General features: G+C 40.6%; 2 protein-coding genes across 5 annotated transcripts in view; both read left to right on the top strand.

Moving 5' to 3' along the window:
• Positions 1-520, top strand: part of cldn26 (claudin 26) — a 973-nt gene extending 453 nt beyond the window's left edge. The window contains exon 1 of the mRNA XM_039772242.1: positions 1-520. This exon is cut by the window's left edge and continues 453 nt beyond it. Coding sequence (XP_039628176.1) covers positions 1-351 — 351 coding nt within the window. The 3' untranslated portion in view covers positions 352-520.
• A 50,386-nt stretch (positions 521-50,906) lies between these two features.
• LOC120540415 (apoptosis-inducing factor 3) lies at positions 50,907-224,329 on the top strand. Of its 4 annotated transcripts, XM_039771150.1 has the most exons (23): positions 50,907-51,161; positions 93,552-93,631; positions 114,840-115,095; positions 124,144-124,342; positions 134,862-135,078; positions 143,999-144,108; positions 146,172-146,281; positions 149,322-149,366; positions 151,826-151,922; positions 154,621-154,733; positions 158,294-158,380; positions 160,594-160,685; positions 163,382-163,512; positions 166,924-167,039; positions 179,205-179,276; positions 185,168-185,231; positions 185,680-185,756; positions 196,818-196,935; positions 197,026-197,124; positions 210,762-210,837; positions 214,480-214,584; positions 218,216-218,236; positions 223,366-224,329. In XM_039771150.1, exons 4-23 carry the CDS (start codon positions 124,312-124,314, stop codon positions 223,409-223,411), a joined length of 1,827 nt encoding a protein of 608 aa, XP_039627084.1. In that variant the 5' UTR covers positions 50,907-51,161; positions 93,552-93,631; positions 114,840-115,095; positions 124,144-124,311; the 3' UTR covers positions 223,412-224,329. The 4 variants fall into 4 exon arrangements, with proteins under 4 accessions (XP_039627084.1, XP_039627085.1, XP_039627083.1 ...); XM_039771151.1 differs by lacking the exon at positions 218,216-218,236; XM_039771149.1 differs by lacking the exons at positions 218,216-218,236; positions 223,366-224,329 and adding an exon at positions 218,285-218,817 and having other exon boundaries at positions 134,865-135,078.
• The last annotated feature ends 64,029 nt before the right edge of the window (positions 224,330-288,358 follow it).

Raw genomic sequence — 288,358 nt, 5'->3', positions numbered from 1 at the left:
GGGATGGACTGCATCAAACTTTCAGGTGACAAGGATCTCTTCAAGAAGAAAATTCTGGTTTCTGGTGGGGTTCTTTTCTTGTTATCAGGAATTACAACCCTCTTTCCAGTGTCCATGGTTGCATACTTGATGGTGTCCGAGTTCTGGGATGACAATGTGCCTGAGCTTGTCCTACGATGGGAGTTTGGAGAGGCTATGTTTTCGGGATGGTTTGCCGGACTTTTTCTAGTCCTTGGAGGTGCTTTTACTTTTGTGTCAATTTGCATGATGAAGTCAAGTTCTTCACCAGTTTACCACATCACTCCCAGAAACCAGAAGACCGTGCAGTACCTGAAGACTGAGGTGTTATAGGACCCAAAGGGAGAGGGAGAGGGAGAGTGAACAGTATGGATATGTGTTTGCATGTTTGTCATTTGTAATGCTGGCTCCAGAGGCTGCTTACATGCCAAAATGAATAATACAGTAAATTATGAATAAATTAATTCATAAAGAAAGTCCACTGATCGAGTGTAGTGTTTTTATTCAGATCAGTTAGTGTGGTGGCCCTTGCTATGCAATTGTTTTATCCTGAATTTGAAATTTGCTTTCAGGACACTTGCTGACCTTGCTAATTTCCTGTAGGCTTCTGTTAAACTTACACCTCGACTCTTGAATTATTCCCTTATTTAGTGAATCAGGACAGGGCAATAAGTGCAGCTGCATGTACAATAAAGTAATGCCATTTACTAGAAAGCATAAGTTTTTTGTGTTTTTCAGCGCATCCTGTGAAATGATTAGGTCAGACTGATCAGCATGGTAAGTACTTGCACCGACTGATAATATGTTAGCAATTTTATCGTGCCCATGTGCTGCCACTAATTTCAGCAACAGAGTGCCTTGCTTTCATCTCCACACTTGATTTCTTTTCATTTGTGGATGGTGCGCTTCATGGGTTTGAAAGCGGACAGACGGTGCTCTATGTTTGAATAAAGTATGAGATATGTGACTCTTCATGTGAAGCCTTGCTTAGTGATGTGCTTTCTTGTTCGTGTTTATTTCATTCACGGGAAGAGCTAACGAAGATCACCACATTGTGACATTCAGTTTTGGCATTAAAAAATAAAAGGCAGCACATTGGCCCTAATGTGTGGTTGGTGTGTGTGTCTGTGTGTCTGTGTGCGTGTGTGTGTTTGCCCTGTGATGGACTGGCGCCCTGTCCAGGGTTTGTTCCTGCCTTGCTCCCTATGCTGGCTGGGATAGGCTTCACCATTTATCTTATTCAGGAATAAGAGACTGACTGACGTCTCATCAACGTGTGGATGTTACAAATTGTAGGAGTAAAGGATTTAATGGCACTCTTATTTTTCCCCCCATCCTTTTCACCCACCCCAATTCTGTTATAAATATATATAAAAGGGATAAAATAAATGAATCAGTTTACTGACATAAAAATCAAAATATATTTATAGAAAATAGCTAAGATACCATGTAATTGATTGCTAGATAGAAATTAATTTCATTAAGACACATAGAAAGAGAGTTATATTAGATAGTGGAAATAGGAGACATTTACTGAATAAGTAAAATACATAATAGTGTAGAGTTTTACAAGTTTTTGCACCTTACAGGTAAAATACCTCTGACAACTAGCCAACTCAAAAAGTGGAGCCGTCTTCATTTTAATACTAATATATGATTACTTACATAATTACTAGAATTGAATCTTATATATCACTGTTTCATAGGTGGAAGTGAACTTGATGCAATTTCTTGAGGCAGTTACTTTAGTTATGAATTTTTGTTAGATTTTTTTTTTCTACCTCTTCAGTGTTATAACTGTAATCTCCCCAATACTAATTTTGGGCAAGCATTTCAAAGCCTGTCACCTTGCAAAAAATCATTTAAATTTCCTCTGCATTGCAGTTTGCAGTATGTGTCCAATGTGTGGGCTTATATGTACTCTTGATGGTGGGTGTTAGTACTTAAAACAAAAAGTATTGTCTTCAAGGTGTAAGTGGCGGCTTGCAATTAATTAATGTGACACCAAGTGCATGTTATTTTGCAGAGATTTCAGTTAAGTGTTCCACTTTCTAATAAGCAGCGATAACCTTACCAAAGTGCTGCACACTTGTGTGGATTACTGCTTTGTCCTTGCAGAGCTGCTGCTGCTGCCTTTGCTTATATCTTCTTACACTTTTCCAAACCAATCCTAGTTCTTTTGACTTCTATTTTTAAATTGTAACTTAACAACCTTTTTTTTTTTTTTTTTATAGAACGGATAATGTTTCCCACAGTAGATTTCTCCCTTCTCTCTCACTGTCTCTATCCTTTCGCTTGCAGCACATTTTCCAGGCAATATCCAGTTTCTTCAGGGATAAACAGCTATTGTTCTGGCTATGGTATTCATTGCCTCCGTAAGGGTTTATATTGCAGGACAGCAGATCTGGGAGGAAAAACAAAAAAAAGTGCTTTATAAAGAATTAAGCCTTCAGAGGCTACTGGCATGGCACAGAACAATGGGGTGGAGTAGAAAAGCCACTGAGATGGTTGTAAACATGCAGGATGGCACTATCTGCTCAGTGGTTAGCACTGCTGCCTCACAGCTCAGTGGTTCAACTTCTAAACAGGGAGCTGTGTGAAGTCTGCATATTCTTCCCATGTTTGGATACTCCTATTTTTTTTCCATCAAAGATATAAGTATTAGGCTAATTTTTGACTTTGGCTGGCATATAAGAATGGAGTGTTGGCTGTGAGCTCAAGTGGGACCTGTGATGTACTGTCACCATGCTCAGTGCTGATCCCTGCTCACTGCTGTCTTAGGAAGTCAAGTATTTTCACATAAACAATAATACATTTTATATTGTGTCTCTTTCGATTTAACTTCTGCTAGCTTGGTTTCGAAATCTTAACGTTGGCTGTAAACATAGAAAAAATGAAACTGTGAAATGGATCAACCAAGTGGCATTAACAGCAAAATCTGACAGATCAATTAATTAAAGAAGTTGTGTGAAATGCTGAGTGAACTACCAAGTTGCAGCTCCTGCTATAAGAACCCAGGTCCAAAATCAAAAATGTCTTTATCTTCACTACTTTTAACCTTATCATTGTGATGTGTGCAAGTAGGCTTAAGTTGTGATCTTATATCATATAGTGCCTTTCATATCTATCTATCTATCTATCTATCTATCTATCTATCTATCTATCTATCTATCTATCTATTATTTAGTGTCTTATCTATCTATCTATCTATTATTTAGTGTCTTATCTATCTATCTATCTATCTATCTATCTATCTATCTATCTATCTATCTATCTATCTATCTATCATAGAGTGCCTTTCACATCTATCTATCTATCTATCTATCTATCTATCTATCTATCTATCATGGAGAAACAAAGATAGAAATTAGGGTTTTGGTCCCTTGGTTGGTTAAAACAAAAAAGAATAATAGTTGGTTGTACTGTCACTTAGAGTTCTTTCCCCGTATTTGTCCAGCACAAGACTGTAAAATGCCCCTCATGCCCACTTGTCTGATACAATCTCTGTGTTGTATAGTGCCTTTCGACCTGTCTGTCTGTCAAGCAGCTGAATATACCGATGTGAATATTCCCCTAATTGTATCTTCTTGATTCTAAGGTGCTGTATATTTTCTGCTCGGTAACTACCTCCATTTTGTTGAAGATGCTGTGAAAGCGCTATCCTTCCTTCCATTTTCCAGCCCCCTTATCCTAGCAGCCCAGAACAGGGTGCCAGTCCTTTGAAGGGCACATTCAATGCACATTTCAACAGAGAGCCAATTTAGTGTTACCAGCTAACCTAACCAACATACCTTTGGGATGCTGCGGGATGACAGAAGTACCCAGAGAACATCCAGTCATAGGAAGAACATGTGAGCTCCACACAGACAGTAACCCAGCTGGAAGACCAGAATTCTGGGGGTGTCAGGCATCAGTGGTAACTGTTTTAGTCTCACTTAGTTTTCTGTGGTTTTGACACTCCTGAACTTTTTCTCTTTCTCTGTTCTCTCGTTTTGCTCCTCCACCTCTTTCACAGACTACACCTGTAAGTTCTCTCATTTGCTCTTCTTTTTCTGCTTTTCTTCCTTATTTTTGTTACTGATCTCGCCAGTCTTGTGTGATTCTTTGTTTTCACTTACATGGATTTACCAATTTAAAACAGTAACAAGAACATCTTACTTTGCACAATTTACAGACATAAGCACGTGGTTCTGTTTAACTGAACAGTAGTAGACAGATGCATAAACTTTAGCTAAAACGTGTAGAAACCATATTAACAGAGGAGCTTGCACAGTACAAGAGAAGGAATCAAAAAGTTGAGTTCTCTAAGTCACCCCTCGTTTCCTTACATTTGATTGGCAATGCCACCTTTCACCAAATGCCACCAAAAGATACCATCCCAAAATTGGAAAAAAGTGACTTAATAAAGGGATTGGTGAGGATGTGAGTGTGACCTGCAGTGGCCTGGCATCCCTCCCAGTGGTGGCTGCTGTTTTGCAGTTAAAAGCACCAGGACAGACTGCAGTGTTCCCCTGTACTGCTGTAAGCAGGTTTCTGTTATGAATGAACAGAAGCTACTCTAGTAGAACTGACCACATTCAGCCTTTGTTCTGCTTAGATTAGATGAAGTCCTTCTTTTCTTTATTATTTACTTTTGCCTTTCTTAAGAGCAGTGAATGAGTTTCATTGTTTTAATGCACAACATTTAACCTAATATCTTTTTTTAACGTTTAAATCTCCAAAGACCTGTAGCAACAAGCATCCAACGCTTTCATTAAACCTCTGAACAGCAGAGGGCGCTTCAACTCTCTTCAAAAAGCCTGAACTAAACTGAGCTGTTTTCACGTAATTAGTTACTTTTGGTACAGTTCACTAAAAGACTGATGTGTAAAGCAGCAACCTTTCATTTTGTAGTGTCCTACATAATTATAACAGCTCTGGTTCACCGCAGTTTCTGGGGTTGTAGTAATACTGCCAGGCACCGAGTACAGTGAAATTCTTACTTGCGTGTCTGGTCAACATGCAACATATTGTCAACAGGCCTTTACAGTTTTATTAGTAGTAGCTCTGTGATTTGTTCAGGGTCGAAATCTAAAGACGTTTCCAGAACTGAAATGGAGTTTTTATGGATTCTAATCCCGTTAACTAGCTACACTGTCTGTCCTTTGTGTTAGTCATTTATTACGTTTGTTATAATGCATTGTTATTTGTGTTACGTCATTATTTTATTGTCATTCTGTGCCATTGTTTGCATGGATGCTGCTGTTTTGTGTTTCTGGGTGTCATGGGCACAGACTTTTTGTGTAGCCATTTTTAACATGAGCAACCGTCTTCGACATTATGGGTCACGTGACAGAGGCATCATGTGCCTAGCAACCTCACAGCATCTTAGCAACTAGACACACACAACTTGGTGTCATAAAAGCTCATTTAATTTCGTTTGTTCCACTAATTCTGTTCTACTTGTGAGCGTCAATATATGAAGTGATAAGGCCAAGACACCCAATGAGCACTTCATCTACTTTGAAAGTTGCATCTCTTACAAGCACACTGCAATCATTGCCATGAATACTAAAGTAATCGTCCTCATATACATTTTTTCACAGTACAAATCAAACAAGCCTTCTTCCGTCTCTGTCAGCTTTGAGAAGCTAAATGTATAAATTCCCACTGTTATGACCACAGGAAATGCCTCGTAAAGTAACAGTTTTACTGAAACTAACTAACTAAACTGACTAATCACATAAGAGTCACATAATGTGTCTGTCTATCCCTGTGATCCCACTCTCGCCTACTTGCAAGGCTCTATTTATCCAATGTCCCAGGAGTGTCCACCTGCCTTTTTGAACCTTCCCAAGCTTGTAAAGTATAATTGAAATGATCCAGGGGTTTGGGGAATGCAGAGCTGCAGTGTACCTTTGTGACATTTCACTGTCAATCACACATCCTGCCCCACCAATCTTCAAATTAATATGCTGGCTACTACAATGCAGTTTGCCCCCAAAGAACACCTATGTGATACTGTGATATCGATTACAATTCATCCACACTTGGGGCAATGATCTTTACGTGTGTACTGATTTGCATGAATGCAGCTTACTTTAACATTACCTCATGTGGAGTGGTGGGGAATTGTATAAAAATATGTATTATCTCACGCGTTGTAAAGGTGCTCAACATTTGAGAAATGTTTGGCTGTGACATGCCTAGATCATCACTATTGTAAAACTACATTTTACACATAACATTACCAACACTTTCATTTAAGCTGACAGCACATGACTTCTCCTTGTAGATGGAGCGGTTACATAACGTACAAGTTTTGTTATGAATATTATTTCATCTCTGTCTGTTTTACAGGTTCATTGTTGTCCAGCATTTCTCAAACATTCCTCCTTTCACAAAACATGGGTACTGATCTCTGCCTCAGCATCATTTTCTGGCAGCTCCTAGTGAGTTACGACAGCTCACATGATCTTCCTGGTAAAGTTAAGAGTAGCTTAGGAAAGCTGATAATGCTTTTTACTCCTCCTCCTCCTAAGAGTAAGACCAAAATTCCATTACTCTAAGAATTTTGAGCCAGTTAGGATTGTTTTCCTACTTTAAGACGCTTGATACAGATGGGCACAGATCTTCCTTTTTTGGAGTATATGAGGAATATTTAAAATAGTGCTGTTAGCAGAAAGTTAATTCATGAAGTAATTGCGTTATAATAAGTGGTGAACTGTGTGAATATGCTTTGCATAAATATTGCTTGCATTGATTTAATTATGAAACAAACATTTTTCCCACATGGTTCTTGCAGGCCGCATCAGGTTTTCCTCTATATTTTGCTCCATTCGTTTTCCCTTCACAAGTCTTCTTGGGCCTACTGTAAAGAATTATCCCCATAACCTGTTGTTGCTGCCAATATTCTTCACAGTGGGGTGGTGTGTTTTTGATATTGTGTAGTGTTCAAGCATGGCATTCAGTCTGATGTCCTAAAAGCTCAATATTGGTCTCATCAGACCATAGAACCTTCTTACTTTACAGTATCCCATGTGCCTTTTGGGAAACGCTGTGCATTTATTTTTTTAACAGTGGCCTTCTCTTTGCCACACTCTCCTGTAACTGGTGGAATATCCATTTAGCAGTTCTTGTCTGTATAGTCTCTCCAATCACAGCCACTGGAGCTTGTAATTCCTTCAGAGTTGTCTTGGTGGCCTCCCTCATTTGTCTTCTTCTTGCACAATTACTCAGCTTTTGTGGATGAGGATGGGTGGAGTGGTGGCTCTGAGGTTAGGGATTCTTGCTGGCAATCTGAAGGTTGCCAGTTCGAAACCTGTAAATGCCAGAAGAGACTCTTCTGCATTGGGCCCATGAGCAAGGTCCTTAACTTGCAATTGCAGTCTCCTGGGTTTGACGTTAATCTGCATTCAGCCCTGCAAGCAGGTCCTCCAATTTGCTGGGAATACCTGGAGGTTGCCAATTGAGCCACTGTAAAAAAAATAACCTCCTGCTGTTCCAGTGTGGTGCTGAGTCTGTCACCTGTTGCATGGCTGCAATCAGGTCTGAATCCAGGAGGTTAGTCATGTGGTAGGTGTGGCAACACACTGTAATCATGCGCATGCTACCAACCTCTCTCTCTGCTGTAGGACAGATTCACAACTCAGATGTACTCTTTCCTTTTCTTCATGATTAATTGAACTGGAGTCCAGTGGCTTAGATATTTTCTTGTCTCCATCTCTTGATTTGTGCTTTTCAGTCCCCATTTCACGTAGCTGTGTGTTCTTTTGTCTTCATTGTGTAGGTCAGACCATGATAGTGACTTGCCAGAAGCTGGACATTCCAGATAAAGTGTGTTTATGCAACAATCAAGTAAAACTCCAGACAGGTGATCTCCATTGAATTATGATGTGAGTTCTAAAGCCAATTTGCTGCCCCACTGATGATTTAGGGGTGTCATATTAAATGGGACTCTTTAGGTGAGGGGTGGAGAACTCCCCTTAGTGGAGGAGTTCAAGTATCTCAGGATCTTCTTCATGATTGATGAAAAAAAGGAACATGCAATCAAAAAACAGATTTGAGCAACTTCTGTTCTGTGGGTGTTGTACTAGCCCATGGTGGTGAAGTGGGCGCTGAGTCTAAAGACAAAGCTCTCAGTTTACCAGTCTACCTACATCCCTGTTCTCAACTATTGTCATGAGCTGTGGGTAATGATCAAAACAATGAGATTACAAACACAAGCAGCAGAAATGAAGTGTCTTTGCTGGGTGGCTGGGCTGACACACCATGATAGGGTGAAAAGATGAGTGATTAAGGAGAGCCTCAGAGTAGAGTTGCTGCTCCTCTTCATCTCTAAGAGCAAAGTGAGGTGGTTTGGGTATGCTGCTCCGGGCACATCCTGCTGGGAGAACAAGGACACACTGGAGGGATTATATCTTTCGGCCGGCTTAGGAATGCCTGGAGACTCCCCAGGAAGTTAAGGAATCTATAGCTGAGGACAGCAAGTCTGGTTTGACCAGCTTGTTAAGATACAATAGTGACTCTAACCAGGAAAAGTGGAGAAGAAGGTTAGATGAGATATTAAATGAGAATGAGTACTTATGAGATCAATTATTTTATGGTTCTATTTGTAATCCATTCATTCATTCATCACTTTGACTATTGGTCAGTGTCAAAAAAGCCAAATTTAATCCACTGACTCAATGTTGTATAGCAAAAAAATGTGAATTAGATTTAATATCACTACCAATGAATGCCACCCCTAATATAAAGTTTATAAAAATAAAGAAAATAAATCCTTTAGCTTTGCACATGCACATGATTTAACACTATATTGCCATATACAAAGGGGGTAGGTTTAGGGCTAAGTGAACATTTTTTATATTTATATCCTGACTGGCAATTAAATTCTTTCAGAATTTCTACCAAAACCTGTACATTAGTGTCAAAGCTTTCAACTGTGGTGACAGTGATAAAATGGTAGGAGTAAGAAAAATGTTTAACTTTATAAGTAATTTTTAAAATGACTTTATTTGCCATATTGGTGTAATATTGCTTTAATTAATTAGTAATTACTGTTGAGTCAATGTAACTGTGTTCTCTGGTTTAACTGACTTTAAAAGTTCTTTTTTCCATCCATTTCCCAAACCTACTATTTGATTTCTTGGTGACTATCGTTAAGCAGTGGGTGCAAGGTAGGAACCACTCCTGAACATTGTGCTAGTCCAGGCCACATTCACTCACCAACGTAGCCACCATGCCTGTTTATTATAAACACTATTGTAATGTCATCCTAACACTGCTCAGTTCGACTTTCATAATGGTAAGTACCTGGATGAATGAACATATTTCTCCTCTCTGCCTCTCTTTGCATGTAAGTCAGTTCTTGTGATATGACATATACAGCTGCTACAATACCTTGTCATTACTAAACACCAAGGGAGGGAGTGTGTGATCAATTTTAAATAAGATGTGGTGCTGTACATGTGATTTACTCCCTTTGAATGAAATGACTCAAAATCAGCGCTGTTTCTTAAACCTAAAAATAACGAAATGTCAAATTTCTTTTGTTCCTAGATTGGATCCTGGTGGAATTCCTGGCTGAGGTGCCTTCTTTATGCTTTTTCTCTTCACTTTATTTTCTGCTCTTTCATAAAAAATCCAGCTCAGTTGGATTGGTAACTCTGGACTTGGTTGACTGCAACTACATGAGTCACTGACGTCTCGACCTTTCTGCCTCAGGCTGTGGCTCTCTGAGAATCTGTATTGGATAAAGTGAGATCAGAAAATGATAAAAATGGGTGGAAATGTTAAACAGTTTAAAGAGTTTTTAACTTATTTGTATGCAGATATACAGTATATCTACAGAAACCCATTTATTATTATGGGTGTAATTACATGTGCTGTTTGTCACCTTGCAGGCACACGTGTGCCTCCAATAATACAATCTTAAAGAGTATTATTGTCTTTCCTTTAACAGAATAATGCCACTTTGTCACTTAGTTTTCTGCCTCCTGCTATACGCACATGCCCTTTGGCTGATTTAACATTATTTGCATTCAATTTTTGACACACACTCCTCTTTGATTGCTTTTCTCAATTGGTCCACTTAGCTAGATAAAAAAAAACTACAGGACCCGGAAAATCAGGTTCATTTTGACATATGCTTAAGGGGGCATTTATGACAACATTCAGATTGCACTTTAGATATAAACCACATAATAATTTCAGCCATATATTGTAACCTACTTGTGTCTTTTGAATGCTTACTTCAGCAGCAGGATTGGATGCCCATCCATCTCAGGGTACAATCATGCATGCATCTGTAAAATGTCTATTTTGAGTCACTAATGGATCTAAACTTTGGCATGTGGGAGGAAACCAAAAACCATTCATATACAAGGAGAATGTACAATCTTCATACAGTGAGCTAGGGCCTCATGCATAAAGCCGTGCATAGAATTCGCACTATAACATGATGTAAGCACAAAAGCCGAAATGTGCTTACGCGCAGAAAAATCCAGATGCAGGAATCTGTGCGTTCGCCAACGTTCAAGTTCTATCCGCTACATAAATCCTGGTCAGCGTGAAAAGTAACACTCGTGCACGTGCCTGCTGTCCCGCCCCAACTCCTCCCAGAATTACGCCTCTTTGAATATGCAAATCAATATAAATAGCCCTTAAGCTCAGCCTTCTGTGAAAAGACAATGGGAAAAGCACGGGGGAAAATATAAGAATTTCAGCGAATACCAAGTGGAGGCAAAGGAAAAACATACTATTTGTTCAAATAAACCGTGGTATAATCAACAAAATGAAATTGATCGAGTGACATAGCACGTCAGAGAAACTCGAAAGCTCAAGTTCACAAAGTCACACAGTGCCCAAAATAAAAAGAAGTTGTCACATATCAATGTCGCCGTGAAAAGGCAAGTCGTAGCCGACCATCTGAGTGTCATATGAAAGCTTATTAGGGTCCAGAGAAAAAAAATAGGCACATGGTGGGAAAAAAGCACGAAATGTCAACTTTAATCTCGAAATTTCCACTTTAATCACATTGTTTATTTTGTCATTAAAGTAGAACATCATAAACTTCATCTTAAAATTGTTTAATTTATTAGTTTCTCAAATGTCATCATAACTAAAGTAGCACGTTAAATGCTTTGTTTTGTATTTGATCTTCTATGTGCTCTGTGTGTGTGAATCACTATGTGCTTCTGGGCTTTCTCTTCCTCTGACAGGACACAGAATCCATTACATTCATAATATTACAGCTCTCTGAATAATTAAAATACTGAGATGTATACTTGATATCATTTTCATGATGATATGAATTAAAGCATGTTATTAAACATGGGAAACACGGTGGCACAGTGATTGTTCATGTCTCAGATGCTTGCTGTGCCATGCGTGACCTTCAAAGAAATACTTTATTGTAGCAGTACTGTCTCTTTCAAACGTACTAACCTCCAATTCCTGTCCTTACTTTTCTTTCTCCAAATACCCAATCACCATACAATCAGCTCTGTAATAGACGTTAAGCCATCTGTAAGCTTACAACCAAGGTTATTATAGTTTTGCCTTTATATATTAATTTTTATTTCTATATTTTTTCTGACCTTACTTGGAAATTCAGTTTAGTTTTAGTTTTCCTTCATCATGTATTTTTAGTTTTAGTTTAGTTTTTATTTTACAAAGACATTTCTATTTTATTTTTATATATATTAGTTTCAGTTTTAGTTTTAGTAATTATAGTATGGTTAAAGAGCTACTATGGATTTTAGTTTTTGTGTCACAATGAGACAGAACTATACACTTAACGGGTCAAACAATATTGCCCAATTCAGGGTCACTGGGGTCTTAAGCTTATCTCAGCAGCACTAGGTACACGTGTTGTGGTTAACAACATAGGAATACTAAAAAAAAAGTGGTAAGCAGGCCTCAAAATGAACAAAAACCAGACCAGTATGCATATTTATCAAGCATATCAGACGAGGAAAACACTCCTAACTGGCTCAAAAACCCGAATGACGTAAATGTGTCCCTCCTAATAGTATTTTATCAATTGTAACTGATGAAACTTATCTTCGCCAGGATTTAGGAGAGCTTGTGAGCTGTCGTAACTCACTGGGAGCTGCCAGAAGATGGCGTTTAGGGAGAGATCAGCAAACACATTATGCATAAAGCAGAATGTTCTGGAAATGCTGGAGAACAATGAACTCATAAAAGGGTATTCATTTGACATGCGAATGAACCTTATAGAGTGGTATGCTGGAGCAGTGGGTAGCGCTGCTGCCATGTGGTTAGTAGACCTGGGTTCACTTCCCGGCCCTCCCTGCGTGGAGTTTGCATGTTCTCCCCGTGTCTGCGTGGCGCCCTGACCGGGGTTTGTTCCTGTGTTGGCTGGGATTGGCTCCAGCAGACCCCCGTGACCCTGTGTTAGGATATAGCGGTTTAAATAATGGATGGATGAATCTTATAACAAATGTAATACATCTAACAAATGTAATAATATCTTGTAACAAATCTTATACGTCACATGATTGCTCCTTCTGCACAGGAAAGCCATGTGCAATCAGCCAAAATGAAAGTTTTGATAATGTTATGTTTTTTAGTCATGCAGCTTTGCAATAGTGTTGATTTCGGTATGTCTGAATTAGTCATGGCTAGCACTGTTTTCAACTCATTTTGATTTCAAATTTTGCATTAACACTAGTTTACTTTTGGATTGCCTTGTTTTCAATTCCTTCTGCATCCTTTTCACTCTTTTGAGCATTTTGTTATATTTTTCCTGATTTTTGTGAATATATTTTCAATAAAGATTTTTGGGGGCTTTTTCAACAGTTGGAGTTTTTATGGTGCTCGCTGTACATCTTTCTGAAATTCTCTGCTATTAATTTTACTTACTAAAAGTCTGTTCTTCATTTTGGGGCCTAGTCTGGCCTGAATCCTCCCAGTTGCCAGAGTAAAGCCTGGGTAGGTGAGACCAATATTGGAGCTATCCAGTCAGGTACCTGGCCTGTTTTTTTGTGGGTCTTTTTGAAGGCCTTGTCTGTTTCTGCTATTTTGTGGAGCAAGAATTACAACAGATTTCCTTTACATCTATTTCTGTTTTATTTAATCAGTTTGGTTCAATTGGCACATTATGCCATTGACCATTAGCACCTGCTTGTTATCTTTGTTCAATCATTTGAGTATCATCATATCATCCATCACCTGTTTTTTAACATTGATTTCTAGGTTAGCATCATGGGTTTGGGTCATTTTTTTGTTTTTTTACCCACTATACAATTTTGGCTTTGAATTTTTGGCTTCATATCCTGGTCTTCAGTAGTGGGGTTTAAAGCTTGCCTGAAGAAGGGGCCTGAGCAGCCTTGAAAGCTTGCCTGTTGTAATCTTTTTAGTTAGCCAATGAAATGTGTGATTTTGCTTGACTTCTCATTGCATACTGGTCCTCCTAATTCTTCATTTCCATCTTCCAGAAAACACAGACCATACTCATACCCATACCTAGTCAAACTGGGACAGCTTTAAAGGAGATTCCCCAGTTACCCTACCCTAACCTAACATAACCTTACATACCCTTGGAATCTGCAAAGAAGCTCAAAAAACAAGCAAATTCCACAAAGAAGTAACTAGACCAGAATTAAAACCCAGGTCTCTCAGGTGGACCACTGTGTCAACCAGTTTCAGTTTGAGCCTCATTATGTTCCCACCTACTGACGCTAATGCACAAGAAAATGAGCATCTTATAGAATAGAATATAATAGAATGCATTTTATTGTCACTATACACATGTACAATGAGATTAAAAGCAGCTCCTTCAGTGCAGACATATATTTAGAACACAACAAGTAATTAAACAAATGGTGCAAAAAGTTGCAAAGAAGTTGCAAAAAAGTTCTGCGACGCTATATACATACGGAAAGAATAATAACTATTGCACGCATTATTTAAATACTGGAAAGAATAAATAACTATTGCACTATTGGGTTATTGCACATCATTTAAATACTGCACAATTATGATGATCATGTGCAGTGAGTAGTGGATGTTGGAACCTGAGAGTAATGATATTGTATAGTATACAGATATTGCACAGTTATTATCAGTACCATTTAGATATTGGATATTGCACAGTTGATGGACAGAAGGAAGTCCAGGGTTTGGGGGGTTAGACTCTGTAGTCAGTGCATGTGTGAGTTTAGAATGGTTATGGCTTTTGGGAAAAAACTGTTCTTGAGTCTGTTTGTCCTTGTTGTGATGAACCTGTGGCGCCTCCCTGAAGGCAACAGGTCAAACAGATCAGAGCCAGGGTGAGAGCTGTCCTTGATGATGTTTTTTGCTCTGCTGAGGCAGCGGGAGGTGTAAATGTCCATCAGGGAGAGGAGAGGACAGCCGATGATCTTCTGTGCTGCCTTTACTACTCTCTGAAGCCTCTCCCTGTCTGCCATGGTGCAGCTGCTGTACCATACTGTGATACAGTAACTTCAGCAGGCTCTCGATGGATAAGAGTTAGAAAGTCAGTAGCAGGTTGGGCTCCAGATTGTGCTTTCTGAAGACCCTCAGGAAGTATAACCGCTGATGAGCCTTCTTATACAAAATTTACATAGTAAACCTAGAAAGCCTAAGACTTTTGGCCAGCACTGTGCTACTTTATGATACACTCATCATCTCACCGTACTTTTCAGGTCTCCAGGCACCAGCAAGTATAATTAAGATGGGTGCAGTGGCACAGCAGTGACGCTGTAGAGATCTTTCTCCGGTAGACTCCAAAGAGAGTACCGTACACTGCCAATTAATCATCTGTGTCTCTTCACTCTCAGACTCATGCTTCATTTAACCAGTAAACTAGGGAAAACACAAAGAGGCACAGGAGATTGTTCCAAAAACTCCTCCAGCAACACTTTGGGCCTCAAGAGGGATGTGACTACCAATCTGCTGCAGAAGCTCTTCAAGGACATGGTACTTGCAGCCTCTGCCATTCTCTCCTCTGGGAGACCTTGCTTCTTTCAAATTCAGTCCAATAAAGATAGATGGAGGGAGATCCCTTTTGAAAAGAGTGCCAGCCACCTAGTGAGGCAGGTCACAGGGTAGTGGCTTTGAAGTGAACAGCACATGCCCTCAGAGTAACTTCTGCAAAATGTCTGAAGCTGAAGGTCATTTTTCACCTTGAAAAATAGGAATGATCTCTACCACTTATCCTTCTGAGACAGGTGCACACTTCATTGATGGAACCAAAACTCTTGGTAGCAGTGAAGGTTTAATGCATCCCTCTATAGTGGCAGGAACAACTGTAGAAGGAATTTCAGAAATGGCAGTCTCCGCCTAAGAGGTGAATCCACAATGATTGTTTAAAGGAGGGAGCCTCTTCAGAATAAATGGGGGTTTAACCACCGGTGACAGCTCCAATGGCCTCATTTTTCTGTAAGATCCTGTGTGACACACTGACACTGTCTATTTTACAATGTCTGGAACACAAATCCTGGCTTACAAAACTTCTACTAGACACTCTTAATGTCAGCTAAAGACCTTCAGTTCCTTCTCCACAGGGCCTCTTTGAAATGCAGCCTCTGTGTCTTGTCTGATAAAATAATCAATCTTCCAGTGACATCCCAGAGATGGCATTTTCTTAGTTCCCAGTATTGGATAAACAACCATAGGTCAACGACTGGCAATCTTGATGGACAAAACTTTATTCAACAATATTCAACCAAAGAGGATGGGCACCCAAGAAACCAATGACAAGCCTCAATTCCTACCTTTAAAAATCCTTACACCTCAAATCTTCTTGCTTCCTCTCTTAGCTCACTGCTCTAAAACCGGCCATAACTTCTGTTCTCAGTAGAGACTCAGGTGCTTAAAGAGTGTGACCGTATCAAAAGCAATCCCTTCTAGGGCAACCGGTGTGACAATTGTTGATAACTTTTTTCCCTCTTTACTCCTTGAGTGGAGGAGGAACCTCTAACATCATTCCTCTTTGCCTCTGGAAGTCTCATCCCTTTCGACTCATCTGCTATATAAGAAAGAAGCAGGATAGAAGTCATTCATTAGCAAACCCATGAGCTAGTTTCTCACAAGCAGCATATTAAGACTAATAACTCAAAGCTTCGGCCATGATGGTCATTTTTCACAGCCTCTTACTTACATCAGCAACTACCATTAAACATGGAATTCCATCACGGACACCAAACGTACAAGGCTGTGTCCTTTAACATTTTATAGTGGTGTAGTTGGCGGGATTTGTACTGGAATTGTCCTATCAGGCGGATCTCAGGATCTTGATTTCAAGAAATAGTAGACCAGCTCAGACAGTTGCAGCTATGTCTCCGAAGTAAGTAAGCTCGCTAATCAACACCAATTTCCAGTCTGTGTCTTTCTTATATAATGGATGATGCAGAATGGGTGGGACGTCTGGAGCTGAAGTGGAAGTAATGCTAGAGTTCATGCTGGGTATCCTTCGCCTCTACTCTTGGGTTAAAGAGGGAAAAGTTGTTACCAATTGTGTCACACCACTCTCTGCCCTTCCCCTAAAACATCAAGCCCCCCAACACACACACACTTGTATCTACATGTGGAAAGCCGTCTTCAGAAAAGAGAGACTTCTACTACTATGGAATATTATTCCACTTAATTAAGCAAGCTGATCTGGAAAGATTGGTAATAAAGGTTCCCCTAAGAAAGGCAATAATGTTTAGATTTGCTGCCCTGGACACTAGTGAACAGTTGGCCACAGTGGTTAACTGGGTTGATAGACACTCTGTCAATTGGGGGTAGTAGGTGGAACCCCAGTGTTAATTACTCTAGTGGTGTTAGTTCAGTTGAAGAACAATGGGGGGTGAGCTCAAGGTTTTCCAGTTTTATAAGGGGAAGCAGGGACTCCCATTACGTTAATATTTGACCTTCAGCAACTCACTGTGGTTAAGTTGGAAAATGACTTGGGGGTTACTTGCCTGCCGACTACCTGGAAGGATTAAAATAAAAGCAAAACTAAAGTAATCTGCAGTAATGAGAACCCCCAATTATAGTCCAAGAATACATGAAAATGAACAGGAGAAGCATAGAAAAAGTACAACTAAAATGTCCACTATAACCCTTGTAAAGGGTTCAAAAGGAAGAATGCTCCAACAAAAGAGGGTTGTGGCTCCAAGAGGAAAACCCTGTTTAATGTTGGAAAAAATAAGCAAAACAAATCGGCACACAAGTTTGCAAAACCAAAGAAATAATTCCACCAGGTTGCTGAGAGCACTCTGACTTCCTTCAGGGTTGGGTCCAATCTGAGCACTGACTTCCAACTGTGTGGCAGTTTATATTTCTTCAGCATTTCCTGTGGAGAAAATACAATGCAATGGACTTGCTTCCTCCTGCCTGATTTCTGACTCAGACAGGTTTCATCAAACGTGTCCTAGTAGAGGATAAGTTTCTTTCCTTGATTAATATCTTGAGTTTTTCTACATACTAAATGCCCAAGAACAATGGCAGTGTATTCTGCACCTCGACTAGAGTGGGAGTAGGTACACTGGCATCCCAGCAGCAATGGATTGAAGAACATTACCCAGCCAGCAGGTCACTGTAACAGATGGATTTGGTAACCTATTGGGACCATTAGCTCCACAGACTTGCTAGGTCTACAGTACCTGTATGGACACTTACTGGGAGCTGTAGTGCCATAGAGCAGCCCTCTGGGGTTCTCCGGGTGCTGCCAGGGAGTGTTGCAGGAATTTGTGATCTCTACTTTGAGGGGGTTCTGTTTCCTACAAGTAATGACTGGGCACCAGAAGGCCTCCCCAGTCTGAGATAAAAGGAGCCATCCTCTCTCACCCAGACAAGTGGACGGACAGAACACAATAGTCAAAAAGCATTTCAGTTTGCCCAAATGAAAATACAAATAAAGGGCATATCCTTGTAGTAATTGTCATGGGAATACCGGACGTTTCCTTGTTTGTCTGTTCCTGTTGTTCCTCATAACACGTATGAGGCTAACCATCAGATTCCGTCTCAGTTTCAAAAGGAAAAAATCATATTAAGCCTGCAGCAGGAGTAGTGACAGGAAAGGACCAATTGGAAACATGCATTGATGGTAAGGGGCGGAGTCTAGGCACAGTGGAACTAATAAATATGGTGGTGGTAAGAAGCGAAACCCTGCAGTTTTGTGGAAGAGAAGAGTTACAGCAGTAAACAGATTTAGAAAAGAAAAATACAGCCCGCCTTGAGGTGGGGAAGTGAAGTTTCCAGGTTTTTTTCTAGGATGGAAGGAAGCTCATTAATCTGAGTAAATCCCACCATTTCTTTTTTCCAATTCCTTATTATCTGGACAAATAGCATTCATCTGTATAGACTTCTCTGCCATTCTATACATTTAATAATTTTGAATACCTGTAATGTGACTGGACGTTTTCTTAAACAATTTCCATCATATCCCTTGGAATTGTTTGCTTTTGATTGTATGTTGTACTTTGGAGGTCTTTTGTGTGGTTTAGAGAGGACGTTGCTCGAAGAACATTTCTTATACCGTGTGTTATTTAATTTTCAGTCTTTCAATTCAAATATCTAGAATCGATTTTTTGTACTTACAGTGAGTAGTGTGGAGGTCAGTTGAGAAGACGTATTGGTCATCCTTTTTCTTTATTTTTATCTTTGTTTATATTTATATATAATCGTATCGTTTGGGTATTGGTACACCCTTATAACAAACCTACGCCTTAAAATAAACTAAGGTTCCACAACAGATTAAAAGTGTTTGGCACACACATTTACCTATAAAAAGAAGCTTCTTCTTTTATAATTCTTAAAAACAAAATGTATAATTATGATTATGTCTCTTGTCAACTGTCGAGGACACTATAAATATATGAAATGTCGTAGTCACACAGGAAAGGCAGACTCGGTGGCATAAATTCAAACAGAAATAATAAAACGCACAAGGACCTACTTTCTCATTATCTAGATTTAGGACTTCATTCAAAAAACAATCTCTGACTATAGCTGTTATATATGGGCCTGTCATTATGTGTATTTTATGTTTTAACGTCAAAGTTGAATTTTTATTATTCATATTTTTATTAGGAATGCTGATTAATCTCATTTACGTAAGCAATTAACGCATTTATTTTTTTAAATACGAGCCCTAAATACATTAATTTAATCCAGGAATGACATTAATGATGTTAATTAAGCAGCGCCAGATGAATCCAAGTCTATTGACAGTAGCACTGGGTCACTGGGGACCGCTTGATCGTTTCCAATGTTGTTCGTTAATGAACCATCACCAGGAGATCCACCCTGAAAGAAAATGCAAAAGCTGTCATCAGACTCTGACAAAGAGCCGCTGGCGCCTCGCTCCTCCTTCAATAAAGCAGCAGTTGAGCGCCGCAGCGAACTGACATAGACTCGGTGCCACTGGAGTGATGGAAGCCACAGAAGGATAAATCCGCAGTCCCGACTTAGTTAGCTGATCAATATTTTACATCCTCGGCTGCTACTGCGTTAATGCGTTAAAAGTTCCGTGTGTTACGTGTCAGATTACTTTTAAAGTGACGAGTAACTTAACTTCACACTTAATTTATTGAAGGAAAAATACCAGCATTGTTTAGAAAAAAACAAAAAAAGTGTTAATGCATTACTACAGAAACTTGTTCCCACCACTCAATAAAAATATGTATTATTTTCATAACAACAATAATAATAATTATTATTAATAATGCATTATTTCGCAGACGTATCGTTGCTTGCTGGGGCTGTCGTGCACTCTGGTGCTCCGCTCCTCTGATGATAGCTAGTAAGGAAGAAGTTAAACAAGTGCGTATCATGCAACTACCGGTAAGTAAAAAGAGCTGAACAACAGTTATAGGTGAACATTTAATCCAGCATGTGCTGAGGGGGAAGCTTAATGCACCCAATTTAGGCTCACAGCTGGGAGCCCGCGGTCATCACTGCAGCACTGGGAAGCAAATGCGATGGACTGTGGGCGTCACTCCTGTGCCGGGCTCAATTGCACAGCCAATCAGAAAAGAGCGTTCTGCGTGTAATCCAGAAAGGGAAACCAATGTAGAAAGTGTCATCTTGGATTTAATCCAGTGGGACCTCTGATACAACTACTGCAACAACTTTAATACGACCACTGCTGCTACTACTACTATAACATAAAATTACTCATAATATAGAATACAACTACTTCTATTATTATTATTAAAAATAATGATGATAATATAGAATACACCACCATGAGCAAGGGAAAGGTGCTATATAAATAAATTATTAATTACTACTTCTACTACTAATAATATTATAAAATACAACCACTACTACTGCTGATAATAATATAGAATACAACTACTATTAATAAAATTAATATAAAATACAAAAACTACTACTACAACTAATGATAATAATATTGAATATGACTACTACTGCTACAACTAATAATACAACCAAAGAATACAGCAGCTGCTACTACTATGAATAATTTTTAAAATGTAACTAATAATAAAGCAACTACTACTATTACTAAAAAACATATAAAATACTACTATACTACTACTGTCACAGACTAAAAGTCCTAAAGCATATTAAATCCCAGTAAGTTTCAAAATCACTTCCAAAAAATGCCAACTATAGGGGGATACCACTGTCAGCCCCAAGCTAGAAATGAGGGCAAAGTAAGAAACTTTATAAATAAAAAGATTTATTATCACAAAAATGCTCCGTTTCACTAAAACACTTTTAGAGAGCACAAAAGGAATAAATGAGTTTCCAGCAAGGCAATCTCAGGCAAAGTATTCCCCAAGAACACAATTTAAAGGCCAAAACTCCTAATCACAATTTGGCGCACAGCAAACCACACGTCAACTCACCACTCCCAGGCACTGTGAGAGAACTGCCCCCCCACAACACCCGCAGAGAGTGGTGATTGGTGGGTGGACCTGCCTCTTTGGGGACCGCCCACAAAACACATGGATCATAACACAGGCAACGTATATACATTGACAAAACTTAAAATGAAGAATGCTGCACATAAACAACATAAATCAAAAGAATAAAAAATGAACAAAAGAGACAAAACATGAATTTGAACCACATGACAACTACTACTACTATTATTACCGCTACTAATAATAATATATAAAATGCTACTAATACTGCTACTATACTTCTACTAATAATAATATATAAAATACTACTGCTACTGATAATAATATCAAATTATAATAATTTATATAATACTACTATTACTAATAATATACAGTATAAAATACTACTACTATTAATAATATATAAAGTATTTCAAGTAATAATATGTAAAATACAACTACTAGTACTACTACTGATTATAATAATAATTTATAAAGTACTACTAATAAATAATAATAATAATAATATATAAAATACTTCTACTACTAATAATATTGTATCACTGTTGCTTGCCATGTGCTTTCCCACACTTCAGCCAATGATTAACTAGTTACCTAAATCCAGTTGGTTGGTGAAATTTACAAACGTGTCATCATTGCAACAACCTTCACAGCACTCCATATGTCGACTAACGTTAGCAGCTTTAACAGTGTGTCTAGTTCCTGAGGTCTGTGCGGCAGTAATAAATGATCCACAACCACGTGTCAGCTAGGTGCTGTAACATCAGATAATATCTGTCAAACACTCGATATCAAAACTATTAAACATAATGCTGGTCCATTACTCCAGTAAACCAGTAGCTCTAGTACAGTGACATCTGATGTAATGTTAGCGGACTTACTGGAAGTTGTGCAAATGTAGATTTCTAAACACAACTGTAAGTGCAGCATTCAACAACAACAACATTTATTTAAATATTACATTTTCATACAAACAGTAGCTCAAAGTGCTTTACATAATGAAGAATAGAAAGATAAAAGACACAGTAAGAAAATAAAATAAGTCAACAGTAATTAACATAGAATAAGAGTAAGGTCCAATGGCCAGGGTGGACAGAAAAAACAACAAAAAAAAAACTCCAGACGGCTGGAGAAACAAATAAAATCTGTAGGGATTCCAGACCATTAGACTGCCCAGTCCCCTCTGCCAGCATGAGCTGCTTCTTCATACTTTCATTTTTTTCTTTTCTGCTCTCCTGACTGGTGTTGACGTGAAGCCATCTCTCTGCTTGTTAATAAAAAATAATCACAATAATGTTAATAGTCTTTGAGCAAGGCCCTTAACCTGAAAACTGATCCAGCATACTGTACTCTGACCCCCATAGGTCATGCGAAAAGACAATTTCCACTTGGGGATTAATAAAGGAAATCAATAAAATAGTAATAATTTGACAGCTCGTGAAACAGCAATAAGACCTTTAGGCCATGGAGCGGCCACCCCAAATAATCCTCCAATGGCGGCTCCATGCAGAGTGTGTGATGCGCACATAGGGAGGGTTGACTCTGTACTTTTGTATCTGAGTCTTAGGTGGTGAAGTGTATTTCTTTTACTGTTTTGTATCTGAAGATCATTGTTAAGGGCCCTGGGCCTGAATTCAGTGCAGACCACACTTTACAGTAAGTGTTAACTGAACTAAATTGCGTATGCCATATGGACTCACTAGCAAATGAGATAAGATGCAATGAAAAGGTCGAGGTTATTACAGGAGGCAGAAGGGCCAGGCACCAGTCCAAGGCTCTTTCAGGTACTCTCTGAATGACACCACAGTGCTTCGTAGATGGAACAGACAGAGCAGTAATGCGTCACAAACCTTTCAGCAAAGCATTGTGGTCAAAATCAAATGAAGGGACGTCATAGTGTGTTATGGGGTAAAGACAGAATGATAAACCTAAGATGAGCATAAGGGTAAACAAAAAACACAATACCCTTTCTTATCTGGAAAAAAGACAAAGAAATGGGGTGACAATGAAAGGAAGAACAAAGATAATAGTAGGTGTTTAGAAAACGAGAAAATTAACGCTGGAGGATGAAATCTAGTTAATAAAAATGGCAATACTTCTGTGGTTATGTCAGGACCATTGACAAATGTCTATAAAAGTCCAGACAGACCCGTTTCTTAAGTCAAGTAGCAGGGATTTTAGGGGTGCTACAGAAGGACAGACAGTCACGTTCCAAACACAGTAACTCAAGTTCATGAGAGACGTCTAAACTCGAGGTCATTAAACAAAACCAAAAGCCTGAAAACAAATTTAAAAAGAAATCCCACGTGCAATGCAAAAATCTAGTAACTGCCACTTTTTTCAAAATTGAGTTTTTTTAGCTTTTTGAGTTACCAGGTCTTCCCTGATGTTACAGTATAAGGTAATGGTGATGGCTAAATATGTCTTCATTATGGTCATAGCACGATGGAAGAAGAAGAACTCCACTGACCAATGAGGAAAGACCGCCTACCAATGAAAAAGTTGGATTTTGATCATGTGATTTAAATGCTGCGACTGCATGATTTAAATGGCTGGTGTTATTGATTCATAAAAAAAAATAATATTGTGCATGTGACGCTCAGGAAAAGTTAAATCTAGAGATTGTTAATTAAAGGGAGACATCATTTTCTCAATTTGTCAAATTGTCCTAAAGCAAGAGTCTCTAATGAAGGCTTTAATTTATTTTTCACCAAAGTTTGAATACCTTTCCAACAAAAAATACAAGATGATGGTGTCAGGCAGCACACATTGCATGGTGATGATTGTAATGTTACTGTCATAACAGGATTATTTTTATTAAGCAAAAATGAAACATTACTTGCTAAAAATGTACAGATTTTATACACAAGGCAAGGAAAAGCTCTTAAGGAAGCAAAGTGAAAAAGGGCTCTGGGCGGAAACCAGCAATGACAATTCTACTAAACTAGTGATTCTGAAGTCCATCCACCTTCAAAAAAGCATAAGTATCTGTGTGCCTGTCTGGCTGCTATATCTCTTTCATTCCAACAGATGGTGCAGCACAAACATCTGTGGTAATAAAATGCTCTGCATTTTCCATTACAACAGATGGCACATCACAAACATTTGTAGTAATGTGTTTTATTATAATGTGCCATCTGTTGGAATGACAGACACAATACATTTTATTATTGCATATAGATGGTGCGCTGCAAACATTAACACTGAGGTCTACGTTGATTACTTAGATTTACACGCGTCTGCGATGGGTAGCACATCTAGCATAGAGCAAAACAGTAACTGGGAAGCATTTGAAATGTGAAGGTCTATCTGATTTTACAGCCATTCATCAGTGTTTTTACAATATTTAGTGTATTTTTATCTTTTTTCTGTTTGTTTTATTTACTGGCAATCTCTTGCTGTTTCCTTAGCCAAGATGGCAGCCACACAGGACACTTGGTCAACATTTAACACCACTATGTCATGGAGGCCTTTGAGGAAAAAAGCAGGACTGGCAGACAAACATTAGTCTTAACAAAGAAAAAGTCAAAACTGAAAGCACAGAAAACCTGATGTCTAAACCCAAAACCTGATCCTTACTGGTAGTTAAAACCAGAATTGGAGATTTAAAGTCTTGAAACACATGAGTGCCATCAGTTGTTTTTTTCTTTTGAAATCCACAAACTCAGACAATCTACTGTAAGAATTCAAGAAGGGGACATTTATACCCCTCGAAATGTGATGTCACAAGTCCATGTCCCCTGATATCACCTTTAGCAACTGCGTGGCAACCACTATGCAAATCCACGAAACTAGCAAACAACAAAATCAAGAAAACAGCATTATGGAAAGACATATAAAGAACTTTAAAATCAGACAGATACCAAAAATGGCTTGAGCAGCTTCAAAAGTGTATAAGCTAAAATAACAGGACTCAAGGAAATATGAGACTATATAACATGTATATATCCTAAATAGTATTGATTTCGTAGCGAGCGTGTTGTGGTCACCAGTGGCCATATTGGCCAAATGTTTTCCTGGAAATTCTCAGTGCAGCTGGCTTATAGAGAAATTTTTCCCAGCATCCCATAATGCTTTGCAAGACCAGTGTGACATCACAGAGTGGTAACAGCCATGTGTACTGTAAGTGCACTCCACCTCCACTGCCCAATTTGCTATGAGCATGTGTGATGTCACTACCCGATTGGTACTCTTTGAGTGTTTAGCAGTTAAAAAAAAAAAAACACACCTTTCAGCATTTTCATTTGAGGGGTACATTAGTTGCCCACAATGAGAGTATTATTTGAATATTTTGTTGTTCTACACTTACTCATTGTATGCTGTGGATTAAACATGTTAAGCTGCTCGCTATGTAGCACAGATCGGGTGGTGACAGAAACAGCACCCCAAGAATAAAACACTGATCCCCTGCATTGCAGGCTATGTAGGTGTAGTGATAAGAGCTCAGGAGACCCAGAGAGAGAGATGAAGGATTTCGAGTATTGCGGACTTAGAAGATAATTTTGTCTCTGGGAGGCAGTGCAGTGGTTAGAATGGCTGCTTCAAAGCTAAAGTCACATTTTTCATCACAATAATCCGTCTGGCATAGTAGGCAGACATCACTGACTCACTTACAAGACTCATCACTAATTCTCCAACTTCCCGTGTAGGTAGAAGGCTGAAATTTGGCAGGCTCATTCCTTACAGCTTCCTTACAAAAGTTGGGCAGGTTTCATTTCAAAATTCTACACGTAATGGTCATAACTGGAAGGTACTTTTCTCCATTTACTGTAATGGAGTTGAGCTCGAAAGTCGTGGGGGGCGGAGTTTCACGTGACATCATCACGCCTCCCACGTAATCACGCAATACGTAGAAAACCAGGAAGAGCTCCAAAAACCGCTGAAGAAAACATACATTATATAATTAAGAAGGCAGCGAAACAATTAGAAGTGAGCGAGTGACATATAAAACCATATTCAGCGGCTCACGTGAACTGACGCAGTGCGCAGACAAAAAGCAACAGTTACAAAGAGTGATGAACAAAAACTGAATTACACTGCTACGCTCAAATAGACAAACCACATGTCGTGGCACAATAGTAGAGGCTTCGCTCTAGTGCCGGCTTCCGAGGTTCGATTCCTGAGAGGGATGCACTGAGTATATACGTGCGCTTCCCGATACATTTTACCCTTGCATCCCCTTGGTTTGAGACGTATGAAAAAATATGCGGTTAACACAGAAAGACAGATCACCAATTGAAGCTTTATTAATAATGGATACTTTATTTGCGATCAATGATTGTTTTGGTAAAAAAGAAAAAAGTAAGAGCGAGGGGAGGATGACTTATTGAGGCATGCAGGCAAAACCACAATAGCACGCGGGCTTGATGTACTGTAATGCGCGTCAACTCGATCTGAATTGCGCGATCACATTTGAAAAATATATCTTTTCAAGTTCTATTTAGTTCATATGTGTCAAACTCAAGGCCCGCAGGCCGCAAGATCATTTTATATATTATTGTTATTAATGGCCCGGGGATATGAAGCGCTGGTAACACAATAAACTACAGATCCCATAATGCAGCGCTTCAGCTGCCTTGCCGAACACTTACCGCGTTAATCAAGTCTAGCTTATGATGCTGCAAGATATTGTGAAGGTAGCTCACACGATGCTGAAGAGAAATGGTGATTCTGAAAATAGAGCCTTTAAAAACCGATGGGAGGCTGAGTTTATGTTTACTGACATTGCCGGTAAACCCGTGTGTCTCATTTGTGGAGCTAATGTGGCTGTAATTACAGAATTTAATCTAAGACGGCACTATGAGACAAAACATCAAGATAACCTGAAAGACCTGAATGCAATGCAGAAGATACAGAAATCAGAAGAGTTAAAGAAGAATCTGACACTTCAGCGGACGTTTTTACCCATGCACAATCACAAAGTGATTTCAAGTGAAGCTGCTTTTATGGGAGACACAAATGCACCAGTGCAACTTGCCCCACTTTCGCTGTTGCCAAGTAATGTTGAACCAACTCGGCACTACGGTGTTCCCAAATACGCACTTTGCTGATAAACTGAGCGCACTGCGCACTGAGTTCGCACATCTCTTTGGTGGCTTTGAAGAACAAAAAAAGAATTTTGAGTTGTTTCACAACCCATTTGCCGTCGATGTGGAAACTGCGCCTGTGCAGATTCAGATGGAGGTGATTGAGCTGCAGTGTAATGGCACACTGAAAGCAAAGTACAATACTGCACGGCCCGCACTGTTTATTCACTCAATTCCCGCAGAAATGCTCCAGCTCCGTCTACATGCGGCTCGAACCTTGTGCATGTTTGGTAGCACATATCTATGTGAGAAGCTCTTCTCAGTGATAAAGACTAACAAAACAGCACACGGGAGTCGCCTCACTGATGAGCACCTGCAATCCATCCTGAGAATCTCCACAACACAGAACCTCACACCAAACAGAAACGAACTTGTGGCCAAAAAAAGATGCCAGGCGTCCAGCTCTAAAATGACATATGAGCAAAGACAACTGAATGATTTGATTTGTTATTGCTGAAAGGAACACATTTTATTTATATTTCCAGGTTTTGTTATGCAGCATGTTCATATTTGAATTTGTATAATTTTGACAGGATATATTTTTATGGAGAGCAAAATCTTTTGGGATATTTAAAATGTAAGTTTATTTTTTATATAAAATTACATAAGAGTAAAGAAATTTGAATGTTTGTTCTTTTAACGTTTACTTTATTTCTAACTTGTATAATTTAGACAGGATATATTTTTATGTAGAGCAAAATATTATAAGTTATTTAAGGTTTGAGTTGATTTATTCCGGAATAATATTCTGTCGACTAAATAAAAATTCCTTCTATTTAAAATTTAAATAGAACTTGAACAGATATGATAGTTCATAATACCCACGCAGCACTAAGTGCACGTAAGATTAGGAGTCATCCGTTTTAACAAACAGCATATTGCACTGATACGAAATAGCCTGCCCATTTAATTATTTAGGAATGGATAAATAAATTAAGATTTTGTACAAATAATGTTTTTCATTTTTCTTCCTTCATGGATTCTGGCACCCCCAGCAACAGTTGCTCGCACCCAAAGAGTGTGTGTATATATATATATATATATATATATATATATATATATATATATATATATATATATATATATATATATATGTGTGTGTGTGTGTGTATATGTATATATGTAGATATGTATGTATATAGTATATGTGTGTGTGTGTATATATACTGTATATGTGTATATGTGTATATGTATATGTATGGATATGTATATATATGTTTATATGTGTGTGTGTGTGTATATATATATATATATATGACAGCAACACTCATCACTCACAACAGTGACAAAACAATTACATTGACAATCATGTTACGTTATTTTCAAAATGTTTCCTTTTCTTTTCATTGCTTCTTTAACACACTACTTCTCCGCTGCGAAGCGCGGGTATTTTGCTAGTTGGCCTATAAAAGAAAAGTTGTAAAGCCAGTTTTAGAACAAACTGAATTTGAGCCATTAGTTTAATTAAGCAACAGTGATGACAATGTGAATCAATCATCAGACGTTGACACGGATAGTGAAACTGATATGTATGGCACTGTGCGACCAAACTGCTGTGATATTCCCGGTGAATTCTGTCTTGTAAAAGTTAAAAAAAGGTAAAGTGGTTATGATCAAGTGGAAGGACAAGAGAAATATTAAGTCCGTAAGCACTGTTCACAACGCAAGAACTGTTTGTGTTTGTGTTGTCATATATGAGCGATTGGGAGACAACCTCAGGGCTCATTTGATAGTATTTACCCTCCAAACCAGGGGTTAGGTCTGCCATCCAATTCCTCTCTTCTACCTCATTCTCCAGAAAGAATCAATATATTATGCTGAGACAGTTTGGGGTGATGGTGCGGAAGATGAAAACATCAACCTACAATATCCTGTAGAATATCTACACTGTCTGGTCTTCTACCAGCCAAATTACTGTTGAAAGAAGGTAACGTAATGTTATTGCGTAATTCAGCGGTTCTCAAACTTTTGTATTTCGCGCTGACTATTTTCTACCTGGAATAATTCTGCGCCCCCTGCATAATATAATATAGATGAGAATAACCCATGATACAACTAACAAAGGTATGATACTCATGCGGTGTCGTGGTATCCTATCATTTTTACTTCCATAGGATTTGCATGTTTTCAGCTAACTTCGATGAAATATTTGCAATTTATTTTTTTTAAGTGCTTTAATAACTGTTAAATTGCCTTGTGTGGTTTTTGGTAGTAATTCTAATCCTAAAAACAAAGAATAAATAATGTATTCTTATTTAATTATTTTTTTAAGGAAAGAAACGATTAAATATGTTTTCATTTTTAAAAATCTCGTAAACGAGGACACCAATGAAGTCTATCTGCGCAAGATGAACGTATTTTCGTCTGACAAATATTATACCGCTGTTAGTTGTATCATGAAAATAGCCCAATAAGCAGTAAATTATTAAACTCAATTTGGCAATATTGGCTACGCTGCCAATGTGGTGCAGTCGCGCCAAATTATCACCTGATCTACTGTTACCCGAATGTTTGCGACAGATACCGATACGTCTCGAACCTTCTGGAGTGAAAATACGCGACTATAAAAGCAGCAGCAGCAGCGCCGCTCATCATAGAAACAAACTTCAAATCGAAAAGGAGCTCAGGGCTCGAATATCAAACCGAACCTGGACAGGCTGTGTACTTTAAAGCAGGCACATATTAGTCATTAGATCTATGCCTTAGAATGTTTTATTTTAATTTTAGTTATAATGCATTTGTAGTGATTATATGCTTGCAAATATAAATTTGAAATAAAAATGTAAAAAATTAATTTTGATGCCTTGTTCATTTATTCGATTCCCCCTTGTACAGCTTTAGCACCCCCCCCCAGTTTGAGAACCGCTGGCGTAATGTATGTATGAGTTGATGGGCTATGCAATAGGACAATATTAGTTGTTTTCAAAGTTGGTCGAACAATTCTGACATGTAAAATTTTAACAGGCGACAAGAAAGGTAATGTAGTACATCTTCCATGGATAACATTAGACACCAATGGAGATCTTGATATGCCATTCGTATTAAAACGTTTACAGTTTCCATTAGAACAGCTTTTGCTATGACAATTAGCAAATCACAGGGACAAACATTCGAAAATGTCGTTTTTTTTTTTATTAAGGAGAAAGAAACGATATTCACTCACGGGCAGTTATATGTTGTGTTGTCACGATGTAACTCCAAACACGGAATCAAAATTCAATGTGATATTGTTGGAAAGTTAATTTCAAATATTGTTTTTACTGAAGTGTTACAGTAAAAGTATAAGTTTAAAAAGTATTTGCGTGTTAATTTCAAAGCCAAACAGAATGAAAATGTATAACACAATGAAAACCATCCATTATCCAACCCGCTGAATCCGAACACAGGGGTCTGCTGGAGCCAATCCCAGGGCACAAGGCAGGGACCAATCCTGGGCAGGGTGCCAACCCACCACAGGACACACACAAACACCAAGGCCAATTTAGAATCGCCAATCCACCTAACCTGCATGTCTTTGGATTGTGGGAGGAAACCGGAGCACCCGGAGGAAACCCACGCAGACACGGGGAGAACATGCAAACTCCACGCAGGGAGGCCCAGGAAGCGAACCCGGGTCTCCTAACTGCGAGGCAGCAGCGCTAACACTGCGCCACCGTGCCGCCACAATGAATATCTCTAGTGCAAAATGAAACATCATTTTCTTTCAATTTATTATGTTTTACTGTTTTTTTACTATGATTAATTACTTGCTGTAATGTAAAATATTTAGGTCTATTATGCATATGTAAGAGTTCCCATGAAAATAGCAATCTGTTTAAATTGTACATCTGCTTCCCCTTACGTGAGCGACAGAGCTGTGAAGTGGATAGTGTGTAGCCCCTGCCCGGGGGTTGGCGAGCACAGCAAGCAAGGGGCAGAGCCCCCTAGTTTTCTTGAAAAAAAAATCAACATTTTTGGCTCATTTTTCCAGTGGTAAACATAACACTAAGGAGGCTGCAGCATTCCGTGAGGTTTTCTAAAATTCCTAGAAATTTCCATGTTTTTGTCGATCTTGAGGTAAAGCGAATTTAGTGGGGTTTGTTCATCTGTGCTGTGCTGTTTGTTCATCATGTGCTGTTGACAACACAAGTAGCAATTACAAATGAACACAAATCCAAATGGATTCCTGACAATGACTAAGTACAAGTTCAGTCACACTTTAATTTCTGCATATGTGTAAGTATAAGTAGCTGTTGATGTGATTATCTCTCTATATAATCTTCATTTGGATCTTGATCTTTGTTTGTCCGTGAATGAATTAGAAGAAGAAGCACTAGATGGCAGTAGAGAGACAGCTAAAACATAGGCATTGCATTAAGAATCTCCTCCAGGCTTATACTACTGAAGACTGTAGTACGCCAGTCACACCTCAAAACACAGACATTCAAACTAAACACATTGTGCTTTAAATTAACTAAAGAGATCTTCATTTAGATCTTGATCTTTTTTGTCAGCGAATTCCACACATGTGTAGACCACCTTCCAGTTTAGTAAGTTGTTGTTACTCACGGATGTCAACAATGTGCCGGAATAACGAAAGGGGTGGTGGACAGTGTTACGCTGGTTAGCTCCTGAGGCCTGGTTAGAGAATGAGATTGCCGAAGATAAAAGGTGCGTGTCTACATAACATATGAATGAATTAAAGACAGAAATGAATGACAACGTAACAGCACGTTCCGGAAATTATTATTGTTACGTTGTAGTCGGCGAGTGCTGCGCGTCTCACAGTTGTACCGTGCCATGCTCACATGTCAGTGAAGTGATCCCTATTTATGCTTTAAAGAGCCTGGATACCTAAATTATGTGTCCCCCTTTTATAACCATTGCTCCGTGTATATTGCCTTACTCTTTGGATTGCCACAAAGCAACCTGCAAGATTGGAGAAAGGTTGAGGAGACATCGTGAGAGGAAATGATAGCGTCGTGAAAACGAGATGGACTGTGAACAGACAGAAGCAGAAATGCTCCTACACCACCACATAATTACTATTCGGACAGTGATTCCGAGTAGGCTGTTCCTATTGAATCAATGTCCCAGGGTTTTCTTTTGTAATTTTGTTTCCCTTATAAAAAATCATAATGCTGTGCGACGAAAGGCCCAGTTCATGACTGGCAGCCGCGTTTAAACAGGGAGCCCTTCACAGACAACTTTAACATGCGCAACGTAGTTGGGCGCACATGGCTAGTTTCATATACTTTCCTGATGATCTGTTAGCTAATTTTGCCCTGATTGGTGTTTCATAGCAGAGGTTTAAATCTTACAGGTATGTAAATCTCTATACACAAACACACAAGTGGTTATCTGGTCAGTTTTTAGCATGTGAAGATAGTTAAGCCCGATCACATTCCAAGATAACATTTTAGCCCTTTTATCATACCATCCCCAACTCAGTTATTAATGACAATAATTGTGACTTGAATAGAAGACTTCATAGCAGGTCTTGTCAGGCTTTGGGGGGGAGCCAAGGAAATTGGCAAGAAATATATAATCCTGTAAGGTGTTTACCGTAAATCATTCTCCTGACTTGATAATTTGGCAAACGCTTCAGTCCTCTGGCACTAATGCAATGCACTTCTTCTCTGGGTCACTGTCGTTCAGTATTGTGATCTGTGAGTACATTTGCACATAAACACACGCCAGAAACTGAATTCTTTATTAAGCTTCTACCTTCTATCATTAAATTGTCTGACACCTGCCAGTCAGGAGCGCGGCTGTGGATTTACTGTCATGCTGTTAGATGAAGAGAAACACTTAAAGGATGAAATGATGGCAGCACAGTGCTTGGGTCCTAACTGGATTTCTAGCTTTTTTATTAAGACTGAACTCTAAGATCACTTATATTGTCCTAACACATGCTTTGGACATACAGGGAATTCAGGAAGTATTCAGACTCCTTCACTCTCTGCACTCTGTTGTGCTGTAGGTTAAATTTTAAATGGATAAGTTTGCCATTTTTGCATGTCAGTCTACACTCAATCGCCCATAATGACAAAGTGAAAACATGTTTTTAGAACAGTTGCAAATTTATTTAAAAAAACCTGAAATCTCTCCTTCATGTAAGTATTCATATCCTTAATTCAGTGCTTTGTAGAAGCCCCTTTGGAAGCAATTCCAGCTTTGAATTTTCCTGGGTAAGGCTCTACAAGCTTTCCACACCTGGATTTGGGCAGTTTATTCCACTCTTCCTGGTAGATCCTGTTAGGCTCCATTAGACTGGATGGGAAGTGTCTGTAAAATGCCATCTTCTGGTGTCTCTTCTATGGGGTTTAAATCTGGACTTTAGCTAGGAGATTCAAGGACAATCTGAGACTTGTTCCAAAGCCACTCCAGTTGTCTTGGCTGTATTCTTTGGATCATTGTCATGTCAAAAAATGAACTGTCATCCAGTATGAGGTTGTGTGCACTCTGGAAGGACCTCTCTGTGTCTGGCTGCAGTCATCCTTCCCTCAGTTCTCACCGGTCTCCTTGTTCTTGCCACTGAGAAGCACTTCCATAGCACAATGCTGCCACCACCATGCTTCACTGAAGAGACCAGTGCCTGGTCTTCTCTAGACAAAGCACTTGGAGTTCTGCCCAACGAGTTCAATTTTTCCTTAATCAGACCAGAGAATGCGCTCCCTCGTGCTATTCTACCATGAATGCCTCATAGAGGAAGTGCTGCTAAGATGGTTGAAGTTCTGACAGGTCTTCCTATCTCAACAGAAGACTTTTGAAACTCTATTAGAGTGACCAATGGGGTCTTACTCACCTCCATGACCAAGACCCTTCTTGCCTAGTAGCTCAGTTTGGCCAGGAGAGTCCTGGTGGTTCCAGACTTCTTCCATGTCACAATTATTATGCATCTGGAAACATTCAGGCCTTTGGAAATGTTTTTTATCCCCTTGTCCTGGTCTATGCCCCACCATGGAGGTCTACAGAGAAATCCTTTGACTTCCAAGTTTTGGTTTTTCTCCTGGGGTGCAGTGTGAATTGTGGGACTTTCCATACACCATAATGATGTCCACTCAATTCAGTTTGCCACATGTGGACTCTAACTGAGTTCTAGAAACATTTCAAGGAGAATTAAAGCAAACAGGATGAACCTAACGACAATTTGGAATGTCAAAGCAAAGGGCCTGAATGCTTATAGAAACAAGAGCTTTGAGTTTGTGCTTTTTAATGAATTTGTAAACCTTTCTAAAAACATGTCTTCCCTTTTTCATTATGGGTTATTGAGTGTAGATTGATGGGAAAAAATGGGTACATGTACAGTATCATTTAAAATGAAGTCTACAACACAATACAGTGTGGAGAAAGTGATGGGGCGGAATAATTTCTGAACCCACTCTATGTTAATAGTACATTACACTGGTGAGGGCATCAGATTTTGAAAATGTCTCACAATGAACTCTCATGCCACCATTTGTCCGTTGAGTTCATGTGTGTTCCTCGCTGTCCTGACTGATGACTGAGTGAACAGATAGATGGAATTTTACAGTTAATATGATCAAGATGATATGACCAGGTGTCCACATCCAGCCTAAGGGATGTTTGGACCACTAAGGGGAGTCTGTAGCTTCCTTGTCAGGTCCACCCTCATCCCCTACCCTTGTGACATCTGAATGTGGTTGCCATTGGTCTTTCTTGAAATTGGTGGCCTCTATCCTAATCTAATGAGCTAGAGGTGTGGTGCTACTGTTCCTTGTGTTTGAAATTTTTTACCTGTCTCCTGCACCAAGATATTTTTTAGCACAAGATGCACTTTGTTGAGCCACCACATGTATCTTCTTTAGGTGAGTGTAGTGTAGCAGCCTGGTGAAGTTTAGCCTATGGTGCTTTTCCTGCCATAGAGCCCAAAAAGTGGGTCTTCTCTCAGCTCCCACCAGTACAGGTTTGCTAATGATGGAAGGGTGTTGTATAAAGAAATCAAGCTTCCAAAAGTTCAGTCCGTGCGACTTTCGTCTTCAGGAAGTGCCACTTTGTCCAAGCTTGGGCCGATGCCAGCTTCACTCTTCTGCCTTCCTCCTCCTGGCACTGTAACTCAGACTTGATCATCTGTCATTCCTCTGTCTACTTTTCCCTGTTTGCTGGAAGTGGATGGTTCCAAAGCCTTGTCTTCCAGGGCATGGGGCAACAATGAAGTCCTTCAACTTATATGCACTTTCTTATTCTGCCACCTTTCACATCTATCTATCTATCATACAATGCCTTTCATATCTATCTATCCTTTCTGTCTCTGGAATCTCTGTCAGTCAATTACTTTTGTCTGGGATGGGTGTGGTTGTTGGTTGGGGGTCTGCTTCCTTCACAGAGGGTCACTGTGAGTATTTCTGTTTTTTTTTTCTTCTTCTATTGATTTAATGTATAAGGATCTTATTACTGAATCACTGTTTATTTAAAACTCCATTGTTTATTGTCTATGGTTTGTTGCCCTAGTTGGGCGCGGCTGCAGAATCCGCCGCTATGGCCATGTCCCAAGCAAGGCCTCCTGGGCTTAACCCGCGAAATTTTGAAAATTTATCCAGGAAAAACGGAATTAAGGTGGTTGTGGACCCGATGGTCTCTGTTAAGCCATGTGTAGTTGAAGTGGCAAAAAGAGTGGGCTGTAAGAATGTAAAGTCCGCCTCACGCATGAACAAAACAATTGTGATCTTCTTGAGCAATGAAGCTTTGGCGCATTACCTGGTGCAGGAGGGGCTGGTGATAAATGGCTCGCTAGTTCCAGTGCTGCCTTTGTCGAGTCCTGCTGAGTCATAATTTCTAATGTCCCGCCGTTTTTGAAAAACAAGGTCTTACTGAACGAACTTCGGAGATATGGTGACGTTCTGTCAGATTTAGTCATGATGCTGATCTCCCGATTTAAAGCATGTTGTGTTGTTCAGGAGACAGGTGTACATGCTATTAAATAATTCACATGTAGAGATTGATGTTTCTTGAAATTTAAAGTAGAGGGTTACGAGTACATAGTGTTTGTCTCAATGGAATTAATGAAATGCTTTAAGTGTGGTCCGACAGGGCACAAAGCGAGTCAGTGTAAGCGCGCTGAGATGACAGACAGCTCGGATAGACCGGGACCGTCCCGTGAGCACAGAGCGCTCTTTAATGGCGCGCCGGACGATGAAGAGAACGACCCGCTGATTACTGATTCAGAAGAAGACCTGAGTTACGATTGTGATGAGGTGGCTGGAGATCAGTGTGAATTAACAATAGGTGAAAGCACTAAGACTGGGACATGAAGCAAAGGGAGCCGGCAGCATGCAGCGGAGATCCTGCGATTGAAAAGAGCCTGAGTGCTGAAATTGATGCAGATGCCGGACAAATGTGTGAAGGCAAAAAGAAGGTTGAAGTCGGACCTAAAGAGGAGGTGGAGGCGTCTGGTGGTAAAGTGGCACAAGGGACGAATGTCATAAAGAGTACATTGCGGCACATCGCCAAAAGACACCCAATGAAAGTGCTGCCGCTCCGGAGACGAGCCCAGGCGACGCGTCTTCTCAATGGGAGGTCGAGGTAGAGCGTGCTGGCTGTGCAGCAGTTGAACGAAGAAATAACACAAGAGACGGGGGCCGATGGAGAAATATGCTTACAGAGGATGGAAACAGTGAACGGGTTTGGAAAAGCCGGTAACCAGGAAAAGAAAAGAGCAACCAATCAGTGGTGGACGTGCCAATAAGAACAATAAAATAAAGTTTAAGGGCCACCGCTAGTGGTCTGCAGAAGACAGACGGCACTGAAATTACAGTGAGAGAGGAAGGAGGGGAGGGCGGCAATGAATCTGACCCGTCGATCAGGGTGGATCTGTCATCTCACACGGGCTTACGCAGGACGTACAACACGGAGAGCATTTTACAGTTTCAGAGTTTTTTAGAAGGGAAGCGCGGGCTCAGCATTTTTGAACACTTTCCTGATTTTCACTTCTTTCTGTGCTCAGAGAAGCAAGTGTGGCGCCGGGCTGCTGAACTAGGAATGGCCACCAAAGTGAGAGTGCGATTAAAGAACATCATCAGCAAAGTGAAGCGCAATCACGATGGCAGGTTTAGTGCGATTCCCCGCTTGTTTGGTTGATTTAGTTTTGTTGACTGCTACCCTGTTTTCTTGTCCAATGCCTTTCTATTCCCTGGGCTCTTTAAACTTGAAAAGCTGAACAAATTCGGTGAAAAGAACGGCGGTATTTGAGTAATAAGCTCAAAAAAAGATCAACGTCGCCTTCCTTCAAGAAACACACACTGATGCTGCTAATCAGTCCGAATGGCACAGAAGGTGGCAGGGGATGGCACATCTCAGGCAGGGGGTGGCACGGCTGGGCTTCTTTCTATGGCGAGACTTGACAGATTCTACATACAGAAACATCATAGGACTCTCATTGCTAACTGCGCCATTCTTGTTTTCCTTCAAATCTCTTTTCTGTCTTCACATTCTGTCACGTCCTACTGGCACTTTAATCGCAATCTATTGAAAGACTCCCACTTCATCAAATGTTTCAGGTACTTCTGGGATCATTGGAGATGCACAAACAAGAACTTCTCTTCACTGACGCAATGCTGGGATTGCTCCCAAACTGCGAGACGCTTATTGTGCAGCAGACCACCAGGATTGTGAATGCTGCCATTTCTGAGCTGGAGAAGGACATTGAAGAACTTCATTCAGTTTTATACACCAACTTTGACAGCAGCATGTTTGAGTCACTTAGAACTAAAACACAATTGTCCTTGGACCCAATGGACAAGAGAGTCAACAGCACACTCGTCCGCTGGAGAAACCAGTTGCTCACTCAGATGGACACACCCACGCATTTTTTTTAGACTGGAAAAAGCAATTGGTCAAAGTAAAGCCATTAACTGTTTAAAAAGTGACAAAGGCCAAGACCTGCTGGAGCCTGAAGCCCTTCGAGCCTGGACACATCAGTTCTACCAGCGCCTGTTTTCTGTGGACATTGCAGAGGTATGTTTGGAGTCGTTGTGTTTTTTCCAGGACTTACCTCAGGTTCCGGACAGGGAGAAGGACATCTTAGAAACCACAATCTCTTTAGATGTATTGACCACAGCATTGAATGGGCTGAACACAGGAATCGACGGGTTGCCTGTTGAGTTTTTTAAAACCTTTTGGTCTCACCTTGGCACTGATCTGGTAGAAGTTTTCCATGAAAGTCTGCAAGTGGGTGAACTGCCCCTTTCCTGTGGCAGAGCAGTAATCCCACTAATACCTGAGAATGGAGATGGAATTCCAACGGAACTGAAGAACTGGCGTCCAGTGAGTCTTCTATGTGCCAATTATAAGATCTTCTCCAAGGCCCTGGCTAACCATTTAGGAAGAGTCATGACGAGTGTTTCGAAACTGGAGCAGACATACTGTGTCCCTGACAGATGCAGTTTTGACAACATCTTTTTAGTTGGTGGTTGATGCTGCCAGACTCTTTGGGTTTGATGCGGGTCTTGTATCGCTGGATCAGGAGAAGGCCTTTGACAGAGTGGGCCACAATTATCTTTTAGCAGTGCTGAAGGCCTTTGGCTTTGGTCTTCGTTCATTCAGCACATTGAACTCTTCTATCACAACGTGTTTAGTGTTGTGAAAATTAATGGAACATTAACAACCCCGTTTGGGAAACGCCAGGGCTGCTCTCTGTCCAGCATGCTCTTCTAGCTCTTCATTGAGTAGCTACTGCAACAAATATGACTTCATCTTTAAGGTCTGAACATCCCTCAGTGCTCAAATTTACACCTTAAGGTGGTTGCGTATGCAGATGACCTGACTGTGTTAATCTGTCACCCTGGAAAATAAATTGGGACAAAAGTAACACATTTTTAATTGGCAACTGGAGGGACAGAGACCCACCGGGCCTGGCTTGTGGCTTTAAGTGGAACGGGAGAGTGTTCAGATACTGAGGAGGGATGGCCTCCACACTATGTCCCACAGTAGCACGGGCTGATACTAGCACCCAATGCAAAGAAATCAATGTCCCATCGTCCTCTGCGGGAGCTAATTCAGTTAATGTGCAGGTCGTGGAGGCAGAAGCCCCTCCCCTTGAGGTCGCGCAAGACCCAATTCAAACTTTAACTTCACAATTCCTTTTAACACCTTCATCCTTTAAAAGAGAACAGTGGAACGATGATTCCTTAAAATTTGCTAGGAATGCTATAGTGTCCACCGAGGGTTATACAACTCTGGATCCCATGCCACTGATGCCGTTCTTTGTTATTAAAAATGATTTGTTATATATAGTGGCAGACCACGGGGGTGAAGTGTGAGCATCGTTGTTAATCCCACACACTTTTCAGCGACAAGTGTGTGAGTTGGCACATGCTTACCTTCTAGGAGCTCATTTAGGCTCCGATAAAACTTTAGAGAGGATAAAACTCCGATTGTATTGGCCGGGAATAAATGAGGCGGTCCGGCGATTTTGCACTTCCTGTCCAGAGATTGCCAGATTCCAAGACGGACTCAAGCTCCTCTTGTTCCCCTTCCCCTTATTGATATCCCATTTGAAAGAGTCGGAATCGATCTCGTAGGACCTTTAGAACCCTCATTAAAAGGATTTAAAAATATTGTGGTGTTAGTTGATTTTGCCACTCGCTTTCCAGAAGCTGTTCCATTGCGCTCAGCTAATACAAAAAACACCATCATTCGGGAGTTCGTCCCCGGTGATCGTGTAATGGTGCTCGTTCCAACCTCCCATTCAAAATTGTTAGCACATTGGCAAGGCCCCTATGAAATAAAGGAAAGAAAAGGACTCGTGGACTATTTGGTTAAACAACCTAATCGTCGACCAAGTGAACGAGTATATCACATTAATCTATTGAAACCGTGGAAGGACAGGGACATCGATCCCTCCTCCGGACAACCTCGTTCTCTTTTCATGTCATGTGCACATCTTACTTTTGGTCCTGATTTAACATCTGAACAACGACAAGATCTCAAATGGGCTATCTTGTCTGTCCCTAAAGTTGTGGATGAGACACCTGGACGTACTGCGTTGATTGTTCATGACATTATTATGGACCCTGGAGTGATTGTCAGAGAGAGACCTTACAGGCTCCCGGAGGCAAAGAAAGCGGAAGTGGAGTTGGAAATTAGACGAATGCTGGAACTAGGGGTTATTGAAGAAAGCTATAGCCCTTGGTCTAGTCCAATTGTCTTAGTTTCTAAACCTGATGGCTCATGGAGGTTTTGCAACGACTTCTGACGACTTAATCAGGTCTCTAAATTCAATGCGCATCCCATGCCGCGAGTGGATGATTTACTTGATCAGTTAGGGAACGATCAATTCCTAACTACTCTTGACATGACTAAAGGGTATTGGCAAGTTCCCTTAACGGACTTCACTAAAGAAAAAAGCGTTTTTAGTACACCCAGTGGACATTGGCAATACAGGGTTCTTCCTTTTGGTTTGCATGTGGCACCAGCTACTTTTCAACGTCTGGTAAACACACTGCTACGGCCCCACAATTTCTATAGTGTCGCCTACTTTGATGATGTAGTTATTTATTCCGGCACATGGAAGGATCATGTATCGCAGGTTAAAACAGTGCTCTCCACACTAGCGTCAGCAGGGCTTCATATTAACCGAAGAAATATTTCTTCGGATTGAAGGAAGCTAAATATTTAGGCTACGTGGTGGGTGGGGGTGTTGTTAAACCACAATGTAATAAAATTGATGCCATCATGAATTGGCCCTGTCCGATTAATAAGCGGCAGGTTCAAGCATTTTTAGGGCTGGCGGGTTACTATTGCCGTTTTGTACTGCATTTCTCTGAAATTGCTTCACCCTTATCTAATTTAACAAAGAAACGAGTGCCTTTAAAAGTGGTATGGGACGATTCGGTTGACAAAGCATTCTGTGACCTAAAGTTGGCCCTTACATCAGCACCTGTGTTGAAATCCCCTAATTTTTGTATTCCTTTTATTCTCCAGACCGACGCATCGGCCACAGGATCGGGTGCCGTGCTGAGCCAATGCGTCGACGGTGCTGAACACCCTGTTATGTACCTTAGCCGGAAATTGTTGGAACGGGAGACCAAGTATGCTGCGGTGGAGCGAGAAGCCTTGCCGATCAAGTGAGCTATCACGTCTTTATGGTACTACCTATTGGGATGCAAGTTTACTCTGGTGACGGATCATGCCGCTTTGCAGTGGATGTCCCTTCATCGTGAGTCTAACCTGCGCATCACTAGGTGGTTCTTGGATTTACAAACTTATCGTTTTAGTATCATTTATCGTAAAGGTTCCTTGCAAGCCAATGCAGATGCTCTCTCTTATGTCCACGACCTCGCGGTGCAGTTCGCCCGACCTGAGGGGTCTGGACTGGGGTGGGGGTCATGTCACACATGTGCGATTAGGAGGCAGTCAAAGAGCCTAAAGGTGAGTAAAACATCGTGAGATAAGGGGTTGTCACGTGGTGCTTACCTGAACTCTCTTTCATCAACAGAAAACAAGAAGAAAAATAATCCAGCAACTTCCGGGTTCCAAAATGGCCACGATGACGTCACTTCTGGCCAACCCTGATGACGTCACTTCCGGCACCCACAAACCACCTCAATTCCGGCTCATCAGAATGATGTTGTTTCCGGTTCCTGCTTCAACGTCACCCTATGCCAACCATTTCCTGTCACATGTTTTGTTCTGCTATATAACCACCATTCTGTATCAGTAAAATCGTTCATTGTACTTTCAAGACTTTGAATCACTTCATTTTCTCTTATTGTCTGGACTACAATATAAGGGGACGGTCCCCAAACTTTATTTTTGTATTTTGTGACGTTTATTCTACCTCACTGTGTATATTGATATATTGATATATTCTCTTTTATGTTCACAGTAAATATCTATCTATCTATCTATCTATCTATCTATCTATCTATCTATCTATCTATCTATCTATCTATCTATCTATCTATTGTGGTGTATGGCCGGCCGTTTATCCCAGCCAATACCCCCAAGCCGCCAGATGGAGCCCTCAATGCAATATGGAGGTCCCCCGAAGACCAGCAGGGCATCATAGACATTGAAGTTTTATACGCAGCCCTGCTGGATGCCATGGGGGCCGCTAGGGGACGCTGCAGGGGGGAACAATGGTTAGTTTCCCTACGCCCCGGAAGTATGTCAGAGTCACATGGACAAGGGGAATGACGTGCTTCCGGGGTGAAGAAAAGGACTTTTTACCTGACCCGGAAGTGATACAAGATCACATGGACTGGGGATTGAGAACACTTCCAGGTCAGGGAAGATAAAAGGATTTTGGGAGCTCCCAGACGGCGAGCTGAGCTGGGTGGAAGGGTGGCAACGCGTCTGGGAGATGGAGGATTGGTTTATAGTGTTTATTATTGTAATTGTATGAGTATAGTGGAGGAGAGGGTGCTTTGTGCACTGTGGCGATTTAATAAAGTCAATGTTTGGACTTTTACCTGGTGTCTGGAGTCGTGGACAGGGGTTCAAGGGAGTGAGCGCACCCCCATGTGTCACAGTGGCATAGCCGGCAGGATACTCTAGTGTCATTTACAGAGGACCTGTATCAAAAATTTCTGTGGGCAGAGAACCCTGAGAAGACAACAGTGTCTGGACTCACCACGTCATTGCCAGAACCCGAAAATTCCAAAATGGGAAAGAGGAAGGGCAAGCAGAGCGACAACGCCAGCGGGGAGAGCCTTGTGTGCAATGGCTGACGCTCGGGAGGAGTCACGGAGCGGCCTTACAAGTCCGGAGAAACCTCCAGGAACCAATGATCGCTCTGAGGTACGTTCCGGGAGCGTTACTAAAAACCCGTTTTTAATAACTCACTTTGTTCCGTGCATGTACCTCGGAGATGATCACCTGAAGGCTCTGCGGGGAAAAGAAGACTGCCCCAAAGATGATGGCGTGCTCCTGTCGGAACATGAGCACAGGGGAAAAGACTTCCACATGACTGTAGCCGACGAAGGACACGGCAGCAAACACGGTGCTTTCTGGGAAGGAGGAGGTCCGCGTCCCGATGTTTGTGCCTTCGAGCCCGAAGTTACGGACTTGGACTTTTCGAAGGGGAAGGGGAGGCGAGCGGAACACCGCTCACCACGAAAAAAGGTAAGGAGGGTCAGGAAATGGCTGTTCGGGATGTCGCTAAATTAAATAAGACAGACCGCAGTCTGCTGAAAGAAGTGACCCGACCCTTGAACACACCAAAAGAACTCCATGTCCCAGCAGCCTCCGCGAGACCCGTCAAAGCACGTGCCAGAAGCGGGCATGCTCATTGGCTCCCGGCCAGCAGGTAAGACAAATGAGGAAGTGAATTAAATAAAGTTAACGTACGGGAACTCGAAAAGCTGATCGAGCCTGTACTAAGTTTATTGAAGGTCCTGACGAGCATGGAGAAGATCGTCGGGGAGTTGGGAGCTGCAGCCAAAGCACCGTTGGAGAAGGTGAGAGACTACGTGCGGCGATTTGGTGGAGAGCCTCCCCTATTTCATGATGCGGTGGTACAGGTGAGTCAAGCTGGTACCGTAAAGAAAGTAATAGGGACGCAGTGTAATCCGGGCCCGCTTCTAATGAATAGCGGGTGCCAATACACGGCGTGCCCTACAAGAGAGGCCGGTTCGTTAACTGAGTGGTCTGGGGAAGGGCTGATCAATCCAGGGCAGCTAGACAGTGCTGACTCCTGGAGTGAGGCGACCCTAAAGATGCCGCCACCAGTAATTTATAAAACAAAAGGAGTGCAGACAGTAAAAGGGTTCTCTTCTTCTAATAGAGAGACTCAGACTGTGGACAAGCCCCAGATCAAACTGGAGATCCCAAAAATAAAATGGGGGTCTCCTGACAAGAAAGAAAAAGAAGAGAGAACACCGTTAGAGGCGGCGGGGGTTTCTTTCCCAGCAAGAGAAGGGGCGGCCCTAACGTTTCCCAATTGTTTTCAATCCCACAGGGGGAGAATACCAGGAGGACGGAGGCAGTGCTACGGATGACGAAGGCTGGGCCACATTTGGCGAAACTGTCCTTGGAGAGAAGGGGACAAGCTGTCAGATTGGACTAATATTCCCCCTAGATTCTCCAGGGAACAAGATACAAGAATCAGTCAAGGTTCAACAGGAATGTCCTCTTGGAGAAAGACTTCCCTCTCGGGGTAGGCCGCTCCGAATTATAATTCTTTGCTGGGAGGGGAATACTGTGGTGTATGGCCGGTCGTTTATCCCGGCCAATACCCCCAAGCAGCCAGATGGAGCCCTCTCTGCAGTATGGAGGTCCCCCTAAGACCAGAAGGGCATCATGGACATTGCAGTTTTTATACGCAGCCCTGCTGGATGCCATGGGGACCACTAGGGGACGCTGCAGGGGGGAACAATGGTTATTTTCCCTACGCCCTGGAAGTACGTCCGAGTCACATGGACTTTTACCTGGTGTCTGGAGTCGTGGACAGGGGTTCAAGGGAGCAATAGCGCCCCCTATCTATCTATCTATCTATCTATCTATCTATCTATCTATCTATCTATCTATCTATCTATCTATCTATCTATCTATCTTCATGAGTTTTTCAGAGCTGAATCACTTTTCCCTGGAAGGGGGGCACTGGTGTATTGTAGGGTATGTTTGCGTGCACATGCTCACACACAGACAGCATACTAAATCACGTAAAGTCAATCTAGAGCCATAGATAAGCCAAAAAAAAAAAGAAAAACAACAACAAACTAGCTGGAGTTAAACTTACATGGCAAATGCAAACTCCATGCATGAAGTGCCTTCAGAGTTGTGGAGCATTCTTTATGAGATTCAAATTTGAAATGCTCTATTTTTCATAACTCTAAATAGCATTTTGAATTTCTACATTGGCCCTGTGAGATATAAGTACGAAGGGACTCTCTCCTTAGCAGGCCATTGCCTGTGCTGACTTGATTGAGGAAGACAGTGCAGCCCCCAAAAGCCTGCATACAAATTTCCAAAAACTGTTGTCCTCAAATGTTGCGGTTGTGAGACGCCCATGAGATAAAGTGCCAAAGCCCCATGATGGGAAAGAAGTGAAGCGTTTTTGCTCTGTGGCTCAAATAGCAAATAAAACTTACAGTGCCTTTGACAGAGTGACTGTGGCCTGACCCTGACTGTTCTCCATGTTTCTTACTCTACGAATGGCAGACTTTATTGGCACACAGGGAAATATCAGCAAAGGGGTGAAGAATTTTAAAGTGGATTGATTTTAAATCACCAGGGCATTTGGATCCTCCATGCTGTACTTTTACTTTTTCTCAGAATCCCATCGTAGGGAACCTGAAATCATGGAAAATCTGCATAGTGCTAGCCAACTGGACCTTGGATAGCAATAACCTGCGTTATCAGGGAAGCAGACAAAGCAATAAAAATGGAAGTATATTTTAAGAAACCGTTTCTCTTTAATACAGTGACAAGTGAGAGAGTCAAATTGCTATAATAAATACTTATCAGTGTTTACAGTGGGAGAAAAGAGCTTACCTGGGATTGTGGAGAAATGTCACACTGTTCCTAAGCATCAAGGTTTGGTGTGCATGCCTCTCCATTACTGGACTGCTTGGTGTTCATGTCTGACACTGCCGAGTGCCTTGTAGTGGTGCCCACTGTCGCTGGCGCTATATACAATACAGACTGACTGAACTGGTGCCCACCCACAGTTGTTTTTTCTCTCTTAAACTAGATGAGGCTGGCATAGACTTAATTCCCCTACAATTGCATAAGAGGGTACAGAAAATTAATGAACCAACGAATGATTAAGAAGTGGGATTTTATCCCAGTTAAGCTGCTTTGCCTGACCCCTCAAGTAAGCCAGATTGCAAATGAGACCTCACTTCAGTCTGACCACAAAGCTTTCCTATTGAAGTTTTGAGCATAAAGTGTCACCAGTAATAGAAATAGCTTTAAAAATGGCAACAATAAGACTTGCTTCACCGCACGTATGATGTAGATTATCATTTTTAACATATAAAGGTCTGGTCAGCAGTTTGCTGACAGGGTGAAGTTCACTTTAGAGACATTTTGTCAGTGCAGAATGCTGGCGGGATTCCCCTATGACATACTGGCAATATAACACTTCAAGATTCACAGTCTGATGATGATAACAGTTTTATGCCAGCATGCCTTTCATTTACTTTATATTAAAACACTAACGTCTGTGTGTGTTTGTGCGTATCCTGTTCCTTAGAGCAATATGATTGGTTAGCAGTTATGAGTGTAACCCTGTGGAGTTTGGTGGAATCACAGAAATGTTCACTGGACTCCAGGAAATACATTAAAGTCAAAGGGGAAGGAGAATCATTGTCAACACCGGAGTTCCACAAGGCTGTGTGCTGAATCCTCTGCTCTACTCCCTTTACCCACACAATTGTGTGGCCACGCACATCTCCAACAGCATTGTTAAGTATGCTGCTGACACAGTGGTCTTAGGCCTCATTGCCAGCAATGATGAGGAGGTCTATCTAAATGAGGGAGGAAACTTGACGGTATGGTGCCAGGCTCATAACCTCTCACTGAATGTCAACAAGACCAATGAGCTAGTGGTGGACTTTGGGCAGAAACAGCAGCAGATCTACAGCCTCATCAGCATAAATGGAGTTCCTGTTGGGAGGGTGAGTGGCTTCAAGTACCTAGGCATGTACATCACTGAGGAATGGATAGAGTCCGGAGGAGGAGGACAACACAGGATTGGAGGAGGCAGTGACAGAGAGTGAAAGAAGAAAAGAGTTAAAATTGTACTTGGGTATTACTTGTACTTGTGACTGTGGTGGGAAATGCTTATAGGGAAGAGTTTCCCACAAATAAAGACTCTTTTGCCTTTTAAGCCTGCTTGTATTGGGTGTTTGGGGAGCTGGAGCGTCCCCTTGTGTCCACCTCTGTGCTCGCAATGAACCAGCAGCATTAATATCATGTTTCTAAACTTGTAGTTACTTCCCATAAGCTTCTCATTATACAAAATACTATGTGGGATGGCTGTGTGCGTGAATGGGCCTTGTGATAACTGGCACCCTGTCCAGAGTTAGCAGGGTAGCCTTTGGCCCACCAGGAGTCAGAACTGGATGAATGGAATTTGAGAATAACAGTATAATCTCTCTATTATAATAAAAAATTCTTGGGTCAAGACTTGATCTTCTCGGAAAGACACTTTGACGTCTCGCGAGACTAGCCTTTACAATCTTTGCAAGCAAGACCCATGAGACAGTCACTTTTGCACATCACACCCTACTTACAAACAATTTAAAACAAGATCACGGACATCTAACCTCTCAGTTGTTGGAATGCTTTTAGCAGACACACCTCATACGCTACCAGCTCTTGAAAATTTTATACGTTCTAGATGGCACGTGAACAACTAAGCGAAGAACAAAGAGCAGCTATGTGCAAATTCTGAAAATAAGGAAAGTAATAATTAGCCCGGATCAAGTGAGATTGAAAACCTAGCAGGTCAGAAATAAAAGACTTCATAAAGACGTTCAAATATGTTGTCACGATACACATGCAGAGCAGGTTAGAGATTATGAAAGTACTAAATTTCAAAAGTCTGATAAAAGTGAGAGTAAAGATCGCATTAGCGCTAACAAATGGAAATTATTACTCAGTGAAATAACGGAACAGCAAAAAGAGATAGAATATATGGACATAGGTGATATGTCAGAAGTATGTAGATATTGTAAGGCTTTAAAGTTTAAGTTGGAGACTTGTAGATCATCTAATTCACGTTGCCATCAGGGAAAAGTAGTGTTGCCTCTAAATGAAGAGGACTAACTGCAAGAATTAAAAGATTTGTTGTTTGGTGAAAGTGAAATCCACAAACACTACAGGTTAAATATCTGAGTCTATAATAATCTTTTTGCGTTCACATCATTCAATGCACAAAACGTAGATTTACACAATAATGGACATACGCTATGAGAATCTGTGGTCCTGCAACAGTTAAAGCTATGACAAGTTTAATTTCGAAGAAACCACAATTCGGTCAGGTGTATATTTATGATTATGGAGAAGAGATGCAACACAGAATACGAAAGAGTATGTAACAATTCCCATGAAAAAAACAATCTCTGGGCAGCACGGTGGCGCAGTGGTAGCGCTGCTGCCTCGCAGTTAGGAGACCCGGGTTTGTTTCCCAGGTCCTCCCTGCATGGAATTTGCAAGTTGCCTGCGTGGGTTTTCTCCAGGTGCTCCGGTTTCCTCCCACAGTCCAAAGACATTCAGGTTAGGTGCATTGGCGATTCTAAATTGTCCTTGGTGTGTGTGTGTGTGTGCCCTGCGGTGGGCTGGCACCCTGCCCGTGGTTTGTTTCCTGGGGATTTACCCCAGCAGACCCCTGTGACCCTGTAGTTAGAATATAGCGGGTTGGATAATGGATGGATGGATAACAATCTCTTCAAATTGTATATCCAGATAAACAAACCTGGGCGTGGGCGAGCGAAGCAAGCAGGGGCAGAACCCCCTTGTTTACTATATAATAAAACACTTGTGTGTGTGTGTGTGTGTGTGTGTGTGTATCTGGTCCCTCGCAGCAATCTGATTGGTCACTTTGGCTTTGGTCTCATCAGCCAGTTTGGCATTGGTGACTCAGTGGCAGTGATAATGACACTATACGTTAAGGGTGCGAAATTCAATTCCTGATTGTGACTATGATTATTATTATTATTATTATTTAATTAATTCATTTATTTTGCAAGAAAGGAGTTAAAATGGAGCATTTCAATGACAAAAGAGCAAATAACATTTGTTCACTAATGAGGCACAACCCAAGTCACCTTCAAAGACTGAAAGTACTCACAAGAATAGGACTGATGTTTTCACAGCCATTAATGGGAGCCCGTCTACCACTGGTGGTAGTCAAAAAGCATACAGGAGGCCAGGAAAGTGTCTTTAAAGTGACAGAGTCTGAGAAGCGGGCTTCACGGGAGAGGAAGCGATGGACAAGAGAGGCAGAGACACATGGAAATACCAGGATGACGCATAGGAGGAACACTGAGGGTACACGTAAGACAGTGAATATTAACCATTTTCACATTTATTATATTACCTGTCTTTTTCTGGTAAAGTGGCTAGTACATTATAAAATTAAATAGTATAGTATAAATATAAAATTACAATACAATATGCAGATGGTGCAGCATTTAGCAAAGCCGCTTCACAGATGCGACTTCCTCGTTTCAAATGCCACACCCAGTCTTTGCCTCTGGGGTCTGCAGGTGGTCTCCTGTTGTCCTAATGAGTTTTCTCTGACTGTTTGGGTTTTCCTCCCCACATCCCCGAAGCCCTGCAGGTTACAGTTGGTTCAATGGTGACTCCATACTGGTCCTAAGTGGGCCATGACTTTGTCATCAACTTGGTGGGCTCTTCATGACTACTTCAGCAGTTGCTCCCTCGACCCTGAATTGGATTAAACATGTTTGAGAGTGCAATTGCATTTTAAGACTTCAGTATTATTATTTTGCTTAGTTTTTTGTGTATTTGGTATGGTGCTTGCTGCTATTTTTAATATTAATAATAATCCATCCAGCCATTTTCCAACCCACTGAATCCAAACACAGGGTGTCTGCTGGAGCCAATCTCAGCCAACACAGGATCCAATCCTGGGCAGGGTGCCAACCCACTGCAGGACACACACAAACACACCCACAATAGGGCCAACCCACCTAACCTGCATGTCTTTAGATTGTGGGAGGAAACCGGAGCACCCGGTGAAAACCCACGCAGACACGGGGAGAACATGCACACTCCACACAAGGAGGACCCGGGAAGCGAACCCAGGTCTCCTAACTACTGCTACCACTGCACCACCATGCCACCCGTATTAATGATAATAATATTATTATTAACAGTAGTAGTAGTTAGTAGTAGTAGAAGTATTATCAGATTGTGAATCATTTTATTATGTAATACCTAAAAAGGAAAAAAGCAAGCAATATAATAATACTGCAGTCACAATAAAAATCAAAAACCTGTTTACTGTAATTCAGGGGTCACAGGGGCATCCTGGCTATACTACTACTATTATTATTATTAATAATAATAATATAAGAATAATATATAAGGAGTTTTAAAAATGAATATATTCAAAGGAAAGCTGACGAATGTACATCTATTCACTAATCCGGTGTAAAAACGTACTGCTAAGAATCCCCACGCCAGCTCACCCCAGCCTAGCTCGCAAACTGCTCAAGCCCCCCATGAACTCCACCGTTATGCCCACTCACGGGTCCAGTGCAACTCCAGCTCCTGAGCTCAAAGGGCAGCCAGGCGACTTGATCCCCTCCCCGTAACAAGCGCCACTAAGCTAATCGATACTGATTAGAGGCGCGCGTTTATTGTTCCCCTGATGTCCCCAAAATGACGAGACGCTCCGGACACACGAGCGCAACCCCCCTTGCTCGGCTCGCTGCCGGACGATGAGTGCCGACCACCCGCCAGCCCATTTGCTGCGTTCCCTTCCCCGGCTCGCTGGAATTCCACACGCCTGCTTTCTCCGCGTGCTGACGATATTTCCACCGCTGTGCCGTTCTGGGCAGCCCCCCGCACCCAAATCTCTGGGCACATGACTGAAAGTCTTCAGCGGGAATTAGAGCACCGTGTTTAAAAATGCGTAAGGTGGCATCATTTCATTCCAAGGGTTAACTCGTTGCATAAGGGTGGGGGGCACATTGGGGGTTATTTCTGAGGAAAGGTAAACATGTGGATCCCCTCATTCCCCTGTGCCTGACAAGCTCCGAGAAGAAGCCCCCCATCTGGACGAACCCGCACTGCATCCTCACTCGCTGCCAGGGAAAGCTGTGCACAACGGCCCCTCTGGCTCCGGGACCCTGCGGCGCGGCGCGGAGAGGCGGCGGCGACGACGGCTACGGCTGCAGAGGTGAATGGAGAAGCCCGTGCTGCGAGAACAGAGCTGAGTTTCGGTATCGGCGACTTGAGCAACTGGCAGCGCCGGCGCGCTAACCGGACGGGTTCTGCTGCATTTTCGGAGACAAACCTGCGGAGACCTTCGTGAGCGGCTTGCAGTAAAAAAACCATAAGCTCCGCCGTCCCCTGCAGCCACGCTAAGGGGCTTAACTGCGAACGAGCGGGGACTCCAGCGAATTATTGCTGTGCTTGCATCCTGAGCCCTTCCTGCTTCATCAATACTGCAGGCAGCTGTCGAGTGACTGGCAGCCGTCCCTACCGCAGCCTCTCGCAGGACGCGCTTAAAGGACTCGAGACGCACGAAGCGACACCCGGGGGAGGCCGGAGAGCCGAGGAGCGAAGCGGCCGGCCGGCCGGCCAGGTAGGCACTTCTGGCGCGTAGGGCTCTTTGTTTATTTTTGTTGTTGTTTTTAACCAGACGTCCGGCGGGTGAAACAGGGACTTGCGGGCTTTGCTCAGCGGGTGCCTCATAACTGTCTTGGAGGGGCTGGGTGACACCGCGTATAGTTTTGACAAGTAGAGGGACAACAGGCCAGTCAGGTTGAGCTCCTTATGTGCCCCTATGAGAGTGGGCACTGCAGCTGGGTTCAGGCACATTAGTGTGTCCCATCTGAGTTGTTGCTCTTTGATTTGGCGTGGCCAGCGATTCAAAATTGGTCACATTTTGGACCTGGATAAGAATATGGCAGCATCCGGGCCACCAGAGGGGAGATTGGGGATATGGTCTGCATGATGTGTGCATAAACATAGGACACTGTATAGATCAGGGGGTCGATCTGAGGTGTCGAAAGGATATTGACACACCTGAACTTTATTTTGTGGCCAAATTCAAACTTGAGAGGGTACTGGGATCAAGTTGTGAGAAGCCCTGCAGGCTGGACAGTCCACTCTTAGAAATGAAAGGTGGGCTTACTTTGCATCGTAAGTTTATACTACAGACAACTCACTTGGTTTGACATGGGATGCGGTGTAAATATGCAGCAGTACACTCTTAAACATAATGGTGCCAGAGTGGTTCTTGGCCATAGGGAAGCCATTTTTGGTTCCTAAATGACCCATCCATATGAAGGTCCCAGAAAGACCTTTTAGTTAGATCCATCACAGGCTCCTTTCAGTATAAATACAGTAGATAGTGACAGATATGTGAAATACCAAAGGGTCGTGATTTGAAAAGACTTTTGCTGCTTACAATCACAGGTTGATTTTACAATCCAGGTTTTCTTAATCTGTTGGTGTTCTGCTAGGTAGCCTACCAAACATTAAAGATTTCAGTTTTTTTGTACATATTAGGAAGTTTTTCAAGGCAAAGAGAACCAGCTCCACACACAAAGAACGTGTCTCAGAATGAGATGGGGCTTTGTCAAGCAACGGTTCTATGAGGGACCACACAACCCAGTGAAGAACCATAAAATGCCAATGAAGAACCAGGATTGTTAAGCGTGTAGCAAGGAAGAGGCCGCAGATCGATGGGTCAGAGCTACGTCTTCTCTCATTCTATGTAGTCACTGGCATATTCATCCCCTTTGAAAGTTTCCAAATTTTACTGTTAGACAAGACTGAATCCCAATGCATTTTATATAGGTTTTTGTAACACTGATCAAACAGATCTGTACATAATGTTCTTAATTAACTGCAAATGTAAAACATAAAGTACTGTAATTGATCACCTAAGTATTCACCCTCTTCTATCAGCTGTGAACATCTGGGCACTGCCATTCCTCCCCAGTCCTCTTTGTAAAACTGCTCCAGCTTTCAGGTTTATCAAAGACCACTTAACAACATCTGAGATACACCAGGCTCCATTTCACTTGCTTTTCCAATTGGACCACAAGCAGGCGAAGTGACAAGCGCTCATGGTCATGTGGTGTCAGCAGTGAACCCACATCCTCAGGGTTTAAAGTCCAAAGGCCAGCGTGGGGTCGTGAGTGAACAGAATTCTTCAAGTCTAGCAATGAATTCTCAAGAGCTCTGGACTCCGACCTGGCCACTCCAGGACATTCACGTTGTTGTTTTGAAGCCATTCCAGTGGAGTTTTGGCATTATGCTACTTTGTCTTCTGTTCTTTTTCTGGTTTTCTGACTAATCAAAGCACCATGATGTCCTTACATTGATGGATTAAAGACCAGAAGTCCACATGACCAATATCATCAAATTCTTCCATGTGAACCCTGAATACAATGAGGACTGATCATTTATGTTAGGTAGAATGCCTAGAGGGGGCTGGGTGGTCTCGTGGCCTGGAACTCCTGCAGATTTTATTTTTTTCTCCAGCCTTCTGCCATTTTTTTTGTTTTTTCTGTCCTCCCTGGCCAACGGACCTTACTTTTATTTTCGGTTAATTATTGTTCCCTTATTTTAATTCTTATTTATTTTGTCTTTTTTCTCTTTCTTCATCATGTAAAGCACTTTGAGCTACATTGTTTGTATGAAAATGTGCAATAGAAATAAATGTTGTTGTTATTGTTATGCTTGAGGAAACAAGTCTTCTCCCAAGTCACAGGTTTCCATCAATGTTTCCTTCAGGATTTTCTCAGATTTTACCCTCACATATCTTCCATAACCTGCTGCAGAGAAACATCTCCACAGCCTGATGCTGCCACCACCCTGCTTCACAAGTGGGGATGGTATGTTTGTGATAATGTGCAGAGTCCAAACCTGACAGTTAGTCTGAAGGCCAGAAAATGGCTCCATTTTGGTCTCATCAGACCATAGAACTTTCTTCTACCTGACTTCAGAGTCCCATCTATGTGTTTCTGACAGACTCTTGCTGAGATGCCCTGTGTTTTGTTTCTCTTTGCCACTCTCCCATAAGTCTCTGACTTTTGAAACACCCGGGCACAGTTGCTGTTTGCACGGTCGCTCCAGTCTTCCTCACTGTAGCTTGTCACTCCTTCACAGTTCTCAAAAGTCTCTTGGCAGCCTCCCTTATTCATCTTCTCCTTGCTCCAGGCAGAATTACAGCCCTGCCATACTCTTTCCATTCCTTAATGAATGATTTAGCTGGATGCTCAGTGACTTGGATATTTTCATGTCTCCGTCCCCCGTCTTGTGCTTTTCACAGGGTTGTGTGGAGCGTTCTTTTGTCTTCATTGTGTCATTCCACAAGCTGGCCCTTCCAGAGAAGGTGCATTAAGACTACCATCAATGAAAACTCCAGAGAGGTCATCTTCATTGAAATGGTGGTGTGACTGTGACTGGCTGCACCAGTGGTGATTACATTTGGGCTGAATACCTTTATGTTTTATATTTGTAAGTGATTAAGACCACTTGGCAGAGATCTGTTTTCACTTTGACACTGTGGAGTCTTTTTTTTCGTTGATCAGTGTCCATAAAACCAAATTAAATGACAACACTGAGTAACAATCAAATGTAAGAACGTTCAGGGAAGTGAATACTTTTTCCAGGGCTTGTATCTACACACATGAGAAAAATGCTATGGCTGATGGTGAGAAGGTGGTCTGCTCTGTGAGATGGAAGTCAATTTACTGGGCAGTTGGTGTGAACTACGAAATGGACAGCAGTGGCCTTAATGTGTGTCTGCTTCACTTTAGCCACCGAGGAGCTGACTACGTGGTGCTGGAGGCCCAGAGAGGACACTTTAGGACAGTCCTTCTGAGTGATGACATGGAGGATGGACATTGTTCTGTCGATTTTATTCGGCTTATTTTTGTATTGCGCTCTTCACTGAGTGCAGGTGGCAAGTGTTGTCTTTCTGCTGCCACTTTTTGAAACAGTAGATGGTTACTGTAGGGGTTGGGTTATAATGTGGACACTGAGGTTCACCCCTTGGCTTACCAACTGGAGCTGGCCAGGCTCAGAAGTGGACAGGATTGATGGATGGAGACAGGGCACTGTAGTCTGTCCCTTGTTTTGTTGCTCTTTGCCACTTATGAATCACCCGGGCACAGTTGCTGTTTGCACAGTCTCTCCAATCATTGGCACTGTAGCTTGTTACTCCTTCACAGTTCTCAAAAGTCTAATGGTAGCCTCCCTTACTGGTTTGTGGGGTCCACAGTCCTCCCCGTCTGAACTGTAGAGTTAGAGGATTGAGAGAGCGGGAGGTTACAGTTTGGCTTGACTGAAGCAGCAGACTAAAATTATGAATTAATTTTCCTCGATTTGAGCTCTCAGATAGTGGGAAGTGTGGTGCCAGCTTTGAAATGATGAGGCACAAACATCTAAAGGTGACAGCCAAAGTGGCACCAAAAACCAAATGGCAAAGTAGTGAAATGATCCAAGAACACAAGTTGGAGCAGCCAGTGATCATGGTGGAGATTGCGGGTGGCAGCCTGGCAATGTTTGCCTCGCCTAATATGCCAATGCCACCCTTGTGCCAGGGTTCACAGAAGTGCTTTCATGAGCAGCTTTCTTTCTCCACATGCACAGTTTTAAACAGACACTCTGCTACTGTTAGATCCCACAATTGTTTTGCAGTCATTTTAATTTCTGAGAGTGGAAAAATACTGGCCAGCATTAGAGCCCTTGGTATTTATGCATTTTTTCATGATTTTTATGTAGTCCACGCCAACAAGCGATGCATTATGAAGCAAATGTCCCTGATAACAGAGTGCCATAATAAAGTAAGAGCCATGTTATCACCAAGCTATTGCCCTCGGAGTGGCTTTCTTTATCTGATTGTAAGTGTCGCAGTCAATCCTCATTTGTTAAGCACATGGCCTCTTGATACAATCACAAGGAGGCAGCGAGACCTGATGCTTTAAATCTTTCAGTTTTCAGTACCCGTGTAGCAGTAGTAGGGCTTGCAGCTGAGCCAGTGTCTTTTCTAACAAAAAGGGAGCTGAAGCCACAAATGCAGTGGGACAATTTAGAGTCACCTTGTCTTTGGATTGTGTCGCCAGCTCAGCCACAGAAGCAGAGCAAAGCACATCAACAGAAAGAAAAAAATAAATTAGCCATCAATCATGTCTTTCGTTAGGGACAGGAAAGTTGAACTCTGAATTCTTGAAAAATCTGGCTCAGTCTGCTCAATGTTTGCCCCTGTTGGATCTTTCGGTGACAGACCCCTGCAGACACACTTAAGGGTCATTACTGTGGTGCTCAGCGATTCTCATGTCGTTAAATTCACTGTTGGCTTCTTTGAATGTTTGTAATCCCCGCAGGCGCAGGACTGTGACCTGAGCCCAGTATTTGCCTGTTTTATCCTCAACTTTGGCTGACTTCTGTTGTCTTTAAAAGTGTTCTAGAAAAATAATTGACTTGACTTGACCTGACAAAAATGTACCTTCAAATAATTATAAAGAGGTGGCCGACCCTTAAGGGCAGACTGGGTCATGAGAACGCCGCTGACATTTCTGTTTGATTTGTTCTGGACAGTGGATGATGTATTGCAGTCTCAAAAAACAGAATTTCCCTTTTCTTCTATCTAAATTTTAGTCCTTTAAATTTATGGTTTGTTTTGTTTCATCTGACTTTTAGGGTGGCTTGGTGCTTAAAGTGGTTAGCATTACTGTCTCACAATTGGGAAGACCCCATAAATAAATAAGGAAATTTGGATAATGAAGTACAATTAATATGCTGAATACAGGTAATAGAATAAATATAAAATATTTAAGATTTACTAATCCTATGGGCAAATTCAGATGCATACAACATCATAAACATAAAAAACAAGAATACAGGCTCACAGGACAAATAATACAGCCAATCAATCAATCAATCAATAAAAAGAAATAATATTCCTCTTGTGCTGCGTGTACCCTCAGCATTCCTCCTACGCCTTTCCTCGGTATCCTCGTGTTACTAAGCCTCCCTTGTCCTCCCCTTCCTCTCTCCATTGTATTTCTACAAAGCCTTTCTCTCAGACCGGGTCACTTCAAGGCCTCTTACTCGCATCTTGCCCAAGTTTTTGACCACCGCCAATGGTAACTGAGCTCCCATTACCCGCTGTGAAGATACTGTGAATACTTCCCATCTCTGAGTGCGCCACATTAGTACTTAGCAACCAAACGTTTCTCAGTGAGTTATTCGCTTTGTTCTCATTGAAGTGCTACATTTTAACTTCCATCCAACCCGCTATATCCTAACACAGGGTCATGGGGGTCTGCTGGAGCCAATCCCAGCCAACACAGGGCACAAGGCAGGAAACAAAGCCCGGGCAGGGCACCAACCCATGGCAGGATGCGCAGACACACACAGACCAAGCAGACTATCGACAATTTAGGATTGCCAATGCACCTAACCTGCATGTCTTTGGACTGTGGGAAGACACCGGAGCAAACCCACGCAAACACAGGGAGAACATGCAAACTCCACACAGAGGAGAGGACCCAGGGAAGCGCTACCCAACCCAGGCCACCCTACATTTTAACTTGTAAGAATAAAAAAAAAACTGTCACAACCAGGGATTGGACTTTGTACCACTAAACTATTGTGTCATCATAACCATGTTGTGAACTCAATAGCACGCTACCCGGGGTGTGGGGGTGTGAAGGGATTACCATTCCAACTCTGACTAGAAACAAAAAGGCCTCAAAGTGCCAGGAACCAGGTTCAGGAGGAAGCCAACTTGTCCATTGAAATCCCCAAAAGGTACAAGGTCAGCTCACCACAGTCATATTTATTCTTCAGCAAATACTAATGTGGAAGCATTCGCCACAGCAGTCTTTTAACAGAATGATCAAAAAAGAAGGGCTTAGGTCCATCATTTGCTTCTGTTGGGGGTTTTACACCATTATGGTATCCATTGGGTTCATTTATTTTTGAAATATAGTGTGGCCGATGGCAAGGAAGCGATCCAAACCAGAGAGTAGCATTTTATAAACATCAAGTGGCCGTTAGGGGCGGGGCTTTCTCCAGATGTGCCCTCAATGGGCTTTTTCTCTGGACTGTGGAGAAATGACAGGATACTGTTAATGAGTAAGTTTTCCTTGCAGCTTTACTATTTTGATGATGCTATTGTTGATTACTGTTGCTTACAGAGGTCGTGGTCTGTCAATCTGCTTCCTCTCTGACTACACAAATTCCAAAAGATTGGTTTGGCCACCTCCTTGTCTTCCAGTTGGCTTAAGTCTATTCAGATTGTTAGGCTACTGAATGTTTACTCTTGTTCATGCACCTGACACAAAAGGTACCAACCAACCTTGTTGGTTCGGGTTAGGGATAGGAAGAAATGTTAAAATCAGCTATGTAACTGGTCTCACAGTCCTTATCTCTTAGGGTCAGCTATTACCGTTGAAATCTCTGTGTATGGAACAACTGTCCATTCTTTGTTGGGTGCAGAACATCTGCTGATTTTCTTAATCCTAGCAGAACGTCCTATGTAGGACATCAACTTTCTCCTGGTACATTCTTGTCTTTGTTGTTCACATGACCTTTATCTGGTTTCCTAATATGCTTGAACAAGTTTATGGCATGTAATACTTCTTGTAAGAGAGATGCTATATTTTAGTGTGGAGAGCATACAATAACTATATCACCCGTTAATGACTATGTGATCCCTAGGTCTCATTTTAATTCCACACTGAGACTGTCTGTTATAGTCACTCCTTTACTTCAACCGTAGTTACCACCAATAGAAGACTTCAGAAAGTGTCCTTCGTGCCTCTAAGAGACCACAGCTAGACAAGGAATGACTATCCAGCACTCAGCAACACTAATAAGCAATAATCGGACAGAGACATTGAGTTAAAGTTTTTATTTAAAATGTATGTTTATGAGATTAAATCAAAGCGTAAGGCAAGTTGAAAATTAAGCAGTAACCACAACGGATAGAAGCCGATGCAATAGAAGACGTTTGCAATGGCTTATTGGAAGCTTGAATACACTCAGTGCAGCACTCCACCATTAGTCTTGTTGAAACCAAGGTCAAATAAACATGGATGCCCTGTTGCGGTACTGCACCATTATCGAAGAAAACATGGTCGTGAGATTTCTTTAGGCAAAGGGAGTGAAACCTGCTGAAATTCACCGAGGGATGTTGGCTCAGCACGGAAGTGAAAAAGGGCTATGAGTCAATAAAAGTTTATGAATGGGCAGAAAGGTTTAAAGTGGGAAGTGTAACCAACGAAGCTATATTCCAAACTATAAAAAAGAAAAGCAAGGTAGATACACAAAGGATCAAACAAGTCCAATAAACAGTAACCAGAAACAGTACCTTATAGTGGAAATGGGGGGTCATACGCCAGGTAATCCTATTATAAATAAACAAAGCAAATTAAAAACAGTGATCATTGCTGTTATACCGAAGCGGCAGAGCACGCAAAACCTTCAACTTAAGTACTAGTAGGGCGCCAACACCAGCAACATAATGAGGTGGTCCTGCCTCCTTAGGCTTTACGTGCAGGAAGCAGGGCAGATCATAAGTAACAGAAACAAAACCGCAAGGAAAATCATAAAGTTTCTAAAACACAAAGACAAACAAAGGCCAAAAACAGACTATATGACATGATATACTGCAACATATTTAAATACCAACTCAAAAACTAAATGAGTTAGGGCATGGAAACCTTGCTATACCATAACCCTGTATCATAGTTCCCCTTTCTTTCATTTCTAATATTAGTTATTTTTATTTTAATTGAATTTTTTTTATTCATCTACTTCCAGCTGAGGAGACACTTTTGTCATGATCAGGACTGAATTTTGGGGTCTCATAGTATTTTTCTGTAGTGGATGCCATTTTGCATAACTGTTGTTAGGGTTGTGATCCATGTTTCTCTGGGGTCATAACCTCAAGTTCATCAAGAAGATAGGAAAAACGGTCAGCAGTTGCACTAAGCTTTATCCAGTCTGTGGATAAATCCTTCAGAACTTACAGCAATCCTCTCTATTTGATTGATTTTCGTGTCTTGCTTGGGTTTTGACTTCTTGCCTGAATTTTGACTGTGATTCTTGCCTTTCGTCAGTGTTTCAGTCGCATTATTTTTATTTTATTTGTTTTGTTTTGCTTATTGGCACGCACCTTCTGGTTTAACTTACAGAATTAGTTATCTGTTTCCTTCAGAGTCAGGACAACTTTCAATTAACTCTTCCATGGTTTGTTACATTATTCATAACATTCTGCTTAGAAAATCTAGAACAGAGGAATACATATATTCATATTAAGAGAGCCAATTGTATTAATACTTAAGAAAAAAGACATAAAGACTTATTTGAACATCTTTCAGAATTTCACAAAAGTATAATTTATGGTATTGGGAGCTACTGAAACAGAAGACCGAGATCGGTGTGTTATTAAATTACTGCTTCCATTAACAGTAAAAAATGGCTTCTAATTAAGTAGGCAGCTTGAGCACAACTCCTGTAGTCACTGCAACCTGCAGGAACAGAATTACAGTTCCTCTCCTGTGCTTTGGGAATCATTTTAGACGTTCCTCCATTTTCTTAACCCGCAAATGGTGTGGGGTGGGGAGCTGAAGTCTATCTTGCAGTATCAGGTACAAGGCAGGAAGCCGTCCGGTTCACAGAGTCTAGTCATGCTCGGCCTATAAAAACTTTATGGGCTCATTATCCAAAAGGAAAAGGTTAGGTGCAGTGCCATGCGTGTGACAGTCAAGAATGGAACGGACCCAGGAGTTCTGTACCTCAGTAATGGATCTGAGCTTTTGGGATTTACTGTTAAATTCTGCTCCGTACTTCTAAAATTTTTATTTTTGTGCTGTATTGAGGATGTGTTCTGTTCTGTGTATTGTACTGTATTGACCCCCTTCTTTTGACACCCACTGCACGCCCAGCCCACCTGGAAAGGGGTCTGTATTATCGTGGTATTTCCCTCTACTTGCCCTTTACCTGTTTCCTGAAGGGTAAGTGTTCTTGTCAAGTTCGTTATCGGGTTGGTCTACTGTTGCACTTTAAGATGAACACACACACACATAGATAAACACACACACAGACCCTAACCACAACAGTGCCCCATGAATGATTAACCCTTAGCACTTTTAACCACACAAGTGCTATAGGAATATCAGCCTGTCATTCAGCACTTCAAGAGACTTACTTATTTTCAGCTCGAACAACATACGATGTTTTAGTGATATCTCAGACCTAAATATCACTTTCAGTCTACAAGAATACATTTAAACATACAAAGACTCAGCACTCTTGACTATAGGCTATTTATCAGCCAAGAAAACCTTCTTTATCGTATTGTCCCTTCTATTAAGTATAGCGCTCTCACTCTCAGCCTTATAAACCTTGCAGCACAGAAATAATGGCAAAAATCCGGCTGTCACCAGGTGCTCAAAGAAATCTAACTTATTACTTCAATCACTCTAGACATTTAGACAAAGCATTGAAAGGTAAAAGCAGCATGGTATTTATTACAAGAATAATAATAATACCACAAGAACAAAGAATACTAGAAAATAGGTACTGATAGGAAAGTCTGAATATATATAGTCTTTAGAAAAAGCTTACGAAAAAGTTGCAGATGACAAGGATGAATGTCCCAGGGAGGCGTTTGATTTAGCAATCGATGTTCATGATGCATTTCTGACAACCAGGGCCGTCGTTGTCCGTTCCTCTTCTTCTTCTCCTTCTTCTTCTTTGCTTCTTCTCTTCTTTGCTTCTCCTCTTTGCTTCTCTTTATCTTGCTTTTCAAACCAAGGCATATTTATTATGAAATGTCATGCCTTGGTTTCACAACACATGCACCTGATTGGCTGGCTGTCAAAATGATTTATGAATTAATTCACTGTCCATTTTCCCACAGAACAAAACCTTTGATGTACTCTGAGGTATCAGTAGTTCTTCCTGTCCCAGGCTGTAAACCAAACTGTTGTTCCAGATGTCCATCCATAAAGTAATCAATAGCCTGAGGTATCAGCTCAGCATTCTTTCCCAGGCTGTGAACCAAATTAGCACTAAGCTATGAACAAAAAGTAAGGTGTAAGGGAAGAAAACCTGCTTTAATTTGTCTTAGTTCATCTGTTGTCTTGTCTTGAACAAAATATAATGGAAACCAAAATGTACAGATTTTATACACCATAACAGGGTCTCTCTTTTAACTGCATTTCCCAAGGTTTCTTCCATTTTCCCTACAAGGTTTTTTGGGAGTTTTTCCTTGTCTTCTTAGAGAGTCAAGGCTGAGGGGCTGTCAAGAGGCAGGGCCTGTTAAAGCCCATTGCGGCACTTCCTGTGTGATTTTGGGCTATACAAAAATAAATTGTATTGTATTGTATTGCATTGTACTTGGGAATGTTACCGCCTCAATATGGACGCATCTCTATGCACAGCTTTGCCTTTGCTTCTCTTGATCAAGGCTGGTCTCTCTCACCAACACAAGAGTTGCCCCATAAGAGAGGTCCCAGAAAAAATGTGGGCTTACTTTTGTTTGACTGTTGTTCGTATCTATTCACTTACCATATTTGGAGAGAATTTTTAGAAGCGTTGGATTCAGTGCTTGAAAGGGTGCCATCTGTTGACTCTTACAAGGATACATCAGAGGTATTGTGGGGATACCTGCAGGAACCTGTCTGATCTAACGCCAATTGGTAAATTGTATCTCATTCCATAATGAACACCACGCAAGTATGGAATCTCTTGGGCTAGAGGTCAGTGATCGAATTTGTGGTCATGTTGCCTGATCATAGGATGCATGTTCTGGACAACTGAGTAAAGAGAAATGTTGAGCTGTCATCTGATCACTCCTTAGTCGTGAGTTGCTTCAGACAGGTGGAACATCTTTTGGACAAACCAGGAAGAAGCAAATGGGTAACACAAGTGCCCTGGGAATGACTAGCAGATGCCTCTATTCCAAATGAGTTCAACTCCAAGCTCCAGGAGCTTCTCCAGCATTTCACTGACATGAAGTCCCAATGGACTGTGTTCACGACCACAGTATTGGAAGCAGCTGTGTGGAGCTATATTTGTGCCTGTCATGATGACAACCCCAGGACCGGTTGGTGCAATATTAGCAGGAGAGTCTCCAGATTTGACCAAGAGGTACAGGCAAGACAAATATGTATCAGCTGAAACCAGTACCTGTGTGTGTGTGTGTGTGTGTGTGAAATTTGATGAAACAATAAAGAATAGTGTTCAAATTTCTTTGGAGAGGTTCTTACCAAATATTTGACAACTAGGGAAGGGGAAACAGGACATCAATGTAGCTGAACACAGTAAGAGTGGAGAAATGGGTATACTGTATTTTTGAGAGGAGCACTTTGCGGATCTCCTCAATCTGGAGGATACACCATCCTCCTCCTCGGCATTGCCAGAAGTATTGGGGTTGGGGTTGAGTACATTGCTGTGGTGATTATACAACCTTATAGTGTGTGAGATTCAAGCTGAAATAGTGACTGGATACAGCCTCAATGTTTTTGCTAATGTGGCTCTTCAATGTAGTGAGGAAGGTGCGGGTAATGGTAGACTGGAGTGATGATCCCTATTTTCCAAAAGAGTTACAAGAGGGTGTTTTTTACTTACCAAACGATCACATTCTTCAGCATCTTTGGGAAATCCTAATCTGTGGTCCTGGAATGGAGACAGTCTAATTGTTAAACCTTTCAACAACTGCAACATGGATTCTGTTCTGGCTACAGAGCAACAGATCATCTCTTTGAAGGAATGCTGGAAGGGCCACAGGAGTTTGCCAACACTGTCTACATAGGCTTTGTGGAAAAGGTTTATGACATTGCACCCTGTAGTATCCTATGGAAGGTGCTCCAAGAGTATGGGGTTCCAAAGATGCTACTCCTTGTCTGTGGGGGAAGAGTTGTGTTTGCCTACTTCAGTGGTTCTTAAGCTTTTTTTTCTTGTGACCCAGTTTTGCATTTTGCATGTCTTTGTGTCCTGCAGTCTCCACAGGAATGTCATCTATGGGATCCAACCCTCTTGCAGAACTGTTGCTGATTGATGTCAGTGGTGGAGAGGACACCTTGGAGAATTGCTGCCAGTTTGTCTCTATGGGGGGTGTCACCCTTGGAAAATTGCCGACATCATCATGCAGATGCGGCCCTTCATAAGACATGCTGTAAACCTTTTGTGACCATTTCTCATTCAGTAGTATTGTAATTCATGACTCAGTGTGACCCACATACAGACATTGCGAGACCCAAATATAGTTTAAGACCACTGGCCTACTTAATCTTAATTCAAGACCATTTAATGTGCCTATAGACACCACCAAGGGCCTGTCATGTCTCCTCTCTTGATTCCAGTTTGAACAAGTGGAATAGCAAGACACATCCAAGGTATGAAAGGTTTCAGCTTGTGAACATTAAAGTTGTACCTGTTCTGTTTCAATGTGATACAATCCTATTGGTCTCATGTGATGCAGCTAGGATGAGAATGAACACCTCCAAATTTCAGGTTATGTTGTTCTTCTGAATACGAGGGACTTGTTCCATGCCTAGGTGAAGGAGTTTATGTACTTCAGGGTCTTGTCCACACGTGTGGGTTGAGGTGATAGTGACTTTGACCAAAGATACGGTGAAGTGGTATCAGTTTTACAAGTATCACACTTGATAATGGAGGGGAAACGAGAGTTATGTCTGCAGCTGATGCTGTTGATTTACCAGTCAGTGAATACCACCCTCTGAAATGAGGTTTCTGCACAGGTTTGCTGGACTCATCCTCCATAATGGGGCGAGGTGCTCAGCAATACAGTGGTACTTCAGAGTATAACCACCAGATTGAGAGGAGCCAGCTGAGGTGGCTTGGGCCTTTAGCTAGGATACATCTGGGGGCCTTCATAAGTTGTTGTGCAAGATATGAGAAGACCAATGGGATAAATGAGGGCTGTCTGGAGAGATCAGATGTTTAGACTGTCCTGGCAGCATCTGTGTATTCCCAAGAAGATCTAGGAGACATTGTTGGCCTGGTGATCTATCTATCTATCTATCTATCTATCTATCTATCTATCTATCTATCTATCTATCTATCTATCTATCTATCTATCTATCTATCTATCTATCTATCACCAGGAAAAATGAAAAAATGGTCATGATGAACATGATGACATAGCTTTAGGATTTGGAAGGAAAATGATCAGAGACACAAGGAGGGAATACACTGTGGACTCTCAAGTCCAGCCTAGTGGGACCCCTGTGGCTAAAGGCTTTTATCCTAACCAGCTTCTGCTTTTAATGTGACTTCTGCCTTAATTAAGCAAGCTGTTATTTCCCAATTTCTGTGTTTTTTTGCCATTTATTGTAATTAACTTAGAGCACTTTGCAGAGCTCAGTTTTTATTTTGACATGAAATAGTCTGTTTTTCTGCTAAAAAGCCCAATTAAATCCACTGGGATTCAGTGTTTCATAAGAATAAACACTTTTCATAGGCCCCGTAATAAAGGTTGCCCATTTGATAGAAAATATGAAAGCATAAACCCAAAATGGAGTAAAACTTTGAAATTAACCTTGAGCCTGTAGTCTAAAAGAAGTGTTAAATGCACTGGTCTCTCCCAGAAAGCATGGCTAAAGTGGGCAGTCAACAATGATGTAACTCTTTTCTAATACAGTATGTTGCTCTAGAAATTCTGAAACAGATTCTGGTGATCGGCAGGCATGTGGACACTTTTATTGTGGCCAGCATTTCTAATGGAGAATCACAGACATGTCCTACTTTTACAAATTCTTTTTCTTTTAATATGACATTCTGGTAGGCTTTGCCATGTTTTGTCTGTGATTTTGCCTTTTGACGTTATACACAGGTGGGACTTTTGCACATTATTTACAATAGAGAACAGTAAAGCAGCTTGTTATTTACCACACTTTGGACTGATTTTGGCACTGGTTGCCACCCCCTCCAGTTGGATTAAGTGAGTTTGAGAATGTTATGTGTGTTATGTTATGCACTATAGTATGAGGCCCAGCATTCCTGATCTGTTAATTAGAGGTTATACGCGCTCCCATGAATGCTCCCCTATTGAGATTGCAATGTTGTGTTTTAATTTTTCCACCCTGGTGATCACTATTTTCATTTTATTTTTTGAAAATAAAGGAATTAAATTTTGTAATTAGTTAGGTTTTGAAATTACTGCATTTTGAATTACTGTCACTGGCTAGTCCTCTCATTGACTGTGCCCATTGAAAGCGTACATTGCTGCCACGTTCCTATTGCATAGTGGTACGTCTGGTCCCACTAACTGCTTTATAACAAGTGATATTTATAAATGTTCTATTTATTTGTCTTTCTGGCCTCAGTAAACATCATTTGGTGAGAGAAACAACAGTCACTCGTCAATTGGATTACCCCAAAGTTAATGCACATTTGCAGTTCACAAGGAGGGGGCCCTTGTGACCGCTTTATAGACACAGAATAGCAACTAAAGTATTAAAAAACAGTGCCTTACATAAGCCAATAAAGCCAATAAACCAAAACATAGCATACCAAAGTAAACAGGACAGAAAACAAAACCCTATGAACCCTGTAACCTTATAAATGGATCTTATGCGGCAGCCTGCCTGGTGTGATGGCTCACTCACTACCAGATACTGTACACCCAAGGACTTTCTCACTTCCTGTCTTTTCTCTGGACTATTTCACTCCAAACTCTCTTTTCAACTCCAATCTCCAAGTGTCTTGGCCTAGAAGGGACTTTAAACTCTCACCCTGGTGTCACTTTAGTTGTGTCTTCTCAGAAGACATCTTGCTTCCATGCTTTATAAAGAGTACCCCCTTGCTACCATTTTGTATCCAAGTGGTTTTATGGCCTCTTGCCTGTCTTCTTTCTTAATGCAACATCAGGCTTCTTCTCTTGGTTGCCTGTTGCTTACCTTGATGAGGAACCACTGTATCCTTCTGTCTGGTGGCATTGCACTCTTTAATTTAGCGTGGTTCTTCCAAGGGCTACAACCATCATGCAGGGGGGTCTGCTGGTTCTGGCAAAGCGATATGTAGGTCCTGTCTGGTGCTTGGTTGTGTTTCTCTGTCACAGATGACTTCTTCCTCTAATTATAGATAGATAGATAGATAGATAGATAGCACAATATAATAAATAGATAGATATGAAAGGCACTATATAATAGACAGATAGACAGACGTGAAAGGCGCTATATGATAGATAGACAGATGTGAAAGGCACTATATAATAGACAGCTCCAAGGACCTGTCCATATTGACTACGATCAGGATCACCAATGTAAAGTCAGTCCTTTTTTATAGCACAGAGACATGGCCCTTTCCACCAGCAAGAAAATCCAGATTTTCTTGTGGACTTGATGGAGTTGAATTCTCCAAATTCATTGATCTGACACTATCAGCAGCCTACAACTCTGTCAGCGAGTTACATAAGAGACAGCTAGTATGGAGATCTTCCAACGATGCTGGACATGGACAGGCCACACTCCACGCAAAGTAGTACCGGCTCTTACATTGACTCCCCGGGGCAAGTGGAGCAGAAACCAAGTGAGAAGGACCTGATATTTGGAGGTGGACATCAAGTCGGATGGGCCACACCTGGGGGCAGCTTGACCAACTAGCCCAGGCTTGGAGGGCCGTTGTCAGTGGCCTATACTCCACATGTGGTAGTGGGCATTAAGTAAGTAAAGTAAAGTGCCTTGAGAGTCATGCTGGAGTAACTTTAGTGTCCTACCAATGCTAGCATCAGCATTTGTATGGGCAGATGATTGTCTCTGAGCTAATATGCGAGTGTCTGAGCTGATGGAAGACAACACAGGAGGTCCCCTCTCGATAAAACATGGCAATGTGATGGCACCTGCTCTAGGATGGTATATACAACTTAAAATAAGTGCATATTTTTTTTGTGACCTCGAATTTGAACTGCAAATTTAAAACCGCATGAAGTGTTGTATGTCTGTGTGTTTCACGTCAAAAACTTAATGACTAATATGGAAGGAACATGAAAAAACAATACAAAGATATTGGTAGTTAGCTAAACATCAAATATGGGTATTTTAAAGAATTATGGACAATTCTTATTCTATATTACAGTACACAGGTTGAGCATGCTTAATCTGAAATTCTAAAAATAGGAAATGCTCCAAAAAGTGGAAACCTTCTGAGCGCTGACGTGACACCACCTATGTTTTCCTGCAATTTTTTGTACTGCTGAGCGCATGTGAATAACATATGTGCTGATTCCAAAGAGATTTATTCATTCTGAGCCGGGAGGGATGGGTTGCCCTCTGTGCAGTGCCATGAAGCTTGAATACACGATCATTGGGGGTCCCCTGTTAAGCAACAAGCACCATGAAGCACAATCACTCGATAGATAGATAGATAGATAGATAGATAGATAGATAGATAGATAGATAGATAGATAGATAGATAGATAGATAGATAGATAGATAAAGGCACTCTATGATAGATAGATAGATAGATAGATAGATAGATACTTTATTAATCCCAAGATAGGATACTCCCAAGGGGATACTCCAGCAGCATACTGATAAAAAATAATTTTAAATTAAAGAGTGATAAAGTGCAGGTAAAACAGACAATAGCTTTGTATAATGTTAATGTTTTCCCTCCCGGGTGTAATTGAAGAGTTACATAGTGTGGCGTCTGCTCAGTCTGTCAGTGGAGCAGGGTGGTGACAGCAGTCTGTCGCTGATGCTGCTCCTCTGTCTGGAGATGATCCTGTTCAGTGGATGCAGTGGATTCTCCATGATGGACAGGAGCCTGCTCAGCGCCCGTCGCTCTGCCAAAGACTGTTGATTGTTTTTGCCCTATGACTCACCACAATGTGGGAATGTTTGGCAATTTCAGTGTGCTGCATGGGGATTTGGGAATGAAATGATGTCACCTGTCTTATGTCTTAATGGAATGTCAGTGCGCTCGACTAACTAAAGCAGCTTCATTCTTGCACATTGCAATACAAGTGCAGTAAATTGCTCTTACTGCATTAGTAGAACCAGACACATCTGCAAATTTGCTTTTTATGTTGGCAGAATGTTTTGTGTTTTATCGATGTGCACCCACACCATACAGAAACTGGATGTAGCGTCTCACCGGTCAGTCGGTTAATGGCTTCCATCACAGCGTTCATGATGAAGTGAAGCTCCTGACCTGTCTGTCAGGTAGCCGATGTAAACAAATGAAAAACCGAGAGTTCTCCAGTGCGAAAACACAGCATTGACCCTCTTAAAATAGAACTAAAATAGAGTCCGCACATCATATTCGTCAATTTTGAGAGATGATACCTTTGTCACGTCAACTCACTTTATAGTAACGGTTTGGTGATGTGAATTATGATACGCCTGAGTCGTCATTTAGATTGTTTGTTGGCATTTCCCTACTCGATGAAGGGGTGTCCCATACAAATCTCATTATGTTTATGCAAATACTATTCCAAAATCTTCCTAAGCAATTTGGATTACGGATACTCAACCTGTAATGACGTCTGTCCAAACTGAGCAACCTAACAATAAATATTAAAAGCAGAAATGGTTAGCGTAAGAAAGTTCACAAACTTACACTACTATTTATAATGACTTCCTTCTCGAAAAATGTGTAACCTTCTTCCACTCGTGATGGTTTCATCGTGTACAGCCATTCGGCAGTACTGGAAGTGAAAGTAGAGAGGTGCATCATTGACCGAGAGGAATACACAAGTCCAAATGAAAAGTCAGGGTGCCAACCTGGTCACCCCGTTTACTGGAATAATGAATTCCAACAAAATAACAGGTACAGAAAGAGAGCAAAAAGTGATGTCTGCTTTTTAGATTAAGCAACAAATCTCTGGAGAGCGGTCAAGCTTCAGGTTGTTCGTCCCCAAATGAGACGCCTCCTCCTACTCTTCCTCTTGCTCTTATAGACCTTAGTGGGCATTTTCTCAGAGCTGTGGGTGGGGAAAGAGACAAGATAACCAGTGACAGTGCCCCCTAGTGTCCCAGAGTGGTGGTGCTTACATTTGATGACGCATGCTGGGTAATTGTGGCTAATTAACAGGAAATGGGTTTACCCTTCGAGGCATCACTTCTGAAATTTGTGAAAAGGGCAAATGGACCAAGGTGGGTTGAGTAACTGGACATTAAATGAAATGCAGTCGTGTGAGACGTGGTCTGATAATTTACTTCCCGTTCCAGTGCAGGAGGTCTTGTGAAGTGTGTTTAGTTGGGTGAGCCCTTCTTCTCTAAAGAATGCCTGGGAAGTTTGAAACAGGCAGCGGGTGATGAAGGATCTCAAAGGAAATGCAGTTCTGTTCTAACAGGTTGCTATGGAAAGTAACTATCTGTCTGTTTTAATGTAAAACTAGAAGCTGCATGGTGTAGATTTTAGGGGCAACACTTTACAGCAGCAAAAAGAGCAAACTACACTGCTGTCGAAAAACAGGTTATGAATGTGACTTGAGAGGAGAAGTCAGCCAGCTCCAGTTAGCTGTAACAGCGTTAGGCTGGTCCTGCCCAGAGGGGCTTCAGGGAATAGCAGCCGTATTAGCAGCTAATTCTTTTAAATGACCTTCTATCCTGATTTTCCACTATTTGCATTCCAGATTGCTTGGTAGTTCTCTGTCACACTTGTTTGTTTTTTGGTTTGGTTTTCAACAATTTCCATTAGATTTGCTGAATTGCAGTCAAAACCCTAACTACTGGCACAGGAACTTTACAGGTGGAAGTCAACATGTGGCCTCATGTTTGAATGGTGAGCCTGCAGCACTTGCTGTACTAAAGGTCTTTTACCTGATATAGTGCCTTTCATCGTCAATGCTCTCTAACAACATCACAGGGTCATTCAATAAGGTACTGAACCTGAAGGACGACTTTTTAGCCTCTTAACCACAGCAAAAGAGAATAATACATATTGTAACCAGTAGGGGGTGCCACTGAGCCCCCAAACCCCAGAAATAGTAATGCCCACCACAGTCCTGGGTTCAAATAAGAGGTCTTTATTGAATCTGAAGGATGATTTTTAGGCTCTTATCCATGGCAGGCAGCAAGAACATAATACATAATGTAACCAGTAGGGGGCACCAGTGAGCCCCCAAACCCAGATACAGTAATGCTCAACACATTGGAAGGATCAAATAAGGGATCTTTATTGAACCTGAAGGGCGACTTCTCAGAATCTCATCCATAGAAGGAGGTAAGAGAATAATAAATATTGTGTCCAGTAGGGCGCGTCACTGTGCCTCCACACCACAGACATGGTAATGCCCAGCACTGTGAGTGTGAAGCTGGGAGCATGTGCTGATTACAGCGTGTTGTTCCACTTACCAGGTGACGAACTACCCGGATTGGGACACGAGTGCAGCCGTGCAACAGGTGACACCTCAGCCCTGGGTTTAAATAAAGGATCTTTATTGAACCTGAAGGACAACTTCTTAGAATCTTGCCCATAGCAGACAATAAGAGAATAATAGATACTGTAACCAGTAGAGGATGTTGCTGAGCCCCCAAAACCCATACACATTAATGCCCAACACAGTCCCAGGTTCAAATAAGAGATCGTTTTTGAAACTGAAGGACAAGTTCTTAGAATCTTGTCCATAGTAGGCAGTAAGAGAGTAATGCATACTGTAACCAGTGAGGAGGGTCACTGAGCCCCCAAAGCCAGACACAGTAATGCCCCACACAGTCCCTGGTGCACACAATTACAGGATAATTAGACTCTTTTCTCTCATTCTGTCCTCTTGGTGATTGTTGCCCACTGCCTCCCGACTCTGACTCCAGACCCCCTTTACAAGCACTACCCAGGAATGCTTTCAGTACCATGTTACGGCCTGACAGTGCTTTCTAAGTTGCACTCTGGAGACCCCAACAGGGCTGCGCTTCCGGACTCCAACTCCCACACTCCCCTGCGGGTGTGCAAACTGGGACGCCTCGAGAGGACCACTGCCACCTGTCGTAAGGGTGGGATGGAACTACTCCTGGCCTCTTGCTTCTGCTGGTTCATCTCTTATTTATCCTTCTGACCAGGCAAAATTTGGTTCTCTCGTCCAGCCAGGATGTTCGTCTGTCCTCCATGGCACTTACAATGCGAATTTCAGGAAAGAGTAAAATGACTCCAATTGCAGTACACTCTTAACCAGATAAGCGGTTCCTTTGTAGGGTTTAACTGCTTATGAAAAGATTTAGTTTTATCCATTGCAGTCTGTCCTGAGCTTTCCCCCTTAGTGCATGCCATCTCCATCTCGGCATATAATGCTGATCACGCACCCCCCCACTTCCATGTCTATAGGATTCCCAAGAAGGACTCTGGCGGATTTGTGTTTCAGCCAGACTGTTATTCCACTGCCAAGGCCGTATTCCGCCAAAAAAGCATCTAAGCATCCGTCCTCAATACAAGGTACCCATTTAACGTTGTCCAAACTGCTAGAATATACATTTCAGGGTTCATAGAAAAACTATTTGGTATTCGGTGTTTAGTTTCAGTGCTTGATGAGAAAAAAGACCAAGTTGAAGTGGAAAAGGTGGGGAAATATAAAGGCCTAATAAACGTAACGGTGTCATAAATGCAGCGGCACTTTTCAGGATGAAGTCCTTTTTTTATCTTGTTTCTTCACTGCTGCCTTCTCAGTGGTGCTTTTCTTCCCATCATACATCTTGAATTGCTTTAGGTTTTCTGAAGATCATGTATTATTCATTGTGCTTCTGCATATTGGCAGGCAGCTATTGAGTTGAGTGCATGACAGAGACATTGGCACCTGCACACACATTCATTGAGGGTCTGCTTTTCAAATGCGGGGCCCTCTGCTTGATGTTTGCACAGTTAGTCCCCCATAGAGAGGAAAATATCGCAGCTTCGTTGGAGATTTATGGAGGGAATGAATTTATGTCACAGCCAAGGGTTCAACGTTTCATAAACTTTAAGCTTGTGCAGTTTCTTTGACTAGTTTTAAAACACAGGTTTCAAGCAACTTATTGGTGTAGCTGACTGATTTTACAATAAGAACCATTTTATTTTTATAGTGGGCATTATCAGTAAACATTGTCATTGATGAAACCGTTGAATTGCTTTGTCTGACAGTGAGTATTAGAACAATTGTGAGAACAAGAACAGACCATTCAAACTAACTAAGCTCGCCAATCCATTTGATCCATTTAATATTAAGCAAGCAAACCCTTCATCATAAATCAAAATGTTTAAAGTTATAAAAGGAATCGTCAGCAACCATACCACCTGCACTTCAGGACATGTCATCCACCTGAAGCTAAGCCTGTTCGGGCCCAGCTAGTAGTTGGAATGAAGACCAACCATGAAAAGCTTGGGTTGCTGCTGAAAAGAGGTGTTGTTGAGGCCAGCAGGAGGCGCTTATCCTATGGTCTGTGTGTGGATCCCAGCACCCCTGAGCAGTGACTGGGCTTTAAATACGAAGCCTTCCTTCAGATGAGCAATAAAACTTAAGTCCTGACTCTCTGTGGTCATTAAAGATCCTTGGGCATCTTTCAGAAAATGAAGAATGCACCCTGATGTCCTGGCTAAACTGCCTGGTCCATTCTGGGCTCCCTAATCAGTAGGGTTTATCCTGATGCCCTCTGTAAACTGCCCATCTACAGCCTCTTCAGGTCTGGCCCTCTGATCAATTTGGTTAATCATGATGTCCTCAGTAAATTGCCCATCACGGCCTCATGATGGCCTAATCACTAGGTTTATCCCGTTTTTCTGGATAAACTAACCATCATGGCCTGGACTATTCTGGGCACCCTGCAGTAGGGTGCATCCGGATGTCCAGGCTAAACTGGCCATCATGGCCTGATCCATTCTAGACCCTCTAATCAGCTGGATTTATCCCGATGTTCTGGCTCAATTGTCCATCTATGGCCTCTTCAGTTTTGGCTCCTTAATCAGTAGAGTTTATCCTGACGTCCTGGCTAAATTGCCCATCATGGCCTTATCGTTTCTAGCCCCCTAATCATCCTCTGTCATTAGCTGGCTAACTAACTCTCACACCTTCAACACCGAACAGCTAATGTGTAGTGATTGGTGCATTAATGGCTGATGCGGCATCATCCAGGTGGGTGCTGCACATTGGTGGTTGTTGAAGTGGCTCTCTCTATGTAAAGTGAATCGAGTAATGAGAAAAGTGCTATATAATTGTAATTAATAATAATAATTATTATTATTATTAGTACAGAGGATGCAAGCGGTCACTTTAAAACAAGTCCTTCAACAAGAACATGAAACTTGGAAACAGTTTCTCATCACACATAGGGCCAATTGCCACATAGAATAAGGTACTAAGTAGTGTGGTCGAAAGTAGGACTTCAGGGACTTTCAAAATTCCTGTGGATGTCATTTTGGACGAATTAAGTGGATAGGACTGGCTAGGTTTGTTGGGCTCAATGGCCTGTTCTTCTTGTCCAGATTTTTATGGAGCTCTAACATAATTCTGCAATTGAAAGTCAATAATTGTTTGCACTACTGTGATAATATCCATAGAAGACAATATGGAGAACATGTTTTACCACACCGATGGGTTTTCAAATGAATTCAGAAGTTCATGAGGACCATCTCCACCACCGATGACAACATCGAGCAAGTCTGTATAATGATTTTGACAATATGATGAGGATTTTTGGCCCATTTTACACCTTCAGCCCATCAAAAGTGGATCACAGTTTGCTGCTCTTGATTGGTACAAATAGAGAGCAAAGCATCCATGTTTAATCCTAGAAAACAACACCAGCAACTGACCGATCGAGAACGAAGCTGTACCTCTGTTCCCACACACACACTGTGTTTCCACTTGTGTGAGAGGAAATCTGTACAGCCAACCCAAACAAAACTATCACAAAAGTGTAGGTAGTTTTTGACGTAGGCTCACATATAGTGGTCTTCCTATTGAGAAGCTCTGTCTGCACGCATTTTACAAAAATATCATAATTGAAAAACAAAACATAAATCAATAAAAATGCACAAAAGCTCCAAACAACATAAATTATGAACATAGAATTTTGTATTTGTATCATCCATTCATTATTTGAATCCATTTCTTCCCCTGGCAGGGTTGTAAGGTGCTTAAGGTCAATGCATTATTGATAGTTTTGTTTAAATATCTGGTCCTGAAGAAGGAATTATTTCTGAAAACATGTAACCCTTTAGAAATGTTTGATAGGAACAAATGGACAATACTACCTTGTCTATTCTGGCCCCCTAATCAGCAGGTTTGATCCAGACGTCCTGTCTAAATTGCAAACCATGGCCTTGTCCATTCTAGCCCTCTCCTTAGAAGACTGGCGTCCTTCAACATCTGCATTAAGATGTTGCAGATGTTCTATCAAATGGTGGCGAATGCGGTGGTGTGCTGGGGAGGCAGCATAAAGACGAAGGACGCTTATGCCGGGACAAACTGGTGAGGAAGGCAGGCTCTATTGTAGGCACGGAGCTGGACAGTTTGACATCTGTGGCAGAGTGACGGGCGCTGAGCAGCCTCCTGTCAATCATGGAGAATCCACTGCATCCACTAAACAGTACCATCTCCAGACAGAGGAGCAGCTTCAGCGACAGACTGCTGTCACCGTCCTCCTCCACTGACAGACTGAGAAGATCGTTCCTCCTCCACACTATTCGACTCTTCAGTTCCACCCAGGGGGGTAAACGTTAACATTATACAAAGGTATTGTCTGTCTGTTATACCTTCATTGTTATCACTCTTTAATTTAATATTGTTCTTTATCAGTATGCTGCTGCCGGAGTATGTGAATTTCCCCTTGGGATTAATAAAGTATCTATCTATCTATCTATCTATCTATCTATCTATCTATCTATCTATCTATCTATCTATCTATCTATCTATCTATCTATCTATCTATCTATCTATCTAATCTGTACATTAGAACATTAGAACACTCTAGACGAGAACAGGCCATTCAGCCCAACAAAGCTCGACAGTCCTATCCACTTATTTCCTCCAAGAAAACATCAAGTCGAGTTTTGAAAGTCCCTAACGTCTTACTGTCTACCACACTACTTGGTAGCTTATTCCAAGTGTCTATCGTTCTTTGTGTAAAGAAAAACTTCCTAATGTTTGTGCGAAATTTACCCTTAACAAGTTTCCAACTGTGTCCCCGTGTTCTTGATGAACTCATTTTAAAATAACAGTCTCGATCCACTGTACTAATTCCCTTCATAATTTTAAACACTTCAATCATGTCACCTCTTAATCTTCTTTTGTTTAAACTGTAAAGGCTCAGCTCTTTTAATCTTTCCTCATAGTTCAACCCCTGTAGCCCTGAAATCAGCCTAGTCGCTTTTCTCTGGACCTTTTCTAGCACTGCTATGTCCTTTTTGTAGCCTGGAGACCAAAACTGCACACAGTACTCTAGATGAGACCTCACCAGTGCACTATAAAGGTTGAGCAGAACCTCCTGTGACTTGTACTCCACACATCGTGCTATATAACCTGACATTCTGTTCGCCTTCTTAATGGCTTCTGAACACTGTCGGGAAGTTGATAGCTTAGAGTCCACTATGACTCCTAAATCCTTCTCATAAGGTGTACTCTCGATTTGCTGACCCCCCATTGTGTATTCAATCCTAATATTTTTACTTCCTCTGTGTAATACTTTACATTTACTGACATTAAATTTCATTTGCCACAAATCTGCTCAAGCCTGTATGCTATCCAAGTCCTTCTGTAGTTATATAACGGATTCCAAATTATCTGTTAATCCACCTATCTTGGTATCATCTGCAAACTTAACCAGCTTGTTACTTATATTCTTATCTAAATCATTTATATATATTAAAAATACCAGCAGCCCTAGCACTGACCCCTGTGGATCACCACTCTTAACATCAGCCAATTCTAATGAGGTTCCTCGCACCATCACCCTCTGCTTCCTGTGGCTGAGCCAATTCTGCACCCATCTACAAACATCACCCTGAACTCCCACATCTTTTAACTTGATGCCCAACCTCTCATGTGGCACCTTATCAAATGCTTTCTGAAAGTCCAGATAAATAATATCATAAGCTCTGTAGGGTTTCTCCTGAACTGCTTATCATGGCCTTGTCCTTTCTGGCCCCCTAATCATCTCTAATTGGCTAACTGTCTCTCTCTCCTTCACCACATAACAGCTAATGTGTGGTGAGCATACTGGCACAATAATGGCTGCCGTCACATCATTCAGATGGGAGCTACACATTGGTGGTGGTTGAAGTGGCTCCTGTCTGTCTATGTGAAGCTCTTTGAGTAGTGAGACAAATGGACAATACTTTGGATCATCTCCTTTCTTCGTTTTGGCCCAGTTGTTTAATTCTAGGTATGGTATAATGAGAAGCGCAAATGAAAGTTTCATTTAGATGTATCACATTATATCAAGGTATAAAATGATTGTGTTTATTGGAATACTTCATTTACTTTGGTAAAACGTGATGCTGCTGGTTGAATTTATATGTTGTGGTTGGGTGGAGGAACAACAGTCTCAAAGTCAAAGAATTTTTGGGACCCCATTATTCGTCACTAGACAAACAAAAAGCTTTTTGTAAAGAACAGAATTCCCGCTGGGGGTTTTGCATAAACTAAGAAAAAAAAAATCGTTCACTTCTCAGGGAAAAGACAAGCCATTGTAAGACACCTTTTACAGGGAGGTCCAGTTTTAATGGGAGTTGGACCAGAAGGGATGAGATCAAGTGCCCATACTGGGCAGCTTCTGCCAACTGTGAGGGAAGAAGAAGGAAAAGATAAAGTTAGCGGTAGCTCCGTCTCTCTAGTCTCGGTGGGTTATTGCATTCCTTAAAGATCTTTTCTAGTGTTACCAACACATGTTTCCAGGCCATTATAGAATCTCTTTGTAGAATAAGCCATACTTGCTTTGCTTTACCCGGTGACATATGAAAGGCATGCAGGTATACGTGGGGGAAAATTGCTTTCATTTCATCCCTTTTCTGAAGGCATACAGCACTTTCTCTATGAGCTGTGAGGGTAGCAACACATTTATCCATGTCTGTACACCATGCCAATTGATGCACAGGTTGGTTGTTGATATGTAATATCTCTGAGCATGCTTTACAGTCATAGCTTAAGTAAATGTCAATGAATAAGTAGAGTATATTAATCTAAAATGGCATTATTGTATTGTCAAGAGCTGAAAGCAACACAGATGCTTGCTGTCACCAGTGATTTTCACGAGCAGACTAGTGAGGTGTCAGCATTTATCCTGAATGCTGCCGAGTCTCATTTTGACTGTTCGCTTCTCCTTCTAGCCCACCCCAGTAATGTTCACCGCTGTAAGCTGCTGTACTAATCTTTCTTTCATCAATGCTAGGTGTGATACAATTTCCCCGTCTTGTCATTTTCTGAGATAAAGTGAATTGCCCGAGTTGTATTCAAGGTTGCCTTGTGCCTTAGTCTTTGCACTTTCCATGTTCTTGTTCTACTTTATTGCTACCTAACTGCACTATGTTACAATTGTAATGACTTAATGTTGTGTGTAATGAGGGATAATGTTCTGAAGCTATTGATTTTACGAGCTTGATAAGTCATCTAACTCAGTAACTTGAAATCTTGCGTACCGTGTCACATTTCCTCTACACATTAACCTTTGCAGTCTCTCCAGACCATTCAAATGACAGGCCATTTACTCCCAAATTCATATTGGAGTTTTTTTTTCACAGTCATAAAAAAGACTTGTTTACTTTAAAAAGTTCCATAATTTGTTTTCAAGATTGAATGCTCTTTTTCGCAGATTTCAGCACTTTTAGATTTGCCTTTTTTTCCCCCAGATACGGGTACAGTATAACAAGAAGCAGGTTTGGTCAGTGTGACATCCAGTCCATTAAGGGGTCTGACAGTGAAGGGATGTGCTGTGTCCTCAAATGTATGTGTGATTCCTATTAAAAGCTGACTGTGTAGCTGTTATTTACTTGTGCATCATCATCATCATATCTTATCACCACACTGCTGTATTCAGGTAAGAGTGGAGTCATTAGCATCCTTAAGATCTTCATCTCTGCATGTAGGGCTTCGGGAACATTCATGGAGAATGTGTTCCATTGTTTGGGTGGGCTCACCACAGGGACATTTAGCGCTTGTTGTGAGGCTTGTCCCTTGTTTTGCCCTCCTTTGACCTAGTTCAGGTAAAGTGCGACCCAGTCATTCCTAGAGAGGGATGTTCCATTGGGTAGATGCTCTTGAGGCGTAGGTAGAGCTTCATTGGGAGAGCTATGGTCAGTCTCTCTCCGCCTCTCGAACCTACAGTATGTGTTATGGACTGCTTTGGATTGAGGGGTTCCCGACGAGAAGGTAGTCAGCAATTTACTTCCTGGTGGTGGTGGATTGGGTGTCTGGAGTCCATCAGTTGCTTGTAACTTTCTACTCTTGAACTAGTTTCTCGTTGTATATGGGGAGGTGCAATCCCAGCCAGCCTGTATAAAGCAGGAAGGCACGTTGTTCGCAGTGTGCCGGTGATGATTCGGCATGCACTATTTAGCTGAGGGTCAGTCTTGTTGGCATGGGTTGACCAAGCCCACACTGGTGCGCAATACTCTGCAGTTGAATAACAGGGTGCCATGGCCGTTGATCGCAGGGTCTTAGTGTCTGCTCCCCAAGATGTGTTTGCTAGTTTGCTAAGGAGATTATTCCTGTTGGATATCATCTTTTTAAGTTAAAGAATATGTTCTTTAAAAGAGAGCGTCTTGTCCAGGGTGATGCCTAAGTAAACAGGATATTTGGTGTTCTTCAATACTTCGTTGTTCTTTCTGATCTCTAGAGTTGTGTTTGCTTGTCTGTTGTTAAGATGGAAGGCACAGACCTGTGTCTTCAATGGGTTGGCATTAAGGAACCATTTAGTGTAATACTCTGAGACGGATGCTGAGAGCATTAGTAAGTCTCTTTTGGATATCTTGGAAAGAAACGGACTGGGGGGCTAAGCAGAGATCATCTGTGTAAATGAACCTCCTAATGTTGGTGAACACAGGCTGGTCGTTGGTATAGATATTAGACAGAATGGGAGCCAGCACTGAACCTTGAGGAAGTCAATTTTTCTGATTGTTCAAAGTTGTTATGAAGAAAGTGGTAATTTGTCCTGTGTATGAGACATTAACTTGTGCCGACAGTACCTTGTGTTCCACATGTATTTTTGTCTCTCTTGGGGTTCTGACATATGAAGATTCCATTTCTGACGTGCTCTAAAGTTAGGGTTAGGGATGTATTTGGAATTGAATGAATGCTAACACACTTTATGAGCCTTTTCAGTCTGACTTCCATACACACCACAGCAGTGAGACAGCTTTTCGGCATGTTGTTAATGATCTCTGGTTTACTGATGGTTGTTCTCTCAACATTCTTCTCTTCCTTGACTTAAGCGCAGCATTTGACACATTGCACTTGGCTACAAGGTTTTTTTTTTTCCTTCATAATTTCTTGTGTGCCAGATAGATTTTGTGAAGCTGACCACAGAAATAACTATAAAATTTTCCCATCACGAAAGGTTTTTGAGAAACGGTTAATTTTGTAAATAAATTATGAAGTTTTCAAATCAGGGTGTTTCACATAGTCATAGGTGCTCAGGTTTAGCTGCCTGGCAGTAGCTCATAGTTTTCATAGGTCAAAATCATTATATTTTACAGCCATAACTGCTATAATTCATACTAGAGACTCGCTTAGCTAAAATATTGCAAGAAAATCTGTCTGATCAGGTGTGCTTGGGCACCCGCCGGCATTCCCAAATGTGCCTTTAAGACTATGGCTTGTTTCCATGGCAACACAACCCTATATATATTGTGGAAGCCGCCCCGGACACAGACAGGTGGGCATTGATGGTTCACCAACCAACACACGGTTATTATACATATTTACTGTACAAAGTGACAGCACACCACACAGTACTCTCATACTATTCACCCATAAAGTCCAGGCCTGTTATCCAATGCCTCTCTCTTCAGAACTGCCTCCACTCCACTCCTCTCCTTCGATTTCTGTCCTTCTTCCACCCGACTCCAGCCATCGAATAGCGGGAGGTGGCCCCTTTTAAACCCACCTGGACGTGCTCCAGGTGCCTCCCAATGAGCTACAGCTGGCACCGTTATCTATTTACTTATTTTTTCAACTAAAGATGCAAAGGAATCCTGGATTTCAGCCTACAGCACAGGACATTCAACCATAGTGTGCTCTCTTTCTACCACAACAATGCACTATGCATCACTTTTTAAATGTATCAGTAACAGAGCTATTGTTGTGTTCTTTTGCATTGTGTCCCATAATGTAAGTCGTGTCTTCGGGTGGACACCATGGACTACTGAGTTCATTTCGGTTGGGTCGCAGTCCATTTATCTTTACACTTAAAGTTTTAAAGGTCACAAGTGTTAAAGGAACAGCACTTTATATATATATATATATATATATATATTATGGAGACTGGCCCAGACACAGCCAGGCGGACATGTTCATCTCACCCATAATCACGTTTATTTACAAATATAAGTTCACAAGTGTCCACAAAACCCCCAAAAGTCCCCAAAGTCCTGGCCACAACAATGCCTTTCTTCCACTTCAGGCCGCCTCCTTGCCTCCTCCAGCAAGCTCAGTCCTCTCCGCTCCCGACTCTCACCCTGAATGAAGGGAGGCGGCCCCTTTTATTATCACCTGGATGTGGTCCAAGTGGGTTCCGGCAATCACCCGCCGACACGCCCCTGTGTGGCGGAAGTGCCGGCTGCATCCCCGGAAGCACTCTGGGTGTCCCTGCTCTTTTTCCCCCAGCACTTCCTGGTGTGGCGGAAGTGCTGAAGTCCAGGGCTCCCAAGGCACGGGAACGCCCCCTGGTGGCGACCACGGGCCCCTACAGGGTGGAGCTTCCAAGCTCTGTGCCCATGGTCCCCAAAGCAACCAGGATGGCGGCCCCCATGTGATCCAGGGCACGCGTAGACCCTCCTCCGGTCCCTCAAGGCGTCCCGGCCGGGTCATTGCCCCTGGCATCCCTGACAATATATATATATATAGAGCAGCAGTTCTCAACCTTTCTAGTGCCACAACTCTTTAATACAATTTCCCATGCTGTGGCGACCCCAACCGTAAAATTATTTTCATTGCTACTTCATAGCTGTAATTTTGCTACTGTTATGAATCGTAATGTAAATATCTGATATGCAGGATGTATTTTCATTGTTACAAATTGAACATAATTAAAGCGTAGTGATTAATAACAAAAACAATATGTAATTATATATTGTGAAATATTTATTTCTAATTACAAATAAATGAAATTTTGTCTTTATGACTTGCGTTTATTTGTTTTTATTCATTGTGTATTGAACTGTATTCACCGTATTCATGTTGTATACTTGTGAAAATGTGAAAAGCATGGCCTAGCGTGGGCAACAGTCTTAATATCACAACAGTAAACTGCATTGCTACAAAATTGTTGCGACAGTACGCGTAAAAAGCAAATGTCAGTGCGAAGGTTGAGGCTGCTTCTTTCTCACTAGATCAGAAATTCTCGGGGCAGTCTTTGCAAGAGAACAACGAAGATCATCTTCTGCAACAAGTCTGCATCTTTTGATAGACTTTATAACCAACAAGCTGGAAAACCCTATTTCGCAAAGATATGTTGTTGGAAATGGAAGAAGAAGTGCTTAAATCCCCGTAACGTAACACCGTTCAATGTACAGTAATGTAAACAGTTAAAAATAATAAAGTTATGACAATTAAAACATTTGAAATTATTCTGATTCAATTGTCTGCAACATCTATCCTCGAATGACAATTATAGTAAAAAGCTAGTAACTACCAAAGGAAAAAAAATTGTACAATAACAAGTTTTACACATCAGAATACAGTAATCCCTCCTCGTTAGCGGGGGTTGCGTTCCAGAACCCCCCGCAAAAGATGAAATTCCGCAAAGTAAAATCCATATGTTCATATGGTTATTTTTATATATTTTAAGCCCTTATAAACTCTTCCACACTATTATACACATTTCCCGCACAGTTATACAGCATAAACTCTTTGTATTCTCTTAGATATTAGGTAAGATTTGTTGAAATTATGTATGTAAACACACTGTTTATATACAGTAAAGCCTAAATATTATTTTAAAGATATCAGGCATCTCCGATATCACATAAGTTACAGCCATTGTGACAGACAGGCCACCAGCAATAAATTCGTACAATGCAAGAAAAATTGTATACAGTAAAATGTGTGTACAACGACACTAAACGTACGTACATGTACTAAGTACTGTACATAGAAAATTAATTATTGTTACTCACCAACAATCACACGACAACTTGTCCGATAACGATGAGTTTAATATTACTGCACAACAAAGGAGAGCGTTACAGCTCTTCTACAGGAGCCACTTCAGGCGACTGTGTAGCACCGCCGTTGTTCTTCTTCTGGCAGTCTTCAATCCAAATCCCTAAAGCAGATTCCATCCAGACTACCACCTTATTACATCCACTTACAGCTTGTTTTGTGCTCTGATTAAAGGACACTGCGGCCGTAGATCTTATATTCTTTTCCTCCTTTTTAAATAAAAAGAATTGTGGACTCATTGATGCCGTAATGGCATCCTACAGCGGTGTAGCTGTTCCCTTCCTTCAACATATCCAAAACTTTTACCTTTTCGGCAATTGTTAGCATCTTCCGTTGGCACTTGGGCACGGCCCCTGAAGCAGAAGCAGAAGCAGATCGTTTTGGAGCCATAACGAAGGGCTTGACTATGCACAAAGATAAACACAAAAGAGCACAAAAGTTAACTCTTTACACAGCGAAACACGTTGATGCTGAATGAGCGAGACAAGACTTCCTGGTTAACGCAGCGGAATCGAATTCGGCTCTGTCGCTGAGCCAATCAGCACACAGGAACTTAACTGCGCGCTTTGATTGGGTAGCTTCTCAGCCTTCCGCCAATAGCGTCCCTTTGTATGAAATCAACTGGGCAAACCAACTGAGGAAGTATGTACCAGAAATAAAAAGACCAATTGTCTGCAGAAACATGCGAAGCAGCGAAAAATCTGCGTTATATATTTAGATATGTTTACATATAAAATCCGTGATAGAGTGAAGCTGCGAAAGTCGAAGCGTGATATAGCGAGGGATTACTGTAGACAAAACCCGTATTTCCAATGATCTTAGGCAACCCCTGGCAAATCGTCATTCAACCCCCAACGGGGTCGACCCAAAGGTTGAGAACAGCTGATATAGAGAGAGATTTTATTACAGCAATTTGCAATTCTGAATTACAGCCTCAAATAAAGATGGATTACTAGTAGGAAGCATTGCAAAGTTATGGTGGTAATGATTCAGTTACTCTGGGCTACTGTTCTACTAGTGGAAGGCTCATTTTTGTTGCTGTTGCAGTTTTTCACCTAAGTTATTTGTTACGTTTAACAATGTTTAAAATGATTCTAGTGTTGCTGTTGATTGTCGGTTTCTTTCATTTTGAAATATGCTTTACAGCTACAGTGTATGCGTATTTATATTAAATTTAGGACTAATCATTTTTACAGCACATTTTAAATGTTATGAACATTTTCATTATCATTTTCAAATCATGGTAACATCAGGTGAAAGCCTAGATGGGGTGCCTTCTTCCTGGAAAATATTTCTTCATCCCCACTTCCCTTCAACGATGGAAAATAAGGGGCCTCAGGACTCCTGCAAGTATTGAAGAAATGTATTTAAGAAAGACATTTCTGGTGCAGACCAAGCAAGCCACAGTATGTGCTTGCCTTGCAGTCACAGATGTGCTAACATTCTTTCTTTGGGCCATACTTTTGTGTACAGTAGGGTCCGCTCCAGCTCCCCAAGCACCCAACACAGAGAGGCTCTGGACAAGTCTCAGTAAGACAAGAGGATTTTTATTTGAGGCACACTCTTCCCCAAGTGTTTCCCACAGCACAAGTACAATAAGGACAGCAAGCACACAGCAACTCTTTGCCTTTTCTTTCCCTTCCTCTCTCACATTGCCTACTCTGCTTCTCCCAGCAAGCTTCGTCCTCCTTCCTCCCAACTCTAGCTTCCCAAGCAGTGGCAGGCAGCTCCTTTTATATTGTCCCACGAAAGCATTTCTGGTGTTCTGAAGGTTTTACCCATCTCTTCTGGGTAAGGCTGGAGACTCATAAAGTAGGGCTCCTCAGTCCCCACAGCACCCCCTGGAGGCACCCATAGAACCCAACAGGGCTGAGGCCAATAACTACAGTTCCAATGATGCCCTGTGTGAAACTATGGCACTGCTTCAACCCTCTGGGGCTGCCATCTAGCAGTCTGGGGGAGACAATGCCCCATAGATGCTGTCTCCCCCATTCTTCCACCTTGAAGGCATCCTGGTCAGATAAGGATGCCAGCTATTCCACACAATTTACAAGAGCATCTTTAGCAAATAGGTGTTAGTAAAAGAGGAGGAACCTAGCATGAAAAGAAAAGAAAAAAATTAGACAGACTTTAGCACCTTTAGTTAGGTAGAATGCCCAGTGGGGGCTGGGTGGTCTTTTGGCCTGGAACCCCTGCAGATTTTGTTTTTTCTCCAGCATATTTGCACTGGATTATTTTTTTATGCCCTCCCTGGAGTGGGCTTATCTTAATTGACTTAATAAACTTATCTTCAAATTAGGTTTCTGTTACTAGTATATCTCTGTTATGTAAGTGCATATTCTTTATTAAATATTTTTTATATATTAAGTATTTAATTATATATAATTATCTATTTTTAACTTGCTGTTTTTTTTTCTCATATAACTCTACTTTTATATTGTGTAAAGTACTTTGAGCTACATTTGTTATCTGAAAATATGCTATAGAAGTATATGTTGTTGTTGAATATGGAATAGTTTCTTGTTGATGAGGCTCGAGGTCAGTGGCTGCTTCCTACAGAAGTGTCTGTATACTTTAAAGCAGATAGCCTTTGTTATGTTGTGAGAACGGGACCCGGACACAGACAGACGGACATCTTTTGTTCACCCAACACACGTTTATTATGACCACCACTATATACAATATTTACAATAAAGTCAGTGCACGTCCCAGTGCCTCCAGCACCGATCCCCCAAAGTCCAGGCCTCACAGTCCTTTGTGCCTTTCTTCTGGCCGCCTCCAGTCCTCTCTCCAGCTCCGTCCTCTTCCACCCGACTTCCGCTCCCGAATGAAGGGAGGCGGCCCCTTTTATCACACCCCGGATGGGCTCCAGCTGCTTCCCGGCATTCCTCCGCAGACACGCCCCAGTGTGGCGGAAGTGCCAGCTGCACATCCGGAAGCCCTCTGGGTGTCCCCTGTTTTCTTCCCCCCACCACTTCCTGGTGTGGCGGAAGTGCTGGGCTCCAGGTTGCTTCAGGCACCGGGGCACCGCCTGGCGGTGGCCACGGGCCCCTACAGGGTTGGGCTTCCAAGCCCCTTACCCGAGGCCACCAACAAAACCAAGGTGGTCGCCCCCTCGTGGTTGGGAGGAGGCAACAGCCCTCCTCCGATCCGCTCGGGTGTCCCAGCTGGGCTCCATCCCCAGCCGCCTGTGACAGTTGGTAATTTTATGGCATCCTTTCCAGGATAAGTTGAACAGCTGCATCAGTAAGTAAGAACAATGTTAGCTTATTGAACACAGAAATCTTGTGAGCCTAAGAGTCTGCGATACTATCTATCTACTAAAGGGTTATCAAAAGAGTTTCTCCAGCACTTCTCATCGCATTGCCCCGTACTCACTCATGGACACCAAATGCAGTCAGTCTGAGTTTTCGCCCCATGAAGTCCATTTTGGTGATTTGTGAGACTGATCTCACTCATTTATTTGTGTTCCCAGTTATTTTTGTTGTGATGATGTTCAGTCACCATGGTGCCATTTTATATCATTGTCTGTTACCAGCACCATCTTTTTGCACTTCTTTATTATGGTAGTGCCCATGTCATTTAGTTGTTTTCCTGCCTATGGAAAAGTTATCTCAGATAAAGGAGCACTGGAGTCATTGGGTAGAAGGGTCCTTTCATCTGATTGGCTGGCCAGCACTGACTCAGCTGTGGAATGGCCAATAGGGTGGAGGTGGCTTGTTGGCCGAAGTCTCCTGGACTCTAAACTGTGTCTGGCTTATAGCAGTTTGTTTTTGATGTATTTGAACAAATCTGTGTCCTCATATGTGACAGTTTTTGTATTTAGTAAGTGGTATAATCTATTCTTGCATTTTCCTGCAGTTTCTACTACTTTATTGTATTTCTGATGTGGCATACATAGATTGGCCATCTACATCTGTGAAGAGGATTACCTGTTTCTTGTGTTCTGTTTTTCTTTCTTTTTGATTCTTATGGATTTTAATTAAAAACAGATAACATTCCATAGAGTGAAGTGAAAATTTAACAAATCAAAACTAAAACAAAAGTTGACCTCCACCCAAGAGAAAGAGAGAGGACTCAGCAAATGAAAAAACTCTATAAAAGGAGATAGAAGAGTATTCTTTTCCCGAAAATGGAAGCTAAAATGTTATTGATTAGATCCTGCCATATTTAAAAAAAAGTTTTGAACAGATCCTCTAAGTGAGAATTTGATTTTGTTCAAATTTCAAATAGTATAGAACATCGGTTTCCCACCGAGAGGAGTGTGGTGGGGTGGGATTCTTCCAGTTGAACGAGACAAGTCTACGTGCTAGTAGTGTAGTAAAGGTAATTACAGTTTGTCCTTCTCCACTTTAAGCTCATCTGGGAGTACACCAAACACAGCTATTAATGGATTAGGAGGGATTGTGACACCAACGCTGTCTGATAAGTATGCAAAGATTTTTGTCCAAATGTTGTTAATTTGGTGCATCCCCAGAACATGTGGCCCAGTGAAGCTGGAGCTCGATTGCAATGTCCACAGGTTGAATCTTGCCTTGGAAACATTTTGGACAATATTAAATGAGATAAATGTGCTTGATAAAAGATTTTAAGTAGAATGACTGAATGCTTTGCACACATAGAGCTCAAGTGTATTCTGTGCATGGCTGCCTTCCACTCATTTTCTGAAATATTAAGTGACAGATCCTTTCCCCAATGTACTTTAGGGTCTTTGAAAAGAAGAGTCTTTAAAATATCTCTCTATTATACAAAAAAATCTTGGAAGGAGATGAGATGTGATTTTCTCAGAGAGACACTTTCTTGTTCCGCAAGACGAGACTTTGAGCAACGAGATTTAACCATGCCCGTGGCTGGAAATAAAAGACAAAGTGTAGACGAAAAAGTTGAACGTCGTCAAGAATTCAAAAATGTTGGTGCGATACACATGAAGAGCAGGTTAGAGATAATGGAAGTACGAAAATTCAAAAGTCTTAAAAAAAGGATAGTAAAGATCACATTAGCGCAAACAAACGAAAATTATTACTCGGTGAAATAACGGAACAACAAAAGAGATCGAATGTATTGTTCAGATTTAAACTTTAAGTCAGAGACTTGTAGATCATCTAATTCACATTGTCATCAGGGAAAAGTAGTGTTTCTACCCAATGAAGAGGCATATCTTTGAGAATTAAAAGATTTGTTGTTTGCTGAAATTGAAATCCCGCAAGAGAAAATTTCAAGCCCAGAGAGATTTGGAAAAGTCCCGCCCACATCTAAAACATTTACAACCACACACACGGTTCAATCATTTCTCATTTATGTGAATGGTATTGTCAGACACAGTTTGTGTAGGGAGAAAGAAACAATATTTACTCACGGGCTGTTATATGGTGCGTTGTCGCAATGTAATTCCAAACACGGAATCAAAATTCAGTGCGATATTGACGAAAAAGGTAAAAGTGAAAACAGATTGAATATATGGACATAGGTGATATGACAGAAGTATGTAGATATTGTTTGGCTTTAAACTTTAAGTTGGAGACTTGTAGATCGTCAAACTCGTGTTGCCAATGAAGAGGCCTATCCGCGAGATTTGAAAGTGAAATCCACAAATACACAAGCGACAGAGATGTGAATTTGTTGACGCATAGAGCAAGCGGTTGGCAATTGGCAAGCAAAGCTAGCAGGGGGCAAAGCCCCCTAGTTTTTATAAAGTGTAGAGATGCTATCTGAGTCTTCAAGACTGATCATTAATTCTTCTGGAACAGAATAAGGTGAAAGGTGAGGAAAATTGGGCAGGTTCTTTTTAGCAAAGTTTCTAGCTTGAAAGTAGTGGATGAATTGTGTTGATGAGAAGTTGTATTTGAAGTGTAACTGTTTGTAGGATGCAAAGACATTATCTATGTACAAGTCTCTAAGTGTTTTAATACCAGACATTTTCCAGACATTGAATAATGTATATGTTTGAGAAGAACGAAAAATGTGATTGTTATGTAGAACTGCAACAGATGAAAGCTTTTCGTCTTAAAGTGCTTCCTGCGTTGGATTCACATTCAGATAGAATGAAGGGATAAGTAATTGAATTTTTAGTGTAATGACAGTACTTTGTATTTACTGGGGGGCAGAGCAGGGAATTTAAAGAAGTACTGCAACATTTTATTTATATTGCAGGCCAGGCTTCTTTATATTCTTCAATTTGTGTTGATGTTTAGGTCTTGATAGCTTGTATATTTGCCACCCAGTAATAAAACTGAATGTTGGGTAGTGCCATGCCACCTTCTGCTTTAGGTTGTTGTAGGGCCATCCTTTGAATGCGTGGAGATTTTGAATTCCAAATAAATTAGATTATGATTGAATCTAATTTCTTAAAAAATTATTTGTTGATGTATATGGGGATGCTTTGAAATAAGAAGGGCAACTTGGGAAGGATATTCATCTTAACAATGCTGATTCTCCCTGCTAATATAAGGTGGAGGGTAGTCTTGTTTAATTTTTTCCATGCAGACAGCATAATTTTGTTCTGTTTTGTGTATTATATTGTATTTACCCTATTTGTAATTGCCCAATTAGGGGGTCTCTCTCTCTCTGAATAGCCTTTCCCAAGATTTTGTCCACATTTTTCCCCTACAAAGTTTTTTTTTTTTAGGATGAGACATTTTGGGTAACTGTCCCACCCTGTTATTGTGTTATTTAAGAACTGTGGACAATACCTTTTTGTGTAGTGCCCATCTTTTATGGACAGCGAGTCATGATTCATATGTCCACAAGAACGGTGGGTCATGGGGCACTTCACAATGTATATCTCTTTTTTGGTCATCTGTTTGATTCAGAAGTTCAACACTAATAACAGAATGGTTTTCTTTCAAAAAGGCATATTGTTTGAAAATAAATGAAAAAAGTAAATTAACGTAGCAAAACTTATAGACTTTATTCCCCAGACTGTGAATGGATAGATCCATCAGGGTGCTCCCTCAAAAAGTTTAACTGTTGAATTCTGTAAGTTCACCACTAGGGAACAGTACTGAGGTGATGCATACTCTTGTTTTCAAATAGCTTTGCCTTTAATGTATCCCTAAACATTCATGACAATCTGTTTACATGCATGGAAAAAAATAATGTGTCGCATAGCATGATTTCGTGGAGCTGGAAAATGTAGGTTATACTCTGACCAAGACCAAGATGAATATACATACTGTAACCACCAGAGGACACCCTTGAACCCAAACCTTAGACACAGTAATGTACAGCACACTTTTAGAGTAAAATAAAATATATTTATCCACAACACTGTCAATACAATAATTATCCTTTCCACAATAACAATAAATCAAACCAGATCTTCCTCTTTCCATCCTCCAGCTGAGTGTTGCCTGCTGCCTCCCGACTCTGACTCCCCTAGGTGTAGCAGTCTGCTGTCTCTTAAACTCAACCTGAAAACTGCTTCCAGCTTCCTGTCTCAATCCTTTGAAGATTTCTGGGCAGTTCTCTTCAGGCAGGTTCCCAAAGACCCTGACAAGGCTGCGTCTCTGGACTCCATCTCCCATGCTACCCTGTGGGTGTCCTAAAGTGATCCAACACTGAGGACCACTGCCACCTGTTGTATGGGGAAATGAGCTTCTCCTGGTGGCCTCTTACGCCTGCTCCTTTCATTATTGATTCATACCCGTCCAGGATGCCTATTCGTCCTTCGTGGCACCTACAGTATGAAATTTAATGCAAAATCAGTAAAGCTATTCTCAGGTGAAGCCCAGAAATACAGAAAGACAGACAATCATTCTTAGCCTTATTTACACAGATGTGTATTTTCATAAAATTCTTTCTGTTTCTAAATATTTTTAGTTTACTTTCTTTTTGTTTTGTGTAATTCTTTATTAATTGTTTTGTATTTTATGTTATTTCTATTAAATATTGTTCTTGTCAGCTCCCTGACATAGTAGCTATGGGGATCGCCTCAGCCTTTTATAGAAGATGTGAGAAGCCTCAGCCCAGTGTTGAGCTGTTCTGCACTTACTGTTTCGCTCATTTTGGATTTCTGTTTTTGTAGATGCTTGTCCTTTGTCTAGTTTTTCAAATTTGACTGTTAGTACAAAACTTGAAGAGTGAAGGCTCTTTAATTCAAGGTTCATTTTTTAAAAGGCACATGAAACTCCAAGGGGACCAGCCTGAACATCCTCCAAAACCTGCTATTTTAATCTACATCCACCACACATGCTGGAATAATGAATTGTGGGAAACTATGAAGATTATGGATCTGTTCCAAGAGATTAGACAGTTCTGGATCTCAAAACGAATAATGGTTTACTTTAGTGCAGTAAAGTTTGCAATCCCAGATTCATTATCCAGATTAACGTGTATTCACAGCAAAATTTACAATCCCTTCTGAGTTGAGAACTGAGCAACTGACCAACCACAAACTGCAAGCCTAAAAATGGGGGGAGCAACCTTCATGGCAGCTGAGCAAGAGGTGATGATGGCAGTTTGTGTAAAGATTATTGGCATATCCTCTAAAACATGAAGAATAGAGCAGCAGCTAAAGAAAATGGTGGAACATCACTGAATGAATGCGTAAAACAGTTAGTCAGTGAAATTTGGGTAAATGTTGTGCGTTAAATGGTTGTACTGTGAAATGTTACATGCCTTCAGGTAAGCACTGTATTCCATTATTGCAATATTAATGATATCAGAAATGTGTAAGACAAATGACGCTAAGTTTAAAAATATACACAGAGTAATTTTGTCATTATTGTCAGAGAGGTCAAACATTATTCTGCCTGCACTTAAGTCTGTATTGCCCTGTAATTACATGCCAAAAGTCACCAAAAGTTAATCATTTTAATGTAGAAATCAGCAACTGAAAACTCATAGTGCCCACTCTTAGAATGGTAACTTATGTTAATCAAACTTGAGCCCTGCGTTATTTGGCCTCAGTGTTTGTAATTATGTACGTGGCATCTTGCATTATCATGGGCTTCATTCGTAAAAGCCATCAGTCAGCCAGAGGAACAATACAATGCTGAAGTCATAGTGTTGTCTTATTCCATTACAAAATCAAATTTCAAAACTGCAGTAATAACCATATTGATATAAGTATCTGCTGAAGAGGAGGTGAAGAACGGATGAAGTTGGGCAGCTTGTTCCACCAGCCTGTCGGCTGTCAGTCATTATTGCTCAGAAATGCTGCAGTTGTTTAAATATGATGGCCCTACCTGCGACTTTGTTGAAATCCTTTTTGATGGTGACTGTTTATGTTTGTCTTGGGAAAACAGCCTGATTGTGTGTGCGTGCACGTGAAGACAGCACTTCAAAGTTAGGCACACTTTTGCCAATTTGTGTGCCATCTCCATTGTTGTGATGAAAACTACCCATTGCAAAACAGTAAGGTTTTTGTTGATGTCAGCTCAAAGCCATGATGTGTAACATTTAACATGTTATGTCTTAGAGGTTTGTGCAGATTTATTACACCCTCGGGTATAGAGTGATAATAATGTTCAGGTAGACACTTCTCTAAGCATGTCAGAATGTCTATCTATCTATCTATCTATCTATCTATCTATCTATCTATTAGGTGTAAATGTTTAGGTGTGTATGCCCTGGAGTGACAACAGCACAAGGTATACATAACCACACACATGTACGTGCAGTCCACCTTTGGGATATCAGGATGGCTGGACAATGTTTTTGAAAATGCTAATAAGTAAAACTAGCGGGTAAAGTCAATACATCTAAATTAAAACAAGTAAAAACCATTGGCAGGGAAATGTGGGGTGTCATGAAATGTAGTTGATCCAAGGCTATGCTGGAATGAGGAAGCCGTATCCAACTCTGGTTATCACAAGGTCAGACCACAAGGCACAATCCCATCAGGCCAGTTTTCGTTGACTATTGCAAAACTAGAGCACAGGTGGCTTGCACAGTTGACTCTTTTTTAATTTGTTAGTGAGCAAAGGCACATGAGTTTAGCTTTAAATGTTTTCTTGCCATTTGTTTCCTGGCCTGGTAATTACAGTATCTCCATAAGGTCAGTTCTGCCCTCAGGTGTGGTCCTTCAGGTCCTGATTGGTGCCTGGCTGGCCCACAGCCCCCTCCACTGCACATGTTAACTTTCAGAAGCCACTTTTTTTTCTTATCTAAACTCAGTTATTTCAGATCCAGCACTTTGCTGGTTGGTCTCTTTTCATCTCCTTTATTCTCCCGTTTGAGGATCAGCTCTGAGGTAGATGTCTGTGTGTTGTGATGCTTTGATGTTTGCTTGTGTTGATTCTGGATAAGGTGGTGGGATGGGTACTGTGTGAAGATGGAGAGTGTGGAATTTCATCTTTTAATAATAATACACCAAATTAATGGTTATTTTATATTCTTGTAGTTGCACTGTATGTGGTAAAAATTTTGCTAGCACCAATGTATCATTGTACAAATCAGTCTGCACTTGTCATGTATCACTGACAGCTTTTATTTATTGAATATTAGTTAATGAATCCACTCAAAATCACTAGTTACAGATGATCTTGACACTTGTTTCAAGCAGCAAAACAAGTTTGTAAAGTCGTATGTGTATAGTATTCTCAGTTGATAGAATGCTGGCATGTGAAGTTAGTGCTGTCCTGGATGTGTGCCCACGCAGTGCTGCTGGATCTGAGAGGTTGTATGTTATATCACTGATACATGTTGATTACTTCCACAAGCACTTTTTCTGATCTAACGTTTGTAATTTAGGTCTGTTAAAGAGTTGGAAAAAAGAAGAAAGAGAAGAACTCAAGTGCAAGATGTGATGAAGGATCATGGGCACCTACAAGGTATTTCAAATGTTTGGACACATTTTAGAGCACTCATTGATTAGTCTCTCTTTAACTAAGGGTTCATGTGACGTGCCTACAATAAGGATGGCTTTGTCTGCTGAGGTACCACAGATGGACAGTAATATGTCTGTCTCATTGATGTGATTATAGTATTTGTGGTGAGCAAAAAAATGAAATTGTGACAAAATATTGGGTGAGATGTTATGATGTAATATTTACTACTTGTTGCAGTAAAACCTTATGTGATCGATTAGTTTTAGTTGTTTCATTGTCCATGGGCAGAGTTTTAAGTTCAATGCAAAATAGTGTCTTCTTAAGAAAAAGAAGGCCTGTCAGGAAGTTAAATACTCCATCTCCATCGACGTTTGGTTGCTCTCATACTCAAACCGTGTCGGCACTTGTATCTTTGTTTTCCAAAAAAAACTTCAAACGTGCAATCATTTTTACAATAAAGTTTTATTTGTATCGGTCTGATTAATTTCATAACGGACCTCACATTTTGAAGCTCTTGAGAGAAGGTAGCTGATGTTGTCAGTTGGATAATGGTTAAAAGACATTTCCAGGGCCCTCAATTGTATGGTGGGGTGCATAGGTCTGGAATTTTCTCCAGCCTCTGGAGTTTTTTTTGTTTTTTCTGTCCACCCTGGCCATCGAACCTTACTTATTCTATGTTAATTAATGTTGACTTATGTTTATTTTTTATTGTGTCTTCTATTTTTTTATTCTTCAATTTGTAAAGCACTTTGAGCTACATTTTTTTGTATGAAAATGTGCTATATAAATAAATGTTGTTGTTGTTTGGGTCTTTCAACATCAGATACACTCTCTCCGGCAACCCAGCCAAGGTCGATCATGTCCCAGGTAAATACTACGTCTTCAACACTTTATAATAAAAACATGTGGGGAAAGTGGAACCAAGTTAGCAGCCCCATTACTGGCTACCAATTTATAGGCGGATATTTTAACTTAGCTAGTAAAAGGAGCAAACAAGTGCTGAGTAGTGTTGATTGACAAAATTTACTAAAGTGTTTTTCACAGAGAATTTACCGGGTTTGCCAGATGGTATGTCACTACCCAATCTGTGCTACTTGACCGACCTGCATTATGCATGTGCAGAACATTTATATATATATATACTAGCAGAATACCCGCGCTTCGCAGCGGAGAAGTAGTGTGTTAAAGAAGGTACGAAAAAGAAAAGGAAAAATTTTAAAAATAATGTAACATGATTGTTAATGTAATTGTTTTGTCACTGTTATGAGTGTAAGCTGTGATATATATATATAGCAAAATACCAGCTTACTTGCGATGTCATGTGTTAAAGAAGTTATGAAAAAGAAAAGGAAATATTTTAAATATAATGTAACATGATTGTCAAAGTAATTGTTTTGTGTATTTGGTGGCAGCGTCACAAAGTTATTTTTGTCTAGCTGCATCAGAAAATGTACCACGACGTCTGACATGCCTCCTTTTTACTGTTTTCTCACAGCTTGGATTGCTGCTGTCATATATATACACACACACACACACATACATACATACATACACATACATACATACATATATATATATATATATATATATATATATATATATATACACATACATATCTTCATATCTACATATCTATATACATATCTACATATACACATATATATATATACATACCTATCTACATCATATATACACACACATACATACATACACACACACAAATTATATATATGTATGTATGTGTGTGTGTGTGTGTGTGTATATATATATATATATATAATGTAGATAGGGGTGTGTGTGTGTATATATATATACATATATATACACATACATATACTTGTGTGTATGTTTGTATGTGTCTATATGTGTGTGTATAGCTTTGGTCACTGAGTGCAAGGGAAAAATAATAAAATATAGTGTATAAGTTATTAAACAGTAAAACATTAACGTTTCAAGAAGTACAGGTACATTGAGCACTACTGGAGTGGTTGTGGGTAAACTACATTTTAAAGACTGTGTAACACAACAGGTAAGTAACTAACAGCAGCTAAAATGTATATGGATCATCTCTCGGTAGTAGATCCCTTTTGAAAGCTACGACGGCTGTGGTATAGAAATTACATTTTCTATGCGAACGTTCAAATTTGTGCCTCTGGTAATGTGCCTTACCGGCATTTAAAGAAAATTAGTTTTGTGTCCTCTGCAGTGTTAAGAGAGAAAGGCTTTGGTTTGGCATAAAAGGAAAAAGGTGTAAAGAAAGGAAAGTTGCCTTTTCTTTTATATAGTAGAGAGATGTGTTCGCTGGCGTTATGATCACCTTTTGGGGACAGTCGCGTGGGTCTTGTGTAGACTGGTGAGACGTCCCGCCATTAATCGGCTGTGATGGCACTGTCAGTCCTCCACTCATGTGCGTGTCTTCATAATCCGAGCTGAGGACCTCATAATCGTATCGTGCAAAAGAAAGTGTGAATCGCCTTAATATTATTTTGCCGTGGTGTAGAAAAGGGGTCCCGTGTTTGCACTTGTCTGGGCTATAGCGCGGGGAGGATGAAAAAATTAAAAGTGCTCACTTTGACTTAAAGCAGAAGCGCAGTCAGCGTCTCAAAGGCCGGCACAGCTATGCACGCGCTGGCTGCTCGACTTTTGCTGGGCAGGAGACCCCTTTTGTACACACGTTCATGATATCAAAAGTCTCAGCGCTCTTTGGAGGTCATTCATATATATATATATAGCAAAATACCCGCGCCTCGCAGCGGAGAAGTAGTGTGTTAAAGAAGTAATGAAAAAGAAAAGGAAACATTTTAATAATAACGTAACATGATTGACATTGTCATGAGTGTTGCTGTCATATATATGCCTGCCTAAATAAGTCACCCTCGCTTTGCTCTTACTTTATTTACCGTTCATTTAATCATGGCTAATGGCGGAAAAATTATAAAATGGAAGGAGGATGGCTTTACCAAAACAATTATTGATGGCGAATCGATTATTCATAAAGCTTGAATTGGTGATCTGTTTTTCTGTGTTAACCTCATATTTTTCATACTTCTTCTCAAACTAAGGTGGTGCGAGGGTAAAATGAATCGGGAGCGCTGATCAATGTAATCGGTGTACCAGGAAATCATGCATTGACAAAAGCTCCCCTTTGCTTGTAATGCAAAGTGTGATTAAATGCATTATTTTTTAAGCGCGTTATGGAGCACATGCATCGAAGCTTCTCAGCTGTGCTTGTGCTAAGAAAAGGAAAGATTTTAAAAATAGCGTAACACGATTGTCAATGTGACCTTTTGTAAGTAGTGCCTGGAGGATTCAGTGTGGAGAAACTCTAGAGAGCGTGTGTATTAACTTGTGGATTTTTCTGTGAGTATTTGGTGGCAGTGTGACTAAGTTGCTTCGGAAGACGGCGTTAGCTGCAGAGCTCAGCTCAGAGTGAAATGGGATGAATGGGGGGAGATGATGGCGTGACTCCCCCACCCGCCTTAACTGTCAATCCCCACAAACACAGTCTCTCGGAATTTGCATAAGCACACCCCTTCACCTACAATTTTAACTTAGTTACAAAGTGATCAAAACTCTCGTTTATATCCTACGTCCTCTCATTAAACTTGTATCCCGCATTACCTGTGGGCATGTGAAACGCCAGCGTAGCCTGTCTATGAACTTAATTTAAAGTTTAGGTTTACACCTTGCTTTCTTTCGAGGTAGCAGCACTCATGAATATGGTAGTATATGTCACTCGCTTCGCTTCTTATTGTTTAGCTGCCTTCTCAATTATATAATGCATGTTTTCTTAAGCGCTTTTTGGAGGTCTTCCTGGTTTTCTACGCACTGCGTTGACAGTCAGTTCACGTGATTACGTGGGAGGCGTGATGATGTCACACGAAACTTCGCCCCCCCACGTCATTGCAGCTCAACTCCATTACAGTTAATGGAGAAAATACCTTCCAGTTATGACCATTAGGCATAGAATTTCGAAATGAAACCTGCCCAACTTTTGTAAGTAAGCTGTAAGGAATGAGCCTGCCAAATTTCAGCCTTCTACCTACACGGGAAGTTGGAGAATTAGTGATGAGAGTCAGTCAGTGAGTGAGTGAGTGAGTGAGTGAGTGAGTGAGTGAGTGAGGGCTTTGCCTTTTATTAGTATATATATACTAGCAAAATACCCGCGCTTCGCAGCGGTGAAGTACTGCATTCAAATTTTTATTAAGAAGAAAATTAAACCTTTTTAAACTGTGGGACAATATGCCAATAATTATTTGTTAAGGATCTCTTTGTATACCATGTTGTCAGTTCGGCCCTCCGGTTGTAACATGACCAAGCTGTGCGCTGAGCTTACTCTTGAGCATGTAACTTACAGTTGGCCATGTGAACAGTAATCTTGTCTCAAATCTCACAGCTTGGATTGCTGCTGTCATAATCAGTTTGAGTTTCATGGTTTGTTTCAATTACGACAGTATTTGCAGGATTTGTTGTGTTGAAGTGACATTTGGCATCTGTCAAGCGTGTAAGCACACAACCGGTTTCATCGATAAAATCACATCCAGCTTTTGAGAGTTTAAACATTCATAAACATCAAAGTGTCCACTACTGAAATCGTCACCTGTCAATCTAAGATGTTTAAGAGGCATTGGCGGTTGTCGAAAGGTGTAAAATATTTGACCATTTCGGTACACTTGAAAGCGACAACCAAACAATTCAGCGGCAGCCATCAACTCGCATGCAGAACCATAGGTGAAGGGCTTAAGCATTTCACTCTTCTTGTGCTCCTGTGTAGTATAATTATCTCCTGTACCGTCATCAGTCCACACCTTGAACTTGTCCCAGTCATTCAATACATAAGACAGAATGTTCCTCCGGATATCAAGAGTGAGCCTGATATGCCCGTGCAATATGTAACAAAGAGAATGGAAAAGGTAGGTGGTATCTCCGGGCATGGAAACCACTTGGTATGTGACAGTTCTTTGATCGATAGAATTTCTTGAAGATGGGCCCATAAGTAACAAAGACTGTTGAAAAGTTCAATATGGCAGCCGACAGTGGCATCATACTACCGAAATAAGTACGTACATTGGTTTCAGTTAGTGGAGGGAAGCCACCTACCAAATTTCGAGAAGATGGGGCCATAAATAAGAAAGTTCAACATGGCGGACGTTGTTGACCGTTATGACCATTACGCAGAATTTGAAATGAAACCTGCTTAACTTTTGTAAGTAAGCTGTAAGGAATGAGCCTTGCAAATTTCAGCCTTCTACCTACGGGAATTTGGAGAATTAGTGATGTTGGAAAGTTCAATATGGCGGCTGACAGTGGCGTCATACCACGAAATAAGTATGTACATTGGTTTGGTTAGCTAAGGGAAGCTGCCTACCAAATTTCGTGAAGATAGGGCCATGAATAAGAAAGTTCAATATGGCGGACGTTGTCGACTGTTATGACCGTTATGCGTAGAATTTCGAAATGAAACCTGCTTAACTTTTTTAAGTAAGCTGTAAGGAATAGGCCTGCAAATTTCAGCCTTCTACCTACACGGGCAGTTGGAGAATTAGTGAGGTTTGGAAAATTCAATATGGTGGCCAACAATGGCGTCATACCAGCGAAATAAGTACGTACATCGGTTTTGGCTAGCGCCGGGAAGCCACCTACCAACTATATTGAACTTTCCAACGTCACTAATTTTCCAACTTCCTGTATAGATAGAAGTCTGACCCCATCTTCACGAAATTTGGTAGGTGGCTTCCCTGCGCTAACCAAAACCAATGTATGTATTTATTTCGGTGGTATGACACCACTGTCGGCTGCCATATTGAACTTTCCAACGTCACTAATTCTCCAACTTCCCGTGTAGGTAGAAGACTGAAATTTGGCAGGCTCATTCCTTACAGCTTACTTACAAAAGTTAAGCAGGTTTCATTTTGAAATTCTACGCGTAACGGTCATAACAGTCAACAAAGTCCGCCATGTTGAACTTTCTTATTCATGGCCCCATCTTCACGAAATTTGGTAGGCGGCTTCCCTGCGCTAACCGAAACCAATGTACGTACTTATTTCGATGGTATGACGCCACTGTCAGCCGCCATATTGAACTTTCCAACGTCACTAATTCTCCAACTTCCTGTGTAGGTAGAAGGCTGAAATTTGGCATGCTAATTCCTTACAGCTTACTTACAAAAGTTAAGCAGGTTTCATTTCGAATTTCTATGCGTAACGGTCATAACGGTCAACAACATCCGCCATGTTGAACTTTCTTATTCATGGCCCCATCTTCACGAAATTTGGTAGGCGACTTCCCTGCGCTAACTGAAACCAATGTACGTACTTATTTTGGTGGTATGATGCCACTGTCAGCCGCCATATTGAACTTTCCAACGTCACTAATTCTCCAACTTCCCGTGTAGGTAGAAGGCTGAAATTTGGTACTTATTTCGGTGGTATGATGCCACTGTCGCCCGCCATATTGAACTTTTTAACGGTCTTTGTTACATATGGGCCCATCTTCAAGAAATTTGGTACGCGGGTTCCCAATGCTAACTGAATCCTACTTACGTACATATATACGTCCATAGCCTGCAGCTCGGTCACTGTGTGAGGCGACGTTGGGTCCCCCATCCCAACGCCTCCCACGTTGTTGGCTGCCTGCCTATATAAGGCCGTCCGTCGCTCCGGTCTCTACATTCTCTTCCTTGCTTCGCCATGGGATTCACGTCTCCCTGCTGATAACTACAGCCTTTTTATTTAATCCACGGCTTCTTTACTGTTTTATTGTTCATTTATTACGATTATAGTTATTGTTTAGGTATTTTAGACTTACTTTACATTGTTCAGGTACCCATTTACTTTATCATTCCAACCGTACCCCCTTAACATGTCTATCGAGGTGATCACCATCGATCAAACAACTGTCACTTACTGAGTGGTTTCCATGCCCGGAGATGGCACCTACCTTTTCCATTCTCTTTGTTACATATTGCAGGCTCACTCTTGATATCCGGAGGAACATTGTGTCTTATGTATTGAATGACTGGGACAGGTTCAAGGTGTGGACTGATGACAGTACAGGAGATAATTATACTACACAGGAGCACTAAAAGAGTGAAATGCTTAAGCCCTTAACTTTTGCATCTGCATGTGAGTTGATGGCTGCCGCTGAATTGTTTGGTTGTCACTTTCAAGTGTACCGAAATGGCCAAATATTTTACATCTTTCGACAACCGTCAATGCCTCGTAAACATCTTAAATTCACAGGTGACAATTTCAGTAGTGGACACTTTGATGTTTATGAATGTTCAAACTCTCAATAGCTGGATGTGAAGTTATCGATGAAACCGGTTGTATACTTTTTTTACAACGCTTGACAGATGCCGAATGTCTCTTAAACACAAGTCCTGCAAATAGTGTCGTAATTGAAACAAACCATGAAACTCAAACTGATTATGACAGCAGCAATCCAAGCTGTGAGATTTGAAACAAGATTACTGTTCACATGGCCAACTGTACGTTACATGCTCAACGCACAGCTTGGTCATGTTACAACCGGAGGGCCGAACTCACAATGTGGTATACAGAGATCCTTAACAAATAATTATTGGTATATCTTCCCTCAGTTTAAAAAGGTTTAATTTTCTTCTTAATAAAAATTTTAAGGCAGTACTTCACCGCTCGCAGCGCGAGTATTTTGCTAGTGTATAAATATATGTATGTATGTTTTTGCATTGCTTGTTAATTTAGATTTAACTAGCGACTGGGAGCCCGATCGAATCGTGAAATCCATACTTTCTCTGCAAAAAATTATTTGTTTTTTAAGTCCTTGAAATGATTTTGTTATCATGGCATTGATTTGTGGTTAAAATAGACCTTTTCGGCCGCAGCATTTTTTGCGGCTGCTCGAGCTTTTTAAGTCGCTTGTGCACGGCTGGCATGATGTCTGTCAGCGTTAGTAGCATTCTGTAGCGCATGTTCTTCATCTGTCCTTTGTGTCCAATTTGCACGATTTCTTTCAGTGTTAGTAGACAGAACTTATAGCCGTACACTTCTCATCCATTTGTTGTGCTCATTGTGTACGTATGGTCGCATTAGCAAGTCTACGTTCCGCGTCAGCCATGTGACTTTACTTCCTATGCATCCTTCCCGCGGCCGCTGCTCTTGTGGCTGCTCGAGGTATTGCTGTGAACACCATACATATGGATAGTATCAAATTATATATACTGTAAGGATTATCTATAAATAAATAATTTGCCTTTACCTTTAACATGATAATTCAAATGCCATTGTCCTGTTTCCTTACACAAAGCTTGATAACACATTTAAGGTGTACATTTAAAATAACATATTTCGTTACAGAATCTCAAGTGAACTCATAACTTAAAGTGACTCATGAACCTCGACAGTTTTGACTTGTGAACGTGTCACTGCCCAAGAATCAGTCTAATGATTCTTGTTTATTTGATTTGTGAATGAGTTTCTAACTGAAAATGAGTCTAACGATTCTCATTTATATGATTTTTGAATGAGTCACTAACTGAGAATCAGTGTAATGATTCTCATTCATTTGATTCATGAGTGACTTTCATAATTAGCATAATGATTCCCGTTTATTTGATTTTTAAATGAGTTTTTGGATTTGTGAATGAGCCACTAACCAACAATCAGTCTAATGATTCTCACTTGTTGGATTCATGAACAAGTCACTAACTGAGAGTTGGTGTAACGGTTCTCATTCTTTTGATTTACGAACAACTCACTGAGAGTCAGTCCAACGATTCATGTTCATTTGATTCATGAACGAATCACTAACCAAAAATCAGTCTATCAGTTCTCATTTGTTTGATTTGTGGATGACTCTCAAACTGATAATCAGCCTAATGATTTTTGTTAATTTGATTTGTAAATGAGTTTGTTGGATTCGTGTAAGAGTCACTAACTGAGGATCAGTTCAGTAATTTTTATTCATTTGACTTGTGAACGATACACTAAGTGAGAATCAGACTAATGATTGTCATTAATTGGATTAATGAACGTGTCATTAACAGTGAATCAGTCTAGCTAGTCTCAATACTCCTATCATATTGACTTCAGTGCATTTGCAGAGTTTGCTGAAATTCCCAAACATTGCCATGTTTTCAGTGAACTCTAGACAAGGTGAATTCAGTGGAGTTTGCTCCTCATCATTCCTGAGAATATTAATCAGTGAGCTAAAACGTAAAGCAGTAGATGTAGAATCTGAACCAGCTTCTACAAGGTATGATTGTAATGCAGATCTTTATAAACTTCTTGAAGAAACTTGATGTATTTTAAATGTCTGACACTGAGGTAAACGGTCTAATTAAATTAAGTTTTCCATTCATAAACCTGATTAGAACAAAACCCCGCAGCTAAAACAGCTGTGCAGGAACTGAAGTTGGAAGATCTTGTTTCAGATTTCTCTATTAGCTTATGTTGGCTGACAGAAGTGTTAGTGAAAAGCTTTTCATTTGTATTTTATTTGTTTCTATTTTTTCTTTACTTTTGAAAACATTGTCTTGGTTAAATATCTGTATGTTGTACTTTGAATAGAGGTTGTATTTGAGGAAAACTCTGATTCATTTGCAATCAACCAAGTTTTGGCTTATTTGATGATGTAAATATAAAACACAGTGTTTAAAGAACAGATGACAGAATATATACACAATTTTGAGACATGTGCATCAGTTACCACTATGTTAATATGAGGGTAAATCAAAAAGTAAAGGAAATTTGGAAATTACGTGGTAACCACATCAGATAGAACCTGACCCAATGCAACATCTTTCACAATGGCTTATGGGTAGTTTGAACATGCATAGTGCAGGGCTCTGCCGTTAGTCTAGTTATGGTCAAGGTCAAATGTACATGGACGCTCTGCTATGGGATTGCACAATTGTTGAACAACATACTGTAGTGAGATTTCTTTGGGCAGAGGGAGTGAAACTGCTGAAATTCACCGAAGGATGCTGGCTTGTGCAGATCAGTAAGCTTTACAGTTCCCCAAGTCATCATGCACTATAGTATATGCAAATCCATAGCTGATGTCCAAATGCAGCAAAAGCAGACAATGACAACGTAACCCAATGGTCTTTTCTCATTTAAGGCATTTGCCACATCTATTTGGGCTTGTGTGAGCAATGTTGATAGTTGACCAGATTGAGCTTCCTCAGTTACACTTGTCCTTCCTGCTTCTACCCATTCATAAACTTGAAATGTTGTTTTCACGTCTGTACTGAGCCAACATCCTTCGGTGAACTTCAGGTTTCACTCCCTATGCCCAAAGAAATCTCACTATAGAGTGCGTTGTCCACCAATGTTGAAATCATGTGAAGCATCCTCAGAATGCTTTGAAAATCAAAACAAAAAACAAATATCCATTGAGCTGCAGTTCTATGGATATAAATGCATTATTAAAGACAGAGATCATAGGAGAATGGCCAGACTGCTTGGAGCTGACAGATGACTGCTCTGTACAACTATGGGGAAGAGAACAGCATCTCAGAATGCACAGCATGTTTAACCTTAAGGTGGATGGACTACAACAGCAGGAGACCACGTTAGGTTCTATCTAGGGCTGGGCGGTATGACCAAAATTCTATATCACGGTATTTTTCAAAATTATATCAGTTTCACGGTTATTCAACTGTATTTTGTTTCCCCATGCAGTAGACTGGCTAAGAATAACCTATTCCACTGTCATGAGAACTGAACATTGTAGAAAAAAAATTTAATGTGCACACAAGTATTAATACAGGTTTGCATGGCCCGATAAAGTGATAGTTTTCAAGGGGGTGGCACTATTGAGAAGAAGGAATCACATTGCATGACAGTTGCAGTCAAAATATAGAACCTTTTTATTGAACAAATTTTGCAAACAACTTAAACTATAATTTTGACAACATATTTTCAACCCTCCAAAGAGGCATTTAGACTTTGTGGAACGAGCCCCGGACACAGACAGGCGGACAACGTCTTGTCACCCAACACACACATTTATTATGTACAAAATTTACAATTATATTTGTGCACAACCCAGTGCCTCTGCACCGATCCCCAATGTCCAGGCCTCTCTCTCCAGTGCCTGCCTTCTTCGGGCCGCCTCCACTCTTCTCCAACACGACTTCGTCCACTCCTCGCCCGACTCCAGTCATCAAATGAATGGAGGCGGGACCCTTTTATACAAGCCTGGATGGGCTCCAGCTGCTTCCCGACACTCTTCCGCGGACACTCTCCTGTGTGGCGGAAGTGCTGGCTGCACACCCGGAAGCCCTCCGGGTGTCCCAAGTCTTCTTCCACCCAGCACTTCCTGGTGTGATGAAAGTGCTGCGGTCCCGGGCTCTTCAGGCACCGGGGCACCCCCTGGCGGTGACCACGGGCCCCTACAGGGTTGAGCTTCCAAGCTCTGCACCCGTGGTCCCCAGTGCAACCAGGGCGGTTGCCCTCTCGTGGTCTGGAGGAGGCGCAAGCCCTCCTCCAGTCCTCCTGGGCTTCCTGACTGGGTACCACCCCCAGCCGTCCGCCACAACTTATATTCAAAAAATATTCAGACGTGCTTTTTCAAAAGTTGTATTGCACGGAACAAGTCTTAGAAAAGGAATAAATAGTACATTTTTTGTAAACCAACTACACTTTCTCTTAATGTTATCAATCTGTGTCCACTGACACGTTAGCTATATGGATTGTAATGGCGTTGGTTATCTCGATCCACCGCTTGCTTTTTTTGTCGCAGGCAGTCCTCTAGCAAATGCGTCTACAAGTAACGTCTGACTTGAATGTCCTGTAGCTTTTTCCGTTTTACATGAGGACGTGGAGGGTGCCAATCTTAGTTTCATACATTCATGGTACTCCAAAGAATTTTTGTGGCTAAGGTGGTGCAGCAAATTGTTTCTGTTACCGCCTCTGGTGACATCTTTAGCTCGACAGCATTTGCAGTAAATAGTTGTTTGGTTCACATCTGACTTTTTAAAACCAAAATATACAGACAACAGACAAGCTCCTTTATTCTGCAAAAGTTCTTCTGTGTCATCATGTTCAACTTTATCGTCTGCTACAGCTTTAGTTTTGGGATGTTCTCTGTCCATTTTCACCGCTCAATACTTCCACTAATGCATGTACTCCGTTGCATGCATGTTTAGCGGTGTAGCAGTGAAAAAGTCCCCCTTAAACAGTTTCCCGCTGCACCACGTTCCAAATGTTGTTTAGGCTATTTAAACTGGTATTGCGGTATAAGAAATATCATAACAAAAATAAAAAACGGTTTTCGGTATGATCCAGTATACCTCCCAGCACTAGTTCCACCACTTTCACCCATGGCAGAAAATCGAGGCTGCAGTTGGCAGAGGTTCAACAAAACTGGACAGCTGAATACTGGAGAAATGTTGCCTGGTCTGATGAATTTAGATTTCTGCTGAGGCACACAGATGAAAGAGTCAGAAATTGGCACCAACAGCAGCTAGTCATGTATCCAATCTGCCTTTTGTCAATGGTCTGAGCTGGTGGTGGTAGTTTGAAGGTGTGGGGAATATTTACTTGGCATACCTTGAGCCTGTTAGTACCAATTAATCATCACTTAAATGCCACAGCCTATTTGAGTAGTGTTGCTGACCATACTAAGCCCTTCATGGCCACGGTTTGCCCAACTTCAAATGGCTGCTTCCTCCATGATAATACACTCTATCACAAACCAAAAATCGTCTCACACTTGTTTCACGTACACAAGAATCATTCAGTATTCTTCAGTTAGCTGGATTAGAATCGAGTAGAACACCTTTGGAATGTAATACAGTAGAATGGTTTTAGAACCTGCATGATCCCATCATGCCAACACGGACCAGAATGTCAAAGAATTGTTTACAACGTCTTATGGAATCCGTGCAATGAAGAACTGAGGATGTTTTGAGAGCAAGAGGAGACCCCCACCCAGTATTGGTATAGTGGTCCAAAGAATGTAATCAGTGAATGTATAGATGACGGTTCATGGGACATTTTAACCTGAACTTGAATTTGAATGCATTGTGACATTCTCTAAAATGAGTTAGATGGTTTAGGCCTCCCTCTTATATTTGATGTAACATTTTTTACTGACTGGGCAGCTACAGAGTGTGCTTGGGACAAAGTCAGATTAAACTGAGTGTGAACCATCTGAACTTTGATGAGCCTGTTCCTTGTTAACATGCCTATGCTGCTAGACAAAGTAGGTAACTAACCATCAAATATCACTTTATCAGAAGCTTGCTGATGGTAACAAGGCTGTTATGCAGTTTTGGTGAACACAACGCTCTTTTACTGTTCCTTCAAATGAGTGAAGGCCTTTGAAGTGCCTTCATTGTTGGATTTGCAGAGACTTCTCCTTGGGTGGTCAGCACTCTGCGTCTAATGTTCTTCAGTAGGTCAATGGTCCTTAAACAGGAGGCCATTTTCTGTGGTCATAACACTTTTAAATGACTCTATTTGGATTATTTTTTTAAACAATAGCTGAGAATAGAATCAATATTTTTTAAAGGCACCCAAGGGCATGTTTATGATATAGTGGCTGATGTATGTTTTCCGCCTCTTTTATTGTCTTTTCTCTCCTTTTCAAAATAATGAATGACAGAATACAATCAGTGACCCGTGAGTCGAGTACTGAGTGCTTGTACTGAATAGTTCACTTATGAATAAATGAGCCATTACACCTGTAGCAGTGAGGCAGTTACATAATGGGCATGAAGTTAAGAAGCTTAATGACCCCAGCTCGGTGTTTTAACAGAAAGGATGCATGCACACTTTTTCTTTTTTTCCTCACCATTGGCTTTTTGTTCACCCACTGAATTAAAGCTGAAAGTCTGCACTTCAACTGCATCTGAGTTGTTTCACTTAAAATTCATAGTGGTAATGTACAGAACCAAAATTAGACAAAAGTTGTCTCTGTCCAAATATTTATGGACCTAACTGTAGCATGTAAGTATGCTGTAGTATATAGTATATAGGCTCCTTCATTAGCTGTCTTTAAATCTTATTTAAAAACACACTTTTACTCCCTGGCTTTTAACCCAGTATGATATGTTGGCTATCTGTATACTTTTTATTTTGAATTTCTTCAGCTCTTATGCGTTTGTGTGTTTCTGTTTCATTTACCCTTTGGTTATTGTGTGTCTGATATGTTGGGTTTTTATTGTACAGCACTTTGGTGAGCCTTGATTGTTGTTTTTAAATTGCTTTATAAATAAATAAATAAATAAATAAATAAAATGAATGTATGCTGTAGTACAATAATAAAGTCCTTTTCTTTTACATCTATAATCCCAATCAGACAGAGTAACAGAACAAGCAGATGAACATGTACACATTTATTCATATAAAACTATGCAGGATTTAGAGAATGTAAAACATGAAAATGAATTAGTTTATATTTGATACGTCAAGAAACTGGCAGTCATTGCACATTTTAAAGGACAGGAGTGAGGTGTTCTGCTCACTTGGTACGTGTAAGAGAACTGAAGCTTCTGCTTTCCAGACATATTTTTCAGTCTAGCGAGTGTTTGAAGAAGAAGGCCATAATATATGGAATTACACTATTCAGGGCAAGAAGTATTGAAAACATGCACAAGAGTTTTTGCGTTTTTCCCATTAAATAAACAGTGAAGCAGGGGGTGATATTTTGAAAGGGATAATAAGCAGTTTGAATAAGATGTTCTGCTCCTGACAGAGGGTGAAGGACCAGAGCGTGAGAGGTTGGAAGCACAAATTGAAACTACAAGTTCTGTCAAGTTCTAAATAACCTAATCCAAAGAGATCTGTTAGAAATGAGTCAGTAAACATTGCAAAAGTCAATACGTAATATAGCATGTCAAGGGTCCATGGTGGTGTACGTTTTGTAAAAAGAGCGGTGCTCACACTTTGGGGATGTACAGTAGAACCCCGTAAAGTCGCGGTTCAGGGTTCGCGGACTCAGTCGTGTGCGGATTTTTCCTTAGAACATAACTATTAATTGTTAGCGGAAAGCGCAAATATCCTCCACAATTTTTTACAGCTTTTTTCGTGGCAATACTGTGTTGTAGAGAGAACAGGAAGCAACCACTGAGGGAATTGCTGGTTTGGGATGGTGAAAGTAGCCAATCCGAGAGCATTATTCATTTCTCCTTGCTGCTGATTGACTGCTACCATGTGGCGCGTCACCAGGTGAGTGGGTTTACCACCGCTGAGGGAAACGCGGTTTGGAAGGTTGAAAGTAACCAATCTGAGAGCGTTACTCATTTCTCCTTGCTGCTGATTGATTGCTGCCCTGTGACGTGTCTCCAGCTGAGTGTCCTTGTGTTTTCCATTTTGTTATTCTTTTCATTTTGTTATTCTTAAATGCACAAGATGTTGCCGAAACGTCCTGTGCCTTCTAAGGCTTCTGGCTCTGAGCCTAAGTGCTAGAAGCAGTTTAAAACACTATAGGAGAAGGTTGAACTACTGGATTTGCTCTGGGAACTAAACAGTTATGCTGCAGTAGCGTGCCACTATGGCATTAATGAAGCACCGTATGCTACGTAAAGAAGAACAAGACAGCGATCCAGAGTATCGTATCTGTAAGTTTTTGTGATAGTGCCAAAACGGTAACGACTGTAAGGAATGAAAATATCGTCAGGATGGAATCTGCCTTGGCATTGTGGATCAATCTGTGACAGATTATTCAGACATTGAAGGAGTCACAAGGGATGATTGAAGCATGGGGTCCCTATATGGTTTGGGCTCTCACAGTTAATAATGGCATCGATGCTGCCATTCAGACATATAAAATGCTCCTTGCCACCATGAAGAAACAACGACAGCAACTTCCCATCACAATGTTCCTGAAACCTGTAAAGAAAAGCCAGCACAAAACCCCACCAGAAGAAGACCCGTCCAAACAGCGCCTGAAGAAGAGGTGCCACCTGAGAAGTTTTAAATCCTCTGCATTGTACTGCACAGCTACTTCATCATCATCATCAATATCATTCGTCATTGGTGAGTACCCGTACATTTTACTGTATTTTATTTAAATTGAATTATTATGTATTTACTCTATTTATAACAAAGAAAACGATTGCATGAATTACAGTACGTATAGCGGTAACATCGGTATTTTACATTCTAGTACCGTGGGAGACATAGCAGTACAGTACTGTACAGAAGACGGGTTTACCTTTACATTCTGTTTTTAGGTAATGTATTAATGTACAGTATTAAGCTGAGTTTGCAACGAAATTAAAGTGCTTTGGGAGCATACTGTATTTAGGGTTTAAACTATAAAAATAGGCATTTAAAAGGCATTTTTTAACCACATCCAAAAGTCACGGTTTTTCACAATTCATGCTCTAGGAATGTAACCCCCGCAAATTTTGGGGGTGTACTGTATACTACTTTTCCAGTTGTTCTTCCAATTCAATCAGTTGAAAAGCAATGAATGGCCTAAAAAGGGGTAAAGGTAAGCAGTAAACTGCCAGAGGTTTACATTTAAAGTTTAGATTAGCAAAAACTGAAAAAAAGAAAATTTCAGAATAATACAACCATAGATGTTCTGCAGCAATTAGAGTAAATTGAGCCTTGCAATTTGAAGCAAACAATTTGCACAGGTGTCCCAACTTCTCTTCATTGCTTAAAAAGAAAATTACAAAAAACTGAGGTGTTCTAAAACTTTTGTCCAGTAGTGTAGGTGTGGATGGATGGAGAGACATGCAGCTGTGAAGCATTTATTGGGGAAATTGTCTGATTGCTCATTCATGTGTGGATGCAGTCAGTGCAAGCTACTCTCTATTGATGCTCTGTGGGTTGTTAGTGAAAGCACCTGCACCCACATAACGTGAAAATATCTAGAAAGAAAGAAAGAGAGAGAGAGAGAGAGAGAGAGAGAGAAAAAGAAAGAAAGAGCGAGAAGAGTAGGGTGGCTAGGCCAGTGTAATGGAGAGGAGACGATGAGTTCAGGGATGTCCTGTGGTGGAGTAAGAGGAATGGAGCTACAGAGAGGATAAAACTTGCTAAGTGTTTGGAACAAAGGAGATTGTGGGCTCCACGGGTTTTGCGGGTACTGGCAGAGGTGGCAGGACAAGTGAGCTGGGCTTGTTGTGCCCTCCATTGGATGCCAAATGAGGCGGCTGGGATGGGAGCCAGTTTGAGTTGAGCATTCACCGGTGTCTCCGCTCTGCTGAGTGTGCTTCATGGGTGACCAGAGTGAAACAGGGGAGAGAGAATGCACTGGGATCGTAATAGAGTGGAGACAGTTGTGACTGTGATTTTTACTTTGGTTTTAGCTGTTTATTTATTGAACGTATTTATTTATTGATTGTTTTTAAACTTCCTCACTACAGTATGTGCACTGTTTTTATGGATTAGTTATCAGAATACTTAAAAGCATAAAACTTTTTGAACACTTTGAGTAAAACAACAACAACATTTATTTATATAGCTCATTTTCATACAAACAGTAGCTCAAAGTGCTTTACATAATGAAGAATAGAAGAATAAAAGACACAGTTAGAAAATAAAATAAGTCAACATTAATTAACACCGAATAAGAGTAAGGTCCAATGGCCAGGGTGGACAGAAAAAACAAAAAAAACTCCAGACGGCTGGAGAAAAAAAAAACTGCAGGGATTCCAGACCATGAGACCGCCCAGTCCCCTCTGGGCATTCTACCTAACATAAGTGAAACAGTCCTCTTTGGATTTAGGGTTCTCACGGAAGGACTTGATGATGATGGTCACATAGACTTTTAAAACACATTAAAAAACAACTGTTGTTTTTGTCCTCATGACACTGCTATTGTGGGCTGCATCAGGAGTGGGCAGGAGGAGGAGTACAGGAAGCTAATCAAAGACTTTGTTAAATGGTGCGACTCAAACCACTTTTATCTTAACACCAGCAAAACCAAGGAGCTAGTGGTGGATTGTAGGAGGCCCAGGCCCCTCATGGACCCCGTGATCATCAGAGGTGACTGTGTGCAGAGGGTACATGCCTATAAATATCTGGGAGTGTAGCTGGATGACAAATTGGACTGGTCTGCCAATACTGGTGCTCTATTTAAGAAAGGTCAGAGCAGACTATACTTTCTGAGAAGGTTGGCATCCTTCAACATCTGCAATAAGATGCTGCAGATGTTCTACCAGACGGTTGTGGCGAGTGCCCTCTTCTACGCAGTGGTGTGCTTTGGAGGCAGCATAAAGATGAAAGACGCCTCAAGCCTGGACAAACTTGTTAAGAAGGCAGGCTCTATTGTAGGATTAAAGATGGACAGTTTAACATCTGTGGCAGAGCGACGGGCACTAAGCAAACTCCTGTCAATCATGAAGAATCCACTGCATCCACTGAACAGGATCATCTCCAGACAGAGGAGTAACTTCAGTGACAGACTGAGGAGATCGTTCCTCACCCACACTATGTGAATCTTCAATTCCACCCGGGGGAGTAAATGCTAACATTACTCAAAGTTATTGTCCGCTTTTTTATTTTTATTTTTTTCATTTTTTATTTTTATTACTATTTAATTTAATATTGGTTTTTTTTTGTATCAGTATACTGCTGCTGGATTATGTGAATTTCCCCTTGGGATTAATAAAGTATCTATCTATCTATCTATCTATCTATCTATCTATCTATCTATCTATCTATCTATCTATCTATCTATCTATCTATCTATCTATCTATCTAATCTCTTCTTGTTTATGACTGTTGATGCCCCAGGAGATGGCAGATATCAACGCTGTAGGCACCTCAGGCATCACATTATACCAAAATGATACATGAGAATGAGATGCACAGAATCTGGACAGTGAACTGTTCCAGCCAGAAGCTTTTTTTATTGTCTTGCTGATGGCGCTATTCAGAGTGACGTCTGGGGAACTCTCCCGCTATCAGCCCTCAGATAGCATGTAGTAACTATGTCCCAAAACAACATTGTGGTAAACTATATACAATGCAGTTAGTATTTATAAACTTTTAAATTGTAGGAGGCTTCCTACAACTGGTTCAAGTTTGCCAAGTTAGAAAAATCACTAATTAGAGGTTTAATATGCAGTATTAAGGACAATTGTATCTGTTCAGATTAGAATGATATTTAAACTGTAATCGTATATAAGTGAGCTTAGGTGAGGCTCAAAGGTAAGCGTTTAGTCAAAAGGAAACAAAAATTACACATAATTTGGGCTGGTAGAAACAACACACAATTGATGTTAATCCTGAAGTTTTGTGATAATACACATTTAAGTCTGTTGGAAAGCCATCCATCCATTTCCTAACCCGCTGAATCCAAATACAGGGTCACGGGGGTCTGCTGGAGCCAATCCCAGCCAACACAGGGCACAAGGCAGGAACCAATCCTGGGCAGGGTGCCAACCCACCGCAGGACACACACAAACACACCCACACACCAAGCACGCGCTAGGGCCAATTTAGAATCGCCAATCCACCTAACCTGCATGTCTTTGGATTGTGGGAGGAAACCGGAGCGCCCGGAAGAAACCCACGCAGACACGGGAGAACATGCAAACTCCACGCAGGGAGGACCCGGGAAGCGAACCCGGGTCTCCTAACTGCGAGGCAGCAGCGCTACCACTGCGCCACCGTGCCGCCCCTGTTGGAAAGCACAATTGCTAAATGATTAATTGAACGTATGAGTGCTTAGGCTTATGTGGGGTGCAGGTGTGTGGGTGTGCTAGCGTGTCAGAGATGATTCAGGGTATGAACTGGAGTGATCAGCTGAATATGCATTCATGTGCAGACACATGTGATTCAGTCAATTAGTGCCAGAGCACCTGCATTCTGAGAGGTATAAGAAGAGCCTGAGCAGAAAAAAAGAAAAGAGAAAGATGGAGGAAAAAATAAAGTAAATGACAAATGAAAGAAAGGGCAGGTGCACCAGAAGAAAGGAGGCAAGCGGTTGAGCAGGGCCTCAGAAGTAGCGTGAGGCAGATGCTTGAGGGGTCGAGGTTGCTCCTGTCAAGCATTCCACAATGTAGGAGTGACCCTCCACTCTGAGAGGGCACACACCATAAGGTGGCAGTAGATGGGGGACAGAGCAGTGCTTTCAGGGTCCCAGGGGTGCCGAAGAAAGGTGGTGAGGGACACAAGCAGAATTTTAAGGATTGACTGCACCTGTCAGTGGCACTGAGGTTCAGGGATTCTGCCAATGGATTTTTAACCTCGTTTTGACAGATAATTTATTGTTATTTATTATTGGATTTTAACCTCTGCACACCACCATTTTGTATTTGATTATTTGATTAATGAAGGAGCCCTGCACTGTTTGAGCACTTGTTTGTTTAAAATAAAATCACTAATTACTTTACACCAACCTCTTGCTTGTGTGTGCCCTCATTTGCCTGCGCCCATCTCGGTTTTGTCCATTGATGGTTCTCGGTTTGAGAGCTGTCAAGGACCGTTTGAAATTGACTTGGGACGAGCTAACAGCACTTCCATTTTATTAGCATTCAATTTAAGAAGACACAAGATACAAGTTCTATCACATCACAGGCTTTAATTTGGCTGTGGGAAACTCTTCCCAATCATTTCCCACCAACGAGCACAGTTATAAAGCACAAATAAGTAGAGCACACAGCACTTTTTCTTCTTTTTCTTTCTTTTCCTCTCTTTCTCTTCTGCCTTCACTTCTCCCGGCAAGCATCATCCTCTCCCTCTTGACACTGGCTCCTGAAGCATTGGCAGCGGTCTTATTTTATGCCGCACCTGGGAGTACTTCTGGTGGCCTGTTAGCATGGCCAGGTGAAGTGGAAGCTCAACAAAGTAGGGCTTCACAGTCCCTGCAGCACCCCCTGGCAGCACCTACTATGCCAAGCTCCAACTCCCATGGAGCCCCGTGGGAATCTGAGGCACCGCTGCAACCCAGGAGGGCTACCATCTAGTGCTCCGGGGGAGATAATGTCCTGTGCATGTCCTCTCCGCTGGTCCTTTCACTACACAGGTGTCCCGGTCAGGTTAGTGCCCCAGCCATCCATCACAATATGTATTCCCCTCCTAGAGAAATGAAATTAATAGTGTCTTCTAGTTCAAATTAATATTAGTATAAATTACTATCAATTATTTTTCATTGCCTTCTTTAGATTTATATATTTCTGATATTATTTTTGTAATTTAGGAAACATATTTAAAATGTATTTGACAAATTAAATCTGTTCCAGCTTTTTTTTTAATAACCAAAAGGCACACTCTTCCACTAATGCACAGTATTATTTATGATTTCCCATCTTTCTTTCAGTTGAGGCAACTCTCAGATTGACGACCGTCTCCTGGCATGCTGAAGTGCTGTGTCATACGTTTCATCTCAGGAGTGTATTTCTTTGTGAGGAAAGCTGTACAAGTCACCAACACTTTTTCAGCGTAAGATTTCTCAATCACTGCTATAAGCCTCAAAGAATTAATGAAGTTAGATGTGCAAAGTGTAGCGCTGACACCAAGGACATGTAACAGTTGTGGATAATTCAGGACATGCTCCAGAAAATGCAAGAGAACGGGTGAGTAAAGGGAATCAATTCTTAATTACATTTCCCTAAAATTAGTTGTTATGAGAAATTGCATTCAACAAAAAAATAGCGTGGAATAACAACAAAAAAGACACTGAAGAGATGCTGTGGAGCAGAATGTTATAAGATGTGTAAAGAACACTTGTATCATGCACTGGTTTTCAGGTGCAGACCCCTGTGACTCCCTGTGACCTGTTTCACAATCAGCCTATTTTTTTGCCTCTACTTGATTTCATTTATTTAGCTTCTCCTTTTTTCTCTTGCTTTACTAGAGTATGAATTTCCATTTGTAAAACATTTTAAAATACTCTATTTGTCAAATGCTTTGTTGTTTTTGTATTAATTTGCCTCTTATCTTCACTAGAAAAATGTACTCAGCCCACAGTGCCTTCAGGAAGTATTCAGACCGTTAATTTTTTATGCATTTTGTTATGTTGCAACCTTGTGCTAAATAATTTTTTTCCCAAATCAAGTAACACTCAAATCCCCAGAATGCAAAAGAGAATGCAGGATTTTATGATTTGTTGCAAATGTGTTAAAAGTAAGCAACTGAAAAATTTTACATTGAAATAAGTATTCAGACCTTTCTTTACTCAGTAAATGATTTTAAGATGCATTGAACTAAGTTCCTGTGCATTTTGAGATATCTCAAATATATTAAATCTCAAAGCCTGTTCTCATGAGATATCCAAAATCCAAATTAAGATAAATCTCTATAAATTACTGTACAATTGCCTGTGTTCTCAAAGAGATTTTCTATTAATCTTAAGTAAGATAATAGGATGTTGTTTTGGAGAAATCAGGGGTATAGGATTGACAGACTATGTTGAGCTGAATGGTATGTTCTCATCAAAATGTTTCTATTGTTCTGATATCTTGAGATGCATTTCAGATATCTTAAAATGTTATTTTAATGTATCTGGAAATGTAATAAAGATATCTTAAAATGTATTTCAGTTAACTTCATATTGACTCATGTTTCTCATTTCTAAAGCATTGTTTCTCAACCCTTCGGTGTCGTGATCCACTTTTTCCCATTTAAGTGTTTCCACTCTTCCTTGATGAATGAAGCACAGTCAAATTGAGTTTAAAATGCACGACCCAGCACAACTCACTGCCTTTATAAAAAATAGCAACTCGTGACCCACCATTGGTAGCCCCCGTGGTTGAGAAACACTGTCCTAAAGTATATTTTTAGATATTTGAAAGTCGTTTCATGACATCTTATAATGGGTCTCTGCTCCTCTTTTCATATATTAAATTGTACTTTAGGATATCTTAGATACATTCAAAGATATCTTTAAAAAGACATGGACTTGTTTTAGGAGAATATCGTTGTCTGTAACTGTAGATATCTCAAACACATGTTGAGATATCGCAAAATATTTTTCTGTCCATTTTCAGATATCTGAAATGCATTTCAAGATATCTCAAAATAACTTCCTACTCATTTTGAGACACTGCCAATACATTTCAAGATATCTTTGAATAGACGGAATGTCCCATTGAAAGAACTGGAAATTTTACAGGGAGTGATTTTGAGATATCTCAAAATAAATTTCAGGTCTCTTAAAATGCATTTAAGGTCCATTTGAGGTATCTCAGAATGTATTTATATACTGTATATAATTCACTAAGGGCACGCAAGACACTGAGCGCAAGCAAGACACTGAGGGCAAGCAAGACAGAGCCCCGCCTGCCAACTCTAAGACCATGGGATACGCTCGACGGAGCCCCGCCAACACTAACCCTCCTACCGCGTCATGGGATATGCATGACAGAGCCACGCATGCCAACTGTAACCATCCTCCCGAGTCCAGCGTCGCTCTCGAGGCACGCAACAACTCACCAAACACAGCCTCAGTCGCTTTCGTCTGTGCAGAAGTCCACATGCACCTCTGAGCCACGTTGACTTTACACCGCACGCAAGACAGAGAGCCACGATTGCCAACTCACAGAGCCCCGCCCGCCAACTCTAACTAAGGGCAAGCAAGACAGAGAACACACGCAAGACAGAGAGCCACGCCTGCCAAAGCCCGCCCGCCAACTCTAACTAAGGGCAAGCAAGACAGAGAGCGCACGCAAGACAGAGAGCCACGCCCACCAGCTCACAGAGCCCTGCCCACCAACTCTAAGACCATGGGATACACACGCATTTAGTCTATAAATGGATACAAATAATTGCATGTAAACGATTCGCCAAAATCTGTTGTATGTAAATGATACTGTTTAAAACGTTATTGTTTTTTCATCAGAAAGCCCGGTTTCCATGTCTACCTGTATTAGTTTAAATGGCACTTTTACCACTCACAATAGGGCGGACGCGCTGACTTATCGTGTCGACTGAACAACACAGTGAATGCGGCGTCTATCTATATATGTCTATGTTTTCTGTAACCTGCTACAGGAAGGTACTCTCTCGACCATTGGTATTGGTTTCGCTCCTTGCTATTTTCGTTATACTGCAACGGTGGTTTCCTAAGCCTTTGTTATACTGAATTCCTTTCTCACCGTTTTCCGTTCCTATTCTTACACCGCCGTATGCTACGACAGGCTTCGGCTAGTATAATATATTTTGAACTGGAGTGGCAGCAATTTTGAAATATCTGACAATGTCTTTAAGATACAATTCATAGTCAAAGGCATGTGGACACCCCTCCAAATAATTGAGTTCAAGTGTTGCAGCCCACCCATTGCTAACAGGTACACACTATCAGCACAAGCCATGCAGGCTTCATTGACAAAGACCAGCAGAAGAATGGGTCGTACTGAAGAGCTGAGCAACTTTAAACCTGGTACTGTTATAGGATGACACCTTTCCCCTAAGTTTGTATGTGAAATTTCTGCACTTCTAGATGTGCTGTGGTCAACTGTAAGTGCTGTTTCCTGTGGAAGAGTTGAAGAGCAACAACAGCTCAGACATGAAGTGGCAGACCCAACAACAACAACAACAACATTTATTTATATAGCACATTTTCATACAAAAGAATGTAGCTCAAAGTGCTTTACATAATGAAGAATAGAAAAATAAGAGACACAGTAAGAAAATAAAACAAGTCAACATTAATTAACATAGAATAAGAGTAAGGTCCAATGGCCAGGGTGGACAGAAAAACAAAAAACTCCAGCGGCTGGAGAAAAAATAAAATCTGCAGGGATTCCAGACCATGAGACCGCCCAGTCCCTCTGGGCATTCTACCTAACATAAATGAAACAGTCCTCTTTGTATTTATGGTTTTCACGGAAGGACTTGATGATGATGATGATGATGATGATCACATGGACTTCTGGCTTTCAGTCCATCAATGTTGGTGCATCATGATGCTTTGAGTAGGTTGGTGGTGGCGTACGGAAAAAGAAACAAGAGAGAGTAGGGGTCAGTACGGATTTTAGAGCCACCATGAATAGTTATTATGATGAATTGAACATACAGAGTATCAGGATTAAGTTAAAGTGAAGTTATGAAAAGGCCATGTTAAAGTAATGTGTTTTCAGCAGTGTTTTAAAGTGCTCTACTGTATTAGCCTGGTGAATTCCTATTGGCAGGCTATTCCAGATTTTAGGTGCATAACAGCAGAAGGCCGCCTCACCACTTCTTTTAAGTTTAGCTTTTGGAATTCTAAGGAGACACTCATTTGAGATCTAAGGTTACGATTTGGAATATAAGGTGTCAGGCATTCCGATATATAAGATGGAGCGAGATTATTTAAGGCTTTATAAACCATAAGCAGAATTTTAAAGTCAATCCTGAATGACACAGGTAACCAGTGTAGTGACATCAAAACTGGAGAAATGTGTTCGGATTTTCTTTTCCTAGTTAGGATTCTAGCAGCTGCATTCTGCACTCGTTGCAAATGATTTATGTCTTTTTTGGGTAGTCCTGAGAGGAGTGCGTTACAGTAATCTAGTCGACTGAAAACAAAAGCGTGAATTAATTTCTCAGCATCTTTCAATGATATAAGAGGTCTAACTTTGCTATGTTTCTTAAGTGAAAAATGCTGTCCTAGTGGTCTGATGAATATGATTTAAAATTCAGATTACAGTCAACAGTTACCCCTAAGTTTTTTACTTCCGTCTTAACTTTTAATCCTAATGCATCAAGTTTATTTCTGATAACCTCATTGAATCCATTATTGCCAATCAATAAAATTTCAGTTTTCTCTTTATTTAGTTTGAGAAAATTACTATTCATCCATTCAGAAATACCAGTAAGACATTGTGTTAGTGAATCGAGAGAGTCGGAGTCATCAGGTGCTATTGATAAGTACAGCTGTGTGTCATCAGCATAGCTGTGGTAGCTCACGTTGTAACCTGAGATAATCTGACCTAACGGAAGCATGTAGATTGAGAAAGAGCAGCGGACCCAGGATAGAGCCTTGTGGAACACCATATAGATATCATGTGTCTTTGAGTTGTGATTACCACAACTAACAAAGAATTTTCTCCCTGCCAGGTAGGATTCAAACCAATTTAAGACACTGCCAGAGAGGCCCACCCATTGACTAAGGCGATTTCTAAGAATATTGTGATCAATGGTGTCAAATGCGGCACTCAGATCTAAGAGGATGAGAACAGATAAATGGCCTCTGTCTGCATTTACCGCAAGTCATTTACTACTTTAACAAGTGCAGTTTCTGTGCTGTGATTTGTTCTAAAACCTGACTGAAATTTATCAAGAATAGCATGTTTATTGAGGTGGTCATTTAACTGCATAATGACTGCCTTCTCTAGAATTTTACTTAAGAAGGGCAGGTTAGAGATGGGTCTAAAATTTTCAAAAAAGCAGAGAGGTCAAGATTATTTTTCTTGAGTAGGGGTTTAACTACAGCAGTCTTAAGACAGTCTGGGAAAACCCCGTATCTAATGACGATTTACTATGTCAAGAATATTATCAATTAGCGCCTGATACTTCTTTGAAAAACCTTGTTGGTATTGGGTCAAGGACGCAGGTGGAGGGTTTCAATTGAGAGATTATTCTATGTAAATCAGGTAAATCTATCCTGGTGAAAGATTTAATTTGTTTATAACGGAGTACTGGGGCTTAGGAGGTTCCAGTGTTGGGGAGATATACTATGTTATTTCTAATATCATTAATTTTTGATTGAAAAATACAGCAATGTTCTCACAGGTTTCACTGGAAGTATTCTGGGGGCATTCCTTTGTGTTACCTGGGTTTAACAGACGATCAATTGTAGAAAATAAGACTCTGGGATTACTAGCATTGTTATTTATAATCTTAGAGAAATAGCAGCCTCTCAAGACGGACTGTGTTATTGTATTCTGTTATTTTAACCTTCAATATCTCATAATGGATAGTTAGTTTAGTTTTCCTCCATTTACGCTCAGCTCTACGACATGTTCTTTTTAAATCAGACACTCTTTGGGTCTTCCATGGAATAACAATGCTAGAAGATTTTTTAACTGTCTTTTCAGGTGCAACTATGTCAACAGCAGCTCTTACTTTAGAATTAAAGTTTTCCACTTTACTATTTACATTATCCTGCTATTATAGCTGGCACTATAAACGGACTGATTGCTTAGAATGTTTGTAAGTTTTAAAGCTGCTGATGAGTCAAAGAAGCATTTTTTAACAATATGCTTCTCATGAATGTTTTCTATCATTATTTCTATATTAAATAGTAGAAGAAAGTGGTCTGATAGACCAATATCAATGATCTGCTTTACATCAACTTTAGTCCTTTGGTGATAATTAAGTCTAACGTATGACCTGCTTTATGTGTAGGCTGATTAACGAGCTGTCTCAAATCAAAAGAGTCCAGGAGGTTCATGAATTCCTTTACTTTTAGGTCACACTGATTATCGATATGAAAGTTAAAGTCGCCTACAATTAAGAGTGTGTCATAATTCATAATTAAAATTGACATTAAGTCTGAGAATTCCTCAAGAAAGGACGTTAAATTTAGGAGGTCTATACACGGATAAAACTAGAACGTGAGAATCTCCATGAATAACAACGCGAGATACTCAAAGGACTTAAATTTACCAAAACTAACATCTTTACATTTTAACCGGCTCGAGTAAATGTTTGCCAAGCCGCCCCCCTTTTTCCCTGGCGGTCTGCACGAGTAAAACTGTAATCCGGAGGCGCAGATTTGATTAAAACAGCTGCGCCGTCTGAGCTGAGCCACATTTCACTTAGTGCAATAAAATCAAGGTTTCTATCACTAATAAGATCATTGATAAAAAACGTCTTGTTAGTTAAAGCTCTAACATTTAATAGCGCCATATTTAATGTTTCGAGGGGCAGAGCTGAATTCTATGCGCGTTATTAGTTATTGGAACAGAAACTAAATTATTTTTGTTAGCGCCGCTCTGTGTGTATTTTTTATGTAATCTACAATCTTTTTTTATAGTTTTAATGCATTGTTGATCTAAAGTAGTAATTGCAACTAAATTATTGGTGTTTATGCCGCACTGACTAGACGTTTTAAGTGCATTAAGACTGGTTATTAAAGTATTAATGTTGTGCACTTTTACAGAAGACTTTATTAAGCCATTATGTCCTAGCAAAGCAGTAGTATTACGGAGGAAGTTTAAAGTAGAAACAAACAGTCAAGATAGACAAATTACCTTAGCGATGTTTTCGGAGAGGACCCGGGCGCCGAATCTATTCGGGTGCAAGCCATCCCGCTTGAAGAAACGCGGTCTTTTCCAAAAAAGGTCCCAATTATCGATAAACCCGATGTCTTGAGTCTCGCAGAAGCCTTTCAGCCAGTTGTTTAATCCCAGCAGACGACTATAGTATTTATTTGATCGTCTGACAAGAGGTAGTGGACCCGAGATGAAAATTTTTGCCGATGGGGTCCTCTCCTTCGTGTCTTTAATTAGTGCTGCGAAGTCAGCCTTGAGAATCTCAGACTGTCGGTGCCTTATGTCATTTACGCCGGCGTGTAAAATGATGGATCCAACTGCCTTCTTGTGTTTGACGATGGTCGGCGCCTGTTTCATCACGTCTCGGACTCGAGCACCGGGAAAACAAGAAACAAAAGATTTTTGATTAGTGCATATGATATTAAGGTTTCATACTATCGAATCACCTACCACGATTATATCACCCGGGGTTGAAGGCAAACTGTGGACGCGGAGAGGGTTGAACCGGTTCTGAATTGGGATGCTCGCCTGTGCCGATGGAGGTGTTCTAGCCTTGAACCCCCGCCTGCATGTCTGAAATACGCCAAGGTCTTCATCTGCGTCGGCGTCGCTCCTTCGAGGCGCGGGGGTGAAGCTTACTTGTCCTTGAAATTGGGCGGCACGAGGTGGGGTTAATGTTGCGTCGACATCAAATGTCAAGGATGGTTTATCCTGCAGCCGAGCCTTCAAACCTCTGAGGTACCTTCTTCTGGACAGGAGTTTCTGAATCTGCTTGTCTAGTGCCTGGAGTTCTTCGACGATGACGGCAACACGATTCGTCTCACTGTCGGCCATTGTGTGCTTGTACTTCCGCTTACGCTTCGTGACCTAGGAAAGAAAGAAAGAGAGAGTGAAGCAGGACAGCAGCCTGAAACAAACTCACAGAGCAGGGCCATCAAGTCATGAAGCACATAGCGGGTAAAAATTTCCTATCCTCTGTTGCATCACTCCCAACAGAGATCCAAACTGCCTCTGGAATCAACATCAGCACAAGAACTGTGCATCGGTAGCTTCATGTGAGTTTCTGTCGGCGAGTAGTCATACTAAGCCTAGGATCGCTGCACCGTGCCTAGTGTCAGCTGGAGTGGTGTAACACGTTCCACCATTGGATCCTGGAGCCGGTGAAACATGGTCTCTGGAGTGATGAATCAGGCTTCATTATTTGGATGTCTGGTGGATCTATTTGGGTTTGGCACTTGCTAGGAGCATGCTACCTTCTGGACTGCAAAGTGCCTACTAGTAGAAGGAGAATGGTCTAGGGCTGGTTTTCAGTTTTAGTGACAGTGCCCCCTCTTGTTGCGGGGTGGTACTGCTTACCTTGCCAGAGCCAGAAGGATGACCCCCAGGTGTAGATGTGTGACACAGCATGCAAAGATATTTTAGAGAATTGTGTGCTTCCACCTTTGTCACAACAGTTTGTTGAAGGCCCTTTTCTGTTCCAGTATGACTGTGTCACTGTGCCCAAAGCCACATCCATAAAAACACAGAGACGGGGCATAGAACCCTGATCTCAACCCTATTGAACACTTTTTGCAAGCCAGGTCTTCTTGTCCAACATCAGTACCTGACCCCACAAATGCTCTTGTGGCTGAATGTTCATAGATTCCCACAGACACATCCCAGAATCTTGTGGAAAGCCTACCCAGAGGAACAAACTGGGGACCAACACCATATTAAAGCCCATGGTTTTAGAATGGGATGTCCAACAAGCCCATATACAGTAGGTGTGATGGTGAGGCGTCAAGAAAGTTTTGGCCATATAATTCTTTTGAGATACCTCAAAATGTACTGTGGATATCTTAAACTGAGAAGGAACATATTTTGAGATGTCTGGAAACCAATTCCAGGTATCTTAAAATGTGAACTGCACTTTCTTTGAAATCTGAAATTTATTTTTTGATATCTCAGAATGTTACTTTGGCGTGCCATACTTCTCCCTAGGTAGTATAAATCCATCTCAGATGATGGTGTAAATGCTGTACTCAGTAACACCTCAGCATGTTCTGCAGAATTCCATATCTTCACAATTTTACCCCGTTGTACAAAAACGACCCCAACAAAAGACAAATATATATTCACATAGTGTCAGTTTGTCTCAAAGTCTAAATATGAGCTAATTACTTTGCATAGAGAATGTTCAAGTGGGACATTTTAAATTGAATATTTGCTAATAACTTGAGATTGCAGAGCTCCCATTTAGAACTAGATATACTGCAGCGATCAAAGGGATTTCCTTATGGACACTAAAGGAGTGTCAAAGATCTGGAGTGGATGAATAATAATAATAATAATAGATATTATTTATATAGCAACTTTCACATGCAAACCTCTCTATGTGCGTTAAAATCACAGATCTAATCCTGTACTTATTTTTTTTTCTATTTTAAGATTGCAAAAAGGAGCAGATGACTGAACATGACTCTACCAGATCTGACCTTTCCAGAGAATACCTTCAGACGTGTTGTCGGAAGTTCAGCATTTTCATAATGAGTGCCTGACAGCTCACTGGTTCTAATCTTTCAGCTTTTTGCTTCCTTTAATTCATCTTTGCGCATCATGGGAGGATGTCTCTCTAAGCCCAAACCAGGTGAGTAGTGCGAATCCTGTAATAACTGGCAATTGTTCATTAACTGTAGATAATAAATAAATATAAATATATATATATATACTGTATATAGCACTCTCCATAATGTTTGGTACACATTTTTCCTTCACTTAACCCTCTGCTCCACGGTTTACAATTACAAATCAAGCAAATCAGACGTGATTAAAGTGCACATTACTGACTTTCATTTAAGGGGATTTGTATTCTTTTTGGTCACACACTTTTTCTACACGGTCCCCCCATTACAGGGCACCATAATGACTGGGACAGCTGGCGTCAGAGGTGTTTGTGATGAGTCAGTTGGGTTTCATTGCATCATCATAAGATATCTCCGCTTGCTTCTACCCTTTGGAGTCTGTAGTTGCCATTGTTCAACATGAGGACAAGAGCTATGCCAATGAAAGTTCAAGAAGCCATTATGAGGTTTAAAAACAGGAATAGAATCATTAGAGACATTGGTAAATCCTTACGATTATGTAAATCAACTGTATGGAATATCATTAAGAAGAAAACATACTGGTGAGCTCAGTAATCACAAAGGGACTGATAGGCCAAGGAAAACCTCCACTGCTGATGACAGAAGAATCCTCACTATGATCAAGAAAAATCCCCAATGTCTGTCTGATAGATCAGAAACAGTCTTCAGGAGGCAGATGTGTGTGTTTCAGAGACGACTATTTGCAGAGGACTTCATGAACAGAAATACAGAGACTACATGGCAAGATGCAAGCCACTAGTTAGCCAGATTACAGTTTGTGATAAAGTACTTAAAAGAGCCTGCAGAATTCTTGGAAAAGGTCTTGTGCACAAAGATGAACCTGCAACAGATTAATGGGAAGAGCAAAGTGTGGAGACGAAAAGGAAGTGCCCAAGATCCAAAGCAGACCACTTCATCTGTCGGACATGGTGTGTGTGTGTGTTGGGGCTGTTATGGCTTGGGTAGGTATGGCTGTCACAGATCCTGGCACACATACTTTCATTGATGATGGAATTGCTGACAGCAGTGGCACAATAAATTCTGAGGATTCATCTGCTCAACTTTCAGTAAATACCTCCACACTCATTGGACGGCGCTTCATCCTACAACAAGATAATGATCCCAAATGTACTGCTAAGGCAACATAGGAGTTTATCGAAGCTAAAAATAAAATCAAAGTTAATGGCCAAGTCAGTCACCTGATTTAAATCCAATTGAGCAGGCTTTCCATATGAGAGAGGAGAGGTTAGGAGCACATGCTGATACAGCGCATTGCTGCACCCACCACATGACGATCCCAGATTAGGACCCGAGTGCAGCCATGCAATGGGTGACTCCTCAGCACCACACTAGTTCAGATGGAATGGAACAGTGTGAGGTTTTTTTATGCTGGCTGGAGTGACAATTCTGCCACCAACCCCCAGGTTTTTCTCTGCAGGTTGGAGGGCCTTGGTCATACCCAGGACTGAGCAATTGCAGGTTAAGGGCCTTGCTCAAGGGCTTAACGAAGTAGAGTCACTTTTGCCATTTAAGGGATTCGAACCGGCAAGCTTCTGCTTACCAGTGCAAATCCCTAGCATCAGAGCCACCACTCCACCCCTTCCATATGCTGGAGACAAACTTATGGGGACAAGCTCCCAAAACAAGCAGGAGCTGAAGATGGCTGCATTATAGGCTTGGCAGAGCATAACAAGAGAAGATCCTCAGCACCTGATGATGTCTGTGAATCACAGACTGCAAACAGTCACTGTATGCAAGGAGTATGCGACAAAGGACTAAATATGGTGGCCTTATGATGATTATGGTGCCCTTAGGGACCATATAGAAAAATGTTGTCATTTCTACCTGGTGTGTCTGAAATGGGTGCAAATCCCCTTAAATGAAAGTCTGGAATGTGTACTTTAATCAGATCTGACTGACTGTATTTGTTTTGTCATTCTTAGCTATGAAGCAGAGGGAAAAATCAAGGAAAATTTGTCTTTGTCCCAAAACATTATAGAGTGGGATTAATAAAGTATCTCTATCTATCTATCTATCTATCTATCTATCTATCTATCTATCTATCTATCTATCTATCTATCTATCTATCTATCTATCGGTCACACATTAATTAAAGTTTTATTGTGGCCTAACTGGAGAGGAATTTTAATTCTCTGAGTGGTGCAGTTCCAAGAAGATTATAGAAAAATATGAGCACAGTATGCAAAGTATATAAAATGTGCCCGCAAAGCCAAATCGGAACTGCCCAGCAAGTACAGCAGTGCCCTGAAGTAGACTGTATAAATACTTATATACCTCAGTAAAATCCCACTCAGATTCTGATTGCAGTTTTGATTTTAGCAAATTGACGACTCCTGTAAAGTGGCTAGGAAAGCAGACTAATGCAAGCAGGCAAAAAGCTGGGGCACTAGCCAGGTCGCCCTCTTTTAATTACAGCAAAAAATATGGCAGAAATGAAAATAAATGCCATTTGTAATAGTGTCATCTTAGACTTGTTTTAGTTCATGATGGAGTTGGAGCTCTGTCTGAGTGGGTCAAACAGTGACATCACGCCCCCTTGGCAGCCCCTTTTTATATTGCTGGCACCAGAGCCTTGTGAGCAGAACTAGGGGGCCGCCTATTGTTGGTATGGGGGAAATAAGAGATACCGTTAGTGTCGGTGCCCCCTCTCGTCTCGGTGATGGAACCGTTCATCTCACCAGAGCCAGGAAGGTGATTTCTCGGGTGCACATGCGTGACCCTCCACATTGCTTCTATTGTAAATATGTACTTTTGTACACTTTTATGAAGAATCGTTCTCCAAAAATGCAGCTGCAAAACCAAAATCTATTGAAAAGAATTTGCTTGTCCCTTGCATTTGATTTCCTTTTCACTGCCGTATTAAACATCAATTCTGCAACAAGAAAATATTGAAGAGGCAAATTTAACTAAAGATACATGTTTATTTGTGTAGTGGTCTGCATTTTCTCATTGATGCAACACCTCACTAGAATTAAAAATAGCCTTTCTTTTAAAGACCGCAGAGGATTATGGAGAGATTTACCGAGATAGGAGCGATTTTTATTTAAAGCCTTTGCGGTGTGTTTTAAGTAGGATTTGCTTATTCTTTTCTTTGCATTTATTAAAAGATGCCTGCCAGACATGGGCGACATTAATCCCATAGCAAGTGCCACTGGATGTTCTGTTGTGTGAACCCACTGGAAAGTGGAAGTGCCTTCCTTGTTCTCCCCGGAGTAAAAACTTATATTGTGTGGCCATTTTGTTTTTGATAATTAAATCCCCGCATGCCTTCATTCCTTGACTGTGAGATGTCATCACAGCCTTTTGAACCCTCCTCTTTTTTTAAAGATATATTGAAACTAAACTTTGTCAAATGGATATGAAAGTAAAGTTATCGGGCTGAAAATTGCCTGAGGTTTATTTAGAAAGAATGGAGTGTTCTAATTCTGTCATTTAGGAACTTTGAAAGACCACCCTGTAAAATCAGATGTCTTGTTTTGTATGTAAATCTGTAAGCACTTTAAACTTTGCGTACATCAATGATGTTTCACATCTCTTGGGGAAAGAAGAAAGCAAGCTGGAGACCCCTCAGCAGCCTGCTCAGTATTTTTAACTGGAGCTCCAACTAAAAAGAGCTAAATTTCACAAACATGCTGTGGTGTAAGCCAGGGTTTTGAATTCAACTTCAGAGCAGAGGTGATTAATTGGGATTTGTCTTGATAATTGATTAAACAATGAAGACATTTTTGGTTTTCATAAAAGTCTGAAATCTGTAAATGAAAGAGAAGGGCTAATTTTACTTTCACTATTGAGTAGATGGCCATCCAAACGTTTTTTAAATGACTTTTTGGAGTGGAAATTAATTCTATTTCAATTATTCTGGATGGGATGCCAGTTCTTCGCAGGGCACACACACCTAACTTTGTGATTGGAGAGGACACCATAGTGACTAAAGACATCCCACGCTGGCCCAAGATGAAGGTGCAAAATGCACAAAGACAGAAACCTGCCTGGCACTAACAGCTGTGCTGCCATGCCGTCTATTGAAGGGAGGTCACAGACAAAAGTTCTTTGCCCTACCTTAAGTGTTCTCTGGTATTGTTTAAAAACACAACTGATTCTTAGAAGGTGTTTTGATGTGGCATGGTCCTAAGGTGACCCTGTTCTCCACTTTATACTCTTTATTGCATCGACCTTAACATATGGCAATGCAAGGAATAACAAGTTGGAAAGAATAAACTTCGGGGGGCCAAGCTACCCATCCGCGTTTAATTCTGTTGGTCCCTTCTCCAAATGTGATCAAGCAGGTGTTCTATGGCGCAAGATAAAGGGAAACAAAAACCAATAGCAGTCTCTTTAGGGCTTAAGCGAAATGTTTTCTGAATGGGATGGAGCTCTGTCCTTAGGGACGACAGAATGACACCTCCTTCCAGCAGGCTTGAGATTTATAGGCCAGGGACCAGAAGGGACAGATTCAGCGTCCCTCACTGAGCATCTTCTTGGCACAGTGGAGGGCAAGGAAGAGATTAGTGCCAGCGGCCCCCTGTCATTTTTATGTATCTCAGATGAGTCTGAAAGGTGCTCCTCTGACGTGCATGCGTGACAAACTGAATACTTTTAATCCTATTCATAACTTTTCACTGGAATCTTTGATTGATTTCATGTTCTCAATTCATTATATCATGTTTCAAGATTAGAAGATTCTTCACTGGTATCTACCTGCACGTCTATCCACATTATCTTCAATTGTAGTCTAGCCATTGATTTTGTCCATTCAGCTTTTGAAAGGTTGTACCGCTCCTTGAGACCCTTTTTCCGCCAGAGACGGCATAATTATAATATGAGCTGCCGATCCCTAGAGTATCAAGAGTGGCAGCCATCTATTGAAATGATAAATGAACCGGAGTGCGAGTGACCAGCACTACTTCCTACTAGCCACTACAAGCAAGCACAGAACACACCAACAGAGATGAATATAAGCAAGGAAATAATAAAATTATTGTAGAAAAAGTAACTATACCCTGTGGGGTACAGCCCGGACACAGACAGGCAGACATGTTGGTTCACCACACGCATTTTATTTACAATAATATTTACAGTGCACAACCCAGTGCCGCAGCACCAATCACCCCTTAACGTCCTGGCCGCACAACAATGCCTTGCTCAGTCCTTCTGACCGCCTCCACTCCTCTCATCCGAGCTCCGTCCTCTTCCACCCGACTCTTGCTCCCGACTTATCCGCTCCAGGTGCTCCCCGACAATCTTCTGCTGACACGCCCCAGTGTGGCGGAAGTGCCGGCTGTTCTCCCAGGAGCTCTCCGGGTGTCCCTGCTTCTCTTCCCCCCAGCACTTCCTGGTGTGGCGGAAGTACTGGGGTCCAGGGTTCCCACCTGGCGGTGACCACGGGGCCCTACAGGGTGGGGCTTCCATGCCCTGAACCCGTGGCCCCCAAAGGAACCAGGAAGGCGGCCCCCACATGATCCCAGATGGGCGCACGCCCACTTCCGGCCCTCCAAGGCGTCCCGGCTGGGTCATGGCCCCTGGCATCCTCGACAACCCATACACACCAAAACTGATCTGTTACTTACACACTCCGTGCTGCAGCTGACCACTCTTCTCTCTTTCCAAAACCCCCGAACAAATAAATTTATAACACCCAAATAACAGTTATATGTAAAGTGATAGTATATAATGTAAAAATGTCATTGTACTGTCCATAAGTTTGACTGTAGTAAATGCCTTGAAATTCATGTTAGCAAGGGTTTCGCTGAGTTATACCTTAGACCAAATAACACTCACAGTGCCTTTTCACAGGTCCACAAGGCTCTCTCTGCTGCTTCTCCAACCCTTCATTAACCTTCTCCCTCCTGTACAGATGAACCCGATTTCATCTAATGGCTTCCTGCACATGGTGTATTTTCTTGACGGACAGCACTTTCTCTTTCCCCGCTATGGCGCTGCCTTCCCTTATTTATGGCTCTCATTGGCTCTCTAAGTCAGGTGGTCCCTCCAAAGTAGTCCATAGCTTGAGAAGTCGTTGAAACTGAATTTATGTATTATTGATAAACAATAAAAGGTACAAACGGATGTGGACAGCAAATACATCCAACAACCGCTACAAGGTTATGCATAGGAGTAGAGATATTGTCATGCATGCACGTATGCGTATTCTTACCAGCTTGGTCACCATAGTTCAGCACTTCCACTTTCTTTTACATTAGACAGCTTGAAAGAGTAGCAAAATAGGCAGGACAGAAAAAGTTACAAATGTGTTCATGTATAATGTGCCCAAAACATAAGGAAGCAAAGTGCAAAAGTTGTGAAAAATAATGATGATTCTGTCCGAAGGTTAGTAACACCAGAAACAAAATCAAAATCGAGAGAACCAAAGCGTAATTGTTAATCAGAAGTCAAAGTCAGAGAGAAAACCGAAAGTTCAGAAATCAGAAATTCAAGAGAGAAATTCACACTATGTTAGTTTGAATTTTTTTTATCCCAAACAGATATATTAATGAGTAGTCAATCTGGTATTTAAGGGGTTGTATTGGTGACGTAAAATGCGGCACTGTCAGTGTTCCTTGGCAACCTACAGCAGCATCTCAATAGCGGGAATCATAACACGCTAGCACCCATATTACAAAACCAGATAACATTGTGGCTCTGTGAAATAAATTATGGGTATGTTTAGGAGACAGTAAATTGCAGAAGTACAGTCATATGAAAACGTTTGGGAACCCCTCTTAATTCTTTGGATTTTTGTTTATCATTGGCTGAGCTTTCAAAATAGGAACTTCCTTTTAATACATGACATTGCTTATGGAAACAGTAGTATTTCAGCAATGACATTAAAATGATTGGATTAACATAAAATATGCAATATGCAAAAATAACAAAATTAGACAGGTGCATAAATTTAGGCACCCCAACAGAGATAGATATTACATCAATACTGAGTTGAACCTCCTTTTGCAAATATAACAGCCTCTAGACGCCTCCTATAGCCTTTGATGAGTGTCTGGATTCTGGATGGAGGTATTTTTGACCATTCTTCCATACAAAATCTCTCAAGTTCAGTTCAATTTGATGGCTGCCAAGCATGGACAGCCTACTTCAAATCATCCCATTGATTTTCGATGATATTCAAGTCAGGGGACTGTGATGGCCATTCCAGAACATTGTACTTCTCCCTCTGCCTGAATGCCTTTATAGAATTCAAACTGTGTTTTGGGTCATTGTCTTGTTGGAATATCCAACCCCTGCGTAACTTTAACTTTGTGACTAATGCTTGAACATTATCCTGAAGAATTTGTTGAAACTGGGTTGAATTCATCCGGCCCTCGACTCTAACAAGGGCCCCAGTCCCTGAACTAGCCCCACAGCATGATGGAACCTCCACCAAATTTGACAGTAGGTAGCAGGATTTTTTCTTGGAATGCGATGTTCTTCTTCCGCCATGCAAAGCGCTTTTTATTATGACTAAATAACTCAATTTTTGTCTCATCAGTCCAAAGCACTTTGTTCCAAAATGAATCTGGCTTGTCTAAATGAGCATTTGCATACAACAAGCGACTCTGTTTGTGGCGTGAGTGCAGAAAGGGCTTCTATTTCATCACCCTGCCATGCAGATATTCTTTGTGCAAATTGTGCTGAATTGTAGAACGATGTACAGATACACCATCTACAGGAAGATGCTTTGCATGTCTCTGGAGGTGATCTGTGGGTTGTCTGTAACCAGTCTCACAATCCTGCGCATATTCCACTCCTGTATTTTTCTTGGCCTGCCAGACCTGTTGGGTTTAACAGCAACTGTGCCTGTGGCCTTCCATTTCCTGATTACATTCCTTACAGTTGAAACTGACAGTTTAAACCTCTGAGATAGCTTTTTGTAGTGTTTCCCTAAACCACGAGACCGAACAATCTTTGTTTTCAGATCTTTTGAGAGTTGCTTTGAGGATCCCTTGCTGTCACTCTTCAGAGGAGAGTCAAAGGGAAGCACAACTTGCAATTGACCACCTTAAATACCTTTTCTCATGATTGGACACACCTGTCTATGAAGTTCAAGACATAATGAGCTAATCCAACCAATTTGGTGTTGCAAGTAATCAGTATTGAGCAGTGACAGGCATTCAAATCAGCAAAATTACAAGGGGACCCAAATTTTTGCACAGCCAGTTTTTCACATTTGATTTAATTTCATACAACTAAATACTGCTTCACTAAAAAATCTGTTTGGAAAACACCCCAGTGCTCAGATGTTGCTAGGAAATGAAAGACATACAATTGTTATCGTTTTTGTTGAAAGGAGAGTAAGTTATTATGCAGGCTGATAGGGATTCCCACACTTTTTCATATGACTGTAACTGCACAGAAATGTTCCAAATGTAAAGAAATCCATATTCCCACAGACTGTATACTTTTGGTTAGCAAATATTTTTTCATAACAATAATATAGCCCAGTTCATGTTAACCATCCATTATTTTTATATTAGCAGTTGACTCCCTGTCTTGAGCTTGATCCAGCATGCTGTCTGCATAGGGCAGCAGAAATGGCCTCTCCTCGGGGTAGAATATGGCAGAGGGAGAGAAGCCATCTACATGGATGAAACAGAGACGTTTTGCCTTTCTCCCTGCCCTTCATTTGAGTCCAGTCTTGTCATCCTTGACATGCCTCCTGCACTGAGTGGGGGTCTGAAATTTCAAATGACGTAGCTCTGGCAGATTTAAAGTCTAGCCCAAGGATTGCTCCAGTCACTGTTTTTTTCCACTTTCAAAGGATGTACAAATGTAGTTTTAGGCAACCATGAAAGGAAGCCTTTTCAAGCTTACTTCTCTCTCAGAGTCATACATCTTATCTCTCTCTTCCATTCTAGTCTACACTGGCCTGTTTACGTTCTTTCATCTCAGCCCACCTGTATTCCCCCAGGATAGCTGACCAGTTAGTTTCTGAGATTTTTCCCTATACTAGATTTAACCTGCAGAAAGTAAAACAATTGGTTTCTATATTCTATATTTTTATCATAACATTTTTACACAGTCACCATTCAGACCTCATGGTTTCATTGGCGGCATCGTGTTAAACGCAATTCCAGTTGAGTTACATAATTCTCTGCATAGTTGCCACCGTTGCTGCTGGTACTGAGGGGCGAATCACCTTCCCACTTTAAAGGATGTGACCAATTACACGGCGAGTTTGATGTGTTAAGTCATCAATGCTACAAAGAGTCCCTTTTTGTGTTAAATTATAACCTACATTATAATTTGATATTTATATTGCAACATTATGTTGTTATAATTATTATTGTTATTATGTTGTATAAATCAGAGTGTCAGTGTCTGATAGGCCTCCGTCTGTCTATGGCAGAATTGCAGGAAAAAGTCTAAAAAAAAGAATAACGTTAAAAAGCTAGTGGGTTGGTTCACTTGTTAATTTACAAGTGAGATTTGGTGCTACTGTAGTTAGGAAGGGTTTCGGCAAAATCTTTATCCTTTATCTTTATTTTTAGTGTGAGATAGCAAAGTTATTAGCGTTACAAAGACAGAGAAACACTGTCTGATTCAGAGTGTCTTATGACTGCTTTTTGCTTTGTTTATTGTATGTGGTGATTGCATTCGTTAAATAGGTTTTGTTTTAAGTGTCCCTGTAAATGGGGTAATTTCTTATGCCCCAACCCTTGAGTATGCTAATTGTATCAAAATGATTTCTTTCAAAATTTTAAATGGTCATCTTGTTTTAAGGTTTGGGCAACCATAGCTGGATCGTCTCTTCTGTCCTCATGACAGTTCTCTAGGGCTTCCATGTTATATTGCCCTTAGATAACTTGCTTCTGGAGCATCCATTACAACAACTGCACCTGACCATATCCCCAGTGGTGCCAGTTGTCACGCGTTGTCTTGTTGAGGTACTCCGCCTTCACTCTGGGGTTGCTTATAGTGGCAGCTCCTTGCTAGCCATGCAGTCCTCAAAATGTAATTAAATGATCTTGTGAAAGGGGGTCTCTTCATAGTTTCAAATCATTGATCTAAAAAAAATAAATAAATAAATAAAACAGATGGTTTTAGATATGTTCTACTTTTCTGTCCTGAAACTTTGAGGAAATGTTTATAGTTACAGAGTTTATAGTTTTCCATTAATTTAATATAATTAAAGGATTGCCCAGCAGGTAGAAATTCCAAGGCGGCTTAAGCTTTAGCAATCAGTATGAGAGTCAGCACATTTTTCTAGGCAGAGAGATAAAGTAGCACTGAATAATGAGCTGTGATGAAAATAAGTGAAACGAGGCACTTTAATGGGTGCAGAGTTGCAGGTTTTCGAGCATTGAACCAACTGATAAACCTGTGATGAGTTCATTCTGACTAATGTCACCATGCTAGCACTGATACAAGGTTAAAACGTTAATCCAAAAGCTTTGTGATGTGTCCAAACTGAAAGAATTATCTACCGAAACTGTGGATAACATTTTGCTTGATATTTACACCATGATAATGCTTTATCATGTGAATTTTCATGCTTTTTTTTTTTTACAGTAGAGGTTAAAGTAGAGGTCATCATCCCAGAGAAAGACAAAGAAAAGGAATCAATGTCACCCAATGGCAAAGCAAGTCCTATTGCACACTGCAAAACCAATGGTTCAGCCAAGCACCACTCTGATGAGGACAAGTCATTCCAACAGAACCTCTACAGGAACCCCAGGGATTTTGTGGAGGCCACTGTATGCCACGTCAAAGACCTGGAGAATGGACAGTAAGCACGGTTTTGGGAGTAAAGAGACATTCCAATTGAGGGATAGGAACTGGGGATCTTATTTGTAAAAATGTGCATAGATGAATCCTAAATTTGAGTATACAATTATTTCCTATAAGTTCCTATTAATGATCTATAAAATGTCATGTCATGTAACCTGCTTAATCCAGAAAAGGGTCATGACAGGGGAGTTGTAACCTATCCCAGTTAGCATAAGGTGCCAGACAGGAGCACACCCCAGACAGGGCACCAGTCACACACTGAGCACACAGTAGGGTTAATTTAGAGTCGCCAATTCACCTAACCTGCATGTCTTTGGATGGTGGGAAGAAATCTGAGCACATGGAGGAAACCCACGCAGACACGGGGAAAACATGATTCATAAAATGTACATACAAATAAATGTTCCTAAAATTGGTCCAGCTTAGCCAACAAAAATATTAACATTTGTGCACATATGAACAAATTATTTTGTTTTCTCTCAGATATTCTTATATAGTGGGATTAGTGCTATATAAATTGCATGGAATTGCCCCCCATTAATTTTATTAAAAATGAGAACAAGTGAAGTTCATGTTTAAAGCGAGAAGAAACCTTCTCTGCAAATGAGGTAGACGGTCTGATGACAGAGGTGGAAACCGGAGACAATATGTTATGTAGGGTTACTGGAAAATCAAAATACAGTGGAACCTCGGTTCACGACCATAATTCGTTCCAAAACTCTGGTTGTAAACTGATTTGGTCGTGAACCGAAGTAATTTCCCCCATAGGATTGTATATAAATACAATCAATCCGTTGCAGACCGTATGAACTGTATGTAAATATATTTTTTTTAAGATTTTTAAGCACAAATATAGTTAATCATACCATAGAATGCACAGCGTAATAGTAAACTAAATGTAAAAACACTGAATAACACTGAGAAAACCTTGAACAACAGAGAAAACTGACACTGCAAGAGTTCACGCTCGCTAAAAACACTTTTTTTTTAACGAGTTTTAAGCACAGGGAAAAAAATAAACATTTGAAAAATCTGTAATTTAATAAACAACCAAGAAAAGTAACATTGAAACAATGCATGCTACGAACCGATCGCTGTTAACAGAAGTGAAGTGGAGGTTAAAATCCAATAGAAAAAAGTCTTCATTAAATACAACGAGGTTAAAGCAATGCTCGGATCTGTCTTCTTAAAACAAGCCTTATGCATCCAGCTGTCTCTGTCTCTCTCGCGTGTGTGTGTGTGTCTCTCTCTCGTGCAGATCTGTGTGTGTCTCTCTCTCTCTCACGCGGGTCGGTGTGTATGTCTCTCTCTTTCGCGCACGGTGTGTGTGTGTGTCTCTCTCGCGTTGTGTGTGTTTCTCTTGTGTGATGTGTGTGTGTCTCTCTCGCGTTGCGTGTGTTTCTCTTGTGTGATGTGTGTGTGTGTCTTTTGCGCGGTGTGTGTGTGTGTGTCTCTATCGTGTGTTGTGTGTGTGTGTCTGTCTGTCTCTCTCTCTTGCTGCACAGGGAATGCACAAACTGAAAGGGAAAATGGCTTGTTCATATACCGAGTCTGTGGTCGTGAGCAAAAGCAAAAGTTTGGCTAACTTTTTGGTTGTAAACCGATTTGTACGTGTTCCGAGATGTTCGTGAACCGAGGTTCCACTGTATATTACTGTAATAATTACGGTCAGTATTAACCTATTAGACAGCATTGAATCCCAGCAGGTTTCATGTGTCTTTTCTTTAACATTGATCAACAGAAGAAGGTTCTTGAATGTGAAATATTCAAGTAGGAGTAGGCTGAGATTCCTTCAGCCTGTCTTTTAAGTTTTCCCTGGAGGAGGCAAGCACAGGGAGAACCTGCACCTCCACTCTAGCAGCATGATTGTGTGTAGTGACGCTCTCGAGGGTTGGACGCAGAAGCTGGCAGAAGTCCACGTGGATGCCTCTGGTTGCTGATATCTGTCCATGTGCCATTCCATATCATGAGTCTAATAGATCTCTGAAGACATGCTTTCTGCGTAAGGCCCTGTTGGTGAAGTCCTTTAGAAGAGCAAGTGCAGCTATGGCTCCTTACTCTTCAAAAATTTCTATCCAAACATTCATATACATAGCTTAACCAAAAGAAGATTAAGAGGAGACATGATTAAGTGTTTAAAATTATAAAGGGAATTAGTCCAGTGGGTCAAGACTGTTATTTTAAAATGAGTTCTTCATGAACAGGTGAACACAGTTAAGGGTAACTGTTAAGGGTGAATTTCACACAAGCATTAGAAAGTTTTACTTCACTCAGAGAACCACAGACACATAAAGTAAGGGACCAGGTAGTGTATTAGACAGCAGGACTTTACGGGCTTCCAAAATTAGACTTGTTGCTATTTTGGAGAAATTAAGTGGATAGGACTGGCGAGCTTTTGCGCATTGTTCTCATCTAGGTTGTTGTAAAGTTCTAATATGTTATGTATTCACCATCTTGGAAGTGTTCACATTTTATTATTATACAACATTGAATCACAGAGGATTTGATCTGGCTTTTATGACACTGATCAGCTCAAAAAGAATACTTCACAAAGTGATGACCAATCACTGCAAACTAGTCTACAAATATAAAATATAAAATAAATAGCAAGTCTTCACCACTTTGCTCTAATATGACAAAGGTCCGATGCTGCATCTCTCACTAATGATTCTCACCCACTCTCTTCCAAGCTCAATAGGCATCAAAGTGCCGTCAGTGCCACCACAGGACACTGCGAATGGAAACAGAAGAGGGGGGCATAGCCCATCGGAACAATTGGCACAATTATTCAAATGCAATACGAACAATGCAGTAGCTGTCATGTGGTTAGCAGGCCAGCTTTAGAAATGTCAATCCCAAAAGGTGAAGTAGTTTGAGCACAATGAGGGGAGATGAGAACCTGCAGGAGGCATGTTAGAAATTCACTACATGACAGGGATGCTGAAACGCCAGTGACCACAGTGTCCTTTGAATGGACCCTATAGGTATGTTTAAAGGTTAGGCTTATTTTAGTTTTGAGCCTTCATACTGATACATCTGAGTCTGTTTCTGTATTTTTTGTCTGCCTATTTCAACTTTAACTAAATTTGTATTTTCTTTTTTTGTATAGTTGTTGCCATTTTGTAACTATCTTTGTGGCCGTGTTTGACATTTTGCCAGTTACACAAAACAGACCATGTGATGCCCTGTGTCATGCTGTCCACCTATATAAGATGGCGGTGCACATTAGCTTGTTTTCCTATCAAACAAAACAATAGGCACATGAAATGTTAGTTTACTGTACAATGGTGGTGACTTATCTCTGATAACCACTGGAAAGAAGAAATGCCAGATAGTGTTTCATCAGTCAGCATCAGTTACTACCACTGTGGGCTGATATTCCAACTTTTCAGTGTCCCAGCTGCAGGGGAACCTAAAAAAATGGTAAGCCTACCACTATGGCATGAATTCCATCTAGTGCAGCAAAAGCAAGCCACCCTTCCAAGGATAGCTTTGGCACTGCAGAGAACCATGATATCTTGGGAGTACACAAAGCATGAGCAAAGCAAAAGAGAAAAAGGGTCACTCCGTAGAAGCAGTAGTAGTGGACACTAGTCACTGGGGACTTCCAATAAGAGCACAAGGCCGAATTGCGTGGTCTTTGCATAGTCAGAGGTTACTGTAATACAGAATCCTTAAGCAGAGTATTAAAGTTTCTTTATTACAAGTTTGTAGCAGTTTGAAGCAAAAAAGGTAAAGAAAAGAGAGAAGTTTTGTGCGCTGAGTTTATTCTTCTCCTTGTGAAATTTGACACTAAACGCAACCTAAATAAATGCACCGGTGGAAACTCGAGCCTGGCTCAATGAGGGTTAAGTTGATATCCAGCACTCTGCCGTGGATTACCAACAAAGCGAGATCTCATTTTGATGCTTTAGCTTGTTTTTCATTTTTTTGCCTTCTTTCATTTGTATTAGACCCATTTGCATTCCAGTCAGCATCCGTAGTCTACAAAGGCTTCCTCCATTTCACTGAAGCATATTTGAACAGCTGTAATGACTTGTTTTTCCCAATTAAAGATTTCCCTCTCCACTTGCATGCAGGCTGTTGGTCTGCTCCCTGGAGTTTCTTTTTTAAGCTTTCTTAATTAATACAGATCAGGGTGTGCACCAAGTCTCCGTCGGCCTGAAAGAGAGGACTGTGCTAAAGGCGTAGCACAATGGGTCAATTGATGACATTTCAACATTCTGTGACAGTCTTTTGGGCTTAAGATAATATGAAAGTAAATGAAACATCCATCCATCTATCCAGGGGCTCTCGTTTCCTTGGCCAGGGCTACAATGCCAATGGAATATTAGCAATTTAAATTAAAGCAAGCCTTTACAAAATTTAAAAAACACCTACAGAAGGCACACGCAAGGAAACCCAGTGCTGTCTGGAATCGTCTTACAGACTGTAATAAGGATATTTTGTTTTCGTTGGAGCATTTATTTTTAGATGAAAGAATCGTTTGCGTTTGCAGATGCTGTTGCCAGGCTTTTTGAAACACTTCTTTGTTTTTTGTGGAACACATCATGGTTACTCTTACTTTAAGGTAAAATAAAAAAATATATTTCAGGCTGTTGAGCGGGAGTGAACTTAGGACATGTTTATTTCAGCGTGCTATGTCAAAGGACAGTGAGCTGAATTCTCTTCAAAGGATAAGTTGGGTTCGTAATAATTATTTTAAAAAGCACTTTGGAAGACAAAAAATCAGGGCAACTGTGTTTGTTAAAAAATTCAAAAAGAGAGCAAGTCCTGTTATTGTGGCAAACTTTATTTTCTATGGCACCCTCTTGCAGTGGGAGGCACAGCAGCACAAATCTTGCTCGGTGTGGACTTTGCATCTTCTCCCTGCGTTCATGTGGGTTTTCTTCCCACATCCGTACAGATATGTATGTCAGATCAAGTGGTGACTCAACAGTAAGTGGGGATCTGCAGTCTCTGTGGCTGTTTCCTGACCCAGGTGGACAATGGATGAAGCATTTTTGAGATTGACTGACTGACCTTATTAAAATGAACGTCATGTATAACTCAATTATTTCAATATGTGTTTAACAATGCAAAGCACAAGCGTCTACAGTGCAGCCACCAGGGTCACACAGTGAGAAGGTGATGGGAATTGGACTTACAGCTGTGGGGTGTGGCAGTTCAGTGCTTTAGCCAATGGGCTTCCTTGAAAACTGAATCCATCCAATCCATAGACAGGATTTTCTGATATTTCTGGAGAATTAGATTTATGTTGGAAGAGTTAAAGACAACAGCTGATCAGCTGCATAAAGGCTGAGGTAACAAAAAAAACTGAAGAATGTCCTATTGAAAGTGCTGAAGGTTTATAAATAAAAGTCCATAATGTTTAATTTTTGCACAAATATGTTTGTTTAATATGCTGCCTTTCTAAAACAAATCATAGTGATGGGTGGGAGGTTAGGGTTTGTGGACGCTAGAGGCGCTGTTCCCCGCTAAACCCACCAGACAGACGTCCAGGACACACGTTTAAAAGCACCAAGAATAATTTAATTATTTTCTCCAAATATAGTATGCAAAGAACCGCACACTCCACAATTCTCAAATCAATAATAATAATAATAATAATAATACTAAACAATAATCAATAATCACAATCCTCCTCTCCACCCAGCAGCTCCTTCACTTAACCACCCAACTCCGGCTCCGCTTGCTGGCTTTCCCATAGTCATTTAGATAGTCTGTGACCCGGAAGTACTCCTTGTCTTCTTCCGGGTAAATGCCAACTCCTCAGTTCTCAAATAGCCCAGAAGTACTGCGGGCTTCCATCCTCGTGACTCTGAAGTACTTCTGGGTTGTAGTAACAATAAAAGTCTCCAGGTTCTTTGTGAGCTCCTCCTGGCAGCACCCATGGCCCCCAACAGGGCTGAAGAAACGGACTCCATGTCCCAGGATGCCCTGAGGGAATCCTGGGAACCGTTGCCGTCCAGGGGAGCTGCCACCTAGTGTCCAGGGGAGGAAGTATCCAGAAAAGCCTGCCTTCCTCCATTCTTCTTGTTCTGGGATGTCACAGCCTGATTGAACAGCCGGCCGTCTATCACAGGTTATTAGTAAAATCTGTCTACGCTATTTTAAAAGTGGCACATAAGAAGACTACAGTATAATAAGAATACCACACAATTCCCTAGTTTTTCAGTTTGCGTTTATTAGATTAGATTAGATAAACTTTACTAATCCCATAGTAACATTTAAATGCATGCAGCAGTAGAAAGATAAAAACAAAGATAGAGACTCACAGGACAAATAATACAATCAATCAATAGATAGATAAGTTAATAAATATTGTGCAGAAATAGCAAAATGAACTTAAAGTGTGTCAGCAAATACTATAGTTTGGAACATTGGGAGGAAGCATTGAATTGCCAGATAGCGGTGGGCAGTAAAGACCTCTAGAGGTGCTTCTTCCAGGAAGAAATGAATCCATGGCTAAATGCGCTCCAAGAGAGCATCTCCCAGAGAGGTCTTTTCATGACGGCATCCAATTTTACCAACACAGCAGCTTCTAGTGTGTCCAGGTTTAGTGCTGCAATGGAGCAGACTTTCCTGATAAGTTTGTTCAGGCATTTTGTGTCGGTTGAACTTCTCAGGAGACTGCAGCATAGAGCAACACACTGGCTACTAGAGCTTGATAAAACATTTCCAGCAGCTTGCTGCATGCATCAAACGGCATGAGTCTCCTTAGGAAGGACACTGTGCTCTGATCCTTCTTGTACAGAGCCACTGTGTTATCAGACCAGTACTGTTTGCTGTTCATGTGAACCCCCGGGTACTTTTAGGTCTGCACCGCTTCCATATACTTCCACTGAAGGGTGACTGGCTTCAGAGGCTCTTTTTCATGCTAGAAGTCTACCATCAACTATTCTGCCTTACTGATTATAAGTTGCAGATGGTTCTGTCCAAGTCCTCCACAAACCTTCTGTACCCAACTTGTCTCCATTTATTAATACAGCTTATGACTAAGGAGTCATCTGAGAATTTCTGTAGGTGGCTGCTGGTGTTGTACTGGAAGTCTGCTGTGCTGAGCATGTACCATAAGGTGGACAGGACTGTTCCGTGAAGTTATAAATCTGACATAACGCTTGAAGCACTTTTTTGTTCAGCAATTGCTTTAGTAATATTCACCTTATTCTTAAATAACATTCTCATTTTCCCCAGCATTGTCATATGTTACCACATGAAGGCATAGGTTGCTTAAACAATTCCTGGCTTGCAAGCTTTCAAGACAAAAGGATCACAAAGGTTAAACTCTTTACCCAGTTCGTTATTATTATTATTATTATTATTATTATTATTATTAGTAGTAGTAGTAGTAGTTTTTCAGCTGGTATTAAAACATTGCCTGCTCAGGAAACCTCTGGAAAGACAGCATAGCTGAAGGCCTTGGGTAGAATCTGATCAATGGCAGCTCAAAGGAAATGTTTGGTAATAATTACTGCTAACCATGCCAAGGACTCTACCAACAATAGATGCCATACATATTGTCACTTGTTTATGTAGAATGGAGATGTTCATATTGGGAAAGAGCTTTTCAGAATACCACTTTATGGACTTAGCAATAACCTCAGTAGCATCTGTTTATTCAGAGCTTTTTAATCTCATTCTGGAGCTGCTGCAATGTATACTGTTTTTTGGGCCACTATTATAGTCAGAGACATTCATTTATTATGTGGTACCTTTCATCTATCTATCTATCTATCTATCTATCTATCTATCTATCTATCTATCTATCTATCTATCTATCTATCTATCTATCTATCTATCTATCTATAATAAAAATCCTGGAATATAAAAGCAAGGCGACGATACATGATCTTCTCTGAAGTTATTGAAAGACATTTTAAAGACCCGCAAGACAAAAAAGACTGGCCACGGAGCGTCTCGCAGGGACCGTAAACATGAGACTTGGTGCCAAGAGATTGTCCCAGAGCAGTCTCGCGGGGACGTGGAACATAAGATTCTTGCAAGACACACCCTTCTTATCAAATAAAAGCACGGACAGCCAGCAAAACATTGTCATGTAAAGTCACACACATTGTCATGTGTGGCACACTCAGATCCTGTGCTCTCAGCAAAGAAGAAAGAGCAGCGCAGAGAAAAGAGACCCAAGGCGGGATACACATGCAGAGAAATGGACAGAATATGAAAGCAGTAACAGGCAAAAGTATTGTAGCGTCCCAGCCAAGCTGAAGCCTTTTTTGTTTTAAGTGGCTGTTAGGTCCGATCAAGGGTTGGCAGAGTACAGCACGGAAGACTGATAGCTGGGTACTGATTGGTGCGGTAAGGGGGAGGCGAGGGAGGAGGGGTTAGAGAGGGTGCTAGAAAGTTGTGTTTGGGGTTACACAGTCGGCGATTGTTAAAGTAGAACATTTGTGCCACTTTATTACGGCAGTCGCTACAGTATCAAAAAAAAGATAGCACAGACTGTATTGATGCAAATAAAAGGAAATTAGTTTAAGTCAGAGAATTTCAAAAACGGGGTTTAACTCAAATGCATTTATTGGTTACTTTGCAAAAAATTTATTAGCTGCTGATGATGTGGATCGTTTTGTCTGTGCTGAAATTCCAAACAGAGAAACCTATCCTAAATTATAGTACAAAGTCATTAAACACAAGTCTCACAGACCTCATTTAAAAGATTCAGCATATTGGGACAGGAAAGATTCCAAATATTGTTTTTACAGAAGTTCTAAAATAAAAGTGAAACTAATGAAATAGCAACAATTCAAAGAAAAAAAAATCTTACAAGTGTGTATCCGTAAAACCAAACACGGGGGTTGGAGAGCGAAGCAAGCAGGGGGCAAAGCCCCCTAGTAAATTCAAAAGAAAACTATGTGTTCCTTTGCAAATGAAAATTTCTTGATTTTCTTTTCTTAAAGGATGAGAGAAGTAGACATGCCTGGAGGCAAAGTGCTTTTGATAAAAGAAAATGGAGAGTATCGAGCTGTCAGTCATAAGTGCCCCCACTATGGAGCACCGCTAGTCAAAGGTAGGTGGGAGTAAGGTGAACAGTGATTTTTTTTTCTTAAAATTCTTCATTGTAATTATATATAAACAAAATATTTGCTTCATTTGAACCTATTTGCCAAACTATTATTGAATTCCCCACATGTTAGCTTACCACACATAAGCTGTTAAGTGGTGAAGTGGTTAGAGAGAGATAGCCAGTTAGTGACAGGGGATGATTAGGGGGCCAGAATGACTATTTAGTCTGGACATTGGGATGCACTCTGTTCTTGACAAAGGATGCCCAGGGATCTTTTATAACCACAGAGAGTCAGGACCTTGGATTTAGGCCTCATCTGAAGGACGGTTAGTTCATGGTGGACAGTTCGTTGCACTTAAATTATGAAACAGAGCTGACAAAGCAGGAGTTACACAACATGCCTTTGATTCTCTTTTGTGTTGTGCTGCAGTTCCATTCTTGACCAAGCCTCACCCAACATGCCCTGCCAAAACACACAGTACTCCTTTTTATATTACAGTAGATAGAAGCAGCACATGGTGTTGTTTGGTAAGTCATGTTAAGCTCTGGTCAGTTTGTCTGCTAGTCTGGTTTCTGTCTGTTTGGATGTCACAGTTGCTGTTAGCCAGCTGGTGGAACACAGGGAAAAAAATAAAACACTGAGACCACCAGGGTCAAAACTTTGGCCTCCAAAGTATTCTTTCTTGTCTTTATGGCAGGGGTGCCCACACTTTTTCGGCTTGTGAGCTACTTTTAAAATGACCAGGTCGAAATGATCAACCTACATTAAAAAATATATATATATATACATTTATGGTCACCACAGTATTTAGATTTAATAATCGTCATGTGGGAAAAGGCTGACTTGCATAAATAAGTAGAGTCGAATAATGACAAGTGAAAAATGACGGCTGTCGGATTAACTGCGATTTTATTTCCTTCTCCTTTCTCTTTCTCAGATCGCTTTTCTGAAGGAAGTCAGTTTCGTAGTTTTTATGAACAGTTTGAAAGTGCCTTTCCACATTTTCCTCCTTGGAATAGCAATGATAGATTGACAGATCAGACAAACGCACTTCGATTGTGACATCGTGATAGAAAAAATCCTCTTCCAATTCCACATATCCAGCCCATACCCTCCCCAAACAATTTTTTTTTTTAAATCCCTTCTTTAGTTGATATAAATTGGAAGGCTAACTAGATCACTTAGATAGTCGTGCGTTTGATTGTGCGTGAGGGATGACCAGTGTATTATAAAAAAAGAGATCTCAGACTGGCCGCCCTGTATGTCAATCAAATGGCAAATGCCATAGGGAGGATATATGATAGAGTAACGTTTAAAAAAAAATTTTTTGAATGCAACGCGATCTACCTGCACTACCTTTGCGATCTACCGGTCGATCGCGACCGACGCATTGGGCACCCCTGCTTTATGGCAACTATGCAAAATTTGGTTCAGATCAGACAAAGGCTGTCGAATCGTACAGGGAACAGAAATACAGATGGACGTTTGTATATTTTATATACAGGGGTGGGCAAAAGTAGATTTACATTTATTCATATTGAAAAAGACATGCAGTTTATGATTATTACCATAGCCTTTATTAACTCAATTGCTTTATTAACTCAAAAGACTATCTCAACTGCGGTGGGTTGGCACCCTGCCCAGGGTTGGTTCCTGCCTTGTGCCCTGTGTTGGCTGGGATTGGCTCCAGCGGACCCCCGTGACCCTGTATTCGGATTCAGCGGGTTAGAAAATGGATGGATGGACTATCTCAATGGCACAGTGCACTTCTGGTACAATCTCAGAAATGCTCAAATTGCTGGCCTCGAGTACTCACAACTGTAAACCTACTTTTGCCCACCCCTTTGTTGATTGTGTTAAGTCACGTTTCGCTTTCCTTGCTTTCGTTTTTTTTTATTTTATCAGTTATGAAGTGTATTTGACGAACCTGGAACCACTGGTCATAATTCGACTACCTATATTTGTGCCATTTTGAGTGTTCACTTCTTTCTGTTCCAATGATCTGCCAATAGGGTTAGAACAGAACATTTGTCAGTTTTCAGTTAAAAATGTTTATTTTTAACAGGAGTGCTTTCTGATGGAAGGGTGCGTTGCCCATGGCATGGGGCCTGCTTCAGCACTGCCACTGGAGACATAGAAGACTTTCCTGGGTTGGACAGTCTGGCAAAGTTTCAGGTAGTATTTGGCAAATGTGAACTCCTTTGGAATGTATTTGTTATGGAAAATAGTAAAATAAATAAAAAATAAACAATAATCCTGAAATGGGTGTCCTTTATTACAACAAGCTTGAAGGAATCAGCCAAGTACACTGTTTCTGACTGACTAAAATTACTACGAATTGGCCTTAAATAAAGAATATTCAGTTACATAACATAGATAAAGAGGTATTTCAGTTTCCACCAATCAGAATGTAGATAAACCAGCTGTGCTACCCATCTAAAATGGATTGAAATCTAAGAAATCAACGTAGACCTCAGCATTAACATTTGCAGTGCACCATGCAATACACATGTCTCCATTATATTACATTTGATATGGGATTTGTAAAAACAGTGTTAATGTTTGTGAAATGCCATTTGTTGGAATAATAAATGCTATTTATCTGTCTCTGTCATATGCCATTTGGCATGGGATTGATAAAAGTAGTGTTAATGTTTGTGATGTGCCATCTGTTGGAATGATAAATGCAACTCATATGTCTTCATTAAATGTCATTTGGTATGGAATTCGTAAAAGTAGTGTTATTGCTTGTGATGTGCCATATGTTGGAATCAAAGATGCAATGCATATGTCTCAGTTATAGGCCATTTAGTAAGAGATTCGTAAAAGTAATGTTATTGTTTGTGATGCACTATCTGCTGGAATTACAAATGCGAGGCATGTTATTATTGAAAATGTTCGTGATGCGCCATCTTTTGAAATGCCTAAACAACCGAATGGAGACACAGACAAGCATACAAACACTTATCTTTTTATTAAGGTGGGTGGTATATTCTTATCACACTTATATTTTAATATTATCTAAAGGTCCCAAAATACTTAAACAGATTAAAAGTCTTTGGCAGGAGACTGGTTCATTGCATAGGACTTGTATATACATTCTTAAAGAGAACAAACATATTAAGTTTTAATTTGTCATTATCTGATTGTTCCCTTAGTAAACTGTGTTGGTTACAAATGTTACAGAATGTCTACAGTAAGTTTTTCCCTTACACTAATAAATGGAAAAAAATTAAAGGAAGGACTTGAAAGCCATGTTACCTTGTCTTGCCTCTCGTCTTCCACCCATGACAATTTAATAATACTGTTATTTTTTATTATTCCAGAATTTAGTTTTTTCTTATATTTCTTTCAGATACCCTCACCTCATTTTTGGGGTTATGAACAGAACTACTCTCTACACAAAATTCAAAGTAAAATCTCCCCAGAGTAGCACACTTTCTCAGGGTTACCTGTGTCTAAATTCTAAAATACCATCTTGATGTGAATATTACAAAATAGACAATTGTATATGTTTTAATGTGAAATCAATCAGATCAATTAATCAATTATTCCACATAGTAAAAAAAAATTAAATGTCATCTAAAATACAAGAGGGGTTGGAAGGGGAGGCCTCCTTTAAGGTTAGTTTTGGATTGTAGCTGCGGCACATGGCTAATTATGCACTGAATCTAGCCATGTGGCACTGTGCTGCCAGCACTTAGGGATTAGTGTTGGATATCTGGTGGCAGTACTCCTAATATTCTCATTATTGCCAGCCAATGTACTTTTTCACTTGGCAGTACACAGACAGCATTAAAATAAACAATAAGTGATTGTACCCCTTTCTTCTTCGATTTTTACTTTTATTAAACTCCTATGCGAATTTGATATTTTATAATAATTTTCTCTCTTCCAAGTATTATAATTTTTTTTCTGTGTGAACTTCAGATTGTTTCATACATTTCAGAACATGAATATTCAAAATATTTGTTTACTTGTATTGTCATGGCTTTATAAAAATGATTTATCATTTTTTTGGAAATACCACAACGCCATTACTGACTAAAACTTTGGTTTAGATTCTGGTTTTGACAAAAGATTGTTTTAGGGTTTTTTAGCTGTTGGGCAGTGGCCGTCCTTCGGGACTCTGTCCTTGGATATACCCCTTTGTCCCCATTCACATTCAGTGATTGATCGCTTGCCCCACCCTTCCTTTGATTTCGCCTCTAGGCCTCTCTCCATTGGGTTACGGTTGGGGTTAGGGTTAATGGCAGCACACTATTTAGTACATCATTTTCTTAGGATGAAATTGTAAGATAAATGTAGGGTGAAGCAGGGTTAGAGCTGCTTTCACACAGATGTGGCACCCTGGGTTTAAATCCAGTGTCTTATAGCTATTTTTCTGCGAGTAATTCATTTCTCTTCCAATATCCCAGAGATTAATGTGCTATGTTTGCTGGCAGTTCTAAATTGGCTTATTGTGGGTCAGTCTGTGAGTGGGCCTTGTGGTGGTCTGCTGTCCCATGCAAGGTTTATTAATGTCTTAACCCTAATGCTGCTTAGAAAGTCTTCAGTCCAAGTCGATGACACTGAATTGGGTTTTAGAATTATATGAATGTAACATAAAGACATTTTTTGTTAGATCTAGAACAGTTACATAAATAGAAATTATAACTGATTTTGTAATTAGTATAATATGGTAGGCACTGATAAGCCAGGCCACATGTAGTGGGGTAGTGTGAAAATAGAAAACAATTAACTGTTGAACTTTGTTATCTGCTGCTGCCTCGCAGTAATGAGACCTGGGTCCTCCCTGCATGGAGTTTACATGTTCTCCCCGTGTCTGCGTGGGTTTCTTCCGGGTGCTCTCGTTTCCTCCCACAGTCCAAAAACATGCAGGTTAGGTGCATTGGCGATCCTAAATTGTCCCTAGTGTGTGCTTGGTGTGTGGATGTCTGTTTGTGTGTGTCCTGCGGTGGGCTGGCGCCCTGCCTGGGATTTGTTCCTGCCTTGCGCCCTGTGTTAGCTGGGATTGGCTCCAGCAGACCCCCGTGACCCTGTTTTAGGATATAGCGGGTTGGAAAATGACTGACTGACTGACTTTGTTATCTTCTGCTGAGTTTATGTTCAATATGAGTTCCCTGTGAAGGTACAGTATGTTTTAAAACATTTTTTGGGGAAAATAGATGCTTGTGTTTGCTTAATGCTGCTATTTGTCTTATGTTTTCCTCAGGTTCGAGTAGAGAAAGACAAGGTGATCATCCGTGCCAATAAGCAGGTAGTGTTCACAAATCCATCACTGACCTCCACCTGACGGCTTTGCTGTTGCACATTTTTTGCTCAGTCGCGGTGAACACTTGGTTTGTGCTAAACTCAGTTTCTGTTACAAAAAGTGAAAATTTTTGCTTTGAGCTGAAACAGACCAAAAAAGCAGTTTTATTGAGCGCCTTTTACATTATTCATTGGTTTAGAATACAAGCACCAAATCATCAGTCTGTATATCAATTGGCAAACACATTCATGATGACACAGTAATGTGGACTGTTTAAGTAAAACCAGTATTATGCTCTTTCTTTGTAATATTTTTCTTTGTTTCTTAATGTATCCCTAAGTTCATATAATATTCCCCTGAATAGTGTTTACTGGTTGCTTAAAAAAAAAATATATATATATTAATTATTATTTAGTTATGTCAGTGCTTCTGTAATGTGATTGAGTGGGCGAGAGAACTGGCGGGACTCGAACTCGGATAAGAGAATGACTAACGCGGAGAAAAAGAAAAAAAAAGTTTAGGTTTTACGTGGTTTTCGGAGGCTTTTGTGCTCCGGCTGATATACACGCGAGAACCTGTTGGACGCAAAGACAGGAAGAAGTGGTCGTGAAATAAAAAAGAAAAAGAGTAGTGGAGTTTAGTGAGAGAGGCGAACTAGCAGAGTTAGCATGCGAAGAGGCACGGGATACTTTGGATAGCTCTCCAGCTGACCAAAGTAAAGCCTGGCAGCTCCTCGGGCAACGAGGAAAAACAGCAAGTTTCACCCCATTTTGGATGGACTAGTTTCTTTTTGCTTTCAGTGTTTTGCCGTGAGCCTGCCTGCAGGGCAACTCCATCATTTTTCAACAGCGTGGAAGTGCTGTGTTTGGACAATGGACACTGATATTCACTCCGCTTATTTGTGAGTACTGTGACCTTTTATGTTGGCTCATTAGAGTGAATGGGCCTTAACATTTTTGGCCACCACGTTCCTGAGCGTCGACCAGGCCTGCATCGAGGGGAGTTCGTATTGATATTATTTTTATTTTGCTGGCCGCTGGCTTGTGTGTGTATGTGTGTGTGTGTCTCTGAGCCCCTAAAGTTGTTAAGTTAAAGTGAGGTATTAGTAATTAAGTTTGCTCATATTATAGATTTGGTTATTGTGTTTTTCTTTTATCAGTGGGATGTTTTAAGTGCTGGTAAAAGCAAACAGTAAAAAGTACATTTGTAAGGTTTAAGTATACTGTCTAAACCTATAGGTATTTGTTGTGAAGGGTAAATATACTGCAATTTGTGTGAGTTTTCTAATTTCTGTAATCTATGATTTGTGGGAATTTTGATTGGTCTTAACTATAAATAGTTTCTTTTTAGATATTTTTACAATTTAGTCAATAAATTTTGTTATATTTTGGGAATTTGTATTGTGGATTGTGTTACAAGTTAGTAATTGTGAAACAGCTGGCAGCTTATTACTAGGGAGTAGGTATTAGTTAAGGGATTCTAATTTATCCTTTAAAAACACATATTTAAAATTAAAGGGGTTTTCATAAATCAGCTCAAGAAAATAGAGTTTATGAACTTATGGTGCTATCCTATGGCTAAAGGGTAAAGAAAGCACTACATTAACATTAACTAACTGCTCTGTGATAGACTGGCGCTATATCCAGCGGTGCTTCCTAGCTTGTGCTGTTGGATGAACACTAGGCTTATCTTTTACTTGTAATAAGGCTCACTTTTTTGTAGAAATGAATGTGCTTTATGACCTATAGGGGGTGTTGCAGCACTCCAAACCCCAGGCACAACCTCATTGTCACAATCCCGAGTTCAAGTAAAAGGTTTATTATAATAAATTACCTTAACAAAGGCTGCTTTTGATATAACAATCACAAGGGAAGCACAAACACTATTCTGTTTCTCTTTCTCTTCTCCCTTCCTCCTCCACTTTGTCCTTTTTCACCCGACTCCAACATGCCAGACATGCCAGATGAGACAGAGCGGCTTATTTTATGGAACACCCGGGAGTTCTTGTGGTGTCAGGGCATGTCTGTTGGGTTAGGCAGAGGCTCTACAAGTAGGGATGAAAGATCCCTAAAGTGCTTCCTGGTGGCACCCACAAAACCCAGTAGGGACTATAAATCCCAGCATGCCTCACATGTCTGGGTATCTGTATCCCAAGGTTGCTGGCATTTAGCATGTCGGGGATCAAATAGCCAAAAGAAGCGGCCTTCCTGTATTACACTGGCTGGGTAAGGGTCTTCAGTCCATCTCTGCCAGGACACCAGCACCTTCTGTCAAAAACAGGGACCATTCTTGACCATTCAGTACACCATCCTGTTCGGGACACCAGCCAATGCCTGCCATCTACTACAGCTGTTATAGTATTTTAAAAGTGTACATGAGCTGATAAGCCCACCCATAATAGCTACAGGGTCATGCTGAAGGTCAAGTCTGTTTCAGTCATTTTATTTTATTTCCTCTTCTTCCAGGCCCTGCAGTCACAGAAAAGGATGAAGAGTATGGCGAAGTGTGCCTCACTGAGCAGCTATAGCCCAGGAGTCACCAGTGTTCTCATCATCGGAGCAGGTGAAACATTCCTTTGATTTAGTCCTTGTGCAGAACTGCTACACTAAGATATGACAGTAAATCACCAGCTCTCTCCGACAGCAGGCCAGCATGATTTAACTCTTATGTTCATTTCATTTTTATTGTTATATCCTGTAGCTCACTTCCCATTTACAAGCTCAAAGTTCTCTAAACATTTGCAAGGCAAGTTAAAAATGGAATGAAGTGGCTTTGAGGCTGGGATGTGATGTTATTGTAAAGTAAAGCACAAGACAAATCACCATAGAGAGCAAAGGAAGAAAGTGTTTTCTGTCTGTCTGATACATTCAGCAGACCAATTTAATGTTACCATTTGTATTCAAGGACGAGAAAGTAGAAGTGCTTTTTGAAGAGTCAGTTTATGTCTTGTCCAGAAGACATGCACTGGACGATGATGTATTCCGTTAATTTAAAGTATATTTCACTTGGTGGGGAACACTAAGAGCAAACTGAAATCTAACATGACCACAGGGAGAGCATTTACTTTCCACACAGAAGGCCCAATTTGAATTAATCTGCATTGCATTTTCAAAAACGTGTCGTCGACCGAAGGAACACACTGCTTACAGGGAAAATGTTGGAGCACCAACCGTGTCAGCCTTTTTAACATTTACAGTGGTAAAATAAAATGAATAGGCGCTCCATGGCACGTCAAGTAAAGGGGATGCAGCGATCTCTCGGACGTCTCAGTGTTCAGGAGGGAGCTCCACTCTTCAGTCTGCTCCCTCCAGAATGAGTCTCAGCTTTATAGTTGAGGGACAATAAGGGGTGAAGTCAATTTCCCCTCAGTGGGTAGTTTCTCAGGGCTGCAAAGGAGATGATACTGTCAGTGACAGCGCCCCCTCGTGTCCTGGAGTGGTAGTGCTTACCTCCGATGAGCTCGGAAGGTGAACGTCAGAATTGCATGCATGACAATCACCAGTGGTACCTGTTGTGAAAACACAATTTGTAGTCTTGTGATTTAATGGTGACTCAGCATTCCTCTTACGTCTTTCCACTGTATCCTCATGTGTCTCAACTTCTCATGCCCTGCAGTTTCTCTCTTGTTCACATTCCTGTAAAGCCTGCTTCTCAGACTGTGCCATTTTGAGGTGTGTTGCGCGCCTCCCGCATTCCCTTTTGACTACCACCAATGGTGGACAGGCCCCCGTATTCTTGTAATTTCAAGGCTACTTTAGGTGTTCCTCTTATACCTTTCCTTGGTATCCTTGTGTGTGTCAATCTCTGTTTCCCAGCACTCCCAGCTCTGATCACGTTTGACTGGGCAACCAAAGTGAAACTGACAAATCAGACCAAAGACAAACTGACCAATCAGGTTGCTCAGTGGGACCACAGGAGCTTTATAAGAATAAAAAGGTTTTATTTCCACAAGTGATGTACTGCAAACTGGAGAACTTCTGAAAAGCACAATGGCAAAATTGGTTTGCCTTAAACACAAGGAAACCCAAGCAAACAAAGTCCCAAATAACAAATCCGGAGAGCAAGTGAGGGTCAAAAATCCAAGTTTACAAACGCACAGCAAAACACAAGCACTCACTAAACCTCCCTGGAACATTCGAAACAAACTTGGAACTATGGGAACTAAGGGCAGTTCCTGGTGGTGATTGGCAGGTGGCTCCACCTCCTGGGGAGGACCACCCACAAAACCCATGAAACTTCACTAACGCATTGTACACAATGCAGATAATAAACAGAGAAAGCATAAACATAAATAAATCATTTAAAAATGAACAAAAAGGACATAAAACAAGCGTTTGAACTCCAACCAGGGGTGGCTTAAATATAACAGAGTTCACTTTTCAGCAATGCAGGGAAAGAGACCACTTTATCAGTTCATAAGAATTAGAGGGTTCCTAAGCACAAAGAGCCCCAAATTTACTTAAACTGCCCTCCACAGGGGAGAAGCGCATGAAACCACGGCTAATAACTAAAAGGGCTGTGTAGTATCTTTATAAATAAAAAAGATTTATTTGTACATAAAAATGCCCCCTTTCCCACCTTTCTCTAAGATGTATCAGTGTGAATGAGGTGAGGTAGCTCCAGCCTCGCTCAGGCATATGTTTTGGGACTGTCCACAAGTAAAGCCCTTTTGGGAATAGAATTTTTCTTATCTTATCAATGCAGGCTGTACAATCATCACAAATTTTCTGAAACGAAAAGCAAAATCACATTTTCTTTCCGTGAAAAGTACAGAGCTGCTAGAATTTGTCAAGATTACATTAATGTTATTCTAAAAAAATGTGCTGAGCTCCTGGCTATGTTTCTGCTTAACTCCAATTCTTTTCATTAATAAGCAGCTGTATAACACGGTGGGATCCTTCTTTATTACTTACTAGCTCTCTGGTGTGGGAGATGGTGGGGGTATAGAGCTGTTTTGGTAATAAATGGGATTAGTTGTATGACTTCTTTAAATCTTATAGTTTTGGTTTTATTGAATCTTATGTTTTTTAATGTCATATTTTTAAACTTTTTCTATAATGTATATATTTGGAACAATTACAATTACTTATCATTCCAGTATCATTCTCCATATCACGTTAAAGGCACAAAAGACAAAGGTGGTGTTACAGTATACTGCACATGATTCATTTGACCTGTGCAGTGATGTGTGTCTACACAGCTCTGTAGTTGGTTTATCTTGCCTTGTAGTTCTTTAGCTGTGTCTCTTGTCTTCTTCCAGGTCCAGCCGGTCTGGTCTGCGCGGAGACACTCAGACAGGAAGGTTTTGCGGAACGAATCATTATGTGTACCTTGGATAGACATCTGCCCTACGACAAGCCTAAACTGAGTAAGGTTTGTACAGGACCTGCACCACACCATGATTGATCAGAATACTGTAGATGGCTGTGTTGAGGCCATCCAGGACTGATACTGAAAGCTATTCAAAAACTGTTCCACAGATGTTTACATACACTGATCCAATGAAATTAAAATTCAAATGTACCTTGTAAAGAAGTTTCCAAACTAGGCATAATCAAAAACATGTGCACTTAGCACTAGAATACCATAGGCCGTACGTCGATTGATTTTGTGGTTGTGTCATCAGATCTCTGGCCAAATGTCTTGGACACTTGGCTGAAGAGAGGGACTGAGCTGTCAACTGTTACTATTTGGTTGTCAGTTGGATCAAATGGTAGGCGAAAATGCCGGACAGACCATGCAAACACAAACATATAGTCAGGGTGTAAATGCCCTCATTTGGAAGATCTTCATATCGCACCTCTGGATGAATTTCCCTTGCATTCCAAGGGAGACTGGGGACATTAAACCGAAATAGGCCATGTTCCGTTACTCCATTGCTGTGCAGACATCTGGCTGTAAGGGCATTGGTGCCTGTCGCGGCAGTGACCCCTGAACCTGGTGGTTCACGTCAGGTGTAAAGCAAGCTATCAAACTGAAGAAAGATTTGCTTCAAGCTTGGTTAGCTTGTGGAAATCCAATGGCAGTTCACAGGTATCGCCACACCATGTGTAGCACTGCAATGGCAGTCATGGATCCAAATACTTGGATGTGGGAGAATTTTGGTTATACCATGGAAAATGACTTTTGATTGCCCACAAAATGATTCTGGCAAACTGTCAGGTGACTCAGGAGGGAGAAGCCATGCTTTGCCCATGCGGTCTATAGCAGGGATGGAGTGCTGCTGATCTCATCTGAGGACATATTCGGGCGGTGGAAGGAGGACTTTGAGAAACTCCTAAATCCCACAGACACACCTTCCTTTTGAGGAGGCAGAATCAGGGGACTCTGAGAAGGACACACATTACTGAAGCTGAGTTCTTTAAGGTAGTTAAAAAACTCCTCAGAGGCAAGGCTCTGGAGTCGACGATATTCAACCTGATTTTTTCAAGGCTGTGGATGTTGTGGGGCTTTCTTGGTTGACATGCCTCTTTAACAATGCATAGAGGTCAGGGACAATGCCGCTAGATTGGTAAACTGGGGTGGTTGTCCCCATGTTTAAGAAAAGGGACTGGAGGGTGTGCTCCAACTTTAGGGGGAGGTCACACTCCTCAGCTTTCCTAGATAGGTCTATGCCAGGGTTTCTAGAAAGAAGGATCCAGCTGTTGGTCGAATCTCAGATTCAGGAGGAACAATGTAGATTTATTTCATCTCAGTCATGGAGCCCTGGACCAGCTTGGTACCCTCACAAGGATTCTGGAGGGTTCATGGGAGTATGCCCAACCAGTATACGTGTGGTTTATGGACTTGGAAAAGGCAAACGACTTAGTGAGACACCTCCTATATAGGTGGGTGTGGAGTTACTAGTGAGGTAGATTCTGTCTCAATTTCAGCCTATGCTTTTTCTTGAAAATGGAAGGGGTATCATACATTTCACCTATCCCTTCCATTGCAGACAATATGTCGGCCTTTCATTTCAGCAAACCTATATTCCCCCAGGCTAGCTGAACAGTCCATTTCTGAGATTTTATCTATAGGAATGGGTTTATGACATATTTTATTTTCTAAATGCTTATTTCTATCATCATATTACTATGCATCTTCATGATAACAGGTCATGACAAATTGGATGACTCAGTGACAACTTTCCAGCACAGTTTCTCATTTCCAAAGTATCATGAGCTTTTCACATTCTGACATCCAATAATGTGCTGCCTGACAGAGTCGGTGCTGTATAAATGCTTTCCAGGTATGATGAGTTTCTCCACAACTTCAAACCTTTTTTTACATTTTTCAGTTCTACTGGGGCACATAAAACACGAGACACCAGACAGAGGACCCACATTCCTTACTTCTTGTAACTGTGTTATGTTTATTATACTTTCAGTGAGCACTTCTTGGTTGTCAGCACTCACATACGCACAGGCCTGCATCTACGACTTGAGACAAAATCAAACCTGCTTGGCATTGCTTTGGCAAGTGGCAGACTGTTTGGACAGAGTCATTGAGGATGTCACACTACACGACTGCTTCTGCCTCACTAAGATTGTGTAAATGGAATCTGGGAATAAAAATCACTGGGAAAGTCGTGTAATGTGACAGAGCCTCATTATACACTGCTGAATGTTATGTCTTGTGTGTTCTTTCTAACTTGCTACCTCCCGTGAGAAGACCATTGATGAAGATCCAATCCTGAGAAAATGAAAGCACAATGTATGACGTTTTCTTTGACTCTAAGTTACAAAAAAAGCAGTTTAGCTGTAAGGATGGACTTAACAAGACAAGACAAGTTATTGTATTTGTGAGGGTATGTCAAAATATCAGCTTGCCAGCAGATCTGCTAGTGTCTCTGAAAACAACCAAATTTTTACTTTGGCAAGTTCTGATGGGCTTTGAATGCAAGAAGTAATTTCATCCATTATCCAACCCGCTATATCCTAACTACAGGGTCATGCGGGTCTGCTGGAGCCAATCCCAGCCAACACAGGGCGCAAGGCAGGAAACAAAACCTGGGTAGGACTCCAGCCCACCGCAGGGCACGCACACTTGGGACAATTTAGGATACCCAATGCACCTAACCTGCATGTCTTTGGACTGTGGGAGGAAACCCACGCAGACACGGGGAGAACATACAAACTCCACGCAGGGAGGACCCGGGAAGTGAACCCAGGTCTCCTAACTGTGAGGCAGCAGCGCTCCCACTGTGCCACCCAGTAATTTCATTGTGTCAGATTATGACATTCAAATCTGCACACATAAGCAGTGTGATTAGATGGACTTTAAACTGAAACATCTATGCTCCTTAAGCTGGATTTTTGACTTGCACTTTAAATACGTGCCCTAGGGAATATAAAAAATGTGACATAGACGTATGTTTACTAAAACTTATATATCAGTCTTATACGTAAACAGTCACAGTCTGTCCCTGTGCTACTGCTTCACTCTAGACAACACTCCTTTGGGCTGGGGTAGCCACGCTTCTTAGACTATGCCCTGTTATTTTAAAATAAGACTGTTTGTAAAATGTGTAGTTAGCTCAGGAAACATGCAGCTGATGTTTATGAATTTAGTGTTTTGAAATGATCATTGTCTTTTTCATTTTAGTGTTAATGAATGAACTGATTTTGGAACAACACTGTGAAATATAATGATGAAATATCACAATAATTGCCCTGAACAAATATTACTGCAACTTGCTTGTTCTCCCGTATTTGAGTGTATTTTCCTGGTGAACTCTTATTGAAAATCCAAGCACAATCCAAAGACCCCCATCACATTAGTTCAATTTTCTAAGCCTGTGGGCATATGTGTGCCAAGCTTGTTTTTTAGCACTTCTGTTCTTTACTGATGGGATGGACCCCTCGGGACCAAAACCCCAAAGAGGATACAAAAAATAAATTAAAAAACAGAAAAAAACTGTGGAGTTTTAAAATGTTCTTTATTTTGTATTTCAGTCTTTAGAATGCACTGTGGATCAGCTAACTCTGCGTTCAAAAGAATTTTTTCACCAGCATGATATTGAGCTTCTGAATGAGAAAGAGGTAAGAAAATTGTGTGGACCTACACGCAACAAAAATATATATATATATATAATGAATTTTGTACTAATTAAAAGACACACACTCAGGCAGTTGAAACTATTGCAGTCATTAATCAGCTTTTAATATATATAATTATTAAGCATAATCAAGGAAAAAGATGGGGGCAACTGGCTAATCTGGGTAAACCCAGGAAATGGCAGTGAAACTGATGGTCATGAGAAATACGAAAAAACTGCATTAAACTATAAAATAAAAGTGTACGATCCACATGTATGTCTGGTCCATCAGAACAATCTGATTGGTCAGCTTGGCTTTGGCGACACCTCGAAAGAGGAAGTATGAGTGGGAAACACATGAGAAGAAGTAAAGGCATAGGTGGCACACTGAGAGTCGCCGTCAAAGATGGAAAGTGTAACAGTGGACAGGAGGTGAGAAAGGAGCCTTAAAAATAATTACAGAGTATGAGAACTGGGCTTTACGGGAATGCTGTTAAGAGAGGGAGCACCGGTGAGGAGAAATTCAGACACATGAGGATACCGAGGAAAGGTGCTGAAAGTACACGTAGCACAAGAGATGGAAAATAATTTTAAATTATCAATTACATGTCTTTAGCTTTAAGTGTGGCTAGTGAATGATACATGGTAACTTCATTTTAACTTTATACTGGTGACCAGTCCAGGAGCATAACTGGAGTAGTCCCTGGCTCCTTCTGAAAATGGATGGACAGATGTCACACCACATGCACAAGCACATATTATTAATCCTACAGTAAACCATATGGTTTGTAAAATGTCATAAAAAACATGAAGTAATGTAAAACACTGAAAATGTGGAATAAGAGAGACATTTTCTGATTTAAGTATTATGCAATAAGAGTCCAAATTGATCAGGCTGCTGAGGTTACTATAGTACAGCAAGAAACATAATAGCTGTTGGGTCCAATTTATTCACTAGAAACTCAACAGCTCCTGTAAGCAGAAAGTCTATCTATCTGTTATATAGTGCCTTATCTATCTATCTATCTATCTATCTATCTATCTATCTATCTATCTATCTATCTATCTATCTATCTATCTATCTATCTGTTATATAGTGTCTTTTCTATCTATCTATCTATCTATCTATCTATCTATCTATCTATCTATCTATCTATCTATCTGTTATATAGTGTCTTTTCTATCTATCTATCTATCTATCTATCTATCTATCTATCTATCTATCTATCTATCTATCTATCTATCTATTAACCCATTCACCAATAGTTGTTCAATTGGGACATGGAATTGGATTAAACGTGCTTGAAAATGGATGAATGGATTTTGTCTCCGTGCCAAGAAGCTATTTAGCCTAATTGCAAGAATACATTTAGTGTGGAGACAGACATATATAAAAGTTATTTCAGTGTTGAATGGATAACCTTATTCAATCTATCTATCTATCTATCTATCTATCTATCTATCTATCTATCTATCTATCTATCGTCACAAACTCGACTCAGAGTCATAGCAAGGTTTGGGGCAGCTACCCATATAACTGATTTCCTGGCTGCAAAGTCGTTTAAACAAATACAGCACTGATGTGCACAAAACCGAGTCCAAAACATAACTGAGGGAATAGGGAAAAGGTGGAGGCTTTTAAAGGGGAAGACAGTGAAGTCAAAGTGGTCGGGCTCATGAAGGTATTCTGCTATTGGTGCGAGCCCGGACGTGACATCACAGGGGCCGGGGCCGGCAAGGTCTCCTTCCATAGGCTCGGTCCTGGAAGTGACGTCAAGAGGACCAGGTGGGATCTCCCATGAATGGTCTACAAGAAAGGGAGAAAAAGAGTCAGTGCACTTATGCCACATCCCGGTATGACTCGGACTTGCCCTTACTCAACCCCTTTAACTGCCTCCCATGCGTACATGTGTGACTCTATCTATCTATCTATCTATCTATCTATCTATCTATCTATCTATCTATCTATCTATGCAATTCCTTTCTTCTTTTTTGTTGTGTTTACTTCAAAGTACTTGCTTTCATTTTGCTAACAGCACACTACAAACAGATACATATAGTAATTTGTGAAACCTAACACTTGATAAATTACATTTCATGGTTTATTATTAGTTTTTATGGGATGTATTGCAAATTTAAAGTTATCACCCTTTGATACATTCAGATTATTGGGATGTCAGAGACTGAGGAAACACCCCCGTTGTTTGTGTCCTTTAGGTTGTGTCTTTAGACACAAAAACAAAAATGGCCACCTTCAAAGATGGATTTCGATTGGAATTCAGGAATCTTCTTATTGCCCCAGGAAAGACGTAAGTAGTGCTGATTTTCTTCCTAGTTCTAAGTAAAGAGAGTTTTAGTCCTTTTAGTGTCCTTTTAGAGTTGTAAATACAGTTGTTGGGATTTAAAAGGTGCTGATACTATATCAAAAAAAGCTGAAAAGTCATAAGTCATAACTGCTCATAGAGGTATGTGTAGCATTGCTTCTTGAAGATGCCATAGTCCCATGTTGAAATAATTTATCATCAGGTTCTTCATCTGTGCATGTCCACTATGTAAGGAAATAATTGCAGGCACCTCACATTTTAAAAAGTAGTCAGCGCCATGTAGTTAACAACTGGCAACAGCAGAAACACAGCTGCACCACTTACTACTATTTAATTTCATATTGCTGTGCTCCTAACTTTATTAATTACTTTTTTTAGGCTTGAAAGCTGTTTTTCAGTGTACACTGTACATTATGTTCAACACAGGGAAAAAGCTAAATTATTGTAATTTTCACAGAAGAAAAGAATATTGTTTCCTGCTATGTTAACATTTAGGAATGAAAACGTAAAAAGTAATCCAAAGTATGCAGCAATTTGAGGATTGGCCAGCTGCTGCTCTTTTCTGGAAGGAAAAGTCATTTGAAATCCTGGAATTTTGTGGGTTTTCACATTAGCAGTGACAGCTTTCTTTTATCCTCCCACCTCCTTTTGATTTTTGCTTGTCTGTCCACGTTTTAACATTAAGTCCCATTAAGTAGCTAAACTCACAAGTACCTTCAAGTTGCTGAATTTCATACTATGAGAAACTCGCGTAACAGTAGGAATGGACTCACTTTTATTTCTTCTACATGGCTCTGGCTGTCACACTGTGGCACTCAAGTCCTGCTTATGCTGAATGTTTCTTAGTAGCCAGTGTTTGATATCCCTGGACAGGCGAAGATTTTCCTTCCTGAACGCTTTTGGGTGTATCTTATGGAGTTTGGCCTGTTGATCACGAAAGCCACATTTAAATGATCCTGTCACGCACCAGTTTATTGCAGTTGCCTATTTTAGTGATTTTCCCACGTATTAGAAGTACAGTATATGTATTCAGTGCAATAAGTACAAGTGGAACATCTGAGCTGATCTACAATTAGTGCCCCTCCTCCTAGGAATGCTGCTCACCAAGTACTGTGAGTGGGTGGCCATGCTAAAGAATCCAGAAAGTGTGGCACACAAACCACTTGACGACCCCACGAAGAGATATTTGCCTTGGACAGATGAAACATTTTGTGAGAGTAATGAACAAGGAAGGTGAAGGTCTTTGATATATGAGACAGGTGTTTCCACAAATAACTGATGCATTTTTGGTGCTCTGCAAATCAGACATGTCTTTCATTTGAAGATCTCAAGGAAATCATGTAGAACACATTCAAGAATGTTGTTGAGAATTTTCTTATTAACTACAGAGCACCAAACTGGACAACATGCTTCAAACATTTAAAAAAAACATGAAGCACAACATGTTGCTTAAGATTGATTTTAGGCATTCACACTTGGACTTCTTCCCTGTTAATCCTTGATGATCATAGGAAAAGATTTGAAAAGGATACTGGTATCAGGACAAGTGGACTGTATTAGTGATGGACGTTGAAATGAGAAATGTCAAATATGGAGTACAAACAAAAATCAGCAGCAAAACATTTTAGGTGAACTGACCTAATGCAGTGCATCAGCATTATGAAGTGATTAAACACACTACATTCTATAAAAGCCAACTTCATGATTCTCCAAATTTCTAGGTGATATAGCCAATCTGAAATTATATTTATCTTCAGCTTGAGGCTATTTATTATAATCACCAAAAATAATCTGGAAAAATAACTTTTCAAAAAAGGGTGGTCTCTCCCTTAGAGAGAGGGCGAGAAGTATAGACATTAGGGAGAGACTCGGAGTAGAGCTGCTGACCCTCCGCATCAGGATGTGGTTTAGGCATCTGATACGAATTCTTCCCGGACACCTACCTATGGGGGTTTTACAGGCACAACCATCTGGGAGAAGCCCCCAGAGAAGACTCAAGGCTCACTGGGAGGACTATATCTTCCAGATGGCCTGGGATCCCACAGTTGGCAAGTGTGGCTGGGGAAAGGGAGGTATGGGCATCATTGCTTTCACAGCCTGGTCTCAGATAAGTGTTGGAAAATCAATGAAAGAATAGTTCAGATAGCAAAAGTGACAATTTGAGTCATATTGTTTTAGGGAATAACAGTAATTGGTGGGCAACTTTAAATTGAGTTTGATGATGATTAGGATTTTTTTGAAACCAATGACATATTTTTAAGAACTAAATTCAATTCAATTGAAGAAATGGGAGAAAAATCTCTGAGTCACACTGAATTAATTGTTAGTGTGTAATATGATATGTGATATTGATAAATGGATAGAATTGCTACTGCTGGTCCAAGCATGGATGCACCCAGGTCACAAAACTACCCCTAACCTTTAGCTCTTCATTTCAATAATGGGGTTGATGCTTTGCTGATCCCTCACTCACTGGTCTTCACGTACTCCTTTATTCTTTTTGTTGTCACTCTTAATTTTAAAATAGTAAGGTTGGGTTGGGTTGGGTTATGACTTTCATAGTTCTGAACTAAACAATGTGTGCCAATAAAGCATTTTCCCTGAATTCCTGTATGTAATCAATTGACTTGTGCTATAGTCTGATTGGATTAGCAATGAAAACTATCAGGTCTTATTTTCAGGCCAAAGCAGCTAAACCTCAAAGGTGCAAACATGGAAAACATATTTTACCTAAGATCACCAGAAGATGCCAACTGGATAGCCAAGCTTGCAAGCAACAAGAACGCTGTCATTGTTGGAGCATCATTTGTCGGTGAGTCCTTCTTTATTGAGGATCATTCCTAAAGTAAATGTAATTCTTATTATTATAATGTTGGTGTATCGCAAGTAAGTAATTGGGGGATACCCACAGAAGAGAAGGCTAACTGGGAACATTGAAGAGCCCAATAATTGGAGAATCAATATTCCACTTAGGAGAGAGAAGAGCTTCTCAAGCAGCCATTGATGAATTTTACATAAAGTGTCAGAGGGTGGTAACCTGCTATGGGGTGGTAGTCTTATGGAGATATAGTTGTATGGCTAGGGATTTATTTGGGTACAAGGTTTTGTTTTATTTTATTTTGTATCAAACACTTACTGGGGATCATTCAAGAATTTATCAGTACGTATCAAGCCGCAAGCTTACTTGATAAAGTTTTAATGTGTATAGGCTATCCTTTTTTTTCAGTAGCTCGCCCACATGCCTCTTTGCAAAATGTTCTTAATAAACACAAAGGTTTTTCCCAAAATGGTTTGCAACACAATGCTTTTGTTCTGACTTAAAAAGAGAAGAATTTTTAATAAAGGGATCAGAAGAGAAACGTAAAGTCAAAAGAGAAGCCAAAGTAGTCAAATATAGAAGACTCAAAAGGCAGAAAAAATATTTAGCAACCAAAAAACTCTTGTATTGCTAAATGAAATGAACCAAAACACAGATAACTTAAAACCACATGTACCAAGCTTTATATGATTGCACTTCCAGGGGTTTGTGGGTAATTACCACAGGAATGGCTGACGTGACCACAGCAAAATGGTAGCACCAGTGGACAAAAACAAATGTTGTTGCTGGAAGGCGTTCAAAATTTACAACTCCTTCAGATGCATGTTAAGAAGAAAATAAAATCTGTAATAAAACATACAGGTTGTGAAAATCCGTCCAGGATTCCTAACAAAAAATAAATTATTACATCAAATCATAACAGTTTTATTTCTAGTAATTTATTAAAGAAATGTTTAAATATACATCTGAAATTAGAAGTGTTTGATCCATTACTTACTGTAGTGTTTAAGGCAGTGTGTTTTCTTTTCTCATGACCCAGTTCTTCCTATTTATTGTGTCCATTGGTCTCCCTTGGAGAACCGCAACTGATCGTCACCCGGGGAAGGCGGAGTCCCTCTTGAAGATTCACCGACAAACTATATCTATGGGGGTTATTTCATCCGTGCAAGCGGTGAACCATTGTGGACATTTCCACAAACCATTCACGACCCTTGCTCCTTCTCTTCAATTGTAATTCACGACTATATGCGACCCAATTAGAGATGTCATTTTGGGATGCAACCCATAGATAAAGAAACACTCATTTAAGGGCATTTTAAATGTATAATTGTATTCAGTTTGCGGTTTTTAATGTTAAGGATTTCATTATTATGGTTTAAATTTTACTTTGAATATTTCTTAACGTCTTATTTTCATTGTTTATGCCAAACTGTGAGTCGTGTCAAGTCACCTTATTGGCATCATTCAATACGATGCTATAAAAAAGTTGTATTCATATCACTTGCTATTATTTGGTGGATACACTACGAATTTTGCAAAGAAATTTAGTTTCAATTCATTTGGGCCCTTTTGTTGAGGTGTGTTTTGTTCCACAGCATTGATTTTTGCTTTGTCCTCTTGGATCTGATCTCAGTCTGTTTCAGTTGTGCATTTTGTATCTCTTGGTCCTCATTTCGGCTCACAATAATATTATGATGGTTGTCTCATCAACCCATACTACATTCCTCAGCCTTCTGCATAATCTCCATTAGCTTTAATAGCCTTGTGCTCATGAGAAACAACAGTAGATCATGGATCCCCTTTCTGTGCCTGACTGAATCCTGAACTCACACCACTTTGTCACTTCATCAGTAATGTCATCATATCTCCCACATTGGATGCCACGTGTAAGAAGAGGAGTGGGACCCTGAGGCATTTCACACTGGTGACATTCAGGGGCTCGTCTGGGATCACTCAGAGGAAGGCTGAAAGAGTGAAATGCAGAGGAACAGAGTCTGCCTCTGTTTAATATGACAGCCCTTGCAATGGAAGTAGAAGTCAGGGTCTCACCTGGTTCCTTGTTTTATTTTGACTATGTTGTAATTTTTTATCGATTTGTTGTCAACTGGCCATAGTTCAATAGTTATTAATGAACTGATATTGCTAACCTCCATTAAACAGCTTTTTCTTCTTCCTGTGTCCTTATGTACTCATTATGTAATTAGTAATTTCTAAATTGCATAATTACATTTATTTTGGCACTCTGAGCCTGCATCAGTTCCAGTGATCACACATATGTGTTTTATCTTTTCATAATTCATGAGCGATGTGAAATCTGTTCAATGTTGTATCACTCGGCTATTTAACTGTAGTGGCAGCCAACTCTGACCTCTGTTCTTATGACATGCAGGGTGGCAGAGGCACAACCTGCTAACGTTCGTTATGTTGCCCATATTATCAAAGGGCGCTTGAACATTTAACACCGTTTGACCTGCTGAGGGGTCTTACTGGTCTTGCTCATTCAGAATATTAGAGCAGTCTTAATGAGAACAGGCCATTTAGCCCAACAAGATCTTATTACAATTTAATAGATTTTGTTCTATTTTTTTAAGTCAGCACATTTTTCTTCAGCTTCTGATAAGTTATGGAGGTTTTGGATATGGACAGTTCCAACTATATCAGTGTTTCCTTTGTAATTAAACTTATCGTTTTTGTTTAGTAATTGTTCACATTATGTGGGGTGTGTGCTGAAATGTGTTAGGGGTCTGTGGTGTGATCACCAGCTGGATTATTTAAGAAAAGTATGGCTCAGACTTTGTGAGTATGCTAGGGCTGTGCTTTTAAAAACATCAATTATGTTCAATACCATAGCCTGAGAAGTGGAGGGTGCCATCTGTGTATGGAGAAAGCCTTGTGAATTATGAATAATTAGCTGTCGCACGGATTGCCGCAACTCAGGGATGATTCAAAGGCAATTCATTCTACATTTTCTTGAAATTGCTAAAAACAACAAGGCCGTATTGACATGAAACTCTAAAATTAGATTGGCCTAATAAAAGGGATTTGAATACCCACAGGAAACTAGAAGTTACTATAATTACTTTTACTCACTCAAACACTGCATCCTTAATTGTTCTCCTATCATCTTCAGAACAAAAGAGCGACTTGGCATTCATTATAGTAAAATATCGTAACCCTAGACCTAATCTTTTAGATTCGATTAGATTAGATTTGTTATTATTTTTACAGAACAGGGTGGGGGCTCCCCTCTTGAATGTTGCAGCACATATGTGTATTAGGTTATGATATCGAAGGGAGGCGTAAAATATTAAATAGTATTTTTTAAATGTTGAGGCATTTTTGGCATCACCTGAGATGATTTGCCGTGTCTTTAAATACTATTTCCTTCTTGTGTTTTTTTCACAGGTATGGAGGTAGCAGCCTATCTTGCAGAAAAAGCCCACTCAGTTTCTGTAATTGGGGTAGAAGATGTTCCTTTCAAAAAAGCACTCGGAGAGAAGGTTGGAAGGGCAATCATGAAGGCAAGATCCATTTAAAATTCTAAAATTGCATTTGGCTGATACCTTTACCCAAGGTGACTTCCAAGATCGATATATGTTAATGTCTTACTCGGGGTCAGGCAGGAATTGAACTAGAAGCCTTGAGTGTCTTGTTCATTACTTCATATTGTCCAGTGACATGTGGGTTAAGTGTCTGGTTGCCATCCGAGTGAAGAATGCACTATGTCAGCGTGCATGTTTTTCTATAACCTTTTGTTTCATGTGTAGGTTCCATGGTAGATAGACTGGCATCCTGACCAGGAGGGAGGGTCGTGCCTTACCCATAAGAAAGGGAAGTACCCCCCTCCTGTTCAAGATGCCAGTCCATCCATCATGGCACCTGCACCTCCCATACTGAGACTTGTCAGTTAGGCTGATGGTTAAACCCCGAATGGTCCGGTCTGAGTGAATGTGCCCAATAATATTACCTCCTACATTGTATCTATTGCTGATAGGCTCTAGATATTCCTAATCCAAATATTAATATTAAATCAAAAAGTAAAGGCAATTCCAACATTATCAGGTAATCTTAATGGATAGAAGCTGGTACGTTATAGCATGTTTGAGATGGCTTATGGGTAGTTTCGAACAGCACACCACTCTGCCGCTAGGCTAGGCGGAGTGGTGGCTCTGAGGTTAGGGATCTGCACTGGCAATCGGAAGGTTGCCGGTCCGAATTCTGTAAATACCAAAAGGGACTCTGCTCTGCTGGGCCCTTGAGCAAGGCCCTTAACCTGAAATTGCTGAGCGCTTTGAGTAGTGAGAAAAGCGCTATATAAATGCAAATAATAATAATAATAATTATTATTATTATTATTAGTTGAAACCAAGATCAAATGAACATGTGGGTTTGTACCATTGTTGAACAATGTCATAGTGTGATTTCTTTGGGCAGAGGGAGTGAAACCTGAAGTTCACTGAAGGGCATTGGCTCACTACAGAAGTGAAAACAGCATGACTCAATGGGAAGAAAGGTTTAAAATGGGAAGAACAAGTGTAACTGATGAAGCTCAATCTGGTCGACCATCAACATCGAAAAACAGTGTTGTTGCTCCATAATAATGCACGTCATAATAATGTCCCCCAAACAAAATGGTTTGAATGTTTTCCACATCCCTCTTATAGCCCTGATCTAAATATTTGTGGCAGAAACAATTGTGGCTTCTGGTTCTGCATTTGATCATGCTGTGCTCACAGTTTTCAATTTCTGCTAAATTCTAATGCTATGCTCCAGTCAGACCGATTGCTGTTATTTGTATTTAGGGCAAAGGTGGCCTAAATGCAAATGTGAACCGAGCCTAGGAGTTAGAATTTCAAATGTCTCTTGAGTATTTCAACTTAGAATTGCTTTTCAGTGTTCTTGAAGCCTTCTTGGGATCGCTCTTAAGTGAACTGCATGTCCCAGGTCCAGATCTGTGTTACCAGTGGATGACTACTCACGTTTGGGTATAACAACAAATGATAATGAAGGGAAAATATAGTCCATCTGATATTATAGCCACAAAAGGATTGTATCATTTTGATACTGCAGCAGGCCTGACTGATATTTTAAGCGTAGTGCTTCTTTGTTTAATATAGCAAAGGTGTAAAATGGAGTAATTATGGCTCTTATTTCCATCTGTAGTCAGGTTTCTAATGGGAAAGTAAAGACGTAAATCATATCCTTCATGTACTGAAGATTAATTCTATTATGTAATCAGTTACTTTTGTCTAGCCTAAGGTTTGGCATTATCAGGTGATGCTTTGTGTTGTCCAGGGAGTGCCTGCCAGTGCTTTAGATCATTTAGAGACTTTCCTCTACATTGTATTTAAAACAATAGGCAATGCCTTGGCACATTTCATGTTAATTGGACACCCAATCTGCCATTGCATTACATAAATACGAGACCTTCCAGCTTGTGGAGCTACAGAACATATTGGTACCGCAGGATATCTGGTTACATGTTTGGCAACCTCTGGCAGCAACATGTAGAATTGCATCGAGGTACTTGGTAAAGCTGATGTAACTGTCAGTTATGATTGTGGTACGATGTCTCCACCAAAGCTGGTGTTCAAGCAACAAACACTAAATTAGAGTTCCATAGCCCACATTGAAGTAGAATTAGTAGGGCAAAAAAGGTATGTTGTCATATCTAAAAAAAATATTATGTGTTTGGCAACGATAAATAGTACCAGGAAGCAGCCTGATACAGAGGAGCACACAGAGGTCTACACCTCTGTGAGTCAAGGAACAAAGTCGTGCCACTGTCTGCATAGACTATAAAACATTACACATGATTATCTTTGGCCCATGTCTTTGCAGTCCATAAAACAACTGGTCACCATGGTACAAGAAAGATATACAGTAGCAGTACTTGCAGTTGTGCAGAGGAAAGCAACCAGGTGCTTCCCAGGACTGAAGGTCATGTTGTACTCTGATAGACTCTCAGAATTGAACTTGTTTAGCCTCATCCAGTTCTTCAAAATCCTCAAAGGCATTGATAAAGTAGATCCAGCAGCAATATTCTTTCATCTTAAGGGGGAATCACATACTTAAGGACATCAGTGGAAGCTAAAGGGAAGTGCATTTAAAACAGAAGGCAGGAAGCACTTCTTTATACAAAGTATTGTGGGAATTTGGAACAATCTGCTGAGACATGGAGCTGAAGCAGAACCCATGACAGAATGTAAGAAAAATCTGGATGAGCTATTGAGTCAGCTTAGCTATTAGCTAAACAGACAGGCTTGATGAACGGAATGGTCCCTTCTCATTTGTCAAATTTCTTATGTTCGTATGTTCTAACAACATGAAGCAACCATTGAGCGCAATGTAAAAAAAAGCAGCACATGTTAAGCTAACTTCAGTTAGTCCGTTTCTGTTCGTACGGGTAATGTTAACATTTACCTCCTCAATATACAGTATTAGTGATTAAGGAGATTGATCTAAAATACATTTTGGAAATAAACAAATTTAACCTATAAAGTGAAGCTACACATGCTTTTCACAGTATACACAGCCATTTCGGGTTGATATCATAATCTAAAGTCAGACAAACTCAGACTTGATATACCAGGTTCAAGTTTGCGAGTAGTAATTCCAAGTTTGGGGTGCATTGTTTTTGCATTTCCTGAGTCAGAGGTGGGAAATTGTGAGCTCAGAGCTTTAGTCGAATGCAGATTTAGGTTAGTTTGGTGTGACCCACATTGCAAGTGAAGTGGCGACAAAGTACGAGGACTCGTCGAGAAGTATTTCAAAATGGAAAGGCAAAAAACATCAGGCGTTACCGCAAAAGGTAAAAGGGAGAAGAGGAGAGGTGAACTAAACACGGAGGTATGAACATTCTGTCGATGCGTAGCTTATTTGTCTTATCGCTGCAGCGTGACGCCATCACGTTCATTATTAGCACAAATGTAAGAAAAATAAGTCACTACACTAGATAAAGGATGTGCAGAGTTAGCCTGGAGGCTGTTGTTTTTTGGGTCACCATATTTTATTTTTCTAAATAGGATGGGAGAGAGGGGAAGTATATGGATGGTAATTGACACTCAACACATCCCTACAAAGTAATACAACAACAACAATATTTATTTCTATAGCACATTTTCATACAAATAATGTAGCTCAAAGTGCTTTACATGATGAAGAAAGAGAAAAAAGACAAAGTAAGAATTTAAAATCAGAGAACACTAATTAACAGAATAAAAGTAAGGTCCGATGGCCAGTTTTCCCTACAAAGTAGTGAACCTTTATTACTATTTCTAATCAAAAAAATCAATTCATTTATATTTCTTAGTAAACTTTTTAAACAGTTGCAGTATCACTATTTATTTTCCATAATAATTAATTTTTATTTTAAATGTATTTGTTCCCATTTAACACAACAACAATCTTAAAATGATGAAATAAAATAAGTTCAATGCATCAGAATTTAGGAGAAATCCAAAAATATATCAATTTTAATGTGACATTTTGAGACATTATGAAAGAAGTTAAAGATTTACCAGTTCTCATGACCAAATGAACAGACAGACTTGTGTCGTGTTCCATTTACCTCGAATGTCGAAATGACATCACACCCGAGTTAAACGCTTTCCAGTAAAATATTTGGAAAACTAATATGGGCGTCTGCAGGAATACCTGTGATGTGCCTGCTCTTTCGGAATACTTAAAACTACAGAATGATACATTACACTGTATTTTGTGCAACATGTCCACAGACAGAAGTTGCAATCGATAGTTGCAATCGTAATTTTTTCACACATAAGATATGAAATTCCAATCGAATCATCCCTGGCATTCATTAGGATTTGCTAGTCAGTCAACACATGCTGTCAGAAGGCCAAGGAGGCATGTAGGAGGAGGTGTACCTAATAACCTGGCAACTCAGTGTGTTCCATTACAGGACTGCAGAGAGCAGTTTGTGATAAAGCATCAGCGCACACACGCACCTTATTCACTCATTGATTACCATTTTAGAGTCTGTAGTCAGAACGTGGAAGGTGTGAAAAGATCATACTTGACACACTTAAAAAAGGTTGGGGCAGCCATCCCTGTATTATCCCTGGCTGCAATGGGTTAATTAAGCTGACAGAAGTGTCCAAACATGAACTGATTCAGGTGTTTGAAGATGGTGGTTTTAAGGAGGCAGGCCGGAAGTGACGCAAGGGAACCGTAAGTGACCTCCGCCTAGGCACCAGAAAACAGAAGACACGTCGTCTTAGCCGCCGGAACTGAAAGTGACATCGTCTTACCCGCTGGAACCAGAAGTAACATCATCTTAGGCACCGGAACCGGAAGTGACATCGTCTTAGCTGCCAGAACTGGAAGTAACGTTGTCTTAGGCACTGGAGACGGAAGTGACGTCTTCCAGGATAGGTCAGACAGGTTTTCCTGCGGCTGGTCTGCTAAGACAACAGGAGAAGGTTTAGTGCACCCTGTCACTCCCTGGCCTGGTGTGAAATTGCCTTCACTTCGTCCATACAACGTCCTCCTACCTGCACGTGCGTGACAAAGGAAAAGAGATTGTCTTGAGAAGACACCTGGAGAATACACAAGCTGGAGCCTTGACCTGTCAGGCAGCAGTAACTGTCTTTTTGTTTTTTATTGCTCTTAAATTATAACCAAGTAACTGGAAAAGGTATGTGTTGATGTACAATCGCTAGTATTAATATTAGAAAATTATAGCATGAATTTTTTTGATTTATAAAAAAAAAACTATTTAACTATTCAGTCCATACAAATTCCAACATATCCAACCTCTTAACCAGACTGAACACCATTATCTGTTCAATTAAGCATGTGATTTTATTTTTTCTTCACATAGTTCAAGGTTTTTCAGAATTTTTCACGTCTATACATTTCTTATGTTATGCTTTGCTTAAAGACCATTTTGAGAATTGCATACTTTTCCTGCACACTGAATGCCTTCTTATGTCAAGCGTGTCCATGATTTGTTAAAGCATTGGCTCTCATTGAGACAGGAAAGTGAGACAGCAAGATGATTGCCTTCATTTTTGAAAAATTGCACCTCACGTTTCACCATATAAATTAAAATTAAAAAGAGGTCTGTTTTTACCTTGAAAGGCAGTTGGAAAAACCCACAAAGGTGCTGAGTTTTTGCACAAAACTTCCTTTTCCCCATCATCCCCTGCCTGATTAAGAACAGAAGGCACTGAAGTGTAATATGATCACAGCGTTTAGTCTGAGGCAGAACCTTAATGCCTGAATTTGGAACTAGCTTTAATCTATTAATATTTTGTCAAGAAACACCATTGAAGAAGGAATTAAAGAAATCCAGTCAGGAGCGGATAAACATAGTCCAGAAGGACTTTAGCAATCCCACATGAAAGGGCCGAGTCTTCTCAGCATTTACTTGAAGACAAGCCTTGGTGTCACTCTGGCGAGAAGCTGATGTGCATCCAACTTTTTTTTTATTGTAAAACTGGGAGATCATGTTTAGCATAGAAGTAGAACCATTGGCGGATTTTTCAGTTTAGATAAGCCAATAAAAAGTGAAGAGTAAGCGACCCAAACATGGTATCTGGATGGGCACCACTTATCACACACAGTAGGGAACGGATCTGCCATTAAAACAGATAGAGTCCGGAACTAGTCCAGGAGACATCTATTCCAGTACCGGATTGCAGGAAGTCTGAGCCTATGCCACAGCTTTGGATACAAGGAGGAAATAATACTTGTCAACTCCAAGTTACTTGTCCCTATTTATCGAGTGCAGTATCTGGGGATATGGTTGGGCACGACTATTTCTCTTTTCTTCTTCTTTAAATTTCTGTCCTTTTAACTATTTGGTGTTAAGGTTCCGTGTTGTGATCCTATTAGATGGCTCAAGCCCTTGTGTGATCTTTAAACTTCAGGTCCATCAAAGACCTCTTGAGAGGTGGTACCCCACCCAAGCATCCCAAGACCAAAGAGGCCACACTTGAGAACTGAGGCTAATGTAGGATTAAATGGCACCTCTTTATTTAAGCAGATAGTTCATACAGTGCCACTCAGAATAAGTGATTGTCAGGAGTACTTTCATTCAAATGCCTGCGATGGCCCATGCTGGCTGCGGCTGCTATTCTCCCTTGAACCCGGAACCGTCGATATTCATAACCGAGATTGATGAGGACACATATCACAGCAAGTGGTAGGTGCAAATTTATTTAGGTGTGTTTATTTTCTAACGCAAACAGAGCAAACAGTGCAGTGCTCCTTTCATAATAAATACATAATCCAATAAAAACAGAAATGAATATGGAGACTCAAAGCAGAAATAATTAATAAATCCAAAACAGGATTTAAAACACAATCATTGCCTTCTCTTTAAACCCCATTACAAGCCTTGGTGCATCTTTCTAAAAGTCACATCCCTGTTGCTTGCCCCTCTGGCCCGATAAGTGCAGTCAACTCTCAGACGGGCTTGTACCCCAGCCATCTTGGCCAGTCATGATTTGGGTGCCCCAAGCCTAACACGTGTCCATCACTGCTATCCTTCAGCATCTGCAGAGATCCTACGAGCACTGCTTTGACTCCCACCACCTCCATCCTTCACATGGCCCACTTGGAGCGGTTGATCATTCAGCAGGAGCCCCAAACCCAGTCTCTCCATTCACTTTTCTTTCCCTGTTCCCTGTTTGGCCTTTTCTTTGTCTTCCTCCCGTCTTTCACGCTCAGTCTCTATTTTATAATTCTGACCACTGAGTGTTAATGAGGACCCTGGAACCTTTCACGCTCTTACGTGCAAGCACGATCATCCCCAATCTCCCCATCATACATTCTGGGGGCTGCACAAACACGCACACCCACATCAAGAGAACCTGAACCACACCATTTTTATTTTAAAACCCGCCTGCAGCCACGGACCCTAACATGCGTCACCACTGTGCCCATGTTCATTCTAGCTTCATCAAGACCTTAAGTCCTTGGAAGGCAATTGAACTACCCAGAAAAAACTTACATGGACATAGGAAGAACATGCAAAACCCACCCAGACTTTGACGGGCTAGGATTTGAATCCAGTCTTCTGGACCCTTGAGCAATAGTGCTAACCACAGGACCACCAAGATAGTCACATTAACTCATAACAGTTTAGTGACATCTAACTCATGTGACTGAAACCTGGAGTTGCAGGCACAGAGAATAAGACAGAGTGATGGTGACCCGTCTGGTGTTCAAACCTGGAACCCTAAAACTGTGACAAAATAAAGCTGACAACTGCTGAACTTAAACAGTTTAAAAACAAAACAAAAAAACACCTTGTTTTATCTGAAGCGTTTTATCATTTCCTATTAAAGCTACACTATTGGAATTAAAGAACTTTAGAAAATGTTTGTGACCAAAGTCTTGGACCCTGATTTGCATTCTTTTTGCTGCACATTGTCCATTTAAACAATAGCCTCATTATTGCATTATTGTTAAGAAATATAATAGCGTAAGAAAATTTAATGAAGAGAGCGTGTTATTCAGCTCATCGGAGCTCGTCCAATTTTCCTCATCGAGTGCCCACTGTAAATCAGTCAGACAGAGCACAGCAAGAAAAAAAATGCTGACATTGCTTTAGGAAAAGGTCATTAACCTGAGTGAAACCGAGATCGCGTGAAGAATGTCTGAGGTTCTCTCACAAGCACAAATGGCTGTCTTTCATCTGATTAACTGCTGACTCACAAAGTAAAACAAAGCAGGGTATTCTCTGAGACAGACAGGGCAATTTTTTTTCTTTTCCTTCTGAGATCATTGTGGTGCGCTGGAATCTTAGGACAAGGGCTGGAGAGACTTTAGGACACTGAGCTCAAATGACCTCCCAGGCGAACGTATATTTAAATATTAGCTGACTGTAATGGTTTTAAAATGCAGCGCCTTTAGAATATTCACTTTTTATCACAAAATAGGCAAAAGGGTGAACCTAAAAAAGGCAACACAAAGCCATCCATAAACAAGATGAAAAAAGAATTCATAGACCAGAAAATCCAAGAACAATACTTACATGTAAATTTGTACCCACATGAGCCGCTGTCATGGTGTAGGGTATGTCAGACTTAATGACTGTCGCCGGACCAGATCACTTTGCACAACTGAAAACTGCTGGGCATGTCAGAAATAGTGACTGTGTGCCGACTTTACAGCACAGTTGTGCCCTTTCCTTTCTCAGCCTATTTAGTGCTGCTTGACAGAGCTGGCACTGTACGAATAGTTAACCGCCACAGCGGGTTCAGGCGTATTCTTGTCCCCTGTAATTTTTTTTTAACTTTTTTTTTTTCATAATGTCGTCGTAGTGTAAAACAGGCAAGCTTCTCTTCAGTTTGGGGGTGACAAAACATTTCACTACCTTATATGAATTAAACTTCCAGACGACTGTTCATTGGTTGTCATATCTCCTGCACACAAAGCCCTACGACTAAAGACAAAACCAGACCTGCTTGATTTTGCTGGAGTGAGTTGTGGACCAGTTGGAGTGAGTTGCTGGGTATGTCAGACTACACGACCAGCCTTCACAGGAGTGGGCTGCTGACTTCCTCCAACTTGCTAAGATTAAGTAAATGAAGTTTATGCTGGAAAAGTCATCAGATATGACATGGCCTGTAGCACATGCGTTTTCTTCCAAAGGGACTTGCAAAAGAGGCACCATACTTACTACTGAAATACAATCCACAATAGTCACAATAAAGCAGGTTACCATTTTCTGCTGTAAAAAGGAAGACATTTTATGAGAAACGTGCCTTTACATTCACACACTGACTTATGGCTCCATTTGGGACTGGCCATTTGGCCGTATGTGTACAGGTCTATTATAATTGAGGTGTGGTCTTACTTTAACTGCTGGTGTGGAGTCTCAGGGGCCACACACCAGGTCCGTGTTAAGCAATATTTCTTAACCACTGGGCCACTTCACCAGTGGGTCACAGGTTTCTGTCATTGGTTAACGAGTGAGTCATGATGTGTCACCTAAGTCAATGCTTCTCATCCCTTGGGTCACACCACCAGTGGGTCGCAGGTTATTACCAGTGGTTTCCAAGTGGGTCATAGTGACTCGCCTAAGCTAGTTTCTCAAACACTGGGTCATGACCTGGGTCTCTGCTGGTGGAATACGGGTTTCCGTTGTTGGGTCTTGGTGGGTTGTCTAAGTAGTCGGCAGCACAGTACAACATGCTTCCCCATTTCTCAGTGAGCTTGTTTCACCAAGGGGTGGAGTGGTGGCTGTAAGGCTAGGGATCTGCGCCAGCAATTAGAAGTTTTCCGGTTCAAATCCTGTAAACGTCAAAAGTGACTCAACTCCGTTGGGCCCACGAGTAAGGCCCTTCACCTGCAATTGCTTTGTCCTGGGTATGACGTTAAATCTGCATCCAGCCCTGCAAGGAAATCTTCCAACTTACTGGGAAAACTTGGGCGATGGTGGCTGGAGTGCCAATCCTGAAAAAAAACCTCACACTGTTCCTGTGTGGTGCTGAGATGTCACCCGCTGCATTTGGGTCCCAATCCAGGTGGTTTGTTGTGTGGTGGGTGCAGAAATGTGCTATCAGCACACACTCCCAACCTTTCTCTCTCTTGTTTCACCAAGAGGGTCATCAATGAATTTAGGCAAAACTGGGCTGAGGGACCGTAAAGGTTGAGAAACAGAATGAATGCATAAGAATTTGTCGTGTGGAATGGTGCGGATCAAAATCAACTTTAAAGGGCCCCCATGAGTCTGAAATAATAATAATAATACTAGTAACAAAAGATGTATTACTAGAACAGTGAGAGCAACTAGGACAATTCCTAGGACATGTTCTCCTATGGCCCTTTTGCCATAAGTACAAATCACCTCAACTCGATCAGCCATAAATTAGCACACGATTGTATTACTGAACATATATATATACTAGCCATCCCCCGCAGCTTCACCCGCGTATTAGTGAAACAGGACAGTGAGGAGGGCCTGGCCCAGCTCCCCACTCCTGATGTCACTCTTCACCCTCATCGGCCCGCATCATCTGTCTCGTATTAGAGCAAATATATCGCTCCTGCAAGCGAACTATGATTCTTAGCGCAATGAGAGAAGTCGGAAAATCAAGTTTGTTCAAGCAAATTATTATTATAGAAAAAAAAAGATCCGTTATGTAGTTCTTTCGTTCACTAACTAAGCGGAGTTAAGGTTACGCCCTGAGGCAGACGTGTGAGTGAGCAGGGCCCAGCAGTCCGATGAGTCTATCTTGGATTTTTGCTAATAAATCGGTACTGCAAGCAAACTATGATACTTAGCATGATGAAAATCAATGGAATATTCAAGCAAATTATAGATAAACACCCAATCTAAATCTGTTAAGTAGTTCTTTCGTGAAAAGCGGACAGACATACAAACGGGTCTAAAATACTATTAAGACATTTCGCAATTGGACCATGAAATTTTTAAAACCGTTTCTTAACGAGCACCTATCGGCCAAGGGTAGCCTACATTCCAAATTTCAAGTCCATGTCGTCATGGATCGGGAGATTTTATGATGAGTGAGTCAGTGGTATTTGGCTTTTATATATATAGATATTTATAAGCAGGTCCACAAGTACAAATGTTAGGGTGCCAACCTGGTCATCCCCATTTAATCGAATGAAAACAGTAAACAAAACTTGCTCTGAATAACGCTAGAAATGAACAAAAAGAGGGGTTTCCTTAAGGTTAGGAATCTCTCGTAAAGCCTGGTTTAGTCACTGGGTAAGGAGCTCCGTTGTGCGGTTCACTATTGTGTTGAGTGACACCTCCTTCTGGGAACTGCAGGATATATAGCCAGGGTGAAGTTAAATGCCCTCACTGGGTGTCTTTTCAGCACTGTAGAGGGAACAGAAGAGCATAAGGAGAAGGACTCGGTACTATCAACTGCCAGTGTCCAGAAGCCATTAAGAAGGCTGGATTATATAACACCCTGATGTGTGGAGTACAAGTCCAAGGAGGTTCTGATCAACCTTTATAACACACTGATTAGGCCTCATCTGGAGTACCGTGTGCAGTTTTGATCTCCTGGCTACAAAAAGGAAACAGCAGCGCTAGATAAAATGAAAAAGAGCGACTAGGCTCATTCCAGGATTATAAGGGATACGTTATGAGGAAAGATTAAAGGAGTTGAGTCTTTTCTGTTTACACCAAAGGAGGTTAAGAGGAGACACGACTGAAGTGTTTAAAATTAGGAAGAAGATTAGTTCAGTGGGTTGAGACTGTCATTTTAAAATGAAGTCATCAAGAACATGGGGAACAAACTCTTTATGAACAAGTCCAACAATGTTGAAAAACACAATCATTGTTTCTTAAAACAAATCACTCAAGTCGCCTGCACAATTGTAGAATAAATGCCAGAAATACAACCAACACTACTCGACAGAGTGATTAACCAGACTGTAGGAATACAATACCTGGTGGCATATTTGTCAACTACACCCTACCTTATTAGTGCTGTGGACCGATTTCTGGAATTTGTGAGTTCCTTCTTGTATGTGGTTTTTGCTGTGTGGCAAGAGTGTGTCCTGCAATAGATTGGCCCATCCACATTTGGTTCTTGCTTTGTTGATGTGATTGGAAAGGACTTCAGCTTTATATATGATTGTGTAATGAATAAAATGGATAGAAGAATGGAGAAACATGATAAGCAGGTAGTTTGAAGGTCTAACCATATTTCTAATCTTTATTTTTCCCCTTCTAGATGTTTGAGAACAACCGAGTTAAGTTCTACATGCTAAATGAAGTATCAGAGCTTCGTGGACAACAAGGAAAGGTATTGAAAACTTCAACAATGGAAATCGCCAATTCATGGTTTTTATTGCCTCTGTTTCTAATGGTAAAGCTGTTATACAGGGGGGCTCTTTGTATGTCTGTTTCTAGTTTCAATAGATAATGAAAAGGAAGACAGAAGAATCCCACTGGAATTTGTCCAAATCAAATGGATCAAGGGTGCATTTTCTTTTTATTAATGTGTCTTGACAGATAGTAATCTTTTTCAAAACGAGCAAGACAATCAAAGTCAGGCACTCAAATGCAAGTAGCGGAATCGTATTCACTCCATATGTATGCGTTGTCAGCCGCCAGTTGGAGAACAAAAAGATTTTCATGGTTGCTGTGGCTTCTGCTTCTTGTTGTAATCCATTTTTTATTTAAGAAAGGCAAAAATAAATCAGTATATCAGAATGGGAAGCAATCAATAGGTGAAATAAAACCCTCTCATACCCACCCACTCTGCCCCTTGGCATTCCACAAGACCACTACATCATCAGACTCGACCATGGGAGAGACTGCATCAAAAACCTCTAATCATGAGCAAGTCACTTCACCAGCCTGTGCCCCAAGTAGAAAAAACAAAAAGAAATGTAACCAAATGTATCATTCCAATGCTGTAAGTTGGCATGGGTAAAGGCATCCGCCAAATAATAAGTGGTAATAATAAAATACTTAACTTTGGAAGCAGCAGAGCCACAGGTGTGAATGGAGTCCCTCAATGCTCTGTTAATTTGTTGTACAGTCAGCTTCACAAGAATCAGGCTGTAAAAGCTAGACAAGTTCATTAACGTAATTAGTTTGGGGCTCTTCATTCTAGAGGCAAGGAGATATTTATCAACTACAATGACCAGACATAAGAATTTAAGGAAACTTATTGCTGGTCTTTCCACTGTCTTTAACACTAGAATTACCAGAGCCTACGAGAAAACTCGTAAATCTGGCCCACCTTAAATCCGTTCTCACCTCTCTGTCAGAGTCTTTTGTCCTGTAAATGTGCCGATTAAGACAAGCAGCAAGCAGCCAGCTATTCCATCCCCCACCATCACAGAACATTCACTAAGTTTTCCCAGCTCATACCTTGTTTGATTATCTGGGAGTGAGTGAACTGCTGGAGTTTTAGAGTGGAAATAATAAATTGTTAATAGCAACACATGCATTTCATGTGTGTTCCGTTTCTACAGTAATCTGTGTAAACATATTGTTAAAACAGAAAGTTTTTCATGTTTTAGTAATAAATGTTACAAAATGTAGGCATAAACAATAGAATGTGTGAAGCCTGAAATCCAAAGATCAAATAAACACTTTCACAAAAGGCTCAAGGACAATAGAACAGCTTCTGTGACGTAGCGGTAAGATTTGCCGACTTGTAATCAAGAGTCCCTGGTTCAATCCTGACTGTCTCCTATATTTGCCGTTTTCAGTAGTGAGCTGTTCTTATTGTTAATATTATACAGTACACACATACATTTGGTTTGTGTCTGTAACAGACCGTGTGCATTTATAGTACTGTACTCGTAAAAGTTACCTTTTTTTTTCACTTTTATTGTCTCAGTCATGATCTCCATACATACATTGCCCTAGGGGTCTGACGTTGTTAGTTTGTATTTGAAACTGGGAATAACTGTGGATGTGAGTGGTGTTTTGAGGCAGTGGAACTGGACATTCTCTGATCTGGAGGAATAAAAGCTGACACACAAATGCTGCTGAATCTGCCTTCTTCGTATCTCACCGTCACTTTATTTATTTTTTATTCAGTTTTATTGAGTGTTCCTGCTGCACTGAATAAGCTCACGCCTTCTGGTGCACAATGTCGACGCAGCACGGACAAAAAAAGAAAGAGACAAATATATGGGACATTGGGTATAAAATTAATCAGAAAACATCATCGCACTAATGCAATATTATTTGAAAACGAACAGCGTCAGATCGGGTTTGAATACACGTTGGCGCTGTTACAGAAGGTGTGAGCTTATTCAGTGCAGCAGTTTCAACACACAGTACATGCAATATTATTCGAAAATGAACAGCTTCAAAATTGGGTTTGAATATATGCTGACGCTGTTCGTTTTCACTAGTGCGATGATGTTTTCACATATATTGTCTCTTTCTTTCATCTTGTGGTATGTGATTAGTGACCTCATGTTTTTTCCCTCGATCTTGCCAGTCCCCACATGTTGCTGTATGCTGTTTCTTTTGTACTCCAGGACATGCAGAGGACAGAATAGTACAGAGCAGTAAGTTCAGCGCTATATGCAAATATTAGACTCAAATGTTAACAGTTCACACACACGCAAGGATAGTCCTTCCTACATTTACAATGTGTGTACCTGTTACAATGTACACAGTTCTCTGTAAGCTGTGGTTTCTGTTACACACCTGAAAGAAAGAGACAATATATGTGAAAACATCATCGCACTAATGCAATATTATTTGAAAACGAACAGCGTCATATCGAGTGTTAATGTATACTGGCACTGTTACTTAGAGTCAGATCAGGAGCTTATTCAGTGCATTATACAGTTTATGCCTACATTTTGTCATTTACTACTAAAATATGAAAAACGTTTCTGTTTTACAAATGTGTTACACAGATTACTGTAGAAACAGAACACACATGAAATGCGTGTGTTCCAAATAACGATCAATTATTTCCACTCTAAAACTCCACTTCACTCCCAGATAATCAATCAAAGCATGAGCTGGGAGAACTTTGTGAATGTTCTGCGATGGTGGGGAGATGGAATAGCCGGCTGCTTGCAGCTTGTCTTTATCGGTGCATTTAGAGGACAAAGGACGCTGGTAGAAAGGTGTGAACGGATTAAAGATAGGCCCGATCTACAAGTTTTTTCATAGGCTCTGGTAATTCCAGTGTTAAAACCTTACCTTCAACCTTCCATCACACAATACTCCTGATACCTAATTCCAGTTGTTCATCCACGCTGCAATAATTCTCCATCTTGGGCTACCACTGATCCTGGATATTTAAATATTCAAAACCTGCAAGCTAGCATCTGAATCTTGGTCATCATTAAACCTTATATATTCAGTCCTTTTCCTATTTATCTTCAATCCTCTATCTTCCAGAGCCCTTCTCAATTCTTCCAACTTCCTCTCCACTTCTTCCTTTCTGGTGCTGCACAAATCAATGTCATCAGGAAAAAGCCTGCATCTGGGGGATTGATCTGTTATCCCATCACTTAGCACATCAGATCCCAAGATCGGCAATGGCAGTAATTAATTAAGAAATTTGGGAATTCTCTAATTTATATCCTAACTTATCTCGGCTGGAGGGGTTTTCAGCCATTAGAACTATATCAAGGTAACTGAAGCGCACGTGCTTTAAGAAACAGAATAATACAATTTATTAATAAACACAAGAACTATATAAATATGAAAACTGCTTATGTATATTGAATACTATCTGATAACACACCTGGGGCCTCATGTATAAATGATGCGCATGCACAAAAATGTTGCATATGCCCATTTCCACGCTTACATCGTGATGTATAAAAACTAAACTTGCCATAATGCCACTCACATTCTCACGCCAGCTCAATCCATTGTGTACGTACACAAGTTTTTGGCTTGGTTTTTCAAACTGGTGGCACTCAGTGTCAAAGCAGTGCTACTGTTGCTGTGTGGTTTCCCTTTCTTTTTTAGATTTACATCCCTAACGTGGCTTTATTTAATACACTGATATTAACCGCATATTGTTTATTAGTTTAAGACATCTGATTGTAATCAACCTGTAACAATATAATGGTCCACAGAATGGCCAAACTATTCCAAATTCCAAATTTTTAAAAATCTTTAAAAAATATATATTTACATACATTTCGTACGGTCCGGAATGTATTAATTGTATTTACATACAATCCTATGGGGGAAATCGGGTTGTGACCAGAGTTTTGGAACGAATTATGGTTGTGACTGAGGTTCCACTGTAACAGGAAAGTCATAATCCTTTTCATAATACACATTGTAGAAGACAGGGGGCACCACTGAGCCCCAAATCCCAGGCACAACTAACATTGACATAGTTATGGGATCAGTTATAATTGATTTTATTCCTCCAAGTACCTTATATATAATATAATACCTATTTTGGAATCCTTCCTTTTTACTTCTCTCTCCCTAGTCCTCTTCCTCTTACAAGTATTGTCCCCTGCTTCCTGAGTCCAACTCTTCCAGGCAAAGCAGAGCGGCTTCCTTTAAACAAGATCCCAGGAGGACTTCTGGTATCTGCCCAAAGTCAGACGGATCAGGAGGAAGTTTCTAGAATGCAGGGATGGTTCCTTCCTGCAGTTCCCACTGGTGGCACCTATGGCACCCAAGCCTTCTTAATGGCTTGTGAAATCTGTCTAGAAGTTGATAGTGTCAAGTTCACTACGACTCCTAAATCCTTCTCATAAGGTGTACTTTTGATTTTTAGACCCCCATTTGTGTATTCAGACCTAACATTTCTACTTCCTTTGTGTGATCCTTTACATTTACTGACATTAATCTTCATCTGTCACAAACCTGCCTATGCCTGCATGCTGTCCAAGTCTCTGTAACGATTTAATGATTTCCAGATTATCTGCTAATCCACTTATCTTGGTATTATCTGCAAACTTAACCAGCTTGTTACTTGTATTCCTATCTAAATCATTTGTATAGATTAACATTAGAAGCAGATCAAGCACTGGCCCCTGTGGAACACCACTCTTAACGTCAGCCATTTCTGATAGGGTTCCTCACACCATCACCCTTTGCACCTACTGTATCTACAAATAATACCCTAAACTCCCACATCTTTTCTCCTGTTATCTGTTGCTTTTGTTGTTTCCACCTTCTAATCATTCTTTTTTATATTATATCTTGCGTTGCAAGTCATCTTGGATAACAATGTCTGGAAATAATAATAATAATAATGTGATAAACAGAGCTCTAATAAATAAATAATTCATTTAAAATGAACACAAGTCATAACAGTGTGGTGCCTTGCAGCCTGCGATTCCAGGGCACTGGGGTGGCCTCAGGAAGACTTGTTATCTAATTTGTGTCTGTCGGCTTCCCTTTATGATAGTGTCCATGGGGTTGCCCTTCCCTAACTTGGAAGGCGGGAATCTAGTGATGTAGGGACACTTGCAGACTGCTGGGAGTTTCCTGCCAGGACCACTTCATCTTTGCTGTAGTTAGACTCTGGGTAGGAGAGTTGAGCTGCTCCTGGAAGTAGCCTTAGGTAGAAACTTAAAAGAACCTTGTGACAATATGCCTGTTGAACGTCAGTGTCAGGTGAAAAGGGGGCTGAAAGAAGGGTGGTGATGGAAGACATTACAGACTGTTGGGAGTGTCCTGCCAGGACCACCCCATTTTTGCTCTTGTTAGACACTGAAAGGGATAGTTGAGCTGTTCCTAGAAGTAGATACTTAAGAGACCCTCGTGGCGTTATGCCAGCTGAACTTCAATATTGGATAGAGAGCTTGCAGGAAGAAGAGTGATGACTTGAGACAGAAAGGCGGCAATGAAATAGATGACAAGAGAAAGTTATTTATTTTGATCTGTTAGCTTATTTTTTGTAGTTTTTCGCCTCCAAATCTCTGTACCCTTCTGTACTGTTATCTTTTGAGTATAATAAATGCATTCCTTTTTACATTTTTGGTTTTCCTTCTATTTGGAGGTCATGAAAGCTCCCCCTTGGTCCACAATGTACATTGCATCCATAATCTTTTGGAAATCTCAGTAGTTTGCAGCTGACAAATGTAGACTTGAATGAAAATTCTCTGTTTAATATTTATGAATGTATTTTTCTATAAATAGCTTTGGTTCAAAAAATGTATTTTCTAAACTATTTGGCTATAAACAATTTGTATTTTCTTTCTCTTGTTTTTTTTCTCCTCTCTGAAGCTAAAAGAAGTGGTGTTGAACAGTGGAAAAGTCCTACGGGCTGACGTTTGTGTCATCGGTGCAGGCAAGATACACTTTACTTGTAAGAACACACAGAAAGAGTGTGTGTGAGCATCACCTCGACTATGATGTTGATGGACTTTGTATGTGGGGCTGCATGTTTGCATCTTTAAAAATTGAAAAGGTGGTTAGCTAGATGTGGTCAAACAAACATTGGGCACATCAGATTCATAGACATAGGAGGGTCCAGATTTGAAAACTGTTTTCTTATTAAAATGTGAATATGCTGATCATTGTTAGACAGATTGTCTTTCATCAGATAGCGAGGTATTGTTTTTCATAACAATGATAACCAAACGTGCTCTTAACAGCAACCTCTCAGTAGGAGTTATGGGAGGAACAAGCAGAAAACTGCAGTTAGCTGTAGAGTAACATTGACATTTCACAAGGCTAAATTTATTTCTGTCTGATGTGCTCATTTAGCAGTTTGAACTTTTTTTTTTTAACTGTAGGTGCAGTCCCAGCAACTACCTTTTTAAAGCACAGCGGCATCAATGTAGACTCCAAGGGCTTCATTCCAGTCACTAAGGTAAGTCTGGGCTGCTATTACAATGGTTTCTGCTATGAATGATGTCGAATGAATCTTGGATGGGGCCTTTTATATGAGCCTTAAGTAACATGGAGGAATATCTTTCAAATGGACTGGAAGTCTAAGTCTATATAAGTCTATATAATAAGTCTACTAGATGCGCAAGTCAAGTGCATCAGGACAAAATGTTTGCTTATGTTTGCTTATTCCATCTTTCACACACACATAAGTGGGGACAATCAACTTTTGTCACCTGTCCTATTACACTTGCTGAACAAACAGGCCCTAGCTTGATGTTACTCGATTGTTTACCTCTCTTGTAAGTTGGTTTGGATAAAAGAATCTGCTAATCAAATACATGTAAATGTAATTGTAAATGTGGAGCAGTGTGGAAAGATCTTCTATTAAAGGCATTTTCTCCCAGATCCATTCTGAATTCCTAAGGACTAACACACTCCCGATTTCATTGGCTCTGATTTTCAATAAGGTCACATTTAACCCCAAAACCTCAAGATCAAAAAGCTTCTGAAGGAGACAAACAAGGTTAGCTGTCAAGATGTGCCATATATCCTTGATTTTTTACAACTCTGCACAAATTCCAAATACAGTAGAGTCTCGCTTATCCTACCTTCGCTTATCCAACATTCTGTATTATCCAACGTCCCACCGCAAAAAAAAAAAAATATGCATCAATTGGCAAAAAGAACTGCAAGTTGCGAGCGTGAGCGTAGTCTATTTTTTGTTGCTCCAGACTCTGCCGCAGCTAATTACAGTGGAACCTCGGTTTGTGAGCATAATTCGTTCTGAAAATGTGCTTTCAGTCCAAAGCACTCCTACAGTATATCAATACGAATTTCCCCACAAGAAATAATCGAAACTCAGATGATTCGTTCCACAACCCAAAACTATTCATATAAAAATGATTAATACAAAATATAAAGTAAAAATACATAAAACAAATTAACCTGCACTTTACCTTTGAAAAAAATCATGGCTGGTGTGAGTGAGTTTCTAAACTCTTGTGGGATTCCATCCAACGGGACGACACGCGGAAAAGCGTCCCAAAGCAATTGCAGTCTCCCAGCTCTGCAGCAGTTCGATGTAAAAGCGAATCCAAAAAGATCGCGGACATGCTATAAGCGCCTGCCATTGATGGGTGATACAAGGAACAAGGAACATTATAAATGTGCAGGGTACAGTATTACTTTCCCTCAACCCTGCCTGACTGCTGTGTCTGCGTATAGGAGAGTGAAAGATCCCGCTACAATAAATAACCTCGCTGTTGCTGTTTCAAGCTTAATAAAGTTGGTGTTGCTAAAAGTACTGAGACTCAGCTTCGAGTTTTCCGGTGTAAGACAGGGACTCGCACCTCACAGCACAAACACACACACGCAGTCACAATGCTGTTGTAAATAGTATACGCTCAAACGGATGTTAACTATATTAGTAACGGAGTTAAGGCTAGAAACTGCAATTAATTACATTGAGCAACAAGAAGAAGCTAAAGGAATCGACATATAATGCTGCAAAGATGGCAAGACTTGACAGAGAAGAAACGGCACTCATCAGGAAAGCAGACTACGATCAAAAATGTCTTTAAATCATCACAGGACTGAACTTTGCAGTACATACTGTATTTAACGTCAGACAATTCTTTAACTGTAAGTTCTTTTTTTCAGTTAATTTATTCAGTTGTTATGTTGTAAAACATGATTATTAGGTTCGTAATGTGTAAAATTCTAACATTGTTTGACGTTTAATAGGTTTTTTCTTAACACCTGCCATTATCCAATATTTTCGCTTATCCTACGTTTGGCCGGCCCGTTTATGTCAGATAAGCGAGACTGTACTGTATTCATTCTGAGGAAGAATATCAGAAAAATTTGATAAAATCATAACATTAAAGAATGCCATGAATAAGAACAAGCACAAATGGGTTTCCCAGATTTGTTGTTCTTGCTCAGAATCCTGTTTTGTTGTGGAATCACTCGTCAATCCATCCCAGTCCAGATATTTGCTCTGTGGTAACTGCCAGCACTCAACAGACTGGTTGTCAGCTGTGAACTCACAACATTGAAAGCTTTCAGACACAGCTTTGTTACTCCGTGATCCAATAGGAAAACTCCTACACTTGTAGGCTTTGGGGTTGCACTGCAAGCCGAGCACTTTCTGGTGACAACAGCTGAACTGTCTCTCACTCAACTCCCAATTTTTGCACAGCACAGACTATACACTCCAACCCATTCATGGTCCAAATCCTGATGACTACGCCAAGTGTTTTGTTATGAAATTACGTCACAATTTGTCCCAATCTGGAGATTTGCATTGTGGTAACTGCCAGTGGCCAACTATCCAGTTGCCAGCTGTGAACTTGCAACATTAAAAACCCTGAGAAGCAACTTCTTTACTCTGTGAACCAATAGAAGAAATCCGATGCATGCCTCTAAGCTCTATGCAACTTCCTGGAGATATCAGTTTAGCTCTCTGTCACTCAGCCTCCGACTTTTGCACAGCAATGCCACTACACTCCACCTGTTCGTAGTGTAAATCGTATTGACTACCCTAAGTGGTTTGTTATGAAATCACACCAAATTTGGACATTTGCACTGTGGTAACTGCCATTAGCTAGCTGCCAGATGCAAATTTACAATGTGTAGATTGCAAAGTCTTTCAAAAGCAAATTCTTTACTCCATGTGCAATAGATTCTTCTGTTTGCTTATGGTGTAATGGAGTCACTATTACCAATATGTTCTTCTATTTGCTCATGATATAAAGAAGCTGCTTCTGAGGGCCTTTGTAATCCTGACGTTGTGGATTTGCAGCTGGCCACTGGCAGTTACTACAGTGAAAACATTGAGACCAAGGTTATCATCACTAAAAAAAAATGAAAACAAAGATGAAAACTATTTAAAAAAATTTTATTTGTAAACTGAAAAAAAAAGAAAAACTAAAATGATTAAAGAAGCTAACTAGACTAACTGTAATAAAACAATTGAATATTTCATTACAGCTGGAGTTACATATAAGATAACCTGAGCTGTATTGTCCCTAATTTTAATAAAAAAAAATATAAATAAATATTTCTTCTTTGTTTTTCCAAGAAATATTCCTGCCGCTAGACTGGTTGATCATGTTTTCTTTAACCCTCTTTACCGCTATCTCTCATAACTCATCCACTTTGAGCTGCACGCACACCGTCATCCAGTGAACAGCGTCTAGTGTCACAGAAATTTAATCCATATAAATAATCACCATGAAGAATCAGGCAGGAGAAAGCTTGTCATTCACATTTATTTCTTTTTGCAAAAAGGGGCGTCCCTGCAACTGACAGAGTAGCAGGAGGGATAATCCCTGAGCAGAAGCACAGGGTCTTATTTATTTCCACTCAGCTCACATAACAGATTTACTTAACTCAGTTGTATACCGTATATGCTCGGGGATAAGTCGGACTTGATTTTACAGTATAATTTCTGGTATTTTATAATGTTGGTCGTATAAGTTGAATGCTGAAAACTCACACTATTGGTCCAAGAGATAATGATATGCTAATGCCCACCTGAGAGAGTAACCACGGGGCACACTTCCTTTTTATCTGTGTGGGTGCGGCAATGTGCTCCTAACCTCTCTCTCTTTCTCTATTTTGCCTATGTGACCACACGGTAATACCTGAACTATTCCGAAGCAATGTTTGCATTGACTTGTGTTATTTGTATCTCACACCCTCATACAACTTTATCAAAAGAGCGTCCCTTATCTACGATGGAGTGTTCAATCATAAGAAAATATGAAGCTGGTTTTAAATTAAATGTCATTGAAGTAGTGAAAGAAATTGGTAACTGCGCTGCTGCAACAAAATTTGATGCGCCTGAGAAACTGATGCGAAATTGGAGGAGGCAAGAAGATGTAAAAAAAAAAAAATTAAGTGTCGCATTTTTGTACAGGCGTATTAGTCGGGGTCTGATTTTATGATTGATTTTTTAGGTTTCAAGACCCGACTCATATGTGAGTATATACGGTAATAGAAAAGAAAATATGTTATTGGCTATAAATATAAGGCACCTTGATCACACAGTATAATGCTTCACTGATTTGTTAAACTACAAAACTCATGCTCTGGCCATTGAGCTGCATGCCTCACATTTCTTATTGTAATTAGTTAAGGTCTCCTTCCTCCACTGGCACTCATCCTCCTTTGTACATACAACTTGTTATCTAAGCATTCATTCTCCCTTATCATGCGCAGCACAGCTGTCCTGCTTCAGGCAGCCTGGAGCTCGTCATTTAATCCCAAGTGATGGCCGGAATGTTATAACATAAAAAGTTTGTGTTTTCCTTCACATTATTAGCGATGAAGGTCAGGTGTTGATAGCAATTGCGGTGACATGCATTTTGAATACAGGCACATAAAGTGTAAGAAAAAGAAACCAATTCCAGTGTGATAATAGTGACAATTCTTCAGAAATTAACAGTGACACTGATGATTTTGCTCAACTGATAGGTGGACCCCCTCACTTGATGAAACGAGCAAATTTCAAATATACACACAAATCACCACATGGATAAACCTGCTCGTCTGACTGATGTCTCGTATTTTACATACAATAACTGACTGGAAAAAAGAATTAAAGGACGGAGATCACTGCAGTTAACCCTGTATAATGTGCCACTCCATCAGCAAGACCAAGGAGCTGGTGGTGGATTTTAGGAGGCCCAGGCCCCTCATGGACCCTGTGATCATCAGAGGTGACTGTGTGCAGAGGGTGCAGACCTTTAAATATCTGGGAGTGCAGCTGGATGACAAATTGGACTGGACTGCCAATACTGATGCTCTATGTAAGAAAGGTCAGAGCAGACTATACTTTCTGAGAAGGTTGGCATCCTTCAACATCTGCAGTAAGATGCTGCAGATGTTCTACCAGACAATTGTGGCGAGTGCCCTCTTCTACGCGGTGGTGTGCTGGGGTGGCAGCATAAAGATGAAAGACGCCTCACGCCTGGACAAACTTGTTAAGAAGGCAGGCTCTATTGTAGGAGTAAAGTTGGACAGTTTAACATCTGTGGCAGAGCGACGGGCATTAAGCAAACTTCTGTCAATCATGAAGAATCCACTGCATCCACTTAACAGGATCATCTCCAGGCAGAGGAGTAGCTTCAGTGACAGACTAAAGAGATCGTTCCTCCCCCACACTATGCGACTTTTCAATTCCACCCGGGGGAGTAAATGCTAACATTAATTTTATTTTTATTTTTTTCATTTTTAAATTCTATTTAATTTAATATTGTTTCTTTGTATCAGTATACTGCTGCTGGATTATGTGAATTTCCCCTTGGGATTAATAAAGTATCTATCTATCTATCTATCTATCTATCTATCTATCTATCTATCTATCTATCTATCTATCTATCTATCTAGGTAACACACTTTTGGCTGTCAAACAAAGGAGTGAGCTCGAAGATCACTGGAAGATCGACACTCGCTCGATAAATGTGACATGGGTTGTAATGAAATCAGCAACTGAGATTAGCAAATCTGACAAGCCCTTTGACAAAAAGTTGAATAATGTAATATCAGCTTTAGGGTTTCCCAGCTTCTAGTTATTGTTTAAATGCTCGGAAAATCATTTTTGTGGTGACAGATCTCAGGAAGCAAGTTATCCATGTTAGATGCATAGTAATGCATTTAATGAGAGGCTACAATTCATATTTAAGCTAAATCTGCAAGGTCCCTGAAATGTTTAAATGAAATGGTGTAGTCTGTCAGTGAAGTGGAAACATTCTGTCACCTCAAGTATGAGATGTCATATTTAGATCACTAAAGGTTTACAAAATTATGAAATAGGGCCAAACTTTGAGTTTCTGGTAAAGTGCAGCACCTCTGAAATGTGACATTTCTTCTTAAGAGCTGTGAGTCGAATACGCAGGCAGGCAACTGAAGTGGTGATGATTGCTATAAAACAGACATATTTAAAAATGTGCCTAAAACTGGGATTAGCTAACTGAAATGGTTCAAAGCCAGTGTGGTAGATAGGGGGCACTCTTGCTCCCTTGAACCCCTGTCCACAACTCCAAACACCAGGTAAAAGTCCTTAAATCGACTTTATTAAATCTCCACAGTGTACAAAACACCCTCTTCTCCACTATACTCATAAATCACTAACAATAATACACAATAAACCAATCCTCCAGCTCCCAGACGCGTTGCCACCCTTCCACCCAGCTCAGCTTCGTCTGGGAGCTCCCACAGTCCTTTTATATCTCCTGACCCGGAAGTGTTCCCAATCCCCAGTCCATGTGACTGTCAATCACTTCCGGGTCAGGTAAAAGTTCTTTTCTTCATCCTGGAAGCCCGTCGCTCTTCCTATGACGAACTTCCGGGTCATAGGGCACGAAGAAGTCTTCGGTCCTTCCTGCAGTTCCCTCTTGTGGCCCCCATGGTCCCAGCAGGGCTGTGCATAAAAACTCCATTGTCCATGATGCCCTGCTGGTCTTCTGGGGACCTCCATGCTGCAAGGAGGGCTCCACCTGGCGGCTTGGGGGTATTGCCCGGGATAAATGGCCGGCCATCCTCCACACCAGGTAGTGGTATTCAGACCCCTTCACTTTCCTACACACTTTATTGTGTTGTAGATTTCATCTGAAATTAATAAATTTGCCATTTTTACCCATCAATCTACACTCATAATGAGAAAGTCAAAACATGTTCTCAGAAAGGTTTACATGGTTATTAAAACTCCAAAACGGAAATGTCTTATTTATTAGAAGTATTCAGACTCTTTGCTGTGGCACTCCTAATTGTGCTCAGGTTCATCCTGCTTGCTTTAATTCTCTTTGAGATGTGTTTAGAACTTCAGTGGAGTCCTCTCAGTTAAACTGATTGAAAGGCACACACCTGTGTATAGAAGATCCACACTTCAGACTGAATGTCAGGACAAAAATCACGTCCAAGGAACTCTTTGTAGACCTCCGTGATCAAAACTGTGGTCAGACATAGATCAGCCCATAGGGATAAAACCATTTCTTTAGCTCTGAGTGTTCCCAGAAGCACAGCATTTTCAATAATTTTGAAATGGAAGAAGTTTAGAAACACCAGGACTCTTCCTAGAGTTGGCTGTCCTTTCTTAGTAATCAGGCAAGAAGGGCCTTGGCCAGGGAGGTAACCAAGAAATCCTCTGTTGAGATGGGAGAACATCTCAAAATGAAAAATGAGGACAACCATCTCAGCAGCACTCCGCTGATCAGGTGTTTATGGTAGAGTGGCTAACTCCCCCTTGATATTTAAAGGACTCTGGTCTGATGAGTCAAAAACTGAACTCTTTGGGTAGAACTTTAAGCACTTTGTATGAAGAAGACCAGGCACGGCTGGTTGCTTGCCTAATACCATCACTATGGTGGTAGAAGCATCTTACCATGGGGGACAAGAAGACTGGTCAGAACTGGGAGATGAATGAATTCAGCCAAATACAAAGATATCTTTGAAGAAATCCTGCTCCAAAGTGCATGCAACCTCAGTTTGGAACAACAGTTGGCATTTCAGCACAACAATGACCCAAAGCATACAGCCAAGACAATGCTGAAGTGACTTTGAGACAAGTCTCTGAGTGTCCTTGAGTGGCCCAGCCAAAGCCCAGACTTATCCCCATAGAACATCTGTGGAGAAACCTGAAGATAGCAATGTACAGAAGCTTCCCATCCAATCTAACAGAACTTAAGAGGATCTGCCAGGAAGAATAGCATAAACTACCCAAATCCAGGTGTGTAAATTTTGTAGAGACTTACCTAAATAGAGCTCAAAGCTGGAATAGCTGCTAAAGGGGCTTTTGCAAAGAACTGAAGTAAAGAACTGGAGCTGAAGTAAAGAACTGAGTACTTATTGGAATGAAAGATTTCTGTTTTAATACATTTCCAAACCTTTCTGGAAACCTCTTTTCACCATATCATTATGGGTTAGATAGATAGATAGATAGATACTTTTTTAATCTCCAAGGGGAAATTCACATACTCCAGTAGCAGCATACTGATAAAAGTAAACAATATTAAATTAAACAGTGATGAAAATGAAGGTATAACAGACAAAACTTTGTATAATGTTAACGTTTACCCCCCCAGGTGGAATTGAAGAGTTGCATAGTGTGAGGGAGGAATGATCTCCTCAGTCTGTCAGTGGAGCAAGACATTGACAGCAGTCTGTCGCTGAAGCTGCTCCTCTGTCTGGAGATGATCCTGTTCAGTGGATGCATTGGATTCTCCATGATTGACAGGAGCCTGCTCAGCACCCGTTGCTTTGCCACGGATGTCAAACTGTCTAGCTCCGTGCCTACAATAGAGCCTGCCTTCCTCACCAATTTGTCCAGGCGTGAGGTGTCCCTCTTCTTTATGCTGCCTCCCCAGCACACCACCACATAGAATAGGGCACTCCCCACAACCATCTGATAGAACATATGTAGCATCTTATTTCAGATTTTGAAGAATGCCAACCTTCTAAGAAAGTATAGTCGGCTCTGTCCTTTCTTGCACAGAGCATCAGTATTGGCAGTCTAGTCCAATTTATCATCGAGCTGCACTCCCAGAAATATATATATATGTCTGTACCCTCTGCACACAGTCACCTCTGATGATCACGGGGTCCAGGAGGGGCCTGGGCCTCCTAAAATCCACCACCAGCTCCTTGGTTTTGCTGGTGTTCATTTGTAGGTGGTTTGAGTCGCACCATTTAACAAAGTCCTTGACTAGGTTCCTATACTCCTCCTCCTGCCCTCTCCTGATGCAGCCCATGATAGCAGTGTTGTCAGCGCACTTTTGCACATGGCAAGACTCCGAGTTGTATTGGAAGTCCAATGTATATAGGCTGAACAGGACCAGAGCAAGCACAGTCCCCTGCGGCGCTCCTGTGCTGCTGACCACAATGTCAGACCTGCAGTTCCCGAGATGCACATACTGAGGTCTGTCTGTAAGATAGTCCACAATCCATGCCACCAGATATGAATCTACTCCCATCTCTGTCAGCTTATCCCTGAGGAACAGAGGTTGGTGTTGAAGGCACTAGAGAAGTCCAGAAACATAATTCTTACAGCACCACTGCCTCTGTCGAAGTGGGAGAGGGATTAGTGTAGCATATAGATGAAGGCATCCTCCGCTCCCACCTTCTCCTGGTAAGAGAACTGCAGAGGGTCGAGGGCATGGCAGACCTGTGGCCTCAGGTGGTGAAGCAGCAGCCACTCCATAGTCTTAATCACATATGATGTCAGGGCGACATGCCTGAAGTCATTCAGCTCACTAGAGCGCCCTTTGGGACTGGGGTGATGCAAGGTGTTTTCCCCAGCTCCAGCGCACAGGTCTTCAGCAGTCGTGGCGATACTCCATCTGGACCCACTTGTTTGCTGGCACGAAGTCTCCTCAGCACTCTGCTCACCTGGGCTGCTGTAATTGTGGGTGTGGGGAAACTCTCTCCTATGCTGGTTTCAGAAGAAGGATGGTTGGAGGATGCAGTCCTCCGAGATGAGAGTGGGTTAGGGTGGTCAAACCTGTTAAAGAAGTTGTTCATCAGGTTTGCTCTCTCCACGTCTCTCTCGATGATGGCACCCTGCTTCGAGCTGCAGCCAGTGATGATCTTCATCCCATCCTACACTTCCTTCATGCTGTTATTCTGCAACTTCTGCTCCAGCTTTCTCCTGTACTGCTCCTTCTTCGCCCTGAGCTGGACTCGGAGTTCCATCTGCATGCGCTTGAGCTCATGCTGATCACCACCTTTACAGTAAAAGCCCTTTTCTTCTGGTTCAAAGGGCCCTTGATGTCACTTGTAATCCATGGCTTGTTGTTAGCATAGCAGCATACTGTTCTTACTGGAACTACAATGTCCATACAGAAGTTGATGTAGTCAGTAGTGCAGTCAACAACCTCCTCAATGTTCTCACTATGTGATCCCTGCAGGATATCCCAGTCTGTAGTTCCAAAGCAGTCTCTCAGAGCCTGCTCTGCTTCAGGGGACCACTGCCTGAATGATTGTGTGGTTGTAGGTAGCTCCCTCACTCTTGGTTTGTAATGAGGCTGAAGCAGAACCAGGTTATGATCTGCTTTCCCAAGCGCAGGCAGCGGGGTGGTGCTGTATGCGTCTTTAAAGTTTGCATAGAGTAGGTCAATAGTCCTATTTTCCTGGGTGTTACAATCCACATACTGGGAGAAGGCAGGTAATGTTTTGTCCAGCGTCACATAGTTAAAGCATGGTTAAACCCGGGTAGCGTTTCGCAAAAACACAACAAACTGCATTCTCTGTAAGTCCTGACATTTTTCACCAGCGCAGCCAGTTCGTCGATCTTATTTGGTAGTGAGTTCACATTTCCCAGGATCACAGAAGGCACCGAAGACTTGTATTACCACTTCCTCTCTAGCTGCTTAGCCTATAGATACTGCCTTCTTACCTCTTCAGGTAAATAGGGAACCACACCGGCACGGGCCTTTGTTCTCAGCGCTAGAAGTTGACTACCTGGATAGATGAGTCTCTGCGTGTAAAAATCCATTTCCAAGAAATAAAAAGTGTCCAGGAAATGAGTCCACATAAAAAAAAGTGGTAGGAATGATCAGTGAGATAGACAAAAAAGGTAGAAATATAAAGTCGTACACGGAGCTGCTGGAAAAGCTGCCACTCACATCGGTGCCAAACAAAGCATTGTGTTAATGAGTATACTGTAGATTGATGAGTAAAAATGTCAGATGCATCCATTTAAAATGAAATCTACAGCAGCATAAAGGGTGCAGAAAGTGAAGGGGTCTGAATACATTTCTTAGTTCACTGGTATCTTCAAGTCTGGAGGTTGGACATTTTTTTGTACTTGTGCCATGCCACCTTGCGTCTTTCGGTGCTTTCCTTCTTGGCACAGCATTCTCTTCAGGTGTACTCAGATGTGTGAATTAGGCCATGTCGCTATGTTTACTAATCTTGGACCACATTTGATACGCATTTGTAAAGGAGAGGGCGTACTAATTGCGTGACTGAAGTCCCAAGTATCTTGTTTAAGTGCACCCGATACAGCCACTTTATTCATGGCCTGTTATTTGATTCCTAGACAATGCAGACTAATGTTTCCGGAGTCTTTGCTGCAGGAGATGTGGTCACCTTCCCCTTGGCAATGCGGAACAATAAAAAAGTCAATGTACCACACTGGCAGATGGCACACATGCAAGGTGAGATTTCTTTACAGGAACAACAAAACTTGCAACCTTATTTTTTATTCTCTCTGAACGTTTGTGATCATTAATTTGTTTCCGCTACAGGTCGAATAGCAGCATTAAACATGCTTGGCCAAGTGACCGAGATAAAGAATGTCCCCTTCTTTTGGACAGCGATGTTTGGGAAGAGCATACGATATGCCGGTAAGTTGTACTATAATGAAGTACATCATTTTATTTCTACCATGATACAAGAAAGAAAAATGTTTCCCTATTCTGCAACAGAATAATTGCAGGTCTGTCTCCCACTATGCAATGCTTTACATTGTGGCAGCCATGAAATTGGACAGCCTTGGCACTCTTGGAAAATAAACCCTTCATACATGGATCAAATTCTATTCCATTTATTCCAAGAAGATCACTCTATATGTGATTTGGACTTCTACTTCTGTTTATATTTTATAAAAATATCACTGACTTGCCACTGGTCCAGTAGCTGTGTGGCATCTATTGGTGAAGAAAGATTCAATCTCTCCAGTGACCTGAGATGAAGACTGTACCCCTTCTGTACTGTTTCTCTTCGGAGAATCCTTGGGTACTGCTGGTGTGACTTTGTGTCTCATGGAGTTGCGAATGAGGCACATTACCTGCATTGTGAGGGAGCGTCAGTTAGGGCAGGGGTGCCCACACTTTATCACCTTGCGAGCTACTTTTAAAATGACCAGGTCAAAATGATCTACCTACATTAAAAATGCTATATATATATATACACTGAGTATACTTTATATATAAAATGTGTTTTGTTGTACCTTGCATAACTGAATAACCCTTATGGCACAATAACAATTCAATACATTTATGGTCACTACGGTATTAGGACTTAATAATCTTTATGTGGGAAGACGCTGACTCGCATAAATAAGTAGAGCCGAATAATGCAGTCAATGAGGTAGCACATTTCCTCATGTTTGGATACTTTTCGTCTGTGAGTAAGTTCCAAAACTGTCCACGAGCCCCAGACTTCAGCTGAATGTTATCCTGTGGTGTCAAAATCTCATCCGCCACTGTAGAGGAGTTTTAGGTGAAACAGTGTTGCAATTTTTGATGCGAGTGAATCACCCTCAACATCTTTCCTAAGTGGATAGCACATAGATGTAGCGATTGGCTCAAGTAGAGCAAAGTCTTGTGTAAAATGAAGGCGCTATATTGCGCCCGACCCAGCACAGAGGCATGTGTAACAGCACAAAGACTCTTTTATTTTTCTTCACCTGTGGGGCACGTTTTCCCTGTGAACCCCACAGGCAATACACAGTCCCACAAGCACTCAATCCAAACACAATCCTCTGGCACCATCAGTCCTCCCAGGCAACCTCTTCCTCCCGATTCTGGCCTCTGAGTAGTGGCTGCAGGCTCTTTCTTTAGCCCTCCCGGAAGTGCTTCAGGTGGTAATCGGCCTAATTAGGCTGCACTTCCAGATGTGGCTGCAGTCCAGCCCACAGAGGCTCGTTAAGCCATGCAGCTCCTCCGGGTGGTGGCCATGGAGCGCAACAGGAATGAGTTGGGAAGTCCCACATTTGTGGCCCCGATGTAACCCAGGAGGGCTGCAACCAAGCGTTCCGGGAGACGTAGAGTGTGCCCATGGCTGCTCCCCCGGATCCAATGTTGAAGGGGTGTCCCGGCCGGGCATGGGACTCGGCCGCCCGTCACACTTGAAACCATCTGTTAAAGTCTCACAGTCAATTTTCAATCTGCTCTGTGTAGCATATGCTGTCAAGTCGGGCACACGCCTTCCACTGCGTCTCCAGCTCTGTTGCGAGGTTTTGGATGTTCCCCAAATCAAGGCGCTGCAGCTTTGAGGACAGATGTTGCATCTTTCATTTGAAAGCATTAACTGAGTTAATCATATTGACCATGGTTTTGTCTTTTCCTTGCAGCTGTAAATTAAGCTCATTCAACACGTTGGTCAGATTGGTAAAAAAAATGCCAAGTCTAGCAGCCATTGATCGTCATTAAGTTGCTTGTGTTCTGCATGTTTAATGACGAGGAGAAACTCCTTTATCTCCAGCCAGGGGTCTTGAAATCTCAGCAGGAATTTCCCCCAGCCATCTGCCTCAACGAAGGCATCTTTTATCATCTCTCCATCTTGGAAGGACTTCTTATGCTTAATGATCGAGTGACTTACCCAGAACGATGCTTCGGTGTGTCTTTTGAATTCAGCCGAGTGAAAAATGATGGCTGTCCGATTAACTGCGATTTTAGTTCCCTCTCCTTTTTTTGTCTCAGATTGCTTTTTGGAAGAACGTCAGTTTCGTAGTTTTTATGAACAGTTCGAAAGTGCCTTTCCACATTTTCCTTCTTTGGAATAGCAATGATAGATTGACAGATCCGACAAACGCACTTCGATTGTGACATCGTGAGAAAAAAATTCCTCTTCCAATTCCACATGTCCAGCCCCCCCTTCCAATTTTTATTTTCATGTCCCTTCTTTATAAATTGGAAGGCTAACTAGATCACTTAGATAGCTGGAGTTTTGCAGTAGCTCACGCGTTTGATCATGCATGCAGGATGACCAGAGTGTTAGAAAAAAAGAGATCTCAGACTGGCCGCCCTGTATGTCAATCAAGTGGCAAATGCCATAGGGAGGATATATTATAGACTAACATCTAAAAGAAAATGTTTTTGAATGCAACGCGATCCAATCTACCGGTCGATCACAATCGATGTATTGGGCACCCCTGAGATAGGGACTCATAATCTGAAATTTCAGCATTTTTTCTTTCAGGTTTTTTGACATTTTAATAGAATTTCATATTTCATACCTACCTGTATGGCTCTCAGGACCCTCGTTAATCGACTAAGATATGCTTTGTCTCTGTATGCGTTTACACATTTCATTCAAAAGACATCATTGTATTGCTACCCACTATCCTTACTAATGGGAATCATCAAAATTCCATGAAGTGTTTTTCGCGGTTAATATGATGTGTTTCTTGAATATAACACTGATTATGAATACATTTAAGCACAAAACGTGCACGGAGAAGGAAACGTTAAATGTGTAGTTGTATTTGTGTCTTAATGGTAATTGTATCCTGTATGCAACACATGGGGCAACACTTTAATAATATTACCCAGAATTCTGTGCAGTTGATATAAACAGGAAGTAGTCAAGACTCCATGTGTTTTACTGTTGTGCATATTTGGTAGTTACAGCAGGGAATGAGTAAAAGTGTTAGGGAAATTAAAAACAAACTACTTTTTGGTTCAAGGGAGGTGAATACTTGCTATCGAATCTGTTGCAGGCAAGCCTGAGTTAATTCAAGCTTCCTGTCTGCCGCCCTCTCTGCAGTTCTGATATTTAATTCTATTAATTTTATCTCAGGGAAGCACAGTGATGCTTCTCTGGCCCCTTGAGGATATTTTAAAGGCTGTTGTACCTTTAAAATGCCCACAAACCCTGTTTAGTTTCTACTTCAGTGCATTTCACAGAGCCTATCAAAGTTCCCAAACATTTCCATGATTCCACTGAAATTGAGGCAAAGCGAATTCGGCCGGGTTCACTCATCACTAATCAATAAGTAACATTTACTACTATAATAATATACCTGTTTTATATGTATGTATTTCATTCATTTAGGGTTTATTTGCTTAAGGAATTGATTTCTGTTGTTTATTTTTGATTTAAACACAAATTGACAAAACTAGCTTTGATTATCTTCTTGTTTTCTTAGGTTTTGTGAACATGATATCAGAGTTAGTGTGTATAAATATGGCTATGTGCCTATTGTTTCTTATCTATTGGGACAAACATATTGTTGCTGTCTGTCAGGGGGAGAGTTAGCTTGATTACAAGTAGGCCCAGCACTGGGACAGTTTCTTAGGCTTATTACTAGTTTTTCGTTTCTGACTCTTGGCTTTCAACTTGATTCTTTTTTTGATATATTTTACTCAGTGTTTATCATCTCTTGGTCCTTTTGCTTGTCAAACAGTGAAAGCTTAGGTACTACTGTGCTGTATCTCCGCTTGGTGCTGTGAAAAACACTTGCTTTAAGCATTTCCCATTTCTTTTGGTGTCCAGAGCCTGTGTGTGTGTCAGGTGATTGAGGAGCACCCCCTGGAGGTCACTATATACACTATATATATATATATATACAGTGATCCCTCGCTATATCGCGCTTCGACTCCATTGCAGATTTTAAATGTAAGCATATCTAAATATATATCACAGATTTTTCGCTGGTTCGCGGATTTCTGTGGACAATGGGTCTTTCAATTTATGTTGCATGTTCCCTCAGTTTGTTTGCCCAGTTGATTTCGTACAAGGGACGCTATTGGCAGATGGCTGAGAAGCTACCCAATCAGAGCACGTATTACATATTAAATAAAACTCCTCAATGATATACAATATGCTTCCCGCGCTGCTTCGCACACTTAAAAGCTCTAACAGCCCATATTGATTTTTCATTGTTTGCTTTTCTCTGTCTCTCACTCTCTCTGAGAAATACAGGCAGATACTTATCCATCATGCAATACCATCAGGGAGGCGTAAGATTGGCCCCATTATTTGCTTCTGACGGAGGGGGTGTGAGCAGAGGGGCTGTTTGCACAGTGGCTCTTTGCTTAGAAGATACGGACGAGCCTGTAAAAAAATGCAGAAAGGCTACCTTCACATTGATCCCTTCATTGCGGCTGCTTTATCGCGGTGCTTCCCATACTTAAAAGCCCAACAGCCCTATTGATTTTTGATTGTTTACTTTTCTCTCTCTCTGACATTCTCTGCTCCTGACGCGCACACTCCTTTGAAGAGAAGATATGTTTGCATTATTTTAATTGTGAGAAAGAACTGTCATCTCTATCTTGTCATGGAGCACAGTTTAAACTTTTGACTAAAGGGTGTTATTTCATGTCTAGAGGGCTCTAATAATGTTAAAAAACGTATTTAGAAGGTTGTAAACAGGTTTTCAATGCTCTAACTGCAAAAATATTAGATTTATAAATATAGAATCCTACTTCTTGGAAATTCGTTTATCTGTCTGGAGCGGATCAACTGCTATAAACGAGGGTTTACTGTATAACTGTGCGGAGAATATTTATAAACAGTGTGGGAGAGTTTCTAAGGGCTTAAAATATATAAAAATAACCATACAAACATATGGTTTCTACTTCGCGGATTTTCACCTATCGCGGGGGGTTCTGGAACGAATATATATATATATACACACACACACACTAGGGGCTTTGCCCCCTGCTCGCTTTGCTTATCAGCCACTTTGCGTCTGTGCCGCTCACGTTTGTGGATTATACTTTCACTAAACAACAAATCTTTTAATTCTCACGGATACGCCTCTTCATTGGGAAGAAACACTACTTTTCCGTGATGGCAACACAAATTAGACGATTTATATGTCTCAGACTTAAAGTTTAAATCCGAACAATATATTGAATCTCTTTTCGCTGATCCGTTATTTCACAGAGTAATAATTTCCATTTGTTTGCGCTAATTCGACCTTTACTATCATTTTTTGAGACTTTCGAATTTTTGTACTTCCCTTTTCCCTAACCTGCTGTGCATGTGTATCGCACCAATGTTTTTGAATTCTTTACGACATTCTACTTTGTCATCTACTCTTTGTCTCTTTGTCCCAGGCGTGGTTAAATCTCTTGGCACAAAGTCTCGTCTCGCGGAATGTGAAAGTATCACTCTGAAAAAGTCACGTCTCATCCCAGGATTTTTTTATTATATATATATATATATATATATATATATATATATATATATATATATATATATATATCACTTTACCTTCTTGTGCTCTAATTGGAAGAACAAAAGAAATGCAACTAATTGCATCTCACATGCTGTACATCTCTTTGGATAAAGGCATTTGCCAAGTAAGTTAAGTATATCATATATGTATATACGCTATATATCCATAATGAGTGGATCCACACCCATCTAGGAACATCCTTGGATATGACGCATGATATAGTATTTGTTTGCTTCCCGGGTCCCCCGTGTGTGGAGTTTGCATGTTCTCCCCGTGTTTGCGTGGGTTTCCTCCGGGCGCTCCAGTTTCCTCCCACAGTCCAAAGACATGCAGGTTAGGTGGATTGGCGATTCTAAATTGGCCCTAGTGTGTGCTTGGTGTGTGGGTGTGTTTGTGTGTGTCCTGCGGTGGGTTGGCACCCTGCCCAGGATTGGTTCCTGCCTTGTGCCCTGTGTTGGCTGGGATTGGCTCCAGCAGACCCCCGTGACCCTGTATTCGGATTCAGCGGGTTAGAAAATGGATGGATGGATGTAATAGAATTTTTTTAACCACACTTTTTTTTTACTTTCTATTCCTACAGTATCTCCAACATGCCTCTTCATTTATTTACTTAGCGTACACATTTATCTACCACAATTTACAGGTATAAGTCACAAATAAATGGTTTCATTTTTCCATATTTCTTCATTCAGAGCACTCGTAGGTTATGGTAATGTCTGCCATCTTCAGTCAGAGTGTTAATGAAGTCAGATGTATAAGTGGTATATTTCAGTACTGGAAGCCACAGGAAAAGGGAGATGAATATCAATCCAACATTCAGACTCCACAGGCAGAAGCATATAACATTCTAAAATTTGCTGAATCTAAATCACGCAATGTTATGCTCAAACCCTTCAGACCCCCAAGTGCGGTGTGCTGTTTGGTGAAAAATCAAAAATGCTGTGCAGATGACACCTAGTGGACAGTAAGAGTAAATACACTCAATAAGGAAATCAGGAAGGGCAATGTTTAGTGCAGAGTTTCTCAACCTTTAAGTATTTGCGACCCGAGTTTTCATAACAATTTTAATCGCGCCCCCCCTAACATTTTTTTGAAATCTAGATGAATATTTTATTATACTTTCTTAACTTTTATCGACATTTATCTAACTCTATATTTATTGTTCTAGTATCAGAATGTAGTTTAAGTTAATTTGTTTTGGTTTCAACAGATGTTTTTCATATTTTTCATTCTTGTTTTCTTTTTTTTACATCTTTGCGCCCCTCTAGGGGCTAAGCTAATGGTTACCTAAAGTGTATGAGATTTATTTTCTTGTTTTTTTATATGTTGTTTCAAAAGCAGAATTTTAATGCAATTTAGAGATTCAATGTAAAATACACATCTTCAAAGGAGCGTGGCATCCAGTTTATACCAGTATTTTGAAGTGGATAAAAAGAAGAGGCATTACTCCAGATGTTTCAGCTTCTTTAACTAGTTCCCTTCACGCATATATAAGCTAGGTAGTGGAGAGATTTTTGGTTGAAAACTGGAAGCAGGGAAGAATTGTGGCTCGAGTGGAAGTGTTCACCCACATGGCTTGAGTGTGAACATGTGAACAAATTTGTTGGTACCACTCCAGGAATTAATTCAACAGAACATTTCAAATAGCATGGACAAAAATGACGGGACCCTTTACCTAATATTTGGTTGAACAACCTTTAGAGGCAATCACTTCAAACAATGAGACTTCTGCCCTTGCCAACTGGTAGTTTGGCCCACTCTTCCTGAGCAAACTACTGCAGCTGAGTCAGGTTTGAAAGGGGTCTTCTCTGGACTGCATGTTTCAATTCTTTCCATAGATGTTCAACAGGATTAAAATCAGAGCCCATAGAAGGCCGCTTTAGAATAATCCAGTGTTTTGTTCTTAGACATTCCTGGGTGCTCTTAGCTGTCACTTTCACTTTCATGAGGCATACAACACTTTCTCAATGAGCTATGAGGGTACCAACACTTTTGTCCATGTTCAGCATATGAAGAGATCTTAAGTAAGAGATCATCTCCTTCATACATATATATATATATATATATATATATATACATACATTTACATACATACATACATCTATATACATATCTACATACACTCACCTAAAGGATTATTAGGAACACCTGTTCAATTTCTCATTAATGCAATTATCTAATCAACCAATCACATGGCAGTTGCTTCAATGCATTTAGGGGTGTGGTCCTGGTCAAGACAATCTCCTGAACTCCAAACTGAATGTCAGAATGGGAAAGAAAGGTGATTTAAGCAATTTTGAGCGTGGCATGGTTATTGGTACCAGACGGGCCGGTCTGAGTATTTCACAATCTGCTCAGTTACTGGGATTTTCACGCACAACCATTTCTAAGGTTTAAAAAGAATGGTGTGAAAAGGGAAAAACATCCAGTATGCGGCAGTACTGTGGGCGAAAATGCCTTGTTGATGCTAGAGGTCAGAGGAGAATGGGCCGACTGATTCAAGCTGATAGAAGAGCAACTTTGACTGAAATAACCACTCGTTACAACCGAGGTATGCAGCAAAGCATTTGTGAAGCCACAACACGCACAACCTTGAGGCCGATGGGCTACAACAGCAGAAGACCCCACCGGGTACCACTCATCTCCACTACAAATAGGAAAAAGAGGCTACAATTTGCACAAGCTCGCCAAAATTGGACAGTTGAAGACTGGAAAAATGTTGCCAGGTCTGATGAGTCTCGATTTCTGTTGAGACATTCAAATGGTAGAGTCAGAATTTGGCGTAAACAGAATGACAACATGGATCCATCATGCCTTGTTCCAACTGTGCAGGCTGGTGGTGGTGGTGTAATGGTGTGGGGGATGTTTTCTTGGCACACTTTAGGCCCCTTAGTGCCAATTGGGCATCGTTTAAATGCCACGGGCTACCTGCGCATTGTTTCTCACCATGTCCATCCCTTCATGACCACCATGTATCCATCCTCTGATGGCTACTTTCAGCAGGATAATGCACCATGTCACAAAGCTCGAATCATTTCAAATTGGTTTTTTGAACATGCCAATGAGTTCACTGTACTAAAATGGCCCCCACAGTCACCAGATCTCAACCCAATAGAGCATCTTTGGGATGTGGTGGAACGGGAGCTTCGTGCCCTGGATGTGCATCCCACAAATCTCCATCAACTGCAAGATGCTATCCTATCAATATGGGCCAACATTTCTAAAGAATGTTTTTAGCACCTTGTTGAATCAATGCCACGTAGAATTAAGGCAGTTCTGAAGGCAAAAGGGGGTCAAACACCGTATTAGTATGGTGTTCCTAATAATCCTTTATTTAGGTGAGTGTATATGTGCATGTATACATATATATATATATATATATATATATATATATATATATATACAGTATATATATATAACAGGAGGTGATGCAGTTCTAGGCAGGTGACTAGGGGTGCTGAGTGGGTTGGAGGGGATAGCTATTCCTTATAGTACCAAGAGTACCGATAGAAATAGTGACCATGGCCTGGAGAGTAAAAAGCAGAAGTTCCAGGAGTACATAATGGTGAGTACCATCTATCTTCAAACACTGCAGAGATAAAGGAAAAACTGCAAATTGCAAAACATTGAAGTACCAGTATGGGAGGCCGGTGTGATGGAAGGACAGGGGGAGTCAACCTGACAGAGCTACATGCTCCCCTGCCATCCCTAGGCAGAACTACCAGTAGCTCCCGTGATATTCAACCAAAGGCATTCAGCTCCTGTAGTTCACAAGTTGACACAAACTCTTGAGATTTTTAATGGCAAGCGCCGTATGATCTTGATTTAGAGCCTTCGTTCAAACTTATGTTTGCTTACAGTTTTTATTTAACCTGAAATAGAAACCAGGCTTTCCTTTTGCCCATTAATGTTTCTCAGGTAAAGAAAGTGTCTACAAATTTGTGAAATTTAAATCCTCCGTTCTAGTATGAGTGCATTCAGCCCCCATTTTTGAAAAGAACAGGGATTACCTGCTTGTGGGTTTGACAACAGCACATTGTGGTCCATTAAATCTCATCCTGTACATTCTTCTAAATATAGTAGCTGGACTAAACAACCTTTTCTCATGAACGCCTTTTATGCTCTAACACTAAGCAGGAGTGCCTTATTATGATTCATTGTTTAACATGTTTAAGCCAATCCTGAAGTCACCATACACCACCATTCCCTGGAAATCTGCTCTTCTGTTCAGTAATGAGGGGCTCCCGAGTTACGTTATCAGAGCCTTGTTGAAAACACAGGCATGGGATAGCTTAGGCCCTGCAGTCACAGAATGGTTTTGTTGCTATCTAAGGAAAATCCCGCAGATCAGCGAAACCTGAGCTCTTCTTCAGTACATGGTACACCTGAGCTGATTGTCTCGTAACTTCTTGTGATTTCTTTTAAAAAAAAAAATTTCCCATTGTTTTGTGTGTAATATAAGTAAAGCTATCTGAGCCATAATTAACTGGGTGAAGGTTTGCATTATTTTTGCTGTATCCAAATATAGACTGTCACACAGGGTTCAGTTCTTTAGCTAGAAAAGAGCTATGAAAAACAGAAGTTATTACTTGCATATATTTGACTTTAGTGAAGACTGAAATTAAGCACCACTTACTGTACATGTTTTTAAATTTCCAATCCTCTGTAAAACTTCCCCAGCTGTGATTGACAAAAGGTTTTTTTAATCAATGTTGTGTTCGAAGTGACAAATGAGTCTCAAAATAAGTTGGGATGCCATCCAGGTCTGGCGAAAATAAAGTAAAATAAACAGGCACACGTTGGCATTACAAAACAAAGAACAGGCCATCGCCTCTGCATTCACCTCGTTAGGATGTGCATGAAGAGCTCTGAACACTTGGCTGCTCAGGTCTTCTGGGGATGCCTGTCTCGACCAGAAAGGGCGGGGCTTCTTGGGGTCAGTTACCCTCTTTGGGTGTTGCGGAAGAGAGAGACAATACCATTAGTGACAGCACCTCTTCTTGTCCTGGAGTTGTATTGCACACTTCAAGTGATGATACTGTTAGCGACAGCACTCCTTATTGTTCTTGAGTAGTGTTGCATTCTTGAGGTGACGATACCATTAGTGACAGCTGCCCTTCTTGTCTCAGAGTGGTTCCATACTTCAGCTAACAATACTTCAGCACCCCTTATTGTTCTGGAGTGGTTTTGCATACTTCAGGTAGGACCCGGAAGCCAATTTCTGACATACATATGTGATAATGTTTATGCTTTGCTTAGAAATAAAAACATCAACATCAATGAAATTTGGAGTTTTATACTGCGTGTTTTTGTGACAAACAAAAGGAGACCATTCAATCCATCCAACACCCTTGTTTAGCTAATATCTAAGCTGTCCCAACATCTCATCCAGATTCTTCTTAACAGTTGTCAAGGTTTCTGCTTCAACTCAATGTCTCGGTTGATTGTTCCCGCGTCCCACAACTCCTTGGGCAAATAATTGAATCCTGGCTTTAGTCCTAAATGTGCCACCCCTTAATTTCCACTGGTGTCCTCAAGGACGTGATTCACCCTACAGCCGGGTTTACACCTCACATGATGCGACGTGTATTCCAGCAGACGCTTCTGCTATGCAAGTGTTATACTGTTTATACTTGCACACGTCACGTAGCTTTATGTAAATCTGGAAAATTCCACCAGGGGGCAGTTCAAGATATCATCACGGTGAGAAAAGTTTCGAATTCACTGTGTTGTGAATTGCCTGAAACATCCATTATATTACGAGGACACCTTGCCACAATATCTCTGAAAAGGATGTTTAATGATTACATCCATCAATTTGGGGATGCGCCCATTCCACCAAGCCTCGGACGTGAGACAGAAACAATCCCTAGACAAGGCATCAGCTCATCGCAAGCTGAACACAAGCAGACATACACTAGAGTCATTTTAGCATCACCAAATCACCAACCCTTCATGTCTGTGGAAGGAAACCGGAGCACACTGTGGAAACCCAGCAGGAAAACATGCAAACTCCAGGCAGGGAATACCAAGGACGTGACTCCCTGCAAGGCAGCAGCACTACCACGCTGCCAATGTGCCGTCCCCACATGTGTAATTATTAACAGTGTTCATTTTACTTATCTGTAAAATGTAACATACATATTTTAATGCATTTCATCATGAAAGTGTCATCAAGTATAATTCTAAGGATTCTAAATGTGCAGAGAGCCGGAATATCATAGATTTAATGTGTTCTGCATGGCGATTGCTGCTCGCCACTGCTGTCAGTTCAGGAGGAAGCCCCAAAAGCATGTAGCGATTAACAACTGGGTCAGTTTTAAGATGACGTTTATGATGATCTACTTTAATGATAAAATAAATTACAAGATTAAAGTGGACATTTTGAGATTAAAGCTGAAATTTCCACTTTAATAACAAAATAGACATTTTCATTGTCTCCTTAAATTTTTTTTCTCTGTAGCTCAAATACACTGCCATACATTCTGATGCTGTTGTGAAGGTGCAAAAAAAAAAAAGATGGTATGTGAGACTTTTAAAATGTATCCTGTCATTACATTGGGGAATATGCAACGCTTGAATATAAAAGAAGCACCACAAATGCATTTGTATGTCAACATTTTGCTTCATCACATTGAACCATTCATCAAACATCGAATCCTGCAAATTCATCCTGTGGGATCTGCAAAGCAGTTTTCTGTCACATGTAGATAGTAAACAGAGACTCGGACGTCGCGATTCCGACGGTCACACTGCAGGCCTCGACTTTTTGCTGGTACTGCAACTCACGTATGTGTCTTGTTAAATGAGTTCTGATTGTTTATAATGGTAGTGATGCTAGTGGATGGGTCATGCAGTGTGTTGTGACAACTGTGCTCAATCCCACCCCCAGTCTGACGATCTGACCGAGTGACACCCCATCACCACTCCGTTGTTTGTGCTCGATTTGCCAAGGATGACCACCCTTCCCATCAGTGGGTCATTAAGATAAATTTTGTTGCTGCACCACAAAAGCTGAGAAAGACACCGGGGGAACCACACTGACACCAACAACAGATGTGCTGCATATGCAATGTATTTCGCTATTTGTACTTTTCTCTATTTGATGGTTACAGCAGAATTGCTCTAAGCATTACAAAAAATCCTATCTATAACTTGCAAGGGGCACCAGCATGTATGTTAAACAGATAGAGAGAGACAAAGAGTGGGGCTAAGGACAGAATGTCATATGTGAATGGTGGCTGCTAGAGGGGCTTCCACAGCAAAGCCAGAAGTGACATCAGAGATTATCGCAGGACTTCTTTTCTGGTCTGTGGATGGAAGAGAAGGGGATGTTAGCAACTGCACCCTCCTCAGGCATTGGTATCGGTATGCTTACCTTGTAAGAGCCCCTTGGATGTTCTCAATGCAGATGTGTGCGACAGTGTACTTCTCTGATTTTCCTTTTTCTGGGCTTTGGTGACTTGGTATTTTCTCTGCTTGGTTTTGACCATGGCCCATTTTTAGTTATGATTTGACTTCTTGGCTCATGGTTCTTGCAGTATTTTGCTTTCATTGCTTTTCTTCTGGTGCCAGTACAGTGAATAAGTGGCTGAGCCACCACATTAGGGAGACTGAGGTTCAAACTTCTTAAGGTAGGCCAGCATGTTTTGTTGTTTTTTCCTTTGCTTATTTTGTACTTTGAGTTCCCTTTTCAGGTGTTTGGTTTTACTTTATTTAAGGTGCTGTTTTTAGTTCATTTGAGTCTCCTTGAGGTGTCTTTGCACTGCCTCAAGGGCTTCATTTATCATATTTATTAACGTGCTGTATAAGCATTTCTCTGAACTTGGAGAATTCACCTTCCTCTTCAAATTGTTCATACTGTCTCTAGGTAACAAATGCTCATACTTTCTCAATTTAACAGATGAATATATTTTACAGCAGGAGTTCTTCAGATCGGTGCATTTAAAAAAACAAACTTTAACCATAAAACAGCTTTCTTGTTAGTTTAAGTTAAGATAGCCAAGGTGTAGCTCCTCATCTAATGTGGCATTGCATGTTTAAAATAACACCACTTTGTGCTTTTCCTGCCAGGTCATGGAGAAGGGTTTGATGACGTGATCATCCAAGGAGATCTGGATGAACTCAAGTTTGTGGCTTTCTACACAAAGTAAGTGCATGACAAAATGCAGTGGCTACACTGGGAACAGATTTTCTGGGTTCCTGCAGTCATTATTCATGCAAACTGCATGGCTTGTATGATGCTGTAGTGTCTTGTTTTTATTAAACATAACACTTAAAGTGCATAGAAGCTTCAGAAAAATAAGTTTCCTTATTATGATGCTGGTGAAACATTTTACTTTTAAATTCACTGTCTGGCTCCTGCAAATATTTCACCGTATAAAATAAGACTTGAAAATGTGGACTACTTGGAGGGACAGAGGGTTTGTATATTCACTACATATAGAATTATTCACACTGTGAGGGATGTTTTGTGTTGCCGTTGTGGTTAATCATTGCAGTTATTGCTCTTGAGTCATATAATACAGTAGCCCCCCCCAATATCCATAGGGGATACATTCCATGACCCTATATATAGTGTGTATCAGGCAAATAAGAAATCTGAGAACTGAAGAAATTTTGGAGTATCAATCAGGCCACCCAGTATACTGCAGATGTGTAAAAAACTGAACAGTTAACTGATCACCAACCACCTAGCAGATGTAAAAAAGGGCACTGTATGTAAAAACCTTGAAGAGAAAACTGCAGTACTGCCTGCAGCTAGAAGGTGCAAACAAGTAGAAATGCTCCTGAAAAAAAGAAAAAAAGTGAACATAGACTCCTCACATGTGTGCAGTAGAAAGCTGAAAAGGAAAGAACAAAACATCACCTATGCCAAACCATAAGTACATCTGCTTTGATTCCGAGGACTATCAATTGTAACTTAAGAGTTAGGATAAAGCCAGCTAAAGTATTATGTTATTGGTATTGACTGTAACTGAAAAGTCTTTAGCTATTTTACTTTTCTTCCTAAATCCAGTAGGAGGTTCAGAGCAGCATCTTACACGCACACATGCACACTCACAAACTTTGTGTGGGGGTAACCCAGTGAAAACTAGCTGTGATCAACTGATTATCATGGTGTAGATGATGAAAGCTTGATAACCAGCTAAAGAACGTATCCATTTTGACCATGTGAGTTGAAAGATCAGGATTCATAAGTCATGTGCCTTTTTCAATGGAGAGAAAAAGTGCAACTACAGTAAGCTATTGTAAATTTATATTTTGTATTCTTTGTTATTGTCCTTCACATTTATATATCTATATCTACATCTTTATATCACTTTCATATATCCACCTTCTATTATTATTTTATAAATAAATTGTATCATTTGGTTTATTGCAGCAAGCATGTCTGTTTTTTTTTGTTGATAAATATATCACTACTTCTGAACTACAATACAGAAAGTTATTTAATGTAGGCTGATTTATGACCCTTGTTGATAAATGAATAAATTGTAAAGATCTCTTTATATTTCTAATGTGTCTGCTGGAAGGTAAAACAGAGATCCTTGGGTGGGCAGAAGTTAAAATCCTGACATACATTCATTTGGCATCCTGGGGCATGCATTTTATTGATTTTTTTTTTAAATTACTTAAAATGATTGATAAACATTAATCGATTAATTCTTCTGTTCACACCATTCACATTGTCTACGTCTCAGAGGTGTGTTACTTTGTATTTCTTGCAGCATTCTACATTTTGGAATTAAAATATATAAAGATAATACAATAAATATGAAGCCCAGCAGAGCAGAAATACACATTGCTTTATTAAATGACTGTTTCATGTATTTTTACTTGAATGTGCTAATTAGCACTTACACAGAATTGTCATTTAGTAGACACCTAGAATTAGTTCATACCTTAATTTTAAAAGCTTAAAAATAGCAAATTTACCAAACAAAATAGCCCAAAACGTAATGTAGTCAAAAAGACACACCGGTAAGCATGGCCGGTGTCAGGGAGAGTTGGGTAAATACCAAAGCCTGAGGGGGGGATCCCTATGAGATATTTCAGAGTAATTGAATGGGTATACACCAACTCTCAATGGGAGGGGGTCTCCATCAGAGATTTTACAACAGGGCAAATGTGTGTAGCAGAGAAAGGTGTGCGAGATGAATCAAACAAATCATAGGAGGGGAACTGAAAAATAACCCAAACACTGCATTGTTTAAAAAAAATTGTTTAAAAAAAAAAGTACTGTACTCCAAAAATCCAACCCATGAAAGCCATTTTTACAGTGGATGACGATCAAAAATAGCCCAACTGGGAAATAAAAACACAGACTTGGCTACACTAATTAGGAGGTCCCAGTCAGGGTATCCCATATAGACTTCAACTTCATTGCAGGGTCACTTATATACTGTAAATTTCAATGTAAAGACATCCATGGATCTGTCAGTATATCTACAGAATTTGTGAAAAGGTGAAAATCAAATACATAACTAGGGCCAGATAATATACAGTATATCTTGTTTGCTTAAGGAGGTTAGTGAGTACATATGTAACCATGAGCTCTCTACTGGTTATGAAATAAAGAATTCATATTCACAAATCTTAAAAAATCTTAAAAAATCTTAGTCTTAAAAATACTGAAAAATGTCCACTAGAGGAGGAAAAGACTATCAATCCCTGACTAACAACAAGGGCAAAGACACAGTCTTTTGAAATAAAAATATTAGCACAAAAAATGATCTGTGGATCACAAAAAGGAAAAGGTGTTGTCTGAAATGATAACAACAACGTAACGCAAGCCAACTCCCAGTACAAAATCCAAGGCAAGGGCTAAAACAGAGCTTAAGGTCTCAAAATCCAGTAAATCCTAAAAATACACAATAATCAAAAAACTCAATAACTCCAAAGTGCACACAATGAACTGCAAGGGACGATAGGTTTTCTTCAGCCTTTACAGCTTTGACAGTGATGGGCAGGTGGCCTTGTGTCTTGGGGGAATTACCCACAAAATACGAGGAACATAAAGAAACTAAATGATTCACAATATTAACATAAAAAAATGAATCAAAAATTAACAAAACAGACATAAAAGTGGCCTTTGAACTCCAATGGCTGAAATATAACAATAATACGCTCCCACTCTTTATGTTGAGTGCCCATTGTAAATTGTCTGGGTACATACCTAAGGGAAGGTACAAAAGTCAATAGATATTGTGTACATTCTCAGTGCCCAAGAAGCACATGACACAGTGGCCAGTGCTGCTGTCTCGCAGCTCCAAGAGACCGGGTTCAAACCCTTGAGCAAATCCTGTCTATGTACATTTGGTGTGTTCTCTCTGGGTCGCCATAGATATTTTCCAGGTACACAAGTATTCCTTCCGTATGCCAAAGATGTGTGGGTTAAGATAGTTGGCAACTCTTTGCTGGTCTGAATGTGTGTGTGTGTGTGCCCTCCAGTGCTGAGTTTATTGCCCATTGCTTGGGCTTCCTGTGGTTAAGATGGTTCAGAAAATGAATGACTGAATGGTAGAAGAACATGAAGTGATGTTACAATTAATATACCATACCATTTTCTAAGCCCATGTGTTTTGTGCTATTACTATCTCATGGCATACTGTGTTGACATCTATTTATATTGTTTGTCACTTCACAAAACAATTCAAGATGGACTATACTTTGACAGGATATCTGATGACTGTTACGTTATCTTGCATGATTCAGAAAACATAAGACTTGGATGAAATTATAAAAGTAACACTTCACTTACCTTGGGAATATCTGGTATTTGTTTTAGGAGTGATGAGGTGATTGCCGTTGCAAGCATGAACTATGACCCCATCGTGTCCAAGGTAGCTGAGGTGTTTCGGTCTGGGAGAGCAATTAAGAAGAGAGACGTGGAGTAAGTTTTTTTTTTTTTCTCTGCAGTAGTATACTACCTTTCATATACTGTTTTCACAAGGCAAACCATATATACATACCACATATACTGTATATACAGTATGTTATATATTATGGGGTGCCATTCAGGAAACACTCTAAGTGTAAAAGACGCCTCCTTCCAGGCTTCTTATATCACATAAACTGGAAGGGGTCGGGCTAAGTGCCTTCACTGGGTGGTTTCTGGGTGCTCTGGGGAGAGAAGCAAAACAGAATGTTAGTGACAGTGCCCCCCTAGCACCCTGGTGGGTTATCCCATACTTCAAGTGAGCCCATGAGGAGATCCTCCAACATGCATGGGTAGACAGTATGTGCATATATACATAACCCTAAGCCTAACCCTAATACATATTGTATGTAGATAGATAGATAGATATAGATAGATAGATAGGAAAGGCACTATATAATAGATAGGTAGATAGATAGATAGATAGATAGATAGATAGATAGGAAAGGCACTATATAATAGATAGGTAGATAGACTCTTTTACAGAAAGCAAATGGACAAATGAAGGGTGAAGGGATCACACTGGAATAAATTGAATTAGGATGCAAAGCAACACCATTTAAACAAACTGAGCTCAATAAACAACGTGAATCCAAACGACTTGCTGGCCAAGGAATGTACGAATACAACAAGCTAACTCTGCTCATATTTTGCTACTTTTATTTATTTATCCTTTTATCTATTTTCCTTTCATTTTTTTATGTCTTCTTTGAAAAGACTGACTTTAATAAGGAAGTTGTTTTTCATTAACTAGCAGTTTTAAAATTCAATGTTATTGAAAAAAATGAATTAAAAGTAAAATTTATTTGGCTTAGGCTTTATGTATTGGCAGAAGAACAAATGTGCAACAAAACACCTATTGAGAGGCCTATATTTTTGTTGCATCACCACTTCAAACCATATGAACCCATATACAGTATATAAATGATCCAATGTGTATATTATAATGGATGTGTTCAAACCAATATACATGAGCGGTGATCAAAACGTTTCGAGTACTTGCCACGTTTTCTTGTGGTTGGACAGCCACTCCTCTGAAGCAGAATTAATGGCTTCATCCTTGCCATAGCATGTTCAGGGCCATACAGGATGGGTGTGGTGTCACTTTGAATCCGCAGCCTCCTCCCAAAGTTCACTTTAAATCTGTGCAGTGTGCTTGGTGGCATTGCTGTGAAGCAGAAGATGGAGAGTCAGCTGCTGTCCTTGTCACTTCTCCTCATGTGCAGACAGCAAACCAATTCAGCTTAATATTGACTACGTATTTCTTAATGCTTTTATTCAGTATGGGTCCCCCAGTTTTGTTCCTAGAAGGTCACAATAGCTGCAGGTTATTGTTGCATCCAAATATTCAAATTAAAAGCTAATACTTGCTAATAACGGAACTTTCATTCTGCCATGTCAGGTCATTCTTGTATTGTAGATTTTTTCTTTTCAAACATGTCATCCTGATGATGACACAGATGTAACTCGGAGCAGGTTAGGTGAAAGCTGCTGCCTGCTTTCTGCATTATTATAGAGGTAGTGGGGCTCACTCAATGCACTGTGGTTGGCCCAGTTTTGTGCATCCTATCCTTAATTTACTCACACAGAAGGACCCGTGCACACAAAATTATGAGTGATGCCTACACACCTACGAACAAATAAAATGAATTATTATTATTATTATTATTACACAGTATTCCACTTAGGGACTCACTAACTTTAGCATGAGCAGAGTAGATGGGTGTCCCCGGGTGTCCAGTAGACGCTGGAGGTTGATACACCTTCGTTATTGCCACTTACCAATGGGTATTATCATACCACGTTCAAAGTCACTTGTTTTTCCTTTGCAACACTCAGCTGACCACTATGCCATTCTAGAAATGCAATGTGCCTGTTTGATACCATATAATACCACCATCAAATGACGTAGGGCATTTTAGAATGTCATATTTGGGTGAAGGTGGGGAGATGTACCTAATTAACGATCAACTCAGTACATATTTAATCTAAGATATACACTGAGTTGCCAGGATAAGAAGTCATATGTGGTACATGTATAATGGACATTCGGTATATACCAAGGGTATTCAACTCTGGACCTGGAGGTCTGCGGTGGTGTCAGGTTGTCATTCCAACCAGTTTCGTAATTAGACACCAGGCCTAACAGATAATGAAACTTGGTATTTAATCTTATGGGTTGTTTGTGCATTTATTCTTCCCAGGCAAATCCTTATTACATTGCAGATTTTTCATTTTCTGAGAACATTATCCAAATGCTTTGTGGTTCAGAACAGATTTGTACCTCTTGGTCCTTCCCTTCTCTCTCATTTTTCCAAAATGTTGTACTAACACAGATATTTCATGATGCATACCCACAGATATACAGTAAATGGAAGTGCGTCAGCTGAAAAGTTGGCGGCTGACTCTGTCATCTACACCCCATTATTGACTGATGGCTGGTTAAGAAAACAGGTATGAAAGATGTCAGGACATAGACAGACACCGAGACAGCCAGATGTCCACTAAGACACATGTTTATATTCTTTTCAGCACACACACCAATACACAAACCACCAGCAAACTCAGTCCTTTACTTTTCTTCTGCCTCCTCCACTCCTCTCTCGCAAGCTCTGTCCTCTTCCACCCGAATCCGGCTCCCTGAATGGAGTGAGGCGGCCTCTTTTATAATGCACCAGGTGCTCCTGCAGCACTTCCTGGTGTGGCGGAAGTGCTGCAGTCCAAGGCTCCATAGTCTTTCGGGTGCCTTCTGGTGGTGGCCACTGATCCCCACAGGGTTGATCGTGCCAGCTCCGCAGTTTCCACATCATCCAGGATGGCCGCCTTCTTGCGACCTGGGGATGGAATTGCCCCTCTCCTGGTCCCCTGCTTGTCCAGGCCTCCCGGTGGGGCAAGGTCCCCGGCCATCCATCACACAGGCAACAAGTAAAGCCCAAATGGAGCTGTTTAAAACTAAAATGGGCCATCAAGGGTTCTGAATTGTAACAAACAAGTTAACTAAAACTAAGAACAAAAAAAAAAAACATATGGATTTAGTTGTCAGTACAGTAAATGAGTTCTAATTAAAAATATAGTTAAAGCAAAAACCTGCAGCCACTGTGGACGTCCAGAACGAGCTGAGTACCCCAGTATTTACTATCATATACTTTACTATACAGAGTGAGTGCATTTTGAAAATATTCAGACCCCTTCATGAGAGATTTTAATTAATTTGCCAACCTTTCTGAAAACATGTTTTCACTTTGTCATTATGGATTATTGAGTGTAGATTGAGAGGCCAAAATGGCAACTTTATCCATTTAAAATTATATCTACAATACAGTAAAGTGTGCAAAAACTGAAGGGGCCTGAATACTTTCTGAACCCCCTGTACATAATAGATTGCATATATGCAATACTTCATATACACATATATATTATACTTAAAGAGAAGTAACTGAGCCAATATTCATATTCACAGTTAGAATGTGTGTGAAGTAAAACCATCACACGTTTTTGTTACCAGTCTGCATAAGCTAATGTCACCTCTTGTTTTATCTGCTCTGAACGGCTCTCCTGTTTTCTGTTTTGCACTCACAAAATGAAGGATGTTTATTCGTCATGGCAAGTATGTCAACATAGGATTTGGATGTTGTTGTGTTATGTATCATGACAGGGCTTGGACAGAAATTTACAAAAAGCCACAAGTGACTGCAAGCCTTCCTGTTTTCAGCCAAGACAGACCATCATTCAGGGGAGTCCCCGACAATCTGAGGTTTGCAGTGGAATACGCTCTCAAATATGTCCCTGTTGTAATACAGATTAGCAATTGTGCCTTTATGTGACTATGGTATGCTGTTACAAATGACACAGTTTTGGAATACAATATGTTGTGTTCCCATCATTATTAACCTCACACACACACACACATCACTTTCTCTAACCTGAATAATCCTGTTGAGGGTCGATGGGGGCCAGAGCCTACCCTGGCACTGTTAGATGCAATGCAGACACAAGCCCCAGGCGGGACACACACTCACACAGGGCCAAGTAAAAGTGCCCAGTTAGCCGAATTTAGGAATGTAAAAAACCCGAGCACTTGAAAGAAGCCCATAAAACCACAGGGAGAACAAGCAAACTCCATACGGACAACAGTGCTTTGGATTTGAACCCAAGATGCTGGAACTGTGAAGCAATAACTGATAATGTGCCCCCCTCATCAACTTCTCTAAGCATATCATTGTGTAGCTTCTGCATAGTCCGCTATCCACTCCTATGTGTTTTTCACTTTTTCTTTATTTGCTTTTGAATGCTCATAAGATATTGTTGCAAATCCATGCAAAAGTTGATCCATTGGAACACACTTTTTTAATGTAAAGCATCAGCATTTCTCAATGTGAATATCTGTGTGACAAAATGTACACAAGCTACTTCTGACCACTGATCCATCCATCCATTTCCTGAGATATAGAATCCCAGTGAACTATAGCCTCTTCCGGGACCATAGGACACAAGACAGAAACCAGCCTTGGACATCATGCCATTCCATCAATGGGCACACTCACACCCTCTTCACTGTGGTCCAAGTAAGGGGCAGGAGGAATAAGACCCATGAGAACTTGGTGAGAACAGATAGTGAGCGATCCTATAGTAATGAACACTGGACTGTGAGACTAACCTTTGCACCACTCAGCTTCAGCATAGCTTAGCCAAATTTCCTCAAAACCAAGAAAGAGTTGCAGTGACCTCTGTACACGGGATGCTCCTACTACTACTAGTTGGTGTCGTCACTGAGCTTGTTTTCTAGATTCTTGATTTCCCAGTAGTTGGTAATATGGTATAGACCTTGGTTTGGATTTGCCTGGTGGTCCTGATGTTGTAGGCCGAAGCAGCAAATCACTTTTTCCACACACCTCTTTCCATGCTGCCAACCTCAATTTCTCCTCTGCTTTTTTCCTTCTTGTAAGATTCAATCCCTTCCTTATATGACCGATTTTCATGTGTCCATTCCTGTCCAAAATCCACTTTAATGCAGCCTTTTAAATTACAAAATGTATATTATTTTCATACACAGATACAATTATAGGCGACTTTAAACCTACAGTAAAACTGAACAAGACAGACCACTTGTGAGTGTTACAGTTTAGTAAAAATTTATGAACAGAGCGGTCTAAATGATAAGACATGAAGGACAACTTCCACACTTGTGGTGTTACAAGTCATTACGCATCACAAGATGAACTTGCAGCATCTTTTTAGGAAAAATACAAATTTTAATCAGTATGTCATTCCTGGAGGAGGTCATTTAAGTGTCAAGTTGGCGCCATGATTTCACACTCCAAAACATGAAAATAAGTACAGAGCAAAAATTGATAAGACCATCGTCTCATTTAGAATTACGTATGCAGTGTCCAGTATATATGAAAAATATGGTTATGTCTTATCCATCAGGGTCTGTGCTTCAGGAATGAAGCCACGGAAACCATCTTCCTCTAAATTTGTACTATGCCAAGCAGGAAAACATTTGTTAATAATGACACCTTGAATTCATATTATGAAGTTCCTCATAAAACATAAGACTGGAGGCCATTCATTCTGTTAAGTGTGTTTAGCTTCCTTATAACAGATTGAGCCCAGTATCTCGTTGACATATTTTGATACGTTGATTCTTGTGTTCATCTGGATGAGGGAGGAGGCCAACGGTCGTTGATATTTCAATCAGTCCTTTGCCATAGGACCGAGGTCTTTCCGTAGACCATCTCCCCTTCTCATTGGAGGTCTACCAACTGGGCACTGTTAAGTTCTAGGCTCACCAGAATGTCTTGCCATGTGTACTTTCATTTTAACACTGCCATGATGACATCTTTGAAGCCAGTCAAAAAGCAAATTTTCTCGATAGTTGCAGTATCTGTCTCTCCATTACGTGCTGTGTGACTCAAACCTAATAACTGATCCACATGATTTTCAAAAGTTGTCGATGTTACCACTTCAACTATATGTCTCCATTGTTTCTTCCAGATTCTCATGACCATTCCTGATTTGTACCTTAAATACGCTTCCCCTTAATTTCAAGTTCAGGTTTATTGTCAGCTGCACATACTGCAATAAAATTCTTCCTTGCACATCTCCTAAGAAAAGTGACAGTGAAGGTAAAGGACAAAGAGGGAGATGGAAGCTAGATGGTGTGATGGTATCAATGAAGAAGAGAACTACAACTCATAAGGACTGAGGAGCCATCATCAGGGACATCAGCTCACCAGAAAAAAACAATAAATGGCTTTTACAGAAACAGTGAGGAAGTGTAGATATGCCAGGATGAGTCACAGTTTTGGGACATTTTTTTCCTTTTGTACTTTTTTGTTGAGGTGGCACAGTATTTACTGCTGTTTCATCATGGCTGCAGAGACCTTGGTCCAACTGTAGCTAATTTTATGGAGTTTATGTGTTCCTTTGAATATCCTTGGGTTCTCCAGTTCTCATTTCACAGAGGACTGTGTTAGCTGAACTGGTCTCACAGAGTCTGGAGGAGTGCCCAGGCATGGACTGGTTTACCACCCTGGGTTATTTCATGGGAGTGATGCTACTGTGAACGTGTGGATCACAACTGGAAATAAACTGTATGTATAAAATGTTGATGGCAAATCCTCCTGTCTTGCCTTGCCATGGTGATTTTTAATTTTCTGTCCAACCCCAGCATTCCCTGTTTTCATGTAATGTAGCCCAGCTTCTCATTTTTCCATTTGCAGTGGTGCTCTTGGGTTTCATTATTAAAAGTGCATTTTGACTCTTGACGTTAAAAAACAAAAATGTTTTAGAAGTTCAGGTAAACATCTGTCGGTCTACATGGGAAAAGTCTGGAAATGACCTTTATAGACCACTTAGACAGACTGATTGACTAATAGCAGCCAACAGCTCGATATTGTAGGCCTCTCCACTGACTTCACTTCTGTCAGCACTGCAGATGGAAATATCTGTGTGGTACAAATGAGAATTAATGAATAGACTCATGTGAAAAGGTAAGTCCACCTTATGAAATGCTTTCCCTTTTTCAACCTATGTAGACGTATCAAGATTTGATGTTCATGTAAGTATCTATAGATAAAGGTGATATAATATAACAAACATCATATCACATTTACATTTTGAAGTCCACTGTATATGTGAAATAATCATAAATGCAAATTTTACATTTGGAAAAAGTAAGTAAACCCCTACATTTGTCACTCCTTCCAATCAGAATTGGCTGCACATGATCATGTGCAGATGATTAGAACATCATGAGATCATCAGACATTTAGTTTGATTTGCTGACGTGTGTGTTATCACCATGCCTAGATTGAAAGAGCTCTCTGAGGATTTCACAAGTAATGTTATAAATGCCTACAAGTCTGGGAAACGTTTAAAAAAAAATCTCCAAACAATTGGAAAGTAATCATTCCATTGTCATCTACAAGTTGAGAAGATTCCAAACAACTGGCAATTTATGCATGCTAGTCCACCCCAGGAACTTCAGCCCAAGAGCAGCACACATGCTGAACGTCATTGAGAACCCTTAAATTTCATCACAGAACTACCAGGTGGCTTTTGTGTCTGTTGATGTCAACGTGTATGAGTCTACCATTAGAAAGAGGCTGCCCAAATTAGATCTACGTGGGAGATGTTCTAGGAGGAAACCAGAAAGAGCATCAGGGCAAGACTAAGGTTTGCCTATGAACACCTGAGGAAAGACCAACATTTCTGGAACAGTTTGCTATGGATAGATGAAGCAAAGATAGAATTATTTGAGCAGAGTACCAGAGACATGTTTGGCAAACCCAAAGACAGCATTTGACTAGAAGAGCTTGACACAAACTGTAAGGCATGGTGTTGGAAATATTACAGTTTGAGGTTGCTTTGCTGCATCAGGGTCTAGACAGCTCACCATCACAGAATCCACTGTGAAACCTTCAGTGTAAAAGAGGATGGTTGAGGGTAGTCTAAAACCATCTGACAGAAGACCAACCAAAAGTGGGCCTTGCAACATGACAGTGACCCTAAAAACACCAGTACATCCACCAAGAGGAATGGCTGAAAAGAAAGACATGGAAGTTTCTGGAATGACCATGTCAAAAATCAGATATGAATCCCATCATGATGCTTTGAGGGAGGATTTGAAATTGGCTGGCCACACAAGATTCCCAACAAACATCATACAGCTGAAGGAATTGCACATGGAGGAGTGCAAAAACGTTTCTCCCAGTCAAAGTCTGAAAGTGCTAGACAGCCATAGAAAACACTCACTTTTTCCCATAACTGTCTGTTAATTTCTCAATGAATAAATTATTGCAAAGTCAAATTTTCAGTTACATTACCTTTATCTAAAGATACATTTTAAATGAAGATCATATCTTTCATGGGGTGTACTTACTTTTTCGCATAGGAGTATATGAAGAACCAGGGTGTGTAGTGCTACTCCTGTCCACAGCACCAATGTGCCAATTCGATGCTCTGGCCTGCCCGGTTTGCCTTTGGGCTCCACTGATGTGCACACACACTCACACACACGCACACAAAGGAGAAACTTTTGGTTGTTCTAAAGCCAAGACCTAAAAATGTTCAATCCTAAGAGCCAAATGAACAATTCAGAACTGTGCTTTCAAGCAGTGGAGAAAGCAAAACCTGCACACCACTGAGTAATCCATCAGAGTCCTTGTTTGACTCCCTTGTTTTATGCCTGAAATTCACTTTTTCTTTTAATATGGTTCTTCTTTCCTTTAGGACTGGTGACATGTCATGGCTGATCGGGAAGGGCCTTCAGCAGTAGCCACAGGTGCCAGGAGGTTACCCACCGCTCTTCAATTTCTTTGGAATGGTCCATGACCAGTTTAATCACTGACTGAATGTTCTCTGCAATGATTTGGTCCATCAGGATTCCACAAAATGGACAAGAAAATCTTTATGTCTATCAACAAAGGAGACACATTTGTACATATTGTATAAACAAGAGTCAATGTAACAAACAATTTGTACAAGCAAAGAAATCCTTAGTGGCCATGTTTTAAGTTTGCATATCCATCACCAGCACGCGCCTGACTGAGTGTGAAAACTTAAGCATGTTCTCCATGGATCTGAGGAGCTATATAATAAGAGCCTGTGCTGTGTACTAGAGCTTCTGGATTGTAGCTCTGCATGCATAAACCTGTTGTTAGAAGGTACAAGACGCTGTCATTTACATAATCAACCTGTGCCACGGAGTCAATTGCCTGGCACCTCTTGTACTGTTTCAAGGCTTAACCACACCTTTTCTATGGAAGCAAATGGTAAGGCAAGTAAATGTTGAATTACTCCAGCATATCTGAGTAACCTATTTACAGGACGTGTGCTTTTTCCGTTCAGTGATACCAAACCAGTGGTTCATCTGGGTGAGAAAAAGTACTTATTTGTACTATATACTTCTTTCAAGGTTTACATTTTGGGACCTTTACTTTAAAAAGACTGTGCAGCAGTGCCATATTGACTCATGACATCCAAGTAGCTCAACCAGTTTAAAACTGTTTTGGTAGGTGTACCTGCTCTTGAACACTGCTTCTAACTCAGGGAGTAAAAGCTTTGAGAGTCTGCCATTTGAAGCTGTCTGCTGCTGCTGTATCACATGGATGTATGAAATAAACACAAAAGTGGAGGCTACACAAGAAGCAGAATTGTTATAATCACCAACTGCTTGCAAATGTTTTATAACAATAAAAATATGATGTATATGTAAATGTATATGATTCTGCAGTGGACTGTCCAAGGTTGGTACCTGCCCAATGCTGCTGGGATAGGTAGACCCCTGAAATTATCTATCTATCTATCTATCTATCTATCTATCTATCTATCTATCTATCTATCTATCTATCTATCTTCCAAGAATTTTCCATGTGCTTTATCACATTACCAGTTTGTCGACATATAAAACACTAAACAGGGAAATGGTAATATCTATGAATCCCAAACAAAATCTTTACCCAATATGGGATTGGTGGTAGGGAATCCATTCCCAGGTTCCCGATTACTGGAATTCCCGGGAAAACGGGAACGGCCAAGCTCGCATATATAGCGTGTAAAAGTGTAAAAATCAATCAAGAAATAACAAAGTTATAGTTGAAAATAATTAAGTGGCACAGTTTTTTGGCCCACAGTGTATTGTGCTGCATATTAATTCAGTCAACCAGCAGCAGTCGTCAGTCTCCCGGCTCCGAATAAGACTAGAGTACAGTGGACTGGGAGGAGTCCGCACTCTGCAGCTCACGAATGCCGGGACTGGGCAGACTTAATTGATGTCTGTCAGACAACAGCTTTGAACAGCAACTTGAAATTGCAATGCATCAGTCTGTTGCATCCGCATTATCTGTGCCAAGAAACTTGCCATCACAGAATGATGACAAGAAACTGGATGCATCAATAAAAGCTGAAATGGCGGTGTTTCAGAGCAACGCAAGCACGGGCGTTGTTTAGAACAAGTGTATCAGTATCTGATCAGGTAGATCGCGTTGCATTCAAAAAAAAATTGTTTTAAACGTTAGTCTATCATATATCCTCCCTATGGCATTTGCCACTTGATTGACATACAGGGCGGCCAGTCTGAGATCTCTTTTCTTCTAACACACTGGTCATCCCACATGCAACCATACAATCAGATTGTGATTCAGACTACGAATTCCATGAATGTAATTATCCCGATCTACATGCTGGCAAATAAACGAACCACACACCGTGGCTTCGCCTCTGACGTCCGAGGTTCGATTCCTGAGAGGGGGTGCAATGAGTGTGTACACCTGATGAGCCCAGAATTAGGGCGAAACACGTGTCGCGTACTCTTTGCATTATTTGACAGTAAAACTTTGCAACATTCAATGATCTGCTTCTCGCAACTGAAGAGGGCACCGTGGAGGATGTTTGCCGACACAAGCGTTACCTGGTAGGCAACCACCCATACAATCAGACTGTGATTCAGATTATGAATGCCATGAATGTAATTACCCCGATCTACATGCTGTCAAATAAATGAACCACACGCCATGGCGCAACGTAAAAGGCGAAACACGCGTCGCGTAATCTTTGCATTATTTAACAGTAAAAGTATGCAATATATATATATATATATATACATATAATCATTTTTAATGAAGGTTGATCATTTCGACCTGGTCATTTTAAAAGTAGCTCGCAAGCAGAAAAAGTGTGGGCACCCCGAACTAGATACATGACAGCATGAACTGCTTGTAGATAAGGTTAGTCTTTTATTGGTGTCAACATATTGCAGTAGTTTTATTAAAAACTAGCAAAATACCCGCGCTTCGCAGCGGTGAAGTACTGCATTCAAATTTTTATTAAGAAGAAAATTAAACCTTTTTAAACTGTGGGACAATATGCCAATAATTATTTGTTAAGGATCTCTTTGTATACCGTGTTGTCAGTTCGGCCCTCCGGTTGTAACATGACCAAGCTGTGCGCTGAGCTTACTCTTGAGCATGTAACTTACAGTTGGCCATGTGAACAGTAATCTTGTCTCAAATCTCACAGCTTGGATTGCTGCTGTCATAATCGGTTTGAGTTTCATGGTTTGTTTCATTTACGACAGTATTTGCAGGATTTGTTGTGTTGAAGTGACATTTGGCATCTGTCAAGCGTTGTAAGCACACAACCGGTTTCATCGATAAAATCACATCCAGCTTTTGAGAGTTTAAACATTCATAAACATCAAAGTGTCCACTACTGAAATCGTCACCTGTGAATCTAAGATGTTTAAGAGGCATTGGCGGTTGTCGAAAGGTGTAAAATATTTGGCCATTTCGGTACACTTGAAAGCGACAACCGAACAATTCAGCGGCAGCCATCAACTCACATGCAGAACCATAGGTGAAGGGCTTAAGCATTTCACTCTTATAGTGCTCCTGTGTAGTATAATTATCTCCTGTACCGTCATCAGTCCACACCTTGAACCTGTCCCAGTCATTCAATACATAAGACAGAATGTTCCTCCGGATATCAAGAGTGAGCCTGATATGGCCGTGCAATATGTAACAAAGAGAATGGAAAATGTAGGTGGTATCTCCGGGCATGGAAACCACTTGGTAAGTGACAGTTCTTTGATCGATAGAATTTCTTGAAGATGGGCCATAAGTAACAAAGACTGTTGAAAAGTTCAATATGGCGGCCGACAGTGGCATCATACTACCAAAATAAGTACGTACATTGGTTTCAGTTAGTGGAGGGAAGCCGCCTACCAAATTTCGAGTAGATGGGGCCATAAATAAGAAAGTTCAACATAGCGGACGTTGTTGACCGTTATGACCATTACGCGTAGAATTTCGAAATGAAACCTGCTTAACTTTTGTAAGTAAGCTGTAAGCAATGAACCTTGCAAATTTCAGCCTTCTACCTATACAGTAAGTTGGAGAATTAGTGATGTTGGAAAATTCAATATGGCGGCTGACAGTGGCGTCATACCACCGAAATAAGTATGTACATTGGTTTCGGTTAGCGCAGGGAAGCCGCCTACCAAATTTCGTGAAGATAGGGCCATGAATAAGAAAGTTCAATATGGCGGACGTTGCCGACCGTTATGACCGTTACGCGTAAAATTTCGAAATGAAACCTGCTTAACTTTTTTAAGTAAGCTGTAAGGAATGGGCCTGCCAAATTTCAGCCTTCTACCTACACGGGCAATTGGAGAATTAGTGACGTTTGGAAAATTCAATATGGCGGCCGACAATGGCGTCATACCACCGAAATAAGTACGTACATTGGTTTTGGCTGGCGCCGGGAAACCACCTACCAAATTTCATGAAGATGGGGTCAGCCTTCTACCTACACGGGAAGTTTGAAAATTGGTGACGTTGGAAAATTCAATATGGCGGCCGACAATGGCGTCATACCACCGAAATAAGTACGTACATCGGTTTTGGTTAGCGCAGGGAAGCCGCCTACCAAATTTCGTGAAGATGGGGCCATAAATAAGAAAGTTCAACATGGCGGACGTTGTTGACCGTTATCGACCGTTATGACCGTTACGTGTAGAATTTCGAAATGAAACCTGCTTAACTTTTGTAAGTAAGCTGTAAGGAATGAGCCTGCCAAATTTCAGCCTTCTACCTACACGGGAACTTGGAGAATTAGTGATAAGTGAGTCAGTGAGTGAGTGAGTCAGTCAGTCAGTGAGTCAGTGAGGGCCTTTCACACCGTTCACATGTGAGATGCCCGTGCACTGTGTCATCTCCGGGAGCCCGCGATTCCTGAATTCCTGGGAATGGATAAACCCATGCGGGAATGGATTCCCTAATTGGTGGACTGGCAGTCAATGGCCCTCTTCAAAGTTTTCTGCAGCGATCACAAGAGAAAGAGGGAAATTTTAGCAAAAAAGGTTTTCCTAGACCTTATGTTTTCACATTGGTGTATTTAATTTCTTTCCCACAATCAGCAAGAACCAGGTCCGATCACAATGCTAACACCAAACTATAGAGGTATTAACCATATCAAAAATAAATCTGACAGTTCAGTCAAATGATCAGTCTGATGCAAGGCTGGTGCCAGGTGTTTGGTGCATCAAAACATATGCTTTTATAACATATTTACTGACCTCTTTAAACACATATGTCATACATGATTTATCTTTTACCATTTTCCAGAAACAAAAATAAAAATCATAAGAATACAAACCAGACATCTAATAATTACATGAGCAGGCATGCAGTGTCTTACATCTCTTGTATGTCATTGCCCGATTCTTTATGTATGTTTTTTGACCTTAATGGCATAAATGGTCGTCTCCTTCTGGTGCAATGAAACAGCCAGACAAATTCCTTTAGGTTCCCTTCAATGGAGGCATGACTGGCTTCAAAATAAAATCAGACTTGTCATCCCTGGTGTTTCGTAGGCACTTCTAATATCTGCAAAAACAACAATTGAGACGGGCATTTCAGTTCTCACAACACCTACAGTATCTCAAGATGTCTTGAAATGCTCTGCTTCCGTAATCACGTTCATAGTTAAAATTAAGCACTTAATTCAGAGCAGACATTTTGGTCAACACCAGAAAAGGGTTTATTTAGGTCTGGGTTTAATCCCTTTAGAGGAAACGCAAGCATTGCCTGTTAAACAAGACAGCATGTGATGAGACCTCAAAGCTACATAGCCACATCTAAAAAGCTGATCTTCTATCGTCTGCTCTGTGGCTCCACTGGTTTGGATCTGCAGGTGGCTTTGGTCCTCTTTGCCCTGCACTGGGCTCCTGTGATGCTCCTGTTTTGTGGTTTGCGTGCCACCTTTTCCAATTTGTGCTTTTAAAGTTCTTACTGTTTTGAAACATTCTATGAAATGCCAATTTAGTGTTCCATAATGCGTATTTAGCAACCAGCCTAGATGTCTTAATATAAAGACATATAGGCAACACTTTTCATGGGACTTTCTATGTGTGAAAGTAATGGAAGCAGAATAATTCTCAGTACTCGTGTTTTTGGTTCAGCAGGTCCCTACTGGGTCAGCAGTGCCATCAGTCAGTAGTGTATTGTTTAACACTCACGTGTCTCAGTGCCAGAGTTGATGGTTAAAATGCAGTCTGGGTGGTCTTTCCATGTTCTCCTTGTTCTTGCATGAGTTTCCTTCCATAATCTAAAGACATGGATGTTAGGTGACTTGTAGATGCGAAACTGCCTGGGTGTGACCAAGTGTTCCTCTGTTTGCGTGTGTCCTGTGATCAACCTTTTCCAGGGGGTCTCCTGCCCAGCACCCTATGATCCCAGAGATTGCTAAATTACTGTGAGCCTGAGAAACGGGGGTAAGTGCTTTGGAAATGTGTGTGTGTGTGTGTGTACAAATCACTATTTTCAACAAATCAAGCTTAGCACAAGTTATATATTTCACTGTCTTTTGTAGAAAATTGAAAAACAGTGAGAATGCAAAAAAGACATCAATTAGCAAGCCAGAAGGGGAAACAAAACACGAAATACAGACAAGTTAGTAAACTTTAATTTTCCACCTGCACAACAATAGCAAACTCCAAAATATGGCTTTCCCTCACACTATTTTAAGTGAAATTTGTTAATTTCAAGTTTGAGAGTTGACAGTAAGGGTCTTTGCTTTTGCTGTTCTTTGCTCCTCTGAAACAAAGATTACCATTAGTACTCCGCACTCCACTCGAAATCTTTACAGCCCAGGCATGCACTAAGGGGCTGCAGACGTTTGTGGACCCCTCTTCCAGATAGCTCTTGACAAGCTTCCCATGACAGGCTTCGGAACTTTTTTCTGGATTGATTCCCAGAAGACAACTACGTGTAAAAGTGACACAGATATGACATCAAATCAATACAAATAACTGCTTTGTCTCTAATTGTTAAATTAGAAACAAAGTGCTTTTACTTAAAGAGGTTGTCATTTCAATTTCTCTGACAAATTACATTTCATGCAAATCAACAGGGGCCTCATGTATAATGCCGTGCGTAGAACTCGCACTATAACATGGCGTAAGCACAAAAGCCGAAATGTGCTTACGCACAGAAAAATCCAGATGCAGGAATCTGTGCGTACTCCAACTTCCACGTTCTTCCGCTACATAAATCCTGATCAGCGTGAAAACTAACTCTCGTGCACGCGCATTTTGTAACGCCCCAAATCCTCCCAGAATTACGCCTATTTGAATATGCAAATCAATATAAATCGCCCTTAAGTGCAGCCTTCTGTGAAAAGACAATGGGAAAAGCACGGGGAAAATATAAGAATTTCAGCGAATACCAAGTGGAGGCAAAGGAAAAACATACTATTTGTTCAAATAAACCGTGGTATAATCAACAAAAGGAAGTTGATCGAGTGACATAGCGTGTTGGAGAAACTTGAAAGCTCACATTCACAAAATCGCAGTGCCGGAAATAAAAAAGAAGTCACATATCAAAGTCGCCGTGAAAAGCCGAGTTGTAAGCCCACTGTCTGAGTGTCATATGAAAGCTTATTAGGGTTCAGAGAAAAAAGGCACACGGTGGGGAAAAAGCACGAAATGTCAACTTCAATCTCGACATTTCCACTTTAATCACGTAGTTTATTTTGTCATTTAGTAGAACATCATAAACTTCATCTTAAAATCGTTTAATCAACCAGTTTCTCAAATCACATTGTAATTACAGTAGCACGTTAAATGCTTTGTTTTGTATTTGATCTTCTACTCGTATGTGATCTATGTGTGTGAATCACTACTTGCTTCTTAAACCGGCTCTCTTCCTCCAACTGGACACAGAGTCCATGACATTCGTGATATTACAGCTCTCTGAATAACTAAAATACTGAGATGTATACGTGATATCATTTTCATGATGATAGGAGCTAAAGCACATTATTAAACATGGGTTTCATGAGCCTCGTGCTCATGACAAGCATTTATCTTTTGTGAAATTTGTCGCTGCTTTTAGCTGTGTTGTTATTTTCTCTTTCTGTTTTATATTCAATATATATTGGCGTAGCGCCCAAGAGTCCTTGCTTTTCTTTCCCCAAGTAACCGATCGCCACACAATCAGCTCTGTAATAGACGTTAAGCCATCTGTAAGCTTAGCGCCGATTCTTCAAAACGTTTAAAGAACATTGAAATATCTTCGTAGTACATGTTTAATTATTCTATCCTTCACGACACTTCCAGTGAAGAATATAGATTATTCAAATGAAGTTAAAGTTTTATCTGTATAATTTATCAAACATATTTTGCTGCATTTCACCGTAAAAACGATATCGTCATCATATGTAAATACACGCTTTATAAAGTGGCTCAGGTTGTGCGATATTATAACTGTAGTGCAAGTTTACAGTGTGGTGATTGTACTTATAAGTACAAACAGTTCTACAAGGAGCACTTGATTGACTGCATTTAAAGTTCTTGGGATGAAACTGTTTCTGAACCGCGAGGTCTGTACAGGAAAGGCTTTAAAACTTATTGCCGTGGATGAGACAGTGTGTCCTTGAAGCTGTATACCGATAATTCTCTTTCCGATTAGCTGCTGCTGTGATTCACACTCAGATACAGTGATATAAATACTCCGCGTGGTGCAGTGAGAGTAATATGGAAAAAGATGATCCGCTGTGGCAACTCCTAACTGGAGGAGCTGAAAGAAGAAGAAAAATAATAAGAAGAGGAAGGTGCAGTGAGAGTAACAACGCTAAAGCAGTTATGGTATTTGGAATACTATGGCTGTTCCCTGGACCATTATATTGTTACGAGTTAATTACAATCAGATGCATTACACTAATAAACAATATGCGGTTAGTTTCGGTGTATTTATAAAGCCGCGTCATGAAAATAATGAGTAACCACACAGGAACAGTAGCATTGCTTTGACGCTAAGTGCCACCAGTCTGCAAAACCGAGCAGAGAACTTGCGTACGACAAGGCATGAGGTACTGTGGAAAAGTGCGTGGCTTTACGCCAAGTGTAGGTTTTATACATCGCGATTTGAACGTGGAAAAGTTCTTACGCAACGTTTCTGTGCGTACGCACCGTTTATACATGAGGCCCCTGGACTTTGCATTAAAAGTGATGGTACCAGGGGTCGCTGTAACATTGATCATTTGTCTGTAGTGATTAGATTTGTCCAGAACTCCATCCCTGAAGAACACCTGATTGGCTTAATTCAACTGAATCAGCTTGATGCTGAATATATTTGTAACCAAATTCTGTCACATCTCTCTGAGTTAGGTTACAGCCCAGACAATTTAGTGTGTCAGTGTTTTGATGGTACTTCTGTCATGTCTGGGGCAAGGGGTGGTGTACAGGCTTTGGGGCAAGGGGTGGTGTACAGGCTTTGTTACAAAACAAAGTTGGTAAGTATATTCCATATGTACACTGCTACAACCACCACCTCAATTTACCAGTGATACATGCAATGGAATCTGAACCTCTAGCTAAGAAGTTCTTTGACTGGTCAAATTCATTGAACACATTTTGTCACAGACATTATGTTTCACACACATACAATATACCCACACTTGCAAGACTTCTAGAAATATGATGGACCAGTCATTATGATGTCACAAAGTCCATTGTCAACAATGAGGAAGCTATAAGGGGGCTTCTCTCAGAGGTAGCAGAGGCTGGCACTGTCCATTTTGACATTTGCATAGACGCATGTGGTCTTTTGACCCAATTAAAAAAGCAGAATTTCTTCAATACAGGAAAATTCCTCCTTCATGTGCTTGGTGTGCTGAAACCCGCCAATGCAATTCTACAGGCACATGCAGTGGATTTGTGCACTGCTGGGGAGGTGGTGACAGCTTCACTGGCCAAACTGAAGAAGATGAGAAGCGTCTCATTCTGGGAGGAGCGTTTCTCTCAGTGTGAAAGTAGGCCTACCAATTCGCTCAAAAGGAAACGGAAAGTTAATTCACAGCTTGATGATAGTATTGTCGTGTCTACGCTTGGGCATGGTGACTCTGATGAACAAATTGCTCCTAATCAGACTTTAAAAAGGGCTATGTTCAGCATTCTTGATAGAGCTATTGTGGAAATGGAGACAAGATTCTCTCAGAGAAATGTTGAATTATTGAGGGCCACATTGCTTCTCCTGCCAAAATCAGAATTATTTTTTGATCATTCTCTCCTGAAACCACTGCAGGCACTTGCAGGCACAGAGCAAAATAGCATGAGCTTGCAAAATGAAATTGCTGTGGGAAAAGCAATGTTGATTAATAAACTGCCAGCTGATGCTAATCTCTCTGAAGCATGCAAATGCATTCAGCAGTACAAAGAGGCCTTCCCTATGTTGCATTCGCTATATGTCACAGCACTCATCATTGGTGTGTCTTCAACTGCATGCGAAAGCTCTTTCTCTACTTTGAACCGCATTCTCACTCCACTCCGCCGAACAATGCTGCATTCAAGGAAGAGAAATTTAGTCATTCTGGCACATGAGAAAAACATCACAGAAAATCTAGACATGAATGAATTTATTTCAGAATTTGCCAGGAGTAACAGCAGACTTGTCCTGTAGATAATAACCAGGTTAAACACTTGAAACTGATATCCTATAGCCTCCCTAATGACTACAATGAGCCACGTTTCTGTTCTTGCTCTCATATGTTGTATACATTTGACTTTATTGATATTTACCTTTGTATATGTAGTTCTATATTTGTTCACAAAAAATAATACAAGTTCCATTGCCTCTGTTAATTTTATTGAACAATAGGTTATTATTATTTGACCCCCCCTACAAAAATGGGGATGGATGGATGGATATTTTTTGCCAAAGAGACAAGCGAAATGCCCACCCACACATGATGTTCTGGTCACACCTCTGCTACTAATAAACAACATCAGTTTCTCAGTTATACAAGGTGGCTTGGGGGTCTTCCAGTTAAGCAATATAATTCTACACGCTAATAGTGTGGGACAGGCTGGTACGATCCATTGGTCCCCTCTGTTATAAGCCCACCTTTGAGTCGTCCAAATACAGCTGATGATGGGTTAGGACAGATTGACACCCCAATGTTGTCTGATAAACATTGGTCCAAAATGATGTTAATTTGATGCATTCCCAAAACAAATGTCCTGGTGCTCACAGGTTAGATCTTGGACATTTTGGACAGTTTTGAACAAGAAAAGTGTCTTTGATGAAAGATTTGAAGTTGAATTTCTGAGTGCATTGCACATATAACACATATAAATATAATATGCTGTGTGTGGCCGAGTTGCACTCCTTTTCTGAGGTACTACTTGACAAGTCCTCGTTTTGTTTCGGTAGAGTGCTGTGTGTCTCTGCTTTACCTTTTGTACTTTTTATTGTGTAGACTTTACTAGAGGGCCTCAAATTCCAGACACTTAAGCACTTTTATCAGCTTTTGTACTTTAGCTCTTCTCCCCCTTCACTTCTACATCAATAACCTCAGCCAATTCGACACAATAAAAGAACAAGCAGGAGTCAAGTTACACATTGAATAAAGTATTACTGATGATATTCATAAAAATAATATGCAAGCAAAGTATAATGTGAATGTTGGCAAACCCTAACCATGCGGCCAGATAAATAAATGTGAGATGTGTAGTTCCTGGCAGCACACAGACGTTTCCGGTCAAGTCGTCGTTTTTGGTCAGCTCTTTTCAGGATGAACAATAAGGCAAGGAAGGAGGAAAAATGCTGAAGTGCCAAACCTTATAAAGAGCGGTAAATCTGTGGGATTTGAGGCCTTCTGATAAAGTCTCCACAATAAAGAGCATAAAAGGGGAATGCAGAGTCACAGATGACAAAGGCAAAACAATCCTTCTCCATAAAAATCATTTATAAATAAAGCACGGCCCAGTGATTCTATGTAAAGGTGGTATAAGACTGAGAGCAGTGGCGTCCATTAATCACAAGGAACATATTCTTTAAATACAGCATATGGGGCAGCACTGGGGGTGAAGCTAAAAAGGGGAATCATGTTTGGGATACAGTCCTCTAGGTGGGCAATCAGGGCAAAGGGAAATAAATTCTAAATAAAGACACATATAGAAAAGGGAGGAAAATATTACAGGTGTTAAGTAATGGCAATACCTAATTTAAATCAAGATTTAATTAAAAAGGGAACTAATACAAATTTGGATTACAAAGCCAATATGATGGTGTGTTTGATGCTGGAGCTTTTGTAGGCTGCTTGGATGAGTCGGTCCTCCTTGATTTGAGGTAGAGCTATGTGGGTCACAATCAGACATCGGAGCAAGTAAAGGATGCACTCTGTTCTCGTGAATCAACCCCAGAATTTGAGATGTCAAACCGTTTTCAGCAATTTGTGGAACTGGAGAGTGACTCTGAAACCTCAGAGGTGGTAGGCTTAGTCTGTAGAGGTATTGAAATGCAGGTTTACTCTGGGAGCAGACACTGTAGTACCGTGTGTTTGTCTTCTGGGTCCACAGGTGGAGGAATGCTCCTAAAGGGTGGATAGGTGCTTGGCCAGAGTGGGGATGGATCTTGATGTCATTGTCCATGTTGGAACAGATAACATAAATGAAGGTAGGTTATCTGTTCTGTAGTCAAGTGTAGAATTGACAAGGTAGATTTCTCTGAAGGTCTTTCTGTGCTGCCCAGCCATTCAGGTAAAACCTTGGAGTAGGACAGATGGGTGTAGGTTTATGGGACATTGGGACTTTGTCTGGAAAAGACGGCACCTGTCCTGCTGTGATGGCTTACATTTGGACAGAAGGGGCATCATATATTGAAGTAGGGTAGTCAAGGATTGGAGATCAGGAAAAGCCACCACTGTAACAAATAAATGTGAGGACAGCGATGCAGCTGTTTTGAACATTTACAAAGACACTACCACTTCCCTGTCTTCATGTCAAATGTGACTGTCGTCCACACAAAATACTGTATCTCCCAAAATTGCCATACTTCTCACAGAAAACAGGGTACACTGTACATGCTCCTTCCCCAGATGCTGCATTATTTAACTCCATACATTCATTTCTTCTGGGCCTAGAAATGAGCCCTTTCCTCCAACACAGACTGTGTGGCCTCAACATGAAGTGCCTTTGTGCAAATATAAGCATCTGCAAAGGAAACTCAACTCAAGTGCTCAAACTCAACACCAGGTTGCCCACTTGGCATTGCTACAGCCATCAAATCTCTGCAGTCTGCCACTTCACAGGCAAATTATCTGTGAGGCTGATGAATTGGAACCCTGACACCTTTGTTTGGTTTTGAAGTGAAAAAGATAGCATTGCTACATCAATGCAAAATATGGGTTCTTTTCCATTAGAATGATAATGTCTTTCATATCTTCTTATGTTTGTAGAAGGAGAAAATGAGGAATGGCAAGAAGTGCAAATTAACTGTCATTCAGGTGGTGTTTTAATTCAAGTATCTTCATTATTACCTCGCATCATCGTTGGGTCACTTGAAATCGCTTTTGTTTTGGCCTATTAAAAAGATTGACACCAAAATAGTAAGAAATTATCAAACTGCAAGATAAACTGTGCATATGCTATTAATTTTAAATAAGGGACACTGGCCTGTGAGTGTCAAACGTAACAGTATACAGTAGTACTGTATGCTCAGTGCTCGAAAAAACACCTTTAAAGAGGGAGGAATTGTTGGAAAAAGTGCCCGCTTAGGGGCAGAAAAGAAAGGTTTATGCTAAAACTTACAGTTGAATTGACTGCCATACTGAAGTAACACGCAACACTTGGCATTGCTTATAAGTCAAACATTGCAAACAAAAAATGTATTGTGGTGTAATGCTGTTTAAATTCAGAAGAAGAAAAAAATGTTAGAACGGCAACTGCACTAATGACTCCTATCTGTTGTGATGAGGGTTCCGTGCCATTGGGGGTCTATATTGCCCCTCTGCGTGTTGTGGCGTGCGTGAAGGCACCTCAGTAACCTGTTAATGCAAGGCGAGGCATTGGCCCTTAGAGCCGAAACACTGCCCTGTGAGCACGCTACTGTCCCGTGACACTGTGGAGTGCGTACTTGATACTGTCCTGTACGTGCGTGCCATTGGGTCGGGAAACCTAACAGTACAGTACAATTAATGACCTAACGGCTGCTGCAAAATCATAGTGGGCCGGAAAACGTAACGGTATGTTACACTAAATGCTCTAAAACCTTATCTGACTTTGGCGTCAGTTCTTCCCCTTTTTCAGCAGGCAAAGTTTAATTTGATGTTGGAGCAGAAATGGGCGTTTCTGCACATCCATCTTCGAATCCTATTGGAGATTCACGTAATGGGCGTTTTTTTTGTTCGCTTCTGAATTCTATTGGATATTGAACCAAAAGGCGTTTCTGCTCCGCCTCTTTTGGCAGTCAGTAAAACGCCGAATGCCGCCACCGCCCACTTGCTGTTAAGCGAGGTAAAAAGGCGAAAAACGGTAGGATTTGAAAAAAATGTTTGAATCGGCCTGCTGTTGATGTATCGTTTTACAAAAACACATTGTAATGAGTAGGTAAACAAGGAAGAGCTGATTGAGAAGTAGCGAGCTGGATCTTCTGTTTTGTTAATTAATCATATAGAAGATAAGAACAAGAAATTTGACTAATGAGAGAACACTCAGTCCATCAGGCACGTTTGTTTAAATAATACCTTGTTTTCCAGTATTCATCTTTATTAAGTGTTTTGTGTGGATATAATTTTGTATCCAATATTGTATATTTTTTTGAATTTTTTTCTGAATTCCTGAAACGCTCTTTGAGCATATGAAAGGCACGTTATAATGAAATTGTACTATTTAAATTATTACATTTTTGTAGTTCTTAGAATTTACCTCACTTTAAAAATGCATAACGGTCAGCTTGCTTATTATGATTTTTAAAAGTAAGTATTGGTTTCTGTTTTCCCTCCCTTTACAGGTCATTTTTTCTCCTGATGATGGTAAAAGGAGGATTCGAACCCATCGCTTGTTCCACCCCGCAGGCTGGTGGTGTTTATGCTGCAGAGATACTCTTTCAGCCTCTTTTCATTGTTCTGCTTCAGCACTTTTAACAACTGATCTCTCCGTCGACACGTCAAATAAAAGAGAGTCATACTGATCGTCATTCTTCTGGATCCTCGTCGGATCCTGGGGACGCCCCTTTGCTCGTGATTCGGTCTCGATCGCGGGACCGATTCAGTTTTGGCTGTCAGGGTCGTTTGCTTGTTTCGCTGTGCCACCAAGGGGGTAGAAATCATTTATAACATTAATTCTTCAGTGGCCACAGCAAATAATGGGACTGCGTTCTAGTTCAGCCGTTTCAATGATTTTGGGGGCAGACGCGAATCCACCCTGCATGAGTGGTCCACCCGGTTGAGCTATCGAGCCTGACTGTTTAGTAAGCCGACCAGAACATTTAATGTTAGCGACAGGTCTGTGGACCTCTTAAAAGATGGGGTGGCATCTTATCACCGCTAGAGACGACGGTGCTCGAACCCTGCACCACTTTTAACCGGGAGGACTGTATCGGCTTGTCCATCTCGGTGACCCATTCCTCAGTCCAGAAGTTCTGAGAAATCTGTTATATCATTGACAGAATGGAGGGCGCTACAAATAAACGTACAGTTATGGAGGTGAAAGCTACGGGGTGGAGGGTGGGCTTGAACTCGGGACCTCCTTCAGGTCGGGTTTGCTCATTTGAACGGGATGGTCGGTCTGTTTCAACCGCGTGGTCAGCTCGGTGTCGCACTGCCGGCCTTTTTAGTGGTGTAGTCTATAAATTATTTGTATCGTCAACCCCATTAAATAACGAGGCTGCTATTGATTTTAATACAAACTGTCGGGGTTACATCAGTGGTCTACCCGGTTGAGCTACCGCAGCTGACTCCCCACCCTGGCGGCCAGTCATGCTTTACACCAGTGACAGGTCAGCGGACTCCTTAAATAAAAGAGTTCCGTACTATGACCGGACAGGCCGGCATTGCACCGGGTGGGTTGAAGTGGCCCGTTTAGCGGGGTGAGCTAATCCTCTGTGAGTGTGCAGTGAATGAAGTCTTTAATATAATTGGAAAATGTGGGGCATTGCATGTAAACTGGCCATTAAATAATATGAAGTAAATCTTATAGGATGTTGATGGGGTCTTGAACCCAGGACTGCCCCTTAAAAGGGGCGCTTATCCTCCTGAGCTACTCGCCGACCTTGTGTTAACTTTAACGGCTCCCGTTGTATCTCGCCTTGTCGAAGGCGTTAAGTAAATATTAGTAATTTAGCTCGCCGACTTTAATGATTAAGTAAATGATAATAAGCTGAATGAGGAATAGCTGGCTGGGCGTTCTTTTTAAATTAATTTTTCATCTTTGTATTTCTTATATTTATGTTTAGTTAATTGTCTGTGTGGATATTGTTTTGTATCCCATATTATATTTCCTGTTGTTTATTTTGTAAAGCGCTTTGAGCAAGGGAAAGGAACTATATAAATAAAATGTATTATTCTTATTATTATTAGTATGTAATTGTTATCATTTGCTTCCCTTTAAAAATACAGAATAGCCATTGTCTTTATTATTATTATTATTAAAAGTAAGCAATTGATGTCTGTTCTTTCTTCCAATAAAGGACGCATAGTAGCTTTTCTTTTGATGAAACTAAGAGGTGACATTTGAGCCTACTGTCTCTTCGGTCCTGGCTGGTGGTCTGGTGCAGAGCTACTCCTTGGACCCCCCTTTGCAGTGGAGCTGCAACACTTTTAAGAACCAATTTGTCCGTTGACGCTGCAAGTAAAAGACACAGAGTAATGCTTACTATTATTCTTCTGGACCCCCTTCAACTCGGGCTCCATTACAGGTCCGTCTCTTTGTTGGGGGTCGTTTTGTCAAAGCCTTAACCCCTATGCCACCAGACCTGAGCTAAAGCTGCTTAAAGACTCCGCACGGCTGACAGTCGGCCGAAAACTAAATCTCCTTTTAGATCAGGGGTCTCCAACTCCAGTCCTGGGGCCTCATGCATAAACAGTATACAGTATACACAGAAATGTTGCGTAAGAACGTTTCCACATCCAAATCGTGATGTATAAAACCTACACTTGGCATAAAGCCACGCACTTTTCCACGGTACCTCATACCCTGTCGTATTTATATCACTGTATCAGAGTATTTATATCACTGTATCTAAGTGTGAATCACAGCAGCAGCTGATCGGAAAGAGAATTATCTGTATATAGCATCAAGCACTCGCTGCCTCAGCCACGGCAAAGCGCTTCGGAGCCTTTCCTGTACGGACCTCGCGGTTCAGAAACAGTTTCATCCCAAGAACTTTAAACAATCAATCAGTCCATCAAGTGCTCCTTGTAGAACTATTTGTACTTATAAGTACAATTACCTCATAAACTTGTACTACAGTTATAATATTGCACAACCTGCGCCACTTTATAAAGCGCGTATTTACATATGATGACAATATCATCTTTAAGATGAAATGCAGCAAAATATGTTGATTATATTATATAGATAAAACTTCAACTTCATTTCAATAATCTGTATTGTTAATAATTAAACATGTGAAGACACAGTTCCACAGCGCTAGCTAGTTCACAGGATTGATCCTACACTGTAAAAAATGTCAGTAAATTTAACGGTACAAATACTGTAAATGGTGAAGGTAAAAGACCTTTTCTGAAAAAAAGGAAAGTTACCTTATGTTCTACTGAAAATTACCTGTATATCTTAAACAGTAAATTTCATTATTTTTCACAGCCAAGTTCTGTAAAATCAATATTTTTCTACCTTCAAAATATGCTAAATACCGTTTATTGATGCATTACAGTTATACTGAAAAAAAATCTGTTAATTTTACAGTGTAAAACCATTAAATAACGAAGGTAAATAACTGTAAAATGTAAAACGGTAAATCACTGTTTCAGTAAAACTGGTTACGATATTTGCATAAGGACACGCCCCTTTTTACAATATTGTTCCTGGTGAACCGCATACCTTTGAATAGTAGGGAAAAAAACTTAACCTAAGTTAGCAGGCTTATTTTTCCCCACGTGCTGAAAGTTTTTTGAGGTTATGGAAGCTGATTTATGGTGGGTTGTATTCAATAAGTAGGACACCATAAACCACAAAAGAGAAAACTTTACTTCCCCCACCAGGCAACGCGCTATAACTTCCTTAACCATTGAATTGTTTATAATGTGTATAATTCAATGGTACATGTTTGCTATTGGTTTTTGTTAATTAACTGATGCAAACTGTGTACTGGGGTTTGACCCTGCTAATATATGTTGTTTATTGATTGTTATAATTATTACACAGCATGAATTTCTGGTTAGGGTTAAACATTCTCTTCTGTTGGAGTTTGTTGTGAAGACCACATAGTTTGTTGCTATAAAATTATACTGTAGACCTAAAAATATTGTCACCTTATTTATTACATTAAAATTTTAGCAACCCAGCTGCCAGTATTTCACTATAAATTTAACATTATTTTTTTAAAGTGTGCTGTAGACTAAAAAATATTGTTACCTTATTTTTTACGGTAAACTCCTGGCGACCAGCAGCTGCCAGTTTTTTACCGTAAATTTAACATTTTTTTTTACAGAGTACCTTGTGCTGTATTCTTTCTGGGGCTGACGCAACACTGGAAGGACAGATGGATAGAATTATTAAACTTGTACTACAAAGATATTTCAATGTTCCTTAAAAATTTTGAAGAGTCATCATTGTAAGCTTACAGATGGCTTAACGTCTATTACAGAGCTGATTGTGTGGCGATTGGGTATTTGGAGAAAGAAAAGTAAGCACAGGAATTGGAGATTGGTACGTTTGAAAGAGACAGTACTGCTACAATAATTTAATCGAAGGTCGCGCACAATCACGCACTGTGTTCCCCTGTTTAATAACATGCTTTAACTCCTATCATCATGAAAAAGATATCACGTATACATCTCAGTATTTTAAATATTCAGAGAGCTGTAATATCATGAATGTAATGAATTCTGTGTCCTGTTGGAGAAGAGAAAGTGGAAGCACGTAGTGATTCAGAGCAAAAGATCAAATACAAAACAAAGCATTTAATGTGCTACTTTAGTTACGATGTGATTTGAGAAACTGGTTAATTAAACTATTTTAAGATGAAGTTTATGATGTTCTATTTTAATGACAAAATAAACTATGTGATTAAAGTGGAGATTTCAAGATTGAACTTAACATTTCGTGCTTTTATCCTACTATGTGCCTTTTTTTTCTCTCTGTACCGTAATAAGCATTCAAATGACACTCAGATGGTGGGTACGTCTCGCCTTTTCACGGCGACTTTGATATGTGACTTCTTTTTTATGTCGGGCACTGTGCGACTTTGTGAACTTGAGCTTTCAAGTTTCTCCAACACTCTATGTCACTCGATCAACTTCCTTTTGTTGATTATACCACTGTTTAAACCAACAAATAGTATGTTTTTCTTTGCCTCCACTTGATATTCGCTAAAATTCTTATATTTTCTCTCTTGCTTTTGCCATTGTCTTTTCACAGAACGCTGAGCTTAAGGGCTATTTATATTGATTTGCATATTCAAAGAGGCGTAATTCTGGGAGGAGACGGGGTGGGACAAGCAAGCGCGTGCACGAGTGTTACTTTTCATGCTGATCGGGATTTATGGAGTGGAAGAACGCAGATTTATGCATCTGGGGCCTCATGTATAAACGGTGCGTACGCACAGAAATGCTTCGTAAGAACTTTTCCACGTTCAAATCGCGATGTATAAAATCTACACTTGGCGTAAAGCCACGCACTTTTCCACGGTACCTCATACCCTGTCGTACGCAAGTTCTCTGCTCGGTTTTGACAGACTGGCGGCACCCAGAGTCAAAGCAGTGCTACTGTTCCTGTGTGGCTACTCTTTATTTACCTGATGCGGCTTTACAAATACACTGAAACTAACCGCATATTGTTTATTAGTGTAATGCATCTGTTTGTAATTAACTTGTAACAATATGATGGTCCAGGGAATAGCCATAGTATTCCAAATACCATAACTGCTTTAGCGTTGGTTACTCTAACTGCACCTTCTTCTTCTTCTTTCAGCTCCTCCCGTTAGGAGTTGCCACAGCGGATCATCTTTTTCCATATTACTCTCACTGCACCACTCGGAGTATTTATATCACTGTATCTGAGTGTGAATCACAGCAGCAGCTGATCAGAAAAAGAATTATCTGTATACAGCATCAAGCACTCGCTGCCTCAGCCACAGCAAAAACATTTGAAAGCCTTTCCTATACGGACCTCACAGTTCAGAAACAGTTTCATCCCAAGAACTGTAAACGCACTCAATCAATTGCACCTTGTAGAACTGTTTGTACTTATAAGTACAATTACCATACTCTAAACTTGCAATACAGTTATAATATTGCACAACCTGAGCCATTTTATAAAGCGCGTATTTACATATGATGACGATATCATTTTTAAGATGAAATGCAGCAAAATATGTTTATTATATTATACAGGTAAAACTTTAACTTCATTTAAATAATCTATATTCTTCACTGGGACTGGCATGAAGGATAGAATAATTAAACATGTACTACGAAGATATTTCAATGTTCCTTAAACGTTTTGAAGAATCGGCGCTCTAAGCTTACAGATGGCTTAACGTCTATTACAGAGCTGATTGTGTGACGATCGGTTACTTGGAGAAAGAAAAGTAAGGACTGCAGGGGCGGCTACACCAATATATATTGAATATAAAACAGAAAGAGAAAATAGCAACACAGCTAAAAATGCAGCGGCAAATTTCAACAAAAGTTAAACGCTTGTGTCATGAGCACGAGGCGGCTATGCAGTGTCCGCAACGGACGTGGCCATCCACCGTGAATAAGATACCATATTGACATTGGCGGGCAAAGGGGCTACCGATTCTTTCTCTGTCTAGAGCTGCCCCTGAGTACTGCTGCAATAAATAATTTTGTCGAAGGTCTCACACAATCACTGTGCCGTGAAACCCATGTTTAATAACGTGCTTTAACTCCTACAGTGGGATGCAAAAGTTTGGGCAACCTTGTTAATAGTCATTATTTTCCTGTATAAATCGTTGGTTGTTATGATAAAAAATGTCAGTTAAATATATCATATAGGAGACACACAGTGATATTTGAGAAGTGAAATGAAGTTTATTGGACTTACAGAAAGTGTGCAATAATTGTTCAAACAAAATCAGTCAGGTGCATAAATTTGGGCACTGTTGTCATTTTATTGATTCCAAAACTTTTAGAACTAATTATTAGAACTCAAATTGGCTTGGTAAGCTCAGTGACCCCTGACCTACATACACAGGTGAATCCTATAATGAGAAAGAGTATTTAAGGGGGTCAATTGTAAGTTTCCCTCCTCTTTAATTTTCTCTGAAGAGTAGCAACATGGGGGTCACAAAACAACTCTCAAATGACCTGAAGACAAAGATTGTTCACCATCATGGTTTAGGGGAAGGATACAGAAAGCTGTCCCAGAGATTGAAGCTGTCTGTTTCCACAGTTAGGAACATATTGAGGAAATGGAAGACCACAGGCTCAGTTCAAGTTAAGGCTCGAAGTGGCAGACCAAGAAAGATTTTGGATAGACAGAAGCGACGAATGGTGAGAACAGTCAGAGTCAACCCACAGACCAGCACCAAAGACCTACAACATCATCTTGCAGCAGCTGGAGTCACTGTGCATTGTTCAACCATTCGGCACACTTTACACAAGGAGATGCTGTATGCGAGAGTGATGCAGAGGAAGCCTTTTCTCCACCCACAGCACAAACAGAGCCGCTTGAGGTATGCTCAAGCACATTTGGACAAGCCAGCTTCATTTTGGAATAAGGTGCTGTGGACTGATGAAACTAAAATTGAGTTATTTGGGCACAACAAGGGGCGTTATGCGTGGAGGAAAAAGAACACAGCATTCCAAGAAAAACACCTGCTACCTACAGTAAAATATGGTGGTGGTTCCATCATGCTGTGGGGCTGTGTGGCCAGTGCAGGGACTGGGAATCTTGTCAAAGTTGAGGGACGCATGTATCAGCAGATTCTGGAGACCAATGTCCAGGAATCAGTGACAAAGCTGAAGCTGCACCGGGGCTGTATCTTTCAACAAGACAACGACCTGAAACACTGCTCAAAATCCACTAAGGCATTCATGCAGAGGAACAAGTACAATGTTCTGGAATGGCCATCTCAGTCCCCAGACCTGAATATAATTGAAAATCTGTGGTGTGAGTTAAAGAGAGCTGTCCATGCTCGGAAGCCATCAAACCTGAATGAACTAGAGATGTTTTGTAAAGAGGAATGGTCCAAAATACCTTCAACCACAATCCAGACTCTCATTGGAACCTACAGGAAGCATTTAGAGGCTGTAATTTCTGCAAAAGGCGGATCTACAAAATATTGATTTCATTTCTTTTTTGTGGTGCCCAAATTTATGCACCTGCCTGATTTTGTTTGAACAATTATTGCACACTTTCTGTAAATCCAATAAACTTCATTTCACTTCTCAAATATCACTGTGTGTCTCCTATATGATATATTTAACTGACATTTTTTATCGTAACAACCAACGATTTATACAGGAAAATAATGACTATTAACAAGGTTGCCCAAACTTTTGCATCCCACTGTATCATCATGAAAAGGATATCACATATACATCTCAGTATTTTAGTTATTCAAAAAGCTATAATATCACGAATGTAATGGATTCTGTGTCCAGTCGGAGGAAGAGAGCCGGTTTAAGAAGCAAGTAGTGATTCACACACATAGAGCACATACGAGTAGAAGATCAAATACAAAACAAAGCATTTAACGTGCTACTTTAATTACGATGTGATTTGAGAAAAACTGGTTAATTAAACATTTTAAGAAGAAGTTTATGATGTTCTACTTTAATGACAAAATAAACTACATGATTAAAGTGGAAATTTCAAGATTGAAGTTGACATTTCGTGCTTTTTTCCCCACGGTGTGCATATTTTTTTTTTTTTTGTCTGTACCATAAGCTTTCATATAACACTCAGACGGTGGGCTACGACTCACCTTTTCACAGCGACTTTGATATCTGAGCTTTCAAGTTTCTCCAACATGCTATGTCACTTGACCAACTTCCTTTTGTTGATTATACTACTGTTTAATTAAACAAATAGTACGTTTTTCCTTTTCCTCCACTTGGTATTTGCTGAAATTCTTATATTTTCTCCCGTGCTTTTCCCATTGTCTTTTCACAGAAGGCTGAGCTTAAGGGCGATTTATATTGATTTGCATATTCAAAGAGGCGTAATTCTGGGACGAGTTGGGGCGGGACATAATGCGCGTGCACGAGCATTAGTTTTCACGCTGACCGGGATTTATGTAGTGGAAGAACGTGGAAGTTAGATGCACACAGATTCCTGCATCTGGATTTTTCTGTGCATAAGCACATTTTGGCTTTTGTGCTTACGTCATGTTATAGTGCGAATTCTACGTACAGCGTTATACATGAGGCCCCTGGAGAGCTACTGTGGCTGCAAGTTTTCACTCTTTTCTTAATTAGTGACCAGTTTTTGCTGGTAATTAACTATTTCCCTTTATTTTAATTGACTTTTCATGAGACTCAGACCGCTGAATTGATTCTTTTTTCCTTAAATGACACCTAAACATAACTTTGATGTGAAGTGAGCCAACAGATGACCAACTAAGTTGGGGCGTCAAACTCCAACCAACTTCACTTGATTCAGTTTCTTAATTTGAAGCCAGTTCTTGTTGCTAATTAAACCCGTTATTTACTTCCATGGCACTCATTCTGCCATGGCAGACATTTCCGAAATTGTTGATTTTCTTTTTTAAGAGCGCTGGCTGTCAAAATGTTTTGTGGACCTGAGCAGATCAACATTACTGAGGAGGCCTTCACCTTTCTTTATTGTCGGTTATTGTGTGATGGATGCAGGTTGTTATTTATGTGTTGGTTCATTTTGTGTCTTAATATTGTTTGGTTGCTAATTAAGGAAAAAAGAAATAATTAAGGGTCCTGAGTCTTAAGTTGTGCATCAATTAAAATGAAGGCAAAGTGTTAATTAGCAGCAAAAAATGCTCACTAATTAAGAAAAGGGTTGGAATGAAAACTTGCAGCCACAGTAGCTCTTCAGAGTCCTCATGCATAATGCCGTGCGTAGAATTCGCACTATAACATGACGTAAGCACAAAAGCCAAAAATGTGCTTACGCACAGAAAAATCCAGATGCAGGAATCTGTGCGTACTCCAACTTCCATGTTCTTCCACTACATAAATCCCGGTCAGCGTGAAAACTAACGCTCGTGCACGTGCCTTATGTAACGCCCAAACTTGTCCCAGAATTACGCTTCTTTGAATTTGCAAATCAATATAAATTGCCCTTAAGCTCAGCCTTCTGTGAAAAGACAATGGGAAAAGCATGGGAGAAAATATAAGAATTTCAGCTTATACCAAGTGGAGGCAAAGGGAAAACGTACTATTTGTTTAATTAAACCGTGGTATAATCAACAAAAGGAAGTTGATCGAGTGACAGCGTGTTGGAGAAACTTGAAAGTTCACTTTCATAAAGTCGTACAGTGCCAAAATAAAAAAGAAGTCACATATCAAAGTCGCCGTGAAAAGGCGAGTTGTAGCCCACCGTCTGAGCTTAATAGGGTATTGACAAAAAAAATTGGCACACAGTGGGGAAAAAAGCATGAAATGTCAACTTTAATCTCAAAATTTCCACTTTAATCACGTAGTTTATTTTGTCACTAGCAAAATACCTGCGCTTCGCACACATATAAACATATATATATATACATATCCATACATATATACACACACATATATATATACAGTATATACACATATATATATACATCCACATATATATACATATATATATACATATCTACATATATACATATACACACACACACATTATATATATATATATATATATACTAGCAGAATACCCGCGCTTCGCAGCGGAGAAGTAGTGTGTTAAAGAAGGTATGAAAAAGAAAAGGAAAAATTTTTAAAATAACGTAACATGATTGTTAATGTAATTGTTTTGTCATTGATATGAGTGTTGTTCTCATATCTATATATATATATATATATATATATATATATCTATATATATATATATATATATATATGTTGTTCTCATATCTATCTATATATATATATATCTCTATCTATCTATATATATATACCCGCGCTTGGCAGCGGAGAAGTAGTGTGTTAAAGAAGGAAAGAGAAAGAAAAGGAAACATTTTGAAAATAACGTAACATGATTGTCAATGTAATTGTTTTGTCACTGTTATGAGTGTCGCTGTGATATATATATATATATAGCAAAATACCAGCGCTCAAGAGTGATGTCATGTGTTAAAGAAGTTATGAAAAGAAAAGGAAACATTTTAAAAATAATGTAACATGATTGTCAAAGTAATTGTTTTGTGTATTTGGCGGCAGCGCCACAAGTTGTTTTCGTAGCTGCATCAGAAAATGTACCACACGCCTGACACGCCTCCTTTTTACTGTTTTCTCACAGCTTGGATTGCTGCTGTCATATATATACACGCACACACACACACATACACATACATACATACATGCATACATATATATACATATATACACATACATATCTTCATATCTACATATCTATATACATATCTACATATACACATATATATATATATATATATATATATATATATATATATATACATACATACCTATCTACATCATATATACACACACATACACACACAAATTATATATATGTGTGTATGTATGTATGTATGTGTGTGTGTATATATATACACATACATATACTTGTGTGTATGTTTGTATGTGTCTATATGTGTGTGTATAGGTTTGGTCACTGAGTGCAAGGGAAAAATAATAAATTATAGTCTATAAGTTATTAAACAGTAAAACATTAACGTTTTAAGAAGTACAGGTACATTGAAATTACATTTTCTATGTGAACGCTCAAATTTGTGCCTCTGGTAATGTGCCTTACCGCATTTAAAGAAAATTAGTTTTGTGTCCTCTGCAGTGTTAAGAGAGAAAGGCTTTGGTTTGGGATAAAAGGAAAAAAGGTGTAAAGAAAGGAAAGTTGCCTTTTTCTTTTATATAGTATAGAGAGATGTGTTCGCTGACGTTATGATTGCCTTTTGGGGACAGTCACGGTGGGTCTTGTGTAGACTGGTGAGACGCCCCCGCCATTAATCAGCTGTGATGGCACTGTCAGTCCTCCACTGTGCGTGTCTTCATAATCCGAGCTGAGGACCTCATAATCGATAATGCAAAAGAAAGTGTGAATCGCCTTAATATTATTTTGCCGTGGTGTAGAAAAGGGGTCCCGTGTTTGCACTTGTCTGGGCTATAGCGCAGGGGAGGATGAAAAATTAAAAGTGCTCACTTTGACTTAAGGCAGAAGCGCAGTCAGCGCCTCAAAGGCCGGCACAGCTATGCACGCGCTGGCTGCTCGACTTTTGCTGGGCAGGAGACCCCAGTTTTGCAGACACATTCATGATATCAAAAGTCTCAGCGCTTTGGAGGTCATTCATATATATATATATAGCAAAATAGCCGCACCTAGCAGCGGAGAAGTAGTGTATTAAAGAAGTAATGAAAAAGAAAAGGAAACATTTTAATAATAACGTAACATGATTGACATTGTTGCTGTCATATATATGCCTGCCTAAATAAGTCACCCTCGCTTTGCTCTTACTTTTTTACCGTTCATTTAATCATGGCTAGTGGCGGAAAAATTATAAAATGGAAGGAGGATGGCTTTACCAAAACAATTATTGATGGCGAATCGATTATTCATAAAGCTTGAATTGGTGATCTGTTTTTCTGTGTTAACCTCATATTTTTTCATACTTCTTCTCAAACTAAGGTGGTGCGAGGGTAAAATGAATCGGGATGCGCTTGATCAATGTAATCGGTGTACCAGGAAATCATGCATTGACAAAAGCTCCCCTTTGCTTGTAATGCAAAGTGTGATTAAATGCATTATTTTTAACGCTTATGGAGCACATGCATCAAGCTTCTCAGCTGTGCTTGTGCTAAGAAAAGGAAAGATTTTAAAAATAACGTAACACGATTGTCAATGTGACCTTTTGTAAGTAGTGCCTGGAGGATTCAGTGTGTAGAAACTCTAGAGACAGCGTGTGTATTAACTTGTGGATTTTTCTGTAAGTATTTGGTGGCAGTCTGACGAAGTTGCTTCGGAAGACGGCGTCAGCCGTGGAGCTCAGCTCAGAGCGAAATAAGATGAATGGTAGTGGAGATGATGACGTGACTCCCCCAACCGCCTTAACTGTCAATCCCCCACAAACACAGTCTCGGAATTTGCATAAGCACACCCTTCACCTACAATTTTAACTTAGTTACAAAGTGATCAAAACTCGCTTATATCCCGCGCCCTCTCATTAAACTTGTATCCCGCATTACCTGTGGGCATGTGAAACGCCAGCGGTAGCCTGTCTATGAACTTAATTTAAAGTTTAGGTTTACACCTTGCTTTCTTTCCGAGGTAGCAGCACTCATGAATATGGTAGTATATGTCACTCGCTCGCTCCTTATTGTTTCGCTGCCTTCTGAATTATATAATGCATGTTTTCTTAAGCGCTTTTTGGAGGTCTTCCTGGTTTTCTATGCACTGCATTGACAGTCAGTTCACGTGATTACGTGGGAGGCGTGATGATGTCACACGAAACTCCGCCCCCACGTCTTTCCAGCTCAACTCTATTACAGTTAATGGAGAAAAATACCTTCCAGTTATGACCATTAGGCGTAGAATTTCGAAATGAAACCTGCCCAACTTTTGTAAGTAAGCTGTAAGGAATGAGCCTGCCAAATTTCAGCCTTCTACCTACACGGGAAGTTGGAGAATTAGTGATGAGTCAGTGAGTGAGTGAGTGAGTGAGTGAGTGAGTGAGTGAGTGAGGGCTTTGCCTTTTATTAGTATAGATTAAAGTAGAACATCATAAACTTCATCTTAAAATAATTTAATTTACTAGTTTCTCAAATCCCATCGTAATTAAAGTAGCACGTTAAATGCTTTGTTTTGTATTTGATCTTCAATGTGCTCTATGTGTGTGAATCACTACGTGCCTCTGTTCTTTCTCTTTCTCCAACAGGACACAGAATCCATTACATTCATGATATTACAGCTCTCTGAATAATTAAAATACTGAGATATATATATATACACATACACACACATACACTCTTTGGGGTGCGAGCAACTGTTGCTGGGGGTGGCAGAATCCATCAAGGAAGAAAAATGAAAAACATTATTTGTACAAAATCTTAATTTATTTATCCATTCCTAAATAATTAAATGGGCAGGCTATTTCGTATCAGTGCAATACGCTGTTTGTTAAAACGGATGACTCCCGCTCTTACGTGCAAGTCTGCGTGGATATTATGAACTATCGTTTCTGTTCAAGTTCTATTTAAATTTCAAATAGAAGGAATTTTTATTTAGTCGACAGAAATATCTTTGGTAGGAATGTAAGTTAAATGTAGGCATCATTGCATAAATTTTTCTTCACCATACAAATGTAAAGAGTAAATTTGCCTTACATTCCAACCAAAGATATTTGTGTCGACTAAATCAGGGGTGTCAAACTCAATTGCACAGGGGGCCAAATTCCAAAACACACTTTAGGTCGTGGGCCGAAAAGAATAAACATTTATTGAACACACTAAAACTAAACTTTTAAAACTTTAAAACTTTTAAAACTTAACTTTTTTGAACATAAATATGAATAAAAACAGACAGGAATATTATTCCGGAATAAATCAACTCAAACCTTAAATAACTTATAATATTTTGCTCTCCATAAAAATATATCCTGTCTAAATTATACAAGTTAGAAATAAAATAAACGTTAAAAGAACAAACATTCAAATTTCTTTACTCTTATGTAATTTTATATAAAAATAAACTTAAATTTTAAATATCCCAAAAGATTTTGCTCTCCATAAAAATATATCCTGTCAAAATTATACAAATTCAAATATGAACATGGTGCATAACAAAACCTGGAAATATACTGTAAATAAAATTTGTTCTTTTCAGCAATAACAAATCAAATCATTCAGTTGTCTTTGCTCTTATGTCATTTTATCAGAGCTGGACGCCTGGCATCTTTTTTTGGGAACAAGTTCGTTTATGTTTGGTGTGAGGTTCTGTATTGTGGAGATTCTCAGGATGGACTGCAGGTGCTCATCACTTTGTGATTTTCCACGGGTAAAAATGTCTGCTGAAGTGTCAGATTCTTCTTTAACTCTTCTGCTTTCTGTATCTTGTGCATTGCATTCAGGTCTTTCAGGTTATCCTGATGTCCATCCATCCATCCATTCTCTTCCGCTTATCCGAGGTCGGGTCGCGGGGGCAGCAGCTTAAGCAGAGAGGCCCAGACTTCCTCTCCCCGCCACTTCTTCCAGCTCTTCCGGGAGAATCCCATGCGTTCCCAGGCCAGCCGGGAGACATAGTCCCTCCAGCGTGTCCTGGGTCTTCCCCGGGGCCTCCTCCCGGTTGGACGTGCCGAACACCTCACCAGGGAGGCGCCCAGGAGGCATCCTGATCAGATGCCCGAGCCACCTCATCTGACTCCTCTCGATGCGGAGGAGCAGCGGCTCTACTCTGAGCCCTCCCGGATGACTGAGCTTCTCACCCTATCTTTAAGGGAAAGCCCAGACACCCTGCGGAGGAAACTCATTTCAGCCGCTTGTATTCGCGATCTCGTTCTTTCGGTCACTACCCATAGCTCATGACCATAGGTGAGGGTAGGAAGGTAGATCGACTGGTAAATTGAGAGCTTTGCCTTACGGCTCAGCTCCTTTTCACCACACAGACCGATGCAGAGCCCGCATCACTGCGGATGCCGCACCGATCCGCCTGTCGATCTCACGCTCCATTCTTCCCTCACTCGTGAACAAGACCCCGAGATACTTGAACTCCTCCACTTGGGGCAGGATCTCTCCCCAACCCTGAGAGGGCACTCCACCCTTTCCGCTGAGGACCATGCTCGGATTTGGAGGTGCTGATTCTCATCCCAGCCGCTTCACACTCAGCTGCGAACCGATCCAGAGAGAGCTGAAGATCACGGCCTGATGAAGCAAACAGGACAACATCATCTGCAAAAGCAGTGACCCAATCCTGAGTCCACCAAACCGACCCCTTCAACACCCTGGTTGCGCTTAGAAATTCTGTCCATAAAAGTTATGAACAGAATCGGTGACAAAGGGCAGCCCTGGCGGAGTCCAACTCTCACTGGAAACGGGCTCGACTTACTGCCGCAATGCGGACCAAGCTCTGACACCGGTTGTACAGAGACCGAACAGCTCTTATCAGGGGTCCGTACCCCATACTCCCGAGCACCCCCACAGGATTCCCGAGGGACACGGTCGAATGCCTTTCCAAGTCCACAAAACACATGTAGACCGGTCGGGCAAACTCCCATGCACCCTCCAGGACTCTGCTAAGGGTGAAGAGCTGGTCCACTGTTCCGACCAGGACTAAAACCACACTGTTCCTCCTGAATCCGAGGTTCACTATCCGACGGACCCTCCTCTCCAGAACCCCGAATAGACTTTTCCAGGGAGGCTGAGGAGTGTGATCCCTCTATAGTTGGAACACACCCTCCGTCCCCTTTTAAAGAGGGGACCACCACCCCGGTCTGCCAATCCAGAGGCACTGTCCCGATGTCCATGCGATGTTGCAGAGACGTGTCAACCAAGACAGTCCTACAACATCCAGAGCCTTAAGGAACTCGGCGATCTCATCCACCCCGGGCCCTGCCACCAAGGAGTTTTTGACCACCTCGGTGACTTCAGTCCCAGAGATGGGAGAGCCCACCTCAGAGTCCCCAGGCTCTGCTTCCTCATTGGAAGGCATGTTAGTGGGATTGAGGAGGTCTTGAAGTACTCCTCCCACCACCCACAACGCCCCGAAGTCGAGGTCAGCAGCGCACCATCCCCACCATATACGGTGTTGACACTGCACTGCTTCCCTCCTGAGACGCCGGACGGTGGACCAGAATCTCCTCGGCCGTCCAAAGTCGCTCTCCATGGCTCTCCAAACTCCTCCCATGCCCGAAGTTTTGCCTCAGCAACAACCGGCCGCTGCTCCGCTTGGCCTGCCGGTACCTATCAGCTGCCTCCAGAGACCCACAGGACAAAAAGTCCTATAGGACTCCTTCTTCAGCTTGACGGCATCCTCACCGCCGTGTCCACCAACGGGTTCGGGATTGCCGCCACGACAGGCACCACCACCTTGCGGCCACAGCTCCGTCAGCCGCCTCAACAATAGAGGCACGGAACATGGCCCATTCGACTCAATGTCCCCACCTCCCTCGGACGGGTTGAAGTTCTGCCGGAGGTGGGAGTTGAAGCTACTTCTGACAGGGGACTCTGCCAGCCGCTCCCAGCAGACCCTCACAACACGCTTGGGCCTACCAGGTCTGACCGCATCTTCCCCACCATGAAGCCAACTCACCACCAGGTGGTGATCAGTTGACAGCTCCGCCCCTCTCTTCACCCGAAAGTGTCCAAGACATATGGCCGCAAGTCCACGACACACCACAAAGTCGATCATCGACCTGAGGCCTAGGGTGTCCTGGTGCCAAGTGCACATATGAACACCCTTATGCTTGAACATGGTGTTCGTTATGGACAATCCGTGACGAGCACAGAAGTCCAATAACAAAACACCGCTGGGTTCAGATCGGGGCCATTCCTCCCAATCACGCCCTTCCAGGTCTCACTGTCATTGCCCACGTGAGCATTGAAGTCTCCCAGCAAAACGAGGGAATCCCCAGAAGGTATGCCCTCTAGCAACCCTCCAGAGACTCCAAAAGGGTGGATACTCCAAACTGCTGTTTGCATACGCACAAACAACAGTCAGGACCCTTCCCCACCCGGCGGAGGGAGGCCACCCTCTCGCCCACCGGGGAAACCCCCAATGCACAGGCTCCCAGGGGCAATAAGTATGCCCACACCTGCTCGGCCTCTCACGGGGCAACTCCAGAGTGGTAGAGAGTCCAGCCCCTCTCAAGGAGATTGGTTCCAGAGTCCAAGCTGTGCGCCGAGGTGAGTCCGACTATATCTAGCCGAACCTCTCACCTCGCGCACTAGCTCAGGCTCCTTCCCTTCAGAGAGGTGACATTCCACGCCCCAAGAGCCAGTTTCTGTAGCCGAGGATCAGACCGCCAAGGTCCCGCCTCGCCACCACCCAACTCACACTGCACCCAACCTCCTTGGCCCCTCCCATAGGTGGTGAGCCCATGGGGAGGAGGACCCACGTTACCTCTTCGGCTGTGCCCGCCGAGCCCCATGGGTGCAGGCCCGCCACCAGGCGCCGCCATCGAGCCCCACCTCCAGGCCTGGCTCCAGAGGGGGCCCGTGACCAGCCCGGCAAGGGAAAACGTTGTCCAAGTTTTATTTTCATTGGAGGTTTATTGAACGCTCTTTGTCTCATCCCTCACCTAGGACCAGTTTGCCTTGGTGGTTCTACCAGGCATAAAGCCCCGGACAACATAGCTCCTAGGATCATTGGGACACGCAAACCCCTCCACCACGATAAGGTGACGGTTCAAGGAGGAGTATCCTGATGTTTTGTCTCAAAGTGCTGTCTTAGATTAAATTCTGTAATTACAGCCACATTAGCTCCACAAATGAGACACACGGGTTTACCGGCAATGTCAGTAAACATATACTCAGACTCCCATCGGTTTTTAAAGGCTCTATGTTCAGAATCAACTTTTCTCTTCGGCATCGTGTGGGCTAGCTTCGTAATAACTTGCAGCATCATAAGCTAGACTTGATTAACGCGGTAAGTGTTCGGCAAGGCAGCTGAAGCGCTGCATTATGGGAACTGTAGTTTATTGTGTTACCAGCTTCATATCCCTGGGCCATTAATAACAATAATATATAAAATGATCTCGCGGGCCAGATATAATTACACGCCGGGCCGGATATGTCCCATGGGCCTTGAGTTTGACACATATGGACTAAATAGAAGTTGAAAAGATATATTTTTTCAAATGTGATCGCGCAATTCAGATCGAGTTGACGCGCACTACAGTAGATCGAGCCCGCGTGCTATTGTGGTTTTGCCTGCGTGCCTCAATACGTCACCTTCCCCTCGCTCTTACTTTTTTACCTTTCATCTAATGAATACACTGAGTATGGCTTTACCAAAACAATCATTGATGGCGAATAAAGTATACATTATTCATAAAGCTTCAATTGGTGATCTGTCTTTCTGCGTTAACCGCATATTTTTTCATATGTCTCAAACCAAAGGGATGCGAAGGTAAAATGAAACGGGAAGCGCGCGTACCTACTCGGTGCACCACATCTCGGGAATCAAACCTCGATCGTCAGCGCTAGAGGCAAAGGCTCAACAATTGCACCATGGCGTGTGGTTTTATATATATATATATATATATACCCGCGCTTCGCAGCGCAGAAGTAGTGTGCTAAAGAAGTTATGAAAAAGAAAAGGGAACATTTTAAAAATAACGTAACGAGTGTCAATATACAGTATTTGTTTTGTGAGTGTTACTGAGTGTTGCTGTCATCAAGGATTTGATTATCATTATTTCTTTCAATCAGGTTCGTATTTGTAGGATGTGTTCATTCATCGATTCGTTTCTTACTGCATCAATAAACAGCTCGTTTTCCTCTTTATCTGAGACGTGACACAATGCATGCATGGGTTTTTTTTTAAAACTGTCTTCCTCTAGCGTTACATTGACTTTTTCCACCGTGTGCTTTGTTTCTGCAGTAGCTGCACTTATGAATATGCTTGTATGTGCCACATGCTTCATATTTTTTTGCTGCCTTCTCAATTGTGTAATTCAGTTTTTGTTCAGCACTCTTTGGAACTGTTGCTTTTTGTCTGTGCACTGCATCATTTCACGTGAGCCGCTCTGTGTACATGCATCGAAGGTTTCCAGCTGTGCTGGTGCCATGTCGTGCTATGTCCATGGCTGTATCTAATGTTACCGAAGTCCCGGCACTTAAAAGTTTCTCTCGCAGTTTGTGCCAAACACCACCCTGACAATCTCATCTTCCTCTGCATAAGCACAGTCCTTCACCCGTGAATATTTAGCGGCAGTGTTTCTATTGGATTGCCGCTGACGGACAGCCTTATATGGGCAGGCACTAAATTACGTGGGAGGCGTAACTCTGCCTCCCACGGGCATCGAGCAGAAGTCTATTATAGTATATGGACGAAAAAATAGGTTCCAGTTATGACCTTTACGTGTAGAATTTCGAAATGAAACCTGTCTTAACTTTTGTAAGTACGCTGTAAGGAACGAGCCTGCCAAATTTTAGCCTTCTACCTACACGGGAAGTTGGAGAATTAGTGACGAGTCAGTGAGTGAGTCAGTGAGTGAGTGAGTGAGTGAGTGAGGGCTTTGCCTTTTATTAGTATAGATTAAAGTAGAACATCATAATCTTCATCTTAAAATAATTTAATTTACTAGTTTCTCAAATCCCATCGTAATTAAAGTAGCACGTTAAATGCTTTGTTTTGTATTTGATCTTCAATGTGCTCTATGTGTGTGAATCACTACGTGCCTCTGTTCTTTCTCTTTCTCCAACAGGACACAGAATCCATTACATTCATGATATTACAGCTCTCTGAATAATTAAAATACTGAGATGTATACGTGATATCATTTTCATGATGATTGGAATGAAAGCATGTTATTAAACATGGGAACACAATGGCGCAGTGATTGTTCATGTCTCACACAAGATGCTGCTGCGCCATGCGCGACCTTCGATGAAATAATTTATTGTAGCAGTACTGTCTCTTTCAAACATACTAACCTCCAATTCCTGTCCTTACTTTTCTTTCCCCAAATACCCAATCGCCACTCAATCAGCTCTATAATAGACATTAAGCCATCTGTAAGCATACAACGACAATTCTTCAAAACTTTAAGGAACATTGAAATATCTTCATAGTACGTGTTTAATTATTCTATTCGTCTATCCTTCCAGTGTCACGCCAGCCTCAGCAAATATACAGCGCGAGGTAGGAACAATACGTGAACTTGCTAGCGCTGCGGCACCGTGTCCTCACATGTTTAATTATTAACAATACAGATTATTTAAATGAAGTTAAAGTTTTATCTGTATAATATAATCAACATATTTTGCTGCATTTAATCTTAAAAATGATATTGTCATCATATGTAAATACGTGCTTTATAAAGTGGCGCAGGTTGTGCAATATTATAACTGTAGTACAAGTTTACAGTGGGGTGATTGTACTTATAAGTACAAACAGTTCTACAAGGAGCAATTGATTGAGTTCGTTTATATATTTTGGGATGAAACTGTTTCTGAACTGCAAGGTCCGTACAGGAAAGGCTATGAAACTTTTTGCCGTGGCTAAGGCAGCGTGGGCTTGATGCTGTATACCGATAATTCTCTTTCCGATCAGCTGCTGCTGTGATTCACACTCAGATACAGTGATATAAATACTCCGAGTGGTGCAGTGAGAGTAATATGGAAAAAGATGATCCGCTGTGGCAACTCCTAAAGGGAGCAGCTGAAAGAAGAAGAAGAAAGTGCAGTGAGAGTAACAACGCTAAAGCAGTTATGGTATTTGGAATGCTATAGCTATTCCCTGGACCATCATATTGTTACAAGTTAATTACAATCAGAAGCATTACACTAATAAACAATATGCGGCTAGTTTCAGTGTATTAATAAAGCCGCGTCAGAAATGTGGTTCTAAGAAATAAAGGGTAACCACATAGGAACAGTAGCATTGCTTTGACGCTTGGTGCTGCCAGTCTGCAAAACCGAGTGGAGAACTTGCGTACGACAGGGTATGAGGTCCCGTGGAAAAGTGCGTGGCTTTACGCCAAGTGTAGGTTTTATACATCACGATTTGAATGTGGAAAAGCTCTTACGCAACATTTGTGTGTGTACGCACCGTTTATGCATGAGGCCCCAGGGCTGGAGTTGGAGACCCCTGTTTTAGATGATCCATTCAGGGCCGGCCAGCAGGGGGTGTTGCTTCATGTGGACCCCCCAGGACCCTTTTAACCAGCCCATTCAGGGTTCCGACAAAAGTGTTGTCACTCTTTGTGATGTGTTATTGTTGATTTTGTTGATGAGATATTGGATGGGTGATTACTTTTCTATTTAATGACGAGGGTGAGTGTATCACGTACTGCAAAGTGGGTCCTACATCCGAATGGGGTACTTTCACAAATTTTTTAATTTTGCCTTTTAGGTGTCCCATCTTACCCTATGGTGGTCCCGTTCCCTATGCTTGCTGGGATCGTCTCCAGCTCCTCTGGTCAGGATAAAGCAGATGTAGAGAATGGATGGATGGTCCCTGTTCTTCTCTTAGTTTCCCACCTTCTCTCTGGGTCTTTTATCGAAGTTGAACTGGCAAAGATGTTAACGTCAGTTTGGTTGGGAACACCAGCATGTATAGGACCAAGCAGACTTTTTCTTTTAGGTACCCTTTGGAAGCAGTAATATCACTGGACACACAAACTCTTATTTTAGATTTCTTTTTGACATCTCCTGATGTAGAAAGTATTTCATCTATTAAATTCTGAAACTATAAAAGGGTATTTTTTCAGGGACTTCTTGCTTTGCTTATTTTTGTAAATACTGTTGAAGTCACTACTTGAACTATGTTATTAACAATAATGGCAGAAATAAAGATGACAGTTTTTTCACACTGCATCTCTAGAATCATAGCATGTGCATAAAATACTGAAAATCTGTTACTAGTATGGCAAGTCAATGAGAGAGAGGTGCAGTATAGGCTTTGAACACAGGCGCGGCTTCAATAAATAATTAATTAATTGAATTAAATAAAAAATCAGAGTCATCTCCCCTCGACTTTCTTGTATACTCAGATGTGGGGATGGATATTTGAGGAGTTAACCACAAGACAATGATTATATTTTTAAATTATGTAAATTAAAAACCATCAACAACAAATCAAATTAATAATATATTGAACAATTATTATAAAAGTAAAGTTGAATAAATTGGACTCTGCAGCTGCATGAATAAAAGGTAAAGTACCACTACCGATGAACAGAAATAGCCCAAAAGTTGATAGAAATCGACGTTTTGTACCCAATACTTGTATGCAAAATGTAGTTGACCAAAGTGAAAGCATATTCAAGTTATCACACACACACACAGACATAATTCCAACAATGGTCTAAAAAGTCGAGATTCATCAAAATCTCGAAATGGAATTTTTGGAGGATTCCAGTAGTTTCTTCGTATACGAGAAAGTAAAAAAATATTTATGTGCTGCAGTTTTGCATATCTACCACAAGAGATGGCAATTTCGCCTCTTGTTGTTTATCATCATCATTTACATTTACTGTATTCTCGTTTCTTCTTACTTTCTGTCTTTTTTATTTCATATAGCACATTTCATAGATGATAATATTATATACTACTTAATGAAGGTCTAGTCGTTCTTTCATATACCGTCTTTCATGTTGGACAGTTTTATGGCGCTCTAAATAACTTCAATATTTGTTTTGTTCATATAGCGCCTTTCACACTGGATACTATTATATTACACTGTTCCATCATTCTTCGTTACTTTCTTTTTTTAAGTATGTTACCTGTCAGTGTGGACACTAATGTATGGCACTTGTATCGCATGCAGTTATGCTTACCGGTAGTTAGAGACATATTTTTTGACCAGAAGCATATCTTCTAAAAATAATTTTATGTACTGGAACTTTTTATGACTACCAGAAGATGGCGACAAGACGTCAGTTTTACCTTTTGTTATTTATCATCTCCATTTGCCATTACCCTTTCTTTCTTTCTTTCTTTCTTTCTTTCTTTCTTTGTTTCTCATACTATTAGTATTATATAGGACTTAATAACTGCCCAATTTTTGCTTCTTTCTTTATCTTTTGTATAGCACCTTTCATATTGGATAGTGTAGGGTGGTCCAGATCTAATTATGCAATTTTCATTACGCTATAACTTATTAAGTTTAGTACATAGAAAATCACCCGGAAAATCCCGGACCATCGAGAAGTGTGCAAACTGACGACATGAAGAATCATCTTTGTGCCGAACTGGAATCGTCCCCACATAAATCAAAGTCATCCAAATGATCTGGATCTGCATAATTAGATCTGGACCACCCTGTATTAGAACATTAGAACACTCTAGACGAGAACAGGGCATTCAGCCCAACAAAGCTCGCCAGTCCTATCTACTTATTTCCTCCAAGAAAACATCAAGTCAAGTTTTGAAAGTCCCTAACGTCTTACTGTCTACCACACTACTTGGTAGCTTATTCCAAGTGTCTATCATTCTTTGTGTAAAGAAAAACTTCCTAATGTTTGTGCGAAATGTACCCTTAACAAGTTTCCAACTGTGTCCCCGTGTTCTTGATGAATTCATTTTAAAATAACAGTCTTGATCCACTGTACTAATTCCCTTCATAATTTTAAACACTTCAGTCATATCACCTCTTAATATTCTTTTGTTTAAACAGTAAATGCTCAGCTTTTAATCTTTCCTCATAATTCAACCCCTGTAGCCCTGGAATCAGCCTAGTCGCTCTTCTCTGGACCTTTTCTAGCACTGCTATGTTCTTTTTGTAACCTGGAAACCAAAACTGCACACAGTACTCCAGATGAGGCCTCACCATTGTGTTATAAAGCTTGAGCAGAACCTCCTGTGACTTGTACTCCACACATCAAGGCGCTATATAACCTGACATTCTGTTAGCCTTCTTAATGGCTTCTGAACACTGTCGGGAAGTTGATAGCTTGGAGTCCACTATGACTCCTAAATCCTTCTCATAAGATGGACTCTTGATTTTCCGACTGCCCATTTTGTATTTAAACCTAACATTTTGACTTCCTATATGTAATACTTTACACTTACTGACATTAAATTTCATCTGCCACAAATCTGCTCAAGCCTGTATGCTATCCAAGTCCTTCTGTAATGATATGACGGATTCCAAATTATCTGCTAATCCACCTATCTTGGTATCATCTGCAAACTTAACCAGCTTGTTACTTATATTCCTATCTAAATCATTTATATATATTAAAAATAGCAATGGCCCTAGCACTGACCCCTGTGGAACATCACTCTTAACATCGTAAATTAAAGTATCTATCTATCTATCTATCTATCTATCTATCTATCTATCTATCATCGGCCAGTTCTGATGAGGTTCCTCGCACCATCACCCTCAGCTTCCTGTGTCTGAGCCAATTCTGCACCCATCTAAAAACATCACCCTGAACTCCCACTTCTTTTAACTTGATGCCTAACCTCTCATGTGGCACCTTATCAAATGTTTTCTGAATATTATACAACTGTGAATGATTGTCTTGTCTTTCTTTCTTTTGTATAGCGTCTATAATAGTGGTTACTATAATACAGCCTTTAATAACTGCTGTATCGTTCTTTCTTTATCTCCTTCTTTTTCTTTAAGATGTGTGTTTGTTTTTGTTTTTTTTTATTACCAGAAACGCATCTTCAAAAAATAATTTTTATATGCTGCAGTTTTGCTGACAAGACATCAACTTTATCTTTCTTTCTTTCTTTCTTTCTTTCTTTCTTTCTTTCTTTCTTTCTTTCTTCACATAGTGCCTTTCCTAGTATTATTTACCCCTTAATGACTGTTAATATTTCTTTCCTTCATACTATTATATAGCACTAAATTACTTTTCTAACATTCTTTTTTACTTTCATTCTTTTTCATATAGTGCCTTTCAAAGAGGACACTAATATATAGCAGTTGTAGCACACATCAATATTCTGAATATTTGAGGGACTTTTTTTCACCATAAGTACATCTTTTTACAGTATTTATGAACTACATCTTTGTATTTCAACCACAAGAGAGCAACAAGAAGTGAACTTTGCCTTCTGTTGTTTGTCATCACCATTCCCAATTACTCTCATTTCTTTCTTACTTTCTGCATTTTTGTCTATCAAATGGGACAGGCCTATTGTTGATAGATAGATAGATAGATAGATAGATAGATAGATAGATAGATAGATAGATAGATAGATAGATAGATAGATAGATAGATAGATAGATAGATACTTTATTAAATGCAGCCCTTCCCGGTTCAGATGTGCCACGCAAAAACATTGAATTTTCACTGCCCACCTCATTTAATTTTTTGACTCCCACATTGCGTGTCATTTGGAGTAGATAATATGTCGTAAGGTCCTGGCTGATCCATTGCTTCGCCTGTCTTCTCAAGTTCTGCTTGTGGTAGGCCATATCGTGAACCTGAACTTAAGACTGCCTTTGACTTTGGAGGACTTTAAGTTGCTTTTTCCTAATCTTTACAAAAAGAAGACATTGCATTAATATAGAACTTTTCAATATTCTTAAAGAGCTTTACATTGAGAGTGGGGAGCTACTTCAACCTTCACCGATGTGCTGCATCCACCTGGATGATGCAACAGCAGCCATTTTTGTGTCAGTAAGCTCACCACACTTTAGCTATCATGTGGTGAAGTGGCGAGAGATAGTTAGCCAGTTAGAGACAGGGGATGATCAGGAGGCAAGAATGACCAGGCTGTGGTGAGCAGTTCAGCAAGAACATCAGGATACATCCTACTCTTTATGAAAGATGCCCAGCAATCTTTTATGACCACAGAGAGTTGCAGTGGTGCCATTTTTTGCAGCAATGTTCCCTGTCACTGAACTGGAGGGACACTGTACTGCACTTTACACAGGATTCTGCACTGAAAACCAAACAGAAGAGTCGGAGTCAGGGAAGGGTTAAGCACCTGGTAGGCAACAGATTGAAACAGAGACAGAGTATGTCACTCAGACATGAAAGAAGATCAGACGGGAGGTAGAGACCTGTGGGTAAAACCAACAAAAAGGCACCAGCATGGGAGCTCAGAGAGCGGCAGTCCAAAGATTAGATTAAGCACAGAAAAACACTGAGGAGCAGTACAAGTCTGACTGCATTCTGTTTATGCTGAGTTTTATCATCTTTCAAGGGCATATTAGCAGGAGCAGCACAGGTACTTAAATTAAGGAAGGTTATAGTTAGGGTTAATGATAGAACTCTGATAAACAGCCCCACTCAGGCTTACTAACCCACTATCCGAATATGTGTGCTAGTTTTTCTTCTTTATATCTTGGGCTGGTACAATAGTTTTACAAAAGTACCTGTAGAAAAATGAATGTGATAATTGAAATGAAGAGTTTATGTAAATGAGTGGTCTTTGACTTTGACAAAGCTGTCCTCAATCTAAAACACATTGAGGAGTACTAGCCTAATCTAACTCCAAAGATGGCAGTATTGGTTACAAGGTAAAAGCTGCCCCTAAACTGGGTGCCAGCTCACCATAGGGCCTAATTTAGATTTGCCAGTTCACCAAATGTGCATGTCATGTCATTGTCAAACTCGCTTAATCCATATCAGGTTTGTGATGGGTGCTGGAGCCTAGCTTGGCTAGCATAGGGGCGCAAGGCAGAAGCAAAACCTAGACAGGGTGCCAGTCGATCACAACTAACGTGCATGGCTTTGGGAAACCAGTGAACCACAAGGAAAACTCATCAACAGGGAGAACATGTGAACCACACCTACAGAGATTGAGCATGAAATTTATAGCAAAGGATGCAGGATCCAGGGACATGCAGAAATTCAATCTATGCCACCCCTACTGCATACCAATCTACATACAAATACCTAACACGATCCTTGACCTCAATATTTCAATTGATATCAACGTCTATTTTGTTTATCATTTAATACTAGGGGTCTCTAACCCCTGCTTTCTTCGCTCGCCAACCCCCATTTGGTCCCTACACGCTTGTCACTTCCCAGATCTGCCACTTGCGTCGAATCGTGCTGTGCTTTTGGATAAACACTAATATCAACTCTGTCTTTGATACCTCCATCTTTCTAAACCACTATCACTGACAATTCGTCACATGCTGGTTTATTATATATGACAGTGTGATCTTTCGGATTCATATAGAAATCCAAGAAAACTTCTTTGCCCGTGTTTTTTAGATAAATTTTGTGTAAAGTAAGATACTTTTGCTTGTATGGATTTGCATCCATTATTGGCTGTAGAATTTATAATATGTCCGATCGTTTAATTCTTTCGTTTCTATGTTGTATCACTTCTCCGTGATCATATATATAAGCCTGACCAAACTGTGGTTTCTTTGAAATGAAACTTGTCGTAGCTTTAATTGTTGTGGGACCACAGATTCTCATAGTGTACTGTCCTGAATCGTGTAAATCTACGTTTTGAGCATTGATTAATGCGAGCGAGAAAAGATTATTGTAGATTTGGATATTTTGCCTGTAGTGTTTGTGGATTTCACTTTCACCAAACAACAAACCTTTATTTCGCGCGGATACGCCTCTTTATTAGAAAGAATCACTACTTTTCCCTGATGGCAACATGAATTAGACGATCTACAAGTCTCCGACTTAAACTTTAAAGTATCTACATACTTCTGTCATATCCCCTATGTCCATATATTCAATCTCTTTTTGCTGTTCTGTTTTTTCACCGAGTAATAATTTCTGTTTGTTTACGCCAATTCGATCTTTTCTATCAGTTTTTTGAGACTTTCAAATTTTAGTACTTTCGTTATCTCTAACCTACACATGTGTATCGCACCAACGTTTTGTAACCTCTTTACGATATTCTACTTTGTCATCTACTCTTTGTCTTTTATTTCCGGCCCCGGCATGGTTAAATCTCTTGGCACAAAGTCTCATCTCACAGGACGTGAAAGTATCTCTCTGAAAAAGTCTTGTCTCATTCCAGGATAAAAAGTCTTGTCTCATCCCAGGATTTGTTTATATAATAGAGAGATTTTTGATTTGTCTGCGGTTGAGGGTCAGTTTTACGCCAAGAGCGTTTTCACAAAAGAAACAGGACACGCAAACTATAGACAATGGCAGGAGTTGATAAAATTAACTCTGAGGGCTGAATATTTTTTCCAAAAAAACATACAGAAATCAACAAAAAACATCTGTTGCTGCATGCTGTGGCTGCCAGTTTGCCAAGAATGTATGGCAGGCTTGTGGTCAGGCTGTCTTTGCGTGGCTGGGACAAAGTCACATTGCATTGTAATCTGGTTTCTACCTCTTGTCATTGTTAAGTGGCAGTCTTCCCTGGCGAACATTGTCAATACAATGACTAGCTGGGGACCAATCAGCTACGCATTCACTTTGATTTCTTGCCAAATGCCAGTGCCATTTTTGCTGCTGTTTGTGCCTTGCTACTCATGCGAGGGCAGGAAATTTCGGTCAAACCAATGAATCTAACTTTCCTTCTAGCAACAGAGTCCAACTAAAACATAACAGTTGATTTTGTCACAATTTACAGTCGATTACCATCGTCAACTCCTCCTTTTGACAAAAGTCAACATCAGCCCTGAAAGAGTTAAGCACTAAATAACTAATAAGAACCATTTTGACAAGAACAGGTCATTGAACCCAGAACAGCTATTCAGTTCACTTAATGCTGTCATCAGACTGAAGATGATGATGCGACTGTCAAATATGTCTTTTATGTATGTTTAAGCCCTGGCACATTACACAATTTTTCCAGTGATTTGCAGTTGCAGAGCTCACTTGAATAATATTAGTAAATCAGAGGCAGTTATGGCGTACTCCCATGACAACTGGTCAAGTAGCCTGACATTCCCAATGAAAGGTGGGCATGTCAGCATTGACCACCTCTGAGAGTTTCCCCAGAACAGCAACTCATATAATGCAGCAATGAGGAATAAGGAATGCAGGTGTTTTGGAGCTTGCCAACAGAAGAGAGGCTTGGGTGTCTGACGTCTTGTGTTTTATATACCATTACAGAATGTTGAAAAAAAAAAGACAAAAAATAGCTGTGACTGAATCTGAACTTGCTGTACCTGGAAAGCATTTATACAGTCAGGCAGCACAATGTCAGGAAAAGGGGCAAACTCACAATCCTTTGGAAACTGGAGGCTCTAATTGAAAGTCATCACAGAATTGTCTAATTGGACATGGCCAGCTATTTCTTGTCATGTAGTCTGACATTCTCAGGTGACGAGATCAACAGCTGTCTTCATTAAGTTGCACATGGCCTCTGACTAGAAGTTGTGTAATGTGATGTCAGATTTAGTTACCTGTGTGAAGAAATATGGCCTAACATTTGTGAAAAAGCTAACCTTGACCAGTGCTTGTAAGCGGACCTCCATACCCTGAGCAACCACCAGGCGTGACCAGGGTCCAAACAAAAAAGAGTTTATAGAGGAAATAAAATTATTCAGGGAGGTTTTAATAACAGACAGATGGCTTACTTCTGCATATCCCATATATCCCTTGGCCTAACTATGCACAAAAATGGCCTAAAAATTTCTTGCCAACATCTCCTTTTCATCTCTCAAACCATGCAGATGCTTTGCTGCCTTTGACTTCATTCGACTCCAAACCTCCAGACTTACAGGTCAGCCGTACCTTCCATCCATCCATTATCCAACCCGCTATATCCTAACTACAGGGTCATAGGGGTCTACTGGAGCCAATCCCAGCCAACACAGGGTGCAAGGCAGGAAACACACACACACAAACACATACTAGGGACAATCTAGAATCGCCAATGCACCAAACCTGCATGTCTTTGGACTGTGGGAGGAAAGCCACGCAGACACGGGAAGAACATGCAAACTCCATGCAGGGAGGACCCAGGAAGTGACTGTGAGGCAGCAGCGCTACCACTTCGCCACCGTGCCGCCTCCTCAGCCGTACCTTTTACCCTTTATATCTTAAACCTCAGGCAACAAGGTGGAACACTAAAACAGACAGGAGGGAAAGGTACACATTTATTCATCATGTATTACAGATACATTATATATAATACTAGCAAAATACTTAACGAAGTAATGAAAAAGAAAAGGAAACATTTTAATAATAACATAACATGATTGACAATGTAATTGTGTTGTATATAAATATATACACACACACACACACACATATAAACATATATATACATACATATATACATATATATATACACATATACAAATACAGACATATATACATATATAGACATATATATATACAGATATTATATATATACTGTATATATATATATATATATACTGTATATACACACACATACATATACAGTATATATATCTACATATATATATTAGGGGTGGGACTCGATTAAAAAAATTAATCTAATTAATTAGAGGCTGTGTAATAATTAATCTTGATTAATCGTATCACATGAAAATTTGCCCTAAATCTCAAATGTTGTTTTTTAATTTAAAAGAGTTTTAGTGGGCGACAGAATCAAATAATAGACATGGACATGAATATTGTAAACTGAAAAAAAATGCTTTTAAACTGCATTTCAATTCAAAACAGAAACAAAATGGCTGGCTGGCTAAAATTGGGCAGACTTAAAAATAAAGTGGTAGTTTAAGTACTTTAAGTAGATTTTCAGAATAGTATTGTCTTTAAATAATAATAACCAAAATTTCAACATAAAGTGCAGTTTTTCTTCTTAAACAAATAAGTCAGAAACATAAAATGTAATTTGACCAGCTTCACCTTTAAACTCTGAGTAACCTTAGCTAAAATTATTTTGTACATTAGGCTAAACAGTGTGATCATTGAACATTTTGTAATTAGATGTATTTAGAATTACTAACGGTCACGGAAGTCCAATGATCCCCAGTAAGAGCCACAAAGTCCGCTTTCTGTAATGCATCTAATTTTGCTTGCTTTTCAGTGTGCAGAAAACCACGCTTTTATCAAGGCTTCCGTCGGGTAGTCGTTTGAAATGAAATTTTCCTCCGATCAGTCGTAGGAACGCGCTTTATTCCGACTGTAACATTTTTGTAGCTCTGATGTGTGCATCAATGTAATCGATGTACAGGGCCGCTGCTGGCCAAATGGGTGCCCTAAGCAGAAATTTACTTTTGTGCCCCCTCCCCCAAATATTACGGAAGTAAAAATAAAATAATAAAAAAAAAACACCTACTATAGGGGCTAAAATAGAACGTTATTCAAATAAAAGTAAATACATAAATAAATTGTATCATTTATAAATTACAATTGTAGCTCTACAGCAAAAAATACAAACTAAAATTACACTTTAAATAAAACATTTATAATAAATAAAATAAACAATAATAAACTGAAATAAAATCAACACTGTCATCTGCTGGAGCTTTCCAAAGTTCAAAATTTACAGAGGCACACTTCTGCTTTTTCTTGAGGCAAAGTCGTAAATGAGCTCTTCATATGATAAAGCCTTTGCTAATTCAGAGTTGATGCTGACAATTGCCAGACCACTCATGCGCTCTTGTGCCATAGATGAGCGCAAGTACGTTTTGATGAGCTTCATTTTAGAAAAACTTTGCTCAGCAGAGGCAACAGTTACAGGGAGCGTCACTGCTATACGCAGAGCAATCCAGAAATTTGGGTACATGCACGGGCTTCATCTTGGGCTTTTTTTTCTTTCGTTTCTCGGCGCCGGACTGTTGATGTCTCTTTCCAGGAGCAGGCATATTGTTCAAATATTATCATTTTTGGCCAAATAGGCAGCCGTAACAGAGGTGAGGGCGTGCGCGTCATCACGTGTGCTTAGCCTACTCTGCGTTCACCGTAAAATGCAATATATACATTTATATTTTTGTTTATTTGTATATGTATATTACTAATATTAATTTATTATTATAATATATAAAAATGATTTTTTTGAGCAGCTGGGATAGTGCCCCCCTAGGAGTTGGTGCCCTACGCAGACTGTGTACTCTGCGTGTAGGGAGCAGCGGTACTGTCGATGTGCCAGGAAATCATGCATTGACAAAAGTTCCCCTTTGCTTGGAATTGAAGGTGTGATTAAATGCCTTATTTTTTTTAACGTCTTATGGAGTACATGCATCGAAGCTTCTCAGCTGTGCTTGTGCTAAGAAAAGGAAACATTTGAAAAATAACGTAACATGATTCTGCGTTAACCGCATATTTTTTCATACGTCTCAAACCAAGGGGATGCGAGGGTAAAATGAATCGGGAATCGCGCGTACATACTCAGTGCATCCATTCTTGGGAATCGAACCTCAGATGTCGTCGCTAGAGGCAAAGCCTCTACCATTGCGCCACGGCGTGTAGTTTGTCTATTTAAGAGTATGTAGTTCAGGGTATATATATACACATATATATATATACTCACGCTTCGCAGCGGAGAAGTAGTGTGTTAAAGAAGTTATGAAAAAGAAAAGGGAACATTTTAAAAATAACGTAACATGATTGTCAATAGACAGTAATTGTTTTGTGAGTGTTGCTGTCATCAAGGATTTGATAATCATTATTTCTTGCAATCAGGTTCGTATTTGGAGGATGTGTTTATTTAATGTTAGCTAAGACCCAGCACTTAAACGTTTCTTGCTACAGCAATTTTAACTCCGTTACAAAGTGATCCAAAGTCTCGTTTATACCTCGTGTCTTCTCAGTAAACGTATGTTGCGAATACCGTCATTCGCCATAGGCATGACATACGGCAGCGGGAGTGTGTCTATAAACTTAATGTAAACTTACGGTTCACGCCGTGCTTTGTTTCCACAGTAGCTGTACTTATGAATATGCATTGGCCTCACTCACTGAGTGCAAGGGAAAAAAATAAAATGTAGTCTATAAGTTATTAAAAGTAAAACATTAACGTTTTTCTGCCTTCTCAATTGTGAAATGGCATTTTTTGTTCAGCGCTATTTGGAGGTCTTCCTTGTTCTCTACGTACTTACGTAGGAGGCGTGATGATGTCACACGAAACTCCGCCCCCCATGGCTATCCAGCTCAACTCCATTACATTATATGGAGAAAAATAGCTTCCAGTTATGACCATTACGCATAGAATTTCGAAATGAAACCTGCCCAACTTTTGTATGTAAGCTGTAAGGAATGAGCCTGCCAAATTTCAGCCTTCTACCCACACAGGAAGTTGGAGAATTAGTGATGAGTCAGTGAGTGAGTGAGTGAGTGAGTGAGTGAGTGAGTCAGTCAGTCAGTCAGTCAGTCAGTCAGTCAGTCAGTCAGTCAGTCAGTCAGTGAGGGCTTTGCCTTTTATTAGTATAGATATACAGTATATCCGAAATTTCAGCAGAGTACAAATTTGTTAGTTAAAATAATACAAACTGATCATAGGCTACCAGGTGGCTCTCTGTCTTAATGTCTATTAGTCTCTGGTCCGGCATGGCTCTTGCTCCAGCATGCTGTCTGCAAAGGGAAGCAGAAAGAGCCTCTCCTTTGATGAGAAATGGCAGATGCAGCATGTCCCTCCATATCAGTGTCAGGCATTGGGTTGTGCGTGGTCTCTGCACTGCTCTGATGATTCCACTGAATTTGTTACAAAGACAGACAGTTACTTGGGAAAAGTGGGTCATGATACCAGAAGGGTTGAGAAACACTGATCTGCAAGGATGAAACCGTGACATTTTGCTTCTCTGCCAGACCTTAACTCCAGTCTTGTCGTCCTGTTTATGCCCAGTCTCTCATTTTCTCCAGTTTGAAAGGATGCACAAATGTAGTTTTGAAGAAAAAAAGAGAGAAAGAAAGGACATACAGGTAATTCAATTGTAAACTGCCTTCCCAAACCTGATTCTCAGAGACATTAATATAATTGACCCTTCTAGCCCGGGGGGCTCATAGAATGTAAAGTGTTCCTGCACACCTGATCCACTCTGTTCAAGTCTGGTCACAAACAGCCAGAGCACTTAACAAATGGCCTTATCTGGCCCAGTAAGTCATGAGTGTCCTACAGCGGCACATGGCTTAAACAGCTTCCTTGCGTTTTAAAATTAGACAATAACTTCCCTGCAAGTTTATATTGTTTGACATACATTTATGATAGATCAGGGATCTCAGACTCGGACCTGGGGACACACTGTGACTGCAGGTTTTCGTTCTAACCAGCTTCTGTTTTTAACTGGAATCCTGGGCTAATTAAGTGAACTGTTATTTTCGAGATTCTGGGTTTGGAGAACAATATAGAAATTAGAAAACTAAGTTTGGTAAAAAAAAAAAAAAAAAAAAAGTATTCAAATGTATTAAGCAATTATACAGGAGTAATGTAATTTTTTTTAACAACTAGGGGGCTTTGCCCCCTGCTCGCTTCGCTTGCCAACCCCTGTTTTTGGTTTTCCGGATACAACAACATTTATTTACATAGCACATTTTCATGCAAAAAAGTAGCTCAAAGTGCTTTACATAATGAAGAAAAATAAAAGAAAAAATAAGAAATTCAAATAAGACAACTTTAGTTAACATAGAAAAAGAGTAAGGTGCGATGGCCAGGGAGGACAGAAAAACCAAAAAAAACTCCAGACGGCTGGAGAAAAAAAATAAAATCTGCAGGGATTCCTTAAAATACACACTTTTAAGATTTTTTTTCTTTGAATTGTTGCTATTTCATTAGTTTCACTTTTATTTCAGAACTTCTGTAAAAACAATATTTGGAATTGTTGGGAGTCCCAATACGCTGAATCTTTTAAATGAGGTCCGTGAGACACGTGTTTAATGACGTTGTACCGTAATTCAGGATAGGTTCCTCTGTTTGGAATTTTAGCACAGACAAAACGATCCACATCATCAGCAGTTACATGTGAGGTAAACTCTGTCCTTGAAATTCTCTTGACTTAAATTTCAAAGCCTTACAATATTTACATACTTCTGACATATCACCTATGTCCATATATTCGATCTCTATCTCTTTCTCTATCTATTTCTCCGAGTAATAATTTCTCTTTGTTGCCTATGTGTTTTCTTTTGAGTCTTTTGAATTCCAGTTTTCATTTTCTCTAACCTGCTCTGCATGTGTTTGGCCCCCTTGTTTTTTAACCTTTTTATGACGTTATACTTTTTTTGTACTCTTTATCTTTTATTTCTGACCTCGCTTTATTCTGCTTTTTTTCCAATGACCTGGTCCATGGTGATAATTTTCTCTTTTTCAAGTAATAATTTCCATTTGTTTGAGCTACTGTAATCTTTTCTTTCTTTTTTTTATACTTTCTAATTTTCCTACTTTCATATTCTTTAACATTCTCCACATGTGTATCTCGCCAACGTTTGTGAACGTCTTTATGAAGTTCTATTTTGTCTTTTACTCTGTCTTTTAATTCTAAGCCGGATTGGACATGTCTTGTTTCAGTTCCACTTGTTTCAGGCTGATAATTACTTTCCTTATTTTCTGAATTTGCACCTAGATTTTTCTTTTTCTTTTTTTTCTCTCCAAAGTTTTTGAGTCTCTTTTCTCCGCACTGCTTTCTTCTTCGTTTAGTCGTCTACGCTTCATTTATAACGTACTGTCCTTATAGGCTTTATATGCGCTGAGAGCCCTAGATCTGTGTGTGCAGCCCTCACACGACTGAGTTTTTTGCTGCCCGTGCTGTTGTTGGGTTGTAAGTAGGGCGTGTCTTATAAGAATCACATGTTCTACGTCATCGCGAGACCATTCTGAGTCAATCTCTTGGCACAAAGTCTCATGTTTAAGGTCCCCGCGAGACGCTCTATGGCCAATGTCTTTAGTCTCACGGGTCTTTTAAGTGTCTTCCGTGTCTTGTCTCCCTAGTATTTCTCTCCAGGATTTTTTTTATAATAGAGAGATATTTTTATCTTTATTTTCATTCTACTTCTCCATGTGTTCTAATTGCTTAATTAATCCATTATTGACAAATTATTGGTTATGACGCTAAAGTACAGTAGTAGCAGCATTTCACGATTCAGTATTATTTCCCTGGGTGTCTGTTCTGCTCGTTTTGTCACTATTAAGATACAATGAAGGGAGCAAACAGCACAGAGAAAGGGCAAAATAAAATGAAATCAAGAAAACAGAGTTAAGCATTTAAATCTTTAGAAAAAATAGAAATATTTCTAAATGTCATATACATATAAAATCATGCTGCTGTGCTTTTCTGAATGTAGAATAATAAAAGAGAAAAAAAAATACCAGCTAATTAATTAAATGAGATCAGTGTTATCAGTTGTTGTTGCTGCAGATTATAAATCTGGTTGAAACAAAAGCCTGAAGCCATAGTGGGCCCCCAGGACTGACTTTGAGAAACCCTGTGCTCGATATTATCCACCTTAATAAAAGGACAAGTGTCTGTGTGACTGTCCAGTTGCTATGTGTCTGTCGTTCCAAAAAATGGCACATTGCAAACACTTGTAGTAATAACATGCACTGCATTTGTCATTCTAACAGAAGGCGCATCACAAACAATAACACTGCTCTTTTACAAATCCCATACTAAATAACATATAACAGAGACATATGCATTACATTTGTCATTCAAAACTGATGGCGACAGTCAATGTCACTGATGGTGACATTGTCACAAACATTAACAATGCGTTTACGAATCCAATACCAAATGGCATATAATAAGAGACATATACATTGCATTTATTCTAAGCGATTGTACATCACAAACAATCCCACAACAAATGATGTATAACAGAGACATATGATTTGCATTTATTATTCCAACAGATGGCGTATCACAAGCATTACTACTTCTTCAACTAATCCCATACCAAATGGCATATAAGAGAGACATATGCATTGCATTTATTCTAAGTTATAGTACATCACAAACATCAGCACTGCTTTTATGAATCCCACACCAATTGGCGTATAACAGAGACTTATGATTTGCATTTATTTTTCCAACAGATGGTGTATCATAAACATTAATACTGCTTCAACTAATCCCATACCAAATGGCATATAAGAGAGATACAGGCATTGTATTTGTCATTCAAACATATGGGAAATCACAAACATTAACACTGCTTTTACGAATCCCATATTAAATTGCATATAACAGAAACATATGCATTGCATTTGCCATTGCAACAGATGGCGCATCACAAACATTAACAACGCTTTTACGAATCCCATATTAAATTGCATATAACTGAGACATATGCATTGCATGTTGCACTGCAAACATTAACACTAAGTTCTACATAGACTACAGTGTTTAGATTTCAAACCAACTAGCTCTCCTATACAATGATAACACTGGAAAATATGTGGAAAAAATAAAAAACAATGCAAAGCGATTTCCATACATCTAAAACACAGAACTAATACACAGCCTGCCCCAACAGCTTCGGGCACAATGCAGGAATCAAGAATAGAAGAGGTACCAAACCATCACGGGGTATACTGACTGACGTGCTCTCATAAGGTCAATGTAGACACACAACATCATTAAATTCACCGATTCTTTAAAGATTCTTTTGTGGTGATATGATCTTTGTAAGAACAGAGGGGATATTAAACAAATTCAATGTCAGAAATTGTGCATGACATCAGTGTGAAATCTGGCCCATATGTTCCTTGTGATGTGGTATGGCATTTATCAAAACCTTATCAACAGCATTTCCTCCATAACGTTTGCTATAAATGTCCCAGACATTAGTTGCACATACAGTCATGTGAAAAAGTACACCCAAAGGAAATAGCTGACTTTTTCAATGTATTTATTTTATTCTTCATGCAAATGGTGCCTGCAGATAAACTTGATATACTTGAACAAATGGCACATTGAACTGTCATGGTATGTGCATACTCGTAATCTAAATGAAACAAAAATGCACATCTGTCACTTGGAAAAATTGAGACCACTTCAAATCCATCAAAGTACTGTAGAAACAGATTTGCAGCTAATTAGAAAGTTCTTAAGGGAGTGGACCTGACTGTCCAATTTAAACCACAGATATCTTGGGCCTGGTGTTCTCTTTTGCTATTGATGGGTGAGGTATCATCATGCCAAAATCTAAAGAGCTCTGTAAGGCCCTCAGAAAGAAGGTTGTGAATGCCTAGAAATCCGTGAACGGATTTAAAGAGACAGCAAAATTATTGGAAATCAATGATTCCACTATAATGAAAATTATCCACAAGTGGCTTAGATTTCAGACAACTGCTAATTTGTTCAGGACTGGAAGCCCAGCAAATTCAACAAAGGAGCTGACCATTTCATACCAAAAGAAGTCTCCAAGAGCCCAAATTTTACATGGTGGTATCTGCAGATAACTCTTGCAAAAAGTTGATGTCAAAATGCATGCATCTACACTTAGAAAGAGATTGCACAAATTTGACCAAATACAAGACTGCACTTTGCCATTGAACATCTAGGCAAAGACCAGTCCTTCTGTAACAATGTGCCCTGTTTGGCCACAGTAACAGTAGATATATTTTCTGCAAACTGAAGACAGTATTTCAGCAAAAGACCTTCATACTAACATGGTGGTGGAAATGTTCTGGTTTGGGCTTGCTATGCTGACTCAGGGCCTGAGCAACTTGCAGTCACTGAGTCAACTATGAATTCTGCAAAAGAAGAAATGGAGGGTGAGGGAGAAATGAAGGAATGGACTGGCCTTGTCAGTGCCCGTGTTTGAATCCCATTGAAATGTTGTGAGGGATTTCAAACAGGCAGCACATACAAGAAAACCCACAAACACCTTGCAACTAATAGAATTTGGCATGGAGGAGTGGTGAAAACTTTCACTGAGTCAGTGTCAGAGACTGGTGGGAAAGTGCAAAATGCTTACAAACAAGTTGATTTGTGCTAAAGGTGGCAATGCCATCTTCAGAGGCCAAGGGTGGATTTGCTTTTTCCCCAGTAGACATCACATCTATTGATATTTTTGTTGAATAAGTGATTGATATTCCAGTATATTACCTTCATCTGTAAACCTAAGTTTGCCTGTTCAAGTATGTTGTAAACGTCAACAGTTTACATGGGGTGTACTTACTTTTTCACATGACTTTATTAATAGTTGTATCTCCTAAAGGAAAGCCAAAATCTAGTAAAAGTCCTCCTCCAACACTGAAACAATCTCAGAAGTAGAAGTAGATTTATTTCACAACTAGCTGTGCTATCTCTGTCTTAGACGGATTGAAATCCAAGTGACCAATGTACACCTCAGCGTTAACATTTGCAGTGCGCCAGATGGTGCATCACAAATAGTTGTGGCAATGCTATTGGAATGACAAATGCAATACACAATTCTCTGTTATATGCCATTTGGTATGGGATCCATAAAAGCAATGTCAACGTTTGTGATGTACCATCCGTTGGAATGAGGAATGCAATGCAAAAGTCTCTGTTGTATAATATTTGGTATGAAATTCATATAAGCATTGTTAATGTTTGTGATGTTCTACCGGTTGGAATGACAAATGCAACACATACGTCTCTGATATATGCCATTTGGTATGGGATTTGTAAAAGCAGTGTTCATGTTTGAGGTGTGCCATCTGTTGTAATGAAAAATGCAATAAATATGATTCTGTTATATAGTATTTGGTATTAGATTTGTAATGGTTGTGTTGATGTTTGTGTTTTGCCATCTGTTGCAATGACAAATGCAGTATATTGTATTGTTACAAATTTTGATGATACATCAATTAGGACATTAGAACATTAGAACACTCTAGACGAGAACAGGCCATGCAGCCCAACAAAGCTCGCCAGTCCTATCCACTTGTTTCCTCCAAGAAAACATCAAGTCAAGTTTTGAAAGTCCCTAACGTCTTACTGTCTACCACACTACTTGGTCTCTTATTCCAAGTGTCTATCGTTCTTTGTGTAAAGAAAAACTTCCTAATGTTTGTGTGAAGTTTACCCTTAACATGTTTCCAACTGTGTCCCCATGTTCTTGATGAGCTCATTTTAAAACACAAGTCTCGATCCACTGTACTAATTCCCTTCATAATTTTAAACACTTCAATCATGTCACCTCTTAATCTTCTTTTGTTTAAACTGTAAAGGCTCAGCTCTTTTAATCTTTCCTCATAATTCAACCCCTGTAGCCCTGGAATCAGCCTAGTCGCTCTTCTCTGGACCTTTTCTAGTGCTGCTATGTCCTTTTTGTAGCCTGGAGACCAAAACTGCACACAGTACTCAAGATGAGGCCTCACCAGTGCATTATAAAGGTTGAGCAGAACCTCCTGTGACTTGTACTCCACACAACGTGCTATATAACCTAACATTCTGTTAGCCTTCTTAATGGCTTCTGAACACTGTTGGGAAGTTGATAGCTTAGAGTCCACTATGACTCCTAAATCCTTCTCATAAGGTGTACTCTCGATTTTCCGACCGCCCATTGTGTATTCAAACCTAATATTTTTACTTCCTATGTGTAATACTTTACATTTACTGACATTAAATTTCATCTGCCACAAATCTGCTCAAGCCTGTATGCTATCCAAGTCCTTCTGTGATGATATAACGGATTCCAAATTATCTGCTAATCCACCTATCTTGGTATCATCTGCAAACTTAACCAGCTTGTTACTTATATTCTTATCTAAATCATTTATATATATTAAAAATAGCAGCGGCCCTAGCACTGACCCCTGTGGAACACCACTCTTAACATCGGCCAGTTCTGATGAGGTTCCTCGCACCATCACCCTCTGCTTCCTGTGTCTCAGCCAATTCTGCACCCATCTACAAACATCACCCTGAACTCCCACTTCTTTTAACTTGATGCCCAACCTCTCATGTGGCACCTTATCAAATGCTTTCTGAAAGTCCAGATAAATAATATCATAAGCTCCACTTTGATCGTATCCTTTTGTTGCCTCCTCATAGAATTCCAACATGTTAGTAAAACACGACCTCCCTCTTCTGAACCCATACTGACTGTTCCTAATAACTCCTGTCCTTGCCATGTGTTGCTCAATCTTATTCTTAATAATTCCTTCCATTAATTTTCCTGTGATGCTTGTTAAGCTTACTGGCCTATAGTTGCTTGGATCTGCCCTGTCACCCTTTTTATATAATGGGATGATATTTGCCATTTTCCAGTCCTTTGAAATCTCTCCAGTGCACAGTGACTTCCTAAAAATATGTGTCAAGGGTTTATATCTGTACTCACTAGCCTCCTTAAGAACACGAGGATAAATATTTTCTGGGCCTGGTGATTTGTTTGATTGTTGATAAGAAGGGCACATAGCAACCAGACAGACATACAGACACTTGTCCTTTTATAAAGTACAAAGAAAAGGTAAATTCAATGTGATTTAAAGCAATTAATGAAAACAGAATGAAAGAAATAACTGTTTACATACCAAAATAAAGCAACACGCTTAGTCAAAGATAAACAAAAATTAGAATTCCATTTTACAGAGTGACCAATGCAGGGCTTGAAGCTTCCAGGCAGTAGAGTTAATAATAATAATAATAAGGATGATGACAATGATGATCATGCATAGGTTTACACTTCATGAACTAGTCTGCTGCATTAAGTAATAATAATGAGTTAAAGATTCGGCACAAAGATAATACATTTGACGTAACTATGCAGTTCTTGTGCCTTTCTCTAGATTACCCCCTCTTACCAGTGAAATCTGACAGATTTTCTAACAGGAATCCAGCGGTCTTAGCGTCACATGCACCATCACATGCCTCAGCCTACTTACATCACAGGGTGCAGCAGAGCTTGGGTTGCTAAGCTCCAGTATAAGACATTAGACAGAAAAATCTTTTTTCTTTTTTACTATCTCTCTGTCTCATGTCCTGCTTTCTCCAGCCACCTCCGTCTTTCTTTTTCTTTCTTTCTTTCTCTTTCTTTCTTTCTTTCTTTCTTTCTTTGTTCTACCAAAATTCAGGCCTTTAATGACCTCTTAGGTCTCATTCATCTGCAGTGTGTCTGTCTGTGGAGAGAGTGTCGACCTTGTCGAGAGGTTTATTTACCTCGGCAGTGACATTCATGTCTCTGGTGACTCTTCCTATGAAGTCAGTAGATGAATTTGGAGAGCAAGGGGAGTCATAAGGTCACTAGAAAGGGGTGTGTGGCACTCCTGATATCTTTAGAAAAGGACGAAGGTCCAAGTCTTTAGAGTGCTGGTGCTTCCCATTTTGCTATACGGTTGTGAGACATGGACGCTATCCAGTGACCTGAGGCGAAGACTGGACTCCTTTGCTACTGTGTCTTGGTAGAATCTTTGGTATCACTGCTTTGACTTTGTGTTGAATGAGCAGTTGCTGGTATCATTATTAATTTATTAATTTGTATTATAATTCGTTTATTTGTTACACACAACCTGTATCTTAACATGCTGTGGGAAAGTGATTTACACAATTACAATAACCTACAAGTCTTTTTCCATATGTACAACTGTAAACCTGCTTTGGCCCAACCCTGCATATATATATTTTAAATATATATTTTATGGCACAAGTATGATGCTATTATTTTCTACGGAAGAAAAGCAAATACACTTTGGAAATGGTTTTAGAGAATTTCTATTTATAAATTTGCACCATTTTCTCATTGTTGAACTGGTCCCTTGGTCCAGTTGTCCCATTCACTTCATGACTGGTGTTTTCTGTGACCTTTTGAAGGATAAGGGCAATGTTTCTTGTTACAGTTCCATGGATGTTTAAAAACTGAGCTCAGTTTTGTCCTGGGTATGACGTTAAACTGCATCTGGCCCAGCAACTTGCAGGGAAATCATGGGGGTTGGTGACAGGATTGACACTCCAGCCACCGTAAAAAAACTTCATAAAGCTCCGAGACTACAGAAATAACTCCTTTTTGCTCTCCGCAGAAGTAGCTCTGCTGCAGCCGCCCATAGGAAGGCTGCTCGCATCATGAAGGGGATGGGGGAAAGCCCTCGGGAGGGAGAGCCAATAGGGTCAGGTCTGTTGGGTATCGGAACTGGTGTGGTGCTGAGGCATCACCTGCTGCACGGCAGCACTTGGGTCCCAATTTGAGGTGGCCCATACGGGTGGGCGCATGGAACGTCTTGTCTCTCCGGCAAGATGATCATCTTCCTCTGCTGTCGGAGGAGCTGCGGAAACTCCGCATTTCAGTGATGGCACTCGCTGAGGTGCGCAGACCGGGGACTGACCAGATCTCTATAGGTGGATACACCTTTTATTGGTCTTGCCGCTCTGATGGCTGTCATACTCAGGGAGTAGCTGCTGCTGTAGTGAATTAGCTTCTTCCGATGGTGTCCGGTGTCACTCCTTTCAACAAGCGTATTATGGGACTCAGATTACGGCACACCCAGGGTGCCTTCTCTGTTGTCTCAGAGTATGCTCTGACCACGGTGAGTGATGTCTCGGCGAGGGAGACATTTTATTTGCAGCTTCGCCCGGTGGTTGATGGGTGCCCTCGAGGTGACACTCCTCTGGTCATGGGCAACTTCAATGCAGCTACTGGCACTGACAGGGCTGGCTATGAGGATTGTCTCGATCCCCATGGGTCTGGTGGCCTTGGTGAAAGTGGCTCCATGTTCCTTGACTTTAAAAAAGGTCGGGGCTGCGAATCGCTGGATCCTGGTTCCAGCCCTCTGAACCACATCATTGGACTTGGTACTCCAATACTGGTGGTGCGGTGAAGGAGTTCAATCACATCCTCATGGGCAGATGCTGGAGGCTCTTGCAAAACTGCAGGGTTTACAGAAGTGCCCAGTTTGTGAATTCTGACCATAGACTTGTTGTTGCTACTCTTAGGATCCAGCTTAGGTCCACTAGGTTACCTTTTGCTAGGAAAATGAGCCTGGACTTGGCCAGACTCCAAGACCAGGCTGTTTCTAATGAGTTTGCACGCAGTTTGTGTGAGGAACTTTCAGATTTGGGTACGACTGCCGATCCTAATGTGATGTGGGAGACCTTCCATGACAAGACCCTGAAGATTGTTGAGGGTTGTGTTGGTGTTACCGGTGTTCATAGAAGGAGGTGTTTTATCTTGCAGGGCACCATGGATTTCATCAAGAGGAGTCGCAGTGCATGGCTCAATGGCAACTCTGGTCTGTACCGGGAACTGAGAAGGATGGCTTCAAGGACTCTGAGGGTAGATAAAGAAGCGTTTGTTAGAGGAATCTGTGAGTAAGTGACACACCATCTGTGGTCTAACAACCCACGTCCTGCTTACAGAGGAATCAAAGCATATGCACATCTGAATCTGTTCCTCGGAGAGTCGCAGTCAGGGCAGCTGATGGAACGGTCCTTATGGATGACACTGCAGTTGTGACCCGCTGGGCTGGCTACTTTGAGCAGTTGTTCAAAACTGATCCTCTGGCTAGAATGATGTTGGATATCTCTGGGTTCACGGTTCTTGAGGCTGATCCTCCAATTAGCTGTGGACCACCCAGTCTCACTGAGATTGCACAGGTGGTGAACCAGCTGAGTGGGGGAAGGGCTGCAGGGATCTGTGGTATCCGGGGTGAACGTCTCCTGGCTGGTGGTAAGGCTGTCCTCCTTGCATTGCAAGAAATCTTTATTTCCATTTGAGAGACTGGCATCATCCCAACTGACTGGAAAACGGGACTTGTCATCTCTATCTGGAAAGGGAAGAGTGATCAGCTTGAGTGTGGCAACTACAGGGGGATAACACTGCTCTTGGTGCCAGATAAGGTCCTTGCTAGGGTCATCCTTAATAGGATCAGTGATCACTTGCTCACCTACCAGCGACCAGAACAGTCTGGTTTTACCCAGTTGATTCTGGGGTTTGTCAGAGGTGTGTTCCTGCTCCTACTCTGTTCAGTGTTTGTATGGACTGGGTGTTGTGCAAGGTTGTGGGGTCCAGTGGCTGTGGGGCATCTGTTGGTGAAGAAAGATTCATGGATCTTGACTTTGCCAATGATGCTGTGATCTTCGCAGAGTCAATGGAGGCTCTGGTCGGGGTGCTCGAGAGACTGAGTGAGGAGTCTGACTGTCTGGGCTTGTGAGTGTCCTGAATAAAAACCAAGATCCAGGCCTTTAATGACGTCTTGGGCACAGCCATCAGCTGTGTGTCTTTTTGCTGAGAGTGTGTTGACCTTGTTGAGAGGTTTCCTTACCTTGACAGTGACATTCATGTCTCTGGTGACTCTTGCTATGAAGTCAGTAGACGGATTGAGAGAGCATGGGAGGTCATGAGGTCACTGGAAAGGGGTGTGTGGTGCTCCCAATATAAATGCAAAAGGACAAAGGTCCAAGTCTTTAGAGTCCTGGTGCTTCCTGTCTTGCTATATGGTTGTGAGACATGGACGCTATCCAGTGACCTGAGACAAGACTGGACTCCTTTGGTACTGTGTCTCTCCAGAAAATCCTTGGGTACTGTTGGTTTGACTTTGTGTCGAATGAGCGGTTGCTCATGGAGTCCCGAACGAGGCACTTTACCTGCATTGTGAGGGAGCGTCAGTTACGGTACTATGGCCATGTGGCGCGTTTCCCTGAGGGTGACCCGGCTCATAAGATCCTCATTGTTGGGGACCCAAGTGGCTGGACCAGGCCAAGGGGTCACCTACATAACACCTGGCTGTGGCAGATAGAGGGTCATTTCCGGAGGGTAAGATTGGACCGCATTTCTGCCTGGGGGGTTGCCAACCGGGATCCCAAGCTGTTTCGACATGTAGTGGGTGCGGCAACGCACTGTACCAGTGAATGCTCCCCAACTTGACTTGAACTTGACTCATATTGTCAGTACAACAGGTGTTGATGTGGACTATACTGTAAGAACGTTTCACGACTTGGACACCAAATATAGGCTACTTTTAAAATTCCTGACTTCTTTTTTCAGTCAATCTGAAGCGAGCAAAATCATTTATCGACTGCCCAGTTTGAAACTGTTTACATACTCTTTTCTAACTGTTAAATTAAAATTCCAAGCCCAACATAACACAAAATTGTACTAGGCAGTAATTTTGGCTATAATTCTGTAGTCATGATTTTTAAATATATTCAAAATAAAAAAGAAAAATTCAATGAACCACAGCTGATTGCCTTTTTACCTAAAAATCTCCCCAAGTGTTTTGCATTTTATTTCATTACTATCTCTAAAAAAGGATGCATGTTTGAATACTTTTCGCTGTTTTCCCAATCGCATATACACTATGAGTGAACGAATAACTCCAAGTAATCAGTTGTTCATACTGACCGCCCAGAATTGCGTACTGTTTCCCCACAATCTAAAACACATCATTTGTGTAACAGTGCAGTTTGCAAATCTGGAGCACTCATTTGCAAGTCTTGGTACCCACTGCCATGAACCATGAGTTCAGATTTTATTGTGAGGTTGCCCTCAATTATAGAAACTGCTCAGCCAACAATCAAAATGTAGCGTTGCAACACACCAAAGCGCACATGACCTGTGTGAGTGGAAATAACTCAGATTATTACTCCCCCCTCCCGTATCCATATAAGTATACAAATATCACTTAGTGACTTACTGCAGATAGATAGATAGATAGATAGATAGATAGATAGATAGATAGATGTGAAAGGAACTATATAATAAATAGATAGATAGATAGATAGATAGATCCTTTTTGTCGATCTATTGATCGATCTATCTATAGGTATCAATTATATAGTGCCTTTCCAATCTATCTATCTAACAAATTTTCAAGGATTTTTGGAAGATGAGAGTGTGTCTTAAACAATAAAATACAACAAGCAAGCAAGTCCTAAGTTATGTTGTCCTATCCTGGTGCTCCTGTATCACTAGATGTAAAATTCTATCTTAACACCAACCAGAGATCAGGTCCTGGACCTTAAAAGGCCATCACTACAGATACACTCGGGCAGCACAATGGGATATTTGTTACACTTCTAATAACTCTGTATTTTGGACTTGCATGTTCAGCACCATAGAACCATTTGCCATGGAGATAATTACATAGGCTCATTGTTGGGCTAATAACTTGTGATTTTAAACATCTGAAACAAAGTCATTTATTGTAAGACAGAAATTGTCATAAGACTGCAGTAGCAAGACAGTGTTTGCAATGTCGTATTTTTTTTTTTTGACAAAACTGCTCTTCCCAGTCAGTGTTCCTGTAAATGTTATGCTGTAGGCGCTATTCCTAATATAATATTTACTATTTTAAAGTAATAAATGCTTGCCTTGTGGTCTGGCTCTAATTTATCTTGCAGAATTAAGTCACAAGGTAATCGTTTTTTGTTTATTTTTGTTTACTTTTTATAACCAAGGCATTATAAATAAAATTACTTGCAGTATCTTTAAAAATCAAATGGCAAAAGCATGAATATAAACAGGAAATGGCAAAATGTGGTTAGTTTTATAGTAGTACACTAAAGTGTTTAAAGATTTAGTGCTAACAGTAGATAATAGAGCTTGGCACGATACTGACATTTTGATTCTGCACCTGGCTTTTCCTGACAAAGGTCTGACCCATTCCTGGCTGTTCTAGAAAAGGTTCCCTCTCACTTCCACCCACTAATCCCACTCCTGCCAAAGTTCCATGTTCCTTGTAAAAGACAAATACATTGGGGACATAAACTGAGTGGGTTCTTAAAACAGCAGAATCTACAAGGGGGAGAAAAAAAACACAAAACTCCAACTGGTAATCACTATCAGCCATTACAAGATGTTAGGTATATGAATCACGGTGTTTGGTATAATTTATCCAAAAAAGCAATGAGACACCAGCACATCAGAAATTTATCTTTTCTGACTGAATGCACTTTTACAATAGAACTTTACAGTTTTCTATTTACATTTAACTAAACAGTTTTTCCAACGGTTGATCTAAACATCAAAACCAGCTTAGACAGACCATTTTTTTCCCAGCTCCCCATGATGAGTTGTGAGGCCAGTGTGACATCACCAAGTTTTAATGTTGAGTGGGGGTAGGACTATCTGCCTGATTTGATTCGCACAAGCGCACTGTAAAGCGAACTTCACCTCCACCTCACCTCTGCTTTGCACATTGGTGAATAATTTATGGCATTTGTATGCATGTGTGATGTCACTACCGCATTGGTACTCCAGCTGGATTTGCTCCCCACCAACAATCCACTCAAAACTAGTTCAGTTTCTATCCCCATTGATTTTTGGAATTTCTCAAAATTCCTGAATATTTCCATGTGTTCACCAAACTCGAGGCAAAGTGAATTCAGCAGGTTTCACTGATCCTTAATGACAACACTACTACTACCACTCCTCCTCCTACTCCGACTACTTCTACTCTGACTATTCACGTCCTTATTTATAGTAGATGTTTGTTATTCACTAAGATGCACTGCATTCGGTAAACCCACCCTAGACTACTGCGTCATATTTAAATTTGGAACTTATGTACTTAGCATGATGCTTGAAACATTTCAGGCAGAAAATCTCATTACAGTTTTTTTCCCCTTTCTCTTCCTCGGTTTTACCAACCATATCCCACTTGCCAAGTCTTCTGATATTCTCTTGTCTGCAGATATAACTTGTTCATAATAAAGTGCTTTCCCACACTGTGCAAATAAACATGTGAAGATTAAAATCATCTGTAAAATATTAGATTACAGTTTGCGTGTATAAAGCAGTCAGCAGTGCACACCATACAATTTTTTTTTCCAGTTTCTGCTGGTTGATTGTTATTTGGGCTCATCTCAGATAAAACAGCCCATTTTGAAAGTTTGCCACAACAAATTTGTACCCTAATGACCCCTATGTACATATGAAATAAAAGCCGCCACGGATGAATAATGAGACAGGGCAATAGTCAAATGCTTGGTGTGCCAATCTGGCAAAACCCCGTGTAATTCCAAGAAAAATCAAGAAAATTATGTACTCGCAGGCATTCTCTGTTGCGGGCAGTTCCCTTTAGTTAGTGCTCTCTTCTGTCACTCTTTCTTTGTTTCTCTATGTATCCGCTCTCGTGGTCAGGTCTGAAATGACATGGCACCTTTCAGGGGCGTCTTCTTTTTACACCAGGCGGGCGGAAGGGGCGGGTCTTCCTTGGCTTTGTTGACCTCAAGGGGAGGCTTCTCGAGACCATGACGGAAAAAGGAGGTAAGAATGTTAGCCAGATAGGAGGTGAAAAAGATGACATCCTCTTCATGGACAGCAATCAAGTGGAGATTCAAATAGGCATTTAGAAATGCTACAGCTCTTTAAGTGCCTCTATATGTATTCTTTCAAACCAGAGAGAATAAAGACCATCCCATTTTCTGAATTAATATATTATTGCTCAATTAGTTTACTTTGGCAGGAGAATGGAAAGAGTGTGGTTTGAGAAAAATTAGATTACTTAAAGGTTAAATGTATAGCACCCAATGCTCCCTCCTCAGCTTCCCCTGAATCATCAAAAAGGAGGCCAACCACTGGATAATTGATGCTGCTTTCAAATGTATCTACAGTGCCTGCAACATGTTTGGATACAGAACTGATGTACTCTTCCCAGCATAAAATTCAAATCAGCTTCTGCTTACATAGTCTGCTGTAAATGATATCATAGAGCAGTTCGAAGGAGATGTAAAACCAAGGTCCTCACTCTCACTCACACTGTGCTAATTAAAGATTCCTGGGCATCTTTTGAAAACTGTAGGGTTTATCCTAATGTCCTGGCTAAATTTCCCACCTGGACAACCTGACTCCCTAATCATCCCCTGTCTCTAGTTATCTAACTATTCCTTTTGTCCTGTCAGCACCTAATATCCTGTGTGTAGTGAGCACACTGGCACAATAATGACTGTCCTTGCATCATCCAGGTGGGTGCTACCAGAGGTGGGTAGCGTAGCCAACAATTGTACTCAAGTAAGAGTAGTGTTACTTCAAAATAATATTACTCAAGTAGAAGTAAAAAGTAGTCATCCAAAAAATTACTCAAGTAAGAGTAAAAAAGTATTTGGTCAAAAGACTTCTCAAGTACTGAGCAACTATTTGATCATAATAAATGATTTATTTTTTAGAAATGTAATAAGATAGACAAAAATATAAAATAATGTGCACATTCTGCTATTTCCAAATAACAAAATAAAAATGAGTAAAAATAAATAACATCTTTACAAAATAAAGATGCATAAATAACACAAAGTTCCAGATCTCAGTTTTTCACAGCAAAGCTTTTGAAACCAATGCCTACAGTAGGTAACATGTACTGTATGTTTGAACAGTGCAAACTATTTACAGTGACAAGATATACTGTACACCGACAGTATAATACTGCATATTCACTTGCCCTCCAAATAGCACAGCTGATAGAAAATAACATTAGAACAAGGCAGCTTCTGCATGTACAAGAAGTCTCACTTTACCATGACTGTCTGTGTCTGTGCATGTTTGGTTAAAATGTGCTTGTTCTTCACTCAGTGAAGTGATGGTTAAGCTTCAGCAGGAGTTGGCTCTCAAGGTTCCTGCAGTGAAGCTGTGACTGTTTAGCAGTTATCAGGAGCCCTATATGACTAAAAAGTCTCTCACAGGCTGCAGACGCAGGAAGCTTGTGTGTGGTCATGTGACTGCAAGGCTACGTCTGATTAGTAAAACAGAGTCATGTGATTATTGTTGCTACGTCTGTTTGGTGATACGGAGTCATGTGATTATTGTTGCTACGTCCGATTTGT

The sequence above is a fragment of the Polypterus senegalus genome, chromosome 12, assembly GCF_016835505.1.
Source record: "Polypterus senegalus isolate Bchr_013 chromosome 12, ASM1683550v1, whole genome shotgun sequence".
Taxonomy (NCBI): Eukaryota; Metazoa; Chordata; class Cladistia; order Polypteriformes; family Polypteridae; genus Polypterus; species Polypterus senegalus.
The sequence above is the reverse complement of the archived record's forward strand: the minus strand, read 5'-3'. Positions and strand labels throughout refer to the sequence as shown.

Bases quoted from the DNA above. Each gene is read 5' to 3' on its own strand.
- LOC120540415 (XM_039771148.1), top strand. From the start codon at position 124,312: ATGGGAGGATGTCTCTCTAAGCCCAAACCAG. The intron at 149,367-151,825 runs GTAGTGTTCACA...CTCTTCTTCCAG, and splicing joins TCATCCGTGCCAATAAGCAG to GCCCTGCAGTCACAGAAAAG. The intron at 163,513-166,923 runs GTGAGTCCTTCT...TTTTTTTCACAG, and splicing joins TGTTGGAGCATCATTTGTCG to GTATGGAGGTAGCAGCCTAT.